Source organism: Vigna umbellata, chromosome 3 (assembly GCF_029865625.1).
Source record: "Vigna umbellata cultivar VRB3 chromosome 3, Vumbellata_1.0, whole genome shotgun sequence".
In the NCBI taxonomy this organism is placed as follows: Eukaryota; Viridiplantae; Streptophyta; class Magnoliopsida; order Fabales; family Fabaceae; genus Vigna; species Vigna umbellata.
In genome coordinates this window covers 3295804-3582500 of record NC_142167.1, presented here as the reverse complement: position 1 = coordinate 3582500, position 286697 = coordinate 3295804, and the positions used below count along the sequence as shown (strand labels likewise).

Here is a 286697-nt window from a genome sequence, read left to right as displayed (position 1 = left end):
GAAACCCAGTGCGCTCAGAACTAAGTCACATTAGCACCTGAAACCATTGTTTAGGTTAAAAGATGGAATGCACCTTTCCACATCAACCGAAATCATACTGGGCACATTTTATGCACAATGATGCCCCTCTAAACCCTGACGGTTGACTCTCTAAGAAACCGTTAAAATCAAATATCTCATCCCTTATTCTAATGAATCTTACAAACCTCCAGTTTACCTTATCTCCAAGAATCCTAGTCTATCATTACCAAATTGATTGAATTTTATCCATTTTATGCGTTTTTCCACTTTTACTCCCTATTGATATCATAAACTGCAAAACAAGCTAAATTAGGGTGATTTATACAAAAATTTAATAAAATCAAAAGTAAGATAGGTGTGAAACTCATCTGACAATTAACTCATACTAGGCACTTATCATGAGGTCAAGTTCTCCATAGGAAATTATGAAGATGTTGTACTTTGTGACATAGTTCTTATGGAAGTTTGTCATATTTTATTGGGAAGCTCTTGGCTATTTGAGATGAAATCCATACACAATGGTCATAGCAATGTAATAACCTTCACTCACAAGGAGAGAAAGTTTGCACTTCATCCTCTCACACCTTCTCAAGTGGAAAAGGACCACGTGCAAATGAGAAATAAAATAGAAAAAGAGAAAGATATAGAGAAAAAAAAGACATTTCTACACACATTAATAAGATCAAATGTCCAATGAGTGCCCTAACAATAGATTACTCGTGTTAAAGGCCAAAGGTTTGTGTGGAGAGTCAAAAGAGGTCTTAATTTCATCTTCCTCTAGTAGAATGGAAAGACAAGACCAAATAAGACCTTGTGTTGAAAAGGGAAGTCACTCCAATATAAGATGGGCTCAACACAAGGCAAATAAGAGCGAAAATGCTCCTAAAATCCAATGCCTTTATATAACCCTTGGAAGCTACATATTTTGGATGATTATTCTCCTAAGCCTTTCTTTGTCTTATGTTTATTGTAGGAAGGTCTTCGATCATGGAATAGGAAGACTAAACAAAAGAATAGAGGATGATGAAGGAGAAAGCCATTTTTTATTTAAGGTCAAATACTTTTCAAGAGATAGAGGATGATGACATTGTCCTGGTCATGGCCAAGTACACTCAAGAGAGTTAGAATCATATGTAGAAGGTAGGCACAAGCTTTTATCATCATGTGCTATCAATGAGTTTTTATTAGAGTAAGTTTATTTTTGGTCTTATATTATGGGCCTAGTAGTATATGTGTTTTCTTTGGACCTTGTATAATGAGTCAAGTAATATAGGTTTTCATTTGGGCCTAGGGTTATAGTGTAGGGTTTTAGGTCTAGAGAAGATTGGCTCTAAGAAGATACTTAGGTATGGGTGCACACCTTCTAGAAGAAGGGCCACCTTATGCGCACATGAGGGAGAAGATTCTAGAAGCTTGTGAGCCCTTAGCTAGAGGGGTTTCGAAGTTGCTCTCTTTTGTGAGACACATGTCTTAATGGAGATGATTTCTCCTTAGTAATGCTCTTAATGGAAAGGTTTTTGCCTTATTCTCCAAGATGTAGAATTAAGATTTTTCTTTTCCAATTTAGAGATACATTTATGGTTACCTTAGCTTAAAAATATAGGTGACTGATAACGGTAATTTTTACCATTATTTTTGAACCAACTTTCGCACCAAATCGACCCTTTTGAAGCTTGAAACATGTTTAATCCTCCCTTTTTATCTAAGTTTGTGAGTAAGTCTAGCTTAAGCTTTACATTTGAGTTTTCATCACTAACTCCTCAAATTTGTAGGCAATATGCGTGTGTTGGAGAAGTACTGAACTACTAAGAATGGGAGCCAAGGAAAAGGTACAAAAGCAGGAGGCTAAAGGAGTAAGGAAGGCACCCCGCGCCTGGGCGTGACAAAGAGGGCGCCTGGGCGCAACTTTGCCCGAGAATCTCACGCCCGGGCGTGACAATGGGGCGCCGGGCGCGACTTTACAGAGAGTCTCGCGCCCGGGCGTGACAAATGGGGCGCCCAAGCGTGACTTTTCCAGAGAGTTTCACGCTCGGGCGCGACTTTTGCTGATGTGTCAGATTTAGCTTATTTAACCCTAAAACGCGAAGGGGTTTGGATCTTTTGCTGCCCAAACACGATTTCTCTCATTTGGAGCTCTTGGAGGCGAGCTAGGAGCTGTGGGAACAGTCCTTCTTCACCCTTGGGTCTTCTTCCTTCTTCCATTTCCACCATTGTTGTAAGCTTGAGCTTTCCATTCATGGAGGGCTAGTTTCATTGTTGTTGGGGGATTGATGTAGCCACTGAACTCTTATGTAAACTACTATGTTTTGAATGAATATATGCCTCTTTCATTGATTTTTAGTGTTTAATTCCTTTTCTTAATGCTTGTTGTGAAGTTGCTACCCATGACATGATTTTAGGGTTTGCTTGATATTGGGAAATGTTGAGTAAATCTGGACTTGGATTAAGCACCTAAAGGAAATAGTATCTAGGGATAGAACTAGGACCTTTGGTTGTCTTAGATCTCAATTCTTAATGCGGAAATAATTGTTAGGTCTTCCAAGGGATTGGAGCCTAATAAGGAAGTCTAGGCTCTCTCTACCAAGGGATTGGGTTTGAGTAATTTAGTAGATTGACATTGGCATATTAATGAAGAGGAAGTGTTTTTTATACATAAGAGTGAAGTAGGTGAAATCATACCCCCAACAATACCATTCCATATCATTTTTGATCTTTCCATTTCCAAGTGTTTGAGTATCTAAGATCACTTTTATCATTTATGTTTCTTGTTTACTTTAATTGCACTAAAACCCAAATTATGAAACATTCTTTAGTCTAAGTTAGTTGGAAATTATACGATTGTTTGGTGTAACATCCCAATATCTCACACTGGATAATTCATAATTTATATATTGTAACATTACATTTACGGTAACATTCCGTAATCTCACATTATACTATTACGAAATCTCCCCATAATACTCATATCATGTTCGGATGCATAAATTCAAATCCAATATAATAAATTACAATCATCACAATTTCGTATCTACCATAATAACATAAATTCATTCCAACGAGATATATTGCATAATAATTTAACAGTACATAATCTGTTTAACAAGAATTAAGTTAAAAGTTTGTCGAGTAGACTTCCAGGAAAGAGAGGTGCGTCACAATGGACAACTTAAGTACCAAGTCTTTCCTTAGCCAAAGTGTTCCTCAACTAGTTTTTAACAAATTTCTTATTTACAGATTCAAAATAACAGCATATAATATTGACACAGAAATTCAAGATAAATAAATAGTAAGCATTAACAGTATTCCCACATAATTTCAAGACATGAATAGTAATAAAACAGTACTATATCATAACATAAAAGCTTAGAAAGGTTAGCTCCCCTACCTCTATTCCAGACTTCTCTTGCTCTGAATTTGCTTCCCCGAAAACTCTTCAGAACCTCTACTCTAAAATTTCTTCCTACTCCAAAAACTTCCTAATTTCTTCTCTTCTCCTAATTTCTCTCTACTTCTTGGTGCAAAAACTCCATTCCTCTGATCTCTATTTATAGGTAAAAAATTTTACTATTCATTAATTTTTTAATATTATTTATTATTTTAATATTATTTTAAAAATAGTATTTTAATGAACAACTTGATAAATCTTATCCCATCTCCTTCCATGCTACGTAGGAATTCTTATCCTTCCAATTTTTTTTTTTTACTATTCACTTTTTACTATTTACTATTCACTATTCACTATTCACTATTCACTTTTCTTAAAAATTCTGAATAAGAAAAAAATTTGAACTTCTAAAATTACAATAATTTTATATCCAAAAATTTAATTTTTTTCTATCCATAAAATTATTATTACAAATAAAATGCTAAAATTTACTATTATAAATATTTTTCACGAGTCTTACATTCTCCCCAACAACAAAAATTTTCGACCTCGAAAATTCTATACATCAAGAAAATAGTTGAGGATATAATTGCTTCATTTCTTCTTCTAACTCCCATGTAGAGTCACCTGTTCTCCTATCCCAAACTACCCTGACTAAGTTGATATTTCTCCAAACCATTTTATCATATGACCTTCTATACCGAATGGTTAAATTTTTACTAGAAGATCCTTTCTAATTTGAATATTTTATACTTCCAAAATGCAGAAAAGATTAGATACTACTACCATTTATTTATTATTATTATTATTATTTTTTTTTTTTTACCGATACTATTGAAGCCTCCGGTATGCATGACCGGAACTGTGGGCACAGTGAGATTTTGGCTATATAAGGAGGAGCGAACCGCGTTGAGCGACACTTTGGGGCGTTGCGATTTTGAAGCGTGTGAGAGAGTGTGAGATTTTCTAAGTGAGAGAGCTTTCGAGCGATCCTCTGGGTGTGAGTGAGATCTGAGCGCTAAGAGTTCTAAGTGTGAGAGCTTGTGGGATCTGAACACGAGTGAGATCCTCCTTCGAGCGTGTCTAAGAGCTTCTCAGTGAACCCTCTATCAAGTGAGACCCTGCCTCTACTTCCTCGTTCGTAAGTTTTTCTCTCTCTCAACCCTTCTTCTCTTTCTTAAAGCTTTTCTTCTATGTTTTTCTACTTTACGCTTGATTAGTATTATATTCATTACTTCTCTTTCCTTTTTCTCTTTTTCTTACTCGTTATATATATATATATATATATATATATATATATATATATATATATATATATATATATATATATATATATATTGTCATATTAATGAACACTTTGTCTTAAAGCACGGGGTATATAGGCTGGAAAGCCGTTGTTAATCTCCCTTCATTTGAAGGTATGAAAGAGACATTCGGGTAGAACAACGCCACGTACCCCAATTAAAACGAACCAAAACAACTTTTACTTAAACAACAATAAAAATATGGACTCTGTGAACTTAGATCTAGTTAAGATCCATTGCGAGGACCGTGAAACAGATCTATTTTCTGACATTGAGACTTCAAAGACTGAACAATGAAAATTAAACTAAAAAGAGAAGAAGCAAAATGGAAAACTTGACTTAAATTGGAAACTTGACTTCAACGTAATAAATCTTTTTACTTTTACTTTACTTTATGAACAAAAACTTAGAAAAAAAATGGATATCAAAGCCAAGACAGTTTATAAACGATGGCGGTCCACCCCGGAACAAGTTAACATCTTGTTGAACATCTTCAACCATGGGATCATTAATCCTAGTCGAGATCAAATTCGCGAGATTACAGAACGACTCAAGGAGTACGGAGAAGTTGGAGAATATAGCGTCTATTGTTGGTTTCAAAACCATGGAAATCGGGTGAAGCATCGACGCTTGCCGCAAGACGTCCCTGGTACATCTGAACCTTCATATTCCCTCCTTCCGTCGTTTATGTATGGTAAACTTTCTTTCTTTTCCTTTTTTTTTTTTCTAATTTCTTTATTTATTTTATTTTATTTATCTCTGACTACTATTATTTTTTTTTTTGCACCATCGGAGATCCTTCATGGGTAATTCCACAGGCTCCAAGGCTCCTAGATCTCTTTCCCATCCCCGCTATACATGAAGAAGAAGAGAAAGTTACTCAACCCATGCCGTTTCGCATCAAAGCCCCTTCCACAGAGCTTTCTTTGAGATTGTCGTTCGCCGATCAATAGTCTCCTTAAGGAGACTATTTTTATTTAATTATTATATTTTTATGGCCTGTACTCTTAACGACCACTTGTGGCCGACACGTGAACATTTTATTTTATTTATGCATTGTGATATTTATCTGCTTTGCTAGTTAATGAATTATTTTTTTTACAGCCCTATAAGATATGTTTGCTTAGCACATGGGTGATATATCATTTTCACATGAAGATTAAGGCATCTGGTTATACCTATGAGATTCGGACAATACAAAATTGCATCAATTGAAAAATTGTGTAGTCCTAATGACTTTATAGACCTGAGTTATTGAAATATATGATATTTGTCATATCATACACCATTGTTTTATTCATTTTCAATAATGAAATTGAAATTTCTTTGAGAATAGCTCTCGTTTGTATACTCTTATGCTAACACATATTTGTAATTCAAACTCAAATTTAAACTATAACGGAACAACTAGCATAATTTTTAATTTCACATGACCACCCCAGCTAAAAATCATATTTAATGTCGTCTTTACAGAATTCAAAAGGATCGAATATTATAGGATCATAATTATTGATATGGCACATAACACATATTAGTAATACCACAATCATGAAACAAGAGCACATAAGATTATATCCTTCAAAGTATCTATACAAATTATACTACTAACTGCGCCAAACAATATATCCATTCAAGCATCACGACTGGCTTTGAAACACCCTAATTTGTATACATTTATATATCATATTTTCTCCTCTTACAACCTTACACCCAAAGGTATAAGGAATTTATGGATCACCAAAACATGTCATAACACAAAATCATTGTGCCAAGTATCACTTCCCACCACTCTATTCAAGAGCTCTTTCAGGTAATTACACCTTCCCAACCATTTAACCACCATGTTACTTCCCACCACTCGCCTAAAGATTGTCAGGGCAATTCCTATCACTCAAAGAGCTTATCAGGGCAAGTACACAACGTCACCCCCCCATCGCCCATCCGGAGCTACACCGGGTAAGTGTAAGTGTACTTCCCACCACTCTCTCTAGGGAGCTTATTAGGGTTGATGACAACAACGCCATCTCAATTGTAACGTGCTTCCCTAGACCAATACCATATCCCAAGGATATTTAGTATTAACCAAATCTCAAATTTGTATCTTATGTGAATTAAGAGTAATAAGTATAAACTCACACACGCATCACTAGTCAAAGATCAAGGTGAGACATACACATCTTCACCCATCTTTCACATAACCATTGAGGTTAACAATTTTAATCCCACTTTCTAACCTAACCTAATCCTATAAACTCAGTGTTGTCTGTAACCTAGCACCTAACAATTATACCTTTCTGATCAGACTCAACAGATCACTTAATATCACCAATGTTATAAATTCTGAAACCATATATTTTAATCTCGATAAGGCCGAATTTAAAACTAACTAATTTCCCACTATCATACCTTATCAATATTGCACCTACTCATTTAAATAAACCGCTTATATCACATAAGTTAAATTCACCTTATGACATTAAAATATAGTTTAATGGTTGTACTAATTAATCCTCTAATTCTTGCAATACAACTCTCATTCTCATAACACATAGCCATCCAAACTTGTATCAACCCTTATTAACTTGTATTACTATTTAAACTGACACTTAACAAATCAACTTCTAATTGTACTTCCAATTTAAACTTGAACCACTTCCCCTTCCAGTTTATCTTACCATGTTCATATTAATTCAACCTACACTACTTTAATATTTCAAAACCAATAAGATTTACCACCATTAAACCATGAATCGTGATCCTTTAATCCTCTCATACTTTTTTCTTTGAGAATTAACAACTATAACATGTTGCACAAGCCGAAAGCCAAAATTTTCGTACCTGGATTTTCTCCACTGCTCATCATACCAGAATCTCATACTCTCAAATCTTAACTCCAATACATTCACTGAAAAAAATCTAACCATTTCTTTTTATTCATCTTAGCTTAGAATCCTTTCAATACTTCATTCTTTTCTAAACACCTCGTGTTCTCTTAACTTATAAATTTCTTCTCCTACTAAACTTTCTCTAAATCTGCTATATGCCTTATACAACTCCTCCTCTACTCTTCGTCTAATATTTGATTTCTCCTTAATCTACTTTAGTATTCCTATCTTTTTTTTTTTAACTTTAACTTCAACTCTTTCACTATTTTCTTTTCTCCAATCTTCAAGCATCACCTATATGCAGAACTAAGTTGATTTCTCAAACCTTGCCACATTAATGCTTACCCCAACACTCTTTTCATTTAAACCTTTGAACTTAACTCTTATTGTACAACTATTGATATCTGATCCTCTCGCTCGGTTCTTGAAACACTTCCAAGTAAAAACGACGGTTCTATACTTCAAGACCAAAACTCTGGTGTTTTTACTTTCAAGCTCCAATACACAACATCTAGCTATCTTTGAGAAAAAAAAACTTGTCTCAAAGGTTTTTATTAAATCTAAAGAAGGTATAAAGGTAAAGTTATCCTTGAATCTGTATCCCTCTATCACTATAGAGCACACCACAAAAAGACTCAGACCATAACTCTTCCCTCCCGAACCTTAAGAATTAAGAAAGGAAATTCGTCTCTGATAAAGTCATGAGTGTGCACCCTCATTACTCTTATCAAGACGTTTTTCTGTTCTTAAAACCTTAAGTAGGTTGCACTCACTCTACGATTTAAACTTAAAAACACATGACAAATCATGTCACTTAGCCCTCTTCTCTGAAAGGCAACTTAAACGTACAACCCACATGTCATCCTAAGGACGAATTGCTCTGATACCATTAATGTAACATCCCAATATCTCACACTGGATAATTTATAATTTATATATTGTAACATTACATTTACGGTAACATTCCGTAATCTCACATTATACTATTACGAAATCTCCCCATAATACTCATATCATGTTCGGATGCATAAATTCAAATCCAATATAATAAATTACAATCATCACAATTTCGTATCTACCATAATAACATAAATTCATTCCAACGAGATATATTGCATAATAATTTAACAGTACATAATCTGTTTAACAAGAATTAAGTTAAAAGTTTGTCGAGTAGACTTCCAGGAAAGAGAGGTGCGTCACAATGGACAACTTAAGTACCAAGTCTTTCCTTAGCCAAAGTGTTCCTCAACTAGTTTTTAACAAATTTCTTATTTACAGATTCAAAATAACAGCATATAATATTGACACAGAAATTCAAGATAAATAAATAGTAAGCATTAACAGTATTCACACATAATTTCAAGACATGAATAGTAATAAAACAGTACTATATCATAACATAAAAGCTTAGAAAGGTTAGCTCCCCTACCTCTATTCCAGACTTCTCTTGCTCTGAATTTGCTTCCCCGAAAACTCTTCAGAACCTCTACTCTAAAATTTCTTCCTACTCCAAAAACTTCCTAATTTCTTCTCTTCTCCTAATTTCTCTCTACTTCTTGGTGCAAAAACTCCATTCCTCTGATCTCTATTTATAGGTAAAAAATTTTACTATTCATTAATTTTTTAATATTATTTATTATTTTAATATTATTTTAAAAATAGTATTTTAATGAACAACTTGATAAATCTTATCCCATCTCCTTCCATGCTACGTAGGAATTCTTATCCTTCCAATTTTTTTTTTTTTACTATTCACTTTTTACTATTTACTATTCACTATTCACTATTCACTATTCACTTTTCTTAAAAATTCTGAATAAGAAAAAAATTTGAACTTCTAAAATTACAATAATTTTATATCCAAAAATTTAATTTTTTTCTATCCATAAAATTATTATTACAAATAAAATGCTAAAATTTACTATTATAAATATTTTTCACGAGTTTTACATTTGGTGACACGAGTCTCTTGGGAAACGATATCCAGTCTTACCGGTTTTATTACTTGAAACGATTTGGTACACTTGCCAAAGTCTTAACAGTGACTCTCCCTTTGTAAATTCACCTTTGAGTTTGAGTAGAGTTATGTTGTCAATTTTGTGTCATACTACTTAACTTAGGTCATTAAAGCTAGAAATTTCCTTCTAGACTTCCTCTAGCCACTTCTCCTTAAGAATGACCCAATCTCTCTTAAGAACACACTAAACACATCTTATCACTATTAAACCACTAAAACCAAGTCATACACCACACTTACCATAGCTTTCACATATCACATCACTCTTGGAGTCTTCACCTTGGCTTGAGTCATATAACTTAAAAGAAATATTTCATTACTGTATATATAATAATTAACAAAATAATAATAATAATAATAATAATAATAATAATAATAATAATAATATGATAACTTACTTAATATATTGTAAATATGTGGTATTAAAAATTATTATAACATAATTAAATTACTAAAATTTAGTACATATGTATGAATATTTGCACTAACAAATTTATCTTAAATCATCTTCTAACCGCTTTATATTGATAAATTTTAAATCACATTACTTAGCTTATTTCTTACACTATATATATATATATATATATATATATATATATATATATATATATATATATATATATATATATATATATATATATATATATACCTAATCTACGTTGAAACTTCATAATTTTCTCACATTTTTTCTCTTCATTGCTTTGGTGGGTTATAAGAGATATGGTTATCTATTTTTAGTTCTTATATAAGCGACGTAAAACTTTAATCTCCAATCGAGACCGAGAAGTTGAATTGACCAAAGACCCTACCTACTACATAAATGTTTTGACCACCGCAAATTATTATGTCATTGCATCCAAAATTTTATCATAAAAAAAAGTCTCAATAGATTAAATGAAAATACTACGTAACTATTATTAGCCTTATCTTATAAATAAGATCAGATTGTTAATATACTACGATAACCTTCTTCATCTTCTTCTTCTTATTAATTAAACTTTTTATAAAATTAATTAACTGTAACATTGATAAATATTTGATATTAATAATATGGTAAAAAAAAAGTAAAAGTAAGAATAAGTAGGTGACAAGTGCTATTTTTAAGGCATAGGCAAAATAGAAAAGAAACGCAATTTGAAGGAGTTAAGTTTCACCGTTGACTATACCAATTTATTCGTTGTCAAATAATGCATACGCTAGAGTCACTCAAAAACGTAGAATTATTGAAGATTAGGCATAAGTTATCGAAAATGATGATGGATGTTCCAATCAAACCAAATTATTTTATAAACTCATCAGAACCATTATTCATTGAACATCAAATTTCTGATTATTCATTTATAGTTATCATCTACACGTCTTTAATTTCATAATATTTAAATTTAAAGATAAGCACACATGTAAGTAATGATATATATATATATATATATATATATATATATATATATATATATATATGGGGTTTGCTAACGCGCGTACGCCTGTTTTTCAGTTGGTACATTTTAGCAATGTGTACCGGATTTTAGTAGACAAAAATATCCTTATATACCATGGATTCTAAGTTCTAAGGTTAAGGGTATTTTAATAATTTTCATTCTCAAAACTAAAAAAAAAAAAAAGAAACCCCCAAACCCTTACTCACCTCTCTCATTCCTGTCAACCCTTTTTCTTTCATCTTTCTCACTCCAATCTTTTCTCTGTCATCCTACGGTAGTCCCAATTGAAAAAATCAGAAACACCCTACTGTAGCCCCAATTAAAAAAATCAGAAACACTTGCCATTAAACAATCTTAAAAAAAATGATTTGTTTTGATTTTATAATTTTTGTCTTATCTAATTTTATCCAATTTTCACAAGTATAAAGGAATTGGTAATTGACCTGAAAAAAATCAGAAATACTTGTTGTTAAACAATTTCTTACAAAAAATGATTTTATAATGAATTTTTATTTTATAATTTTTGTTATCCGAAAAAATTGGTAATTGGCCTGGAGGGATTTTTTTGGAGATGATGATTCAACATATGCAGATGATGAAATTAGAAAAATTAGTGAAGATGGTAAAATTGAAGAGATCTTGAATGAACCTTTGCCTCAAGATGGATATGTCAATGACTCAACTCTTTAGAAAGACAAATTGTTTAAAGGCAAGTGTTTCTGATTTTTTCAATTAGGGCTACAATAGGGATGACAGAGAAAAGGTTGGAGTGAGAGAGATGAAAGAGAAAGGATTCAGAGGAATGAGAGAGGTGAGTAAGGGTTTGGGGGGTTTTTTTTTTTTTTTTTTAAGTTTTGAGAATGAAAATTATTAAAATACCCTTAACCTTAAAACTTGAATCCATGATATATAAGGATATTTTTGTCTACTAAAATCCGGTACACATTGCTAAAATGTACCAACTGAAAAACAGGCGTACGCGCGTTAGCAAACCCCATATATATATATATATATATATATATATATATATATATATATATATATATATATATATATATAAGTAAGATAATAGTTAGTAATAAATTTTTATCAACTAAATAGTCTTTTGACTATATCATAGAAAATTTAAGGCACTTTAATTATCACAACTTTACTAAATTAATGAACGATTAATATAAGAAGTCACCACTAAATTAAGGGAAAAAAGGTTTTCCAATTTTTTAAATGATATCAACAACCATAAATAAAATATAGAAAAAAAAAAGGAAACACTCTAACTTTCCTCCAGGTAAAATTTATTAATGGACACAACGTGCTAAATTGTGTTTATTAATCCTTATACTTTAATTTCAAGCTCCAAGAGTGATTAATTAAGAAAATGTTAGACAAACGAACATGTCTTATTCGTTTACGTCATGCCCATGTTAATTAATTTCTTTAAAGTATTTCCTAATCCTGTGTAGTCTTTATATAAGGAAAAGAAGGAGTTGTAGAAGCTACTTGGTAAATTTGAGAGTTTTCTTTATACTTGGAGAAGAGAGAGTGCCACACAATAATTGCTCTATGTAAAACTTCCTCGAGAGGTTAATTTATATAGAAAGATTGTATCTTTACTAAATAACCTAGTTTGAAACTATTCTTTTATAAGTCTAAAGTAATTTCTAGTAGAAGTGCTAGATTTTTCTAATAGTTTTTAAACAATAAGATATCACTTGAGTGATATGACTTAATATTTTTCATGTTCCCAAACATAAAAAGAGTAGACAATTAATCTCTTTCCTTCAATATTAAGTTCCTTTTCCTCCAATATATTTATTCAATATTTTAAATCTAGACAAAATTTAGTATTCATAATATGTAACGTTATACTTTTATTATTTTAATGTATAGATTCATAATTTATGATATCGATACCAGAGGAAAAATTATTGTACGTAGAGGAAACTCCTATTCTAGTGACTTTATAAATGGGTTGATCATTCATTTAATGTTGAAAGTTCTCTATTCTTCCACATTATCATTAACTAATATGAAAAATTGATCTAATATTACAAAATTTCTATCAAATTTGGTTAAGAAATGAACTTTTAAGTTTAATTTATATCTTAATTCAATCTCACAAAATCGATTTGTAAAGTGATATTTGTATCCACTTATATATTATAAATTGATCTTATCTTTAGTCGATGTAGAACTTTCAACAAATTTTGTCAAATTAATGTATTATAATTGATGTATTATCTTCGTTATTAATACTTAATATAAATTTATTTGAAACTAATGATATACATTATAGATAAATGAACATCCAACATTTATCATAAATCCACTTTAGCAAAAAATAATTAATTAATTAATTAGTTGATAGCATTGTTTTGTATTGCATATGCATCATTGCTTAATGTCATTATGTTTGATTGCAGACGCAACTCATGAAAGTTAACTCAATGCAGGCTTTTTGAAGATTTCCTCTAAATAATGTGAATTAAATCAATACTAATTTATCTTTAAGTTTTAAAGTAATTTTTAATTTCAATTATTTAACCTCAACTTATCAATGTTAATATATTTTGGTTTAATATTCATTTAAGGCAGTGTTGATTATGCTAAATGAACTTTATTTTAAACATTCATTTAAATGTGCCTAGTTGTGGATAACACTAATAACCATAGTCACTACAAGAAAAAAAAAATGAATTTAACTTCTAAATATTGGCATTGGTCAAATTGTGACGGTATTATAGTGGCTGTCTCTAACATAATGTAAAATATTGATGATTTTTCTTAAGAAAAAAAGTTTAGAATTATTTCTAGCCCTTTTAATAAATATTTTGTATTAGTGCCAAATTAACTTTCATACTGAACTTATTCTAATATAATTTAATAAATATTGATTGACTAAATTGATTTTAACATAACAAAACGTTAATTTAAAAAAATTAAAATATAGATACATTCGTGTATATATATATATATATATATATATATATATATATATATATATATATATATATATATATATATATATATATATATATATATATATATCCATTTATATGAAACTTAAAATGCCGTATGAAGTTATCGAAACTAACTTTTGTCGTCTAAACTCTATTCAAAACTTGTATTAAGGGACTTTATATTCAAAACTTGTATTCAAAACTTGTATATCATAACATCCATAATCTAGTCACCATTTAATTTCTCAAAAAGTATCTAATTCAAAAATTCTAAAACAATCATTTATTAAATAAAATTCAACAATAATCACTTTCCAACATTAAAAGGGTTTAAAAAAAATACAATCTCTACATATAAACCAAAATTTAGTGACCAAATCACACTAACTTCTAAATTATCTATTATAAGATTCTATAAAACATAATATCTTCCTTTACCAGAAATTATTTTCTTCAAAATAATAAAATTATTCAAAATCTAGGAATCTAAAATAAAATATTTAAACATAAAACAATTTTAGTATAAATTTAACGAAGTGAGATGATAATTTTTCTCAATTAGTCTTACAAAAATTGATAACATATTCAAAAGAAAAAGAATAATGAATCTTTAGAATAAATAAAAGCTTACTTTTTTTTAAAAAAAAATCCATTAGAATTAATCTTTAATATCCTAAACATTCATTATCTACAAACTACGCACATCCTAAATAATATCAATTCATGCTTTATAAATTAAAATAAAACCATAACTAATTTCCCTTTCCTAAAAAAACTAGTACAACTCTAAGGATGCATAAAGTTGCTTCAGAAAAAAATTCATATATATTATATTAAACTATATATGTAAAATAATTTGGGGAGTCTATTATTTCTTATGAATATATTTTAAATATGTTTCTTCTTTTTTAATATTTTTATTTTGTATATTCATTTAATTAATTAAATATCTTTTATGCAAATGTTTCAATTTTTACAAGAATTAAAAAATAAAGATAAATTATTTAATTGATGCTAAAAAATGTTAAAGTTACGTCTGTAATGAGAGGAGGAGGTTCTAGAAATTGCTCGAAATGAACGGAATAGTTAGTCGAATAGTGTATAGAACTTTCTGGATTTATTTCTATTTATATATAAATTTATATATAAATTCAACTATATAAGATATTTTAGGAACCTATTATTTTATATAAATAATATTTAAGAATATTAAATTGTTTTTTATATTGATATTCGCTCAGGATAATTAATTAAATGGAATACATTTAACTTCAACATAAAGTCCACTTTTTGTTAGATTGAACTGTTTAAAACACAATTCGGATTTAACTTTAACATACTTTTTATTAGATTGAAGTGCTTAAAACACAATTCGAAAATTTCATTATGTCACCAATATTATTTTATATCTAGTAATATGAAAATACCATTGAAATGAAACCTTCTACGTACATATTGAAAAAGTCTACGGTATCTAACTTTATTTTGTATTTCAATATTTATTTTATTTTTGTATTTCAATATTTATTTAGGAAGTGAGTCAAAGTTTCATTTTAAATAAAATTGAGAAAGTAATGTATCGCATAAAAACAAAAATCTATTAATTTATTATTTTAAGAATTTGTGTTAAAAATAATGTTAACTTTTTATATAATTGATTTAAAATTAAAAAAACAAAATTATTTTTTGTTTTCTCAAATTATGCTTATAAAACACTTCCTTGAGAAGCAGGGTAGGTGTGTCTGGGAGAAAAAAGGAGTGATTTATTTTCCATATTAAGAACAAGCAAACATAAAGACTTTAGCCATGGGAGATAGCAGCAAGAATCCTTCTGGAACTTCAATTCTGGTACCATCAGTTCAAGAGTTGGCTAAACAGAATTTGTCTGCTGTTCCACCCAGATACATTCAACCTCACCATGAAGACATGCACCTCATCTCTCCACAAACTCATGGTCTTCAGATTCCAGTTATCGACATGCACAACTTGCTTTCTGCAGAATCTATAACTTCAGAACTTCAAAACCTTCATCTTGCTTGCAAACATTGGGGATTCTTCCAGGTCATCTCGATTCCTCAAAATAACCCTTATCGTTTTCTTTTACTGCACTACTAATCATCATTTGTAATAATTAACTATAATTATATTCTTTCATGTTCTTTCGATTCAGGAAGTAACTTGTATTTAATTTAAAGTTATAGAAAATGAAGAATAATTTAACTTTCTGGTTTACTTGTGCATATATAGATAATTTTGGTTTATTAATTATTGTAAATTTTTGAATTTGTTTAATTAGCTGGTAAATCATGGGGTTAGTCTTTCTTTGGTGGAGAAAGTAAAGGTGGAAATTCAAGAATTTTTCAACCTTCCAATGTCAGAGAAGAAAAAGTTTTGGCAGAGTTCAGAGCATATGGAAGGTTTTGGACAAGCATTTGTTGTGAGTGAAGATCAAGAACTTGATTGGGCTGACCTTTATTACATGACAACCCTCCCAAAACATTTAAGAATGCCTCATTTATTTCCAAAGCTCCCTCTTCCTTTCAGGTTCTTTCTCTCATCAATTTTAACTTTAATTTAATTTTATAAAATTAATTTATAAACACTCGTTAATATATTATAATTTGATTTTATGTATAACTCGTGTGAGATCTTTTATAGAGACACTCTGGAAATTTACTCAGAAGAAATGAAAGATCTGGCCTTGAATATTATTGATCATATGGGAAAAGCTTTGAAGATTGAAGAAAAGGAAATAAAGGAATTATTTGAAGATGGAATTCAACTGATGAGGATGAATTACTACCCTCCATGCCCCGAACCAGATAAGGTTATAGGACTTACCCCTCATTCAGATGGAATTGGACTTACTATTCTCCTGCAAGTCAATGAAGTAGAAGGGTTGCAGATAAGAAAAGATGGCTTCTGGGTTCCAGTTAAACCCTTGCCTAATGCATTCATTGTAAATGTCGGGGACATATTAGAGGTAATATTAATTATTTTATTTATTTCATTTCTTATCTTGGAACCTAATATTATAATATCTATATATAAATTTCTTTAAGGAGAATTAAAAATGTTTCAACTTTCTGCTCCTTTGTGCTTGTTTAAGGTCGTGTTTATGGATTAAACATATGTAATATTTCATTTATTTTAAAAACATTTTTAATTTCTTTGTTTTAACTACATTTCGTTTATTATATCATAATATTATTGTTTCTCACTTTTTTATTTTAATAAAATTATCGTGTTTTTAAATGTAGTATTAATTATCTCTTGAAACATGATTGAGAAAGAAACAACAAACCTAAGAGTGGTTATTTTAGACTGAAATGTTAACATAACTTTTTTTATAATTTGTTTTTACTGGTATCAATTTTCAATATAGATAAAAATTAATTTTATACATATAAATTGATTTTATTTCTAGTCTCATCACTGTTAAATATTAAAGTATTTGATGGGGTAAACATTTAACCAGATGAATCATATAATTAAACTTCAATTAACCTTTTATAGCCAGTCCGAGTTCGTATTCTTTCCTGGATTCTTTTAAAATACAAAAATGACCAAGTTCAATGATCATGAGATGCCAAACTCACTTGATTTGACACTGTTTTGCACGTGATTGAGGGATAGATTATAACGAACGGAAACTACAAAAGCATCGAACATCGGGCAACAGTAAATGCAGAAAAAGAAAGACTCTCAATTGCAACATTCTACAGTCCAAAGGAAGATGGTGTGGTGGGTCCCGCATCAAGCTTGATCAGTGAAGAAACACCAGCACGATTCAGAAGCATTGGACTGAAGGACTACTTCAAGGGCCTGTTTTCCAGAAAACTTGATGGAAAGTCCTACGTCGAAGTCATGAGAATATAGCATCACCACATGAAGGAAAATTAAAATCGGAGACCTTTTACTTTATTCTATCCTCGTGTTTTGCATGTCAATTAAATCACTCATGTGTATTAAAGAGTTGGTAAGCCTAATAATTGAACCTATATATACTAAGACTCTCCTAAACTCTTTTCAACTTCTTTTCATCGGTTTATGTAACTTATTAAAAATGAATTTAAATGAAGTTGTGGATCTCCTCTCCCCAGAAATACAGTTTCAACTAATCCTATGCACCGCACCGCTTCCCATTTATTGCTTTCTGTTTTTATCTCCTATATATGTACCCTTTTATCACTTTACTGTATAACACAATACTTTTTCATATATCAGATTTCTTCTTCTCCTCCTTGCTGCCTCTCTCTTTTCTTTTCTGGATATATCATGAATACTTTCACGAAGTGTGCACATATACTGTCAAACACTACTGTAAAGCTATCTTTGTGTTGGTATCAGAGCTCTTCATTTGAAGAGCTCTGCTGCGCCTAAACACTCTGTCTTCCTCTCTGAGGTTCTTGACTAATCTTTCCCTTTCTTTTTCGGTTCTTGCATCATGAGTGACGAGAACAATCATCCTTCAAGTTTTCTATATCTTCATCCCAGTGAAAGTCCAGCCACATCTCTGGTTTCTCCTCTTCTAGACTCCAACAATTATCATGCATGGAGTAAATCTGTAACCACTGCATTAAGTGCCAAGAATAAAGCCCAATTTATTGATGGAACTACTGAAGAACCACCCAAAGAAGACCCTTCGCACAATGCTTGGAAGAGATGCAACAACATGGTGGTCTCTTGGTTGGTCCACTCCGTTTCTCCAGATATCAGGCACAGCATTCTCTGGATGGATGAAGCCCAAGCCATTTGGAATGATCTCAAATCAAGGTTTTTCCAAGGGGATCTGTTGCGCATCTCAGAACTGCAGAAAGAAGCTTCTTCTCTCAAACAAGGCAGCCAAAATATTAGTGAATTCTACACAAAATTACGTATCATATGGGATGAATTAGATAATTTCAGACCTGACCCGATTTGCACGTGCAATATCAAATGTTCCTGCAAAATGCTCTCCATCATTTCACAAAGAAAGCATGAGGACCGAGCCTTGCAATTCCTCAGAGGCCTGAATGAACAATATGGTAACATTCAATCTCATGTCCTCCTAATGGATCCTATACCTCCTGTTTCTAAAATCTTCTCCTATGTTATGCAACAAGAAAGACAATTAATGAATAATAACTTTCTCAATCACTTGGAATCTAACAATATTACTGCCGCTATAAGCACTGTCACCTGTTCCTTTTGTGGTAAGACTGGCCACACTGATAATGTTTGTTTTAAGAAGCATGGTTTTCTTGCAAAACCTTCACCCAATAAGAAATCTTGTTCCCACTGTCAAAAAACTGGTCATACTGTTGATGTGTGTTACAAGAAGCACGGGTTCCCACCTGGTCACAAGTTCTACAATGGTAAAAGCCTTCTTTCAAGAAATCAAGAATATGTTAGTGATAACCAAGGAGACACACCTGACAATGAGATGCGCCTCACAAAACAACAATACCAGGCTCTTCTAGCTCTCCTCAATTCAAATAATGATGTTGCTGCCGTTTCCAATCCTCAAATTGGCTCCTTAATTTCCAGTTCCTCAGATACAGGTAAAACGCTTCTACATTTTAATTTTGCTGGTGACTCAGGTACCACAACATGGATATTGGACTCTGGTGCCACTGACCATGTTGTTTCCTCTCTTAAAAATCTCCATTCTTATGATCAAATTAAACCTGTGACAATTAATCTTCCTAATGGCATCACTACACAAACTACACATAGAGGAACTATTAAACTCTGTGATAAAATTTTCCTTAAAGATGTTCTTTACATTCCAGATTTTTGTTATAATTTAATCTCTATATCTAAACTGATTCTGCATAATAGTGTTCATGTTATCTTCACTAATTCTGCATGTTTTATCCAGGACTCAATAACACATCAGAAGATTGGTTCAGTTGAATCTTACGCTGGTTTATATGCTTTTCATGGACCTAACCTCACTGCTGCTATCTCTGTACATCCTGCAAATACACACACTGTTGATAGAAATAATATTTGGCACAACCGTTTAGGCCACCTATCTGATAAATGTTTAAATGTTCTTAAACAGAAGTATCCTTGCATAAATTCTCGATTAGACAATTGTAATGCCTGTCATATTGCTAAACAAAAGAAATTGCCCTTCACTTCAAACAATTTTGTTGCTTCTCATGCCTTTGATATCATACATGTTGACATTTGGGGACCTTGTCCCACTGCATCCCTACATTCTCATAAGTACTTTCTCACTATTGTTGATGACCATACTAGATATACATGGGTTCATTTGATGCATGCTAAATCTGAAACTCGCAACCATCTTTTGCATTTCATATCACATATCAAGAACCAATTCCAAATCAACATTAAAGTCATTCGGTCTGATAACGGACCAGAGTTTGCCATGCATGATTATTTTAAATCTCAAGGGATTATTCACCAAACCTCATGTAATGAAACACCTCAACAAAATGGAATTGTTGAAAGAAAACATCAACACCTGTTAAATGTTACTAGGGCCTTGCTTTTTCACTCAAAACTTTCTAATCAATTTTGGACATATGCTCTTAATTATGCCACTCTTCTTATCAACATTATGCCCACTCCTCTTCTTCATAACAATTCCCCATATGACAAACTTTTTCATAAAGATTTTGATATTTCTAGACTTAGGGTGTTCGGATGCCTTTGTTATACTAGCACCCTCCAAGCTCATCGAAAAAAACTCGACCCAAGGGCTACCCCAAGCATCTTTCTTGGTCTACATCCTACTACGAAAGGATACATCACCTATAGACTTGACACCCATGACATACAAATTTCTCGCAATGTTATTTTTTGTGAAAATGAATTTCCCAATATCCCCTCTTCTTCCTCTCCAAACTGCACTTTACCCTTGCCTTTCCATTATCCTGATACTTCTCATGATCTATATCAAACCAACCATCCAGTAGTTATTCCTCCTACTACTACTGCCCCTCATACTGACAACAACATTGCCTCCCCGAGGAGATCTACTAGACCTAGGAAAACACCTTCATATTTAAAAGATTTTCAAATAGCTTCCTATAGTACCATTACTACTAAATATCCTATTGAACATGTTCTAAGTTTTGACAGATTGTCTCCCACATATAGAAGTTTTATATCCTCTATTGATTCAACACATGATCCTACTGACTACAAAGAAGCCATTCAACATGAACACTGGCGTGCTGCTATGAAGGCAGAAATTATTGCTCTTGAACAGAATCAGACATGGACTCTAACCGACCTACCTCCCAATAAGAAAGCCATAGGTTGTAAATGGGTTTATAAAACAAAACATAAACCTGATGGCACTGTTGACAGGTTCAAGGCTCGCCTTGTTGCAAAAGGGTATACACAATTGGAAGGCATTGATTATTTTGACACCTTCTCACCAGTTGTCAAACTCACTACTGTCCGATTAGTTCTCTCCTTGGCTGCTGCAAAGAATTGGCCTCTAAGGCAACTTGATGTCAACAATGCTTTCTTACATGGAGACTTAAAAGAGGAAGTCTACATGCAACCCCCACCGGGATTTCATGATTCTCACCACAACAAAGTATGTCTTTTACATAAATCTCTCTATGGCTTGAAGCAAGCCAGCCGCCAATGGTATGACAAACTATCCTCTTTCCTTTTCTCTCACATGTTTACTCAAACTTCTGGTGATCATTCCCTCTTTATCAAATGTCATGGTAATACAATCACTATCTTACTAATTTATGTTGATGATATCATCCTTACTGGTAATGATATGCATGACATTGAACACATCACCAATATACTCAATGCAAAATTCAAAATAAAAAATATGGGTAACTTGTCTTACTTTTTGGGTTTCGAGGTTGCTCGTAACTCTGCAGGTATCCACCTCTCCCAGCGCAAATATGCCTTGGATCTTCTTCACGAAACTGGGATGCTTGCTGTTGCTCCTGTCAGTACTCCCATGAATTTCTCTGCTAAAGTTTCCTCTGAAGGTGAACAACTTGCTGACCCCACTGTTTTTCGTCGTCTGATCGGGCGTCTCATATACCTTACTAACACCCGCCCGGATATAACCTACGCTGTTCATCGCCTCAGTCAGTACGTTGCTTCCCCTACTCAAGCTCATCATCAAGCTGCTTTTCGCATCCTCCGCTACATCAAAAATACCCCTTGTCAGGGCATTTTTTTCAAAGCCACAAGCAACATCACCTTGAAGGCTTACAGCGATTCTGATTGGGCTGGGTGCCCTGATTCCAGAAAGTCTACCACTGGCTACATTGTTTATCTTGGAGACTCACCAATTTCATGGAGGTCAAAGAAGCAACCCACTGTTTCTCGTAGTTCCTCTGAAGCCGAATATCGCGCCCTTGCTCAAACTGTTTGTGAGATCCAATGGCTTACTCAACTCCTCAACGAACTTCATATTTCTCTATCCCATCCTGCCACCGTCTTTTGCGACAATCATTCTGCCATTAAAATAGCTACCAATCAAGTCTTCCACGAACGCACCAAACATATTGAAATCGACTGCCATCTTATACGTGAGAAAGTTCAGCAAGGAATTGTTAAACTTCTCCCTGTGCATTCTGCTCTCCAACTTGCCGATATTCTCACAAAGCCGCTTCCTCCTTCCACCTTTCACCACCTAAATTCCAAGCTTGGCACAATTAATATATATGCCAAGCTTGAGGGGGGCTGTCAGAAATACAGTTTCAACTAATCCTATGCACCGCACCGCTTCCCATTTATTGCTTTCTGTTTTTATCTCCTATATATGTACCCTTTTATCACTTTACTGTATAACACAATACTTTTTCATATATCAGATTTCTTCTTCTCCTCCTTGCTGCCTCTCTCTTTTCTTTTCTGGATATATCATGAATACTTTCACGAAGTGTGCACATATACTGTCAAACACTACTGTAAAGCTATCTTTGTGTCCCCATAATCTGTGATGGTAGGTTAAATCTCTACTTCCTCTAAATATGTCTTTAATCTCTCACTATTGGGGCAGAATTTAGGAGGCTTGATCCCAATATCTTTTTCTATATAACTTAGTATATAAACAAAAGTTTTTTTTTTTAATTTTAGAATAGAATATTTTATGTATTTGATATTTTAAAAAAAATTATACATTTATACTTCTAAAATATTTTCGGAAGACATGACACTGCTCACTTTCCTTGTTTTTTGCCTCTCATTGGGTAGTGTCACACGGAAAGCTTTATTGTTTTGAGACCTTGAACATATTCAATAAATATTACAAAAATATCAAATTTTATGAAAGGTTAATTTTTATATTATCCACGATTTTAACTCTTGTTAAATATATTTTCCACAATTATGAAAATCTTTTAAGAAAATAGTGTTGGTAAATAATTATGGATGGTTTTTGTTTAACGACGGTTATTTGTGGAGGTTTTCAGAACCGTTACTATTAGCGGATATTTCCAAAAACAGTGTTACTTGTCAAGTGTTACTATTAATCATTTGGTTAATAATGATCAGTGCTCGACGACAGCACCTCCCGACAACCTCTGATGATGATGACAGCCTGCTTAGACCATTAACGTATAAATATTTTTCAACTTATTTGTGTGTCAATCTCGAGTGGATCATTGTTTTAACAAGTTAGACACCGTAAGTGAAAATTTAACGAAGATGACTTAATTGGCTCATTTTAACAAGTTTATGGACTCGATTGAGATCGGAAAGAAAAACGATGATCCACTTGAGATTGACACTCAAATACGAGGAGCAAATGAGTTAAACCTAAAAATATTTTAATAAAAATATCAATTTTAATAAAATATTTATATAAATTTTAAAAATTAAAGTTAATTTCAATTTTAAGAATATCAAAATTATTTAATTTTAAAAAATTAAGATTGAATTGAGATAAAATAAAAATATAGAGAATAATACAATAACATTTAATATGGTAATATTGTACGGTGAGTTTGATACCTAACAAATTTTAATTTTTTAAAATTTTAAAAACACAAAAAACAAAATAAAAAATTTGAATTTTTTAAAAGTTAAAAAACAAAATAAAAATAATTAAAAAATAAAAAAATCATAACTTAATACGTTACTTTTTTATCCATGTTAGTTCAATATTAACCGAAGAAAAAACTTGATTACATTAAAATTTTTAAAATAAAAATTTAAATTAAAATAAATTAAGAGATCAATTTAAGATTTTTTACTAATAAAAATGATTCAACATTTTTTAAGAATATCAAAATTATTTAATTTTAAAAAATTAAGATTGAATTGAGATAAAATAAAAATATAAAGAATAATACAATAACATTTAATATGATAATAACGGTAATTGTACGGTCAGTTTGATACCTAACAAATTTTAATTTTTTAAAATTTTAAAAACACAAAAAACAAAATAAAAATTTTTAATTTTTTAAAAGTTAGAAAACAAAATAAAAATAATTAAAAAATAAAAAAATCATAAGATAATTAAAATAAAAAATTAAAATTAAAATAAATTAAGAGATCAATTTAAGATTTTTTACTATAAAAATGATTCAACATTTTTTTAAGATGTAGTCAAAATTCTGGCGGTGAGCTAAAGGTTATATCTATAAACACATGGTCTATTTGCTATTTGCTTCTTACAAAAATGGTTTTTGAAAGAGATCTATAGAAATGTAAGTAGTGCCATACGGATGAAATTTAAATGTTCTAAGTACATTCTCACCGAATTTTCCACATATTTTAGAAGGAGTACTAGACTAGATATTTTAGAACATTTTCTACATATTATAGTAATGATATTTGTAATGGAGAGTTATATCTATGAATATTTATTATTTATAAATTATAAATAATAAATATTATAATAGTAATTTATATACGGTGGGAAGTAAGTATTATATTAGTTATAGGTCGAAATCTCAACTCAAAATATAAAAGGCAGGGTTTATAGTTGAAGCAGAGAATAAGACAGTGGAAGTGTGTAGTTTGTTTGAGGTAAAGTGTATGGAAAAGTTGTCTAAGGAATCAGGAACTTCACTATTGGTACCATCAGTTCAAGAGTTATCTACAGAGAATGTATCTAATGTTCCAGAAAGATACTTTCAGCCTCAACATCAACAACAAACGGTGTTCATCTCTCAAGAATCTGATGCCACCCTTCAGATTCCAGTAATTGACATTCAGAAATTGCTTTCTCAAGAATCTGCAAGTTCGGAATTGACTAGGCTTCACCTTGCTTGCAAAGAATGGGGATTCTTCCAGGTTACTTGAACATTCTCTTTTCATTCTTCAATTTATCTGAAACGCATGGATCTGATCTGACTGAATAATCTCAATCTGTTAATAAACTGGATTTGAATTTTAATATTGTTTTAGATTATAAACCATGGTGTGAGCTGTTCTTTGGTGGATGAAATAAAGTTGGAGATTAAGGAATTTTTCAAGCTTCCAATATCAGAGAAGAAAAAGTATTGGCAGAGTTCAGAGACTATGGAGGGTTTTGGGCAATTATTTGTTGTGAGTGAAGATCAAAAACTTGATTGGAATGAATGTTAAGTCTGCAACGGTTATTCTTATTTGTTTCTGTTTAGTTTCTCAACTCCTATTATTTAGGAAGAATAAGTCAATTAGTTCCTTGATTTTAGGGATCACATCTAGGCATGTAAATGTGGTTTATGTCAGTTTTATTTTACTGTAACGACTATATATAGTCGTATAAACTTTGCTAATAAATGAGAGTGAACATTTCCAGTTCTTCTTCTAAATCTTAGAGTCTCTCTGTTTAAGATTTCACATTTGGTATCAAGAGCTGTAAGGGGACTGATAATCCAAGGACCGAGAGCACCAAACAAGAGAGGCAGAGTGTTGAATATCTGTGATTACTTCAAAATGACAACTCCTGAACAATTCGTCCAACCTTCTATCCCAAGGTTTGATGGACATTATGATTTTTGGTCCATGACGATGGAAAATTTTCTTCGGAGCAAGGAGCTCTGGAGCTTGGTGGAGGATGGTATTCCAACACCTGTTCTTAGTACAGGACCCAACAGTGAGACCCAGCAAAAATGCTTCAGGAGGCTAAACTTAAAGATTTGAGAGTGAAAAATTTTCTCTTTCAATCTATTGATCGCTCAATTTTGGAGACTATCCTTGACAAAAGCACATCCAAATCCATTTGGACATCTATGCGTCAGAAATATCAAGGCTCTACACGGGTGAAGCGTGCACAACTTCAAGCACTACGAAGAGAATTTGAATTACTCACCATGAAAGATGGGGAGAAAGTAGACAGCTTTTTTGGTCGCATTATGACTGTGGTGAGTAAAATGCGATCGAATGGCGAGGTAATGGAGTCCAGCACTGTGGTGAGTAAGATCTTGCGCTCACTCACCCCAAAATTCAGTTATGTAGTCTGTGCAATTGAAGAATCAAATGATACAAGCATTTTGTCTATTGATGAGCTGCATGGGAGTCTCCTTGTACATGAGCAGCGGATGCAAGGATCGCAGGAAGAGGAGCAGGTGTTAAAGGCAACACATGAGGAAGCTTCAAGTAGAAACAATCATGATGATCGCCCTCAAAGAGGAAGAGGCAGGGGTACATTCAGAGGTGGTCGTGGCAGAGGGAGAGGTCGACAATCATTCAATAGAGCCACTGTTGAATGCTTTAAGTGTCACAAATTGGGACACTTTCAATACGAGTGTCCAGATTGGGACAAGAAGGCAAATTATGTAGAAATAGATGATGAAGAGGAAGAGCTCTTATTAATGGCACATGAGGAGGACTCCCAAAATGTAGAAGACAAATGGTACTTTGATTCTGGCTGCAGCAACCACATGACAGGCAATAAATTGTGGTTTGTAAATTTGGAGGAAGAGTCCAGCAGAACTGTGAAGCTTGGGAATGATATGCACATGAAAGTAGTAGCTAAGGGGAGTATTCGAATGCAAATTAATGGCATTTCTCAGGTCTTGACTGATGTATACTACATTCCCGAGTTGAAAAACAACTTACTCAGCTTAGGACAATTGCAAGAAAAAGGTCTAACCATTTTGATTTCAGATGGCACATGCAAAGTGTTTCATGCCACAAGAGGATTGATTATGCAAACTAATATGAGTGGAAACAGGATGTTTTATGTGACAGCTTCCTTAGTGTCAAAACAACCAGTATGCTTGCAAACAAAAACAGTCTCAGAAAAAGAAGCTTTCCTGTGGCACTGCAGATTTGGACATCTTAATTATAAGGCATTGAATATGTTGGCCTGCAAAGGGATGGTGGTTGGACTGCCAACGTTGGAGTTTCAAGTAAATTCATGTTCTACATGTTTAATTGGGAAACAGTCCAGAAATTCGTTTCCTAGTCAAAGCACCTGGAGAGCATCTAGACAACTTCAGCTGATTCACTCAGACATTTGTGGTCCTATCCATCCAACTTCACATAGTGGTAAGCGCTATTTTTTGACCTTCATTGATGATTTTACTCGTAAGACTTGGGTGTATTTTTTACATGAAAAATCAGAAGCTTTTGATATGTTTAAAAAGTTTAAAGCTCGTGTTGAGTCGGAGTTAGGTACGCGTATATCTTGTCTCAGGACAGATAGAGGAGGTGAATTCCTGTCCAACACCTTTGACGAGTTTTGTCACTCACAAGGCATACGTCGACAACTGACCACCTCCTACACTCCCCAACAGAATGGTGTCGCTGAACGGAAAAATAGAACAATTATGAACGCTGTGCGAGCTGTATTGTCTGGAAAACAGGTTCCCAAAATGTTTTGGCCGGATGCTGTGAAGTGGTGTGTGCACATTCAGAATCGGAGCCCAACTGCAGCAGTAGAAAATACGACTCCAGAGGAGGCCTGGAGCGGTGTGAAGCCTGTGGTGGAATATTTTAAAATTTTTGGCTGCCTTGCACATGTGCATATACCAAATCAGAAGCGGACTAAATTGGATGACAAAAGCAGACCATGCATTTTCTTGGGAGTCAGTGATGAATCAAAGGCTTGGAAGTTATATGATCCAATTTCCAAATCCATTATTATCAGTAGAGATGTGGTGTTTGCGGAAGAAAAAGGTTGGAACTGGAGTACTTTAGAGACAACGACACAACAACTTGATCTTCACTATGAAGATGCCGATGGTAGGAATGAGGTAGAAGACAACACTGAGACTGGTGCAGAGGTTGAGATTGGTGCAGAGGTTGAGACTGGTGCAGAGGTTGAGATTGGTACAGAGAGTAGTATTTCATCTGCTCCAGGGAGGGGTGTCCGTACAAGGAGACGACCAAGATGGTTAGAAGACTATGAAACTGGTCTTCCCGAAGAAGATTGCTTCAATGCAATGATAGATAGTGATCCAGTTACCTTCACAGAGGCTGTGGTTAGTAAACATTGGAGAGAGGCTATGACAAGTGAAATGGAGGCAATAGAACAGAATCACACATGGGAACTCACTGTATTACCTCACGGAGTTACACCTATTGGAGTTAAATGGGTGTTTAAGACAAAACTGAACGCAAAGGGACAAGTGGAGAAATACAAAGCAAGGCTTGTCGCTAAAGGTTATGCACAGCGACATGGTATTGATTATACTGAAGTGTTTGCACCAGTGGCTCGGCTTGACACAGTTCGAGTAATTTTGGCTACAGCTGCTCAATATAGCTGGGAAGTGTTTCAATTGGATGTGAAGAGTGCTTTCCTACATGGGGAGCTTAAGGAAAATGTCTATGTTCTGCAACCAGAAGGTTTTGTGAAGAAAGGACAAGAGGAAAAAGTTTATCGGCTCAAGAAAGCATTATATGGTCTTAAACAGGCACCCCGGGCCTGGTACAATAAGATTGAAGCTTACTTCACCCAGGAACAATTTGAAAAATGCTCTAGTGAACACACATTGTTCACTAAGTCACAAGACAACAAATCCTAATAGTTAGTCTCTATGTGGATGACTTAATATTCACTGGTAATGATAGATTCATGTGTGAGCAGTTTAAACATTCTATGATGCAGCAATTTGCTATGACTGATTTGGGTAGGATGAGCCATTTTCTTGGCATTGAAGTTCAGCAAAACTCCAATGGCATATTTATCTGCCAAAGGAGATATGCACGGGAGGTACTGTCAAGATTTGGAATGCTGGATAGCAACGCAGTAAAAAATCCAATGGTGCTAGGAACAAAACTGTCAATAGAAACAGAAGGAATGAAAGTTGACGAAACTCTATATAAGCAACTAGTTGGCAGCTTGATGTATTTAACTGTTACAAGGCCTGATTTGATGTATACAGTAAGTTTGATTAGCAGATTTATGACCAGTCCCACCTCAACACATTGGCTTGCTGCAAAAAGAATTTTAAGGTACGTGAAAGGCACAACAAATTTTGGGATTTGGTACAGAAAAGAGAGTGGTGATCCACAATTACTAGCCTTCACGGACAGTGATTATGCGGGTGATTTAGCTGATCGACGGAGCACATCTGGTTTTATATTTATGATGGGTACAGGAGCGGTGTCTTGGGCTTCAAAAAAACAAACTGTGGTAGCATTGTCTACAACAGAGGCTGAATACATGGCAGCAGCCCTCTGTGCTTGCCAATGTATTTGGCTTAGAAGAATACTCAAGCAGATTGGAATTAAAGATGAATCTGGGATTAAAATTATGTGTGATAACAGTTCTGCTATACAACTATCCAAACATCCGGTATTTCATCGAAAGAGCAAACATATTGATGTGAGATTTCATTTTCTTCGGGATTTAGTTAATAATGGGGAAGTGCAACTCAGTTTTTGTAACTCTCAGGATCAACTTGCAGATATCATGACAAAACCACTAAAGCTGGAGCAGTTTGAGAAGTTGAGAAACTTGCTTGGTGTAACTAGTATAGATGCATTGGTTTAAGGGAGGGAATGTTAAGTCTGCAACGGTTATTCTTATTTGTTTTGTTTAGTTTCTCAACTCCTATTATTTAGGAAGAATAAGTCAATTAGTTCCTTGATTTTAGGGATCACATCTAGGCATGTAAATGTGGTTTATGTCAGTTTTATTTTACTGTAACGACTATATATAGTCGTATAAACTTTGCTAATAAATGAGAGTGAACATTTCCAGTTCTTCTTCTAAATCTTAGAGTCTCTCTGTTTAAGATTTCACAATGATATGTTCTATATGATCACCCTTCCTACCAAATCCAGAATGCCCCACTTATTTCCACAGCTCTCTCTCCCTTTCAGGTTCTACTTTTATATTTTCTCACACTTTTTGTGTATGCATTTTGTTTTATGCAGTGATAATAGTATAAATTGTACATCTTCTGTGACGCCATTGATGCCTTTTTTAACAGTACTATTTGTCCTATAAAAGATACACTTCAGCTTTTCTAGAGAAACCATCTATAAATGAGATGATGCCTTTTATCACTAAATCAGCTAGGAGTAATGGGTCAACACAAGTCGATGTGTACCCGTTCGAGTTACTTTTTTTCCCTGTACATGGATGAGTTTGGAAACTTTGTTTTTGACTATTTCCAAACACTCATTCTTCATAAAATTTCTTTTTAAATTATATATTGAATAATTTGGATACTAGTTCTCTCCTTAAAAGCTCGACCAAACTTTTAAAGTTAAGGTGTACAAATCAGAAATGTCATATCATAGCTTTATCTTTCATGTCTAACTTTAAACACCTCTCTTGCAAGATTTTCAACTCAAGTTTATACATTCGGTTTCACTTCATTTTTACCCGGATTGAAAGATGACCATTTTTATCCTTCAAATATAGTACCTAAGGAAGATAATAAACATTTCTAATTTCTCCAACTTGTCCATCCTTCTGCATATCCTAAATTGTTTCACGTCCTTTCACGACTGTCATCTCTGAAAGACAAAAAATCGACCTCCACCTTGGTGAGTTCATCAAAGAGAGTTTCATCTCCACACATATGATTACTTGCTCCAGTATATAGATATCATATCGAGTTAGTAGCCATCTTTTTAGTATCCGATTTCAGATACGATACAACATTCGAGTTCACCAACTTTGTTTCTGAGCACTTCATCAGCATTGTCGAGTTCTTTGACAACTCGACACTCAACAAATCCCCCATTTCTTCTTCATTTTCTTCTTTTGTAAGAAAGTTTCTCTCACTTTTCTTCTCAGCTTGACAGAATTTAACAATATGACCAGACTTACCACTATTGTAGCACTTTTTCAATTTGAACTTGTTTGTATAGTGTCATGTTTGTCACACTTAAAACACTTCACTCATGACCGATCTCCTTGACCTCTCCCTTGTCTTTGGCCACGCCAGTTTTACTGATTGGTTTGCTCTTCACTATCATCTTCAAAATTACCTTGGATACGTTCACCTCATCCTTGGTCTCCTCGTCCTTGGTCTCCTCGTCCTCTACCTTTAGGACCTTGGCTTTGAGTATTACAAGTTTCATTTGAGTCAAAACGTGCTTGTAGTGCTTGGTCGAGAGGTTCAACCTGATAATCTCAACTCATTCTCCTTTGTTCGTGGGCTTCTAATGACCCAACAAATTCATCTACTGTGAAAACTTACAACTCCTTCGATTCTTCGATAGCGCATACGATACTTCCGAAATATTTTGTGAGGGATCTCAAAATTTTTCCTACAACCTGGCTAAGTGGCACTTGTTCTCCATTCCTGTCGAGTTGGTTGGCCGCTGTCTCCACCCAAGTTATGTACTCGGTTACCTGCTCTTTGAGCTCATCTGTAGCAGTTAAAACTTCCCTCTGAGAGCTTGTATTCAGACTTGTCTAACACGATTGTCACCTTTATATGCAATCTCCAATATTTCTCGGGCTTCCTTTGCGGATGCGACATTCATTATTTTTTTGAATTGCGACTCTATTGCATTATAGAGAAAAAACAATGTTGAGGCATTTTTTACACGTGATTTCTTTAACGTGGTCATTTGTGTATCGTTTGATGTTTGTCCCTGTTGGGTTCATTGTACCCGTCTTCCACCATATCCCAAATGTCATAGGATCTCAATAACGTCTTCATTTATAGACACCAATTATCATAATTGGCTTCTTTGTCAGATATGGCACACTCATTTCGTTGACAACCTTTGTCATCTCTTTCACAAAATACTCAAGCACTCACTATTTTCCTTAGAGCGTTTATACTCTTTTCTTTCTTCTTTTCTCCTCTCAGTACTCATATTAGAGCTATGATACCATTTTGTATAAAACTCTTATACACTTCCTAGAGACTAAACAAACTGTATACTAGCTAAAAATAATATAACTCTGATTGCTCAATAGACACGGGTTTTATATATAGCCACAACAATAACAAATTACATAAAAATAAAAACAACTAAACTGAAAAACAAAAAAAAAATGTAGACCGTGTTCTACAAAATAAAAACCAACCATTGGTTGTCTAAAGCTGTTACAGTGAAATAAAACTAAATATAATAACTCAAATGTGGTGCAACTGATTCGCAATTGTAGAAAGTAAATAACCTAGTGTCTTTTGTAGAACATGAAGAAAAATAAAAATCAAGATTGTTTAAATGTGATGTAAGATTAAAAACATGATTCTAAATTGATTAATATTTTGCTGTTCTGAAAGTTTGGAAATTAACATAAAAGAAGTAATCATTTATATATGTCAAATAAAAAAAAAATCTATGCTACGTGTTGGTCTTTGATATGCAGAGACACTCTGGAACTATACTCACAGAAAATGAAAGATCTGGCCATGATGATAATTGGACAAATGGGCAAAGCTTTGGAGATAGAAGAAAGGGAAATGAGAGAATTATTTGAAGATGGGATACAAATGATGAGGATGAACTATTACCCTCCTTTTCCTCAACCAGAAAAGGTCATTGGTTTCACAAATCATTCAGATGCAGTAGCTCTAACCATCCTCTTACAGCTCAATCAAGTAGAAGGGTTGCAGATAAGAAAAGATGGCATGTGGATTCCTGTTAAACCCTTACCTAATGCCTTTGTTGTCAACGTTGGTGACATAATGGAGGTAAATCCTTCATTCATATATATATTAACATTATTACAAGGACTTTTGGCCGATGTTTAGCTTGATTTTCTTAATTTTTCAGTTTTAAATGTGTAAATTATTGCAAATAGTTTTTTTTAAGACTTTAATATTCACCTTTTCAAATGTTCAGAGTCTTATTAAGCCTACAAAACTAAAATGCAATTCGGTAATAAATTTTGGGTGATGTTTTAAGGGTATATGTTTTTGAATAAATTATATTTATAGTCTTTTATTTAATTATAAGATTTCTTAGTAGCTTTTTATATTTTGAAGAGTTACTTTTCTATTTTAAAATATTTGGTTTTTTAGTTTTTAAAAAGTAATGATTGTTTTCAATTTTTAACCATTCTTTTTTTGTTTTCTGATTCTATATGCGAAAGCCATTGTATTCATCATATGCATGAAAATTACAGAGTTCGGAACCAAGAGTCAGAAACATGGAAAAAAATAATCTCAATAAAAAAAAATTATTTCATAATTATAGAGAAGTTACTGTTTTTCTTTTTCTCTGTGGTCTATCCTAATGAGATTTAGTTTCAATTTTGCATGTTTTGTATGGCATAGATTATTACGAATGGAACATATCGGAGTGTTGAGCATCGAGCAGCAGTGAATTCAGAGAAGGAAAGACTTTCATTTGCAACATTCTATAGCCCTAGAGAAGATGCTGTCATAGGTCCTTCACCATGTTTGATAACTGAGCAAACACCACCACAGTTCAAGAGTATCAGAGTGGATCAGTATTTTAAGGACTTTTTTGCTCGAAAACTTGAAGGAAAGTCCAACAGAGATAACATGAAAATAGAGCATCCTAATTGAACTTGTTCAAATTACCAAAAAAATATGTTTTTCATCAGTGTTGTTTGTGCACAGTAGAATAATTACATGTATAATAATGTGCACAGTGAATCATCCGTAAGATATATTCGCACCAGTTATAAGGGTTGTATGAACAATAGAGAAGTTAAAATACCATCATGGTTCTATCTAATGATAATCCAAATAAGTTTATGTAAGGAATGTTTGTGTGCATAACATCATGTCATATATGTTCTTCACTCTATCTTCATGACTCACAACATCAATACCACTTAATGCATCAGTAACAGTGAGTTCAACGGTATGCATTCCATGAATTACTACCTCTACAGTTGAATTTGATGAAAATCCAAAAGCTCCTCTTCCCCTTTCTCTGTCTCCTTTTGAACTCGATTATTCTAGCTTGAAGACCTCATATTTGTGTGTTACATTTATGAATCACATCAATGAGTAGTTAGCAATAAGCCTTTATAAAATAGAGTAGCTCCTAATTCTTTTTAGAATAAAAAATAGAAGTGTACGTGAAAATGGAACCTTAGTAACAATCCTCTTATCCCTCTTGAGTGTCATTTGGATGACTTAGGCTCAAGCTAAGAACTTATTCAAGGATCTGTCACTAGTAGCATAATGAAGAGAATACAAGAAAGAAAGGAAGATGCATCAAAAGAGGAAGTGAAGCAAATCCCCATTTGAAAGAAGTTGGACTCGGCCAGCACAACGTTCTCACACCCAACAAAGCGGTGCTCAGCGACAACAATGCACCCAGTGTTGATGGCAAAGTTGTACTGTTATGAGAAAAGAAAAGATGAAAATTGTGTATATTATTTGATTATAAGGAGAGAGTACAATTGATATATATAACTGTTTAAAACAATATAAAAACGGAATATAAATATATGAACATAAATACACAAATATGAACGGAAAATAAATTAAATTCAATATGTACAGGTAGGTGCACTGGTGCAACGAAAAGATATTGTCTTAGTTGTTTTGGGTTTATGACAGCGATTTTACAATCGAGGTATATTCAGGCGAAGTAAAAAGTCAAATTTTTTTGCCTCATTTCAAAAACTGAGGTAAAAAAGTTACATTTTTTGTCTCGATTCAAAAAATCCAAAGTAGTATAGCAATTAAAAAATAAAAAGTTGAGTCTATTACCTCACGGTTCTAGTTTGAACCGAGATCATAGACTCTTAAAATTAATTAATTTAAGGGTCTATTACCTCCATTAGGTCCAGAACTAAGGCAATAAACTCTTTTTTGTCTCAGTTTTTACTAGAACCGCGGTCTAAGAGTTTATGACCTCGGTTCTACAAAGAACCGCTGCCTAAACCCTCTCAAAAAAAGTTCAGTTATTTTATGTCTTCATTCTCTAAACAATCGAGGTAATAGAGGTTTGCGATAATTACAAAAATGTTACTGCGCTAGTTTTAGGCATCAGTTCCTTTTGAACCAAGGCATGTACGTTTGCGATAATTACAAAAATGTCATTGCGTCAGTTTAGGCATCGGTTCTTTTTAAATTGAGGCATATACGTTTGCGATAATTACAAAAATGTCACCACCATTTTCTGCTTCGGTTACAATTAAACATATGTCAAATGCGCGGGTTTTTTGCTAGTGGTGACACTCGTTACTTCATCCTTGTGTCAACCTTTGAGTAAATTTTCTATTTGAGAGAACTCCAGCTTGTTCATTTCAGAAGTCACTTGGGTTGAGAGCTCCTAAAACTTCCTTTAGCCTCCTTCCCCTAGATAGGTTCCTATCTTCTAGTGCAATTGATTACATACTAGCTCACCTCAACCTTCCACCTTCTTCCAAGCACACAAATCTTTTTCGCAAACTCACTTTTGCATTCTTATTTCATTTACGTTGGAGATTCTCTTTATTTCCAACCTTTCCTTGCCTCTTATTTCAATTAAACCACCAAACACTACCTCACATCTAACTCTTAAGAGTCATTATGTTGTGTCTATACTCACGAATATGCCTTTGGAAGCCTCATTTGTAGTTCTGCATCTAGATTCATCCCGAGCGTCTTTCATCCGGTAGTAGTTATAGCACTAGTTTGAGCACGTGTCAAAGATAAGCACAAAATCGTTGCCATAGAGCTTGAAAATTAAATAATTATTTAAAATCTGACAAGGGCTATGATAGTGATTATTATTGGAACCAATGTCATAGGTCTAATTTTATTTAAATTGTTTTTTTAATGTAAAGGTTTATGGCCTTTGTTAGATCCATAAACGAGGCCATAAATCTTTTTCTGCCTTGACTTTTATCATAATTATTGTCTAAAGTCTGCATTTTTTTTTAAATGTGGTTTTTTTTTTCATGACATCCTATATCATAGAAATCACATAAACAAACCTACATAATATATAAATTACGTACATCACAATTACTGACCAAAATATATTTTTCAATAAAATAGAGATTTATATATAAACACATATAATTCACATAATCTCAATGTTTTCATATTCAATTTGTATTACGTAATGAAACAAACTATGAGTGTGGATATTACGTAATGAAACACATGCACATCATTATTTGTACAAACATTATTGATTCATGGAATAAGGTATTGAAAAACAGACTAAATATTTATCTAATTGTTCATTACAATATTGTTTTGACTACATTATTTTATTTGTAGACTTTTAATTATTCATCTCGAATGGAAGGTCCATACATGGAAGATTTAGAACTAAGTAGACTTCTTTTATTTTAAGTGTTGGTAATTTGTAGAAACTTGACTACAAATTTAATATTGTATATGTAGGTTAATGTAATATTTGGATTGAATATATAGTTTTATGTACAAATAATATATTAAATATTATTGGACAATTTAATGTATGAAACAAATTTCATATATTGTTTGTTTGATTGAATTTTTTTACTTTTAAGTAAATTGATTGGATGAGTTGGTAAAACAGAGAATAACATTTAAAAAAACACAACATTTCTATGACGTACATCACATTGTTTGTTATAGTATGTTCAATGTAAAACAACACGTATAAAACTTTAAAAAAACAATATGACGTACATGACCATGTATGTCATAGTAAGTAATTGTGAATAACACATATTGTGACATGTGAACGAATATCTATCATAATATATCAAAAATATTATGATAGGTGAATATAACTACGTCTTAGAAGCTAATGATAGGTAAACATAATTATGTCATAGTAAATTGAATATACTATGATTAATAATTTCAATTATGTCATAATATACCAGATATATTATGTCAAGTTACAAAAAATACATCATAATAAATTAAATCTATTATGACGTACTTTTTCATAACATCATAAAATGGACATACTTTTTATGACTTTCAAAACTATGACGCTAAAACACTAGTCATAATATGTCTATTTCACTAGTATTAAAAACTTATTTTTGTTCTAATGCGGGTAAGAAAATATTTTGATACATATCTTTATATATTTATTGGAAAAGGTAAAAAATTAAAATTAATTATGTACAAGTTTTAAAATATTTAGGAGTATATGAAAGAATTTACCCAAATTAGTTTTGCATAAGTTAATTTCATTTTTTTCTTTATTTTAATGTAGGTATTTATAAAATAGTTTTGCATAAGTTAATTTCATCCATTAACACTAAATATATACGAAAATTTAAAATTTTGTATGTAGAGGTTTCCTCTTCTAACTGTTTGAAGAATCTTTATCACTACCATTTTCTATTAACTCTTCGACAAACACAAAGAAATAATAAAGCAAAACAAAACCATTCTTTATTTGGAAGGAAACGAGCTCATGTTCGTGTGTCTAACAGTGATTGAATAATCTTCTAGAGACCACTTTGGATGGAGTAGGCGGAAGGTAATTTTTGACCAATGATTTTAATGAGTCAAATCTATTATAGTATGCAGTCATAAATATATTTTATGATTATCTTTGTAACATGAGTCTATTTGAGAAATAACTATAATATATTAAAATTTAAACAATTTTTTTATTTATTTATAAATTATATATATATATATATATATATATACAAAAAAAATTAAGGAATCAAAATCTTTCACAATATTTAAGCTTCACAATATTTTGTAATATTTGAATAGATTGCAAAAATTATGAATTGCATCACAATATAAGATTAATTTTTAAAAATAAAGATCTGTCTTAAAAGGACTACATATTCACATCTCTTTGTGCGTATTTATCTAGCAACATTTTATGTAGACGTATAAAGGCATTCCTAATGTTTTATGTTTTAATATTATTATTAATTATTGCTGATATAAGAAAACACGTGTTCAAAATACTCTCTCTTACTTTATAAAGAATACGACACACGTCAAGTAAACGTTATCTGCGTCTTTAATTTGTTTTGGGTTCATTCAATTCTATCTTATCTTGAAATTTATTTACATTAATTGAAATATTATCAAACAAAGATTAGGACACTTATTTTGTGTGAAGCTCTAAATCATTAAAGTTAATTTAGTTTGTACATTCTCTTATATATTCAACAACCATAAAGCATATATATTAAGTTAACTTTTCGTCATCATTTACAATTTTAATTTAACTATTATTATGATGCTAAAATTGTAATTGACGAAGACATGATTTATTCCGTGAATGATTTAATAAAAATATTTCACATGCAGGTTATCAATTGGGAACTCTAAGGCATGGATAGATATTTCTCTTGTCATTGCATTATTTAATGAGTGTCTGGTTCGCACACTTCTCACAATTTAGAACGATTACAATTATTGAGTAGAGGTTGGTTCTGGCAAACTAAGATCATGGAAAAGTTCTCGAACGTATCAGGAAGTTCAGTTTTGGTACCATCAGTTCAAGAGTTGGCCAAACAAAATTTGGCTACTGTTCCAGAAAGATACATTCAGCCTCAACATGAACAGCAAATGGTGCATATTTCTCAACAACCTAATACTGCCACCCTTCAGATTCCAGTTATTGACATGCAGAGATTGCTTTCTCAAGAATCTGCATCTTCTGAATTGGATAAGCTTCACCTTGCTTGCAAGGAATGGGGATTCTTTCAGGTTTCTTCAATTTCCTCCTTCTTATTCTTTAATTTCATACTTGATAACTTGATAACTTTTTAACCTGATTAAGAAGTGAACTTACTGATTCGATAAAATTTGTATCGACTTATATATTATAAATTGATCTTATCTCTAAAACGTACGAGACTTCTAATATACTATGTTGAGGTATAAATCTAGTTCTGATATCATATTAAAAAATAGATTTTAAACCTGACTCAATTCCACCAAACTGATTTATAAGTTGAAGTTTACCTCTATTTATATACTATAAATTAGTCTTATATCTATTAAATATCAAACTTTCAACAAACATGATATTAAAATCATATTAAAAATATATTTTTTATAAAATTATGAAGTAAATTTATTATGAACTCAGAAAACTAAATTAATTAGAATTTCAATATCGTTTTACAGCTGATAAACCATGGAATAAGCTCATCGATGGTGGAGAAAGTGAAATTGGAGATGGAAGATTTCTTCAACCTTCCAATGACGGAGAAGAAAATCTTTTGGCAAACTCCAGAACACATGGAGGGTTTCGGACAAGCATTTGTTTTCAGTGAAGATCAAAAGCTAGATTGGGGTGATATGTTCTACATGATCGCCCTTCCAAAGCACTCCAGAATGCCCCACTTATTTTCACAACTCCCTCTTCCTTTCAGGTTTTGTTTAATAAAAAAGTTGATCATTTTATAAGAAAAAAATTTATAATCTCTTTATTTTAAAACTGATATTGTTTGTTTATTTAATTGAACTGTGTCTCATTATTGGTTAATGAAATCTTTGAAAAACTCATGTTTATTTCTTAAGTAATTGGTTTTTGCCATGATGCAGAGACACTCTAGAAGTTTACTCAGAAAAGATGAAGGATCTAACTATGGATATTGTTGGGCATTTGGCAAAAGCATTGGGGATAGAAGAAGTGGAAATAAGAGAGATATTTGAAAATGGGATACAAATGATGAGAATGAATTATTACCCTGCATGTCCTGAACCAGAAAAAGTGAATGGCCTAACAAATCATTCAGATCCAACAGCTCTCACCATCCTCTTACAAATAAATGAACAACAAGGATTGCAGATAAGAAAAGATGAAATCTGGGTTCCTGTTAAACCCTTGCCAAATGCCTTCATTGTTAATGTTGGGGACATCTTGGAGGTAACAAAATAGTAAACATACTTATCATGTTAACTTTAACTGTCTAGGGTTTTTCTTTCTTCATTTTCGAAAAGATTTAGAATCGAAAAAAAAAATTCCTAGTTTTTGTAAATGGCTTGAAACCCAGTTAAGTCCAGTTCATTTTTGGTAATTATTATATAAATTTATGTTTCTAGTTTGTAATACTAATTTTGGTCAAGACAAGAATAGAAAGTTCAAGTCCAATAAAAAAACTCCATATAAAAGTAATGGTCCATACACATTTATAATGTTCATTTGCTATCAACACAGCAAACAGAAAACACCAACACAAGCAGTGATCACGACAACAATTTAACAACAGAAAGACTATATAAGTCAATCGAGATATATATATTAATAAGCATTGTCAAATTTACATAGAATTACACAGTTCAAAGATGCAAGAAATAACTCTTATTTCAGTTATAGAATTGCTTAATGAATTGCTATTTTTAGTTATACGGAGAGTTCTCAAATAAGAGATGTTTGGAGTAACTCAGTCATTTTTACATGCAGACATTTTGTAAATTGCATCTTCCTGATAACATGATATCTTCATTATAGTTTTTATTTTAAGCCATGCAAACGAAAAGGTCGCATTCATTCTGTGGAAATGAAATCATGTGTCATTTTCTATGGCCAAATTTCAACAGCGACATTGACGTGTTATTTCTTGCACATTGAATGAAATTACTGTTATAGTCCATCAGATAGGAACTGAACATCACAGAAAATTTCGCTCATAATCATTGAAATGATTGTTTTTCTTTTTCTACATGTGGTCTATATAGATCCTAATGAGATTTAGTTTCAATTTTGCATGTTTTGTATGGCATAGATTATTACGAATGGAACATATCGGAGTGTTGAGCATCGAGCAACAGTGAATTCAGAGAAGGAAAGACTTTCATTTGCAACATTCTATAGCCCTAGAGAAGATGCTGTCATAGGTCCTTCACCATGTTTGGTAACTGATCAAACACCACCACAGTTCAAGAGTATCAGAGTGGATCAGTATTTTAAGGACTTTTTTGCTCGAAAACTTGAAGGAAAGTCCAACAGAGATAACATGAAAATAGAGCATCCTAATTGAACTTGTTCAAATTACCAAAAAAATATGTTTTTCATCAGTGTTGTTTGTGCACAGTAGAATAATTACATGTATAATAATGTGCACAGTGAATCATCCGTAAGATATTGAATGTGGTCCTATAGCACGTGTAATGTAATTTGTCATCTATATCATAAATGTATGCTTGATGTCCAATCCAACTAAATTGCGCACGTTTTGTTCCCCACTGATATTATGTATAGTATAAATAAAGTTATAGTTAAAAAATAAGAATTTAAATCTAATTCAATAGCATAAAATTGATTTTTAAAATAAGATTTACGTAAAAAGGTTCAACATACACATAAATTTTTACCCTAGTAAGATATTGAGTTTGCGATTTTGCTTACGGTTCTTTCGTCAAATAACTGGGGTGCACATAATTTAGTATCAAAAGCAGAGTCCCAATGAAAGCATACTGTACTGGAACAGTAGAAATTGAATTTGAAAAAGAAAAACAACACGATCGAGCAAGCAGCAACCGATTCATCTATCTTCGGTGGTTGGATTATTTTAATTCCAAAATCAAGCGGGCGGTTTGTAGAGATAAAATCAATTTTCACCAAATAATTTAAAGATAAAGTTCTATCCCATTGAATTTAATTTAATCATTTTAATGATAAAATCGAACATTGTATCATATTCTTGTGTTTGAGTCATCTAATACAGTTGTTCTTTTTGTAAGGTCTCATACTTTTGTTTTATAACATCTAGTACTATGCATTGTCTAACGTTTTGTGGTTTCTATTATTTCGTGTCTAATAGTTTGCATCAAATAAATAGAAATAAATTAAAAAAAAATGAATAAAGTGCTCAAATAAAACAGAAAAGTGAGGTTGGATAGAAGGAATCATCTTATACACAAGTTAAAGAGGATAGAATTTGTAAATTAAAATAATATTTATAATTTACTAAAATTATTGACTCTAACAAGTCAGAACTAGACAATGATTTCCTCAAATTGCAAGTAAATGACACAGCATCCAAAGAAGTCATTGGATCGTCATGGAGATGCAACAAAAGTTATGGAGATATATGCGGTAATTATGGGAGTGTAGAAAGCAAAAGCCATTCTAATAGAAAAAGACTAAAATATTCTTTCTCATTACATCACACCACCAGAAGAAGAGAGAGAACACATGGAAAAAAGCTCGTTCCAAAAACTTTTTTCAAAATACATTTCATATATTCCAAAAAGCTTATTTCAAAAAACTCATTCCAAAAGATATTATACGTTTCTGAAAGCTTATTTGAAAATCTTGTTCTTGAATATTTGTTCCATATATTTGATGCATTCTAAAAATTTTGTTTTGGAAAATCTTATTGTGAAAAATTCATTCTAAAAATCATATTCTGAAAATTCTAGAAAGTTATTTCAAATAGATAATAGAAAAGGTTTTAAGAAAATATGGCCATAAATACATATTACAAATAATGACAAAATATCTTAGATGAAAAAACTAGCATCCAGCCATTGGTTAAAAATATCTTAATTTACACCAAAAGTATCTACGTAGGTGCATTAAATGTGAAATTTATTGTCAATAATAGGTATTGAAAATTTAACCAAATAACAACGAAAAAATCTACTTTATTTCATTTAGTTATCAATTTTATTTACGTTCAATTCTATTGGATTTGTTTAATGTATTGTGTAGTCCATGAATATTATTGCATGTATTAATTAATCTTTAGAAACAGCTCAGTTCGTTTTGTGTAGTTGAAGAATATGGGTGAACAAATACTTAATAAAACCCTCATTTCTAAATTCGTTCCAAAGTTTTACATATTGTTTGAACTCAGTCCTAAATGGATGTGCTGGATTGACTTTTCACACTTCCTGTTCATAAAATTTAGGTTTAATGTCTCGGTAGGTCCCTATTTTCGGCGTGAATCTCAAATAGGTCCCTCTTCTTTTCGGCGTCTCAATTGGGTCCCCATTTTTGTAAAATTGTAACAATTAAAGGCCTACCGTCAAATTGGACAAACGGCCGTTTAATTGTTTATTACGTGGCATGGTCAGTATTTTCAGTAATCATAGGTGGAATTAAAAAAGAGTTTTGTATTAAAAACTATGACGTTAAATCAGCTTTAGAGAAAGGGCACAGTGGGAATTTCCACTTCATCTTCCCCTCTCCTTCTCACACACAACCAGAGTTCGATGATCTCGTTCAGAGACTCTAACCGATGATCTCGTTCGGTGGTGAGTATCTGCTGATTCTCCTTTCTCAGCTGAGCCACTTGGGTAACCAGATCGTCCAAGTGCTTCTCCTTCCTCATGCGAGATCGCTGTGCAGATTCGCGATTCGATGTCATTCTCTTCCTCTTTCTCTGATCCATTAATGCTTGCAAGTCCTCCTCAGAACCCGAGTTCTGAAGCAGAGAGGATGAACCCGAACATGTTCCGCTTGAGGAAGCCATGGGTCATGCGCCTAACAGTGCGCGATTTGTGATTGTTGGGTTCTTCTTTGCAGGTCTGGTTTTTATGCAGGTTCAATTGTAGAGCGGGAAGGTGCGGTGGCGTGTGATGGCTGCCATGGAGGTTGGGCAACGGCGAGGAAGCTCGCGAGGTGAGGGAGGTTAGTGGTGGTCGCGGCATGGTTGGTGAAGATCGCGAGGTGATGATCCGAGATGAAGGTGCGATTGGGTTCCGAGAATGGAGAAGATGAAGATGGTTGTGCCAAGCTTTCGTCAATGGAGGAGAGGCGCGATGAAGGTTGCGGTGGCTGGTGCGTGTTCGATGATTTGCGTGTGAGAAGAGTGGTGTCGCGGCGGCTGGCGTGGTTGATGGTGGTGGAGAAGAGGACGGTGACTTTGTGCGACGGCGGCGAGATGTTGGTGATGCGAAGACGAACTCGCAGATGGCGGTCGTGGTGGCTTCAAACCCTTGCGCGAAGGAGAAGGAAGGTGGCGGCGGTCTTGGTTGAGGCACCGTGGTGGTCCGTTGATGCGCCGGCGAGAAAGGAAGGAGATGATTTTCTGGCCGTGGCGACGACTTGCGGCATTGGCGGGAGCGGCGGAAGCGGAACGGCAGTGGCGGCTAGGGTTAGGGTTTCAGTGGGTGGAAGATGATAGGGCTGACGTGGCGCGAGGTTGAAGAGAAGGTGTTTGATAGAAAGTCAGTGTGAGATGGGAATCATAATCAGTTTTCCCACTATGCCCTCTCACTAAAGCTGATTTAACCTCATACTTTTTAATTGAAACTCTTTTTTAATTCCACCTATGATTACTGAAAACACTGTTCATGCCACCTAACAAACAATTAAACGGCCGTTTGTCCAATTTGACGGTAGGCCTTTAATTGTTACAATTTTACAAAAATGGGGACCCAATTGAGACGCCGAAAAGAAGAGGGACCTATTTGAGATTACCTACCGAGACATTAAACCTAAAATTTACGTTAATGGAAATGATGAGATTAAACTAGTGAGTTATAATCAAAATAGGTTATAACCCGCGAGCCAACGTGGTTCATCACGAAATTGAGTCGGGTTGGATTTGAAAAAATTGTAATTTTTTTATGCGGACTAGTTTTCAACCCGGCTCACTTAGAACCTAGCTCACCGAGTTGAATCTGTGGTGAGCCGAGTTGGCTCACCAACCCAACTAATTTAATTTAATTATTTATTATTTTTTGTTTCAATATTATTAGTTAGCATTTTTTTATTATATTGTAGATAATGATAAAGAAGATGTTTCAAGAGAGAAAAATATTATAGATTTAGGTTTAATGTTTCGGTAGATCCCTATTTTCATCCAGAATCTCAAATAGGTCCCTTCTTTTTTGGCGTCTCAATTGGGTCCTTATTTTGTGAAATTTTCATCAATTAAACTCTTACCGTTAAATTAGACCTAACAACGTTAACGTATACTTGACGTGGCACGGTGAACTATATTTTTAATTGACGTGGCTGAATGATGTGGATTTAGATTATTTTATAATAAAAAAAAATCAGAGCCCCAGTCCACCCACCCTAGAGCTTCTTCTTTCACATGTTAGGCTTCTCTCCTAAAGTTCCACTAGCCACTTCTCCCTCTCCACCGATTCTGCCATTCATCTTTCATCTTCACACCGGAGCCATGATTTGAAACTTGGATTGGAGAGTTGATACTCCCTTGGGGAATATATTGTATTGACAGATCTGAATTGTAAAAATTTATCTAATCCTGGTTTTTGGTCGCAGTTTACAAAGAAAACTGAGAGCATCTTTTGGAAAGCGATGGTCATCCTGTTTGTGGAACTGTCTAGATGATCCAATTTTTTTGAATCTTTTTCATCGAATGGGATCGAAATGTTCCAGAGGAGTTTGTTTGTTTGGGCTTGGCTTGGCTTTGTCTGGGTATGATGATGTGGGGCACCTCTCTATTTTTCTTTTTTAAAACAAACTTCAGTTTTTGGATTTTTCTTATATTTTTTTCTTTTCTTTTGTCTTCTTTCCTTTTTTTTTTTTTGCAATGCCTTCTTCTATTATCTAACGAGCTTTAACCCAAACAAACAAAAATACAGTGTGGTTAATTGACAAGGTTGGATTGATGATTGATGATGATGATTGCGAAGCATCTATTATATTCCGTTTGAACACTGTGCAGTAAGAAATTTTATGACAGTCTTTTGTTTTTCCCTGATACATCTCCAACCCACCCAATCCTCACTCATTATACAGAGCACCAAAACCTCACGCGTCAAATAGAACCCTAAATCCCCAAATTGATATCCCAATTTGTGAAATTGATTGAACTTTGCACGAACCCTAATGTCAAAACCAACTTCTCCCACCAACCCTCGCGCTTCCAATCGAACAACAACGATTTTTTTTTCTCATGAACCCTAATATGAAGCCCCAATCTTATTCCTAAAATATGATTTTGAATTGGCAATCGAAAGAGAGAGGGGCTACTGCACTTAATTTACATCCTTTTGACCACTTTGCCCTTATTTATATTTTGTTTCCCCTTGTTGCAGTCCATTTATTAATTTACAAATTCAAAAAATACACTTCACACACATTTTTAACGTCACGTCATTTAAAAACACGCTCTCAGCATGCCACGTAACACCCTCCTTAACGGTGTCTTCTCAATTTGACGAAAAGCCTCTATTTGATTCAATTTTACAAAAATAAGGACTCAATTGAGACGCGGAAAAATAAAGGGACCTATTTAAGATTATGGACGAAAATAGGGACCTACCAAAACATTAAACCATAGATTTATTTATTTAAGACTTTAATATTATAAATGGACAAGTGAGACAAAAATTAACAATATTAAAAACTTATTTGTTAGCCTTTTTGTAATGTTTTTGGATTACGCTTGAATTGTATGATACTTTTTTTTTATTTGGAATTGTCTTTGGAGTTTAACATCGTTTTAGAGTAACATTTATTTAGATTTGAATTAAAAAAATTAATTTTGTTATTTTAAAAAAACTTATAATCAAATGAGCAGTGAACCAACCCGCTTAACTCACCAACTCGTGGTGGGTTGAGCTGGGTTCGAATTTTTTCAGCTCGCTAATAAGTGAGCTGGGTTGGGTTGACTCACTAAGTGACCAACCCGTGATAGATCATGCTGGGTCAAGCTAGATTACCCGTTTTGACAGCTCTGCATTAAACGATTTTATAAGATTTGAGAATTGAAACTAGAGAATTTTGGGAATGGATTGAAAATTTTGTCAAATTTTAAGGATAAAGATAAGATTTGTCTTCTTTTCTTTCATTTTCATTTTGCTTTTTGGTTTGGATTTGTATACTCCTAAATATTTTAGTTATTATAATTAGAAGGGGTAAATCCTTTGTAGAATCTAATGAGAAATGCATTTCAGGTTCTTTACTTTTTCGTAATAAGTATTATTTGAAAATTTGTAACTGATGCAAGTAACGCAAATGGCAGAAAATTGTCTTAATATCTATTTTTTTGTTAACTTTCCTGTTATGTGATAGAGTGCTAACAAACCCAGCTTGGAAGGAGTTATACTAGAGTAGAAAAATTAGAGGTTTCAGAAGTTCAAATGTCATGGGATTTATGGGTGGTAATGTTCAAAAGTGGCAACATGGACACCTTAACTGCAGTCACAAAAAATGGCTTCAAAGCAAAGTAATTCACAAAAAATATCTTGTTTACAGCACAAGATTGTGTAGAAGAAGATAACTCTTTAAAACTCCATTGCCAACATCTATTCAGCATACATTATCAAGAGGGAAATTCATTTACAAATTTTAAGTTTTCTTAGATAATTTTTGCATGGAGGGAGTGAGAAACAATCAATTTTTTTATTAATCAATTAAATGATGTACATATAATTACAATGATGGCAATCTGAAAGCAAAAGTGGAAAACCTTACCAGAACTAAACCCGTCTAAAATCTGATCAACCTCCTTCCAACCCTAGGCATAAAAAGCATACAGGTTATTGTATGCGACCCTCTTAAACCTTAGAACCTATGACAATCCATAGTGAAAGCTCCCTGAATGCCTATGAGCAGCAACAGCTACTGCTGCAGCACCAACTGCACCAAATTGAGATTGTGCCTGCAGCAGTTTTGCATCAATGGAACCAACAGGATCATTTAAGTGGTCTCTCTTCCCCTGTTGATAGTATGGGTTAGTGTTAAGATCAATAGCTGGTCTGGCTGGCATGCTACACTGCTGGCAAGAGAGTTGATGTTTGCCTTGTGAAATATCTTTGTATGTTTCTGATGTAGCTTTGGTGTTAGCTGGTTGCACCCTATGGAAACAGTGTGGAGAGACGGCATGAGGAAGTGAGTTTCGGTAGAAGATCCTTTGGTCATAAGCATCTTTTATGGTTCTCCCATTGTCATAGTGCAGAACTGGCCCTACTATTCGACCTGGTTTGGCTGTGGCAAGGAAAGAAAAACATTAGTATCTAGTTCAAAATCAGCTTCGAGGTACAGTGCCATTATTCATGTTTGTCTCTAATGATTTAGTTTAGTTTCATTACAAGAGATAAGGTAGCATCACATTAATCATATAGTTTATACCTGCTGGCACTCTTGGCGGAGGTCGCGAACTCCTTAACTGACTTCCAGAATTTGATTCTACTGATCTCGAAATCTTTGATGCCTCTGCCACCATTTGCTTGCTCTCGTATGAAGCAAAAGATGGCTGTGTAGTAGGAGGAATTGTACTAGAGTGAACAGTAGACCTTCACAAATTAAATGGAAATTATTATACATCACAAAGTATTCACCTAAAAAAGTAACAAACTTAACATGGGAACCAAAACTTAGAGCCACAAACTAAATACAGTAATTACAAAGCATTACATGGTCAGTAAAAGTTGGCATTATTACCTTGGAAGGGAGACATGCTTCCTTTCTGGAGGAATCACAGGACCACTTTTACCATGATTTTCCTCAAGATAAGCAAATTGCTTTCTGAATTGATCTATTGCACTGCAAATAACATATCTCCGTAAATAATAAGCATTGAATGTAATGTATACATTATGTTATGTTGCACATCAGTAAGAAAAATCAACGAGTATAAGCTCCAACCTAGGGTAAAGGAAGTGAGTGCCTTCAGTTCCATTCATGTAATCTTTAAGCAACTGGGGATGATATTCCAGTATTTCCCGATATATTAGTTCCCTAACTTCGTCCTTTGTCACCCGTCTCCTCTCAAACTCGAATTCTAATCGTGAAATTGGCTGACACGACGGTTCTCTCTCAACTTTGGCCAAACCCTTAAAGAATGTATCGGATAGTGCCTGCCAACGATAGATGCATAATGATTTCTTTCAGATTTATATTGAATAAAAAATGTAACTTTCAATACAGTGAACCTGAATATATGTCACTATATTCACCTTAAATGGGGTACAATATAAGGATGCTTTTGTAATACAGATTATGGTTCTTACCACTAATATGTTTTTTTCTGTTGTATCTTGTACATTGTATATATTCATATCAACACATATTTTTCCTTTTGCTGATAAAAAAAACAATATAAAGGAATTGTAAATAAAAAGATACCTCTTGAGCTGTTGGTCGATCCTTTGGATCAAATGCTAAAAGCCTTTGCAATAGACGCAGTGCCAATGGATCTGCATTTGGAAATTTCTGTTCAAATGGCACGGGAGATTTCTTCCGCATTTCCATCAAGTACTTCCTAGCCTTGTCATTTCGGACCTGCATAAATTCAAAATGAAAGTAACTCTCAGATATTTCTAAAATAGTTTTTCATGAAAGTAACAACACTAGCAAGCCCAAATGTATAATAAGATTAAGTCAAAGATAAACAAAAAGAAGTCCATACTCCTGCAATAGTTTCTGGAGATGGTGTCCCAAGAAGATCGGTAATCAAATCTAATTGATGCACAACACTTTTTCCAGGAAATAGTGGCTTTCCTGTCAACACCTCTGCAAAAATGCATCCGATGCTCCATATATCAATTGCCGGTGTATACTGCAAAAAAGATTCCAAGAAAATGATTATACTAAAGAAGAAGTGCAATTACACATCCCAACGAAACCACTTCAGAGAAACAGACAAACTGACACAGTTACCTGAAGGACAGATAAAATCAACTTCCAGGAGAGATCAATAGTCCTCCCTGAACAAGAATTATTACAATCTAGGCTTTACTGTTTACTATAAAACACACAAAGCATTTCATACAGAAATAATGGCAACACCTTTACAAGCCATGCAAGCAAACTATGTTTCCAGTTTCTCCTTTCTGGGAAACTAAAATGATAAACAGCAAATATTAGTAACATATATGGTACGAACTTTCAAACCTTGCAATGCCCAATATTAACCTCCTCTACATGCCTACCTAGATGTCAGGACTCAGGTCCTAAAAATATTTTCTTGAAAAATCTAACCAAATGTCCCATCAATTTATTAACATTTATATTGCATACTAGACATTCAGCATGTGCATGATACTCAACTTCATAGTTCTACATTACTCTCCAACCACAAAATGCAATTACATTTTCTCCTTCAGATGCAAATTTAAAAGGGAACAACCCTTGAATAAAAATCAAACAAATCCAGTTAAGATTATGATACAGCAGCATGCAATAATGTGTCCACAAAGTTGTTATTAACTCAAACAAGTCTCAACAATAATATCAATACTGCCTTGCAGCTAAAAATAAGCATATATGCCTCTATAAATGATCTATATTACATAAATTTTGGACAAATTATATACCTTAGAAAAGAAGGAGCCACACAGCTCTGGGGCTCTGTACCATCTTGTAGCAACATAATCCTGCAATATGGACCAGAAGAAATAACGAGAAAACTCAATATTACTTTTGAATATTCAGAAACAGTCATAACTCCCATATGCTCTACTTGCAATCCAAATTTAAAATCAAAACAAAACGGTACCGTCCAAAATGTTGTTGTTGGGGCATCATTAAACGCAACTCTAGCCAAACCAAAATCACAAACTTTCAGTTTGCAGTTTGCATTTGCCAGGATATTCTTGGGTTTAAGGTCTCTGTGATATACATTAGCTGCAACCACACATAAGATCATTTAGAAGAAACTTGGTGCAATTATTGAAGAAAATATAACAGTGTGAAAAGAATGCATATCAATGTTGCACAATGAAAGCGCAAATACCTGTATGCATATACTTCAATGCACGTAGCATCTGATAAAGAAAAAACTGATGGTGCTCTCGGGTCAAGTCGTCATTAGCTTTGATGACCTGATGGAGATCAGACTCCATGAGTTCAAAGACAACATAAATATCTTTAAACTCCCTCTTTGAAGGCGGTAACATGATCCGCTTAATATCAACAATATCAGGGTGTCTTAAAAGTCTAAGCAACTTGACTTCCCTTAGGATTCTAATGGCATCAGAGATATGTTCAAAAATATCATGAATCTTCTTTATTGCAACCTTTCCCCCAGTGTGTGTATCAATTGCTGAACAAACAACTCCATAGCTACCCTTCCCAACAACTTCAAGAATCTTGTATCTGTTGGCATCCCCATACTCGGTGAAAAACTCTAACTCTTTGATATCCTGCGCATTAATAAATTACACAAATTCTTACACTCAATTCATCTTATAAGTATTGGTTGAAGTTAACCAGAATAACACAAAAACATTTATGAAGGAACAAAATCAAACTACATATACATGTACCGGATTAACAAACTCATCCGTATCTACAAAAAAGAAAATACACAATCGAGTCCCAAAATTATTATTTCACAAACCATCACTACCAAGATACCACTATTGAAAAGAATATTAATTATACATATACTCAAAATGGACTCCAAACATGTAAATTTTCTTGAAAATAATGAGCAAGATTCTGTCACAACAACCACCATTAATCAACAAAATTCGGCAGAATCGAGCCAATCCAACAGTGATGCTCATCCAAATTTGCACACTCCAAACTAAAACCATGCAAGATCCACCAACCACAAAGGAGAAAAACCCCATCTTCACATCTAGAAACCAGAACAAAAAAAGGATTTTCTTTTTACAGCAAACACCTCAACACACTCGTTGTATGACCATTTCACAATTTCATTTCATTACCAAAATTTATTTTTATTTTCCATTTTCCATTACCCCAGTTTCCAATTTTCCATTTCTATAACACAACCGTGTGCCACGTCACCTCACAATACGGCAACAAACTGTGCAAACAAAAGGGGCAACAGTGGAGAAAGAAACAACCTTCTTCAGCTGATCTTGCTGCATCTTCTTTCTTTGTTCCTTCCTTTTCTTTTCTTCCTTGGAACAGATCCAAAACGAAGTAACGTCACCGGCCACCTACCGTGTCGGTAACTTCACTCCCCAACCAAAAGGGTAACCCGAAACCCCAGATCGAAGATCGAGCCCCAACTTCAAAATTGAGCTAGGAAACAAGAAATTGAAGCGATCAACCAGATTGAGAAATGGAGATAAAAAAGCGTGAACGAGAAGGAGAAGAAGTTGGGGGTGTAGCGGAAGCAGAAAGGGTTCAGTGCAGAGGATCTGAGCTCAGAGGAGAGGCAGAGAGAGAGAGAGAGAGAGAGAGAGAGAGAGAGAGAGAGATCCAAATACGCAGAGAAGGACAATTGGGACGAAGGTGGGTCAAATGATCTTATTATATTATATATATATATATATATATATATATATATATATATATATATATATATATATATTCGTCTTTTACTGTCTAATAAAATTAAAGTATAAATAAATGTATAAATGTATAATAATATAATTATAACAATTTTTTTTATTATCGATCACGTTTCTATTTATAAGACACCTCACGCGTATACAGATAATAAATAGATTTCATCCAAAGTTTAAAAGCATTTTATGCCTATGTCAAATCATATTAATTTATATCTTACCATGAATAATTTCAATTAATTAATTTTGATAATGACTATTTAAAAATATTACTTTATTTTAGGCTTACCAATTTTAAATGTTTAATTATAATGTTTGTATGAATTAATGATATAAAACACGTTTCACTAAAAAAAATTCAAGATTGAGAACTGTATTATTTTTAAGAGAGAGAAAAATTATATTCATTTTATATTTTTATTATTTCTTTATTTTTACCATTTTTATTATTACCACCAGAAGGATCACAATAATTTGACTTTAAGCGGCTTTGGTACTGAAAAAATTCATACCAAAATCGTGATTCTTATAATTGATTAAATTTCATTTCAGTTAATAGAAAATATTAGTTGGAGTATTTATATAGTTTGTTAAATCTTATGAATACGAAGTTGCTTAAAAATTGATGTTTTCAATCCGTCATTCAAATATTAAAGTTAATTGTAATAAATATTTTATTTTTTCTAAAATTTCTAAATAAACTCTCGTTAATAGAAGTTGTAAATTATAATAATGTTTTTAGTAGCTTAAAAAGAATTGTATGCTTTGTACATAAATTAGATTTTTTTGGGAAAAAACTAAACATTGCATTTCATTATGATTACCACAATGAGTGGAAAATCTCAACTGATATATTGCATAAATTAGATATAATACTTGTATCCATACTCATAATTGTCATTTATGTTTTTCTCTTTTTTTCTAGTTACACCTAATGGAAATACATTTGTGTTTATTATGTAACTATCTGATCTGATAAATTAAAAAAAATACATTTTGTATTTCATCATACTTCTCTTTAAAAAGTTTTGATCTTTACAATTTCATTTATCCAAACATATTATATTGTTATTATTATAAGTTAAGATAATAAAAGTGTAATAAATTATTAAGAAAGACAACACCCCCATTCATCCTTTTACAATAGTGAGGGGTGCAATTATCAAAAATGTAAAAAGTAAAATTTCTTTTCTAGATGAAAAGAATAATTGTCTATATTCTTATTATAAATAGTGAAGCAATGTATTGCAGCAGTTTGATTAAAAATAGTTAAATAATAGTAGATATAAAGTAAATAGTATATATTATTTTAATTAAAATAATAATGCAATGTCAAAGATTCATATTTTATTAATTTTTTGTTCTGAGTAACAAAAACTGGATCAAATCATAGCTATTGGATTCTAAATATTGTTGTATTTTTAAATTATACAAACAAGTGCACTAAATGTTTTTCTCAACCTTAATATTTTATATATTACATATAAAACACAGCGTAATTTAGTGTAAGGATTTTATAAATTGTATAGCATGAATGGTTTTAAATTATTTTAATTAATCAATTGTAATAATAAAATATAATTTACCATTAAATACATAAAAGACAATAACTAATATTTTAGTCAAATTATTAATATATGACAAAAATCAACAATTATAAGTTATAACAGTATACATTTGAATTTGGTTTATTTAAAATATGTTTTGTTATTATTTATAATATATAAATGTAATAATTAAGCTTTTAATATGTAGTAATATTTAGCTAAATATCTTGATAAGGTCTAACTTACTTTAAATAAAATTTCAGCATAAAAGTAAATAAATGAATAATGTAAATATATATTTATCCATTTATAAATACGAATAGATTTGACTCTTTTTTTTTATATTGGTGTGTTAAATAATTGGTTAAGAATATACTAATTCAGCAGTTCAAGTTACCTGGTTGCAAAGTAAACTAGCCTATAGTCACCGTCCAAATGTTTCAAAAGCTGAACTTCTGTGCTAATAATAATATTTACACGCATCTTCTCGCTTTTTATACACGTGTAGGTCAGCTACCACCCTTAATTATTCTTCCACCAAAAGTCTAGAACTTATCTATTAAAGTACTTTATTTCATTAAATTTTGGTTTATGTAAATGACTCTTTATTTTCTTGTTAAAAGAACAAAGATTGTGATTTGGTTTTTAACATCTAAAAATTGGAACATGGTTTCTTTTAGAATTTGTGAAATTTTTTAAAATCTAATAATTAACAACTAAATTGTTTTTTTTTTAAGTATCAATTTCACGATACTTCATTCCTGATATTCAAATTTTATCATTCACATATTTAAAAATTTAAATAACTGTTTACTAACTTAAACATGTTTACAAATAACTCGTTATTTTTATGGCAAAATATAAGATTATTTTGTATCATTACGTTTATTATATATATATATATATATATATATATATATATATATATATATATATTATCAAAAATAGTTCCAAAGTTTAGTTTTCATGTTACATTTCAGTTTAAAAATTATTGACTCCTAATATTTGAGATAAGTGATCTAATATTTTTCAACTGAGAAAGCACATAGAATTGAGTATTTTTTATTTATTTAAATTATACAATTTTAAGTATAGTAAATATTATTGTTTTTATATCTTAGTGTACTTTTTCAATACTGTAACATTCCAAAAATACAGTTCAAAATTATATAATAGAATAATCACATTAATTAATAATTCATATCAGTCTTTACACTAAAAACCAAACGTACGTATACGGTCGAACGACCTTACAAAAGAGTGATCATAAACTATATAAGATAAGCAAACCTGACCGAACGGTTTACAAAATCAAATACCGAATGGTCATACATAATAAAAGGGAAGGTGATCGAACGACCACCTTACAATAGACTATACTAATGACCGAACGTCCTACTCTTCAGTCTTCACTTCTACCTCGACCAAATTTTCTTCTTCTAGCGCCTCTTCCAGCAGCTCGTCTCCTTCTGCTCACATCCACACGGATGATCATTGCAATGACAAAGACGGACGTACCAAACAAGACAGGACAGGAAAACACAGGGTAAGCTTATATAATTTAATTCAAGTATAAACATACATTTCTCACATTCAAGCACATAAGATATATTTCATCATACGTTTCAAGCAAGGCCTAATACTAGACTAACTGTCTAGACTATATGAAATCTGTGTAACTACGACGTTCGTGCACCCGGGTGATGTAGTAACTAGAATACCCTCATCAGCTGCCACCCGAGGTTAGTCCTATCTATCCAAAGTAACCCTAAGGACTAGGACCTCCTGCCGTTCCCACACATGACCTACTCCCCTCTACGTGAGGATGAGTACTCACGGAACATCAGGATGAACCGCCAGCTTAGCATAACCACATTCATACTTTACAATTTCACTATTCATTCATGAGTCGTTCCTCCCTGGAACGCTCGTTCATAATCCACAACATTTCATCCATCTCATATTTTCTTCATCTTTCATTATCAATCGTTTAAATTCCATCTTTGTTCAATGATTATCAAGGACATCCAATACCGTACGTTCAATCCTCACTCAGAACGAGGACGACACTTGGAACGAGACAGTGAAGTCTCCCGTTCCAGAATAGAATAGGACCGAGAGGGTTACTGTCAGGTTGAGAAAGAAACCGAGTACATCTATATGTCACAAGAACGAACGTTACTTACACCATGAGTCAGTTAAATGAACGGACTCTCGTGAACTCAAACCAAACACCTCAAAGAACATGCCAAGTACTAAGGCTCCAGGCCGAAACCAATGAATGTAGACACGTCAAGACGTTTAAAGAACCATACATAGAATATTTCACATAAAGAAACCTAATGTCAGTCAATGACCGAACACGGTAGAGGGAAATTCTATTAAAGTTGGACGAACGCTATTTTTCTCAAGATAGATTATAAAGAAGTGAGCCCGAACGCTTGGTGTAATACCGAGCACTACTAACTTATAATGGAAAACTTGATAAATATAATAAGATTTTATCGGAATAGTGTTTAAGAATAACTAAAATATACAAATACATATATTTACAACATTTAAGTTTATCACAGAATACTCAGATGCAATTACGCTTGGCCGAACGCTCAAACATAGTATTACCACACTAAGACGCTCGTCCTCAACTAGGATTCTTTCCAAATGAAAGAATCCAATTTTAACTAAGGTTACTAATATTACCAAACGGTCAATGACTGTTCAATGACGAACGTACACTATCATAGGGAAATTTCATATACAGGATTCATTTATCTTCAACTCATTTCTTAATACAAAATTTCATAACTTTATAAATTCATATCATAAGTAATTTTCATACTTCATACAATCCATATCATACTAATTAATCATATTCCATATAAACAAGCATATCAGCGTTCATACTTTATCTACATTCAATCACTCAGCAACATGCATTCATTATCAACGAACGTGCAAACGAACATACAATTAAATTAGATAAGCTTCCCTTACCTCTGAGCGTGAACGAACGTCCTAGACAGAATACGGTTCGCCTGACTACAATTGCTTCTACTCTCAACGCTCAACAACTCTTCAAACTAAACCAAACAACAGAAAACCAAAAATAGCTCAGACAAGACGACATCATGCAACCAGAACTTGGTTTGCATGTACCAGAGAACGAACGGCTAAGGACAGAAGAACTTACCAGTTCAAAACTCGAAACTGTTCGGTTCAAACTGAAGCTCTGGATGCCAGGAGTGCTTCTACGGTGTCTGAATGGAGATCGAAGTAGAGAAATGGTGAGTTTTGGTAGAGAGAAGGGAGATCTTTTTAGAGAGAAGGAGAAATGAAATATCAGAGTTTTGGAGAAGAAGGTGCATACAGAGAGAGTGTGACGTAAACTTTCAAAAACTCAGTTTTGCTTAAAACGAACGTTCGCTCATCTGCTGACACCTGCATTCATTATCAAGATAAAATACTAATATTGAGTCTTTGAAAAAAATTATAGAATTCAACAATAATAAAATGTAAGTAATTAATAATAAAATAAACACAAAATCTTTAAACATTAAATTTGTGAATTTTATTCGTCGTATATGAATTTGCCCATTTTTATTTAATATCATGTTTAAATTTCTAACAGGAGAACATGTAATTGATAGATATATAATAACATTACTTTAAAAAAATTGTAAGACCGTAGTAGCCACAAGCTTTTAGAAGTTGCGGGTCCAATTCTAAATATAATATTCTATATTCTCAATCTCCTTCCAAAACATAATAATGTAAAAATGGAAAACAAAACGATAACGACTCCCTTGTCTTTGGAACTATTTATATATATATATATATATATATATATATTACTAACTTATGTGATATTAAATTTTAGTTAATAAAAATATTTTTATATTATAAATTTTAAATTTTAAGATTAACAATATTTAAATAATTTTTAATTTTTTTATTTTAAATTTAAAATAAAAAATCTTTATGATTAAAATATATATATTTTTTTAATAAAGATACTTTTATCAACTAAAATTTGATATCCTATTACAAAGTAAAAACATAAATAAATATATATATATATATATATATATATATATATATATATATATATATATATGGTTTTATTACATTGAATTATATAAATAATGTGAACTAAAAAGTGAGGAAATTACCGAATTTCTTAAAATCTTGACTTGGAGGAAAATAGAAATTATGAAAATGATTTATTATGGTTATAAACATAACACGTAAGACAATGACGATATGTGTTTGGGAACTTACCAAGTCATAGGTGACATCCCAATATATATAGTGGAGGATGGGATGTCACAGAATAACTAGTAAATACTACAATATAATAATAATATAATAATATATTGGACTCTTTAGTCACACTCCATTAATAACCATTACTATAATATTAATACACCACCTAACTTTAATAGCACCAGCACCATATGCTTTACTTTCACTACTTTTATATCATATTCTTTCTTATAAAGAATATGATGTTAAGGATGTGATCATTTTTTTATTAAACGAATAAAAAAATAAAATAAAGAACCCACAATCAATATGCTGAATTCCAAACATAAGCAGACAATTAGAGTAAAATAATTACGTTGCATACTGCAATAATTTCAAAAAATAAATTCATTTTAAAAACATATATCCTTTATTTAAAAACAAAAACTACGGATTATTCTTGTATTCCCTAACCAATTCGTAGAGAGTTGAGTATAGTAAATTTAATTAGTTTTTACGTAAATAAAAATTAAACATATATTTGTTGTTGTATGCATCATTCCTGCTATGTATGATTGTAAAATATTTATCCACTAAGGTTTGGTTAACTTAATTGGAAGACTAACTAAAACCTAATTGAAAGTTGAAAACTAATAATAGCTAAAAGTTGATAGTTGGTTGGTAAACGGTTAACCTAGTTTATTAAATTATAAAATGCTGCCAAAATCATCTATTGAAATGTGTGTACATTGATATATATTTGTTTATATTAATTTTGATTTTGTATGTTAAAAATAAACTTCGAGGGGTTTATAACATTCCTTTTTTAAATTATTTTTTAATTCTTGAAATTTTTTATTTGTTTATATTTTCACTGCAATGTTTTAGTTATATATTTTTTTTCATATTATATATTATATTATTAGTTTTATATTATATCTTAAAATGTTTTCGGTTCAGTTTAAAATTATGTATAATTAATGTATGCTTAAGGGCACGTGCATATAATATTTTTCTTTTATTTTTTAAAAATTTATGTCTTATTCAATCTTAAATATATATTTAACCTAATTTTAATTAATGTAAATTATTTAACATAATTAATTACATGAAGATTTTAAGTTGAGATTATATATTCAACAGTGGTGAACTAGTTTAACTATCTCATTTAATAAAATATTCATTCTCATTTTTATTTTCATTCATATATCTAATTGTTATGAGATTATATATTTAATAGTAGTGAAGGAGTTTAACTATCTCATTTAATAAAAAAAATCATTTTCCTTTTTATCCTCATTCATATTTTCAATTGTTATGGGTTTTTTTGTTCCATCTTCATCTCTATTAGGAAACTAATATACTTGTATTTACATGTACTTGTTCTTTTATTGATCTAAATATTAATTAAACAATTCTTTTATAAAAAAATATAAATCACAATAATAATAAAAAATCATATTATCAAGTATTAAATGTTAAAAAATCTCATTTTTTTCTCCCATGTCAAATATTAAAAGAAATTATATTTGCTTAAATATGAAATAAGAGTATAAATAATAATTAAATAAATGTCAAATAATAATAGAAAAAAGTAAAACTAAACAAACAATTATCTTGAAAGTAAATTAGGGATATAAGAAAAAAAAGTATATATAAGAAAGTAGTGTCAATCTCTTATGTGGTTGGGCTCAGATTTTATTAATGTTTTGTATCTTTCCAGTGAACCTCTTCCTTGATAGATCAACAATGGTATTAAAGTCGATGGTTTGGCGGCACAATGGGCTACTCATAGTTGTGGTTAGTTGCTTCTGCTGGAGGGAGAGTGTACCAATGTGGAAGGGACTCACTTTGAGATGGAGATTGTTGGAAATCCAAGTGTGAGTCCAAGTCCTACATTGGATAGAAATAAGAAAGTAGAACACTATATAAAGATGAAAGAGCCATTAACTCATTACCTTAAAGTTTTGAGTCAATCCCTTATATGACTCAGATCTTATTGGTGGTTGTATCTCTCAATGAGTCCACTCCTTGGTAGAGTCAATAGTGCATGGAGTGAAACCCCTATCACCAGTGTGTCTAATTTCACAAATGGTGTGTTCCAAGTTGTCCTCCTTTTCTTTTCAAAAGTTCACAAACGTCCTATATTTTGCAAAAACGGTTCACGTTAGTCCTTTTTGCTTACGACGATAAAAATGCTAACGACAGACTTGCTCCATTGGCGAAAACTGAATGACTTGTACACTTATTGATGTTGTGGCACGGTGAGGTCAATTAAGGTATACATTTTGAGAATAAAAGTAAATGACATGGAAATATTCAGTGTCTGGTGCAAGCGCAGCTCGATACGATAAACTCATAGATGGTGAAGTTCGTCATTGCACTCAACCGCGAATGCATTATCGATGTCGAAGGCATTGTTTCGATTCTCGTTGCTCCTTTCAAAGGTGTTTACACAACATGTTTATGTAGTTATTAGGGTTTGTAAAGTCTGTATGTTATGTTGGTTCCTCTTCGATTCAATGCTCTTTGTAGTGGCAGGTGTACAAACCTTGTGAAGAACATAATATAGGATAAAAAACATTATTCAATTATCCTGCCCTATTTCTTTTCTTGTTTTATAGAGCAAGATTATGAAAAAATCTAATATTTAGACACTAAACTAATCTGGTATAAAGACTTATAGAGAAAAACACAAGCCTTTGTCATTATTATTCAACAATTTTTTAAGAAAAGTAAAAAAAATAACCGCATGTATTTTCAATCACCCAATCACAATTTAGAAATTGTCACTAATCATTGAGGCCCTTTTCCCCTTCCGTTCTCATGTTTCAATGAGGTGAATATGAAATTCCCTACAAATAGTGCTTTTTTATCTACCAATTCAACAAAACTCAAAATTAAAAGAAAAAACAGAAAACAACATTTCCATAAGATCTGCTAAAATTCTTTCATTGACATCTACTTTAAAGTTTGTTGCAGTACACTAATGAACAACTAATGTGCATGGAGTATCTGAGTTCAAAGGTGAGTTAACTACCTGCTGGCCACTCAAAACCTATTTCAGAAGCTGGAAAAATATAAGTAAATATTTTCTAAGATGCCAAAATTGATTGATTACATTGTTGTTCTTGAACCTATTTTTTAGAAGGGCTGAAATTTACAATAGTTGGTTATGTGCTCTGTTAATATGTTCTTTAATGTGATCAAATTTTCATTTATAAATTTTCAAATTGGTATTATCTAACTCTAAACATTAAACATTAGGAGAATAGTTGTGAAATGAAAATAAGAATAGCTAGTGTCTGGTCAAAGGCTAACAGATCACTAAATTTACATTAGCATCAGTAGTACTACTGCAATTTAAAACTCAGTTGCAATCTCCCTCTTCTCTCTTTATCAATGGCAGTGTCAAATTTTCTGCCTAAGTTCTCTACCATACTATATTTTCTTTCTGAAGATGAAACTTTTTCAAGATACATTTTTCTTATTTTTCATCATTTCCACCATCATCGTGAATTCCCTTTTCCTTGTGATTTGCCAGCACAAGAGAAACCTTCGTTCAACCTCAAATTTCTCTTTCTTCAACCTCAAATTTCTCTTTCTTCAACCTCAATCACATAACCTGCATACATAAAATCCTAAAATCTCAAATCAGAAAATTCCTAATCTCCAAAAACCCAAATCGTAGCACCACTCCACCATATTAGTTTTCTACACCTCGAGACAATCTCGTCTTTCAGATGAATCAACAACAGTCCTAACCCTTTATTTTTAACCAGCTACTTCAATTTTAACATTTCCATACAAAGTTATTTTAACTCAGCATGCTACGTAATAAATAAGTATACAAGTCATTCAGCTTTCGCTAAAAAATTAAGTCGGTTGTTAACATTTTTATTACCGTAAGAAAAAGAAACGTAAATTTTTTTTACAAAATATAAGATGGTTGTGAATTTTTGAAAAACGAAAGAGAACTTTAAACATACGTATCAGACATGTGTCGACTGTGTGTCCATGTTAGATATGCATCCTAAATGGGAAAGCACGACAAAGTTATCATGTCAGACATTAGAGATACATATTATTATGATAGGTTCATTAAATAATAATCATTACCAAAGAACTGCTTCTCGTTAAACCAATTACTACATTTTATATTTTATTATTAATTAATTTATTGATGGGTTCTTTTAACGATCAAAGTCATGCTGATAGATGAAACCTTATAATATAATTATTCGTAATTCAACTTGATAAAATGGACCTCTAATTGGAAAAATTACTAATATACTAATAATGAAAATAAATCAAATGAATAAGAGTTACCTTATATATATCTCAACTCGGTTTTTGTCTTGTAGGGCAAAAAAAGACAAAAGTGGACCTTGAAGTTGCGAAGGAACGGTGTATATACCTTCAATAATTTTAAAATGATGAATACCTTCAACGTTGCTTCCTCAACCGTTGAATTTTCATCTTCAAAACTTTCAATCATTACCAATGAAAAATCTATATTTTATTTATAGAGACTTTCGTTTTGTATTTCAGAATATAATCGACATTGCCGTATTATTGCACTCAAGTAAATTAGGATATACAGTTGCTCCATTCCTCCATTCAAACTAGTAAATTTTGAATAATTTCTTATAGCATGTTTTGTGTAACTTTACTAAGACTACTACGAGTATATTAAGTAACATTAATAAACTCATATAAAAAAAATTAAAAATTTCATTTATATAATAAAATTTATAAAATTATATTTTTTATTCAATTTTATTTTAATCAACTATAATATAATAAGTTAAATTAGCAAATTATTTTTTTTAGATTTAAAGTTTATTTACTAATAACTAACTATTTATAAATAAAAAAGATAAGCTAACTTGTCAACTCAAAATTTATAGATTAGAAACTATCAATTAATAATTGATAACCTACCTTACGAACTAACTAATATTAAAAACATGAATTAGTTATAATTTTACACTCTAGTTTTCATAAAATTTATAAGGATATTATGTTGCATCGTTTATAAAACGTTAGGAGTCAAATCTTTAAGTGAAGAAACTATTTTCTGTATTTTTCAAAAAAAGGGAATATGATACACTTTATTATTTAAATTCGGTCGCTTTAATTAAGTAACTTTTACTTTCTTCCATTTCTATAAAATCCATTTTTCCTTTATAAAAAATGCACACAATTATATTAAAAAGAAAGGTTTAAAACTCCCTTTTTTCTTTTTATATTTAATTGCGCTCTATAAAGATTCTCCCGCCGACACCATTCACGTTAAAGTAGGGTAAGAAAACAATATTTCCACAACATAAACGTGGTTGGAATTAAATATACTTTTAAAAGTTATTCTGTCTATAAAAAATCTTCATTAGGTAGAAATAAGCTAAATTAAAGTAAAATTTATTACTTATAACTCTGATTTATCTTTTTCCTTTTACAACGTTGTTTTGTTTAGTTGTCCTAAAATCAAGTATTAAAAATGGAGTGAGTTAAACACGCAGTTTCCTTTTTCCTTATACATTTTTTTAAACTATCTTATTTAAAACACGATTAAATACTAAATATAAATACCCTATTCAGCAAGTATTTGAAGTTAGTTTGCTATGTTATTAAAAATCAGTTCCTTCAAAGAGAACTAATTTTCATTCATACTAACTATTTGTAATTAATTAATGTTTCAAAAAATATAAGATATTATGTTAATCAAATAGATAGCTTTAGATTATTTGTTAGTGTAAAGTTTTATCGGGGGATACAATTTGTTGTGTAATGTTGATGATATATTTGTTTTATGTAGAGAAGATACCAAAATCCTATAATATTTAAAATCTTTCTTACATGAGTATGATATTTTCTTTGATCAAAGTCATTTTTATATTACTTCTACTTCTGCTTCTTTTTTTAGACACCACAAGGGACTTATTTCTTGCAATCAAGAATCTCTTTTATGTATTTGGGTGTGTCCGTCTTTTTAGGAGCCTAAAGCGTATTTTTTAGCCTTTGGAGATTGTTCAATTTTTGAAGTTTTTTTTTAGTCATTTACTTAAAGTGATCAAAGTGGTCGTTATTACTATGAATATCTAAATGATTGGAAGGATGAGAAATCACAGTAGATTTCAGAATCCAATTGCATTTTTGGAAGATGAGAAATCATAGTAGATTTCAGGATCCAATAATTGCATTTCCTTCGGTTATTTTCAAAATAAAAAGTTCATGCATATGACTAGGAATAAATCTATGAAACATATGAGTAATATTGTTGATGTTTTGGTGTTGAAATCTTTCGATATTCAAACTAGGGAGGTAGAGTGGACCCATTTATGGATGTAATATGGAAAGTTCCATCTATTAGACTCAAGGTGAATACTTATGGTGCAACCAAGGGTTATCTAGTTTAGCTTCATGTGCTAATATTTTTAGAGAAAGTTAGGATGAAAATATTAGTAGTTTTTCAATTTATTTAGGAGTGCAAACTTTTTCATAGACTTTGGTACGAGAGTGACTATCTTATTTTGTGGTGATTTTTTGGATTAACGAGTGATTCCTTAGAGTCTAAGAGAGAGATGACATTAATGTTTGCATTTTTGTAAACATATGCAGTTCAAATATTTTCATGTTTTTTATGAGATAAATCATTAGACGAATAAGTTAACTAATTTATCTTTAATTTATAAAAAATAACATAAGTGATTTAATATATTACTTTAATTTATTTATTTAGATATTTTTTTCGTAATATATATAGTTTGCATATATTTCGGGGAATGTAATTTTTATGCTATTGTCTTCCATGTTTTGTATTTTTTTTTATTTTCTTAAATAAGTTTTCATGTAACATAATGGTAAATGATTGATAAGTTTTACGGTGTCAATATAGATACATTTAAAATGTCAAAATTTATACTAATGTATAATCTCATTGAAAACTCTTTTATATTAATTAATTTCTTTTTAAGGAAAAAATGATTTTCATTTAATATTAAAAGTGCTGAAAGGAACAAGTAATAAGCTACATTTAAATGGTAATCCAGTGACAATAATTTCATATAAATACTTGGTTCACCATAAATATAAACATCGATATATTTCTTTTTTTAATATATAAAAAAATACAACAATTTTAATACACGAATTTTTGTTTTATTAGTTTTGTTTTAACTTTATAAATTATTGGAACAATTAAGTGTATGTTATTTAATAATTATTACGTATATCTATTGAAAAAAAGTTAACGTTGAGTTACTAAAAAATTTAAAATTATAAAATTAAAAATAAAAATATAAAAAGTATTACTTTTTTTGTATTGTACTAAAAATGTTATATTACTATTTATTAGATTGAAGGAACTATTTACTCATAAATAAGTATAGCGTGGAGTAATTTGAGTAAAATATTTCAGAGTGATTTGATTTGATCAAATTGTATCATATGAATATCTATAAATTTTAAATTACAAGTTAACTAGTAATGATGTTAATTTTTTTTAAAATATTAGAAGTTAACTAAATGATATTAATTTTTTTAAAATATTAGAGTTTATTTTAACACGAGATTTATAATATTATTTTTATTTTTTATGTATTTTATTTATTTATTTTAATAGTAAGGATTTTTTTTAAATTGATTATTTTTATTATGATGTAGCTAATAGTTTTTCTTTGTTTAAGAGTTGTGATTAATTATAATTTATATATAATTTTTTTCTTTAATAATTTGAGATGTCTTTTGAAAATAAAATTGTGATGAGATTTTGAATGTGATGGTTAACCCAAACAATATTATCTTAACATATTTGAGGTTGGAACATCATCGGTGGGGTTAGAAAATTGTTCCAATGACGAATGTTTGTTTCCTTAGTCTTCAACTAGAGAGTTTATTCCTCTACGCTTGATAGTTTTACATCATTTAACTTAACATATTTAGTTACTTATATCAAATAAATGTTTTGTGTTTAGGTATATGTTTAGTGTCAGTAACAATACAGGTTGAATGATGTATATGAGTTCATAGACCCCACTCACTCGTGAAGGCAATAAATTTTATGACATCCAAGTATATGTTACCAACTGCTTTGCATGTAGGAAAAAAATATATTTTGTCCCTTATTTTATTGCGTAAGTGTAGTTTATTGAGTTATAATTATAGTTTGTCATTTTAAGGTATAACAAAGAAATTATTTTCAATTCAGGCATCATTGACAGCTACTTGTGGTTTCCTTGAAAAACAACATTACTATGTGATTTTTCTGCTTACACAAAGTCTCCCCATAACCATAACAAACAAATAATAGATTGGTAAGAACCTCAATGTTATTAACTTTCTTTGTTATATAAGTGTATTCTAAAACATTCCCTTTTCCATAGTTCAATTGGAGGACATAACAAGTTGTTAGGGAAATGAATTGCTAAGACAAAATTGTTTACATGGTTGCCCCTCAAGGTTTAGTGTTTTGATTCATATATTTATAATTGTTTAATTCGTTTTCTTCCTCAATTATTTATAATTATGAAAACATATTGTAGTGTAATAAACAAACCTACTCATATGAGTGTGATTACCATGTAATGCAAAGGATGACAACTATTATTTGTTTTTGTATTACAACTAGTTGGGAAACAATAATAACTGCATTGAATCAAATACTTTGCAACTTTATGTTTTTATATACTGATTGAAGTTATTGTCTTTTGTGTAGAAATTCAAGAGTATTACACCAAGTCCAATAATTATTTAAGGATAACTTGTGCAAAATACATAGTATGTATGTACAATAGTATTTATTACATTTACTTGTTGTAAGCATAACATATTCTCATGGATTTAATACAAATATAAGGATAACATTTAGCACATTTACTTATATCTAGATTCTGGCATATTCTAGGTGTGATGAATATAAAATCTTGTTATGTTTCTATGTTGTTTTTGTGTAGGTTTAATATATAGGAAAAAACAAAGACAAAAAATATTTAAAAAAATGCCTACATTAAGCTTCAATTATAGCCAAAACTAAAACATAAAAGGGTATTAGTGTTAAGACAAGATCATTTAGAAACTAGACTGTCTAAGCAACTTAGGTTTTGAAGTTTAACAAAAATCAATAAACAAAATATCGCTATATATGGAAAGTTGTTTTAAAGAAATAGTGTCTAAGAGAAAAATATTTTGTAACACCTTTAATGGACGAAATCATGTTTATAATCATTTTTTATATATTAAACTTGTGTAATCTTCTTAAAGATTAGTGGAACCCCTTAAAAGTTTTTAAGGGAGAACTGAATGTAGTTCAAGGTGAGTGAATCAATATAAAATCAATGTTATATTGTTTTACTTCTTCAAACGTTTTCTTAAAAACTCCCTTTTAAACACATCATCTGAACTTATCTTTTGTCTATCTATCATTTGAAAACTTATTCGACGCCATTTGCAAAAAGTTTTAAAAGCACTATTTATCCCCTCTAATGTTTTCAATTAGGCTTCAACTTGGGTTATAATCGAAGTACCATTTAATAAAAAAATATTTAAAAGAAAAAACTATATTAGGCTTCATTTATATCCATAATCGAAACATAAAGAGTATTTAGCTTCAATTATAAGTATAACCAAAGCCAAATATCCTTTTTGATTTAAAAATGTTGTTTAATTTTAAGGGCATTTGGTTAGAACTAAAGTCAAATACTCTTAAAAATAAATAATATTTTTAAATAAGAAAGAGTATTTGGCATTAGTTCTTATAACCATTAGAAAATTAAAGCAAAATACTGACTTTTATGCTTTGGTTCATAACCAAAACCAAGATCTTGCCTTTTTTACCTCGCTTGAATATGCTTCAATTGTAGACCCAATGTCAAAAATAACAATACCATAACATTTCGTTGCACTAGTGCTTGTGTGTCTCATGCATGAGGAGAGCATAGCCTTGCCACTTGGCAAGTCACTCATGATTACATAATCATTGTGGACCCCTTTTGTGATTGTCTCCTAGGATTTTTCCTCTCATCGTTTTAACACCTTTAGCATTTTTTTGGGGCTATAAGTAGAGGCTCTCTCCCATTGTAAAAATCACATTTGAGATTAGTGAAAAAATGTTGCCAAAATTATGTCATTCTACTTGACTCCAAGCCACCCTTCCTTGAGAGTTAACTCAACCTCTCTTGAGAGCACCTAAGCACCACCACATACTAACAATCACCAGGTCATTCACATCCATATATCATAGCTTCTGTAACCTTGGAGCTTTATGGCCTTATGCCAACACTGCTTGGAGGAGAAGCCATCAGTGGGCACCAAATGTTCTTGCAACTATGAAATGTACAAATCGTATCTACATGTCCACTAATTAGCTCCAAAGTGTACTCTTCACTTGATAGAAATCTTCTGCACTTGAGTGATCTCTCCTCTTTCTTCTATAAGGTTGAGATCTTCTAGGTGTGACAAACCAAGATGCTTACAAAGACACTTTGACACTCAAGTCAATAATGTGTCAAAGGCAATTAATACAATAATAAATAAGTGAGTCGTATACATTGTGAACAAAGTTTTTTTATAGTATTTTCATGAACATATACTTGAATAGGCCTAAACTGAATATGAAAGACTTAGTCTAAGTGAGTTTAGGATATTCTAATATCTGACTTATCCCTTAATTGCTAATTAACTATTCTTTATCTTGTTTTGTGTTATTTAACTTCATGTATGTATTGAACTAATGTTGTTTTGCGTTGACAACATTATTCAGATTTTATTCTATACAAGGTTTACTCTTTTCACCTCAAAATATCTCCGTTCAATAATATTAAAAAAAAGTTATTAGTGGTGCAAGAAACGTTCATGAAAAATAAATTATTTTTGAAACGTTAATTTCCGCTTTGTCGATCGGTGTTTATAAACCGCATATCAAATGTTCGTCGTTATGTCCATGTGACAAAAATCTTCACACCAAAGAAATGCTAATGAAGTATTTCAGCGAATTATTGAGTACTTCTAATCATACTTTTATGTTATCATTCTAACCAACATATTCAATATACTTGATTACTTATTGGCTAACTAATTATATAACATAGTTATCACAAATCTTGATTGGACGAGGAACCCTCCATATTACAAACTCTACACTACATATTCCTATGAAATTTTTTTGAGGATAAACATAACTGGTAGGAGTTATTTCATGGAAAATTATCATTTGGTTTTTTTAAAAAAAGGCTAATTATGTATAAAGTATATACTTCACACCCTAATTGGGAGAAAAATAAATATCAATTCATCAATTTGTTATCCTCATAAGAAAAATGAATAAAGACAAAAGATTGGAAAGAAGAAAACCAATGTTTGGGGATATTATTTTTGGGAATTAAGTTTAACAAATGATAGCAAAAATGCCCTTTTTATTTTGTAGATGTGAATATTTTAATAGAATCCCAAGGTAGAAATAAAAAGGTTTTGCAAATAAAATTATTGTACATTCTCTTTCTCTATGGTTGGAAATGAAAGGGCAACTTGATGTATCTTTCATTAACCTTTTCAAGTTTGCAATCAATTTATATTTTATTGGCTTTCATTGTCATCTCATCTTCTTTCTGCATTTGTGATCCCAACTTATTTGGTATCTCTGACTATCTCACCACTTGGGGAAGCTGCATGTACTTATCTAATTAGTTTTTCCAACATTTTCTTGATTTTTTTAAGTTATGATTTATATAAGGTGATTCCATGGACCACTTTATTTTGTTGTATTATACGGTGAGGAGCATGCTTCGCTGTTCACATCAATAACTTTATAATTCAATGACTTGACAACTTACCAATTTTCATGCACTAAAGGTAGGTATGCAGTTACTGTATTAATTGGATGTGGGATAATCCATTACTCATATGCTCACAAAATTGGTTTTTGTGATTGATTTTGTTCGAGTAAATTTTAATTTCAATCTCACAAAATTAATTTATAAAATAATATTTACATTTACACATATACTTTTTAAGTTAGTCTAATTTTTAGTAGGTGTGAAACTTTCAATCCATTTTTTTTATGTCAAGTATATACATATTGAAGATAAATAAGATATATTTTCTAAGTATCATAATTAACATTAAATTAGTATACTTCATATCTTACCAACATGTATTTGTAGGTTTTCCTTGACATGTTAATATACAACAGATAAATATGTTAAAATAAGAATATAATAACATATCATAACTGAATTCTCTTAATTGTTAAATAGGTTTCTATTTATATCTTTATATATCACTCCTCATTATTTCAAGGAGGTTATATTTTTACATGGATCACGTATTCAGATTCTAATCCTTATTAATTTGGCCACTTAGAAACTCACTATAATAATATATGTTAAAATATATAGTTCATCATCGTATTTGTTCGAAAATTTTAAGTAGATTTCCATATTTTGATTGGCTCTTATTTTTGAAAATGTGTAAAAATTAAGTTATTTTTGTTAGTATTGTACTAAGAGTGTTAAATATGTACCATGTGTTAGTTTGTATTTTTTTTTAATTTATTTAATTTTCTTTGAATTTTTTAATTTTTTTAAAATTTTTTTATCAATGTCAATTCGGCATTGTAACATAGGTTAAGTTAATGTGTGAATCTCAATTTGATCATATATTACGTAAATTAAGACAAAATTTAACATTTATATAAATATTATAAAGATTCTTTTATTAAAATTGATATTTTTATTAAATATTATTAACAAGAAGATTATTAAAATTTATTGTTTACATTAAACTTAATTTAAATTTTGTTTTAAAATTTAAAATGTATTTGTGTTGATATGTTATTAGATCAAACTTTAATATATATTTTATTTGAATTTATATTTCAAATTATTGTGTATATATTTATATAGATTTACAAATTTAAAGACAAAATTGAATCATAATAACATAGATAAAATTACTTAACAAAAGAATTTTTTTCTAAAATATTTTTAAAATAAACAAATTAAAGAACATTAAAAAATTAAAAGAATATAAAATAAAGTAAAAAAATTACGAATTCATACCTGACACGTATTTAACGCTGCAAATATAATACTAATTATTACACACTTTTTAAAATTAAAATTTACTTAAAATTTTCAAACAAACACGAAGATTATAAAAATACTTTAATCAATATTTTTGGATCCATATGTACAATAGTCATGATAGTTTAGTTTTCATTTGGATTATTTTATATTCTACTAATTAAATATATACTTTGAAATATTAAATTATTCAAATTTTCAAATATGAACTAATATAGTTTATCCAAAAAACTATTAAAATATTTAAAATTATAAATTTTGGAAAAAAAAGTGAAGTTGATCTAAATGACCAAACTCAATTTAATCAGCTTAAAAATTAAATTTGATTGAGTCTAATACAATACTAAAACCAAATTTAACGTAATTGAAGATTTTTTTAATTGGATTGGCTGAAAAAAATTGTCCAAACCTCTGCCATTATTTACTACTATATAACGTCTAAAATAATTATCATTCAAAACAGTTTGACAAGTTCTAAGAAGCCCAATTGATAAAAGATATTGTACTGAAGTCCAAATGGGTAGAACATCTTTATTACTTTCACTCAGGATATATATATATATTACAAATTTTATTCATACATATCTATAGTACCAATTATCTATTACAAATTTTATTCATAAATATCTGCACACATATAGAGGGTAGATATAGTAAAAAACACGATTAGTTGGGAGTTCAATTTTTGCATATGGACTTGAAATGTGCAGAGAAGTTGCATGAAACAAGAAAAATGTACTAAACAAATAAAAAAAATGGTGACGAAAGAGTGACGAGATATACATAAAAAGGCAATACTGAGCAGAAAGTAGAGACTAAGATTAGCAATAAATTCCTTGTGGTTTTGTTGTATCGATTGACGGGTTGTTGATTAGGTCCGTTTGAGTTTCATGTTCGTTCTTTATTTGACTCAGAGAAGTTCTTTGAATGGAATATTCCCATCTTGCCTGAACTCATGAGGCAGTTCTGGCACAACGTGGAGCTGCACTCTTATGGTCTCACCTCGAAAGTTATTGGAAAGAAGGTGATCATCAACATCGAGACTATAGATGTTGCGTTAGGTTGCACTAGTGTCACCAACTACTATTATAAAGGGTTGGACAAGATGTATGCTATTGAAGGAACCATAAAAAAGGTGCTCTACGGAACCATCTTCAAAAGATAATATATGAAGACTAAAATCATCTACAGGAAGATGACTCCATACGCAAAGGTTCTGCAACATGTTACCAAAAATTCATGTACAGGTGAGGAACAACATCTAGCTATTTGGTGCCTGACTAGGAATGATGTTCGGGATCACCGATCTGAAATATAAAGCTCAACTGCAGGTTTTTCAAATGGGTCACTTAGTTAAGAAAAGAGAAAATAAAACAAGAGATTTATAATGATTTGCTCCAACTAAGTTACGTCCAGTCTCCTTCGTAGAGGATTCTAATATAATATTCACACGATTACAAATGAGTATTAGCATAACTCTTGGTACTCAGCTACCTCGTCGAGATTTCCTTTGAGTATTAACATCACTCCTGGTATTCAGCACCTTTCCCGAGATTTTCTTTGAGTATTCGCACCACTCTTGGTACTCAACACTCTGTCGAGATTTCCTTTGAGTATTCGTACCATTCCTAAATTCCTATAGTGCAGAAAAATCAAAACATATGAAGTCCAATGTATCTTTAATGAATTCTTGATTGCTTGATCACCAATGAAGCTTCAAATCCTTCAAGAATACTTCTTGAGAAAACCTGTACTCGAAACTCAGAGATAATATTAGTATATGCCAAATAAAATCGTTAAAGAATTAGGTCTCAAGTCTTGTTTATATAGAAAACCATATTTTGTTGCAGTTTAATCGATTATGTTAATATCGTAATTGATTAGGCTTTTGTTTATATTTTAATCGATTATGTCACTTATATAATCAATTGCATTGACATTCATGTTTATAACTGCTTCTTTCAACTAACCTAATATATTAGGTTACTAGTATAATGGATTGGACCTTTGTTTCTATTTTAATCGATTATATATGTAACTTATATAATTGATTATTTTAACACTATGCATTGTTTGTCTTCCATTTGTCTTCTCTAACAAATTATGTTATTTGTATAACAGGTTATGTTTTTCTCTCTGTTTTAATCGATTATATAACTAATGTAATCGATTATAACAAAGTGTTTTGCCTTGTTTTGCATTCTAAGTGTTATTACTTAATTTAATGGATTAGATCATTAATGTAATCGATTTGCCTTGTTTTGCATTCTAAGTGTTATTACTTAATTTAATGGATTAGATCATTAATGTAATCGATTAATACTATCAGAAAACTAGATTCTTGATCTGTTTAGGTTTATTTCATTTATCCTTTCATGATTAATAATCTAGCACTAATATGTTAATGATTTAAACAATTGTTATGCCATTTTGTTATGCTATGATGATTAAAACCCTTTCTAATCATTATAAACCATTCATCATAAAAAATCAATATATGTGGAGTCTATGCTCCACCTATCAACACAGGTTTTATTAAATGTTGTATCTTATAAATGATATGTTACTCAAAACAGCATACTTTTGCACTAATCGCTTAGTGCACAAAAATTGTCTAAACGTTCTATATCTTTTATAACATTAAATGCATGTACAATTTATACTTTTTTGTCTATTGTGCTTTGTTTTTTTCTTTATCTGTGCAGATCATGATAATACTAAGTTTTATTCAAAAGTTCCGTACAAGATCAGAAAAACATTAAGAGATTGGAAGACATTCTTGGAATGTTTCCTTAATGTTTTTTGCTTTGAGGAAGTCATGCAAAACACCTCTACAAAAGGCACGATTGCTTTGTCGCTACCTAGGACCTGACTTTGTACCTAGGACTTAGGACCTGACTCTGTACCTAAAGGCACGGTTGCTTTTAGTAATAGATCTTTATCGAAGAAGACTATATAAAGAGGAGTAGATGAAGAGAATAATACAAGAATTTATCTTTGAATCTTACGTTGTTATTCTCTCTCTAAGCTTTCATCGTCTAACGCTTTCTTTGTTAAAAGAAAAGTCTTATAAGTCTTAAGATTTCATTATATTGAAAATATGAGCTTTATTAATTTTATTTCTCAATAATTTAACTCATTTCATATACACAACAACAATATTATAATTGTTATAAATTTTTTCTATAATTACTTTATATTTATGCAGTTATTATTTGTGTGTTCTTTTGATATTAATAACTTTTTGTAATTTTTATTTTTTATAAAAAAATATATTTTATTAATATTTAAAACACGATAAAAGATAAGACGAGTATATCTATGTCCATTAAAAACAAGATACAAACAAGTTACACAATCTCATTACCCTTCTTCCTAAAGCCAATACCCAAAAACTGAATATAATGAGCTTTATTTTTTGTGCTGAATTTCGTACAAGTATGCTTTTCATGGTGACCCCTGTTTGGTATTTCTTTTTCACTTTTGGTGATTGTTAGACCAATGCAATCTTTTGCAAAGTTAACATTTAAAAAAACCTCGAAACAAATGGATGTCCTTTTTCTGAAAGATGCCAAACTTGGTACGTTGGTGAAGATGGTCAATTATAGGGAATAGAATCATATGGCTGCCTTTGCTTTTTCTTCTCTTCTCTCCTTTTTCTTTTTCTTAGGTCACATCACTTTTTCATTAACTAATCCACATGCCTTTCTTCATAATATTAATCTCATTTTGTGTCAATCATTTCGTTAAATTTCTATGATGGAGCTTTCACAATTATTTGATTGTTATAGGATTGACAAAGAAGTTTAGTAGTGTTTAAATACTATGATTAGATTTTGGTTTAATATGTGGGAATAACCAAAAATAATATAATTAGATTTTTTTTTAATATATGTTAAGAAGTGGACTCTAAGCTTAACTCAACTTCTCAAAACCGGCTTGTAGGTGATGTTTGTACTCACTTATATATTGTTGGAAGTCTCACATTGATTAGAGATAAAACGAATTTATAATATATAAGTGGGTGTAAACCTCATCTTATAAACTAGTTTTGTAGGATTCCGTTAGGTTTAAAGTCCACTTCTTAACAATAAATGAGAAGGAAAACTTGGTTTGTATATCAGTGTTAACACAATACAATTAAAAATGACATTTTATTCAAAATCATTTCAAAATAACGTGATATCATTGATACTTATTTTATAACCAATAAAGGTTATTTGAAATAATTCTTTTGCTAAACAAATAACCAGAAGGAACAAATTTCATATTATGAACAAAAGCTGAAAATTTTAATTATAAAAAGTAATACTAAAACTCTTTGTGTGAGAGAAATTTAGAACATATAAACATTTTATTAATACTTATAATTCTCTTCCTATTTTTTTTTATTTTGTGAAGTCTTTCTGCTAAATTTCTATTAAATTTTGTAAATTAAAATCTATAAATTTCATAAAACTTTACAAAATATCACAGTTCCACTTATAATAGTGTGTTCTGTTTTTTATCTAACTAGTTAGGTATAGAAAGTAATGATGGGTGACAATTTTTCACACTGCTTTTCTTTGTAGTGCTAATTGTACTATGTTGAGATGAAATGTCATTATAGATTTTACCAAAGCATAGTTAAAATCAATATCCACTAAGAAGGTTTCAACAGGAATGCACATTATTTGTGAACATAAGCTTACAATAAGTCAAAAAAATACAGCAATATCAATAAAGTCTTATTCTATCATATGGGTTGCTACTTATATGATCATATGAGGCCATAGTGTCTTTTATCACTATCTATATCTATAGACAAAATATTCATCTCTAAATTATATTTACAATAAGTTTATCAATAGTTATTTCCAAATTACTTGTATCTTTGGTGACAACTTTCAAATTAACCATGCAAATTAATTCTAGTTAAAAAGTGTCTCAAGGAAAACGATTGAAAATTCATTATTTCTTGCTTACCCGTTCAATAATAGTAATTGTGTTAAATGTAAAATCAAACAATTATTTATTTATTTTTCATTGAAAAAAACACATGAGTGAAAAAGTGTGGTAAAGATACACACTTAGACAGAACTTTTTTATAATTTTATTTATTGTCTAAACCAATACATTTTGAAATATTTTAACATTCTCCACAAATGAGTTGGATTGGTTTGATGTGGGGAAAAAAAAAGCTAATCAATCAAAATTGTTTGATTCAATGGTGACATTTTTGAAAGAAAAAAAATTAAACCAAAACATGGTAAAGGAAAAACAAGTTAAATCAATTCTACTCTTTTAGTGTTGTGATAAAATTAACAAATTGTTTTAAAAAAAAAAACTGAAGTCCCTTATGATTGCTATTTATTCAAAGGATACAAAACTAAAATTTTAAAAAATCGGTTTATGGCTTATGGAAAATAAAAGTAAATAAAAAGGGAAATAAATAGTAAAATGGTGGATGATGAGATATATATTCAAATCATTGGAGATCAAGTCTTATTAGATTGATTAGTCAAATCCAAATCAAATAAAAGAACCACTACAACACTAATTTATTTGGTAGGGTTGTTTCATTTTATATAATTATTATTTAGTTGGTTGAGTTTATAGGATGAGACTAAATCAATAAACACTAATAATTCACCAACAACAACAAAATTTGTGAAGTGAAGTAAAGTATATAAATGGACACCTTGAATCATAAACACTATTAGTATATTAATGACATAATTATGCTGATTAGAGTAATGAGATATCAATCATTCTTTCTTTCCTAAGTGCTACTTGCACTTCCAATAAATTAAGTACTTCCGATTATTGTTTCATGTCTCCAGGGAAATACTCAAATACCAAAAAAAAAAAAAATTTAAACATCACAATCAAATCCTTTAAATTAATTCAAACTTTAATTATTAAACAGCATGACTCTCACTTCTATTTAACCTGAATGAAAACTCTCTCCTTACCCAATAACAAGTGATGATTGAGCTTATATATATATATATATATATATATATATATATATATATATATATATATATATATATATATATATATATATATATATATATATATATATAGAGAGAGAGAGAGAGAGAGAGAGAGAGAGAGACAAATATATACAAGAGAGTAAAGAAGTGATGAAAATGGACGTTATGCTTCAAACTGAATTTAGATTCATTATATGATTCAATAAGCTGACTGAAAATATGTATACGAAATATGATGAAGGAAGAAAGAACAGAAAGGAAAAATATAGAGTTTAAAGAAAAAGAAAAATGAATTTAACATATGGAAAAGAAGAGCTAATGTTTATGTGTATCTGAGTTCAACTTTTGCTGTGGAAAGGAATTACTGATAGGATTAGGCCCTGAGTGTACTTCATGCAATGCTTTCCTTTGAACATGATCCCTCTCAGTTCCTCTTGGCTGGGAAGAGAAAACATGACTTAGCATCTTCTCTTGCTATTACACAAAGAAAAGGTGATGGTGGATCATATCAAAGAAATTATATATACACTTACTGGGTGATGATGATGATGATCTGTTTCTGTGACTTTTTGAATCATTATTCTTGTGCTTGAGCTTGAATATGGGAAGAAATGGGATAGCAGAAGAAGAATGATGAGAACGCTGGAAGACTGATTCATATTTTCTGTTCATGAAGTGGTGAACATGTAGCTTTAGAGAAAAATGATTAGCTACCATGCTTTTGTTAGCTTATGGGAATTTAAAGGAAAACACATATGTTTTGAGGCTTAGAAGAAAAAAGAGAAATTTATATGATGTGAGGGTACCCCTCACAAACATTATTAAGAATATACCATACAGACACTGACATTTCATAAAGTCTGAGTATTAAATATCTTTTTACGATGGTACATGTAGTGTCTAAAAATACAGGGGCTTCTTTTCTAGACACTGTTTGAATTTTTTTTAATGCCTTATCGTACTATTTTGGCGTTTTTTGTGTGAATGTTTCTGTTACTTTCCCTGCATACTACACTGAATGGAGTCCATGGGTATGGCATAAATATTTTTATTAGACAATTCCATTCTGACACCATGATGAAAAGATACGATAAATGCTATCATATTATTTTATGAAATCGCGTATATCTTTTGTTAAAGGCAATATAGTTTGAATAAAATAAGATTATTACGTGTAATAAAGTATAATCTCTCTAAATATTTAATATATATAATTCACAGCTATAGATTCAAATTTAAATTACTACTTTATATAATCTGGTAATCCACCTTTACATGCTTTACTAATTTGTTTCTCTTTCTATCCTTTTGTGTTAAAACAGGATTAAAATGAAGTATTTTTTTTTTTCTTTCTGTGAAACTTGACTGACATGTATTGTAATGGAGATTTGGGCAGAGGCTGAAATTTAAGAAAATTTTATGAAAACACCCTGAAACAAAATATTTCACAACCCGCTTATATAAATAAAAAGACATTTTATCGTAATACTACTTGAATATGGTTGCTTCTACACCTTACATCTTTAAGTTATTGTTTCCTTTAAGATTTATTGGCTTGAAATAGCCCACTTACGTTAGGCAATATTTGGTGATTCTGCTAGTCAGAATCATGGACTATGAAAAATATATGTCAATTTTGAGAAAGTATTCAGTTTCCACACTAAAATCAATGTCGAACAAATGATTACCTCTAGGCATAAATTTTTTTAAAAAAGGTCCTGGGATGAATAAAGCGATGTTTCAGGATAGATATATCTTTCACTTCGTTAATTTTTCAACACTCGTCTCACCAAACAAAGAGGAAGTTAACTATTTTCTTTTGTTCTCTTACACCTAACATCGTTTAGAACATTTTTTTTCCTATTCTCTTGATTTTGCTTTCATTGTCAAAGGGTAAGTGTTTGGCCTAATCTTACTACAATGACAACAAACTATTCAATCTACCAGAAATGCTGTGTAAATGATTTTGAAGTGTCTTTCCCTGTCATACACAACTATTTCTGTTCCTGATCCAAATTGTGATCACTGACAGTAAAAAGTAAGACAATTATCAGTTATTGAAACCACGTGTTTTCAAAAATCTTCATTGATTCGTTCTTCGGCAGGAAAAAATTAATAGAATAGGAAGAGACTTAAAGATTCTCCTTTGTACGCACTGACTGCTCATTTAGCATTTTGAAACAAATATGTTCACAAAACAGCATTAATAATAGGACAAACTAGAGAAAATTTTAATAAATGGACACGTGAATTGTATTAGCAACGCATTTAATAAAACTAAATAATAGTTATGTACTTGAGAGCCACGCGTGAATCTGTAATGACAAAGACCATCCAATTATTGTCAGGAGCATCAGAAAATTGATTCAGAATGGGAAGGAAAGCAACAAATAGCATATAAAGATACCGCTGCCAGGCACGTCACCTAGAAGTCTAAATTATTGATTTTCCTCACTAAACAAGAACAAGCGATAAGTCCAAACAATTGAAACAAAGGTAAAAGTGTTTCAGTGAAAATTGACCTTTTGCAAGTATATTCATTGACGATTAAGTAGATCCAAAACAGATTTCCTATCTGGCATGCTGGGAGAGGCTCCCTTAACTTGAACACAAAGACAAGCTGCAGCAGCTGATGCAGAACATTATGGTTAGTCATATTTTACCAAAGAGAAAATTCTGAAGAAGAATTGCATTCCTCCATACATACCAGCAAATCTGAGGCATTCCTTTCTGGACTTGCCCTCAACTAAGGCCACAGCAAAAGCGGCAGTAAAAGTATCACCAGCACCAGTTGTATCTACGACTGTTTTAGCTAATATGGCAGGCTGCTGAATCGGTTTTTCTCCTTCTACAAAAAGGGCAGATCCTTTATGCCCAAGTTTCACAAGAACTTGTTTAACTCCCTGAAATGTCAGACAAATAACCGTTGAATTGCAATGCTTATGACAATAAAATTTATCTATCAGTCTATCAACCTTCAGGAATCAACCAAGACATTTGAAGATAAACTCTGACACAGCTGCAAATCTACTGCGGCCATTGAGTAACAGTACAGAAAACATAGAAGAAAAAGCAGAACCAATAGTTTATTGGTCATTAGCCATCTTGCTTTCCTTGTAGTATCCTTTCCCTTATGCATGATGAATTTGCATTAATTGGATTCAACGAAAAGAAAATCAAATATAAAATTATATTACCCTCCCCAATCTTTTCCTCAGGCAAGTTGTAAATGCCAAGAGGATTAAACATTTAGCTCTCAAAACGAGCAGTTCGGCTCACCTTGACTAAATTATAAACAAATTAGCCTCATTCGGCTCACTTAACATGTAATCCAAGAAACATTAACCCCTGCAGTATATTGCGGATTGATGGATTAGAGGGTTGATTAACCTAAATTATAAAACAGTTATCCTTAAAATAAAAAATTAAATATTCTATTTCAAATATTTTTTATATATTTGACAAAACATAATACGTAAAAATTCAGACTTCATAATGAAAAATTAAGGATTTAATATAATACATAATTCATAACAAACTACAGAATTAAAGATATCATCACACCAACTCACTCCTCAACGCAGATAAACTTCAAGTTTTCCAGATTTTAATTCCATGTTTTCACATAAATCATAATACATAGTGAATAACACTATTTTTACAATTACGTGATTTTTTTCATCTTTTAAGATGGGTTGGTAGGTCAATTCGGTCCACCACGCCCATTGTGGACTGGGTAAAAGGTGGGTCGGGTGCAATTGTTTGAATGCCATCTATGCAGCCAAAAAACATAAATGATACTGAAGCAAATGATACTAGTATCAGAAAATCTCAATGTTACATCAGATCTTCAAATATTACATTCGAAAAATTGTGCTTTCATCCTCAAGGTGTTAACAAATAGTCAGCAGCCACAATTGCAACTTCATATGTCAGCAATTTTCCTCAATTCAACGAATCACAATAAAACCACAATTGCATATATACCCACATTTATCAAAATTCTAAGCAAGATAATCACAAGGTTCTAAAATACAGTCAGCAACGGCTATTGCAACCACATTTATTAGCAATCTTCCTCAACAATAGGAATCAAAATAAAGCCGTAATTGCAACTATACTCGAGATTTAAAACCTTAAAAATCCTCAGGCAACAAAAATGCATTCAATTAGCAAAATGCGTCACAAATCATATTAATGTGATATCCAAATTCCATACATGAACTCACCAATTCATGGCATTTCAAAGCAGCCTGTGCAATCTGTTCAAAACTTCCAGTCGGCATTCCAGTAATGCGAGCAAGTTCAGTTTCATTAGGACTCAAAATATCAACAAAATTCAATAATTGCGGCGGAAGTGGTCCATCCATTCCTCCGGCATCCAACACAACAGGCACGCCAGCATTCCTCGCAGCCTGCATGCATTACAAGATCATAATAACACATCGCAATACCCAAAAGTTTCTTATGCGATATAATTTTGTCAATTTTGTTCTTTGATCAAAATCATTGCTTCTAGGTTGTTAACATGTAACGACATAAAACTCTAATAATATTGCTAAAAGGCCTGGGCTGGTCCGGCCCAACCTGCGCCACTTGAACGTTGACATAATCCGGTATCTCCCTCTGCAACAAAACAATGCCGGCTTGGGCCACGATGTCCAAATGCTGACGTGGCAGGGAACTGGGCCAACCACTCGAGTTAGCACCCCCGATGATGATGATGGAGTTCTGGCCGTTGGATTGGAGCATCACAACGGCGTGACCAGTGGGCACGGACGGAACCACCGTCAGACTATCGAGGCGTACAGCACCGCTGCGAAGAGCGCCGGTGACGAGGCTACCATAAGCGTCATCACCAACTTGTCCGATGAAGTAGGTCGGATGGGAGAGCTTCGCGGAGCACGTGGCCTGATTGGCGCCCTTGCCGCCGGCAAGCGTCTCGCCGGACTTTGCAGCGAGGGTCTCGCCTTCTAGCGGGAGGCGATCGATCTCTACATAGATGTCGGCGTTGGCAGAGCCGACGACGACGACCGGCTGCGAATGAGAGGGATCCGAGGAGAAACATAAGAGTCTGAACTTGTGATTGGGAGTGCGGAAGGAGAGGGATTGGATTGGGATAAGGGTAGTGTGGAAAGTGGTGTGGGAGTAGGAGTGGTGCGTGGAAAACGTTGTCGTTAAGGTGTTCATTTCGATCTTTGGGTTGGACCCGGTTGGTTTGATCGTTCTATGTGCTGAGAGGTTACACAGATGGAGCTATTTACTATGAAAAAGGTCACTTTTTTCCAACTGCCTTTTAGCTATTAATTAAAAAGGATTATCATTGCTTTAACGAGATTTGTTAATATTTTACTTTTCGGACAGTGATAGGGATTAAAATTTTAAATTATTCTTTACATTTTAAGATGATACTGTTTAATAACTATGATCTAATATATTATCCATTAAAAAACTATTTAATTAATATAAATTTAGTTAAAATTTTCAAATATTTCTTTTCGTCTCTTTTAGCTTAAGTGATGTTGTGTTGATTAAATATATTCTTTTTTTATATTATAAATAAATAAAAACATTTTTTGATTAAGGGACTAAAATGTAATAATACACAGAAAGACGATAATCTCACAAAATAGTAATATTTAATTACCGTTGTTGTTAATATGTCTTAATATTTGGATTGATTCAGTTATAAAAGGTGGCATTGGAGCTTTTTCTTTTCTTTTCTTAAGGATTAATTCAGTGATAAAATATTAAAATACAAAATGAAATAAATTTCTAAATATATAATATTAACAAAATAATAAATAAAAATGTTTAATCAATAAACCAATTGTAATAATAATACTGACCAATCTAGATTTTTACTTGCATGAACTAGTTATTATATGAAGACAGACTTGAAAAAGCTGATTGAGTGAAATATTTAATCCCCCATGTTACCCTCTGATTTAAATATAGTTCCCTTGGATTATATAGGTATTATAGGTAAGAAGAAATATGTTTACCTTCTTTATTTTCTTCCCTAAAATCAAGCTTGCCCTAATCCTTTGACTAGCGGTTAGTTTCATCCTATCACAGAAAAACTCTGTTTTCTGGGTCTTTTCCTCTGCCATTTATAGTTATTTTGTTCCAGGTAGTCCGCATTGTGACCTTTGACAACTAAAAGTGGATTGTTATCAGTAGTTGAAACTCTGTTTCAAAAAATTTCACTGATTTGTACTCGTGTGTAAAATAATTAATAATTAATACAATAAGAAAGTAACTAACACAGTTTCCAATTTAAGAACTACAATTTCCATGTAGAAACAAATATGTTGTTCACAAACTATTTGAGAAAGTTTTAATAAACGGACATATGAATTGTGGTAGGAATGCATCTAACGAAACTAAACAGTAGTTATTAGTTGAAACTGTGCCTGAAAATGTAATGACAAAGACCATTTAATTACAGTCAGGAACATGAAATTTACACTGAACAGCAAGCAAGACTACCAAAAACATAGCATATAGAGATATGGATACAAGGAACTTTCTCTAGAAGTCTGCATTATGATTTTTCTTCTCTAAAATATAAGATAGTAAATCCAGACAAATGAAACAAATGTTAAACTGGTTTCAGTGAAGATTGACCTGTTAGAAAAAATTATCATTGACAATTGAGAAGATCCATAACAGATATCCTATCAGGCATGCTGGGAGAAGCTCCCTTCACTTGAACACAAAGACAAGCTGCAGCAGCTGTGGCATAACATAGTAGTTAAGGACAATATTCCAAACAGAAAATTCTACAAAGAAAAAAGAATTGCATACGCACCGGCAAATCTTAGGCATTCCCTGTAGGACTTACCCTCTACTAAAGCTACAGCAAAAGCAGAAGTAAAAGTATCACCGGCACCAGTTGTATCAATGACTGTTTTAGAAAGTATGGCAGGCTGCTGAATCGGCTTTTCTCCTTCTACAAAAAGAGCAGATCCTTTGTGGCCAAGTTTCGCAAGAACTTTCTTAGCTCCCTAAAATTTCAGACAAATAACAAGAACTTTCTTAGCTCCTTGAAATTCCAGATACATAACCACAGAACAAGAACAATTGAGACTATTGCAACAACTTAAATTTGCCAATGTACAAAATTAAAACAACTTTTGGAGAAATAAAATAAGAGAGCTAGCATGCAAGTTAAAGTATATAAGTTGATTTCAATTCAATTTACCTAGAAATGTTTATTAAAAAGTTTATCCAAAAGGGAGGCCACATTTGAAAAATTATCATTCTTTATTATAATTCTCAAGGTTCTAAAAACAGTTGGCAACCACAACTGCGACCATGTTTCTAAGAAATTTTCTTCAATATTCATGATCGCAACAAAAGTGCAACTGCGACTACACTCGTGTGCAATTTCCCTCAGTACTAAGTATTGTGAGTTTAAAAAACCGCCATTGCAATTAAAACCAGAATTTAAAACCGCATTCAAGTAGCAAATTACACAAAAACATTTCAGTCTAATCCCAAAGTTCCAACTTGAACTCACTAATTCATGGCATTTCAAAGCAGCTCGTGCAATCTCTTCAAAACTTTCCGTTGGCATTCCTGTGAGGCGACCAAGTTCAGTTTCATTAGGACTCAAAATATCAACAAAGTTCAATAATTCCGGCGCAAGTGGCCCATCCATTCCTCCAGCGTCCAACACAACCGGCACACCAGCATTCCTTGCAGCCTTCATGCATTACAAGATCATATCACACAATGCAATATCCAAAATACCTCACAAATACGAATCACAAAATCAATCACAAAACCAAAATTTGTTAACTACTTACTTTCATTATTTTTCTTCGATCACACTAATTCGTATAATAAAGTATGTTGCCTCAGCAAAATCTTTACTTCTAACAAGGTTTGAAATTACAGAAACTGGAACGGATTGTGTAAAACGAATTAAAAAACAGTGTATATGTAAGCACTAAACACATGTATCATGCGATTGTAAGAGGAAATGAGTAATTAAACATTGTAATTAAAACAGGTACTATAAACATTCCGAAAAGGCCCGGCCCGGCCCAACCTGCGCGACTTGAGCGTTGACAAAGTCGGGAATCTCCCTTTGCAATAAAACGATGCCAGCTTGGGCCACGAGGTCCAAATGCTGACGTGGCAGAATACTGTGCCAACAACTCAAGTTAGCACCACCAATGTATACGATGGAGTTCTGGCCGTTGGATTGGAGCATCACAACGGCGTGACCCGTGGACGCCGACGGAACTACCGTGAGACCGTCGAGGCGAACTCCCCCGCCGCGCAGCGCGTCAGTGACGAGGCTTCCATAGGCATCATCCCCGACCTGTCCGACGAAGTAAGTCGGGTAGTTGAGCTTGGCGGAGCACGTGGCCTGGTTGGCGCCCTTCCCGCCGGCGAGCGTCTGGCCGGACCTCGCCGCGAGAGTCTCGCCCTTGCGCGGTAGGCGGTCGATCTCGACGTAGATGTCTGCGTTGGCGGAGCCGACGACCACCAGCGGCGGCGAGGGGTCTGAAGAGAAGCAGAGGAGTCTGAAGTTGTGATTGGGAGTGCGGAAGGAGAGGGATTGGATTGGGATAAGGGTAGTAGTGAGGAAGGTGGTTTGCGTGTGGTAGTGGAAACAGCTGTGTTGTGTTGAAAGTGTTGCTATTACACTGCGCATTTTTTTGCTTAAGTTTTGATAGTGGGATGGGTGATCGATATTACGCTCTCAAGGTGTCTTTTAGAGTCCTTTATGCTATTTTTTTTTTGGAAAATGATACTTCAATAACTTTATTTGACAACATTTAGACATGGGATACGTGTCTAAATGTGAGCGGTCCACGTTTTTAATGAAAAAACTGCCGAAATCTGACGTGGGAAGGGGTGGGCAGGGTTAGAAGTTGCGTTTGAAATTTGAAATTCATTTCGAACATAGTAGAGAGAGAAGCGGCGCGAACATTCAAAGGGAGGCTGTGACCTAGAGAGAGGCCGAGAGTTGGAGAAAGGGGGTTCGAGCGAGAGAGAGATACGGAGTGCTTGCCGGAGTGCCGGCGGACAACGTTGAAGGCCGTGTCGGAGATATTCAACCCGTCCAACCGGTTCCATTTCACGGCCGCCGCAGCTCCGACGTCGACCGCTCGAAGCGAACACGTCATCGTGTTCCGTCCGTTCCGGCCCAGCGACTTAGGGGCGCGTTCAAGGTGTCGCTTCGTCCCAGCTGCTCCGGCCCTGTCCTGGAGTGCCGCCGGAGTGCCGACGGAGCATCGTCGGAGTGTCGCGGAGTGTGGACTGTTCGGTGGACCAAAAAGAGGGGTTTTCCGGGTTGTCAGTCTCACCCACACCTTAGGCAATCGTCTCTGTTCCAACCGCCACACGTCGTCTTCACTCAAGGTTTTTTTTTTTTTTTTCCAGTGGAATGAATGTTTAATACATGGATGATGTTGTTTGTGGATGGATTTGGTTATGTATGATACGTCTCCCAAGTGGATTTTGTTGTGTTACTGATTTGTATACATGTTCTTTGGTTAATCTTACATTGTTGTTGTAATTTTGTTGGATTGGTAGTCATGGATTGCACAAAAGAAGAAGGTTACAAGAATGTAAGTATATTTAATATTATCAAAACTTATAACTTTCTTTGAAAATAGGGTATGATGGTTTTATTGTTTGAAAATGAATTGTAGTTGCGGTTGCGGGCATGGAGTGACACAAAACCGATAGTGGACCTTAATTCTATACTACGCCAAAGTGATGGGACACGTATCGATGGATTCTTTCTCCTTATGGCTGACCTTCTTTTTCCAGTAACCAGTCTCTGTTTCTCCTCCCTCCTTGGATTGATCTCTCTTGTTCCTAGGAAAAAAACCGATCCTCTCCTCCCTTTTTCGTAACCTTTAGTAAGTGCATTCCCGCCCCCTTTCTTGGTGAGTCTCCCCTTTTCTGTAAAATCCTCTTCTCCCAGCATCGAGAGTGTTGTAGTGGTGTAGCAGGCTTTACAGATGGAATCTGTACAGAGGTGCAAGATGGGCACTCGTGTATGACAACCCAAAAGTGAAAGTGCCAGCAAAAAAAATGATTCTCTCTTTCAGAAACCCATACTCAGCCAAAAAATATTCTCTTCTTGCAGAAACCCATACTGTGAGTGGACATTTTCGGAGGACGGTTAATGGCAGACATTTTTGGCAGTTGAAAGTGGGAATCCTCGCTGTAATGCTCAGACAAATTTAAAAACGCAGCCACCACTACTTTTGGACGCTCGGGCAATACGGGATTTGCTACCGAACGCTGTATGACGAACGACCATACACAAACCTCTGATCCAGGTCGAACGCTTAAGAGTTACCAAAACGCCAAAACCGAGCGTTAAAATAACTAGCATATCAAAATGCCAAAACCGAACGCTCGCCACCTAAAAACAAATATGATCAAACATTATTAAACCGGATACCACTGGGACGAACGTTTTGCACCCTGGCCGAAAGATCACAACACATGACCGATCGGTATCACATCAGCACCTAACCGAACAGTATCAAATCAAAGCCTGACCGAACGGTACCAGATTAACACCTATTATATACTGTTTGGAAGTACGCCCATCAAGATCGAACGTTCAACTGAGAGTAAGCATACCGAACGAGCGTTCACATAATGTGACTGAACGCTATTTTGCTGAGCACTGTTTGCTGATCAAACCATACTGGGCCGAACGCTCAAAACCGAACGCTGAAGAGAAACATCATGGAGACCGAGCGTTCAAATGAGAATTCACCAAGACCGAACGTTAAAATGAAGACCGAACGGTCACTAAAACACTATGACCGAACGGTTGAAGCTGAGAATTGCCGAACGTCCTAAAGGAATGAATGGACGAACGGTCGAATAAGGCAAAGGACGAACGGTGAAGGACGAACGCTCTTTTTTTATTTTTATGTTTTAATTTTATTTTTATTTTTTATTTTTATTTTTATTTTACACTCATGAATAAAACAAATCTATTAGTCAATCCGGACAAAATTGGGTGTTGACAATTATCAGTTTAAATAGATTTAAAATATCCTATCTTAAATTGTTTAAAAATTGGATTTGATACAGTGCTGCTTCAACTTTCTATACCTGAAAATATAAAATTAATATTAGAGAACGTTCCAAGCTGGATGCAGTGCTGCTTCAACCTCTCATTCCAAGCTCTCCAAAGACGTTCGAAGCGAAACCATTTGCAGCTGGATGTGTACGTATGCGGTGGCTAGTGAACGTGCGCCTCCAAGTTGGCAGCTGGATGCAGTCCTCCTATCTCCAAAAGCAACGTTCCAAAGACCAAGAGCCAAAGGTGAGAGAGTCCGTTTGAGAAGTATATGGTAGCTGGATGTGTACTGAGGTGTGGGCTGGGTGCAGTTCTCCTCTCTCAGGGCAACGTTCTCCAAGAAACAAAAACAATATGAGAGAGTTCTCCCGTCCCCATCTGCATGCTGAATGTCGTCCCCCTTTCTTCCAGAGCCCCTGGAAAAAAGATGAGAACCTAGAGTTGTTGTTGGAGAATCTCCCTGCTCCTGGCCGTCCACCTTCTCTTGTTCTCCACCTCTCTTACAAAAATAATTTCTCCACTCCTCTTTTCAGAGAATTCCTGAACCAAAGTGGCAGCAAGCGTGCAGCTATTCTTTCTGCATTTCTGGAGGTGGCAGTTATCAGTCCCCGAGCGTGAATGAGTGCAGCCTCTTTCTTTTCTATTTTCTTCCTCCGGACCATGCTGGATGTGTTTGTTATTCTCTTGGGGCGTCAGTGTGCAGGCCACGCGTCTTCCAGTTGAACCAAAGAAAAAAATATCTCCCACGCTTCTTGTATGCTCTGCTGCCTCCAACGTGTAGTGTGCTTCTTGTTCCAAAATGGAATGCACCGTGTCCAGCTCTACATCACGTGTACACCACTTCTTGCTTTCTTCTGTTTTCTCTTCGGCTGGAGTGCTACATTCCCTTCTTCCGTGGGCCTCATTGCCTTGGTGCGGGATGTGTGATCTTGTGTTGGACCGTGGCTTCACTAAGCTGGACAAGCATCAGCTGTTTGGACCGAGTGCACCTTCCCAGCTCAAGTGAATTAGGATTTTAAATTTTCGAAGTTTTAAATTAAGAATATTTAAATAATTTCTGATTTTATTTATTTATTTAAATTAAAAATAAAAATTATTAAAATATTCTTATATTTAAATATGTCTTTTCTCATGAACAAATATTTTTTTATCAATAAAATTTAATACAGATTACATAATAAACTCATATATATATATATATATATATATATATATATATATATATATATTATGAATTAATTTGTCTGGCTTTACTTTGTGAAATTGAGGAACAAGTTTATACAATAATATTGTATTTTATATATAAAACATCATTAATATTTTGTATTGTATAAACTTTGACTTAATTTTTGTTTACTTAAAATTTTAATAAATATAAAACTTTTATTAAATTAGATTAGAATTGACAAAAAGGAGTAAAGTATAATTGGGTTATATTGAGATAACACTCAGCAGTAGTTATTCTGATTCATCTATACTGCACCCCTAGATCACATTCGTATTATCTAAAACATACTGCTTACATTTCTTCCTTAATCAATGCCAAATAGCATCCAAGAATTACTAATAATAAAATTATTGTGTTAATTTCGCTTAGCACCGTCTCAAACTAATTTAACGGTAAAAAAATTGAAAGATAAGAAGTGATGACACAGCATATACTAAATTATTTGCATCACCGTCCTTCCAGAGTCACGTGTTTTTACCCTTTTTCCGTTTCACTGGGTTAGGTAACATCCATTCACCTATAAATCCCTTCCACATCACTTCCTCTTCTCACAAACTCCAAAACTCTGCAACAACATCATCAAGAAGAAGATGGAAGAGGAAGGCACGGATTCTCGAAAGCAAGCGAGGCTCGCAATCATGGAATTGGCCAACATGATAAGCGTTCCGATGGCCCTAAACGCCGTCGTTCGCCTCAACGTTGCCGACGCCATCTGGAACTCCGGCGCCAACATCCCCATCTCCGCCGCCCAGATCCTCCCCCGCATCCTCCCCGCCGGCGACGCCGAGAACCTCCAGCGACTCCTCCGCATCCTCACCAGCTACGGCGTCTTCCACGAGCACATCGACGCCGGTGAACGCAAGTACTCCCTCACCGACGTCGGCAAAACTCTTGTCACTGACGAGCAAGGCCTCTCCTACGGTGCTTACGTGCTTCAACACCACCAGGTCCGATTTTTTAAGAATTTTTTTCTGATTAAATTTGTTGGCGACTTTTGATTCTTAATATAAATGTGTTTAAGGAAACGAGTTTTAATATTTTGGTGAAATAGTTATCAATTAATTTAAGTTGAAAAGGTCTATCATTAAAAAGAAAATGAATATTAATAGAAAGGAAAATGTTATTTGGACAACAAAAGTTTGACACAATTTTGACAACGGCAACGTGGCAGCTGTGCATTGGCTCAGTGAACCGGGGTGAGGGGTATTTTGGGTTTTTTCTGGTTTGTTTTCAATTCACTGAGCCAATGCACAGCTGCCACGTCGCCGTTGTCAAAATTGTGTCAAACTTTTGTTGACCAAATAACATTTTCCTAATAGAAATGAATGACTCATGTGAATGATATGGTTGTGTCGATAGGACGCGCTGATGCGAGCGTGGACATTGGTTCACGAGGCAGTGGTGGACCCTACGAAGGAGCCGTTCGAGAGGGCGAACGGAGAGGGAGCGTATGGGTATTATCTGAAGCAGGAAGAAATGAACGAGTTGATGGTGAAGGCCATGTCAGGGGTGTCAGTGCCCTTCATGAAGGCCATGTTAGAGGGCTACGATGGCTTCCAAGGTGTGGAGAAGCTGGTGGACGTGGGTGGTAGTGGCGGTGACTGCCTGCGCATGATCCTGCAGAAACACCCCACCATCAAGGAGGGGATCAACTTCGACCTCCCTGAAGTTGTGGCCAAAGCACCACCAACCCCATGTGAGTCACTGTCACGTACTTGTTGCATGAGATTATGATCACATCTGATTGATATCATCGTCTCATTCCTCTTTAGATGTAACCCATGTGGGTGGTGACATGTTCAAATCTATTCCCCAAGGAGACGCTATCTTCATGAAGGTAAGTTCGTTCCTTTATTTCAATTTATTTAGGACAAACTTTTAATCTTAATATAGAAAACTTTATTCATTAAGACAATTGTTTGGTCTTAAATAACATAATATTATTTTAAGATTAATTAATTTTCTAATACATACATTTAATATTTAAAATTAAACCAAAATTTACTTATATTCATCATTATTAGAACTTAAATAATATTAAAATCAGTATATTAAGGTTATATCTTTTTATTATACTAAAAATAAAATGTATCATACTTATTATAAACTATTTATTTATTTATTTTTTAATGAATATTTGATTAGCTTTTCTCACAAAAAAGTATGTAGAAAAAGAAAAAAAATGTTAATTTTGGTCAGATGTAATTTTTGTCCTCTTGTTTCTAATAAATAAGGCTTACCGCAATTAAAAGTTTGTGGGGCGGGCTAACTTTGCCAACGTAGAACTCTCTCTGAAAATGCTAATTTTATATCTACTATATTTTGTCATTTATTTTCTAATTACAAAAGTTGGAAAATAACTTAACTTTTTATTTAATGGAAAATGATGTACTCGTTTTATTGTATATTTAATACGTAAAAATTGTATATGTTTTTTCATTTATATATATATATATATATATATATATATATATACATACATATATATATATATATATATATATATTAAAACTTATTAGTATTAATTAAATTAAATTTTTATTTATTTTTAAATTTTATTTTTTAATTTGAAATTAATATTGCATTACATGAATTTCTTACAATTTTTATTATATGTAATGTTTGCATTATTATATAACTTTTACTTATCGTCACGTAATATACAAAAAAAAGAAATTTAATATAATAAAATTATAAGAAATAATAAATAAAAATGTAAGTTAATTAAAGGAATTTGTAATTTGAGTTAGAAAATTATAAAATTAATAATTTTAAAATATCTTATCTGAAATTTCATATAAAAATTAAATTAACTCATAAAATTAAAATGGCCAGTTTTTCCTCCAGAAAAACAATTTTCATCTCTAAGCTGAAGATGTAGTTATGATTTTTTTATTAGAGATGTCTTATGGGCATGATATTGATGTTTCTTTTTTTGTTAAAATAATATTATGGGCGTTAGGTACTAACGCCACAAAGTAATAGTGGAGACGCAATTATTATTCACCACATATAACGAATAACGTTGGTAGGGATAAAACAATTAATTAATCTTATAATTATTAATTCATTCATAACTTCCGTTCTCTTTCCTGTATTTTATTATAAGCATTATAAAACACAACTTATTTTAACTATATTTCTTACATAGCACTAATTATGAATAATAAAAACAAATTATTAAGAAGGATTGGTGCAATACTTGAATAAATTATTCATCTTACTTTTTATCCTTAAATTCCTAACAAACAAAAGATTTATGTAATGAACAATATGTAGATTCATGTTGCTGTAAAAAATTTTCCAGTGATTAGAAGATTTTGAGAGGATTAAATGGTAGTGTTTGTCACTGTATACATTGTTGTGTATTTATGACATCTGATATAGTTTTGCTGAATAATATATTGAACATTGTTTGGCAGTGGGTGCTAACAACATGGACGGACGAGGAAATAAAGGAGATAATGCGGAACTGTCACAAGGCACTTCCTGAGGGAGGGAAAGTGATAGCTTGTGAGCCAGTGCTGCCAGAGCACTCAGATGAGAGTCACAGAACAAGGGCGTTGCTTGAGGGTGACATTTTTGTGATGACAATCTACAGAGCCAAGGGGAAGCACAGGACTGAAGAACAGTTCAGGCAGTTAGCCATTGATGCAGGTTTCCCTCTTTTCAGAGCCATCAATGTTGACCATTTTTACACTGTTCTTGAGTTTCAGAAATGAAATTAATGCAACCATTCTTCTCTGTTTCAAGGCATTGTTCTGTAGACAGAGTTAAGTGGTAGTGGTTTAGGTTTTATGATATTAGAACTGAGCTGCTTGGAGGATCAGGGCAAAGATTGTTAGATATTGATTCTGGTATAGTGGAAAAAAAGTGCACAATAGTACCATTTGTCACAAGTAATAAGAAACAGATTGACGACAGAGTAGTACCCCCTGTAGCCTAAAGTTAAATAACTATCTTTTTTCAAAAGTTATCCTTTTATTTAAGTTAATTTGTTATTCCTAAAAGTTCAGACAAATTTTTAGATTATTATCAGTAAATTTAATTTTAAGACTCGAAATGTATTTAAAAGTGTGCATTGTCTTATAATAGTGAAATTCAAAAACTTTAGTCTTTTTATAATGTATGATAAACAGAAATTTAGCTCTTGGAATTATAAGATGCATAAAATGGAGACTTTGCTGTTCTATCTATAAAATTATAATAAATTTATTATATTGTTAGTAGTATTTTGGAAAATTTTACTTCAGTTCAAGATTTTATTTATCTTTATGTATTTTACATAATATTGATATATTTTTGAAAAAAAATCTAATTATTGTAGCGTTAGATATTCTAAATTTATGGCAAATACGGCCAAGTGTGAGCAATTTTATAAGCAAACTAATATACAATTCGTACAATATCGCTTTATAATTGTATTCCTTTGGATTTTGATGATGCGGACAACATATAACCTAATATATATTTATAAACTGACACGTAGTGCAATTTTTGACCTCTAAAATTATTTATAATTGTATCTTTTAATGTTAACATTTACCTCCGACTTTATTTTAACATAGTCATCTAAATTATTTGTTTTGTCAATGTTCTCTTGTAACCTCCTTTTTCTATATTTTGTTGTTAAAAAAAATGTCTGGGTGGTTGATGTGGATTTGAAAAGAAGACAATTTTATGTATTAGTAAGAAAGTTGATAATCAATATTGTGAAAGCTGGTTTAGTCTCACTGTAAATCGACGATTTAATCCTCTAATATTACTTAAAGAGAACAAAAATAGTAATAGTTTAGGTCAGTAAAGATTTAATGCTATAACTTCCTCACAAGATAATTGGACAACGACTATTGGGTTAAAGTAAACATTTACTTTGTATGTGGAAACGTAAAATTAAATTTATTTTCAATTCAATACATTATTTCAATAATTAAATACAATATTTTTAGATAAAAAAATTCTAGTATTTTATTTGTAGAAATTTTGTACAAAAAGATCAAAGGTTAGATGCATAAGAGGCTATCACTTGTAAAAGAAGTTTCTAAGTAGATTTTGGAAAAATGCTTTGTTGTACAATTTTTTCTTCAAGTGATAAACTCTTGAAAAATAAGAACTAAAATGTACTGTATAGGATGAAATGTGTTCTTCAGCTTTTCTTTGTAATGTTTTATTGTCACTTGCCTTGGGCCATCGGCTAACAATTTCAGATTCAATTTTTGGATCTATTAATTTTCTTATGAATTTTGATGGTTTTGCTTCTTGCACCCATTTAATTGTTTCCTACAGTCTTGTAATGTTTTACTTTAATATTGGATCTCTTTTCTTTAATTTTGTTATGTGAATATTGAAAAGTATAATTTATTTTATGATTTTTATTCATATACATAATATATTTGAGACATTTTATTTTCCTAAATTGTTTGAGAAGCACAAAGACACAGGACTCTATCATCATATCTTTCTTCTTCTCACATGACTCTATCATCATATCTTTCTTCTTCTCACATGACTCTATCATCATATCTTTCTTCTTCTCACATGGGCTCACCGTAATAGTGAGAGAAGCATTACCAGCCGATGAGGGATCCAGCAGCTTGAAAAAATGTGACATGTAATCATAACCACGATAAGTAAAGTGTTTCAGATGAGAAGCAGAAAACTCCACCGCACAGTTATTTCTCTAGACTGACGCGTTTTGCTTTTAACCAAGAGCAATTTGTTGTTTCAAACACTTTTAGAGCTGGTAAACGAAGATTGAAATCTGAAACAGAGTCATGAGTAAATAAAACTCCAGACAATTTCAGGACTTTTAACAGTCCAAACATAGGTTTTAGTAACTCTAATGGCACAAGAATAGCTAAGACTGTAAGCTTCCTTTTCATCTCTACAAACTAGTTTCACACTTTTTCGTCTAAGAAAAAGGTTGATTTTTACGAGTCAATGACGTTAACGAAACCCACAATTTTAGAAAACCCTTCTACAAAATTACGGTAGTTGTCTTCCAAACCTACTAAACTCCTCACTTCTGTTACTTTTTTTGGACGTTCCCATTTCAACAATGCTTACACCTTTGTTGGATCCATCAAAATTTCTTGCGCCGAAATCACATAACCCAAAAATTGACCTTCACCCAACAAAAACTCACACTTAGACAATTTTCCAATGACATTACTACATGCTCGTAGTGTCTATAGTGCGATCTAAAAGTTGTCTTCTACACATCCTCAGGCTTGACTAAAATCAGATGGTAACCAAACCTTAAGTCAATCTTAGGAAATATACCGGCTCCTTGCACTTGGTCCAATAGGTCGTCAATCCTTGGTAATAGGTATTTATTCTTGAATGTTACGTTATTTAGTTGTCAGTAATCCATACATAACCTTGAACTCCCATATTTCTTCTTTACTAAAAGTAGTAGAGCTCCACACAGTGAAATGCTAGGTATGATGAACTTCTTTCAAGCAACTCTTCTATCTAACTCTTTAACTCGTCCAACTCTGCAAGAGTCATCCTATAAGGAGCCATAGACACTGGTCATGCACCTGATACTAGGTCTATTGGAGAACTCCACTTCTCTGCTTGATGGTAACCCTGGTACTTCATTTGGAAAGATGTCCACATACTCTTCTACCACTGGGATACCCATTGCTTGCTCCTTAGGACTCTTCTTCTTTTCTTAAGTTATTATCACGAAACACCCTTCACTAACGTCCTTGAGCACTTCTTTCTTGGAGATCAACTTCAATCCATACGAATCAGGAAACACTAACTTATGATGCCCACAATCGATAAGGATATGGATGGCAAACAACCAATCCATCCCTAAAATGACATATAGACCTTTGAGGGGTAAGGAAATCAAGTTCACCTTGAACTTGCGTCCTACTATTACGATCGAACATTCAACATAGACTGAACTGGTTGAGATCTGTTCTGATGCTGGTGTAGAAACCACCAGTTCACATCCTAGATTGCTCATACGTAATTTGAGCCCATCTAGACACATAGATGACATAAATGAGTGCGTAGCTCCAGAGTCAAACAAAATGCTCACACGATTCCTAAACAAAAGGAATTCCCTCCTATAGTGCGCACCACCGCACTCATAACACTTCATAGCTCTTGGAACATGTTGTTGAGGTTTCGGATAAGGCTTCCTCAATTGCTTCCTAGCAGGAAACTTATCCTTCTGAGTCTTCATTCGATTGAGATTCACCTCTATCTTTTCGAACTTCCTTGCTTTTTCCACCAATGCTAGAAATTTCTAGGGGCACAATCATCTTCAATAGTTTGTACCTTAACCCTTATTCGAAACTTTAGCATCTCCACTCTTCGGATATAGCCTGTGTGTACAAATGAGACAAATACTTGAATCTGTTGATATAAGCTTGCATAGACGGAGATTCAAGAACTCCGTTTCCCTCCCAATTTTAGCATTGTTTGAGTAATACTTTTCCAAAAAACTTACTTTAAAACTACTTCAGTAATGGCTTCATGCTAGACTCCATCATCTTTTGCATACCATCCCACCAATATACAACTTCATTCTCTAGCAGGAAGAATTCATAAGTCAACTTATGCTCCTCTGAGCACTTTACTTGGAAAATCTTCTCAAGTCCTCGAATCCATGATTCTGCTCGGTTTGGCATAGCCTTCCAATCAAACTTTGGTGGGTTGTGCTTCAGAAAATCATTAAGTCTGGAATGATGTCCTGGTGCCTGAGTAGCATGTTGTCGATCCAACGCGTCAACCATGCGATCAACAACTTGGGAAAAATCATCAGCAGAAGGTGTTTGGTTTTCGTTGTTTGATCGACGAGACATGTTCTCTCTCTCTCTATGTACAACAATTCAAATATAACTTAGCACACAATCAAATTGAATAAGAATTTTTACATAAAATTCACAGAGCTATATTGCATAAACTAACGAACTCACTCCCCAAAAGCACAAAAAATTTTCAAACCCTTCTTAAAGTGTCACTAAACAAAATTAGAATATTTATTCACAAAAAGAAATTATTTATGAAATCAATAATGAGTTTAACCGAATAAAACCATACATTAATAAGTTCATATCGAAACAGATTTACAAATTTGTTTAAAATATAATACATAACAACCATTTATTTATTAATACAACTTTAAAATTGCCACAGATTTCCCAACACTGCTCGTTCTAAACGACTCTTGTTTCATCTTTAAGATATTTGTTTCTGTATAACATCGCGAGTTATACGATCGCACCACACAAACATAAACAATAAACAAATAGGGTGAACAAATAATAACAACAAATATAATATTATAACACCCACCCACACTATTTAATTAATTTATTTCCACTTATTGTCTCTATCGTATTACTGTATTATTTTGAAAAATTAACCCATCCATTCTTCTCTCATAAACTATCGTCACACAATTATATATATTGTGAGGTAAGGTGGTTCGAGTCAAAATACTTTTTCTTCCCTACTGCTTCACACAGGTGAGAAAGGAGTGCCTTCATCACTTATTCACACAATAGCGAAGGTAGAATGTTTGGACATCCAATCTTCCACTGCTTCACACAAGTGAGGGGAAATCCCCTCTCCGCTGCTTCACACAGGTGAAAGTTGCAATACTCGAAATCTTCTCTTCCACTGCTTCACACAGGTGAAAAGTACAACTACCTAAACCTCTACTCTTCCACTGCTTCACACAGGCGAAGAGATACGAAACAACGTTCCTGAGTTATAAAATAAAGCATCTAATCATACACAACCCTTTTCCAATTTTAAAGGTACTTAATGTACCTTAAATTACAGTCTAAATAACGCCCAAAGCATATCATGATGCATTAAGCACAAAACACGTGTAAGACAACGTGCGGTCAATTCTGACTTTTGCTGACTATTTTAATGAGTTGATTCTTGTTTTTTTAGAATCTAGACTAAAAAATATTTCCAATGACTATTAACTCAATTTTTGAACCTTTGAGTAGGTACAATTCATTTTTTAAAGTTAATATTTTATTATGCTCCTGCCAATTTTGACCTGACTGTTTTGCTTATAATTCTTTTTACAGAACTTCAAATAAGTTGATTCTTATTTCGTTGGAATTTAGACTCAAAAAACTTTCTAATAACAACTAACTGGTGAATTTTGAACCACTGAGTTAGTGGCAGCTAATTTTCCGAAGTTAACGTTTTTCTACAATACTGGATGGGTTTGTTTTCAACTTCTTATTTCAGATTGATTATTTTACACATCCATGGATTAGCTAAGGTCAAATTGATGAGTGAGTACCTAAATTCATTAATTCACTGCTGGAACCTTTGTTTAAATCTACCAAGGAAAAATGGTATAAAACCGCACCGATGAAGAAAGAGAAGGAACAACGGTAGACATATAAGGAATAGCTAAATTACATGAGATGCAAGGAGTAAGGTAGACTTTAAGAAACGTCTAATAACAAGTCTGAATTAAGGAAGAAAAAAAAATCCTAGACTAATGTTGTCCCACATGCTAGCAAATCTAAAGCATGATGAGTCAAAACATGTGCACTTTTGGAGGGTATCAAGAGGAATTGCATTAGTGTGATGAGAAAGTATAAACAATTCCTCTACCGTGAATATGAGAAGAGACAATTATGCATGTTCAAGGAATATGATGGAAAGGGAGGATTGTCCCACATGTAACAACCTACTATCATGAAAACTTTTTTCTAACAATCAATACATCAATTTAAAACATAAATAATTGAGAAAGCATGGGACATTTGTAAAATTTGTGAATCACTAAAAAGTATGATCTACCCTTATTATATACATATAATAATTCAAGATATCAGCAAGAAATGACTATTTTCTAACTCAAGGTGCACGGCTAAGGAGTAATAAAACATGAAGAAAACCATTTCCTTCATTTCTCTTTGGAGTTAGTCGGAAGGTATCACAACAGCACAACAATTTCAAAAGAGAACTTGCAGCATAGGACATATTGGAAATCAAGACCTCTTTTCTTTTCTTAAATTTTAGATCAACGATATTCAACAAAATCTAGCTCCCATTCACAAATTCAAGAGGCAAGGCAGAAACATACATCAACAACCGTATGATTCAAAATACATACAACAAAATTATCTTCGTGTTAAGAAATGAAACAAAATTGTGTATAGGATTTTAAAATAATTCACGAGGACAATTAGCGGAGATTAAGAGACTTAGTTTCTGGAAACAAAGATAAAACGCTGATTCTCCTCTTAATGAAAAATTAAGGAAGATAATCAGAAAGTTAGAAGAGCGGAAGTAAGGATAATCTGAATTCTTTGTGAACGTTTAAGAAAGACATAGGACCTTCAAAGTTATAGATCTTAATGGAATTGAGGTAGGAGAACTAACCTGAAATATGCGTTCGATTCTGATCATTTGGTTGTTGCTTGGTCTATACTTTTGCCTTGTCTCATGAATCTGTTGATATGCATATCGTGGTCTATGAAAAATGTGAATGAGATCATGATGACTGAACGACAAAGCTTCATAAACGTATTATTATTGATATAAGTTGAGAGAATGGAGAGTTTGGTACCTCACGGTTCTTTCTAATAGATAGTGGAATTAAAAATCTATTTTTTCTTTTCATATTATTTTCTTTTGAGGCCATGTGCTTGTGTCAGACGGCCATACCTCTTACTCTTTAACCATTTATCTTCACATTTTACCTTTTATTTATTTTAGGGTTAAGTATCTTTTTAGTCCCTAAACTATTAGCTGTTTCTGGTTTTCGTCCCTCTTTCAAAATAAGGTACAATTTGGTCCTCATTCTTCTCGAAAACGTTTGTTTTAGTCTTCGAAAACTAACACCGTTAAAAATTTGGTCTTATTTTGTCATCAAAATGAGGATTAAAACCAAAGTTTCGAGAACTAAAACGAACGTTTCGAAAAGAATGAGGACCAAATTGTACCTTATTTTGAAAAGGGACGAAAACCAGAAACGGCCAATAGTTTAGAGACTAAAAACATATTTAACCCTTTATTTTATATCACCTTCTTGCCTTTAAATGTAAACTGCATATGTATTTTAATTAAAAGTTAACGGACTGCACTAGTATTTTTTTTAAAAATTTCACATGTAAACTTGTGCTTTGACCATGCTGTTGGGAATCTATGTCCAAATCTATATTAGATTAAAATAGAATAGAAGCATATTATAAAAGTAAATCACTTATTAATTTATTGTTTTAAAGTTTTGAAAAGTAGTGTTAATTTTTTTTAAAATTTTGAATAAAGAGTGGTGTTAATTTTATATGTAATTGGATTCTGATCTAAACTTCCTCTTCGATAGAGTTAATACTTATCATGTTGTCCATAAAATTTAAAATTGGAGTTGCTTCTCTAAAACATGTCTCACGGGTTTCATTATTCACTTTCAAGATTTTTTTCCACTCTTAAATTACACAGTGGCCATTTCCTTTTAATACAGCAGCCTTGATGTCTTTATTTTATGATTACACACAAACCAACTTGCTCTTCACGTAGGAATTATTAGTTAGCTTTCCATCACGGGCATGCTTTATTTGTCCTCTCCTTATGTCACTAAGGATTGACAAGAATAACTGTTTCTGCTGAACGAGACCGGGAAAAACTCCTGCTACCTCCGTTCGGAAACACTCTTCCTTCTCCGATCGGTCCTGCTCTCCTCGCGCCTCTTCCTCGCACAAATGGATTGACCTGCAGCAAACACTCCGACGCTCAAGTCAGAATGGGCTCTAGCAAGTCTATAATTATCAAATTCAACAGAACATTTACCTTCCCCTTTGACTTCTATTTATACAGTTACAGGGAATATTATTCATTAATTTACCTTTTAATGGCTTTCAATGCTCACTTTAAGTACTCGACAAGGACCGTTACCTCATTAAACACACATTCATGAACATTTAACGGCTGTCTGCCATCTCCTTTCCTCGTGCTTACCGATCGGTTATGTTATCAAACACCCGATCGGTGGCCTCCCCTCGGTAGCCACACAAGCTGCGGTCGGTTACTCACTCTCAGTAGTAACTCCATCCGTGGTCGGCTGCTTACCCTCGATAATAACCCACTCCACGATCGGTTGCCTACCCTCGGTAGTAACAATAACCATGGCTAAAAAGTTGCTAGACTTGCTTCTTTTGATTATATGATAATTCCTTACATGTGCTGGGATCCTTCAGATTTATAGAATATCCTTTGATTTCTATGGTATTATCATGTATAACTAGGGGGTTTATTCTTTATTTCGATAGTGAAAAGGATGATTCATTTTGCTTGTGTAAGGCGAAGGGGAATTCGAGTCCGGTCACTTTTCCTCTTTCAAGAGGGTACATATGTCTCACCATAGGTTTCTGACTCATGTTGAATATTGTGTTTGGTGAATGGATGTTACTCACTAATGTTGTTACTCGTAAGTCCTTAAAGAATAGAGAAATATGTTTGAAGCCACATATGGAGTACGACTCTTATTTGCTGTTCATTAGTTGTAGGTGAAGAATCGATATTGATATATGTTTAAATTTATCAGTTGTGTGTGAAGGATAAAAACCGAGATAGGTCTAATAGTTACGTATGAGAGACGAGAAACGAGTCGTGTCCGAAGCTGTGCATGGAGGAGGACTCGTGTTCATTTGTTCCAATTGTCTAGTTTTATATGATATAGTACTAGAGGATAAAACAAACTTAAATTCACTTAGGAATAGAATTAAGTTTCGGAATAGATTAACCAATTACAAGTATAGTCTCAGGTTGTTTCGGTAGAGATAGTATAATATTATTGACACGCTAACGATATTTATTGGATGCTTGAAGTGTGTAAGTAAGTTTATCTGTAACTTATGTTTTTCTTTATTTGGTTAGCTCACTCTACTAATGTGTCTACAATGATCGTATAACTTGTGTTATTATGTAGGAGTAGATAATGTTTCAGATAAAATTAAAGAAGTTTAGAACAATAAGCGTGTTTGGAAATTTGTTAGGAATTTTAAAGTTGTGTTAATAAATAAATAATTGTTATGTATTGTATTTTAAACCGACTTTTAAATTTGTATTTTGAATTATGTTAGGTTATGGTTTGTAATCTTAAACAACTTTTAAGTTTCAAGTTTGTATTTCAGTAATTATTTTTTAAACTTTTGAAGTTATTATTTCGTAATGATATAAAACATTGTGTCGTAAACGATTATTTTAGAAACTTTGAAGTTTGTATTTCGTAATGTTTCTAAGTTATACAAAGGAGGGAAGAGTGTTCGTGTCATTCCATAAAATAAATTATTGAGATCTAACTAAAGAAATTGTTCACGACCAAAGAGATAAGGAAATAAGGCACCAGAAACAGTGTACACGTGAAAAGTTTAAATGAAATATAAATAATTATTTGGTAAGGTTTGTCATAATTGAAAAGGCTCCACGAAAAATATTTTCCTATGGTCCACTCACGATTTTATACTAATAGGAAAATTGCTCCTGCCATTTTGAAATAAGAATATGTTTCTTTAACAATTTTTTTATAATTTTTTTACAATCATTTATGTAATAACTTATTATTGATTCATTTCAAATATAAAGATCAATAAAATAATGACGGTCAACACTCAATTTCGTCCCGGTAAGTAAATAAATAAAAATAGAGAATAATAATTAATGATGGATAAAAAAAAGAAAAAAGAAAATAATAAAATAAATTTCCTTAATATAGGACACATCACTAGAAAATATTTTGGAAACATTAGTTTGATATGGTAATAATTTTAAAGAGAAAAAACTGATTTTAAAAATGAAAAAAATTTTCTGACAATAATATTATTTGATTTGTTTTCCTTGCAACCAAGACAATTTCTTTCCCTATTTTGTTCATTGTCAATTAATTCACAATTAAGAGCAAGATTACCATAATATTACAATGTGCGTATATAAATACGCACCCTGTCAAAACAGAAAAAATAGAGAGATACTCTGAAATAATAGAGATAAAAAGAGTGAGAGGAAATTAAGTTCTCATGCTAGAGAGGCTCTGGCAACAGAAACTACCAAGGAAGAACTACCGGAGTACTAAAAGCTGAAAAAGGAATGTCACCTCTTCACCCTTCTTTTTCTTTTTTCTTTTTTTATTGTACTTTGATGATTTTTTTTCTAAGTATTATTTTTTACTACACATTTTTTAAAATCATACATTTTGGAGTATAAGTATTCGTCGGCTTCTTTCCTTTTTCCCACCATTCTTGAAATAAAAAAAATACAAAATATTTAAAACCAAAAAAATGTCAATCTTGTTAAACCAAATCCTTGTCGGGTTTACTTTTCAAAAATCTCAAACAATCCATAATAATTTTCAAATAAATTCACAAACCTTTTTCTAGATAAAGAACTAGGTGATCCTTGATTGTCCATCATAAATGGATATACGTAGGAGCAGGGTCATCCTTGTCGGGTTCATAAAACAAAAAATATTTTTTTGTTTCTTAATAATTTCTTTGTATTATTACTTTTTTTAGGGAAAATTAAATATTTTGAGAAACCACGTCAACTTTACACATTTAATTAAAGGTACTGCCTTTGTGCAGGTGCGGTAGAGTGCTAACACCTTCCTTACGCGTAACCGATTCCCGAACCTAAAATCTAGTTTTCGTAGACCATGTCTTATTTCGGCTCGTCGTTCCGTCGCAATTGCAGTCGCGACAGATGGCGTCTCCATTGGGGATGCTAGAGAATCAGGCCTTGTTAATTAAATGTGCAAATTGATATGATTTCTCTATATTTTATTTTATTGTATTTTTCCCTTTATTTGTCTATATGATTGGTCTTTATTCATTTTGGTAATTTATTTATATGCTTTTTTATTATTTTTAGAATAATTATTACTCTACATATCATGAGTGGGACCCTATACCTGGGTCTGAGTGTAACATAGAATTAGAGGGGTTGCGTAGCAGTGTCACGTCTGGACTACTTCCAGTTTGGCTATCGTGAGAACCCCAACTAGTGTCTGTTCTTTTCACATGCAATTTAACACCTAGTTTCGTCTCAACTGTTGTGGAAAATGCTGTGAAAAAGACCATAGCTTTGGTGACCTTGATTTTAGGTTTAGGAAGTTTTCCTTATGAAATTGCATATACAATGCTTAGACCTTAAGACGTTGGACCTACCTTAAAAGCATAAAAACATGTTGTCTTTTAATCATTATTTGGCACATGCATCTTCATGCATCATATGCATTAACAACATTTTTTATCATTTTCCCTTCATTTTCTTTATACCTAAAAATAAATGTGTCGTGTTTTAAACTTCCTCTTCGATAGACTTAATACTTATCATGTTGTCCATAAAATTTAAAATTGGAGTTGCTTCTCTAAAACATGTCTCACGGGTTTCATTATTCACTTTCAAGATTTTTTCCACTCTTAAATTACACAGTGGCCATTTCCTTTTAATACAGCAGCCTTGATGTCTTTATTTTATGATTACACACAAACCAACTTGCTCTTCACGTAGGAATTATTAGTTAGCTTTCCATCACGGGCATGTTTTATTAGAAACCAATTATTTTTTCTTCTCGTGCTACTGCAACCTCCTGACGAGTGTAGCTTTATTAGAGTGTTCATGTCATTCCATAAAATAAATTATTGAGATCTCTAACTAAAGAAATTGTTCACGACCAAAGAGATAAGGAAATAAGGCACCAGAAACAGTGTACACGTGAAAAGTTTAAATGAAATATAAATAATTATTTGGTAAGGTTTGTCATAATTGAAAAGGCTCCACCAAAAATATTTTCCTATGGTCCACTCACGATTTTATACTAATAGGAAAATTGCTCCTGCCATTTTGAAATAAGAATATGTTTCTTTAAAATTTTTTTATAATTTTTTACAATCATTTATGTAATAACTTATTATTGATTCATTTCAAATATAAAGATCAATAAAATAATGTCTGTCAACACCCAATTTCGTTCGGGTAAATAAATAAATAAAAATAGAGAATAAAAGAATAATAATTAATGGTGGGTAAAAAAAAAGGAAAAAAGAAAATAATAAAATAAATTTCCTTAATGCAGTACACATCACTAAAAATATTTTTGAAATATTAGTTTGATATGGTAATATTTTGAATCAACATTATGCCAATAATTATAAGCAGTAATTAAAATAGTATATTTTGCTGCGTTTGTTTTCCTTGCAACCAAGACAATTTCTTTCATTATTTTGTTCATTGTCAATTAATTCACAATTAAGGACAAGATTACCATAATATTACAATGTGCTATATAAATACGCACCCTGTAAAAAAAAAAGGGGGTACGGAAAAAATAGAGACAGATACTCTGAAATAATAGAGATAGAAAGAGTGAGAGGAAATTAGGTTCTCATGCTAGGGAGGCTCTGCCAACAGAGACTACCAAGGAAGAACTAGGGGAGTACTAAAAGCTGAAGAAGGAATGTCACCTCTTCACTTTTTTTTATTGTACTTTGAAGGTTTTTTTTTTCTAAGACATTATTTTTTACTACACACAAATAACGTATTTTTTAAAATCATAAATTTTGGAGTATAAGTATTCGTCGGCTTCTTTCCTTTTTCCCACCATTCTTGAAATAAACAAAATACAAAATATTTAAAATCAAAAAAATGTCAATCTTGTTAAACCAAATCCTTGTCGGGTTTACTTTTCAAAAATCTCAAACAATCCATAATAATTTTCAAACAAATTCACAAACATTTTTCTAGATAAAGAACTACGTGATTCCTGATTGTCCATCATAAATGGATATATGTAGGAGCAAGGTCAATCCTAGGTTCAAAAAACAAAAAATATTTTTTTGTTTCTTAATAATTTCTTTGTATTATTATTTTTTTTAGGGAAAATTAAATATTTTGAGAAATCACGTCAACTTTATACATTTAATTAAAGGTACTGCCTTTGGGCAGACGCGGTAGGGTGCTAACACCTTCCTTACGCGTAACCGATTTTCGAACCTAAAAGCTAGTTTTCGTAGACCATGTCTTATTTTATGATTTTTCATAGTTTTTCCATAATAAATTATGGTGGCGACTCCCAAAATATTTTCTTAAACCCGTTTGTTTTCCCCTCGCCGTTCCGTCGCGATTGCTGTTGCGACAGATGGCGACTCCACTGGGGACGCTAGAGAATCAGGCCTTGTTAATTAAATATGCAAATTGATGTAGTTTCTCTTTATTTTATTTTATTGTATTTTTCCCTTTATTTATCTATATGATTGGTCTTTATTCATTTTGGTAATTTATTTATATGTTTTTTTATTATTTTTGGAATAATTATTACTGTACATATCATGAGTGGGACCCTATACCCAAGTTTGAGTGTAACATAGAATTAGAGGGGTTGCGTAGCGGTGTCACGTTTGGACTACTTCCAGTTTGGCTATCGTAAGAACTCCAGCTAGTGTCTATTCTTTTCACATGCAATTTCACACCTAGTTTTGTCTCAACTGTTGTGGAAAACGCTGTGAAAAAGACCATAGCTCTGGTGGCCTTGATTTTAGGTTTAGGAAGTTTTCCCTGTGAGATTGCATATACAATGCTTAGACCTTAAGACGTTGGACCTACCTTAAAAGCATAAAAACATGTTGCCTTTTAATCATTATTTGGCACATGCATCTTCATGCGTCATATGCATTAGCAACAATTTTATCATTTTCCCTTCATTTTCTTTATACCTAAAAATAAATGTGTCGTGTTTTTTAAAAAAAATTGAATAAAAAACAAAAACCAGGGGCAACTTATCAAAGTTAATATTTTCGAAAATAAAACGATCGTAATTTAATATATGGACATGTTTCTTGATAAAAAAAAAATTATCTTTCTTTATAACCTATTTTGAGTCTTAAAAAAATTTGACATAATTCATCAATAAATTTTTTTGGGTATGAAAAAGAAAGAAATGTTTTAAAAAAAAAAGAATCAAAACTTCAATGAAAATGACAAACTTAATTTTTTGAAAATTTTCATTTACTATAACAAAACAGTTTTTAAGCCCATTGGGCCCAGTTGATAGTTTTCTTCAAATTCAATTTCTTGAAAAAAAAAACAAACGAATACGGTAAGAGGAAAATATAAAAAAATATTCCTCAAAAAGTTTTATCATTTTCATTTCGCAAAAAAAAAAAACTTAGAAAGGGAAATCATTATGAGTAAATTATTATCATACGTTTTTTGATCAATAGATTTTAACTAATTGATAGTATTTTCTATTGAGATATCTGTGTGCGCATTGCTTGAAAACACTCATCCTCCAGCCTTCCCCAAAAGAAAAAGAGTTTGGCTCTAACAAACACTAATACTACCCACAAACTATAGCATATTTGTCTTGCTAAAGTTATTCTCGCTTGTGTTATTTAGGAACTCCCTAACTAGCCAGAAGCATGCAAAAGAAAACCAAACCAGTTGGGGCAAGCCTTTTTCAGTAAATTCTTTCCATACTCGTTCCCTATCTTGAACAAAACTCATGCCTAAAACCTGGGACAACTTTGACATTCATACTCAATTTTCTTCAAACACCAACATCTTTTTTGGTGTGTCATATTTCATATTGATATTGACATATTACATCTCCTTTGAAGGGTATATGACGAATGACACGCCAACGTGGCTATCCTAGTGTCCTTTAAATCCTTTTAAATATTTACCACTTTTAACTTTCCTGTGAATTCAAACATGCACATACCAATGTTTCAAAAGAAAATGCCAAGCATTGTTTTGAATATTCGACTTCAGAATTTTTGACATCCATTGTTTTTTAAAAAAAAATGTAAGACATACATGAATTTGATGATTTCAAAGAAATAAAATTAACTATGCAAAAATACAATCAATCAAAGTTTAAAAAACAAAAATCAAAACACCTAGTTGCATAATATTGCATCATGGACAAATTATCTGCATAAATAACTATCATGAGTATCTTAGTCAATAAGATACTTAATGAATGGTTATCAAACCTCTTTCAGTCAAAAATACAAAAAGATCAACATGCATCTAGGTTTCCTCTTTCAAGTTAGCTAGGTCTTTCTATATCGGTCTTCTACTCAGCATTAGAAACCCTAGACTCAGCACCATCAACTCCTGCAAGAACCACTAATTCGGAGCATCAAACACTATCACCATTACCACCATCGGTGCTCAAACCGTGGAGGCCTCAAGTGCAAAGAAATTTAAGGAACCAATGGTCACAAATGGCGTCGCTCAAAAATCGATGGTTCTTTGCTTTGTCTACAGGAAGATCTCATGCAACTGCTCTCATTAATTCTCATCTCTCCCAAAGGTACATGCCTGATATGAAATTAGGTGTTCTGAGTGATATGCCTAGTATAAGAAAGAGAGCTTGTTTGAAGATATTTAAGCGGCAAGAACTGCAAAGGAGCAAATTATTTTTGTGTTATAAGGACATGACTAGAGTGACTTTGGAGATGCTGGAGATGGAGGTGGAATTCCAGTATTTACATTTTATTCAATCACTTCACATGAGAAATTTGCTGAGGATTTGGTTCAGATGCTTAGGCTGGGATTGTGTTTGAAGCGATTACTTGTTCTTGAATTTATGTCCATTGGTTATGACACTTCAGAGGGATGGGAAGTCTTACGTTACCTCTTTAAGATTTGACAACCAACCCAATCCTGAGATTTTACAACTTACACAGGCAAACATAGACACTCTCAAAGTGAATGAAATATTTATAGTGGATGGCGAAGAAATGCATGTTAACATTGTTTAAAGCTTCTGTCAATAGGAATAAGTCTTTAACATTAAGTGACCTCGTGTTTGAAGAGAAGATGAATGAATAGACCTTCTAACATTCTCTTTAGACGTTTTCATAGTTGGCCATGCGAAAAGAGCGACCGGATCTTCGTATGTGGATGAAATTGGTTCAAAGGCAAAATTAGCAGAATTAGTGTTTGCATTGATAATATGCTCAATATATTGGAAATATGAGGGAGTTGGAAAAAACCTACAAACAATCGCGATTGGGTTTGGGTATTTGGATTTTGAACTTGGCCGAAAATTAATTTCAACTAATTATGTCGTAAAAAAAAAAAGCCCAGTTTTCATCTTGGCACCAAAGTCCAGTTTTCATCCTGACACCAAAGCCCAATTTTCATCCTGACACAAAAGCCCAGTTTTCATCTTGGCACCAAAACCCAGTTTTCATCTGGCACCAAAGAATTAAAAAAAGAAACCCAGTTTTCATCCTAGCACCAAAGCTCAATTTTCATCCTAGCACCAAAGCCCAGTTTTCATCCTGGCACTAAAGAATACAAAAAAAAAAAGAAAAAAAAGATTATTACGAGGTTTGTGCGCCTCTCCATCATGTATTACGATGTTCGTGTGTCTCTCCATCAAGTATTACTAGGTTCTTGCGCCTCTCCATCATGTATTACGAGGTTCGTGCGCTTCTCCATCAAATATTACGAGGTTTGTGTGTCTCTCCAACTAATTTCATGAGGTTCGTACGCCTCCCCAACTAATTTTATGAGGTTCGTGTGCCTCCCCCAACTAACTTCACGAGGTTTGTGTGCTTCTCCATCAAATTTTATGAGCAAAGTTCATAGGGTATGACACACCCTCCACAAGTGTCAGGGCTCTTCAGTGAAATCCACAAGGTTGTTACACTCTCTACCAGGTACGCTTTGAGGTAATCTTTTTCCTTCTCTTTAGACTCGAACGAAATTAGTGTCTTTATCTATATATTAGCTTTTACTATGATAACACTAAAACTCTAAAGTTCATGTTATTTAGCAAAATCTAAATAAAAAGGGGCAGCTGTCAACACCCAATTTCATCAGGGTAAGTAAATAAATAAAAATAGAGAATAAGAGAATATTAATTGATGGTGGTTAAAAAAAAGGAAAAAAGAAAATAATAAAATAAATTTCCTTAATGCATGACACATCACTAGAAAATATTTTTAAAATATTATTTTGATATGGTAATAATTTGAATCAACATTATGCCAATAATTATAAGCAGTAATTAAAATAGTATATTTTGCTGCGTGAGTTGCTTTTAAAGAGGAAAAAATGATTTTAAAAATGGACAAATTTTCTGACAATAATATTATTTGATTTGTTTTCCTTACAACCAAGACAATTTTTTCCCTATTTTGTTCATTGTCAATTAATTCACAATTAAGGGCAATATTACCATAATATTACAATGTGCGTATATAAATACGCACCCTGTCAAAAAAAAGGGGGACGGAAAAAAATAGAGACTGAAATAATAGAGATAAAGAGAGTGAGAGGAAATTAAGTTCTCATGCTAGAGAGGCTCTGTAGAGACTACCAAGGAAGAACTAGAGGAGAACTAAAAGTTGAAAAAGGAATGTCACCTCTCCACCTTTCTTTTTCTTTTTTCTTTTTTTATTGTACTTTGAAGGTTTTTTTTCTAAAGATATTATGTTTTACTACACATAAATAACGTATTTTTTAAAATCATAAATTTTGGAGTATAAGTATTCGTCGGCTTGTTTCCTTTTTCTCACCATTCTTGAAATAAAAAAAATACAAAATATTTAAAACCAAAAAAATGTCAATCTTGTTAAACCAAATCCTTGTTGGGTTTGCTTTTCAAAAATCTCAAACAATCCATAATAATTTTCAAACAAATTCACAAACTTTTTTCTAGATAAAGAACTACGTGATTCCTGATTGTCCATTATAAATGGATATACGTAGGAGCAAGGTCAATCCTTGTCGGATTCATAAAACAAAAAATATTTTTTTGTTTCATAATAATTTCTTTATATTATTATTTTTTTAGGGAAAATTAAATATTTTAAGAAATCACGTCAACTTTATACATTTAATTAAAGGTACTGTCTTTGGATAGGCGCGGTAAGGTGCTAACACCTTCCTTACGCGTAACTGATTCCCGAACCTAAAATCTAGTTTTCGTAGACCATGTCTTATTTTATAGTTTTCCATAGTTTTTTCATTATAAATTATGGTGACGACTTCCAAAATATTTTCTTAAACCCGTTTGTTTTTGACTCGTCGTCCCGTCGCGATTGCAGAAAGACACATAATCTATTTTTAAAAATTATTAAAAAAGAATTGTTAAAGAAATTGTAATCTAATCCCCAAATAAATAAAAGAAAGAGTGAAGTCTATATCATAAATAAAAGAAACAAAACAGTGAGACGTTAGGTTCTGCATAAAACAAGGACAGCTTCTATTCATGATCAGATTTTGTACCCATATGATTGAGAAGTAGGGTCATGGTTCATCCTTGCGGAATTTAGAAAAAAAGAAGACCATGCTTTTTTCTGGAAGAAGGGTCTATTTTCAATTAAACGACAAAGAAGATAACATTATTTTATAATGCTTACAGAGAGAAAGTAGCCAAAAGTCTGAAGTCTGGGCTACTACACATGGTTTTTCCTTATCCTTCAAATAACAAGTTTTAGGCTATAAGCTTTAGGCAAGAAAGTGTGGACATAGTTTTTTCTATATTTACGAGGCATGTGCTGACTGTCTCACACCTGATTATTAAAAGATTTTTATATCCATATATATATATATATATATAAAGATTTATGAATTATAATGTTTGCATGATACACTTTACAACGTACAACAAACATTATAGTTGATAAATCTTTCAATAATAATAAGATGACTAGACAACAAAGTGGTATACCATTTATGTTAAAGCTAGTCTCACACACGTTATTTATGGCAAACATTATAGCTCATAAAGCTTTAAGAGAATGGAGTATATTTAATTAATTGAAATGATGCTACAACAAAGTCACATGCATAGCAACCAACGTAAAAGATTCTTTAGATACTAATCACTAGCCAGCTAACGTAAATCATTGAGAAAGTGTACGGATATTAGCAAGTCATAATCGTGAATGAGCAAGACTATTTTTCTTTTTGTGATCCAAAAACTTACAAAAGTGGATAGCCAAGATGTCCCAATATGTTTAATTATTTTCTTAAAAGTTAATTGTATTTGATGTGTATAATATCTTAATAAAATACGTGTACATACTACGATAATCTAACAAGCCGATTAAAATACTACTCATACACTTAACACTTAAACACCTGAGTTATATCATAGAAGATAAATACCTATCATATATTTTGGAATCTCACATTCTCTCCAACAACAACCATTTTCATCTTCGAAAATTGGGTAACATACACGTATATTACTTTATCTGAAAGACTACTCTCCCTCAACCAAAATCATTTCATATATTGAACTCTCTTAATAATTTTCCCACACTAATCCTTGCATCAAATTACTAGTATGTGTTTCTCTTGTTAGGTCTATCAAGGAGGTGGTTCACCGAGTAGACACAAACACCAGTGAGATCTGAGCCCAACCATATAAGAGATTGACACCACTCTCTACCCAAAATCTTAAGGCAATGGGTTAATGGGTTTTTCACCTTTATATAGTGTTGTACTTTCTCAATTTTATCTAATGTGGAACTTTGACTCACACCTGGATTCCCAACATCTCTTATAACCTACCGTCACACAAATCCTGCTAACCAAAGCAGTTTGATTCGAGTCATTATCCCTGCTTATTGAAGTAGTGCCCGACTCCAAACCTCTGCCCCTTCTCCTACCAAAGTCGTAGGAAAAAAAAGTAAACAAAACTTGACTTTACAAGTTATAGCAAGAAGACATATAATCATATATAATAAATGTACAATCACATTTTCTTATCATTATAATAGAGTTTGAATTTTCCTTTCAACTAAAACATCCTAGAATCAGAAATCACTAAGCTCCATAACACTAGTAAAAAAACTGTTTTTTAACTTGCACCATAGGCTTCGGTTTTGTAAAAACCGAAGCATATAAAATGCGGTGGCATTTTCATAGTTATGGCGAACTTATATGCCTCGGTTGTCTGGGACAGAGGCAATATGACCGTCTGGCTTCGGTTGTGCTACGAACCGAGGCAGTATGCCCAGCCAGACATGTGACCTTTTCTGGAATCGAACGACCCAAGCACATTTTGTCCACTAATATGCCTCGGTTGTCTGAGGACAGAGGCAATAGGACCGTTCGACTTCGGTTGTGATAGGAACCAAGGCAGTATTCCCTGCCAGACAGGTGAGCTTTTCTGAAATCGAACGATCCAAGCACATTTTGTCCACTAATATGCCTCGGTTTTCTAAGGACAGAGGCAATAAGACCGTTCGACTTCGGTTCTACTATGAACCGAAGCAATATGTCCTCCTTATATGTCTCGGTTTAGATGCAAAGCGAGGCCTTATAGTCCCGTTTGGCTTCGGTTTTTTACTTAACTGAGGTAATAGCCTATGTAAGTTCAAATTCAGAACCCTAAACAAAAACACATTTTCTTGCGCAGTGTTCTTCTTCTTCACTTTCGTGCCTCCAAGTCATGCATCCAACCCTGCTGGAGGCTTCCTTTCTCTTCTCTATTCCGATTCGTTCTTCTTCAAGTCCTACATCCAACCTAGCCTAAGGTTCTTCATCACGTGGACAACCTAGGGTTCTTGTCTCTCCATTCTGATTCGCAGCAAATGAGGAAGCTTCCTTCCCTCCCCTTTTTCTGATTTCTATTGAGTTATTTTCTGTTTGATTGATTCTTTACAGGAGTGGTGGTGTTTGATTTATTCTCTGCAGGAATGGTGGTGGGAGCGCGTCGTCCTCGTTCTTGTAGTGATTTGGAGTTTGCATTTCGTCTTGGGGGTTGATTTTCTGGGTTGGTATTGCAGAGAGGGGAAAGAATGGCGACGACGCGGCTAGGGTGTGGCGTGGGCGTGACAAGGGCACTGCGATAACAACGAAAGAACGGTGACAACGCGGCTAGGGCTTGGTGAGGGCTCTAACCGTTTGGTTCACTATTCGAACCGTTCGATTTAGTACGTACCGAGGACTGAAATACAAAAAAATAAAACATGCTACTGCTTCGGTTACCTAAAAACCAAGGCAAAATCCTACCCCTTTTTGCCTTGGTTTATAACCGAGGCAAAAAGCCTAACCCTTTTTTCCTCGCCTGTAAATGCCTCGGTTGCGGAACCACTGCCTATAGACAAAAATAATCATTGTCGTTTTCCCTTATTGCACTAGTGTAAGTCTTATTTCCTTTTATACTTATCCAATTTGACTTACCAATTCTTTCATCAAAACTATCCACTTAAAGAATTTTCTACCCCTTACGTCCCACATCTTCATCTTGACTACTAGTTTCATTAATCAATTACTTCACTTATAGCATAAAAGACACTTAAAATCTAGTACCTATTTCATTCACTAATCATAGACACAGAATAAAGACTTTCCCAAACTCAAAACAAATTTACTAGCAGTATCACAACTCAAATAACTATAGACAATGAAGATTTGAAATTCATATAAAACATCAAATTCAGTGGCAAATAATTCATTAGAAGAAACATGTCACCTAAAATCAAACAACTCTTATCAAGCATAAAAGCAAACAATGTGAGTAATCAATTACATTTCTAACAACATTCACAACATAAAACACTAGAACGATCAGAGTTAAACATCATAACCTAGACGAGCTCTGTAAGATCCAAAATAAACACGATAGGTTGTGTTATTTTTGCAAGTGAGTTCTTCCCAAATGAAGATGAATCCTATGAAATTTAGAGATCTTATATTTATGCTATCTATGATGAAATTATGATTGATAATTGCATCTTATTCGCCAATTTAAGGTTTTTCTGTTGTGTATGGATGAACCAAAATTTAAATACAAAATTGAATGGTTTTATCAGTTAAAGATAAATGATTGCTTAATCTAAAATTTGATGAATATCTTATTTAAAAACTCTTTTAAGTCAATTTGAAATAAGAGTGTTGGATGTTTTTCAATTTAAATATTAAAGTTGCAATGAAAAATATTTTATACGAGTGAATTGAAATACCACAATTATTGATACTTTTTGTATTGAAAGAATTGAATGGAATTTTTTATTTCCTCCGAGAATAGAAAATGCTAAATCCCATTAGTCTTTGAATTATTTAGCCTTTGAATTTTCTTTTATCTTTGAATTGAAAATTAATGAATTAAGTTTTGTACATGTCCGGTCATGAGAATTGAAAATCCTCTCTGATAATTGTTTTTAGATAAATAATTTTGGATTAGGAAAGCTTGATGCTCTTGTTACGTAAATGCTAATAATTCAGATTTGTGGCTGAGAAATTGTAGTTTTCTCATCTCATCACATGACGTATAATTCTCTCTTTTTCCCAACACACAAGTCTTTTTCCCTTACCTTGCTTTTCCTTTGATAAAACTATGATACAGAATGAAGTCTGACGGTTTAAACTAAGGAGAGAAAACGAAGTATATTTCTTGAATAGTTTTGATAAGAGCGGTCTGGTTGATGGCAGATGGACCATATGTATTCAAATTTCTCTTCTTTTATTATTTTATTTGAGAGCTATCTTTCCTTGTCTATGCAAGTCCCCACCGTTTTGGTCGTGTTTTGTTGTTGTTTTGTCTTTAACTTATTCTCTTTTCAAGCCATTGTCTTACTTGGACCATGAGTGAGACAAGCTTTGCACATAAACGGTATACCACTTTGTTATTTAGTCATTTTCTATTTCAGTTATAGTGTTTCCTGTACGTATATAAAATGTACCATTGTTTTATGGTCATGCTTAATATATATACTAAAAAAATTATAAATTTAATATTTTAAAAATATATTAAATTTTTATCTTTTTAACATATTTTATTATAATTATTATTAAATTAAAATAAAAAAAAAAGTAAATTAAAAAATTTCTTAACCAGCATTGGAACGTGGATTAAGTAAAAAAAATTGTAGCCGACGTTCGAATACCAGTAAAATATTAACCGAATCTTTAGGACCATCCTTCTTCTCTCCAAAGTAGAATGGAAAACACTTCATTGCTACCTGATTTGAACTAGACTGCATTATCAGCAAATTTGAACAACAAATATTAAGAAAAACGTAGACCCATTGAAAAATAACATGACATCTGAATTAAAGGTCACCCATGATGTTTCACGGTGTTTGTTTTCAAATCCTACAAATAATTTTCACGTTTAATAAGAAGTTATTTGTTAGACACATCCTCACATGATTTTCTACTTTCTCCACAATTTTTCAAACGCGCTTTCTTTCCTAATTCATCAAAAGAAAGGGGAAACCAATTTGGAGACTCATTACTACATCCCCTCCTAAAAACTCTAGCCAACATAATCCATAGAACCAACCAATCCTATTCTAGAAATCAATCTTTCAAGTAAGCCAATTTTAAATTACCAAACAGAAATAGAATTGGTAACAAGCCAAAAAGTTTTAGAAAACAAAAACTAAGAAAATAGAAACCCCTGTATACCTTTCAACTCATTTCATTTGGGTTCAATTGCAGGCCATACTAGTTTACCAAGAAAAACCAAAAAACATAATTCTAAACTTCACCTATAAGTTCAAATAGATATAAATTGAGCTATCGACTTTTTCTGACTCCATTATTCACAGTTTAGTGTAGAAAGTAGGTATCAACAATCTCGAACAGAAAAAATTGCTTGCAATTTTCAAAATAATTTGATGTTTCGTTTATCTAATTGTTGAAATGATTTTTTAATGCTAAATTAGCTTTGAAAGTATGTATAAACTATTTCATCTTTGATTTGATAATTATGCATTTTTTCAAGTTTGGATAGGGAGTTTCTGTTGAAATGTTCAAAAGGAAAGATGAAGACGGTGGAGATCCCTAACATTTCTAATTAAATCTTGTGTCATGTCATCGTCTAAAAAAAATTCCACGTAATATAACATTGCTACATCAACATTTTAAGTGTGCTCCACGTCATCACGATTTAACACCTGTGAAAACTTAACGGACAAGGCTTAATTGACTCAATTTTTCAAATATTTGGACCCAATGAAATTCTCCAACAAATATGAGAGTTTAAACCTTATTATTATTATTATTTTTATTATTATTAATAGGAAGAGGAAAAGGGAATTTATAGAAGGAATGTGAAGCACTTGATGTAAAATATCATAAATAATATTTTATAAATAATGATAGTTTAAAAACAACTTAATTATTTTAATATTAAATAATTTATTTATAAATAGTTTTACTGAGTTTTATTATTTTAAGACTTATCATCTCTTTCAAAAATCACTTTTTATACTTTTCGATAGGAGTTTTAACTTTTAAGTAATCTCTTTAATGATGAGAAGTACCTAAACTATCATAATAGAATAATCTACATTTCTATCGATCAATGATAGAAAAAGCAAATTTCGACTCATTTTTCATCCTTCGTTTTGTAATATGTTTTTAAAAAACTGTAATCATGGCAGTAAATTTTTTAACCTTTTGAACGTCTTAATTAACTTTCGAATGCTGGTAATTGTATTTTCAATATTTTTAAGGTTTAATACATCATTTGGTTCCAACTTGTAGGGGTTTGGTTCAAAGTGATCCTACCTTTTAAAAAAGTTCAGTAAGGCCCCATATTTCGTTAAAAAATGTTCAATTCGGTCTTTTTCGCTCACACCGTTAAAAACATAACGGTGCAAATGCTACAGTGGCCAAACCTAAGTGAGCTGTGCAGTTTGATGAATAAGTGGCTGAAAGAATTAAATGCAGAGAGAGAAACGTAAATGGCTTTATCACCCAATATACTATTCCACCCTATATCACCCAACAATGCACTAGTTTTATACACCCACCTCCAGATCTCATCCTATATCATTCTATATACTATTACACTCAATAATAACTAAAAAATGATATAATTTTTGAAACCCATAAAATTAGATATTTCACTGTTAGGACGGCATCAATATAACTAAAACAAAGAATCCTTGCTTATTAACAACAAAACTGTGACCATTAGATAACCTCTGCACCTCTTTCATCAATCTTTATATCTTCAAAGAAAATTCCTTTAACTTCCCTAGACCTATTTTATATACCCAAAATTTAAAATCTGCACAACGAAAACCTTAGCCTATAACCCTTCATCATTCTTATAATTCATCCATGCAACCCCAGAATATCATTTGTGTACTTTACCTATCAACAAGGGACGTAGCATCACATGCACAACAACAATTTCATGCACTTGGTATTAACCATATTATGATTTCCCTCCCAAGATAGGTACCACGAAAACCATTAAAAGTCAATATCAAGAACTCCTTCTAGCTCTCTAGATTCCAACGTCTACACTATATAGGAAGAAAATATAATATTTTTCTTCATCTTACCGTGGCCCCCACATGCATTAAAACTCTTCACTTGCAAAAAGAAAACATGCACTCTATAGAAATTTTTGAACAATAAATATATGTTCTCATGGTATCAACTCGTAGTATAATATCTGAGAAATATATACTCTTTTGTATTTTTTCTGGATTACTTTCTAAAACACACAAATATACACACAACACTTTAAACTCTCAAACTTACATAACATACAACTCACAAAGTACAACCCTTTTTCGCTCTTTCTCTCACGGTGATGCACAACTCACAAACAAACACATGACTCAATAATACATGCAGCAACTCCACTCTAATCTTTGGTTTCTCAAGGTGGTGAACCTTTCTCTCTTTCTCACACAAATATTTAAAGTTTACCCAACACACTCATACTATCATGTGATGACAGTACATTACTCCACATTTATACTACTTTCATACATTTAATACCCACCAAACATTCCATGCAAATACAAAATAATAATTTATTATACCCATAAACCCTGTTGGTATCTCTATTGAGAACACAACCCATCACCAATGCACTCTATTGTCATATTTCACTCATACAACACGTTAACACTTCCTACTCTTATTTACATTCTTAACCTAGCCAACCTACGACTACCCTCCAAAGATTCACGATATGCACTTTTCCCTTACTACAAAACCATATGCGCTGTAATCCTTCAACCCGTGCATTCATATTCTGGGAATAATATCACAAACCATTTTTTTCCTTAGCAACACACAACCTTCCAATTGGGTATACTATCTATCCACATAGTTTCTCAAGATTAACAAGTTTCAAAAGAAACATCATGCTCAATCAATACATCAAAAAGTTAATTCCCCTTACTTGGGTTTTTCGGTGAATTCTTTAAAGGCCCTTTGGTTCCTAGAAAATCTATGACTGCAACAAGGGCCCCTGTACAACTCCTTGGTACTCACAATCTTCTCCCTATTACTCATTACGCTCATGGTGGAGGACAAAAAGTGGTGGTTTCTCTCTTGCGCACTTTCTCGAGTTGTTCTAGAATGTAACTTAGGGTTACTTCTTATTTCGCACACAAGTCACCGAAGGCCGCGCATTCTTCCTCCCCCGTTGTCGTCGTCGTTGAAGATACCCAGCTAGTGGCTCCCCACGCTCCCGGGTCTTGCTGGATTCCCTCCAGTACCCACCGGATTCTCATTTAAGATTCGTGGAGCTTATAATATGATGGCAAAACTTCTGAGGAAGTTGTTGGAAACGGAAGTTATCTGCTCTGCGGTGATTGTTATGTGAAGAAGGTTAATTCAAAGGTGAGAATTATTAAGGTGGAGCCCTCTGATGCAAATGCAATGGTGTTGTCATTCCATCATGATCAGAGAGTGATTTTGGACTAGATTGAAAGATTTGCGGATGCTGTGACCGTTGAAATTTGCACCTAACATATCATTTTAATTTTTTTAAAATATATACATAGTACATCCTCTTCAAATGTGTCACGTATTTATAACGTCACATTAACATTAACAAAGGGACAAAGAGGAAAGTAAACCCATTACCACCAAATATATTAAATCTATTTTTAAAGGTGCAAGATGAACATTCTAAGGTACAGGAGAACTGCTCTTTCCCGTTTCACTCTCACGGGTTAGCTAGCATTCTTTCACCTATAAATCCCTTCCACAATGCTTCCTCTTCTCACCACCTTCAAAACTCTGTAACAACAATATCAAGAAGAAGATGGAAAAGGAAGGCACGGATTCTCGAAAGCAAGCGAGACTCGTCATCATCGAACTGGCCAACATGACAAGCGTTCCGATGGCCCTAAACGCCGTCGTTCGCCTCAACGTCGCCGACGCCATCTGGAACTCCGGCGCCAACATCCCCATTTCCACCGCCCAGATCCTCCCGCGCATCCTCCCCGCCGGCGACGCCGAGAACCTCCAGCGACTCCTCCGCGTCCTCACCAGCTACGGCGTCTTCCAGGAGCACATCGACGCCGGCGAACGCAAGTACTCCCTCACCGAGGTCGGCAAAACGCTTGTCACTGACGAGCAAGGCCTCTCCTACGGTGCTTATGTGCTTCAACACCACCAGGTCACCGACGAGTTTTAATATTTTAGGGAAATGTTTATCGATTAATTTAAGTTAAAAAGAAAATGAATATTAATAGAAATGAATGACTGATGTGAACGGTGTAGTTGTGTCGATAGGACGCGATGATGCGAGCGTGGACATTGGCTCACGAGGCAGTGGTGGACCCTACGAAGGAGCCGTTCGAGAGGGCGAACGGAGAGAGAGCGTACAGGTATTATCTGAAGCACGAAGAGATGAACAAGTTGATGGTGAAAGCCATGTCAGGGGTGTCAGTGCCCTTCATGAGAGCCTTGTTAGAGGGCTACGATGGCTTCCAAGGTGTGGAGAGGCTGGTGGACGTGGGTGGTAGTGGCGGTGACTGCCTTCGCATGATCCTGCAGAAACACCCCACCATCAAGGAGGGGATCAACTTCGACCTCCCTGAAGTTGTGGCCAAAGCACCACCAATTCCATGTGAGTCACTGTTAGGTTCTTGTTTCATGAGATTATGACTACATGTGATTGATATCATCGTCTCATTCATCTTTAGATGTAACTCATGTGGGTGGTGACATGTTCAAATCTATTCCCCAAGGAGACGCTATCTTCATGAAGGTAAGTTCGTTCCTTTATTTCAATTTATTTAGGACAAACTTTTAATCTTAATATAGAAAACTTTATTCATTAAGACAATTGTTTGGTCTTAAATAAATTTATAAAACAAAAAGAAAAGATAATTAACAACATTATCTAGTTGGTTTAATTATTTAATTGGTTCTCAAATTCATTTGTTAGTGTCAACTTTGTTTTGTTAATTTCATTCCTACTTTATATAATTGTACAAATAAGTCTATTTATTATCATTATTATTATTATTATATTATTATTATTAATAATATATTATTATTATATTATCATTTAGGATTTGAATTAATTATTACATAAACTAAAAGAGAAAAATAGAATGATAGAAAATGAGAACATTAAAAGGTAAAAATATATATTTATAATAAACCTTGTTACGTTGGAGCAGCAATAACTGTGTTTCTCATACTTAAATTCTGAAACATATACTAATTCTGTTTTGGTTATGTTCTTTTTTCCAAACAATGTAAGTACATCACTTCTTTATAAGAGTAGAGAAAAGAAAAAAAAAAGTGAACTTATTTATCAGTTCATGATATAGTTAATTCTGTTTCTGTAAGATTAACAGAATGGACTTTATTGTTGCAATTGAGAACGAAATTAAAACTTTTTTTTTAAAAGAGGATGAAATTGAAGTTTAGAAAGAAATTGAGACTTTTAAGAATGAGGACGAAGTTAACATTAATTATTAAATTTAGGAATTAATTAAGAATTTAAATTTAAATTTTTTAATATATACATTTAATATTTAAAATTAATTATTTGAAAATATCTTATCTGAAATTTCACATAAAAATTAAATTAGCTTATAAATTTAAAATGGCCAGTTTTTCCTCCCGAAAAATAATTTTCATCTTTAAACTTCAGATGTAGTTATGATTCTTTTTATTAGAGATGCCTTATCGGCATAATATTAAGGTTTTTTCTTTAAAACAAGATTACGGTAGTTAGACACTAACAGTGTAATAATGGAGACACAATTATGGTGGGATGAATAGTTGGTATTTATGGATTTTTATTATTCTTAGATTACAAGTAGGATTACTCTCTGAACAACTTCATATTGTTCTCTGTATTATCACATTTTTTTTTTAATTCTGAAACTATGTTTATATTTTAAAATATCCTATACCTTTATTTTTTTTCTTTAATTAATATTTTTTATATAATTAGTTAAACAAACATCGGATTTGGCCACTAGGTTTTTTCGTTTATTATTTCATTAATTATTATATTATAAATGAAACGGATGTGTCGTAATTTTTTTCTTCTAAATATTATTTAATTTTATTTTAAATTTATTATATAATTATATATAAATTAATTTTATTTTATTTAATAAAATAATTATTATTAATTTAATTTATATATTATTATTTAATCAGTTATTATAATATAAAAATGTTATAAACGAGACGGATCGAGGTTTTTTAGTTTATTAATTTATATATTTTAAATTAATATATAAATATTAATTAATTTTATTTTAAATTTATTATATATTATTATTTAATTAATTATTATAATATAAATATTATAAATGATGTCCATACGTTAACTGATGTCACATCCGTAGTTTTTTTAGTTTATTAGTTTACATATTTTAAATTAAAATATAAATATTATTTAATTAGATTAATAATTATTATTTAATTAAATTAATAATTATTATTTAATTAAATAAAATAACATTAATTTTATTAATATATTATAAAAAAAATTAAAGTAATTTATAAATTAATTAAAATATAATATTTAAAAAACTAAAAAAATATTTAAACGAACGTGACACCTTCGTTAAATATAATTAATTAAAATATATGTTTAACATATATATTTTTTTTTGAAGCATATGTATAAGTAGTGAATAGATTTTCATTTCTCGAATTGAGTTTCGAGTAGAGACTATCATATCCGATGGTTTCATCTCTAATAGGATAATACATTTAATTAATTTTATAATTATTAATTGATTCATAACTTTCGTTCTGTTTACTGTATTTTATTATAAGCATTATAGAACACAACCTATTTTAACTAGATTTCTTGCAAAGCACTAATTATGAATAATAATAACAAAAATTATTACGATGGATTGGTGCAATACTTTAAATAAATTATTCATCTTACTTTTTATCCGACGTATTCATCTGAAATTCCTAACAAACAAAAGGATTTCCGTAATGAACAATATGTAGATTCATGTTGTGAGTAAATTCTTTTCCAGTGATCAGAAGATTTTGAGAGGATTAAATGGTAGTGTTTGTCACTGTATACATTGTTGTGTATATATGACATCTGATATAGTTTTGCTGAACAATATATTGAACATTGTTTGGCAGTGGGTGCTAACAAATTGGACGGACGAGGAAACGAAGGAGATAATGCGGAACTGTCACAGGGCACTTCCTGAGGGAGGGAAACTGATAGCTTGTGAGCCAACGCTGCCAGAGAACTCAGATGAGAGTCACAGAACAAGGACTTTGCTTGAGTGTGACATTTTTATTATGACAATGTACAACGGGAAGCACAGAACTGAAGAACAGTTCAGGCAGTTAGCCATTGATGCAGGTTTCCCTAGTTTCCGAGCCATCGATGTTGACCATTTCTTCTCTGTTCTTGAGTTTCAGAAATGAAATTAAGGCAACCATTCTTCTCTGTTTCAAGGGCATTGTTCTGTTTCACAATAATAGTACCCTACCATTTGTCATAAGAAATAAGAAACAGAGTAACCACAGAGTAGTACCCGCTATGTAGTTTTGCTTCTTGCATTGCACCTATTTAATTGTTTCCTGTACTCTTTGTAATGTTTCCTGAAAAATCATAAAATAATTTATATTTTTATTCATATACATAATATATTGTTCTTATAATATTTTATTCTTGCAAATTAAGAATTAAATAGGAAATCTATAACTCGGCACTAAAGTAAAGAAGTTTTTTATTGTACAATATTTTGTACACAATTGTAAACTTTTAAGCACAATTAAAAACAAATATACAATCTAGCTAATCAAATACCTTCTTCTCAACACTCCCTTTTAAATAAATATCATACGATCACAATTTTTTTATAATATCCGAAAATCTTGGCTTATAACTGTAAAATATCTATCATTTGATCTTCAGATAGAATATTTGAGGTTTAATGTCTCAATAGGTCCTTATTTTTGTCTAGAATTTCAAATAAATTCCTTTATTTTTTGACGTCTCAATTGGTTCCTTATTTTTGTTAATTTGATGCAAATAAATCATTTCCGTCAATTTCATCAAACGGCGTTAATGAGTGTGTGACATGGCCTGGTGACACTGCATTTTTAGTACACGTGTCAATGTGAATGCGATTTTTTAAAATTTAGAATTAAAGAATTAAGTAAATATATTATAATTTTTGCTGAAATTAATTAAAGAAAGGCAAAGATGGAAAATGATATTATTCTTTTTGCTGAAACATCCATTTTCTCTGCAATTGGGAAATCAAGAGGAAGAAAGTGAAGACGAAGGTGATGGTAACGAATATGACAACTCTTCTAATATTGCAGCTAAAGGCTGTGGGTTGTTACCTATATTACATATCAGGAATTCATTGTGCTTAATGAATCCTGTGGCTGCAATGAAAATGAAAAACCAGGTTTCCTTGCCTTCAGCAAGCTCAAGTGGTTTTTTTTGACATATTTACTTATAATCATGAATATTTTCTGCAGTTGGGATGCAATTCACAGGAATAAATCAAGCTCCAAGGCACCGTCACCAGACAAGCAAGAGGGTAAAAAGAAATTGGCTAGTGCATCAAATAGATTTACCTATTATGGTGAATTACTTCCAAGTAGACTCTCTCCCTTCCATCGCTCAAGAGCAGCTGCTACTGGTATATCTCAAAAAAACTTCGTATTCAGGTAGTCTCACACTTGAAAAGACATTAGTTGCAAGGGACATTAGTTGAAGATTCAAATATCAATACCCAGCAAATTGTTTTAGTTAATGATTCAAGAAAGCATAGTTCTGATTCTGTCATAAAATTATGGTACAAGAGCCCCAAAATACAAAATTCCTCCAATTTGATTTTGATTTCCCACTTGCAGTGATGTTTTAGTAAAAAAGAACAATATCATTTTTCATCTTTGCCCTTTCTTTAATTAATTTCAGCAAAAATTATAATATATTTACTTAATTCTTTAATTCTAAATTTTAAAAAATCGCATTCACACACGTTTTTATTGACACGTGTACTAAAAATGCAGTGTCGTCAAGCCACGTCACACACTCATTAACGCCGTTTGATGAAATTGACAGAAAAGATTTATTTGTCAAAAAATAAAGGGACCTATTTAAAATTATGGACGAAAATAGAGACTAATTGAGACATTAAACCAATATTTGACAAGTTTAGAATCTTTCATCGTTTTTTTATCTTTTTGATGAAAAAATTATTAATCTTCACTTGTTTCATTCAGTCATGTTAAATAGATTGTAAAAAATGTGACACACGGCTATATTATCACAATACAAATGAACGAGACTCCTTGTATTACTTAAAAAAATCCGCGACATTTATTATAATTAGAAAAATAACACAGTAATTATTTCTTACAAAAAAAATACAGCTTAACACCTTTATTTAGCACCAAAATTCATAATCAACCATTTCAATTATTTTTTTTATTGAATAAGGGTCTATTTAAGAAAGAAGATGCTCTCAGAACAGAAAACATGGTACCCTAAAACACAAAACATGGTTGGCCTATGAACAAATATGTCCTAATCGTGTGAAAAATCAATAATAGCACAAGAGAAAGCTTTCTTATATGAGAATAGCTTCTCTTTAAATTCCTCTAACACCTTCGATTTCCTCTGCCAATATACAATGGAGAAGCTCATCCTCTCCAGCATTAAAGCATTTTCCATCACAAATTTTGCTACACAGAGTTCATGCTCAAATCCCTTCAGTGAACCAAATTTCACAACCTGGAGAGTAGACGTCAAACATTCCGGCACAGCAGCAGAGTTCAAAAGCTCCATGTCGAATATAGATATTCCCTGATCATTAATTAATCATCAAGACAAGAAGTGTAAAAGGGTGTAACAAAATTTGGAAAACCTGAAATCTTTTTGCACAAGTTATTACCTTTAAAACTAGAGTCCTGAGAACCGGTGACTTGAGAAGCAAGCCTAACAAGAGGTCACCAGTAACAAAGCCAAGATCCAAATGGCTCAACATTCCAAATAAAGGTAGATTAGCCACACTTTCTTTTGCCAGTTCCTACACAAAATGAACGTTTATTGAAGAGATAGATCCAATACTGATAAGATTTGAGACTAATCATAGTAAATATTGATAACACTTCCTGTTGCAATGCACTCCAATTCATGTATCATTACTCTTTACCGTGTTCGAATGGTATGGAACGAGAATGGTTAAAGGTTGCTTACCTGCAAACCATCTAATTTGAGACATTTCATTTTCCTAAATTGTTTGAGAAGCACAAAGACACGGGACTCTATCATCGTATCTTTCTTCTTCTCACATGGGCTCACCGTTATAGTGAGAGAAGAATTACTAGCCGATGAGGGATCCAGCAGCTTGAAAAAATGTGACATGGAATCATAACCACGATAAGTAAAGTGTTTCAGATGAGAAACAGAAAACTCCACCGCACAGTTATTCGTTGCATAAGAACTGGAATTGTCTTCCACTATGATAACGCTTTCAAGTTGAGGCACCTCTAGACTGACGCGTTTTGCTTTTAACCAAGAGCAATTCGTTGTTTCAAACACTTTTAGAACTGGTAAACTAAGATTGAAATCTGAAACAGAGTCATGAGTAAATAAAACTCCAGACAATTTCAGGACTTTTAACTGTCCAAAATAAACATAGGTTTTAGTAACTGTAATGGCACAAGAAACCATATTCAGCACCAATTCTTCCAAACAAAAGGATTGGAAAAGAAAATGAAATGCCTGAGCTGGAAAGGACATCTCAAAATGTGTGACAATACGAAGATTTTTAACCTTCTTTATCAAGATATTGGATATCCAAATATTGAAAAGGGCCACATCCTGGTTTTGGACAAGAACAAGTGAGAAACTTGATGGTGTTGTAAGAAGAAGTACCCTATACACAAAGTTTACGAAGTTCTGTTTTCCTCGGGTCCTCTTCTTTGGAGAGAAGAACAAATTGTCGTGTATGTCCAACTTGGTAATGGATGTCCAGCGATATACCCATGTCTTGGATAACACACTTGTTCGAACTGCGTCTTTGGTTGGCAGAAAGGAGAGTATGCAACTTATGAGTGATTCCGGAAGTTCGCTGATTCTTTCTCCACTTTTTGTTCTCTTCAAATGCTTTTGCTTGCTTGAGTAAATGTATGAACCAGACATCTTTCTTACAGTGAAAGACATGCTTTTCTGATTGTCTTATTTATACTTGTCTCTATCACTAAGACTCTTGTTCCAATTAAATAGCTCAGTATATGGACTGTTTCTTAACTCTATCATATCGGTACTGTTACTGTGTTGCATTTATAACTTGGGAGAGTGAAGAGGTGAGAGAGAAAGAAAAGGGAGACGAAAGAACATGCAACTATATAATACCAACCTCCTGCACTTACATGTGTGAATATCCGTTTTAAAATAATTCACATGTTACATGTGTGAATATATATCAATTTTAAAATAATTTGCAAATATTGAAAAGTATATATTTTATATATTTTCAAAACAAAATATTATAAAAAATATATAAAATTTAATATAAATGAAAAAAAATATAAAATAAAATTTAATCCAAAATATATAAATTAATTTTATTTCTTTAATTAAATAAAATATAAATTTAATAATTATTTTTATTTATTTTTAGTAACAAATATTTATGACCAGGTAGTATAATATCATATCCAATCTATTTATAAACAGATATTAAAATATCTGTTATTTATAATTCATAAATAATAAATATTTAGATATACTATCGAAAATTTTATATCCATATATATACACACACACGTACTAATGAACTTTTTTTTTCAATCCTAATAATAAGTCAATTTTCCGTGATACCAACCAAGCGTGTCTCGTGCAAGGAGGTAAAGAAAGAAAAAAATAAAGGCAAATGTCAATCATAGTTAAGAAATTGTAAAGTACTATGTATGAAGTTGTCTGTTAAAGTTACTCATTAATATAGTATTATCGCTTTTTTTAATACATTTACGTGAATTTCAATGGACATATCTTATTTTAATTTTCTTAATGAATGTTATTAGAGAGTACTTATTGAAATGACCCTTTCTTTATCATAATAAAGCAGTTGCGTTATGTTAGTAAATTGTTGAAGCTGACCTTTTGCGTGTTGCATTAGTGGGCAAATTCATAAGATTAAAAATTAGGTTTAATCCTTTTCGACATCCCTATTTATGTACGAATGTCTCAGATGGGTCCTCGTTTTGTAAAATGTATCCAAATGGTCCTTAATTTTGAAAATTGATATCAATTGAGTCCTTTCCGTTAAGTTGGCTGGACGGCGTTAAAAAAATTGATGAGTGGATGCTGAGATGACGAACGAACGCTCGTCCAGTGTGGAACGAACGGTCGTCCAGCAGTAAGAGGTCGACGAGCGTTCGTTCTCTGGTGGACGAGCGTTCGATCGCTGGTGGACGAGCGTTCGTTCGCTAGTGGACAAGCGTTCGTTCGTCATCTCAGCATCCACTCATCAATTTTTTTAACGCCGTCCAGCCAACTTAACGGAAATGACTCAATTGATATCAATTTTCAAAATTAAGGACCATTTTGATACACTTTAAAAAATGAAGACCCAATTGAGAAATTCGTACATAAATAGGGATGTCGAAAAGGATTAAACCTAAAAATTACTAAAAACGCATCACAGTCCAACAAATAAAGAATAGCCAAAAGCCTCATACCACTAATTAACTCTCTTTAAGATTTTCATATTAAACTTTCACAATATAAAGAAAAACCGTTTTCTTTCTCTTTCAGATAGCCTTCGTGTGTATTTTAATGAGTATATATATATATATATATATATATATATATATATATATATATATATATATATGATATTTTAAATGTTCTATATAAATCTTGGAGTCAAAGAGATTTGTTTATTTCATTATTTGGATACATTATTAAAAAATAATTATTGCCATTTTCTTAAATTCCCTTTCGAAATCCCGTTCCCAGATGTATCCTTCGGTTATGTTTTGATCAACTATTTTTAATAAGAATTTATACGAGAAAGAAATAAGAAAAGAAAGAATGAAATGAATATTTTTTTTATAATCTATATGTATGCTGTTTATATGAGTAGAAAGACTTTTTAAATGCAATGGAGACTTTACTTTGATTTAATTTAAAATATTTTACGTCAATAAATAACTTTTTATTAATAATTGAAATTTTAATTGATTAAACATAATCACGTTAATTAAAATTAGTCAAGATTTTATTTATTGATTAAGTTTTTTATTTAATGAGGAAATAAAAGAATAAACATAGAAATAGTAAATTTTAATTGACACTGTATTTTGATTTAATTTACTTTAAATAATATAAAATTTCTCACTTTTAATTTTAATTGAGACTAAAACACTAACAATTAATTAAAATTTTACATTGATTAATTTGTAAATCTACAACAACAATTAATTTAACAATATCATTTAAATAACGAATGAAATCTATTTTAAAATATAAGCAGAAATGACCTCTTCTATATTATTTTTGTTTTTACAATATTTTATTTAATTGTTATTAATTTAATTTGTTACTGTGAAAATGGTATTGTATTGAATGAAATGATTCTCTTACATATTACACCCCTTCACTTAATCCTATACTTATAGGAGTAAGTGAGTGGTACACACCTCACACACACTCACATACAGCACACTCACAACTCACATCTAAATACAAATACAATAATTCTAACACTCCCCCTCAAGCTAGAGCATACATATTGTATGTACTAAGCTTGGAATAGATGAACTCGGTGTTGAACTAGATGATTTGTCTTCAAGAGTGTGAGGCAAACATAGATGGACAACAGCAGCTTGTGAAACTTCAACTTCAAAAGTGGATGAAGGAAAGCATTGGTGGCCAATGACAAACTGCAAGGACTGATTCTCCAATCAATGATGGATGAGTGACGGGATCAACAGTGGTAGCTGAAAGCTAAGAGCTACAAAACTGCAGGGACTACACTAAATCCTCATCAATGATGGCTGGGTGACGGGATCAACAGTAGTAGCTGAAATCTACAAAACTGCAGGGACTACACCCATATACATGTGACTTGCAGTGTCTTGGAAACGTACTCCCCCTTAGTGTGAACGGCGGAAATGTGGAATATCACAGTTGCTGGACCACTAAAAATAGAAACAAAATATTAAGCTATAATACTAAAACAAAGGCATCAAAGATCCAAATTGGACGTCCAAAATTCTTTGCTGGACAACTCCCAAGTGGTGATACGTAGCAGTGTATCACAAGAAGATCGGGCTAACTCTAGCACCGAACAGCGGCAAACTGTGCAAGAAGATCGGGCTAACTCTAGCACCGAACCGCGGCTGTGCCGAACAGCAGCAAATAGTGCAAGAACATCGGGCTAACTCTAGCACCGAACAGCGGCAAACTGTGCTAACTCTAGCACCAAACAACAGCAAACAGTGCTAACTCTAGCACTGAACAACGGCAAATAGTGCCAAACAGCGGCAAACTTCGCTTGGACAACGACAAAACGGCGCTGGACAGCGGAAACGGCACCTGGACAGCGGTCAATAGTGGCTGGACAGTGGTCAAAAGGGGCCTGGACAGCGACAAACGGCGCCTGGTCAGCGGCACACGGCGTCGGACAGTTGCAAAACGGCGCCTGGACACCAACGGCAGAGACGAAGATGGCAGCAACGGCTGCTCTGATGGTTGAAACAAAGAGAGGGAGCTCCGACGACGGCTATGGAGGTGTCGCGGGGAAACTCCGGCACCGGGAAGGCGGCGCGTGCAGAACACGCGGCCGAGACTGGCCGAGAAGAAGCGGCGCGTGACAGCTGGTGCGGAGGTTTCGGACGCCGGCACCGGTGGGGTTGGTCGTCGCGTGAAGAGGCGAGCCAGATCCAGTGGTCGCTGGTCGGAACGGTGACGGTGGCCGGCGACAAGGCGGCGCGTGGCTATACGCGTCCGAGATCTACCGGAAAGAGGAGCCGCGTGGAGGCGCGTTGAGAGGAATCTGGTGTTGTCTCTGGCGGGGTTGGCCGTCGCTCGAGGAGACGCTCCAGATCTGCTGGTCACCGGTCGAAACGGTGACGGCCGGCGGCGGACTGGCCGGAAAGAAGAGCTCCGTGGCGGCGCGTTCGGAGGATTCTGGTCCTGTCTCCGGTAGGGTTGGCCGTCGCTCAAGGAGACGGTCCAGATCCGATGGTCACCCGTCGAAACTGTGACGGTGGCCGGCGGCAGCGGCGGCGGCGGTGGCGACGGAGTCAGCAGCGATGGCAGCGGAAAGTGGCGGCGACAGCAGTGGCACACTCGGTCTGAACGGGTGCGCAGAGAAGAAGAGAAAATGGAATTTGAGGGCTGTCACCGGAAACTGTAGGGGCTGCCGGCGGCCATGGCGGCCGGCCGCCGGCAGACAGTAGAGACCCTAGAGGTAGATCAGAGAACCTGCTCTGATACCATGTGAAAATGGTATTGTATTGAATGAAATGATTCTCTTACATATTACACCCCTTCACTTAATCCTATACTTATAGGAGTAAGTGAGTGGTACACACCTCACACACACTCACATACAGCACACTCACAACTCACATCTAAATACAAATACAATAATTCTAACAGTTACCAAAATCCCATAATACTATTAACCCATAATTTATATTAGCATGTCATAATCATTTGCATTTTAATTATTTTAGGTTCTTTTTTTTGGTTAGCATGTCATAAGCATTTGCATTTTAATTATTTTAGGTCTTTTTTTCTTGGTAGATTTTTAAACATAATATCTTTAATATATTTTTGCATATTATTTATATTAACTAATTTTAATTGAATTGGGTTAGATTTTTTATTTTCATCTTTGTATTCTATTGTAAAAATTTAATTTCGTATTTATTGAAAATTTAATTAAGAGTTAATTTAATCTATCTCATTTGTTAACTACTAATGTTAATTTGATAGAATCAACAACAAAACCATTATCAGAAAATATGACTAATATTTTTAATCTTATTTTATTTCTTTCAGTAATTATTTATTTACTTATTTTGATTTTATTTGTTTTATATATATATATATATATATATATATATATATATATATATATATATATAATTTAGTTTGTGTTTTGTAGGATTGAGTTATTTAAAATTTTTTAGTAAGTGAATGGCGAGAGCTCTTTTGATAGTGAAATGAAAGAGGCGAAAGCAACAAGTGTAGATGGGGCAACAATGAATGTAACAGTGAAAGAACAATGAATGGTGTAAAAAGAATAACAATAGATAATTTTGAAAATTTCACAGTACTCATTTTTTATGTAGGTTAGAGATCAAGTTTGATGAAGATTTTGTGAACCTGACTAAAAAATCTCCTTCAAAATTCATTTGTCAGAAATAAAATTTAATGAAGTTTTTTAATTAAAATTAAAAGAAATGATTGAAAATTTAACTCCTCATCAAATTGATAATTTTTGTAATAAAAAATAAGTACATTTAAGGAAATAAAGTAGCATAGAATGTAGTTGGAGATGTTTTTTTTTCGGAAAGTACATCGGGGAAAAATGATCGTTTCTCTTATTATCTATTAGTTACTTTTAAAACTGATCGGGGAAAGATGTAAGTTATTTTATTGAAAAATTTGAGAGAGTGGAATAGAGGAGTATAAAACTGCATTGATCTTTTATTGGAGAGTGCTATTGTTTTTATAAAGCAAATAACGGAATGTAAATACACGAAAATGTTGACCTCTATAACCACTAATGTACTACTGCTCTTAGTGTCTAGAAAATAGCAACCAAATCTACCAGTCAACATGAATTTTATTTTCCTAAAAAATAGTATAATATATTATTTTAATTTGTTAATTTCCAATACTCATCAATCAACACTCCTCCTTGACTTTGGAACTACAAACTCCAAGCTTTTGTCTCAAGAACTCAAATCTATATTTTGGAAGTGCCTTGGTTAGGATATCAGCCACTTGATTTTCTGTTTTGCAGTAGACTAGTTTTACTTGTCCTTCTCTTTCGAACTTCTCTTAAAAAGAAAAGATTTATCTTAAAATGCTTTGTTTTGCCATGAAAAACTGGATTATTGGCAATTGAAATTGCAGCTTGATTATCCACAAAAATCTTTGTGCTATCTTCTTGTTCTATGTGTAAATCAACCATGATTTTCCTTATCTAGACAGTTTGATTTACAGCAGCAGCAACAACAACATACTCTGCTTTTGTTGTTGATTAGGCTATAATTTCTTGCCTTTTGGAACACCATGAAAAAACTCCAGAACCAAGAGAGAAACAGCAACCAGAGGTGCTTCTCATATCATCAACACATCCTGCCCAATCACTGTCTTGATAACAAACTCACTGAATGCATGATATCTGGTCGGGTGGCAGTTAAATACATTAAGCATCCTATTAAGGATCTAAACAACTTTTCATCAACCTTTTCAGCTCCATCTTCTCTGCAAAACTTTTCTTTTTGGTTCATTGGAGTTGCAGCTGACTTACACTCTTCCATGTTGAACTTCATAAGTACTTCCTTTGCATACTTTTCTTGGCACACAAATATTTCATTTTTCTTTTGCTACACTTGCATACCAAGAAAAAATGTCATTTTTCCAAGGTCTGTCATTTCAAAGACATTTTCCATTTCTTCTTTAAACTTGTCAATCATCTCCTTACAATTTCCTATAACAAATAAGTCATCAACATAGAGAGATATCATAAGTATATCTTCATTCACCTTTTTAACATATAAGGTATACTCACTTAGACTTTTCACAAAGCCTAAGCTCATTAAATGTGCATCAATTCTACTATACCAAGACCTTGGTGCTTGTTTTAAACCATATAATGCCTTTTTCAGTAGATAAACCTTGTCTTCTTCTCCTTGAAGAGCAAAACCTTGTGGCTGTTCCACAAAAATTTCTTCCTCCAAATATTCATTCAAAAAAACTGATTTTACATCCAATTGATGTATAAGCCAGCCTTTTTGTGCAGCTAGTGCTAGCAACAATTTATGCTGAGACACAATGTTGTGTCTTGAATCTCCTTCATTACCATCACGTTCGCCATGATTGAAGTGACAATGGTCTTACGGAGGCAAAGTATAAAGAGCAAAGAATTTGGTTTTTATGGTTCTCTCTAGTTTTCTGATTATATTTTTTGAATCAAAACTTCTATATTGGTTAAAGTTTTTAACTGGTATAAAAAATGTTCTCCAATATTACTTTCTGTTACCGTGCTACTTTTATACCGGTTATAGGTCTAATCGGTATAGAAAAACACTTTTCTATACTTTCTATTACAGTTTTGTTACTGCGTCACTTTCGATACTTGTTCTAAGAGCAATCAATATAAAAGAGATTATCTTATTTATAATACTTCCACTGTATCACTTTCTATACCTGATAGATTCCAACCAGTATAAAAAGTGTATTTTATACTAGTGATCATATATAAGCGTAACCACATAATATACTAAATGATTTCTTTACTATTTAAATTTTTTTTATAAATAAAAAGGCTTATTTTCTGTATACTTGAAATTTAATAGTGTTCTTGTAGAACTGAATGTACTCTGAAAAGTCTCCTCTGCGCTACAAACTCTGTACTATGTGATACCCATCCTCCAAGCCTCATTCAATAATATTTATAAACATATCTTATTTACCATGAAACTGATTCCGCAGTTATGGGGTTTTGATGTGCAGGTGCAATAGTTAGCTTACCATTGGAGAGAGAAAATTAAATATAAAATAAGCATAATGTAATACAACAAATTTAATTGGAAAAATAAAAGAAACTATTAAAAAAATTAAAATTGCAAAAAGATTAGAGAAACTTGTGGTGAAGAAAATTAAATAAAAGATCATAAATAATAAAATGAAACAAATATAAGAATTAAAAGAAGAAATAACACCATGAAGTAGTTGAGTCTGTTTAAGAAATAATTAAATATAATATAAAATAACTAATGGAAGAAATTAAGAACAAGAATTACAGAACAATTTAACAAAAATAAAGAACAACGTTAAGGAAATAGCAATATAAACATGGCATTAGGAAAATAAATGACGATAAATATAAATAAACATTAAATTAACTGAGAAGTTAGTGGAAATATAAGTTGTTAATTTAGACTCACCCTAATAAAGTTTAGCGCCAATTTAATGAGACGTAAAACATGTACAGAAGTTGCTTAAAAAAGTCCGTTTGCAATTGTTTTCCGAACATGCCTTTGGTGCTGAGAAGAAACGGAGCTTGAAAGTGGAAACGGGATTTTAAATGTCAAATTTAGTAGTATTTTAACTATGTTTACAAGTATTAGGAATAAGTGATTATAGAAAAAAGGAAGAGTGATAGTAGCTTATGAAGAAGGACTTCTCAGTAGTTCGAGCAGGGAAACAGAAGAGTTTATAAGGTGATGATGTGTACTTGAAAAACGGAATGGATAAGATTTTTGTACTAAAATCCATTATAATATTCATTTCTTGATTTTATCTTATCCATGTGACCAATTTCATGGAACTTAATTGGTTGACTATAGAATATTTTTATTTTATTTTTTTCATAATCATTAGATGGTAAAATTAATTTTTAAATGATTAACCAGGAGAAATTAGATTACATGTTTAGAATAGTTTTAATTTTATCAATTTATATACATTTTTATGAGTTTCCTGAAATATTTGTATACATCATTTATAGTAACTATTTTTCACAAAATAATTAAGTAATTAGCTGTTAAATCCTTTTTTTGTAAAAATTAATATAATCTTTGAAATTAAATTATCAAATCAAAATCATTTAATTGTAACTTTTTAAAAATATTTTAACTCTAAATTGTCTATTTAACCGTTCACAATGATTATGTCTCATATATTATCAGGATAAAGACTTTAAAAAAATCCTATAATTATTATTAATTATTTAGAGTAACCTGTTTTCTTCCAATTCAGCTTTAAGATATATATTTAATCAACATAACAAGTTAAAAAATAATAATAGTTTCAGAAAAAATAAGTAATTATATTCTCTTATAACAGAAAAATAAATACATGTAATCCAAGTTTACATATTAATGAACTTAACCTATTAACTTATTTTTTTACATGAGAGAAACTACCTTTTAAATTCAAAATTTAGTTTTTCAAAATTATGAATATTTTTATATTTTTAACGACATATATGGAAATCATCTTATTTATATAGAAATCAATAATTTTACCATAATAATCCATAATTAAAAAAATAACTTTTAATTTACAATACATTTCTATTCAATTATTAACTTTTCTTAAGCATCATATACTATTAGTAAAAAAGTAACTCTCCCACTACAAACTAGTTTATAAATAAAGTTAAGTTAAACCCAAAATGTAAATTTTAAAAACTCAAACAATCCAAATATAAATTGTAATTTAAATATAATCTTCATGAATACTTTCTTTCACAATGTACTGATTTCTACCATATTAAATGGATTTTCAAATATGTCAGAAGTATATAATCTCATTGAGGAAAAAACTTCATATCCCAAAACCCTTCAAACAGAAACATTCAGAACCCATTAAAAGAAAAATATATATAAATACGTATACATGAATTTAATAATAATAAAAATTATACCTCTACACACATAATTTTTTACATTCATTCGATATTATTATTTTATTTTTTTATTCTTTTTTTAAATTACAAAAATTTACTTTTTAAAACCATTTTATCTTTTGTTAAGCGTATCGAATGAGTTCCTAACCATATCCAGTGTGTGTGTGGAGGAGCCAATGTTGACTAGTGTCATATTCAAATGGGAATTACTGAATGATCCTTGAAGTTTTGGACCATTGGGTGGTGAGACAGTTGTTTGTGAGCATGCTTATGGTTCAGTACACTGACTGCACTGAAATAAAGTCATAAATTGTAGATAGAAGTGAATTAGACCACAAACACATGATTGTGTTATGAGCTGGAGGGAGATTCCGTGTGTGGAAATTGAGCTGTAATTCACCCTCTTCCTTCTGTTTCCCTCTGTTTCCCTCTCATTGCACTCTCAAAAGCTCTATAAATCCAAACCCTGCAACTTGCTTCTTTCACATTTCTTCTTCTTCTTCTTCTTTTCTATTCACCTATAACACACCATTCTCTTAATGTGGACATGGAATTCAGCACCATCTTTTGTATATTTGTTTATTCTCCCTTCATGCTTCTCTTCAACTAATTGCTCACTTCCATCACTTCCAAACACTAGGAATGGTTACTCCCTCCCGGTTACATTGGTTGTTCTTACATTCGTGAAACCTTTCAAATGTGTTCCCTTTCTTTGCCACACAAATAAAAACCTTCATATCATTGCTTTCACTTCCAAATCTTTGCTTGTTACTTCATTTATCTTCATTTGCATGTTCATTGCTACCCGATTCTTTGCCAATTTTCTTTTTCATGATCATCACATAACTACTTTGAGACATTGGATTGGAGGGCTTCTTTTTCTGGAATCCAAATACGAGTTTAGGTCCCATATCGGAAAGAAATGAAAAAGTAAAGTAGTACTCGTCAATTCATTTCCTTAAAGTTTTGAAAAGAGAGCGGTCTCAATTGTATGATTCGAATCAGATCTCATGTGTTTTTCTAGTGTACTTTCTCCTGGTTAGACCCAACTGTTTTAGGAAAATGGTGCTGAACTGAAAATTTGACTTGTTACTTTGTGAGGAAGAAAGTGTTTGGGTGTTGAGAATACATTTGAAAGGTTTCTCCTATGTAAGGTCCACCTATGGAATCAGGAAGGAGAAACTGGTCCTGGTGTTTGCAGGGGAAAGACTAGAGCAGTTACTTGATTAGAATAATAAAGAGAAAAGGAACAAGCAAGCAAAACGTGGCGCTTAGTTCCATTTCAATATTTGATGTAAGTGGCTTGAAATAGGTGAATAGGGAAGAAGATGAAGCAAAATTGATGACCAGTGAAGAAAAAGCCAGCACAAGGCTCCATCCACTTCTACTTAATGGTATTAATCAGTTCAACTATCTTACTTTCATGACACTTTGATCATTTTTTTACTCACAATTATTCCTGCTTATTCTGTTTTCTATTTTACTGTTATGAAACTAATTGCCCCTTGTCTAGTTCATACTTTGCATGATTTAGCTGCCTTTGCCCTGCAAGAACAGGTGAATAACCAATGAAATAGAGCATTCCCATCTCTCTTCAGAGCTCCTTCTCAATATTATGTAGTGTGCAAATCAATTGTCCTGCCTAGACAGAGGAGCAGTTATGTTATTTAAAAACGAATCATAAAGCCCATCCATTCATCATTTTTCTTTCAAGTCAGTGTTTTTATGTTTTACAATTTGTAATTGCATTATATTTTATGATAATGTATTTAAAGGGAAAAACTTTGAAGCCAAATATTTTTCCGTTATTTACACCTACCTAATTGATTAGCAGGTGCCTTTTGGTTAAAACCCATTTTCCAACACACTTAAGCGCTTTATTATCGTAAAACAAGATCTTTTATCCAACCCCGTATAAATATATTATTCAATACATCTTATAACAAATAGTTACAATTTTGGAGATCTATGACCAATTCACACCATATAAATGGAATAAACCTCATTTTATTAATTTTATAAAGTTCAGTTAAGCTTAATTTCACAATCTTCTAAAAGTTATTTAGAATTTATCTTAATTGTGATTTGGGTCTATGGGATCATTCTTTATTAAGTTTTTCTTAATTTCTGAACTCGATATTCTCGACATGAGAGAGAATGTTGGAAATCTCATAGTAGTTATTGGTAAAACCAATTTATAAGATAAATAATAATAAGATTGTCTAATGCTAGTATTTAAGATAATTTTTTTTCATATGATGATTTTCACTAAGTTAGTTTGAAGTTCTTGAGTGTTTATAATAAACTCTTAAATTTCCTAATACTCATATGAGATAATTTCTTCTTATTGTCTTGTTTTGTGTGTTCTTTGTTTGTTCATCAATAGTAGATGTATTTAGCAATTAGAGTTATACTCATTCTTCCATTATTTGTTGACTCATTTTAGCATGATGTTCACCATAAGCCAGTTTCATCAATCTCTATTTGTTATTGTTAATTAAGATTCTTGCAAGATATTGTTGGCTAAAAGAGTCATGATGCTTGATGATATTATAAAGCTTGAAGATTGATGAAGTGTGGAATCAATGTCTAAATTTGACTTAGGATAGATATCTTGTGTGTATCTTGCAATTATTTAATATATTAAAATTATGTTTAACAAGTTAAGTGGTTTGCATATATAGTATTGTGAATAACATGTTTAATCTACTTAATAACAATCAATAAGTTTATTTCACTTAAGTAAGTGAAATCAATTAATTGATAATTACTTTCAATCAGTTAAACATGTTAGTTTACAAACTATATAACCTTTCCTTTTATGTGAGACTAAGTATTCTCTCAAAAATCATTCTGGAAATATGAAAAATCTTGTTCTCTCTAAAGAAGACCGTGTTGTTATTGTTCATGATAATTTTTCAGAGGTTTCGAGCTATTATTGGTCATTGTTGGTGTGTCGAAGAAAGACCCTTGATTGGTTAGGGATTGTGTTTTGTGTATTCTTTTTGGTGTGAATCCAAGTCTGCAAGACGGTTTTTTATTGTGCATTTAGTGTTTTTTATGTGATTCAAGAAACTTGTTTTGTGTGATTTGTGTTTACAAAAATTCAATTATAAGGATATTGTAATTTCTTATGTAAATGAAAGGTCAAGTTTAGGTTGTCTTGGTTCCATTGGATATAATAGCTTCATTTGAGTCAATCAATATAAATATTCATGTGTACTAATTTAGTTTTTTTTGTATTTTACTATTTCTAAGTAGCTTTTATCTATCAAATCTTATATAATAATAATAATATATAATAATAATATTAAATACTAATAACAATATTATATAATAATAATATATTAATTTTAAATACAAAAGATAAAACAATAATCTTATATTTTAACTTAAATTTTTTGTTAAATATTTATGAAAAAATCTATCAAAGAATTTATAAAATTTATATTTCCCTATTTTATTATAACTTATCTCTTCTCTATTTAAATTATTTATTAATTTTTTTAAATTCTATTATTTGAAATAATTTTTATCAAAAAATGTTATTTATAAATATTATTTTATATTAATATTATCATGGACAATTTAGTAATCTTTATTTTTTATTTATTAAAATATATTTTTAATTTATCAAATCGATCAAATTTTACACGAATTTCACAAATTTTACTTTTAAGTTCAATCTCAATCACATCCAAATTCATTCAAAAAAACAACACACAATTTATTCTCAAATTCATCCACTCCTTCTCGTTCAAATCATTGTCCAAATCTATTCAAGTGAACAAAGTCTAAGAATTTTCATTAGAAATAAGGATTTGCTCAACTAATTAAGAAATTGAACCTTCTCCTTCATTGCTTTTATATAATTTAAACAATTTGTAATCAACTGACAAAGTTTGAACCAAATCTTATGTCAATAAAACTGAATTCCTTTGTCGCTTTAGTAATCAAGAATTGATTTTGATACATGAGATTCCTATTGTATTATTATTGATAACTAACTATATACTACATTTGTCATACCAGATACTTTTTTTCTTCTTCGAAGAAACCAATAATTATTATCATATAATTATGATAAAAAGAATCAACATTTAACATTAAACATTAAATGCACATGATAAATCATGAATATCTTTATCTCATATAAACCAGTTCCACTCCAGCTATCAGTTGTGCATCAGGAACCATTGACTTGAGAAAATTGTATCATGAGAGAGCTTGAACACTTTGGCAAAGAGAGTATCTGTTCCTTAACTCTCTCCATATCAATATCTGAATACTGCAGCCAAAAAGCAGTACAAATAGTCATTTTCTCCAAGACTGCTGCATTTGCCATCACAAATTTTGCCAGAAGAAGCTCATGATCATGCACATTAAACTCTTTGAACTGAAAAGCTTTGAAGCTAGACAGAAAGCACTGAGGCACTGATGTAGAAACCAAAGCATCTTTATTGAAGTCAAATACCCCCTGAAACATTTTTTATGTTTAACGTGAGTAATCCACCATTTGTAAACTAGAACATTTTAATTTCAGTGAACCAAAAGCAAGAGTTCAAAACTTACATTTTGTAAAACTAGAGTCTCAAGCGTAGGAGAATTGTGGAGTATGTTCAGCAGAGCTTCACCAGTAACTTCATTAAGTTGCAGATATGTCAATCTCCCAAAAGCTGGTAGAAGGGTGAAAATATCAGCAGCATTCACTAAAACCTGTATATGGCAAGGGAAAAATTGTTCAGCATCAAATTCTCGGACAAAGCATCCATTTTTATTCTTTCCTCTGTTTATAATGTAAGATTGACAAGGTTAGGAATATCATGATTCAAACTAGGTATAGAATCCTGGCAGGTAGACTTTGAGAATAAATTATGATATCACGTCACACATTTCCACAAGCAAAAACATGTTTAAATATATAAATGCACTAACAAATGAACTGTGTATAATATAATAAAATGGACATCTGATAAATTTTTAAGAATATATGCAAAAGGTTAGAAACTTGCACAGTGGTACAACATGTAGAGTTGTCTTGTCAGCTCACCTTAACTTAATTTTTTAAATTATCATGTCCCGTTGTATTTGACTATTGACGGTTGACAAAATTACCTCATAAGTATACCAATTTTGAAAGGAAAATAAATGTCAGTCATATCTTTTCAAATTTCCAATTACATGTGATGAAAAACAAAGCCTACCTTGTACAACAGTAACTTTAAGCGTTCCACTTCACGGATCTGTGTAAGAAGTTTTTGTGATTGAAACCCAAGTTTTTCCATATTTTCTTTTCTGTCTTCATCAATGACAATCACTACAGAAGCAGTTTGAACTGATGATGGATTTGAAAGAATGATTTCCTTCTCAAGATCACCCTCGTAAGAGAAATCTGTCAGATGGGGAGAGAAAATCTTGATGAAAGATTTGCATGGTTCATTTGATAGAGAGGTCCACACTGATATGGAACACTTTTCAAGTAGAGGTGCTTGTATACAAAGATTCTGCTTAGTTGACCACTCACACCCTCTTGCTTCAAACACTTTGAGAAGTGGGAAGCTAAGAATCAGATCTTTTGAATAGATGGGGGATTCACTCAGTAACTTGATCCCAGAAATGCTAAGAGTTTGAAGGTTTGGAAGACATGCAAAGGTTGGAACACTGAGACTGCATGTCATTTGAAGCGACAATTGCACAAGAGAGTTGCAACTAAAGAGAGAATGGGAAGGAAAGTGATCTTTATCAGCATACTGAATGTGAAGTTTCTGAACTCCTTTTTCCAATATAGAGGAGATCCATGCACCGACCATGGATGGTTCATAATGATAAGAAGTTAAACAAAGAGAGACACTTTGTGTGCTTAAATTGCCAAGGTGAAGAAGCATTTTGTTCACAAAATACTCATATTGTTCCTTTTGCATCTTCTTCCCAGAAAAAGGCACACTGTCATTGAACTCTAGATTGGTGATGGATGTCCAAACATCAATCCAACCTTTTGATAACACACTGGTACGCACTGCCTCCATTGTTGGAAGGAAAGACAAGATGTGGCCAAGAATGCTTTCATGTATTTCGCTTATTATGTCTCTTTCTTCAACCTTTGCTTGCCATCTAGTAAACTCTTTTGCTATACCCTCCACAATTGCAGCACTTGAATCCATCCTGGTACACAATTTGTAAAAATGTTAAGCATTCACATTGGAATAACACAAAATCCCCATGTATCATATACTATAGAGTCATAACATCAAGCATATGGAATGCAGCATTTCATTGGGGGACTAAAATGTTCAGTGCAAACTGAGAGAACTAGCAGTTAAAGGAAACAGAGAACACCGTCAAAAATTTTACCTGGGAAAAGAATGATTTTTGTAAAACCTTGAAGGTGTTAGAAATAATGAAGAATTGGATTGTCAATGGTTCTAGGAGGATACATTTGTGTTGTATTTATAGTGTGTTGTATAAAACATAGTGGATAAGAATGAGAATGGCACGTACACAGATTCGATGAAAAAGGTGGGAAGAAAAAGTGGTATTTCATGTTACAGTCATATTTGTTTTTATTAGTAACGATAACTTTAATCATCATCAAACGCTTTTACGTTCACACATAATACAAAAGTAAAATAATTATAAAACTATAAATATTTATATTTTTTCAAAAAAAAAAAGTAAAAAACAAATAAGAATAATGTTAAATAAATATAAAAAATTTAGATGCGTCAAAATAATAATTTTTCTAACATTATCTATATTTATATTCATTTTGATATATATTACAAAAATAAAATAGCTATAAAAACAAAATATTTTTTATAAAATAAAAATGTATTCTTACAAATAAAAAAGAATATTATCAAATATTCGATATCTAAATAATGTAATTTAATTTTTTTAATATCAAATATTTAGAAAAAATATTATGATTGTGTACCTATTAAATTAGAGAACTAAATAAAATTCTATGAAAATTAAAATATTTATTAAATTTGTAAACGTTAATAAAACAAATTTGATAAAATTTAAAAATATTTTTAAAAAAATAGTGAGTTAAAAAAATATTAGAAATTTAAACAATGTTTAGTTTTTAAGTATAAGAGACTGTATTTCAAACAATTATCGAATTTTTGAATTACGAAGTTTTTAAATGATACTTGAAAACTAAATGTGATTTGTATTATCAAACAAATTAATATGAAAAATTAGATAATAAATCTTCCTTTCTCTTATCTTTTCCCATTACATATAATTGTACGACATTAATAAAAGAATGAGAGATTTGTCAAAGATATAGGAACAAAAAGGGTTAAAGTGCGGACCACAACATCACGACATGCCGAAATTCAAGGTCATGCAAATTTATATGGTCAAGAAAGTTGGGGATTGTGAACTTTTAGTTATGCCAAATTGATTGTAAGAAATTAATTTAAAAATTTTGGACTTTTAGTTATGCCAAAATGCTCCATAATATTTTGCTAAGATATTGTTCATGATCACTATTTATGGTCAAAAATGGTGCCAAAATTATCAGAATCATGTAAAAAATATATTAAATGGGACGTCATTAAAAGGATACCATTTTTTAAAATTATAAGTTTATAACATGTTTTTATTTTATTTTATTTTATATTGGGGTAGATTAATTTTATTTTTTATTTTATACCTTTTAAAATAAAAATGTGGGATGTGTACTTTAATATAAATATGTACTTATAACTTGTTAATAAACTCCAACTAAAATATCAAGATAATATCTAAATTGATCAAATTATTTTTAATATAATACCTACTAACATGTTTTACAAACCTACACTACAAAATTAATGTATCTTAGGAGAGGTTTATTTTTGGGGTTTTGAAAACCTCTATAAATTTTCGGCGGTTTCTGTTAAACCGCATATAAATTGATTTTTTTAATAAAAAATTTCCAAAGATTTAATAAGAAAACCTCCAGTTTTTTCGTTTTCCTTATTTTTGCACCGCGTTCATAATTTAGGTTTTATCTTTTCTGAAATGAACGCGTCGCGCGATTAGGGTTCGTTTTTCTCAAAAAGAGTCCAGGCTTCATCTTCTTCTCCTTCACTACCAGAATCACTACCGATAAGCATGGTGGTGACAGTATTAGTGCGGCCATCTCCACTTTCAACTCCTTCTTCTTCGCTCGTCAAACAAAGAGCTATGATCTTTATTCACCTCCATCCGCGACAACTCTTGTCTTCATCATGTCCAACACCATCGCACCTCTTCATGGTCCGCCATCGCATCTCCTTCATCCACGGTTGCACCTTCGTCAAACGGTTGAAGTCGCCGTCGTCCAGATCTCCTTCATTGATGACAATAGTTGCTTTTGACCTCATCGTATATAAATTTTCAGTTTCACTTCGTTCATTGCCCCCAAATTTCACTCACGAACCCTAACTCGAGAACATTTTTTTCACTTTCCTGTTCCCTCTGCAATCCCTAATTTCTCTTCCCTTTCGTCCTCGTCGGTTCTCGCAAGCCCCTCTATCTTTTCAGGGTATGTGACATTGCTCTTTCAACTCTCAATTCCTTATCCAAATTCATTCATCCTCATTTTTTTAACGTAACATCACCGTTATCACATCACCGTTATAGTATTGAATATCTTTGCCTTTAATAATGTATGTTGAACAATATAATTTACTATATATAATAACATTCAATTTTAGATTATATTAAAACCAGATTTATAAATTCAATTTGAACGTGGTTTATCATAATTCAATTTGAACACAAAAAACATTATGTGGAAGCATTTCCGGCGGTTTTAGATAAAACCTCTAAAAATAAGGGCATTTCTTTCAAACGCAGTTACTTCCCGTGGTTTTCTGAAAATCTCGGTTAGTTCCGGCGGGTTTCCAAAAACCCCTGGAAATATAGGCGCTTCAGCGCAACCCCAGTTAGTTCCGGGAATTTCAGGAACCTCGGACAATTTTGACGGAAACTGCCGATAATTTTGTGACGATGATTTTCTACAACCACAAGAAACGTGTATTTTGGAGATTAAAATCTCCGGTAATGTAAAAAAAACTCCCGAAAAAATTACATATAGTGTTATGCCCTTCAAATCACACCATACACAAATCTTTTTATTTATCCGTTGTTCAATAAGAAGTTTTATTTGTTTGTGAAAACTTAAATATGTTTAATGAATTTGTTTCATAATTAAGGAGTCAATTAAAAATATCTTAGTTAAGAGAATCTTCCTCTAACATATATTAAATATATAATGATTATAAAGAATGAACAGAGAATTTTAATTTTATTAATTTCTTATCAAAAGGTTTTTATTAAAAAATACTTTCCGGCAAAGTTTACCAACTTAAAAGGAATTCATTTGAAGAAAAAGATGTTGGAAGTCCTATATTAAATATGAATAACATACAGGAGCAAAATAGTGTAAGTGGTATTATCATTAATGTTATAATAAGAGATTCAACTCAAATCTAAAATCAGTCTTTGTACATATATAAATTTATTATTCTTCATTGATAAAAAGATTATAAAAACTCAAATTCATTTGTCTCAATTTTTAGTTAAAAACGATATAAATTTTTCATTTATAAAAGTGATTTAGCAAACTTCATCATATTTTCTTTTCATACATTTCAAATTTTATTCACTATTTTTTAAAAGATTACATTTGTGATAAACATGCATAGAATTGAATTCGATTTCCTCTATATACAAAATCTTATCCTATCAACTTTAGTTATAATATTGGGAACAGAAGTCGCTGCCTTAATGGTTAGAAGAAATCTACAATAGAGAATTAATGAATAAGTTATTCAAAGATTATAAATATATTTAATATGTAAAGCTTTTGTCATAATGAGGTAATGACAACGTCATATTTTTGCTATTATAACAACTTTGCGTTAACATTACACTTTCAAATTTTTAGTTTGAAAAACAAATATTTATGTAATGACACTTTTTATTGGTACCTATTTATTAAATTATTTTATTTTGTTAAATGAAACCATTTACTGCATTTTTAGATCCGTTTTTCAATGAATTTTACTTGATTATATAACAAAAATTTTATAATGAGTTGAACTTCCATATTTTTTTTAAAAACCATTATGTACATTTATTAATTTTTATAAATGGTTTTTTTAACTTCAGAAAAATAAATTTTAATTTATTTAATATGATTGAAATATATAAAAGTTAACTTAATTAGAAAAATATCGCTCCTAACTATTTCATGATCAAATAAAAAATATCTATTAAAAATGTTGGCAAATGACAAAATGACGAAAATCATGATATTTTGATAATGATAAAAATACAAGAATCCAAACATGCAAAAAGATAAGATATTGAAAGAGATGTATTTTAGTATGTTTGAAAATAAAACTTTTGTAATAAGTATCTACGATTAAGTGTTGTTAATTATCATATATATATATAATTTAATTAATGAATTAATACTCTTTTTTTAATTTCTTTTACTCTTAATATTTTTTATGATGTTTTTAATGTCATATACAAATATGTTTTATTTTTTATTTTTTGGATAATTTATCTATTAAAATTATATATATGTAAAAATTATTTATCTAATATGTGTGTCTATATATATATATATATATATATATATATATATATATATATATATATATATATTAAGAAAATATGATAATAATTTTTATTTTGAGATATTTTTCAATAATTAGATTAATAAACTAAGAGTTTTCAATAATATTTTAATATTTAAATTTTAATTCATTAATCAAATAGTTAAAAGTACTTGTAAAAAAATGTTTATCTAAAAAAAAGAGAAGACATTTTTAGTGTAAAAAAAAGGTGCTCCATACAAAAGTGTTAAAAAATGATAATATATATTCAGAACACAATTGCTATTGAAACATAAAATTTGTATTTTGAAAACATAATCTTGAAAAGCGTAACTCAACGAATTTTGTAAATTGTTTAAAAGTTTATCTATTTCCATAAATTTGAATAAAAAAAATACACTATCTCAGTAAAACTCCCCGTCTTGTTGTTGATGTTTCTCTATATCGTCATTTTCATTGCCATAAACTCTGTTGATGACGATAAGCATGTGCAAAAAAGACTCAAATTAAGAAATTAAAAAAAATTTGTACAAAAAAGACCATGAATGCAAGGCAGCCACGAAACCTTAAGGAAACGATGAATTTGGACAACGTAGGAAAAGGAGCCTTGAATACACAGAACACCAACTACACATAAATTATTAATGAAATAATAAAAGCAAAAGCCACCACACGTTCATAATCAGTTCGACATGAAGACCGCAGCCCTGTCCTGCAATTTTACTAAACTTTTGCAGGATGACTGCTGCCCATTCCCATGGCCCATAATCACTTCTATATTTACTTTCAATAAAGCCAAAATATTTGTAGGAAAATAAATATATATATTACTTTGAAGTCATTAGGTCTTAGACAGAGGAAAATATTATTTTGTCGTTTTATTTTTCTTGTCTTCTGAGTTTTGCCAAATAATAATTATTATACAAATGGCTGCAGGTTGGTTTGATTTGATTCCCACAGTCTGACTATAGTAGAAAATTGTGAAGCTTTAATCAATTTTTGGACAGAGTATGTATGGGCATGACTACTTTATCATACAAGTGTCATCTAAAGTTTGATTCCTATACTTGCACTAGTAAAAAAATAGTATTTTAACACGTCTAATATACTTCGGTTTTCACAAAACCGAAACATATTAAAACACGGTGGCATTTTTGAAATTAAAACGAACTTATATGCTACGGTTCGGTTGAAACCGAAATCTATACACTCTATTGCCTCGGTTGTTTAGAAAATCGAAGCATAAAACCCTTTGCGAATAGCCCTACTGTTGCGGTCTTCTAGGAACCGATGTCATTGGGCTTTTGTGTTTCAGTTTGCCTTCTAACCGAGGCATATAGGTCTCTTCCAGTCATCTCTCGAGACTTTCCACCCACATCTTCGTTCACGGTTTCTCGAGGTTTGTCTTCGTACAAACCCTATTCTTCACCTCTGTTAGGTTTCCCACATCTCTCGTCCAATTTCTTCCCATTTTGGCCGTTTAAACCATTGAATATCTCCATCCCTACCATTAAATGCCTTCCTCCACTGATTTCACCGATTAGTTACTTCTTTCTTCATTTTCCACCGATTGGAACTTCCTTCATCGATTATTTTCCCTTTTTCATCTTCCAACGGCTTCGGCGGCGAGTTCTTCTCCTCCTCCCTCGTCACCGCCAAAAGATGGTAGATCTGGGGTTCGCGTTTTGACTTTCTAGTGGTGGTGTAACATCAAAGTTTCTCGTGGGCGAATGTCGTTTAAGGGCTTCAGAGCTTGAGGTCGTTTTGGGGGCTTGAGGGCGAATGTCAGAGTTTCTCTGGGGGTTTGTCGTTTTGTGGCTTGAGGTCTTGGTGGAAAAGGTTGGAAAGGGTGTTGCGGACGTAGATGTCACAGGATTTGCGCTGGGGTTCGAAGGAGGTCGAGAAAGGTCGTTTTTGGAGGCGGAAAAGGACTTTGTGCGGCGTAGCTCCAGAAGGGCGGGTGGGCGGAAGAGGGCTTTAAGGGCGGCGGCGGTAGTGGATGAAGGTTTGCGGGCAATGGTGGGGCTGTTGTTAGGGTCGAGGAGGGCGAGGCATTCGTAGAGGCATGAGGGACAGAAGCCGGTGAAGGCTTCGTTAGGGTGGCGGGGGTAGGAGGTGGAGGTGGAGGTGAATCTTCGTCAGTGTTGAGGGTGATGAAATCCTGTGTAGCTATAATCTGCACTACATGATAATTTTTGTTCTGTATTCATCTTTGTACATTAATTTTCTTTTCTATCTTGCTTTTATTAAGGCTGAATGAATCATGTGGATTGGTTAAGGGTCATGATTGAGCTTGATTTAATTGACTCAAAACAAACATGCTAGTAGTTGAATGTTTTTTCTTTGTATGTTTTTTCTTGTGCTTAGATTTACAGGTCATTTTCAACCATATCCTTTCTAAGTATCATGTTTATGTTCTGCACTTGGAGAAGATGAATATGATTTTACACCAGTATATTTGTCTATTCTTATTAACACCATATACTCCTCGTGATCTCATTTATTTCTTCTTTTTATTTTCAGGGGATCAGCTAGCCATAGGAAAGGAAATTGGCCGGCGCTTGGGAATGGGTACCAATATGTATCCTTCATCTGAATTGCTTGGGCAGGACAAGGATGAGTCCATATCTGCATTACCTATTGATGAACTGATTGAAAATGCAGATGGGTTTGCTAGTGTTTTTCTTGCTGTGTTTCTATCTTCATCTTTGCAATTGGTTGTTTTTAATACTATTGGTGATCATATATTGGATGAAAGATTGATTATCAATTGGAAGAATTGATCAATATGCGCTTGTTTTCTCATGTTGATTTATATTTTGCCAGAGCACAAGTACGAGATTGTGAAACGTTTGCAAGCCAGGAAACATATTTGTGGGATGACTGGTGATGGAGTGAATGACGCACCTGCACTCAAGAAGGTCGACATTGGTATAGCTGTTGCTGACGCAACTGATGCAGCTCGGAGTGCATCCGATATTGTTTTAATAGAACCTGGCCTTAGTGTTATTATTAGTGCAGTGTTGACAAGTCGAATAATTTTCTGTTTAATGCAGTAAACGTGGTTGGTGTTGTGTAATTGAATTTAACAATTTTAATTTATAATTATATTTTCATTATTGTATTGGTGAATGCTGCTCCTTAAAAGAGAATCAAATATTAGTTCCAATATTTTTATAAGGTGGGATGTTACTAGCAAAGCATGATATCGGGAAAAAAAAATTCTCCAAACTGAGGCATATGCCTCGGTTCACCAGTAACCGGGACCAAAAGTCTGGTGAAAAAAAAGTGAAATATGAACATCTTCTACTGCCTCGGTTGTATTTGAACCGAGGTAAAAACATACATTTTTATACCTCGGTTGTATTTGAACCGAGGCAAAATGTGGTACACTTTTTGCCTCGCCTGTATATACCTCGGTTGCAGAACCGGTGCGGATAAACAAAAATAACCGCTGTCATTTCCTTTTACTGTACTAGTGTTGCACATTAATGTTATCTTTGTAAATATTTGACATATTATATGGATGTATTTTAAATTCAAGTATACTGTTTAGGTGAAAAAACATATATAGTAAGAGTGTATATGTGAATGTGAATTTGTATATTGAAAAGAAACGAATATGTATTTTTTACATTAGTGCAAAAAGGACTTTAGACGTATATTATTTTAGATTTTTAACGTCTGATCTTTGTCCGACGTCTATATGGGGGATGTTAATGAGACGTCGAACCCTTTAGGTTAAACGTTTCTATAGACGTCAGACCTATATAGGTCAGACGTCTATATAGACATTCGATCCATACAAGTCAGACGTCTCTGAGGTTGCTCCTAAATCATGGTGATTCGAGTTTACAACTTTATATTTTAGTTGAAAAGAATGTATTGTACATTTTTTTTATTGGATGGTTTTAAAAACGTAGTGGAGGGAATTGGAGAGTGCAAAACACAAGAAATCGCCTTCGAAGAATGCCGTCCAAGGACACGAGAATAACTGCACCAAAACCTAACGGAAACGCATTTTAATCGGTTCAAATGAAAGATAATGCATCAAAGAGTGATGTAATCAGAGTAAAATTAATTTAAAACGGTGCAAAAGTATGAAAACGAACCTGAAAAGCGTAACCCGTAGAGAGAAAACGCGACGAAGATGATGAACAATGAGTGCGCGTAACGACTGTCTCAAGTTCACGGTGTTTTAATGCTGACATTTAGAAGTCGGTTCCCTCATAATAGACGTCTAAAGGGCTTTAGAAGTCGGTTCCCCCCATAACAGACGTCTAAATGGAGTCAAAAAATGACTTTTTAAATTTCTGGGTTGTGTATTTAGATGTCGGTTCCCCCAATAACAGATGTCTAAAGGGCTTTAGAAGTCGGAGTGGCGGGATCAGACGTCTAAATGGAGTCAAAAAGTGACTTTTTAAATTTCTAGTTTGTGTATTTAGACGTCGGTTCCCCCTATAACAGACTTCTAAATAGAATAAAAAAAAATTTTATTAACTTTTTCGTTTAGTTTTAACGTCTATTCGGGGGAGCCGACGTATATGAGTATTTAGACGTCGAGCCCCTCCATAGCCGACGTCTAAATAGTTGTTTTATTTACAAAAAATGACACCAGTCACTTTTTACGTTGGATATTCGAGGGTCAGACATTTGAAGGGTGATGTTAAAGGTCTTTTCTGCACTAGTGGTAATTTGATTACTGTATATGAATGAAAAAAATTATGTTTTAGGTTAATTAACGATTAATTTAAAAATTAAAATAAGATTCTTAAATTTTGTAAGGTGTCTTGTCTATCAAGAAATCCAAACTCTAAAATAAATCACATGAATAACGTAAGAACCTAAAAGATGGAGTATTAGAGTAGATATGTGTATTAAAATAATGAGACCGAGTATTTTATTATAAAATAACCTTATAATATAAATAGAAATTTTTAAAGTTCGGTTCATTATCTAAATATATCATCTCTCTAAAACACTGTTTCCTTTCTTTTCTCTGCATTCTCTCTAACTTTTCTCATAATTGGAGTCTCTAATTGACGATTAGGAAGTGCCTAGACGATCCTGGCGTCAAGGGTAACAATCTAGACCGATCAATTTCTTATTATGGGTCGGTAAGTCATTTTCCCCTTTTTCACGTACGTTCTTGAACTTTGATCATGCAATTGTTTATACTGCATGTGTATAGTAGTTTCTCTCTTCAATTCTCAGCTCAGGTTCTAAGAGCTGTTTTCTATCACCAATCGATGAATTTTAAGTTTCTGTTGAGTTTCCTTGTGGTGCAAGTTTCAGTCGGGGTTCCGTGAGCTGTGTAGAGCTAGAGTGAGGTAAGGGGAGCTGGATAATTATCTTTGTTTATTTAACTATATTGTGCATGTGTGAAGAGTATGTTAGTTATATATAATGAGTTAAATTGTTGACTTTGATTTTAGAATGAATGTGTTTATTGTGGCTGTTGTAAGTGTGTGTGAAGAAACTATGAATATGAACTTATTTGGATGATGATTCTGAAGTTATAGACTAGATGAAATGTAAAATATGTTTTGAGATTGACTAATGAGAAATTTGAATGAAGTATATTGGTTTTAGGTAAGTTTTGAGGTAGTGGGGTAGTGAAATTGTGAATTAGGAGTTGTAGGCTGTATTGGTAAGTTAGAATAGGTTAGATAGGTCAATTAGGACTTGCTTGAGTACTTAAGTGGATGAAAGTATTGCCAAAAGTGGTAGAATGGGATTTGAGTCTCTAAGTTGATGAATTTGATGATTTGGAGTAGAAATTGTGTATAAAATGCCTTAGATTGATGGTAGGAAGGTTTAAAATCAATTAGTCAAATCTAATTATGTGTATAACATGAATTAGGATGGTTAGAAGTTGGGAAAAATAGTTAGAATTGGTAAAGGGTTCTGAGTTGCATAATTCTGCAGAATTTGGTGCTGTAGATTATGCAGACTCGCTGAGCGAATGGATTCGCACAACGAGTCACCCTAGCGAGATGCTCTCTGCCAAGGCATTTGCACAGCGAATAGACGCGTTGTGCGAATGGTTTGAGAGGCTTGCTCTTTGTCTGATGATCTGCATGGCGAATCAGGGCGCTATGCGCTTTTTGGGGTCTGGAACTACTGTTATTTTTATTCGAATAGCAAATAGGTGCGCTCTGCGAGTGTTTGGAGAGTCTGAGCCACTGCTTGGGGCTTTCATATAGTGATTTGGGACGTTATGCGAGTGGTTAGGGTCTGATACAATTAAGAGTTCATTCGCATAGCAAATTTAATCGTTGTGCGTATGATTAGGAGGGATGAGTCTCGAATCACTAGTGCAAAAAGAAGCTTTTAAATCTGCTAAAAAAATATCAAACTTAAAAAATATGCGATGGTAATTTTGTAAATAAAAGATATTAAATTAAATCTATGAATCTAATAACATACTTAAATTTATATTTAAAAAGTGTGCAGTGATAATTTTGTAAATTAAAGAAAGTACAAGTCTGTTAAAACTTAAATTGTTTTAAGTGTGTTTAAAGAGAATGAGACTTAAATGTTACACTCTTTAAAATACTAAAGTAAAAAATTAAATTTATTTTTTTAATTTCTTTTACGTTTCAGAATCTAAACCCTTCCATTTCTCTCCCTCCCCATCTCCCACGCGGTTTCTCCCCTTCCCATCTCCACACCAATAATTTGCTTCTCAATCTCTCATCCAGTCGGCAACGACGACCTCTGGCGGTTCCTCGGCAGCGATGCGTTGATGGAATAGTGCTAACCAACTTTCGTTTTCCAGCGTTGAAGGAATGGCTTTTGAAGTTGCGATTTTGGGATTGGGGTTTCTGATTTGAAGAATTTCGTGTGTTCTTTTTGGGGTTAGGGTTTCGAATTGGGGATTTGGGTTTCTAATTCTCGCTTTCGGGTTTCCCGTGGTGGTTGATGGTGGTTGCGCCGGTAGCATCAATGGAGGCACTGGTGAGTGCGGCCAGCGATCTGCAACGATTCATGTTTTTCTTACCTGCAAGCGGCAATTTGTGAGCCTCTTCTCTCCTCCAGCCGGCGATGACCACTTGCGGCGATAGAGTAGCGGCGACAAACCAGCATTGCAATGGTCCTTTTCTTGTCTTATACATAAAGGAAATTAAGCAAATGGAATATCTTTTTAAAGGTATATAGATTTAGATTTATATTTATATATAATATGTTCTTGATGGCATGTATTCTATGTTTACGAGGGTCTGAATCATTAAGATGAGAAATGAAGCTGTTTAAAAAAGCTATGTTTGAGAAAACTATATTCTGAATAGGCTATCCATGAGATGCTGTGCAAAACATCTATCTCATTTGCGAACTTTAGACAGGCAAAGGTTGACCTCAACATCAATGGTTAGTTTAGTTTAGTTATTCAGTGCCATATTTTTCAGTATTTCTTACCACATTTAAAATTTTAAGATCATTACAATAATACCTTAGCATTTATGGAAAAATGAAAAATTGCAGGTTTTACTATACCAAAAGGATGGAAATATGGACCCTGAAACTTACATCAATCCAAAGGAATTCGATCCTTCCAGATAGGAAGTATGTATGATATATAGTAATTAATTTTGAAAAAAAGAATGTTCTTCCACTCATTCTTGAACATGTGAGTAACAGGCATATTAGTTGGAAACACTTCATGAATGGACAAGTTATCTCCAACAACGTAAAGATTAATTTGAGTACTTTTAAAAGTATTTGTTTGAATAAATTTATATTAAAAATTGAAACGAAATGTTAAAATGTACGGTTTCCAAATTTTTCATATGTTTAATATATTTTATTTCAAGCTTAATTTATAATCATTTAATTAATCATTTAGTTTGAGTGATTTTGGGTTAATTTATTATATAATTTGATTTTTGTCATTTTAGGTTTTGGTTTAATGATTAAATAAGTAAAATTAAAAAAATAGTAAATTTAAGCAGGTCACAATAAACTTAAATTTGTTATCATTTTCTTTTTATAATTGTACAAAGATCTAAGTTTGTTGTTTAACAACATACTTAAAATTTACGTCTATCGAAGACTTAAAAATCCCGAAATAACAAACATAAAAAGCTTATTTTGTAGTAGTAGATTTGCACGAGTTGGGTGCTGTGCGAGAAACCTCTGGATTCGCTATGCGAATGTGTGTGCCATGTAAATGGTCTAGGTTTTAGTTCACCTTTTTCTTTCTTGTATTCACTGAACTTGAATGAATTGTAATACATTGCAAAGCTTGTCTGATATATGAAATATGGTATATGATTATGAGTCATGTTCTAAGTAAAAGTATGTGAATCAAAGTGATGAATGTAAGTATTAATGTAGAATCTTTTGGTGAGATTCTAGGTTGTTTAATGAATGCAGGAGCTCAGTCTTGGGGGTTATTCTGAAACTCCAATGGTTTCATTCTCAAGTAGAGAGTATTGAACCATGTCGTGAGGAGTAACAGGAGGTCTTAGTCTTTGGGGCTTCCAGTATGCCTCAAGGCCCGGAACAAACTAACCTCGTGAATATGGTAGAGTGAAATCCATTGGCAATAACTTTGCAAAGCAGTAGAGGCCACCACGAGCGCACGACCCGCCATAGCTCGACAATCATTCTAAGTCCGGACAAGTCAAGTCTAGAACATACCATGCTAGGATGTTTGATTTAGTTACTTTGCTTGATTTATCTTGTGTATGTTATGTGTTATTAAATTGTATGTTTTCTTGTATATCTAGCTTACCCTTCTGCTTGTGTTTGTATTTTGTATGTGTGGTGCTTTTCTTTTGCAATGATCATCCGATAGATGTGAGTAGAGGAGATGAGGTGCCTCTGGAGCAGGCTTTGGAGGGTGAGGATGTTGTTGTTTAGTTTAGTTAGGTTGTTTATTTCGGCGTATAGTTTTGGAATACTCTTCTGTATATAAAGTTTTAAATTCTACGGTTATTTTGGATGACTGTAAAGTTAATACTTTATTTAGTAGTCTATAACTGTTCTATTATATCATTTCTGTGACTACTATAATATGGTTTAAGGTTATATTTTGGGATGTTACAAATAAAATAATCTGATGTGTTAATTTAGGATGCTTAATATAATTATTAATGATGTTAATATAATTATATTTAATAATTCTAAAATGGGAAGTCCATGGATTGATTCTAACTTATAGAACTTAGAGATATTTGATCATGTAGACTTTTTTAATAAAAGATGTTTTTGACTCTGTGAACTTTTTTGATCCAAACTTTTATATATATATATATATATATATATATATATATATATATATATATATATATATATATATATATATGGGTTAAGGTCCTATAATGTGGGTTTGTTTGACAGGTCTAAGTGTCACTTAAGGTTATTAACTTTTGTTTAAATATAATTGTTTTGTTGTTTTTCTTGTCAATTGAATATATATTTATTGTGTTGATATGAATTGTAGTGTAATAAATAAATAGAAAAATAAATGATAACTATTTTTTAAAACCACGTAATAATTTGATTAATTCATAAGTAAATAATGTTTGTTTATTTTATATACTAATTGAAGTTATTAGTTTTTTTCTTAAGTGTTTCAACTATACTTAACAATTTGATTTTGAATACATGAACTATGTTATGAAATACTTGGATAACTTCTTTCATAGATTTCTACAACACATTGGACTAGATAATTTGTAATCTTGTTTTGTATTTTAATTTCCAATGATTTTAAAATTTTCAATATTGACAATTATGATGCTATTTTAGTCTGTGTGTTCACATGAGATTATTACATTATTGAATTTGTGTTTGCTTGAACAGATATACAAAGAAGGATTTACAAGAATTTGCAAGATATGTATTTTTTTATCACTCACGAAGCTATTCAGATTTTAGGTGATTTGTTTTAAAAAATCAACTTTGTCCTCAAGATAAAAATGAAGAAGGCAACATGAAGAAGGTTGAATATTCGGTTCCTTTATACTCATATTCGGTTCTACTGGACCATAATCAATTCCAACTCAACACACAAATGAAAAAGGTGGCATATTCGGTTCCTTTGTTTTGTGTATTTGGTTCCTTGATACACCAAATCTCTAATACGTATCAATCCATATGTTTAAGTGGAGAATGAGGCCTGTTTGTAATGAGTATTTTACACAAAGTGCTTCATGTTTCTTCTATAAATTCCCTCTTCCTCTTATTATTATTATTATTATTATTATTAATACAATTTTAAAATTAATTTTTATTTTTTTCTCTCCTTAGAATAATTTTTAAAATTATATAATATTAACAATTATTATTTATATTATTTTTAATACTTTGTAATTTTTAATTTCTTTAAATTAAACCATTTTTTAATTTGTGATCAAATTTTACACTAATTTTCACAAACTTTATTTCCAAATTCATTCGCACTCATTTCTAAATCATTTCAAAAAAAACAATCATCTCTCAAATTTCCTCAAATATATCCACTCTCTTTCGAATCTATCCTTTGAAATGAACATAACCTTAAGATTCAATGGTATTATTGCATGTTTTTGGTTCTCGTATGTATACCAGTTTCTTAATTAGAAGCAGAAAAACTAAAAACGAAACAAATGTTAAAAACATAAGCATATAGACAATTAAGTACCACATAACTTTTCGTCTTACTTTACTTATCAATTTTATAGGATTTAACACTACTTTCTACTTTCCTATCCATAATCAAAATTATGTTTTGAATTTTTGAGTGAATTAATGACAGATGAAAAATATCAATTAAAGTTCTCATTATTAATAAAAAACCTTCTTATATCAATATAATTTTTTATGTAATGTAACATTTTTGAGATCTACGTTAATTTACATCAACATTTATATTTGAAAATACTCATATGTTTCTTAATTTGGACATATAATATATGAATAATGATTATATGATTTTCTTATTAAAAATATAGTATTGCATGTTTATTTATTATGCTTATTAGATACTAACAAAATATTATAATCTAAATTATTCTGCATTTAAAAAAACTAATATATATATATATATATATATATATATATATATATATATATATATATATATATATATTTGCTAACGCGCGTACATCTGATTTTCAATTAGTACATTTTAGCAATGTGTACTGGGTTTTAGTAGACAAAAATCCTTATATATAATGGATTCGGGTATTTTAATAATTTTCATTCTCAAAACTAAAAAAAACCCCAAACCCTAACTCACTTCTGTCATTCCTCAACCTTTTCTCTGTCATCTCTACTGTAGCCTACATTTGCTGTTAAACAATTTACCTTTGTAAAGAGTTGAGTCATTGACATATTTACCTTCAAGGTTCATTCAAGATCTCTTTAATTTCACCATCTTCACTAACCTCTCTAATTTTATCATTTGTATATGTTGAATCATCATTTCTAAAACAAACCCTCCAGGCCAATTATCAATTCTATACTTGTGAAAATTATATAAAATTATATACGACAAAAATTATAAAATGAAAATTCATTATAAAATCATTTTTTGTAAGAAATTAACGAGTGTTTCTGATTTTTTTCAAGTCAATTACCAATTTCTTTATACTTGTGAAAATTGGATAAAATTAGATAAGATAAAAATTATAAAATGAAAACTCATTATAAAATAATTTTTTGTAAGATTGTTTAACCGTCAGTGTTTCTGATTTTTTTCAGTTTAGGCTACCATAGGATGACAAAGAAAATGTTGGAGTGAGAGAGATGAAAAAGAAAAGATTGAAAAGAACGAGGGAGGTGAGCAAGGGTTTGCAGGTTTCTTTTTCTTAAAACTTAGAATTCATGATTATATATATATATATATATATATATATATATATATATACACACACGAACGAACGAGGAATTTATATATAATTCAAATTAAAACTTCATGATCTTACTTACAACGAGAATACTAAGAAAATTAGTCAGGTGTGAGACGAAATATAAATATTTTTTAAAATACAAATATGAAAACCCATCTAGATTTTACCCATTTCATCCATACTGAAAGCTAATGTAATTTATCGACGGAAATACATTTAATGACAGCAAGGTTGGAAGACTTTGGAAAAGAGAGTATCTGCTGCGTAACTCTCTCCATGTCAATATCGGAATACCGCAGCCAGAAAGCAGTACATATAGTCATCTGCTCCAGAACTTTTGCATTCGCCATCACGAATTTCGCCAGAAGAAGCTCAGCCTCATGCACATTAAATTCCTTAAACTCAAAAACTTTGAGGCTACACAGAAAGCACTGAGGCACTGATGCAAAAAGCACATCTTTATTTAACTCTGATACTCCCTGAAATGTTTTTTTCTGAAAAATTAGTCATCATTTTTTTATTATGTGTCTTCCAACAATTTGAAAAAGCTTACATTTTGTAGAACAAGTGTATTAAGAATTGGGGAACTGTGAAGAATGTTCAGCAGAGCTTCACCAGTAACCTCATTTAGCTGCAGATAAGTCAATCTCCCAAAAACTGGTAGTTGGGAGAAAATATCTCTGGCATGAACCAAAACCTGTAAGACAAAGAAAATACTTTCAAACTTGTAGGTCAAAATTTTCATATCTTTTGGATAGATGTGTTCGCTAGATTATTAAAGTGCCATTAAAGTTTGGTAGCACATTTCACCACACAAGAAAACCCTAAGATGCAATTGTACTTTTGAGTTTTGTCTTTCTAAGAATTGTTTGCTTTTAATCTTTTCTTAACTTTAAAAAGCATTACTTTTTACTTTTTCAGTGTTTTATATAACTTTTATAGAAAAACAAAAAATTGTTATAACAACAACTTCAAAAATTAAAAACTAACATTTTTTTTAAAAGGTTATAATTTAAAAACTAACAATTTTTTTAACAGATTAAATATATTTATAGTTTATAGCAAAATTGATTTTTTTTAAATAAAATATTTTAGTTTTCAAACTAAATATAATTTTAATAGAAGAATTTTTTATATTTAATAGAAGAATTTTAAAGAATACAGTAAAAGATTTAGAATTATTCTTAGAAGAAAATTACCTTAGAGCATTTATCTTTCACCAAATCTCCTTTACACCTTATTATTTTTCCATTTCACAAATTTAATGCAAAAACTTCATATTGGTGTTGTAAAATCAAGGGTAGTATTTTCATTACTACATCCTGATTTCCTTTCTGACAACTTTTCCTCTTTGTTATAAAATTCCATCTATAAATTTGTAATTCAGCTAAAAGAATTCCTATTTAAAATCGGACACTAAATTAATCCCGTGTTCAATTTGTTACTAAAAAATTTATTTTTCTTTCACCAATTTCCATTATATATATATATATATATATATATATATATATATATATATATATATCACTAAATTAAACATTAAAGTCCTTTTTTCACTATTCTTTTTATAAAAAAAAAATTTAACTACTTAATAAACTATCGTAGTCAGATTAATCCTTTAAAAATTAAATTTAGTGAAAAAAGTTTAAATATATAATACGGAGAATAAACAATTTAACAGCTAATTTAGAAAATCTAAGTTTTTTTTTAAATAATGTGATGATAAGATTGCCTCTTTCTGTGAATTACCGAAATTGTTTTATGATATATGTTAAATAAATGTAAATTTGTATCATTAAATAAATTGATATTTTATTATAATATAATATTTTATTAAGAAAGGATAGTAAGTGTCAAATGATTGTTATATCTGAAAAGTTGTGTTACTCAACCACACTGTCAAAGTAGCTTTCTCAACCATGTTACTCATAACAGGCAAATAACAATTCTACCTATCAATAGATAAATTTCCAATTCACGTGACATGAAATGAAATCGTACCTTGTAAAACAGTAATTTCAATAATTGCACTTCAAGGATTTGTGCAAGAAGCTTATGAGCTTGATACCCAACTTTTTTCACTCTGTCCTTTCTGTCTTCATCAACAACAATCACTACAGATGCACTACGAATTGATGATGAATTCAACAGAACGATATCCTGTTCAAGATCACCCTCATAAGAGAAATCTGTTAAACTGGGGGCGAAAACAATGACTGAGGATTTATAAGCTTCATCTGATAGGGATCTCCAATTTCCAATGTAAAACCTTTCAAGTAGGGGTGCTTCTATTCTAATGTTCTGCATAGTGTGCCACTCGCATCCTCTAGCTTCAAGCACTTGGAGAACTGGGAGGTTAAGAATTAGGTCTTCTGAATAAGTGGAAGATTCACCCACTAACTTGATCCCAGATATGTTAAGTATTTTCAGATTTGGAAGAGAAGCAAAAAAGGGAACACATAGAGTGCATTTCATTTGAAGCACCAATTGTACCAGAGAGCTGCAACTGAAGAGGGAATGAGAGGGAAAGAGGACTTCATAGGAATACTGAATATGAAGGTTTTTTATTCCCCTTTCAAAGATAGAGGAGATCCAAGCATTCACATGGCTAGAATCATATTGGTAAGATGTTAAACAAAGAGAGAAACTTTGGATTCTTGAATTGGCAAGAAGAAGAAGCACTCTGTTCACAAAACACTCAAAATTTTGTTTATGCATCTTTTTCTTCCCGACACAGTGGAAACAATCATTGAGCTGAAGGCCTGTGATGGATGTCCAAACATGAATCCACCTTTTTGATAACAAACTAGAGTGAACTGCCTCCATTGATGGAAGGAAAGACAGAATGTGACCAAGAATACTGTCATGCAACTTGCTAATTATGTCTTCCCCAACAACCCCAGTTTCCTCGGTGGGAACTCCTTTTTCATTTTCATCATTATGGGTTGCAATTATTGATTTCATGACTTTGAATCACCTGCTGCATGAACACCGAAGCTGTCAAAGTTTCACAAATGCTCTAAGATGAATAATTAGAAAAGAAATGAAGCAGACTCATGTACGAATTTATCATAATTTCAAGCATCCTAATACAACATAAAGTGAATTAACAATTGAATTTCTAGGAGCTTACTGCAAAGTTTTTAACAATTGAAAGGAGAAATTTGAACATAAGAATCGACTAAGAGAAGTAGAAAATGCAATGAGAAGGATTCAGTCTCACCTTGATGGAGAAATGTTAGAATGGCAGAAAGTCTGGGTGAAATTCTGGGAACACTGAGAACTCAGAAAAAAAAAAGTAGTTGAGAAAAGAAAAAAAAGTATGAAAATGTAATTATGGGTTAACTCATCTTCGATTTTAAATAATTATAATAAAAAAATTATAAAAAAAATGAATAAAACTATTTAAATCACATGCTGGTTGAGCTTATTCCAATTTTTTTTAAAAATTTAAACATATTAAATGAGTTGGTATCTATTTGATTGAATTTGATCCAGTTTGAAAACTATTTAAATCAAGTTAACTCATAAGTTAAAATTCATTATAAAACTCATTATAACGTGTTTAGCTAAAAATAAAAAATATAAATAAATTATTATACATACAACTAAATTTATTTTAAAACTTAAATATGTTTTTAATTTTTTATGGACAAAATATTTAAGAAAATCCTTTTTACTAGAAATTTAAATAAAGCAAAAGAAAATTACAAGAATTTCATAAAAAAAAATCTGCAATTCCGTAAACTACCACAAAATATAATTTTCGCACCGATAAAAGCAAATAAATACTTTCCATAGTCTTAAGCCACAAAATATCAATTTCAATGTAATATTCATTTCCTCTCATAAATTTTTTGGTAATAAATCCCAATTTTTTCAATAAAATATTTCTCTTTCTCTTCACCTTTTAAAACCATTATCATTTTTTTTTTCAAAAAAAATTATATATTACTCGTTCCGTTCCTTTTCTTAATCAAATTTAATATTTTTTTTTTCAAAAGCTAAGAAATATAATAAATTTTATTACAAGATTTTCTATTTTATCTTTTTATTTACATCATGAAATATGAAAATAAAAATCCATAGAAAAATATTATCCTTAAAAACCAACGGAAAGAGTAATAAATTATGTTTTTTTCAATAAATTTTGAAATCAACATTTATGTGTTCATGTAAAAGCCACGTGAGCTGACAGAGTAATAAAGAGGTACATAATTCTCCACGCGTTAGAAAATATATGTGATACGAACAGAAGCATATGAACCCTCAAATTTTCAAAGATGTGTAAATTGGCCTAACTAACTAGGCGTCCGGGACTTTTTAAAATCAAATGGATTAGTTAAACTGTTTTTCAAATTCAAATAGGATTATCATGATAGGATAAGGGTATAATTTAAAAGAAATTAAAATGCATTATTTTCCAATTATTTTGAATTTCAAATTATTTTATTTTTACATGTTTGATTTATACAAAGGTAATTTTAGCTTATTATTTTTTATTTGAATTGAACATTTAACTTAAATATTATTTAATACTTCAAATTATGTTATTAATTTTTATGATGAAATGTTGAAATGTTTTAACGTTCGTTTAGTTGATTGAATGAGTTTGATGCATGATAGTTGATATGATTGGATTGAATGAACGTTCGTTTATTTAATGAGATGAAATGAAATATGGCTGAGTTAGGTTGTAATGTGTGAAATATATGAAACTTATATGATATGGATTGTATGAAGTATGAAAATTGATTATGATGTGAATTTTATAAAGTTAAGAAGTTATGAAGTTATAAGTTAAGAAAAAAAATGAGTTTGAATGTAAATCGATTCTGTATATGAGATTTCACTATGATAAAGTACGTTCGTTACTGAACGGTCATTGACCGTTCGGTTTTCCTAGTAAACCTAGTGGAAACGAGATTCTTTCATTTGGATAGAATCCTAGTGTAGGACGAGCGCCCTTGAGTGATAATACTATGCTTGAGCGTTCGGCCAAGCATAGTTGTGCTTGAGTTTACTGTGATAAACTCAAAAATATATATTTATGTAATTGTATATTATTATTGTTCGTAAATACCACTTCAATAATATCTTAATATATCTATCAAACCTTTTATTAGAAGTTTATTGGTGCTCGGTCTTATACCAAGCGCTCGTACTCATTTCTTGTATAATCAATCTTGGTAAAATAGCGTTCATCCAACTTCAGTAATATTTTCCTTTACCATGTTCGGTCCTTTACTGGCATTGGATTTATGTATGTGAACTATTCTAAATCTAGTTCCTTAACATCTTGACTAGTCTTCCTTCATTGGATCCGGCCTAGGGCCTCCATACTTGATTTATTCCTTGAGTATTGGTTTGAACTCAAGAGAGTCAGTTCATCCAACTGACTCACATGGTAAATAACGTTCGTCGCATATTGTACTATTGTACTCGGTTTATTTCTTAAATCTAAAAGTAACTCTCTCGGTCTTATTCTGTTCTGGAACGGGAGATTTATCGGTCTCGTTCCTATCGTTCGTCCTCATTCTGAAGAGGGCTGAACGTTCGGTATTTTATGTTCTTAGAACTGATGATGAAAATAACACTAAAGGAAAAGATTATAAAGGATGAAGAGTATTTGAGAGAAATTAAAAGTTGTGGATTTTGGACGAGCGTTCCAGGGAGGAACGACTCTTGAATGAATATTGAAATTTGTATAGTATGAATGTGGTAAAGCTTAGCTGGTGGTTCATCCTGATGTTCCGTGAGTACTCGTCCTCATGTAGAGGAGAGTAGGTCATGTGTGGGAACGACAGGAGGTCCTAGTCCTTAGGGGTACTTTGGACGGAACGGACTAACCTCGGGTGGCAACTGATAAGAATTCCAGTTACTACATCACCCGGGTGCATGAACGTCGTAGCTACACAAAATTCATACAGTCCGGACGGTCAGTCTAGTAGTAGGCCTTGCTTGAATCGTACGTTGAGATGTATTTGATGTGTTTGAATGTGATAAATGTATGTTATTGCTTGAATTAAATTACATAAGCTTACCCTGTGTTTTTCCTTGTGTTGTCTCGTTTGTAGGTCCGTCCTTGTCCTTGCAATGATCATCCGTGTGGATGTGAGCAGAAGGAGACGCGCTACTGGAAGAGGCGCTGGAAGAACAATATTTGGAGGAAGAGAACCTCGTGGAAGTTGAAGTTAAGGCCAAATCGTAGTACGTTCGGTTAGTAGTATAGTTTAGTTAGTATAAGGTGTCGTTCTGTCACCTTTTCTTTTGTTAGGAACAACCGTTCGGTGATTCCTTTTGTAAACCGTTCGGTCAGTTTCGTATTGTTGTATAAGTCAAATTTGAACTCTTACTGTTTATGGACGTTCGGTCAGAACCACACGTTTTCTTTAATGTTAAGACTGAACTAATATATTAATTAATGTGATTATTCTATTGTATGGTTTTATTACTGTATTTTTGGGATGTTACAAAAATCGTCTCAAATAGGTTCTTGTATTATTTTTGGTCTCAATTAGGTCCGTTGTTCCTGTAAAATTGAATCAATTGGAACCTTGCCTATAATTGGATTAGACGACGTTAAGATTTATTTGTCGTGGCATGCTGATTGCGCAGATGTTAACCACGTGGCAAAGAAAGCTCGCATTATGTGGATGTGTAATTTAAAAATTCAAAAGAATAGGATTTCATTAAATTCTTAAATTCCAAGATGAAAATCCTTAATTAAAAAGGGTGCTTAAGGTGATCGAGTTTGTTGTTGTGCGATGCAGGTGGGTGGGTGGTGAACATAGTTGTTCTTCTTCCAACAGGATGTCGAAGGACTAGTGATGTCTTGATGTTCTTCAACATGCATTTCACTACAAGAAATGCCTTAATTAATGAAGAATTAATACCGACGACCTTTTGTCTGTTGGTAAAGATGATATACCGAAGGATTTATCGACGGTCAATTAAGATGGTTATTACGGACGACTTATGCCCGTCGGTAATGGGCAACGAATTTATTGAAGGTTTTTGGTCGTCGGTATAGGCATGGACTTATTGAAATCAGGATTTGGGATTTTCCTCTTCTATTTTCCCAAAATCCATATTCGCGAAAACAAGCTCCTCTCCATTTCTAAGTTCACTGCTCTACCCTCTCCCCTCTCCCCCCATTGTAATCTTTGTCTCCCTCTCTCGTTCAGAGTTTGAAAGCACCATTGCCATTGTTTCCCACTCGTCCATTACGATTTCGCCATGGCCATTGATCGTTCTCGATAGGGATGGTAACAAGTCGGGTCGGGCACAGATAGTGCCTACCCGCAACCCGACCCGCATGCAAAAAATCGTACCCGTAACCCGACCCGCTACCCGTTGGATATCTGCATAAAAAAATTCGCGGATTTTTTTCAACCTGCGGATACCCGTTGGATACTCGTTTTCAACCCACAAATATTTAAAAAATATATTTTGTGAATTTTTAAATAAAGTTTAAATTAAATTACAAGAGAACAATTTAATATATTTGCTACATATTAAAAAGACATAATGTAATTTTTAAACAAGTTAAAGAAAACAAATACTGAACAACTTTTGAAAAAAAAAATGATATGAGGAAGAAACACCACATAACTAAGTCTCAATTTATATAATGGTACTGAAGACGCTCGTTGCAACTACTTCAAATGGCCTTGATAGATGACGCTAAAATCATCCAACGAAACCCTAATTCTCTTGATCAAGAACTAATTTGATTGTAAAAATCCTAATTTCGAACGAGAACAATGAACCCACTCAAACCCTATTTTCCCTAATTTCGCACACTCAACAATCTCACCAAAAATCCTAACTTATCTCTAATACGTTTTATTTTAATTTCGCACAATAAATAAAACATTGTCTTTTTATTCAATTTAACTTATTTAAATCTTAAAATAAATAAATTCCACCTAATGCGACCTCAATGTGCCACATGAGAAATAATTCCTTGGTTAGCATGCCATGAGACAAAAATTTTAATGCTGGCTAGTCCAATTAACAACAAGGTTCAAATTGATACAACTTTACAGGAACAAGGACTTAATTGAGATAAAAAATAATACAAAGACCTATTTGAGACGATTCTGCATAAATAGGTATCTCGAAAATGATTAAACCTTTTTCTTTTTGGGATTATTGTAGAAACAGACTTGTCTTTATAAAAAATCAATAGAATACGCCTCAATTGTGACCACAACTGAAGCAGAAAGCCCTTTACGACGTCGGTTCTGGCCACAACAGAGGTAGAAAGGTTGACGAAAAAAAAACAAAAAACACCTTTACTGCCTTGGTTAAACCACAATCAAGGTAGAAAACCCCCCTCTATTGCCTCGGTTATTGTTAATACCGAATTTCGTCCGGATTGATTTTTGACTTTCCTTTAATGTGTTCTCCTATGTTTATTATTTATTTATTTTTATTTCTTTATCATTTTTATTTTTATTTTTATTTTTATTTTCATTTCTATCCCTTTTTATTATTTATTTATTTGTTGTTAACTATTATTATTTTGTTTTTATTTATATAAGTCATCTTATCTTATTTTATTCTCCCCTTCATTTATTATTTCTTTTTATTTTTTATTTGGTTTTATCTCGTTATATTTTATTTTATAACTAAAAAAAAGAGAACGAAGAAAAAAAACGTGTACGTGTGTTGGAGCGAGAGGGGACAGAAATGATTTTCTGCAGAGAGCAAGGTGGTGGCAGAGGCGCGATTTGGGTGTACGGTTTTGGTACAGAGAATGGCACAAAAGACAAGCACGGAAAGCAGATTGGATTGTCGGTTTTGGGAGGAAAAGTAAAAAAGGATTTTTGACATTTTTGCTGAGGAGGATTTTGCTTCACCATTTGGCATCTGCAAAGAAGAACCAGAAGAGATTTTCACAGCAAAGGCAAGGGAGATTCATTGGAGAGGCAGGGGCGACAGGAGCAAACGGATCTCCGAGAGGTAAGTATTGCCTTGCACTCCATCTTGCACATATTTCTGTTTGAATTTGCCATGCTTGCATATGATTGTCGTTGAGTTGCATCACCCTCCCCACGTAACATTAGAACAGTGTCTTCACCCTCTTAAACGAACCTCCACTTCCATTCATTCTCTGTTTCACCACGCTCCCTCTCTCCTTCCACTCTCACACTCTTCCCTATTCACTCAACAAAATCACACCCTCCAAAACCAAGGCCAAAACGATAATCTTGATCATTATACTGGCCTTCATCTCCAACACTATCACACGATCATCATCATTCATACACAGCCAATATACCCCAACCTTTGACCCCTCTCTCCGGAAACCACCTCATCTTCATCCATTTCCAATAACTAACCCACAACCTTCACGCTCCCACTTCAAACTTCCGCCATCTTCATATTCATCTTCATCATCTTCAACTCTGCCATCCACTATACCTCCAACGTCTGCCCATCACCCCGTGAACCCGTCATCCTCCTTCACGCAATCATCGCCGCTCCCCACTTCATCATCTTCATCTCCGAATCAGCCTTCACCTTCGTCACCACCGAACAACATCTACACACATAGCCCATTGTACAGTCAAGAAAACAACAAGAGGAAAGAGAGGAAGGGTTGGAACGAGAGGCGGTGGCGTGGTGACTGGGTCGCGGTGGTGAGCGGCGGCCAGTTAGGCAGGCGCGGCGCAGAGACGCCAGAGAGGAACCCCTCCCTGGGTGGCCGGATCGAGGCGCGACGTAACGTGGTGGCTGGTCCAGAGGGGGCAGTAACGCGGTGCCCATCTTCGTCGCGGTGGCTGGTTTGGTTCGGAGGTGGCGGGGGCGTGCCTCCCAGCCCTAGCTTTTCCTGGTCAGAGAGAAAGAGACCTGGGTCTCGATGAAGGGAGGCAGCATTGAGTGTAGAGTGAGAGAACCCCTAGGGGAGTTCTAGGTTAGAAACCACCCGGGTGGGCCAAGCCCAGAATAAACGCACGTTTTTAGGCCTTTTTACGAACGTTCGTCATCTACCCCCTCTCCGAACGTCCGTCCGGCCACTTCTTGGACGGACCATTTGGGTGACCATCTCCCCAACGAACGCTCGTCCACAACAAGCGCTCGTCATTCGGCCCCTTTCCCAGCGTCCGTTCGTCAACACCCCAACGAACGCTCGTCTTTCAGCCTCCTTCCCAGCGTCCATTCGTCAACACCCCAACGAACGCTCGTCCCCAACGAACGCTCGTCAACAACGAGCGCTCGTCTTTCAGCCTCCTTCCCAGCGTCCGTTGATCAAAACCCCAACGAACGCTCGTCCCCAACGAACGCTCGTCATCAACGAGCGCTCGTCATTCAGCCCCTTCCGAGCGTCCGTTCGTAAACTCCCCAACGAACGCTCGTCCCCAACGAGCGCTCGTCACTCAGCCCCTTTCCGAGCGTCCGTTCGTCAACCCCTTTCCGAGCATCCGTTCGTCAACCCCACAACGAACGCTCGTCCCCAACGAGCGCTCGTCATTCAGCCCATTTCCCAGCATCCGTTCGTCATCGCCCAACGAACGCTCTCCACCAACGAACGCTCGTCATCCAGGCCCCTTTTCTCAACGTACGTTCGTCAACTCTCCCCAACGAGCGCTCGTGATTCTGAATCCTTTCCCAACGTACGTTCGGCCTCTACCACGGACCGCTCGTTAACCAAGCTTTTCAACTGACCGTTCGGCACCCCTTTTTTATTTTATTTTTATTTTGGAAGCCCCATTTTGTTTTTTTTTATTTTATTATTTATTTATTTATTTGCCTTTTATTTACCTTATTTCATTTTATTACTTTATTTTATTTATTTCTTTTAAATATCCACTTATTTCAAAATATATATATAATAATTTTACTTATATACACATAAAAAATAAAATTTACAAAAATACGCTTTATAAGGTTTAGGACACGTGAGACCGCTCGTGTCGTCCTTGTGCTAAGAACCCTTTCTTATTTTTCATAAAATTTACAAAAATATGTTTTAAAGGTTAAGCACACGTGAGATCGCTCGCGTCGTCCTTGTGCTAGAAACCTGCCCTTCTTTCTTAAGTAAAAAATTACAAAAAATCGTTTTAAAGGTTAAGCACACGTGAGACCGCTCGCATCGTCCTTGTGCTAGAGACCTTCCTTTCTTTATTAAATAAAAAATTACAAAAATATGTTTTAAAGGTTAAGCACATGTGTGACCGCTCGCGTCGTCCTTGTGCTAAAAACCTTTTCTCTCTTTTTCATCAAATTTACAAAAATATGTTTTAAAGGTTAAGCACACGTGAGACCGCTCGCGTCGTCCTTGTGCTAGAAACCTGCCCTTCTTTCTTAAGTAAAAAATTACAAAAAATCGTTTTAAAGGTTAAGCACACGTGAGACCGCTCGCGTCGTCCTTGTGCTAGAGACCTTCCTTTCTTTATTAAATAAAAAATTACAAAAATATGTTTTAAAGGTTAAGCACACGTGTGACCGCTCGCGTCGTCCTTGTGCTAAAAACCTTTTCTCTCTTTTAAATAAAATTACAAAAATATGTTTTAAAGGTTAAGCACACGTGTGACCGCTCGCGTCGTCCTTGTGCTAAAAACCTTTTTCTCTCTTTTAAATAAAATTACAAAAAATATGTCTTAAAGGTCGAACACTCGTGAGATCATCCGCATCGTCCTAGTGTTCAATACCTTTCTCTCTTATTTACATAATTTTAAATAATGGTATGAGTACTCGTGTGACCGTCCGCGTCGGCCTAATGCTCATTACCTGCTTTTTCTCGAAAATATTAAAAACATAAAATCTTCAAATTAAAAAAAACATCTGCTTTTTTCAAGCAACGAACGACCTTTTGAAGCCAGAACTACGTGATCCTTGATTCTCCATCGAAAGTGGAGATACGTAGGAGCAAGGCTAGCCCTTGTCAGGTTCACTTTCCCAAAAATTCCAAAATCATTTCAAAACGAATTTTCAATCATTTCAAAACAAATCTTTCAATCAATTTCTCAAACAAATCTCTCAAACATTTTCAAAAAGAACTACGTAACCCTGATTTCTCATTTTGAATGAGAATACGTAGGAGCAAGGTCAATCCTTGTCGGGCCCAAAACACTAAAAAATATGTTTTGTTTATTTAGAATTTTATTTTAGGGGATAGTTAAACATTTTGAAAACCACATCATATTTGTGCATTTAGTTAAAGGTACTGCCTTAGGGCAGGCGTTGTGGGGTGCTAACACCTTCCCCACGCGTAACCGACTCCCAAACCCAATCTTTGGTTTTCGTGGACCGTGTTTTATCGTTTTATGGTTTTTCCGTAGTTTTCCATAATAAACTATGGTGGCGACTCCAAATCTCTTTTTAAAACCCGTTTCTTTTTTTTTGGATCGTCGTCCCGTCGCGATTCCGGTTGCGACAGTTATCTAGCAGGCAAAAACTCTGACAAAAAATAAAATAAAAAAGAACATCCCTCTACTGCTTCGGTTGCATTTGAACTGAGGCAAAAACCAACACCTTTTTGCCTCGGTTCTTAACCGAGGTAAAAAGTGGTAGACTTTTTGCTTCGTTTGTATATGCCTCGGTTTGGGAACCACCTTTGTTATCTCTTTTAACCTTTTTTTATCACCATTGCATTTGATCCATCCATATATGTTTTTTCTCCCATGAAAAAGATGATTTTTGTTACTTTATTTATAGTCGTGGTGACTCTTCAACAATGAACTTTTTATCTATTGGATGTCAACAATACATCCCCTAATGGCGATTTGCAATAAGAGATTTACATTGAGCAATCTCCTAAATTTGTTGCTCAAGGAAGTCTTTTGGATTGATATTTCATCTTTTATGTCTAAATCATTAACAATTTGGTGTTACTTGAGTACAAAAGTATATATTTTCTCTAAGTCTTTGTGAATTATATTAGTAACAAGCTTGATATATATGATTTGTATGCACCAACTTACGAGGAGTGTTAGATATATTATATTTATATTTTATCTTTAGTTAGTTTGTTATTATTTCTTATTTGTATTTTAGATTTAATCCATATTTTTTCTATTATAAATAGAATAATATTTATTGTATATATTCCACACAAAAGGAAGATTAATTTTATATATAGTTTTCACTATATTTAACAATATTTAATACATAATTATTCTATTAATTAAATGTATATTTTAATAAATCATTCAATTTTTACATATTAAATAATTTAGTTTGTTTTAAAAAATTGTTTTAAGATTAAAGTAATAATAATAATAATAATAATAATTAAATTTAACTCAACAAAACAAAAAGATATATAACAAAAATATGTATTCAAGTTGAATCTGTATGGGTTTTGTGTATAATAGAAATTATATTAATGCGTTATGTGTAGTAAGGTGGCGTACACCACATAAACGACCGTCATTTCAATTTGGTTGTTGCACGTGAGTGGTTGTTCGCACATGCGCTACTTGTCGTGTAAAACGTAGACTGTAGCAACTTTAGGTTGGAACATAAATGGCGTGAGCCTACAGTTGGATGACCTTAACTTCTCAGTTGACTTACACCCTTTCTTGTCATTATGTCAACAGAAACAATTAAGAACCATTTTCCTTCTGGGACAAGCCTTCAAATCCCGTTTCTGGTATGCACAAAAAATTGAAAAATATATACTGGAAACACAAAAGTAAAGATGACAAATTACCAGTTTTTAACATAAAATAATAATTTTTTTAATATTTTTTTCAATGATCACTTATTTATGAATTAGATAAGATTTATGTAATAATATTATGGTACATCGAATAATCTCACATCATGTAAAAAGTGGTGTAGATCAATCATAAATAGTCAAATTTAATAAAAGTGATGATTCTATCGTATAAACCCTTTACGAAACAGCATTTATTTACCAAAATTATAAAAAGTTATGAACTTCTTTTTTCCTCATCTCAATTCATTTTTTTCCCAACTAAGATTGAGGCAGAAGCTATAGTGTGATTAGGATACAAACCTAAGCTAAACAAATATTACATAGTTGAAGCACCAAGTATCAAAGTGTCATGAACCTCATACTCAAGTAGCAGTCATGCATCACTTAGATCAATAAAAGAGAAAGGTTTTTGAGAAAATAAAATAAAACACCATGGGAGATTCCCTTTTGAAACCTTCCAAATGGAAACCTACACCATGCCGCTTTAGAAGGGAAGATCCAAATACAAGATACCATTGTGAAACTATGTAGATTTCTCTATGCTTAAAGTAAAAATAATAAACATTTTAAAAGTATATGCACATAGAAGATCAGTTGGCACTTAAATAGAAATTTCAGCACCAAAGCTTTCCTCCAACTATGGTCTTATCTTACAGATTTAGAGGATCGTTCTCTTTTACACCAAGCTAATGTTGAGACACTAGTGATTCATCTTTCACCAAACACATTTGAATGGCTGATAGAGAAATTGAACCCTCCTCACACTACCACCCAGGTCACTCTTTCCTCATCCACTTTATCAATTTCCTAGGCTACAAGACAACAAAAAAAAGTGCTAAATAATAAGATATCAGAAGTAATACCCTCTCTAATTTTTCTTTCAATTCGTGATCTTTTTTAAATGCACAATATTTTCATGAATCCAGATTTTCAGAAGGCAAAGGCTAGAAAGGTTCTATTTGTATATATTCTCTAGAAAATATAAAGAGAACTATCAAATTCATTCTTTGGGACAATTCAAACAATGTTGAATATTGCTGGTGTTGCAGGACATAACATTGCTGCAGATGATGAGGTAAAAGAATTAATTGCAGTAGGTGTTTCAACAACAACAGATGAAGATGAACAATCACTGCTCCTGCTTAGCCGTTGGAAATGGTGGTTTTTAGTAGTAATCAACGTAGCTATACTCTTGATGGGTCAATCTGGTGCAGTCTTGCTAGGGAGATTCTACTTTGACCAAGGAGGAAAAAGCATATGGATGGCAACACTAGTACAATCTGTGGCTTTTCCAATCCTTTTCTTTCCACTTTTCTTCTTCCCTCACTCAGAAAACCTTTCTGTCACCACTGACCTCACCATAAACTGTTCTACTCACACTGTCATCATGGTTTACATCCTCTTGGGTACCCTATTAGTTGGAGATAACTTGATGTACACAATAGGGCTTCTATACCTTCCTGTATCTACTTACTCCCTTATCTGTGCATCCCAACTTGCTTTCAATGCCATATTTTCCTTCTTTATCAATGCTCAAAAACTCACCTTGTTAGTACTTAACACAGTGGTTTTTCTCACCATATCAGCTTCACTTCTAGCAGTTCATTCTGACTCCTCAGAGAATGAAACGATGAACGTTACCGGGAACAAACACATGGTTGGTATTTCGTGCACTATCGGTGCATCAGCTGGGTATGCCCTTTTGCTGTGCCTGATGCAGGTATCATTTGAAAGGGTGTTGAAGAGGGAAACATTTTCTGTTGTCCTAGACATGCAGATTTGGACATCTTTTGTTGCTTCATGTGTTTGCATAGTGGGAATGTTTGCCAGTGGGGAATGGCAGGGTTTGAAGGATGAAATGAGGAGATTCAAAGCAGGAAGAGAGGTTTACATTCTGACCCTTGTTGGAACTGCTTTGGCTTGGCAGATTTGTTCTGTTGGAGTTGTGGGGTTGATCTATTTGGTGTCTTCGTTATTCTCCAATGTTATGAGCATGCTGAGCTTACCACTTGTTCCTGTTGCTGCAGTTCTTCTATACCATGAACATATCGATGGTGTCAAGATTGCGGCCATTTTGTTGTCAATCTTCGGTTTCAGTTCTTATATTTACCAAAATTATTTGGACGATACCGAGTCCAAAGCACCAGCAGGAATTCATCATACTGCTACCCCAGAAATCTCCATTTCCTGATAGATGTTGAAGATGTTTAGTTTTTCACTACAGCTTTTGGCAAGAAGAAATGAATTTTTGAAATTTCAAAGTTTGATATGTTTTCTATATCAAGGAATTGTTATGGAATATTTATATCGGTTTAGTGAGTTACTAAAATTCTAAGTGATCATCTTTAACGGAATAAAGTTAGAAACACTCAACTTGTGTGTATATCATTTTTAACTTTATTTTTCAATTAAAATTAGAATGGTATTCTAGAAATTAAGGATGACTATTTACAAAGAAGAGAAATGTACTTCCAAAATGAATTGAAAACTTCGAATCAAACTGAAATTAGGAATTTACTTCTATTATGGTACGTAAAGAACCAACAGTTTTTCTATTTTCATAGGACTTAACTAAATTTTAAATATATCATAAATTATGTATTTTTATTTGAATGTTTATATAATAATTTTTTTATTAAATGTCTAAAATATGTTTTACTTTTGTTTAAGAATTATGGTGTTTAATTTTATCCTTAACATACTACTGTGACCACTTTTTTTGGTCTTCTTGTCTTTTCAACTCGATCAACCTTTTCTTTCTCTTTCAATTTGGCCGTTAAATCACTCTTACACTTTTACAAAAAGATAAATAAGAGTAACGCTATTTGATGATAAAATCAAATAACAGAAAAAAAAAATACTTAATTAAAAATACAATATCCAAATTTTTTAGTTATTTAAAATTTAATTAAAATTTTAAAAATAATACTTTTATAATTAGAATAATATAAACAAAAAAATTGATGAATGATTATATGGTTAGATAAGGCATCATATAGTTTTACACTATGGTAGAAAAAAGTTTTGATATTGGTTACTGTGGTTATTATATCTCGTTTTACCAATCGAGGTAAAATTGAAATTTTGTCTTATTATTAATTGAGGCATAAACCTCATTATCCAACCTTAATACAGAAGAATCAAGGCACAAAAAATAATTAAATAGATTTAAACTTTCGGATCATTTTTATATTTATACAGGAACATTAAGTAAGTTTATATTTGTAACTATTTCAATTGTGTTATAATAGGTGAAAAATTGAGTCAATTTTATCTGTCTTTATATTACATGAAATTTTTTATTTAAATTAATTGTTCGTGGCACAAAATTAAATTATTTAAAAAAATTTATTTTATAATATTTTATCGCCACGAGCACAGTAGCAACGCTGCTACCGTCGCTGGAGAGAAACACCATTATTGCGACACCAAAAATAGATCCTCCACGCCGTGAACCAGGACCGAACCAGATCGCATGACAGAGGCGACGAGAAATCGTCGCGTCTCCAGCGGCTACCGCTGCGCTTGCGAGAACTCCATCGCAGAAAAACCAGACCACACGGCGAGGCCAGTCCACTACCGTGACGGAGAATGCGAAGGGAGAAGAAGCTGTCGCGCTTCCACCACAACACTAGAAGTAAAAAGAAGAAGCTCGAAAAACAGTGGTGGCAGGATTAGGGTTCTAGGTTCGCGAAGAAGATGAGGCAGAAAGGGGATTTCAAATTTTTAGGGTATCTGGTTGCCGATTTGGATTCAAAACCCACCAAGAAATAAAACAATGGGAAAATTTTTCCAAACTGACATGAGAGGTCTGACACACTAATTGACTTACTATTAGGAACAATCATGTCAATTTCCAAGGACAGAGTGAAGTCATCTTCGTTGCCCGATAGCTGGAAACTGCAAGAAATATTTGCTACTAGGGTTGTGCTTGGAAGTTACTTGGCACTGATGACTATCATATTTTTCTGGGCAATGGAAGAAACTGATCTCTTCCCTGTAAGAATTATTCAACTGAAATAAGTTCAAGACCTTTTCTTGGATCAAACAAATAACACCCCTTTGACTGTTCTTGCAGGAAAAATTCGGAGTTAGACACCTGACTCATGATGAAATGATGTCTTCTTTGTATTTGCAAGTTAGTATAGTCAGTCAGGCTCTGATATTTGTTACGCGTTCTCGAAGCTAGTCCTTTGTTGAACGCCCTGGAATGCTGTTAGTTATTGCTTTCGTTATGGCTCAGCTGGTAAGCATAGCACTGTATGCTTTCCAAGGACTGGAGCTTTGCAAAGGTGAAAGGAATTGGTTGGGGTTGGGCAGGAGTCATCTGGCTATACAGTATTGTCTTCTACTTTCCCCTTGACCTCATGAAGTTTTCCATCCGTTACATATTGAGTGGCAAGACTTGGCTAAACCCCCTAGAAAACAAGGTATATATCTATTCGTATGTTAGCTTTCTTTGTGAAAGCTTTCATGGCATTGATTTGAATTGGTTGTTTCAAAATCTGTCAGACTGCCTTCGCAACCAAGAAAGACTATGGTAAAGAGGAGAGGGAAGCTCAGTAGGCTCATGCTCAGAGTAAATTTAGATAGAGTAAATTTTTATTAAATATAAAATTTGAATATTTGGTGTTTCGTCGGCCGGTGGTGGCGCCGGTGGAGCAGCGATGGGGAGGACGTGGAGGAGAAGTTTCTCACGCCTCTAAACTTTAAATGTTAGGTGAAATTGAGATTATAAATTAAATCACAATATGACATGTAATCTTAAAAATAATTACAGCTCAATGTATGTTATCATAGTTAAAATTGACTCAATTTTTTAAATATTATAATTCAATTAAGACAGATATAAATTAACATTTAATAGACAGGATAAAATTGACTCAATTTTTCAAATATTATAATTCAATTAAGACAGTTATAAATTAAGATTTCTGTATAAATACGAGAACCAGATTTAAACCTAACTAAATAATAAAAAGTAAAAAGAATAGGAAATTATTTTTTAATTATATAAACAACTAAAGCATAATATGATTAAAATAAAAAATTATTTATATTAAAAAAAGTTTAATCCGATTATCATTGGTAATCAATTATCATAAAAAAAATAATTTTTAAAATAATTTTTAGAATAATCGATTACCCATCGTGATAATGAATTATCAATTATAATTGTAAATAGACTCTTCAGTTTTTTTGTACGTAAGGTCCTTTTTCTCGAATCAAATTTCTTATGCCAATTTCTCTATCCTGTCCTTTTTACTTTTATTGTAGTTATTTATAAGGAGTCAAATTTATTTATAAGAAAGGAAGTTTTTAAAAAGCATAGTTTTAATAAGTATACCAATTCACTTTTCCTTTTTGGTTTTGTCTACCCCTTAATATTATAGTGTGAGATTCTAAAAGAAACTAATTTAGATACTAATTTACAAAATAATTATAATTTTTTATTTATAATAAAAAATAATTTAAATACTAATAAATTTAGTTTATAAAATAATATCTAAATTAACCCATGTTAGTTATTATTGTAGTATCTTAATTTGGTTGTTATTTAACAAATTTGTTACAGTGATTAACACTTGAACTCGAAGTGAGAAAATCAAATGAGAATCTTTTAAAATTAGTATATAATGTTTATTAAATAATCAAGCAGTAATATAAAATGATTTCACATACATTAAAAAGTTAACAAATATCAAGTGATAATTACACATTCAAAATATATTAACAATTCTTAATATATAGAAAATTTTATAAAAGTTTAATAGTTATACGTTATTTTATCAAATTTTGTACACCGACAATGGATCAAATACTGTTGCATAATTGATATAATAATTATTACATAATGAAGGAACTTTCTTCTGTCATTTCCATAATTTTCTTCTTGCATTTTTATAATTTTACTTTTTCATTTACCTCTTTTAAATTGTAAAATTTGAAAGTTGTTTTTTTTTTTTAATTTTTAAATGGTATAATTTGAAAGTCAAAAATAACTTTCGAATTACGTAATACGAAAGTTATTTCTTTTAAAAAAAATAGATTTCTCAATTGAATAATTCAGAAGTTAGAAATGATTTCTGTATTATATAATTTAGGGTTAAATGTATTTTTGTCCTTTAATTTTCATTGAAAATTGAAATTTGTCCTTTTTTGAAATTTTGGATCAATTTAATTCTTAAACTTTAGAAATGTGTGAATTTAGATATTTTAATTAAATTTTATTAACTTTATTTGATGTTTCAAACGCATAAATATTAAAATATCAAATAAATCTAACAAAATTTAGTTAAAAGATCGCTGAAAATTAAGGGACCAAAAACGTATTTAATCCTATAATTTAAGAAACAAATTATTTCTCTTGAGAAAACGTGTCATCAACAAATAACATTAGTGTGAAAACTCCAAAATAATAGAAAAATCACAATCCTTAATATTATGTAAAAAATTTACACAATCCATAGACAACTTCCACGTCTTTAGACTCCAAATACACTTAATTCTTTAAAGTAAAAATTTCACCTAAACTTCACAATACTCCATTTAAATAAGAAACTGTCATATAAATCTTAATCCATATAAAGTGATTTTTAAAGTTTAATTTTGACTTAAACTCTGTAAGATTGTTATTATCTTAAAATATTAGGGTATATTCTATGAGATTTGATCCACGCTACCGACAGAAGTCTTCCTATTAGAAAAACACAGAAGCTTTTATTATGTATATTATTCATACACGCAAGAAAAAGTCCTAATAAAAGTGATAACAAAAGCTAGTGAAACTCTAGGAGGCTTATAAGCCAATAATTTTCAATGGTGATTTTTTCTTCCTTCTCCAATGATTTATTTCTGGTTGGCTTAGCGAATTCCCACCCACCCTCCAAATTTAATGGAAAACAAATGGTGAAGAAAAGGGTGACAGCATGGAATCTTTCACATGATCATTCAATGTTGCAAAAACACTTTTACCATTTTTGTCGCAGACCCACCTCGCCTACTTTTCATTTGCTGTCCATTTCAACACACTCTTGTATTCTCAAGAAAACAAGGAACATTCTGTTAAGAAATGTTATGTCCAGATCAATCAGATAAGTTGTAAATATTATATTAAAAAGTAAACTTTAAACCTAATTTAATCTCATAAAATTGATTTGTATTTACTTATATATTATAAATTGATTTTATCTCTGATTGATACGAGACTTTCAATTCATTCCAACAGAAGAATCAAAGTAATATGGTTAGGGTATGAACAAATCATTCGCTTTTGGTCTAGAAAATTTCACTGTGAGCTACACTAAAGGCATTGACTTTGCTGATGCCACAAAAGTCCAACAAGGTTTTCACACAATGTTTTTTTCTTGGTTGAAAAGATTAGGGAGGAAAAATATTTGCCTTTGCCTAAAGAAGAAAAAGTCTCAGTAAGAGAAAAGGTTTGCAGAAGTGCTAAAATTTATCTCACCTCACCTCAAATAGAAAAGTGATCACCAACATTAGTTGACATGAATGATAGTGACGTTTTTTTTTACTAAGTTATTCAGAGAATTATCTATTTTGTGTGTTCTAGTAATGATTATACCATAATCAATCCCTTGAGATTGTGTTCTCACACAATAATACATACAATTTTGACAGATTTTATCCTCTTACCTATGCTTTCCATGAAAAATATATGCTAAATAGGTGTCATGACTCATCTCATCACAACCATCGAGCTCACAATATATTGTTTAGACAAGAGAGAACATAATGATGGACACACAAAATTAGGTGGGTTCTTCGTGTGAAACTTTATAATCAGATATACCTTATTTTCAAAAGGGTGTTTGATACTTTTTATTTTTCCTCTTACCATCATCATCATCATCTTCACTTTCATCTTCATCTTCAGTGATCTTCCTTTCTTGGTTAAATTTAGGCTCCACCATTCTAGGATGTAATATGGCTTGTGAGGAAATAACTCTGAACTTTCCTTGCTTGTTTCTCTCCTCTGAACATTCTGAACTGTTACAGTATACAACTCTGCGAAACTCTGGCTCGTCCAGTGTGTGAAGATGGAAGCTATGTTCATCTTCAGCAGCAGTCACAATACCAGAAATTGAAGATTTGAAGTGATTCTTCAAAGAAAACAGAATACTACAAAATATTACCCCAGAATTGCTGTGAGATTTCCTCCTCTATACACATGAGATTTGTTTCATTTACGAAAAAAATGCTAGTTCTGCATATTTTATGCTGCAACTTTTCAACTTGTCCTCATATGCCAAATTCTGCAAATTAGCAATGACAAATCCTGAACTAATCTTTGGCATTAATTGCCTATTCTGATTTTCTACATCCTCAGGTTCTTAAAATTTAATCAGAAGCTTATTGCATAAATGAGGAAGGCATTGATTATAGCCTGTTCCATAACCATATGCTTCATCGCTTTTGTGATATCCAAGATCGTTATTTCAGTTCTCCTCTACAAAAGATGGAGAAGAAAACAGATGATCCATGAAGAAGGTTATCCAGGTATGGAGGAAAAAGGGGATGTTTTCTGCTTTAGTTTTTGCAGACAAAAATCTGAATTGATTGCATAATACAGGAGGAAAGATAGTTATATTTAGGTCCTCAGTGCTTAAATCTCTCACAGCTGATGCGATCTTAAAGAAGACACAGAAACTGAGCAACAAGGACATCATTGGATCAGGTGGTTATGGTGTGGTCTATGGACTAAAACTAGATGAATCCACAGCCTTGGCAGTAAAAAGACTAAACCGTGGAACTGCAGAAAGAGATAAAGGCTTTGAGAGAGAGTTGCAAGCAATGGCAGACATAAAACACCGCAACATTGTGACCCTTCATGGATATTACACTGCACAACACTACAATCTTCTCATATATGAGCTAATGCCCAATGGAAGTTTGGACTCCTTTTTGCATGGTACGCATTTGTTTCTTTCTAACATTATACTGAGACATTAGGTAGAAGTCAAATAGAAGGAATTTATGGAATGAACAATTTTTTATGCATTATAGATTTTACTATTGACTCTCTTTTATTCTCATATTTTCTCTAACAGTATTCTTAGTTAAAATTCAAGACTAGGATGGAATGGTTTAGCTCATCTGTTACTAAGTAGTATTGGAATCTAAGTGTGAGTCTAAGTCTCACATTAGATAGAAATAAGAAAGAAGAAGATAAAAAATCCATCAACTCATTGCCTTAAGGTTTTGGATAGAGAGTGATGTCAATTCTTATATGGTTGGGCTCATATCTCATTGATGTTTGTATCTCTCCGGTGAACCTTTTCCTCGACAGACCCAACAAGTAGTATATCACGATTGAGGAAGCACAAGTCTCTTATGTTGTTTTATGATTTTGGAATGTTGTGATAATTGAGCATAGTTTTCTAATTGCAAAGTCCAAAGTAATGCAGGAAGATGGAGAGACAGGAAGGTTTTGGATTGGCCAACCAGATATAGAATAGCTGCAGGTGCAGCTAGAGGAATATCATATCTTCATCATGATTGCATCCCTCACATTATCCACAGAGACATCAAGTCAAGTAACATATTGTTGGATGAAAATATGGATGCTCGAGTTTCTGATTTTGGATTAGCCACTTTGATGCAACCAAATAAAACTCATGTCTCAACATTTGTGGCCGGAACTTTTGGATACTTGGCACCTGGTATAGACTGAAGCAAGCCAAACATAGTTTTTACATTTTAAACTACCTGTGTTTCAAATTCATTATGTTTTTTTTACCTGCTTGATTATTGTTTGCATGCAGAATATTTTGATACTGGAAGAGCAACACTCAAAGGGGATGTTTACAGCTTTGGAGTTGTTTTACTGGAGCTTTTAACTGGGAAGAAACCCAGTGATGAAGCATTTATGGAAGAGGGAACAATGCTTGTCACATGGGTAAGAAAAAAATTCTTATATATTTCCTTCTATGAATTTATTCATCAAACTATATAGCTCTTAATTTTTTAATTAAGTATCATATTTACTTTTAGCTCTATCATTGTGAAACTAGTATCAGGCAAAGCATATTTTTCCATTTAAATTTGAAAACAAGAAATTATATGCTTTAAGAAATGAACTTTAAGTCTAACTCAATCTCATACAACATGCATGTAAGGTAAGGTTTGCCTCCACTTATATACTTTAAATTGGTTTTATTTTTAGTTGACGTGAAATTTCCAACAATGTGAAGATTAAAATCACAAAAAAATTATAAGAAAATTGGAGCTTTGTTTGAAGCATTGGCCTTGAGTATGAATTGCATTAATCTATCGAAAAGTTGAAATCATAAATATATAAAGGTGATAGCATTATCTATTGTGTAACTGTAACTGAAAGAACAACATAAATAACATATAATCCATTTTACTTGCTTTTATTCATACCTTTATTACCAAGGACTTATAAAACACATTCTATTAAATATTAAAAGGGGATGTAATTCTTATGTTAGCTACCAAGTTTAATTAGAAGAGTAATTTGAAGATCATATTAAATTCAACCCAATTTTGGAATGAGTACTTACTTTCGAGAAAATCATTATTATTATTGAAACAGGTGAAGGCTGTTGTTCGACAGAAGAAGGAGGAGTTCGCCCTTGATAGTAGCTTAGGAACTTGTTCAATGGAAGAGGTAAATAAGGTGTTCAGCATTGCAATGATGTGTCTTGAACCAGATCCTTTGAATAGGCCAACCATGGCTGATGTTGTCAAAATGCTTGACAAAACAGAAGTAGATAAACTTGTTACAGAATCCTGATTTTTATATTAAAACCATCACTCTGAACTGTGGTGTTTCTGGAAAACCATCTTACAAGCGCTGGAGGTGCTAGACTACATGTTAGATGTTGCTTGGGAGTGTCATGCTCAAGAGAGAGAGGGAATGGAGGACCATAAAAGAAAATGTATAAGTATTGAATTTTGATAGAAAAAAAAATTGATTAACCGTTATTAAGAAGTGTATTTAAGTCTAACTCAACTCTACAAAACCGACTTATAAGATAAAGGTTGCACCCACTTGTATACTATAAATTAGTTTTATCTCTTATCAATGCAAAACTTCCAATAATCATAAGATATAAACAGGGCCAGCTGCTGCCTGTCAACTTCAACAAAATTGTTGTAATTATTCATGGATCTAATGATTTTAATATTCAGCGTGATATGATTAAATTTCAATCCACCAAGTTGAGTGTGTCAGGACTAAGACCAAGTAGAAGATATAACTTTGGTGAGAGAAGAAAATGTATGATGAAGTGTTTCCTAGGAAAAATAGTATATCAGAATTGATTTAAAGAGTATATAGTAATGGCAAAACAATTTATTTTAAAAGACTAGAGATAACCACCGGAACTAAGTAACAGCTTCCATGTGTAACTAGACATACATCAGTAGAACATGAAGCATACTTACTCAGACATCAGTAGAATATGGGTTACAGCAATAATTTAAGGATTGATGCATGGAACTTTCTCAATAGACACAAAACTTTTCTATTTGAGTACTTTTGACAAGCCTTCAGCCACTGAAGATTTCAAGGAGTGAGAAACAGGATTATCTCCAAGGAATACATTAAAAAGGGCAGAAGCCACATTTGCAGATTCAATTGTAGCATCTACAGTAGATGGAAACCCGTTTGGGGAGACAGAAACCTGAAATATCAATGGACTTAGTTAGAACATTTTAGACAGAAAAGGTAAATGAAGAAAAAAAAGGTTAAATCTGTTTTTTAGTTCTTAGACTTTGATGCGAAATTGAAATTCATTGATGTCCCAAACTTTAATACATCTTGATTTTCAAACTTTAAAAATAAATAAATATAATTCTTTTAACTTAATAATATTGTTTTTATGTCCTAAACCGTGTTTCAAGTTGGTATTTAAGCTTGAATGTGTCAAATGGTTTGAAATGTCATTTAACACTTAAAAAGAAAGCTGATGCAGTTGAATTAAAAGGACTATATCTATTCAATTTTAAAGTTTAGGGAGTAAAATATATCAAAGTTTGGGATATAGATAAATTCTAATTTCACGTATAAGTTTAAAAACTAAAAACATATTTAACCTAAAAAATAATACATAATTTGTTTAAAGAATATGTCACAGGACAAATATGAAAGTAGGATTACAAGCAATTTGGTGGGATTCAACCAAGTCAGAAGTATGAAAGTTCCTTTCTTAAGAGGGCGATCTAGAAAGACACCACGGAAAGTGGTCAAAGCAGTTTCATCTACAGATGTGGATGCTGGAATTTTTGGAGCTATGGCATCACTTAATGCATCCCAAAATGTTTGACCATCAACATCTCTCACAAGAATAATTTGCAATGATTTCTCAAAGGAAGCTGCGATCATATAAAGGCATGTATTATGGACTTATTCACTGTATGACTCAGCATTGCAGAATCAAATAAATGATTATGAAGTTATTTACATTGGAAAATGGTCTGGAACAAGGAAGAATTCCCCTGAATAGCATCTTTTGATAGCCCTTTCCAAGCATTCAATTCAGGAGTAATAGATTGATCTAGATACAAACCTGCAGCATAGACCTTAACACCAATAATTGCAAAAACTTTCTCTCTGTATCCTGAAATAAGTGTTGTTATCCATCAAAGTTTATAACATTGGAAATAAAAGCATAACTACATTATTGAAACTTAATAAATTTCATTGATCTCAGGGTGGCAACAGTTATAAGTTCAGTATATAAGTAGATGCAAACCTCACGAAACATATTATAGTTTCGAACATATCAACCTTTTCTAACATGCTCAGAGAATTTTTGTCTTTTTCTATTCAAAAAGTCTTGATACTATGACATGACTTTTGCTATAATATATATCCTTGCATATTAACATATCAAATTAGGGATGTAGTTGTATCCTATTTTCATACGTCAAGAACATTTTAATCTTTTCTCTTCCAAAAGTCATGTGGTACTATAACAACTAACCAGCTCCAAACAAAGTTAATGAATTTGAGCAACCCGGAAAATTCAAACATGTCTGGAATTTCACTTTTGTTGCTGGCTCCTCCACGTATTCAGCATTTGCAGCTTCAGTGATCAATTACCAAAATTAAATAAATTAGTCATCAGTTGAATAATAGGCAAGCCAATCAAAATAGGTGAAATACAAAGATGAACTATAGATTATGATACCATTTCAGATTTCATATTAAAACCAGTTGAAATTAAGTGAAGTTGTTTGATAGATATCTGTATAAGTTAAAGAGGAATCATTTATGCCAGCTGACAAACAGGTAATTCTTTTAATGTATTTTCATTATCATCAAAACATGTAAACAAAAATGCTATGCCTATATATATATATATATACACACGAGTATCAATTATCAATTTAGAACTTTTGGTATGTTGACAGGTACAAAGAAGCCAGCAAAAAAATACTGCAGAACATCACAATAAGTTCCACTGTAACCATGTCACCTCCAATTGAATATGCAAAAGCATTATTCTCTATTAAACAAGTTACCCGGCAGGACTCAAAATTAACATTTAGTGTAAATTTAAAACAAAACAAAACAATAAACACATATTCTATGGCAACATCAATCTAACTTTCAGGGTATGGAATATTAAGAAGTGGATTTTTAAACTCAATCCTACAAAACCAGGTTTGCACCCACTTATAATTTTTATCTCTACTAACTTTCGTGGGATTTCCAACATAGAATATCTCTACAACCTTAAAGTTTGTTCCCCAGTCTGCATTGTTCATTTTCGAAGAAAGTGCCAAGTGCATTCCAAGAAGAAATAGAATAAGAAAGAAACCAGGCAACACAACACGGCATACAATACAAATTGGCATTAAAAAAGAGAGTGGTGAAGAGAATTGAAAAAGGAAAAGTAAAGCTGAAAAAACTGAGTGGGAGTGACCACAGAATCTAACCTGAAGATGAAGCAGCTTGTGCAAGGAAAAGGGGTTGTCTTCTACTGCTGTGTGAGGAGAAATGCATAGGGGTGGATGATAAGAGTGAGAAAGAGTGGCCATGGTTGCTCAATGGCAATGTTGAATTTGAGACTCCTCTGTGAACAAAAGTTCTTGTGGGGTGCGTGGATGGTGAAAAGCATAGTGCTGTGGAAGCTGCTACAGCTCCAAGCATCTTTTTAAGGTTGGATTGTGTTGTGTATATTCAACCACGATGTTTGGTAATAAAATATTTGAAAGGATTAATAATATATGTATATACTAAGATCAAAGCAATCTGAACTGAACAGAAGTACTCTCACTTCGGTTTTTCCGCCGACATAATCTAACCGTCATCTTGTTGGAGTGATTTTCTTTTTACTTGTGTTGAAGTGAACTAAAAAGGAATTAAAATACACGTATTGAGATTTATATGGACTTATTTTAAGTAAAAAATAGATAACATTTTTATAATTACAGAAAATAAATAAATAATTAAACTACTTCATTACTTTTATCATCTTATCTAAAATATATATCCATTAATTTTGATACATTATTTTTAAATTTGACCAAACATATAAAGCATTTATTTTCAATCTTATTATTTTTCATTTTATAATTTTAATTTTTATACATTGAAATATGTAAAACTGAAAAAACAAGTTGCTCGGGACCATTTAAAAGAAAATATTTAAAAAATAATTATAATTTTCAATGTTTACAAAATACTTATTTCTAAAATTTAAGTTGCATAAATATAATTAATTCAATTTGTATATATATTTATTTACGTGTTAATTTAATACATATGTTTTGATCAAATAGTATTATTTTTCTAATCGTTTCAAATTATAATAATTATTTTTAAAAACAAAAATGTCATATAAGATTAGATTTGTCAATTTAGCTAGGATTTGGCCTAGCATATCGGGTTGGGTCAAAAAGCTCATAAAATTAGAAAAATCTTTTATTAAAAAGGTTTACTAGACTCCAAATTTTTTTATTGTTGCATAAGCTAATGAATAACTCATTAGCTTGTATAATTGTGAATTTTATTTATCTGTTGGAACTAGGAATTTCAGGTTACGGGAGAAATCATGTATTGATAATGAATGGACGTAAGGTAAGATCGTGTAAGTGACAATATGCATAGATCAAATACATCAATGATTTTGGTAAAAATGTGTCAAATTCACTATTACATCTTAGAATTCTTCAATGCAGGAACTCAATTTGAAATTTTAATTTAGTGGGTTCTTTGTAAAAACACTCATTAATTTTTGCTGTGACGTCACATCCCAAAAATTATAATATGAAGCTACATTAACGAAACATCGCATAATAATAAGATAAAAGTTACTTACAGTTATCCTAAAATAACTATAAATTTAAAACTTTACAAAATATGATTAATTTTGATACAAAACATACGAACAAACCGAACGATCATACAAGCGATGTATAAACCGAACGGTCATAAACTAAGAGATTTGAGGCTCCTCGCTCATCACATGCTCCACAGAACACTCTTCACACTCTGCTCACACCCACAGGGTGATCATTGCAAAGGAAAAAGCGAACAGACAAACAAGACAAGACAGAAAAGAAGGGTAAGCTAGTATAATTTAATTAATCATGCTAACATACAATTTAGACAAACATATAATACAATCATACACATACAGATATCATATAAGCATGTTATGACCGACTAACCGTCCAAACAAGTATGAATATGAGCTATGACCGTTCATGCACTCGTGGGAGGTAACCTGGAAACCCAAGCTGCCACACGAGGTCAACCCTTCATCCCTCATTGTAGCTGGAAACCCAAGCTACCACATGAGTTTAGTCCGTTAGCTGGAAACCCAAGCTATCACGCGATCAGGCCTCCTGCTATTCTCATCACATGTCTCATCATTCTCTACTTGAAACTCGGTGACCATTAGAATGTCAGGATGAACACCAAGACTAAGCTTCCCTTATTCATACTTTTACCACATTGAAACCAACCACCGAGACATTTCTCCTTGGAATTCTCTTTCACATCCATATTACAAATATCACATCATACTTTCACTTTGACACCATTATGTTAATGCATACATAAACCATCAAAACCACTGGAATAAATATAAATATAGGCCGAACAAAAATCACCAAACACATAGGAACAATACCGAACACCCTGTGAATATTGGAGACCGAACAGTTTCTCACTACCTAAATAACATGACCGAACAGTCCATAACAGGTACGGCTGAAGAGATGGTCGAACGCTATTTAGAAACCGACCACTATAAGATATCGAGTACAACAACATGACCAAATACTACAACCAGGCCAAGAACTAAGTTAGATCTAACGCTTATGGCTTAGACCGAACACTTATAGTTTAAGCTGAGCACCTATAGTTTAAGCCGAACCCTATAGCTTAGGTCGAACACCCATAGCTTAGGCCGAACACTAAGATATAACCAAACAGTCATTAACGGGTAAGACCCATAAGAGCCTGAACATAGTTATAAGACCGATTACTAGTACGAGACCGAGTATTACGAAGACACTGAGTGCTAGTATATAACCGAACACTATTGAAACTGAGTGATAGTACAACCGAGCACTACTGAGACCAAGTGCTAGTACATGACCGAGCGGTCATTAACAGGTAAGGCTTATAACTGACCGAACGTAGTTAAGACCGAAGGCTATGACTAGACTCAACTCTAAATTCAATTGAATAATGGCACAATACCGATCGGTCATTAACTGAAGATCCATAATAAAAGAACTCAGTTAAGACCGATTACCAAAGAAAGCCGACCGGTCAATGAAGGACCCTCAACGAACTGCATAATTTTGCAGAATGACTGCAGAATTATGATCAACACCAAATCCTTACTAATTCCCTATATTATTCCCAACTTCTAATCCTCCAAACTTGTATCATCCATATCTATTTGCATTAATTAAGAGTATCTAAGCCTTTCTAACATCATTAAGAGAGTTTCATCTCAGATTTGAGAGTCACTTCTGTAGAATTATGAACTAAGGACCGAACATCAAATTTTCTAGTTTTGGTACAATTTGAGTGACTTAAGGGTTCTAACATGTCTTAAATAACTTACCCAGATTTTCCATACAAACCAAACTCACAACAGACAAAAATTCCCTATTTTCACTACCACACTTCCTCTCAATTCACTCAACCAATGAACCAGAATTATGCAGAAAGACATTCAACATGAACACAGCACACACCAACAATGTCGAACACACAACCATTGAATTTCACATACATGAAGAACCATCAAGTAGTATTTTCATACATAGTAAATCATAATTAAATTAACTAACTTCCCTTACCTCTTTGACCGAACAGAACAACATTTATCTTTTTCAGAAATTGCTTTCACACTAGAAAATCCTAAGAACACCTATAGTTCACCGATTGGTGAGGAAAGACCACCCAATGGACCAAAATGAAGTTAGAAAGGAGAAGAGAAGGTTGAAGAACACGGGCAACCAATAGGGCTACCTTGCATGTGACAAAATTTTCCAGATTTTCACAAAAACTCAAGAAACGAAACTTACCCGTTCAAAACACAAGTTTGATCGGTGAATGAGGAAGTCTTGACACCAGGATGACTTAGGCACAATCTGATTGTAGATCAGATGAGGTGAGATGAGAGATTTTTAGAGAGAAGGAGAAGAAAAGAGAACAGAGCTTTGAAGAGTGATAATGGTTTCTCAGATAATGAAACAAACTTTGAATTCAACATTTATATATATCAACATTATTTTATTATTAAATGTTCGGTTCCATTATTTGTTGCCACTTGTTCACTTCCAAGGCTGACTCCTCTCAGTCTTTACATGAGACACCTATCCCCTCTATAAACTGAATTTTCTGGGCTCTTACAAAAGAACTCAACTTGAATTCTTAACTAAGTCTTAATGGATGTCATCTTTGTCTCTGTTCACATTAGAATCCTAGTTGCATATATAAGCAACGTAGAGAGTTTGCCCCCATGAAAAGTTAAGAAAGACCAATCTCAACAAGCCAAGATTTATAATGAAATGATTTTACTTAGTGACAAGTTTACTTAAAATCAAACCTGAATCCTAATTTCATGGGAGAAAAAGTTTGATGATATAATTACCATTAACATGAGCCTTGTACTTTGTTTTCTCAAGCCATAATACATAGTTATATGTGTAGTTGTCATTCCCAGGGTGGCTTGCTTCCCTTTCTTCCAAATTTGTGTATTACTTTCATAAAAAACTTGATGATTTTGTAAGGTTACTAGGATAAATGTTAATGCCTCTTCTACGTAATTATTGCATGAATTATCATAATAACCGCTCTAAATTGCATAATCAAGCTTAAGAGACTGAAACAGGCTTATTCTTCACTCCTCAATTCTCACAGCCTTTGCTTGTGGCCAAAAAAGGGAAATTTCTAAATCTTGAATGGCCTTTGTGCTGAAATGTTATCATTAGTAAAACTTTCTAATTTCTTAATAGTAATTTACAATCCATAGTTATCATTTCAACTTCTCCACCTTCAAAACACTTTGTAGACTTGGTTTCTTATCATTGGATGGATTAGTAAAACCCTTTAACATATGTAAGTCTTTTTGCAACTTGTGCCCCCACACAAAGATACTACTAAATAATTGTTATTATATCAGCAACCAAAGGTTCAATGCTGCTTCATCAAGAAATACACAAAAACATAGAGCAATGGCATTGAACCTTAAATGGAATTTTAGACACTCAAAATTAAGTTATGTGATTGAATCCTAATGTTTGCATTAACTATGCCATAAATACTTATAACCATATATATATATATATATATATATATATATATATATATATATAAATAGGCCTTTACCATTGATTAAGGAATTCGGTGGACACCAAAATCACATAGAAATGTAACTTTTTTTATGATAATGATTATGATGGCAACCCCATTTATTTGTGAAGTAAATGACAGATTATAGGGGTTGCTAAACAAATCTAAATACAGATGTGTGTAGCACTATCTACTATAGAGGCGAAGATCATTGTCATTATTGAAGCATACAAGGAGTTGATATAACTAAAGAAATTTGTCCAGGAGTTTGGTTTTGTGTAGGATAATTATCCATTGTTTATTGATAGTATGGGTTTTATCCATCTTGATAAATAATTCAACTTTTCATTTTAGGTCCAAACATATTGATGAAGACATCACCGGATATGCGATGCTTATATTGTTAGAGTTGACTAAACTTCATATTGATGATATTAGTGTTGATATGATGACTAAAGCATTGGCAAGAGGAAAATTTGATGCTTGTTGTAAGATCGCCATTTTGACGATTATCTCTACATAGTTGTCAAGGGAAGACTTGTTGGGTGTCAGGCTTCCTTCCTATATGGACAAAAGACTCAAAATTTAATAAAGTCTACTATGTCTCACTTAACCTAGTGGAGAGAGGGCTGGAAAGTAAGAAAGACAAAAAAAAAAGATGAGTTATAATTCACTTAGAGCACCATCACATTGAGAGAGAGCAAGAGGGAAAAGTATTCATGATTTCAAAGAGTAGCAATGGTAAAATTGATATTGCATATTCGTTCAACATTGGATTGGGCTGAAAATTTTGATAACAAGTTCAAAATATCTTGTTCTTTATTTTAATTGGTTGGATTGTTGATATGAGGTTTAAGTTAGAAGATACTTAGTTGGCACTGCAACAATGTATTTAGTTTTTTTTTTTATTTGTTAGTTGTATTGTTTTTGTTCTTTATTTTTTAGTTGTATTGTTTTACTATCTTACTAGTATTAATACTATCTTATAGAGTTGATTAATATTTATTTGTATTTTTTGTTGATCATAATGGAGTTAATGTTTTAGTTTGGATGACTTGTAATTTTTATCTTTGTTTTTGAGGAATTTTCCATATTAAAAATCTTGATGTTTTTGTCTGTGATTTTGATGATTTATTGTTATTGGTTTATTCTTCATGTATTCTTTTAGTTGTGGGAGAATTATATTCGCTACATGCTCTAATATTTTAGTTGTATTATTGTTTTCGTGTCAAAATCATATGCTAATCTTGTTATTATTCTAGTTTAAGTCTTAAATGTGGGTTGAGATATGTTACCAGAGATAACACCAAACCAGTGTAATGATACAAAATAATACAAATATTTTCAGTACAAATATTTGTTTTTCTTTTTATTTTTTATTTTACTATATTATATAACCTATAAATCTATTTATTCAGTGTTAATGAAATTTTGTATTATGGGAAATATTTTACTTAGGAAAAAGAAGAAGAAAGATAGATAATAGCGTCAGAAGGATAGAGAACTTGTAGCAGAAAGTGAGCCCACAATCCATAAACGAGTAAAAAAAGTGGGGTCATTGGTTTCCACACAACGGTTCTTTCTGCAATAATGGTACTATTATTATTATATATCCGATGCGAAAACTGGAGCCAACAGTGACTAAGCACAGACTCACATCACATCACATCACGTGCAACTACTCTTTTCACTGTGACATAACACTTCCCCACAACGTCTTTCTATCTTCCATTGCTGCTAATGTAGCCGTTATTATGATCTCACCTCAGTTTTTCACCCACCACCTTTTCCCTTTTAAAAACACATTACCCTTTTCTCTCACCCTAATCACGTCACACTCTTCATTAGCCCTCGTTCTGCTCTCACAGCACTGTTCAGTTCAGAGTACTTGTACAACTAACAACCATGGAAAATGTGCCTCTCCTCCTTATCCTCCTGTTCCTCTCTCTCTCACCAGGTATGTGTCAGATGCCATTAACTTTTGCTTTGCTCCACTGTAGCATTCTGAACTCATCTACATTGCTCTCATTTTTTCTCTTGGTTCCTTGTTTTCGTATGTTCTTGTGCAGGACGGAATCTGATCATGGGTAATGAGCAGGTTAGTTGGCTAGAACCTGTTCTTTCAAATGCAGTTGAAAAAGGGTTGTAAATTGTATTTGTATATAATATTGTTGCTGGAATTAATCGATTGTTTTGGAATCACAGAAAACTTGGTGTGTGGCAAAGCCTTCATCAGATCAGGCTACCCTTTTGTCCAACCTCAATTTTGCCTGTTCTCAAGTCGATTGCAGGATTCTACAGAAAGGGTGTCCCTGCTTTTACCCTGACAATCTCATGAACCATGCTTCCATAGCCATGAATCTCTATTACCAATCTAAGGGAAGAAACCACTGGAATTGTGATTTCAGAGCCTCTGCCCTCGTCTCTCTCACTGATCCAAGTATGTTACTCCACAACAGAACAAAATTTCCATGTTAAAAATTTATCTCAATAATATGTGATAAAGATTGCATCAGTCAGACTTACAAGATAAAACATTAACTTTATTTATAATATCTACATTTTCTCAGATTACTCAATTTCTTGTATTGAATTCCTAACTGCTTTTATGAACATAGACCAGAAAATGTTGTTTGTTCTGTTTTTCAACAACAATTAAAAGTTAAACTCAATAATTTATGCAGAAAAAGTTTACATTATACTGATCTCAATTCTGTTAAAATTTGATCTGAGTAATCTTTTGAAGTTATTGGGTTATTATAGGACTAGAACATATAAACTTCAATGTTCTCATGTTTTGTGATGTTAAATTGCAGGTTATGGAAACTGCATTTACGCATAGAAGGCAAACTAGTGGAGTATATAAATTGAAGTACTATCTGCAACAATGTAGGCAAAATTGGTGTGTACTTTGTAATAGTATTAGGTTGCCATTGTCAACCCATAATATAAATGTATGCCGCATAACACGTAATCAAAATTTCACCTTTCTTATCATAGAATCATCAGCAACCTCTTATAGATTGTTTAGATGAAAATTTTTAGATAATTCACTTTTATATTGAATTTGAAATATCTTATAATAAAATATCTTTTTTGATAAGAAATTACAAAAATTAGTATGATTAAAATTAGCCTAAACTTTATATGCATAAAACATGATAACATATGGTATGAAACGTATTTTAAACTTTGGAATGAAGAAAACAGTGCAAAAATATAAAACACTAAATGCACACAAGGTGTTTGTTAAAGTATTCTAATAATCATGAATATGCAAATACAATACAACAGCTGTAGACATGTTTTAATCACTTAAACTAAGCACAAAGTACATTAAGAACTAGGTTATAACATTTGAAACTCAAAATTATATATGATACCAAAATCACATAACTGAAAACATATATAATATATTTATGTAGTTGTTTTATTTAATATTAATTATGAAATGTTTTAATTGGGAGAGTGATTTTAGTAATCGAGGATGTTACACAATTACTTTATTTAATCAAGAAAATTGAAATGTGAAATATTTTAATTACTATGTGTAAACAAAATATTTAAAAAAAATTAGGGTTAAATATGTTTTTCGTCCCTTAAGTATCACACGATTTTGGGTTTAGTCCCTACTCGAAACTTTGATGGTTTTTAGTTCTCATAGTTTTGAAACTCTTACTATTAGTCCTTAAAATTGGACAGCGTTAACTTTTAGTAGATGTGGCAAACGGCGAGGCCACGTCTTATGTCAGCTTGCCTCTTCACTCTCTGCCACATTGCTTTTCTTTTTATCTGGCCAATAAGAATCTGACACGTGGCCAGGTAAAAAGAAAAACAACGTGGCAGAGAGTGAAGAGGCAAGCTGGCATAAGACGTGGCCTTGCCGTTTGCCACATCTACTAAAAGTTAACGCCGTCCAATTTTAAGGACTAATAGTAAGAATTTCAAAACTATGAGGACTAAAAACCATTAAAGTTTCGAGTAGGGACTAAACCCAAAATCGTGTGATACTTAAGGGACGAAAAACATATTTAACCCAAAAAAATATTTCGAGTATGACGTGGTTCATTTTATGTAGATCTTAGGTAGAAATTGAATTCATAATATTAACTCTCATAATATTTACCTATATAACTATACTAAAGGCATAATAAACTTCATTTCACATAACCGTCCAAATAATAAGGAAAGGAAAATATAATACATTTCGCTAAACAAATTAAATGTAGGATGTAAACATGAAACAATAAAAGCTATTGTGTAAACAAATGTTGTGAAGGGAAGAAAAGATATTCATGACTTAGCAACTTGGAGTCCATTAAAAATTTTCATGATAGTTACATATATTATGAGGGTCAAAGATTTTTGGATTAATACCTTTTTATTTTCGTCAACTTTATTCGATGTGAGATTCATTTTATTTGAATGTTCAATGTAATCCACAATTTCGTGATTTATGTTCAATTTGGTCCATTTTGTTAACGATGTTTAAATTCTTAACAACAAAATGTTCACAACACCAATTAGTGAATTACATGACAGTTATTGACTGACGTGGCTAGGACCAGAGTTGACTAAGGATGATCGCGTTAATGAGGGCTTGACATGTGGCAACCCCTTTCTTCACTCAAAAATTAGGGTTTCAGATTTGCATCTGTAGATTGGGGAAAATCTTGCTCTAATGCCGTCACTCGAGGAATAGGGTTTCTCCTTCACGACGGTATTGGTGAACTTTGTGATAATTAGTTTGCTTTTAAGTTTTTCTCCTACATGTGAATGAAGAAGGTGGGTGGAGAATCTTGCAGAGATGCGTTGGTACGACAGTTGAAGATGATTGCATGATTCGGCTTTGTGTTTCTACGATTTGGGTTTTGCTCGCTAGAGGTTGGCGATGATGTTGGTGGTTGTTCACCGTTGCAGCGCGAATCGCGCTTCTGGTTTGAAGGAGATTTTTGGTTCTCTGGGTTCTGATCTTCTGTGTTTCAAGTTGATGGTGGTTGGTGGAGAATGAAGAAGCTTCACGACGACGTTTGCTTAAAGGCACGAGGAACTTACGATTCAATTTCGCGATGCTTATGGCGGAGCATTTGGAATAGCGACAAAGGTAGTGGAGGATGTTTTGGTGGTCGTGGCGGTGCAAGATTGGTGGTGGTCTGGAAAGTCCTTCGCGTGACAACGATCACTAGGGTTAGGTGGTGGTTAGGGTTTCTGTGTAGGCGGAATTAGGGTTTCTGGAGGTAGGAGATGATGACATGTCAAGGATTATGTGTCCAAGTCAGCCAATAATTGTCATGTAATTCATTGATTGGTGCTGTGGACATTTTTCCATTAATAATTTAAACATCATCACCAAAAAGGACCACATTGAGCATAAATTACGAAATTAGGGATTACATTGAACATTAAAAAAAATGAATCCCACATCGAACAAAGTTGACGAAAATAGGGACCAACAATAATATTAAGCCTATAATATTTTTCTAGGTCAAGTTTTTTTTCTAGGTCAAGTTTTTTTTCTAGGTCAAGTTTTTTTTTTCAGAATTCTTAATCTGAAAGAAGACTTTCTTTTTTTTTTTTATTAATTTGATGATCATAACCCATAATATTTTTGTGGGTATTGTGATTTTATGTACTTTTAGACAATATTTATTTCTATTCATGAAAACTTATTGGAAAAGAAAATACAAATACAACTTAAATATATATATATATATATATATTATAATTTAAGTCTTTAATAAATTTGTGAATTGAGTTCTTAATATTTTTTATAGTTTATTGACTACTCAATAAATTATATTTTTCAATTAAGTATCTAACGTTTAATTTTTTTAACCATGATCTTTTTTTAGAAAACAATTAACTTAAGTGTTATCAACCATCTCAATGTTACTTGAAGAGAATTTTTACATTCAATATTGCATGAAGTGCATTTAAAATACCTTTACATTTATGCTTCTTAGATGAAGAAGATGAAGCAATTTAAGTTCAAAAGCTTTGAGCAATAAAAAAAAGGATTTGCAACAACTCTTTCTTCCAAGCTCTATATAAAGTTATATATATGCATAACGACTAAGTTGGATAACCAATCGATAGCATTATCGTCGAGTCCAATTACTTCAACTGATCAGTCTTGCTAAAGACAATATTAGGAGATAATATGCAAATCACCACACTAAACAAGGTTATGATGTTATTGGGCAATGATTAGGCTCTGATAAAGGTAAAAGCCAATCAACGGCCTTATAAAGAAGATGTGTAGGTAAAGTATTTAATACTTTCAAACCAACTGCATTTATTGTACTAGACTATACCGAACAATTATTTATGCGTTGGAGCATCTCTTGTATGGAACCTACCAAAAGGACAAAGTGAGAACGAATGGAATGTCAGTGAAGAAGAACGATCAGCGCACAGTGAACAATCAAATAACTTTGAGGATTATGGGTAGTCTAGTCCTACAAGAACATTTTGGCACCCACCCTAGGGTAAAACGTTTAATCCCAATGGTGACTACAAGAAACATGACAAATAATGAAGTGGTAGTAGAATAAATAGAGGAGCAATTGGATCCCATGGAAATGGTGCAAGAGCTTATAAGAGAATTGGAAACGTGGAAAAAGAAAAGTGTTGAGGACTTAAATGCCTTCCCAGTAAAAAAACGCTCAAATGAGGTAGCAGATAGATAACCTAGGGAAATTGTTGTCCAAAATCATACAACAAGGGTCCATAGAACAAGTGATATGATCATACATAAGTCAAGAATGAAGAGTTTAAATAGTGACAAGAAGCATAAAAAAATATCATAGGTTTTCTTAGGCTTGTATTTTTCCTATTCTAGTTTCTAGTTTCTTTCTCTTAAATTGGTTGTAAAATAGCTTATATATTCTTCTTTTCTTTAAGGTGCAAGCAATGTGGGACTTCACATAGCTTGGACCTAAAAGAAAAAAGAATAGGTAAGTCTATTCTCCTTTTAGTTGCTTGTATTGCAAGTTATCTCATGTACATTTTTAGTTTTGATCTTTAAACTAGTTAGGTAGCTTATATACCCTTAGGAGGTTGTAGAATTAAGAGATGTGGGCTTAAAGCAACCTTGAGAGTTGTTATCTAGACTTATAGGCATCCATGTCCCACATCCTTTCTTTTCTCCACCTACTTCATCTCCTAGTGTTATATAAGCAACCTATGGTCTCCTTTGTACACACACCTTGAACACCTTCAAATTTGAATATAAAGAGTGATTTGCATTCAATTGCATTACTTCTTTGAGATAGAATTAAAATGCATTCAAATGCGTCATATGTGAAGAGGTGTAGGCGATGCCTAGAACACGAAAATATAAAGAGTGTCTTGGTAGGTCAATAGTCGCCAGCCCTTAACGTAATCTAATGAGCCAGATCTCATGATGTTTCAAATCCTTTTTACAAAAGGAAATGACATGATTTTTTAGGTGCTACAACCTTCATAACTGGATGGACGATGCTTCTCATTCCAAGGCCCATGAGGGGATTGAACATTTCAATGGCTCGCCTATAGCAAAGGAGGTGTTGGCTACTACAAGTTGAAAAGGCCTCATTCCCATTCTTCCATGCTCAGGCTTAGGGACTAGTGTACATACTGACTAAGTTAGGTGGTCGATTGATACTCGATAACATTATCATTAAGTTTGACTACTTCAATTGATTGGTCCCGTTAAAGACAACATTGGGAGATAATATGCTAATCACCACATTAAACAAGGTTAGGAAGTTATTGGGCCATGATTAGGCTCTCCAAAAGGTAAAAGCCCATCAAATGCCCTATAAATAAGATATGTAGGTAAAACATTTAATACTTTCGAACCACCTACATTTATGGTTATAAGATTAAGGGTCCTATAAATAAGATATTTAGGTAAAACATTTAATACTTTTGAACCACCTACATTTATGGATCTGGGATTGATTGTGGAACTGAGCAGAGAGAACCTAGGACGAGTAGGAAGATACGCTAGGCGGGTTCTGACCAAATAGAGCACAGAGCCAACGAGTCTTTAAGTGGGCAAACAACGTCATGAGTCTAAGGGCGAGATCAAGCTTGAAAGGAATGGACATGTGTAGGCTTAATGGTGAACGCAAACCCCCCTGCTTATAGATGTACTCGACTATACCAAACACTTACTTGAGCGTCAGAGTGTGTATTATAGGTAACTAACCGAATAAAAAAAAGGAGAATGATCAGAACTCTAGTGAATAAGAACAATCGGTGAATAATGAACAATAGGAGAACTTTTAGGATTAAGGCTAGTCTTAGTCCTACAATAACATTATCCTTTGAAGAAGAGAAAAAATGTTTCAAAGTGTAAAAATGTTACCAAAATCCTTTTGTGACCTTAAGAGCTTTATGAAAGAACATTGTTGTGTTTACACTCTCTACTAAGCAAACTTTTGTTATCTTTGCTATCACATCTTTACTCAAGCTTTGTTTGTATAGCCATGAATGGTTACTCCCCGAAAAATACTTATTGTCTTAGCTTTGAGTAATTATTTTCCAAACAATACTTTGCATTATTAGGGAATGACTATATTCCAAACAATACTTAATAGGTTAGTCAGAAGTGGTTGAGATTAAAAAAATACTTAGTTTTGTAGTTAGAAGTGGTTTTTAGTTAGGAGTTCTTAAGCATTTAATTAATACTTGGATTATTAGCTAGGAGTCTCCATCAATGATTTACAGGTCATATGTTTGTTAACTAAAAGAGGTGTTATGTCTTAAGATGATACAAGATGAGATTCACTATTTTACGTTGCCACAAATAAGTACAATGTTCTATTAATAAGCAAAACTTACAAGTTTTTATTAATTTATAAGATTATTTGTGAGCAAAGGTTCCTCCTTGGTCAAGTATCTTTTAACTCTTGTTGAGAAAAAAATCAGGATTGTATGAGGTTGTTGAACTATGTAGAAGTGACAAATTATCCCTTTAAAGATCTTTTGATGTTGATGTTTCTTGTGTGATAGTATTGGTGGTAAAATGGAAGAACATTCTTTGCAAAACATAGTATAAGCATTTAGGAGTCATGAATGTCATATGAAATGCTAAAGTCAATATATTATCATTTGTCTTCAATTAGACAAATATAAGATTGTAAGATGTTTTGTTTGTTGGCATCAAATGAAGAACTTATGTTTGTTTAGATATGATACTTAAAGATATTTTCATACTTGTAATATATTATTGTAAAAACATCTAATCAAAATTACATAGGGTAAAATTATATTTATTGATCATTTCCTTAACACTCACCTTAAATATAAAGAAAATTAAATGTAGCATCTCAAAGATCTTGATTAAGGTGTTTCTTGGTTTAAGGAAATTTTAATATTTTTTACCATTTATAAATATTATAAAGTATTAATAAGTTAAATTCTCTTAAACTCAACCTATTCTTCTAATATCCTTAAGTGATGTGGAGAACACCCTATAAAGAATAATTTAATGAATGATATACAAAACTAAATGAGTAACATAAGTATATATATGTTCATTTTGAAGATGTTCCATATAGTGTTTGACGATAAGGCTCTTCTAGTTGGATGATATAGATACTTCTATTATTCCATCAACGAAGTGATGTCAACAAACTTTCTATGGCCAAAATGGTATGGATGAATGCATGATACTAAGTTTTTATTTTGTGATTGTTATCCACTTTGTACCCTCTTGAAATAAGGGTAGACAGAGATTTATTATAAATCTTGAAAGTTTTTTCACCATTATCGTTGGTTTAAATAATTATTTTAATTATTTTTTAAGGTTTTAATGCATCTAATATATCTCAAGTTTTATGAAATGTTTTTTTTACTTTGTTTTAATTTTGAAAACAAGGTAAATGAACGTATAATAGAGTAAGAGTAAGAAAACCATAATTAATAAAAAAAGCTTAAATAAATTAACAATAATTTGATCTTTATATTTTAAAAAAATATTTCTCCTCTCATTTATAAAAAAAAAAAAAACACACACACACATATATATATATATATATATATATATATATATATATATATATATATATATATATATATATATATATATATATATATATATATATATTAAAATAAGAAATAAACATTAAATACTAAAATTATAGGATATCTTACTGAGTAATTTTAGACTATCAATTATACAAGACTTTGAGTTGACTATGACTCTACTTTATTATGTGTCATTAAATTTTTTATAATAGATTTCAGCTCTTTTTCTGTGTTATTTGCTGAGAGCAATATTTGTTCCATCCTTATATGTGATCACCTATATTTTTATATATATTTTTTATAATATAATTCATGTGATGTGATAACAAAATAATTTATTAATTTTGGAATATACTAACTCATAGTGATGCATAGCATCAATTTTATTTTTTATATTTTTAAAACAAGATATAAACAAGCTCTATTTCTTTCTTTGGCTAGTTCGAGATTGAGATGGTTATAAAGGCTACTGCAATTTCGGAAGGATTTTTGTCCAATTCCGTTTTAGAATATCGACAAACAATGTATCTGTTACTGCAAGTGAGATTAGTTTGGCAGAAATGAACAACAATCGTTCGAATATTGTCATAGAATTTCATGTGATTGGTTGTAATATTCGTTACCACACGCTAACATTTGGACACCGTATTTTCTTCGAAAATATCACCTTCAAAGGAAATATGGCAACGTGGCCCTATCCACCAAACTCAAATTACGTTCATGGCTGCTTTAATTTTTCATAAATGTTCTTGTTTTTCTCTGGCTCTTGTTTCAACACATCCAACAATAACTTTTATAGGATAGTAATTAATGTTAGAGACGTGTCTTCATAAAAACTTTCTTAAAAGTAATGTAGGTTTTTGTTAAACAAATTTAAAAATATTTGTACATAATTTAACATTAATTAAATAATAACAATAATAATGATATTAAATAATCAAATTAATTAATATTTAAAAGTTTGTGTGGACAATATAATTTAAAATCAATAAATAAATTCTTTTCTAAAGTCAAACTTTCAACTTTTTATTACAAAAAAATATAACTCAAATTACATTATCTCTGATGTAAAATATGGATGGTTTTTATGTACAAAAAAGTTCTTCATATACACCTAATGGTACATTGTAATCTATAACCATTGCAACCATAATATTCTATTTTTGAATACATTTTTGTTAAATGTTTTTACTTTTAATTTTAAATAAGTAATTATCATAAGATAATTTATTTTAAGGAAATGCACAGTGAAATACTTTGCTTGAATAATAGAATTATTATTATTATTATTTGTAAAAACGATGGACATTAGAAAGACATTTTGACTCTTTCACCCATGTTTAGAGTTCACACAAAACAAGGTGATGTCTTAAGGAAGCAGCATGAGTCACAGATTTCACTCTCATAGCTTTCTCTCTCCAACTGATAAGAGACGTAGTCCCATGTGGGTTCTTAGGATCCACTCACTCAACTCTAACTCTTGTGTTCCTTCTTTTCTCTTCAAAAAACTTGTGATTCTCAAACACCCTTTTTCTCCTTTTCATTCTTCTTCTCGTTTTCTCCCTCCAATGGCTGCACCTAGCTACTGCCTCTCTACATAACGTCAATTTATCCTCCTTTTTCATCTGGGTACCGTGAATTGCGACTGCCACTGCTTTCTTCCTTCTGGGCCTCCCTCAGAAGTCAGAATGATGTCTGTCACAGGCAAAACCATTGATTTCGCTGGAAAAAACTTGGTCTCTTGTGGCTGTTCTTCCAATGCTTCCTTTGATAGGCACACAGTCAGGAACTACGCCAGGGTTAGTTCTAAAGGGTGTGGTAGAGTCTATGGAGCATGTAAATTGTTCTGTTGTACGAAGAGGAGCACTCAGTGTCGAGTTTCTTCTATGAAGACTGCGGAACCCACCGTGAATGGTACAAGATTTGATTTTGATTTCATGCATTGTTGTTTCTGTAAAAAATTGTACACTGTCAATCAGAAACCATCCCTGGTATGAAGTTTGAGTTGTCGTTCTAGAACTCAACAAACTTACCAATTGTGATAACTGTAATTGAATGATTGTGTACTATTTACACTATTTTCTAGTAAGACAATGGAAGTGATTCAGGTTACTTCAAGGGCATGTACTGTTTGAGTGAAGGAAAACTATAGTTTGAAACTTTTTGTTTTTGAACAGGGGGCACTCAAGCAATTGAAGGCCTTAACAAAGGATTGAACTTGAAGGGTTTTTCCGAAACCCCAATTTCTGCAGCTAGGTTCTTTGAAGCGGTAGCTGATGATTTGGTAACTCTCAATAAAAATCTGCAGTCGGTAAGTAATGCTTCTGGGATGGATGAGTGCTTTCTGGTGTTTTATTTATTATGAACTGTGTGTGACTGTTGCTGTCCCATCTCATGAAGTCTTGTGTTGTTCTATATATTGTGAGTGAGAGTGCCTTCAGCAGACCAGAAATGTATAGAATTAACAAGGGGAATAGGCGCTTCAATGAAGTCCTTTACTTGTTCTTGGATTTTGTTCTTGTTAACCTTTATTGAATTCATTATTTGGGCTTTGTTTATTATTTCTTTGTATCTTGACACCAATTTACAAATTGCAATGTTTTGGATTAATGATGTTCAATTTTATTTACTTATTTATTGAGATTGGATCATTTTTTGTTACAAACATAAGTTACTATTCACTTGTTTGATTTTTTTGTTTTGTAAGAATGTTTATTCAGTCAATTTGTTCAAAGTACTTATCATTCTCATTGCCTGCTAAACCTTCTTTCAATTAGCTTCTTTTGCTTTGCAAGTGGTGATCATTGGATTTTTGTTACCTCGCTTTTATTGTATATGATAAAGGTGCTTTGATAGATTGTAGGAGCAGAAAATCCAGTTTTAATGTCTGCAGCTGAGCAGATTTTTAGTGCTGGTGGGAAGAGGATGAGACCAGCTCTGGTGTTCTTGGTGGCAAGGGCAACTGCAGAGCTGCTTGGCTTGAAGTAAGCACATAACTCTCTATCTCTCTCTCACACACACACACACACACTCACACACAAGTCCACACTCACACACAAAGGCATAAGCACACGTTCTTTGTCGTACCTAAAATTTTTATATGAAAATAAAAAGTTGAAAATTTCATGTGGAAACGTTGACTCCAGGGAACTTACTGTAAAGCATCGACGTTTAGCGGAGATAATTGAAATGATTCATACTGCAAGTTTGATACATGATGATGTACTAGATGAGAGTGACCTTCGAAGAGGTAGGCCTGTGATTTCTCTTTATATACTTTTTAACTTTCCTGATTTAGCTTTAGATTATTTGATTATGTCTTATTTTAGCTTTTTTTTAAGCTGGGATGACCATGTTACAATTTATTTGATAAAATGTTTCCTTTACGTTATGTTTGTGTAAAAGCAGTGGTACTCGGGCTTGCATCATGTTTGAAATGTGTTCCATCATAGTCTTTGTCTGGTTCAGAACTTTTTGGATCAGTAATGATTTTCTGTAAAATAAGAGCATGCTCACACTTTGTGTAAGAAAAATATCTCTACGAAGAGGAGAAAAGAATGAAAATAAGGGAGAACTACAGTAAATTTTGGTACTGAAATAGGAAAAAATGTACATTAGAAGCCTCTTCAATTTTGCGATGTCTTGGAAAGGGCTTATGTTGTTAATACAACAACATCAAAATCTTATCCCTCTAGGTGAGTTCCATTACATGGATTTCTTTCAACCCAGTTTTACACATAAAGAATAAAAAAGTGCGTGTCATCAGTGCTTCTGATTATTGGTTGCATGGAGTTCATCTCTTTAAGCAATGACAGCAGACCAAACTAGCAATGCAAGTTTTGGTAAAATATACCATTTTGGTAGGCTGCAAGTGCCATTCTATAGCATATAATTGGAAGCTAAGAGTATACTTCTCATTACATGCTCATGGAACTGTTTCTAATGATCTTTAGGGAATTCAAGTAAAAACTGACAAAATTGTGTTCTCAAATATACACATGTCAAATAGATCTATAAATATCTTGCTTCAATAGAACATGAACATTCTAGTTCCTGTTTTAATAAATTCATTTTGTTATGTACCAACAGGGAAGAAAACTATACATCAAATTTTTGGAACAAGAGTTGCAGTGCTGGCCGGAGACTTCATGTTTGCACAGTCATCATGGTATCTAGCCAACCTTGAAAATATTGAAGTCATTAAACTAATCAGCCAGGTGAGTTCCATCACCATGCCTGTTTAAGGCACCATCTTTTACTTGCATGCCTAAAATCACTATTGCAAACAAATGATGGATGCACCCTGGAGCCAGTTGCTTTATCGTGGGTGTAAGATATGCACAATTCCATTTTATATAGTTCTTTTTGCATAACTACTTGGTGCTTTTTTAGGTGATCAAAGATTTTGCAAGTGGGGAAATAAAGCAGGCCTCAAGTTTGTTTGATTGTGATGTTCAACTTGAAGAGTATCTAATTAAGAGCTATTACAAGACAGCATCCTTGATTGCAGCCAGCACCAAGGGAGCTGCAATCTTCAGCGGTGCTGACAGCGGCATCACTGAGAAAATGTATGAATATGGAAGGAATCTGGGTCTATCCTTCCAAATTGTGGATGACATTTTGGATTTCACGCAATCAGCAGAGCAACTGGGAAAGCCTTCTGGCAGTGACCTTGCCAAGGGCAACCTTACTGCACCAGTAATATTTGCACTGGAGAAAGAACCAAAATTGAGGGATATCATTGAGTCTGAATTCAGTGAGGATGGTTCCCTTGATGAGGCCATCAATATGGTTAAGAGTAGTGGGAGCATTGAAAGGGCTCAAGAGTTGGCCAAAGAGAAAGCTGATCTTGCAATTCAAAGTCTCCAGTGCCTTCCTCAGAGTGTGTATCGTTTAGCCCTTGAGGATATGGTGGCATATAACCTTCAGCGGATTGCATAAGCTTATGCATGCTGATGTATAAGGACACACTGTTAAAAAAAAAAAAAACAGAAAAACATTCTTTTGGTTCTAATATATAGTGATAAAAGCCTTGAACATGTTGTCATTTCAAGAATTTCCTCCAAATTCTGCTCCTGTGATACTTTTGGGGTACTTATATACGCATTGAAGGACAAAGCAAGTGCACATTCTCATAATTTAATATATTTGCAGTTTCTCCCTCAAAGTAAAGAGCAAGAACATAATATATTCCTTTACTGTATCAATACAAGTTGCAGTATATTCTTTCCCCAATTCTTCCTTCCTGGAATCATGAAAACAGTAAGGATAACAAATGAATATTTGATTTTCTTTTTCTTTCCTTTTCTTTTGTATTTTCTGAAGATAGTATAGAACTGGGCTTATAAACTCCATATGGTCTTTGCGTTGCTCATTCATTGTTTATCATACTTTATTCTTTCCTATCTACAAAAGTTTGAATTTTTAAGCATTTGCAAATGCTTATTCTTTATGGTAATTGAATAATATGACCAATATGTTTTTGATGGATAAGAGTGAAGAATCCTTCTGTACATAATACAATTGAATACCAATTGTTTGATTTGATGCTTTCCAAACTACACATTAAATGTCATCAATTTGAAATTTGATTGACTCGATTCCCAAAGGATATGTTGCATTAATGGGGGAAATGTGCGTGTGATGGTAAAAGGTCTAAGTTGAATAATTTGGAACATATGCCCAAAAAATTGTTGCATATATTTTGGATTCACAAATTTTGCTTGCTCATAAGCGTGTCACCTTTTTTCATATTTAAGGTTTGTTTGTGCAGTGACTAACCTATTTATATAGAGTAATTGTAAACGATAGTTTTTGCACACATCCTGAAAAAAATCCCAAAATTTAGTTTAACATTTGTCAATAATTAAAACATAATATAAAATATCTTTCTTTTTGCCTGTTCATTCATGCATAATAAAACTAAATAATAGAAACATATTTACTCGTATAATAAATCCTTTTGATCTATCAAACATTTTTTTTTCACTTTACATTATTGACTAGATTATACAAATTTCCTTCTACTCTCACAATATGATATTTTTATGAGTCTAATATCAATAGAGTATTGAAATCTCAAACTTCACACAACTTAAACATCTCAACATAATATTCATTCCTTATAAATGTATGTTCACTACGCACCACATGTCATATCATAACATAATAAGAATATATTCTTATTTATATTGATCATTGTTGTTTTATGATCAAATAAAGTAAACTGAATTTTTTACTCTTAAATATACGGGTAAAGAGAGAGTTAGCCAACCTAAGTCGTCTTTTAACGAATTCAATTTATCAATACGGTTATCATTCATTAAATTTACAAAAAATATATCAAATTAATTAAATAAGGATCAGTTAATTCATTAAGAATCACTTGTTTCAAGTGTCCACAAGTGAGATTCTAGTCCAAACAATCTACATGTGAAGTATTTTATTTTTCTTACCTTTCTAATTAAACAAGCATGTGTGCATCTTTGAATTAACCAAAAAATCGTGAATTAATTCATTTAGTTTCTCACTTGTTCCAAGCATCTACAAGAGAGATTGTATTTATATTTCACTCATTCTAAGTGTCTATAAAAGGTGTTGCTTACACCTCCCATATTTCAAGCATCTACATGTGAAGATTTACTTGTTTACCTAAACAAAAGTTTATTAACATGTGAAGGTTTTAAGCAAACCGATAAGAATTCTAATTAAATAGTAAGATCAAATTATCAGGAAGTGTTTTAAAATAATCATAAAAGCATAAATCAGAACTCAAAAAGAATAGATAAAATATACTATATTTTGAAGAAAATTAAAGAATAAAACTTTGATTACACATAACCTAAGAATAAACTATGATTACAAGAGAAACAACCCAAGAGATTTATCCTTCCATGTAAAAGACAACACATGACATAAAAGTGAAGTGATGAGCATGATGAGTGGTGAACTAAGATGAGGTGAATGATAGGATGAAAGGATGAGTGATTTGATAAGCTCTATTGGACCATTATTTATAACAGACTTTGGTGATCAAATCTATTTCTCATATATGCACACTCTAGGCTTTATTTTAATCGATCAAAAGAAATAACTTCAGTTGTACAACTTAAAAAATGTTCAATGCAATAGAGATTCAAGAGATCCAATGCTAGATTCAATTTGAAAAATATTGTGAAAATAGTGTATTCTAATGTTGAAAATTCTCATGAATCTTACACAAAATATAAACTTTACTAAAAACTTATGTTTCTAGAAAGTTCAACTAAGCAAATTATCCAATTCCCCCAACACATTAAATGACTAGTGTCTTTAAAGTACACAAATCCATCAAACGATACATAGTAGATGAGCCCATTAGACAAATCTGGCAAAAAAAAAAGTAGATGTGTTGTCATACTCTTGACTTGTCTTGAATCATCTTCTCTTTTTAGTCTTCCAACTCACTTTATTTTTGCATTAAGCTTACTATCTTAGCTCCTCTTAATCATTAGAAATTCACCAAATCAATCATGTTAACAATGTTCACAGATCCATACGACAATTTATCACTATATCATCTATACATAAATCATGAACTTGTCTAGATATATGCTTCATCTGCACAAAACACAAGTTAGAATGTTTATGAAGCTTCTATGTAGTGCATCAACTCAACAAAATTTAGTGCAAGGATGATTTTTTGGATTGTCTGGTGAGATTCAATAAGTTAGACTTGTAACGCCCATAATAGGAGGCTACATATAAAAGATTAATATACAAAATGTATAACAAGATCTCATCAATTTTTTTTAAGATTAAAAACGCGGAAGCAATTCATAAACATATCTTGTATCCATATATTACAACAAACCAAATCTTACTTATTCTTTAAAAATACTAAGATCAAACACACGTGAAATAAGAAAATAACAACATAAAAACCCCGACAAGTTTTATTTCTCATCTCTCTCGTCGAGCTACTCAAAATAACATTATCTGCAATACCATCTACTCCCGTACAAGTACGATCATTGCAGGTGAAACCACAACCATAACATGCAAGGTGAGCAACCATAAATATCATATTATATAATAGTATAACCCATTATTCATAGACTAAACCATCCATAACATCGTATTTCAACACAAAACATAATAACATCACCATCAGGCCTTTCATAAATCAATGTCAGTTCCTTGTATTTCGTCGTCATAACATGTTCTCAATAATAGGCGATTCAAGTCGTCTTTCATCGCAACTTCAAACCTATCTTTCCGATTCCTCATGGACTAACGAGTGAAAATACCGATAATACGCGCACCAGTGCACTATAGTCAACACGAACCGCAGTCACTGGGCGAGACATCCACCCTTTTATTTCTTCGCACAAAAGGAAATGTGACACTCGAATCTTTGTCTCGCGAGATTCAAACTTATTATCGTATTGATATGCTCACACATCCGATAAAATTACAGGTAAATAACACAGTTTATGTGCACAACATAAACTCATACATATTCTCGATAACATGTATAAAACCAACCAAAAACATAGGTCAAACTAAATAACCAACAATTCTCAAATTAAAATAGTTTTTTATTTTTAAACTAAAGCACCCCCGAAATTGCTAAGTTCACACCCCTATCCATTAAAACAAAATTTTTGGCGCCCCTATAATTACTAAGTTCACACTCTTATCAACTAAAACAAAATTTCTGACACATCCCTTGAGATTACTAAGTTCACAACCTCTCTACGAAAACAAAATTTTTGACACACCTCCTATAGTTCTTAATTCACACCCCTCTACATTAAAACAGAATTTCTGACGCACCTCATGTAATTACTAAGTTCACACCTCTTCCCACCTACTTTGCAGGTGGTCCTACAACCATTTAATTATTATTATTTTTCTTTCACCTCTTTGGTTGGTCCCACGAGGGTCCATCTAAGGATGGCATAAAAACCTGTACCCGCGGATAAAATTCGCTACGGGTATTTAGTACCTGCGGGTAAAAGGTACCTGTAGGTAATGGGTCGCGGGTATTTTAATACCCGCTTGTTAACGGGTCGGGTTCGGATATCACACTATCCGCACCCGCGGATACCCGCTACCCGTCTGAAAAAATGAAAATACAATTTTATCCTTCGTCCTTTAAATTATTTTCTAAGTTGTTGTATTCTGTGTTTGCCTCAAACCCTAAATTTCAATTTTGAAGGGTCACACACAAAACCATCCACTGGGAATTGAATGCAAACTCAAGAAAGGGAGTCCCATTACTTCCCACACCGGCACTACCAGATATCTGAACATGTTCTTCTTCTTCTTCTAACAGTAACCGTTCATAAGTCGTAGGGTTACATTTGTCACGGTGTCGTTGCCGCTCAAAATACAGATCTCGCGTTGTCGCCGCCACGCGTAACTGGCGATGTTGTCGAACACGTCGCAGCCGCTGCCTACCTCGTCAAGGATGTGCGCGTGGAGCGTGTTGGCGCTCTCCCTGGTGATCATCATCGGCGGCTTCGGCTTGTTCTTGGATCCCGGCGGCCGCCCTCGTGGATTCATGAAGTTTCCTTCTCCTTTCTCTTCTTATTTATTTTTCTCACTTCTCCTAACTTACGTAACTTTCCATGCACACTCACCACTGTTCACTTTTCACTTTTATTTCACAACTCCACTTTTATCACTTCAACTCCAACTTACTTAAATCACCCACACTACTCTCACATTTCCTTTCTCTTTTCCTTTCATATATTCTTCTCCTTTCTTTTCTAATTTCTAGAAAACCACTAATGTTTCCCTTTTTAACTAAAAACTCACTATCCCAATTTTTTCTCTCTCTCATTATTCACCTACTCACACATGAACTCCTACTTGTCTTACACTTTTGTTTTCAACCTCCCATTCTCAATGTTTTCACGTAAACACAATCCACACTTCACACTTTTCTTCTTTTTCTCTTCCTTTTCATCATGTACACAACACACTCTTGCACCTTCTTTCTTGCATTTTTTCTTTAACCCAAAACACTCAACTCCCCTTCCTACTAGATACTTGTACCCCATTCTTATACCCTTGTTCCTTAGTTTTTGTTTCCTCTCCCTCATCCTTCTCTTCCACTAAGAGGAAGAGACACTCACAAGTCCCACACCCACCACACTCTTGATTTGAGAGTATAAAAGCCACAAAAATAGGAGTTAACACATGAATATACAAACATGCAAGAGGAGCACTAAACAACCCACAACAACATAATTAAACCCTCCATTCATACAATCCCCCAAAAAAAATAGATAAGGCATGAGAACCATTACAAACATATATACAACATCATATAACATTATTATACACCCTTCATATACAAATGATATATTCTCAGGTTTCTCGCCTAACATTCAACAACATGGAGGTACACAACATTCAAGTGGGTGAAGATCTAACGGTTGAAATTGGGTCAGTAAGGGTGTTGGAACAAGAAAACCCAAGAGATAACTTGGGAGTTAGAGGATTATATGAGAAAAGAATATCTCATTTGTTTGAGTAGTAGCTTAAATTTTCGTGAAAATTTGTGAAATATGAAGAATGTAAGACTCTCAGAAAATAAAAATATTTTCTATTTTATTTTTATATTTTATAGTAATAAATAATTAATTATGGTGTGTATTGTGTGTAGAAAGTGTTAAAAAAAATAAAAATTAATTTATGTTGGTTTTTATTTTAAATTTTGAAAATACATTGAAAAAAGCCTTAAATAGAAAATGGAACCTTGGCCTAGTGATTAATGTGTGTGGGGGACTGCCATGTCTTAAGTTCAAATCTCTTGGCCCAAAATAAGGTTTCCTAGTTTTTTTTTATTGGTGTTTTATGATGATTCCAATCAATTAAATAATATTTTAATAAATTTAATCAAGGTAAAATTCAATCATAACAAAAGTAGAAGTGATTTTACAAACTAAAGTTTTATTTTAATTACCTAAAATTTTCTAATGTGTAAATCTAACAATATTTGATAAATCTGACAGATTAAAAGAAAATGTTGTTAACAAACTAAAATTAACTTAACTTTTATTAAAGAGTTTAAAACAATAAAACAAGTTTAAATAAAAACTGAACATCATTTAAGTTACGATTGTATCGTGGATCAGCTCACGATTGTTTCATTCGACATCTTGCAAAAATATATCTGAATTATTTTCAAACTATCAAATAACCTTATTGAACGTCTAATTAAAGATTTATTATAAAAAATTCAAATCATTTTATAAACTCTATTTTTATATGAATTTTCTAATTTTCAATTGAAGCTGTTTGACTAACAGGATGATTGTGGTGTTGCGAATGGAAAAAAATATAATTTTATTTAATTGATTTATTTTGAAAAGTTTTATTTTATTTTTTCGTTATTTAGCTTAGTTTTTATATAAACCGTTATATTATTAACTTAAGATATAATGATTGTTTTGTTTTATTTTAATTCAATATAAAATTATTTTTTAGTTATATATAAAGGTCAATAAAATTAAGTAGTTGGTAGAACTAATTTTTGAGAATCAGTAGTTAAAAAATAGAAAATTGTAAAGAGCGGCACGGGTTTTATTAGTCCTGTTACGTGTTGTCTTTTAGTTGGGTAGGACAGTACCATATACTTATTTGTCATTGATGACAAACTTCATATAAATGTGTCCGACTTCCAGCCAAAATTGGTTCAAGTGTTACTGAGAAGAATCATTCTAAAATTTGTGTATAACCAATCTCTCTCAAAGTGCTCTAAATCATTGCAGGCCATTTCAGTCACCCAAAATCAAAACTAAACAATTAGGAGAGTTTCTGTTCACAAATTTATGATAGTTTCATACTTAACAAAAAAGATATGATAATCATGAGCTTTATTATATTGTAACTCCTATGCACCAACAAAGTAATATAATCTGATTTTGCGGTTTATTTTATTTTACTCCTATATTGTATTTCTACATTGAGAGCAGCGAAGTAAAATATGCATAGTACTTTAATATTTATATAAATATAACATGTTTCATATCAATAATATATCTAATACTCCTTCTCAAGCTAGTATATACAAATCATATGTACCAAGCTTCTTATTAATATAATCCATAAAAACTCAGTGAAAATATCTGCTTCTACAATGTGACACATTGCTAATGATTTGTAAGACGATATAAATGATGAAATATCAATCTAGAAGACTCTCCTGAACAACAAATCTGGGAGGTTGCTCAATGTAAATCTCTTCTTGCAAATCGCCGTTGAGGAATGTCACTCGTAGATAAAGAGGTAATTGTTGGAGAGCTAGCAAGACTATAAATAAATTAACAAAAACCATATTTTCCATGGAAAAAAACATATATGGATGGGTCAAATGCAATAGTGACAAAAGAGAAGTCAGAAGAGACAGTAGCGGAAGAAGCCATGGATGAATAGGAGAGAGAAATCTTAAAAAATCTAAGATTCTCCAATCAAGGCACCTGAAAAAAGAGAAAAACAACAACATTGATGCTCTGAATAGCTTCCTAGAGGAGATGGAACATGTGACAACACACGATGAACCTGAAAGAGGAAAAATAGTGACATCGACGCTCTAAATCGCTGTGAGACGTGTCACCATGCATGACGGAGAAAAGGAACTTTAAAAGACGTTAAGAGCGCGTAGGAGCTTTGATGAAGGCATCGTTGACGGCATGAGGGTCACATGGACAAGATAATCAAAATCATGTGATTGTCGGTTGAAACTAGAACTTTAGTAATTATAATGGTAGATGATGACGTCGCCAACAACGATAGATGATGCGTTGCTGATAACTACAGATGTAATGATAGAAGTAACAAGAATTTTTTTACTAAAAAAACCTTAGATTTATATACTATGTTGAATCCAGTAAAAATTAGGTATGAAATAAATTTAAAATATATAAACAAATATAAATCTCATCTTGAAAATATATATATATATATATATATATATATATATATATATATATATATATATATATATATATATATATATATATTTTATGTAGTGAAGTTTTCAAGAAAAAAAAGCCATTCAATGCATACTTCAATTTTTATCTTAAATAATTAATCTTTTCTTATAAATTAAAAATTTATATTTATTCAACTTAAAATTTCTTATTATATCAATATAAATATTCTAACATCATTTTGTTTTTTTTCGTTCATCGGTGACCATTAAAAAGAGGTTTTTTATAACTGTTTTGTGATTCTTCGTAATATACACATTTTGTTACTCATTTTATCTTTATTAATATAATTTATTTTATTCTTAAAATTTTATAAATATTTGTTGTTTTAATTAATTATTTATAATAAAATTCAAAATTATTTATTTTGTAACATAATATTAATTTTTATTATTATAATAAAAGTAGAAACAGACATATTCCAGTAGTATTAATAATGACTTTCATCAACCCGAGGAACTTGCGTACACATGTAGAATAGCGACATACTTTGCCACATCAAAACCAACAGTGTAGAGATAATCACAACTGATGCACGCATTATAAGAAGGAACGGAAAAAGAGAAGATAGCAGCGAATAAAACATAAAACCCCGGTTAAGCACACTGATAGTTTGACAGAATTTTTTTTATAATATTTTAACACTGTTTAGGTGTTATTATTTGTTATTATGTGATTGATCCAAAATTATTCTACAATTAATAATAATAATTATAAACACAAATATAAACTAATTACAGAATGACACGTAGACAGTATTAAAATTTTTTCAAAAAATGTTGTCAAAGTATCATTATTCCAAGCAAAATTGGTAAAAAATTAAAGAAATTCAATGTTATTTTCTCATCGTTTAATATATAATGTTTTTAATTTCTAGATTTGCAATATGAGATGTGAACCTTTGTCTCACTCAAAATTAGATATAATTCCTGATCATGTTTATTATTCTGGCAATGCTTGTTTTCTTTTGCTAATTTTGATAAGACCCGATGAAGTGTCTGAATTTTTGAATCTTGACACTGGTTGGAAGAAAAGTTGCATGGTAAGAAAAAAGTAAATCAGAATTTAAAGTTTTCATTTTTTTCTAATTTATAAGATTGTGTAAAGATTTTTTTTAGCTGGATCTTTTATTTATTTTTCTTGAATTCAAAATCTTTCTTTAAAGTGTCTCTAATACATGTTCAGGGTTATAAATTAAATTAATCATTAAATATGTTTTCTATTTCATGAAAATTAAAATTAATTATTTTTAAAATTTTAATTTAATTTAACCTTTCAATTGAAATGTGTGATTTAGTTTTTCTAATTAAATTTTATTAAGTTATTAAATGTTTCAAATGAATATCATGGTATTATTTAATTATTTATATGATTTGACATATTTTTGTTTTAATATTATTTAAAAAATATGTTTAAAATATTAAATAAATTTAATAAAATTTTGTTAAAAGAACTAAATTCATATAAAAGTTGAGGGATTAAATTGAATTAAAATTTTAAAAATAGACTAATTTTAATTTGTACTTAAAATTAAGAAACAAAATACCATAATTAATCCTTAAATTAAATATTTAAGTTTGCTAATATTTTTAAATATTAGTATGATGATAAATATGAGATGTAAGACATAATTATGTATTTATTATTGAGTAAAAACAAGTCAAATAGTTTGTTAGCTTACTGTTTTCAGTTCTTTTTTGTTGTACTGATACACCTCATATACGTTGTATATAAATACTGCTTCACTATTCAGTTTGAATAATACCAAGACACTTTATTCTTCATTTTCTCTCTTCCAATTCTCCAACATTTACAAGGCTTAAGAAAATGGAAAAACAAGCATGAATCACATCTCCACAATATTAGAGTCTTTGAAGTCATTCTTCTATTTGCATTGTAGTTTCTTGGATGGATCTTTATCAAGCTTTCTAGATGGGTTTTGCATCATATTCAATCTATTAAAGAGATAAGGTGGGAAGAAAAGGAAGAGAAGAGATTTTTTTAGCTTCAACAAAAAAATTTCACCTTAATAAAAAATTTGGCCAAATTAGGGGTTGAATTGTAGTGTTATTTTCACTTGATGAAACTAAGACCGAAGGCAAAGTTGGGTTCCAATGCTATTTTTACTTGAGCGAAAATAGGGCCTAGAACTAGGCTTGGATTTCTATTAAATTTTTGCTTGAACGAACTCATATAACAACGAATTTTGTTTACAAGATTTTGTTCAAAACCATTTTAACAATATACCTTTTAAACAATTCAAAATAATCAGTACAAATCATAATTAGCTGAAGCATCATACTTCACTCATTTTAATTCAAACTCAATTTGTGTGTGAATATATTTCCTTATATCAAACTCATAAAACATAAATAAATAGGAACTAACTCTACTCATTTAAACTATATTTAAAACTCAAAAAGAAAACTTTGTATCTTAACATGTATAATAATCACTGCATCAACTTCTCAACAAGAGTGTTCGATTCAAAATATTATAGAGCAAATAATTTATTAAACAAAATTCAACAACACAATTTCAAACATTTAAACAAAATATAATCCCTACATAAAACTAAAATATAGTGACCAAATCACCTTTACATTTAAATAATTTATTCTAAGATTTTATGAAAAACATAAGTAGCTTCCCCTACCTAAAGTTTTTTCTTTAAAGTAACTTTTAGTCCAAATAATAAACCTATTAGAAATATACCAACCTAAAACAAAATATCCAAATGATAGAATTTAAGTATGACCTTAACTCTACCAAAATTGATGATAAATTCATCACAAGGAAAAGATGAAATTAGAAAGAAATTAGGGGAAGAGAAAAATATTTATGAAAGAGGAGAGAAAGGGAAAAATAGAATGAAAACATTATATAACACTTTAATACATAATATTACTTTTGTTTTAAACATTTACATTTTTACTAATAATTAGATAAAGTCTTAGTGAGAGTATTTTCGGCCTTATAAAACTCTTAGATGATATTTTTTTTTAAAATAAGGTAAATTAATAAATTATGAATGTTACACGGGATATTTTCTAAACTACAGTAGTATTAGAAAGGTATTAAACAATTTTGAAACCATGATAAGATTTTTAAACTAAAATAATCAAAAGTCTAAATTCAAGTAAAAGACATTTTAGTTAATTAAGTACTAAGTTAAAACACGTAATAACTTCCTACCCCTTAATCATGACAATTACATATCCAAAACAAGAAAACACATAATTACAGGTAAAAGACATGCTCTATAAATTCATGCGTTCATTTTTCTGAGGGTATCCTGGGAATGTTCAAAACCAAAGAAAACATTATGCACCGAAATCTCTTGTTGGTCTTCCTATAGTCATCAACTTTTCCCAGTTTTGTTTGCTCCACCGAACTCTGGTAGAGAGAAATGGAAGTAGTGTGGAGAAGGATTCTGATGTTGATTCTGATACTGGTTCTGATATGCGCATGGAGGATGCTGAATTGGTTATGGTTCACACCCAAGAGGCTTGAAAGCCTTCTAAGAGAGCAAGGTCTTCAAGGCAATCCATATACACTTTTCGTTGGAGACAACAATGAATTTGTGAAGATGAGAAAGGAAGCCTTCTCCAAACCCATGAATCTCTTCTCACACGACATAGTGCCGCGTGTGTTTTCCTTTTTCCATCACAGCATCAACACACATGGTATGCTTGTCGTTCCTTCTTTTATTGTCTTTTTGTCGCTGTTGCTTTGTCTTTCTTCGTTTCAGGCCTTCTTTTGTTTTGTCCAAGTACTTTGTGGCTGAAGCATCGATGCTAACTTGCGTAGTAGTTGCTCGGAATAGATCAGAAAATTTCACTCACATGATACCCAATATTTGTTCAAAAGTTAGATTTGGATGGCTTTGCATGCGATGAAGATGAACTTTTTTCTCTATGCTGAGATATTTAAAAGACAATGCTTTTCTTTTTTCTCTATTTGCATGTAAAATGAGTACAAGATGTAAGGTTAATGGTATGTTTGGTACAGAGGATAACAAATAATATTGTTGATCTGGAAAAAGTTAAGAGTTTCGTTGAAGAGAAATAGAGATAACAATACAAGTGAATTTAGATGTAAAGTAATACAGTTTGGTTAGTTCATCATAAAAGATAATTTCGACACTTTTCTCGTACATAAAAGTAATTAACTGTGACTTCTCAGGACACTGATTGGGGCCATTAGCTTGAAAATTCCAAAAAGCTTCAAAGTAGCTAAGTGGATTTAATTGATAAGCTCGTATTTCAAAGTTTATTTCATTTAGACTTTAGATCATTAGTTGAAAGTTGAAGACGCGCTTAAAGCAGTACAGAGATATCTCTGGGGGACATTTCAGACTGATAAAAAGCTTTTATCTGTACGTACATTATATGAAAAATTAGTCATGATATGATGAATTCGTTTACTTAATCTGTCACATCCCATTAATTATGTAATGATCATAATTTGGACATGCCTGTCATTTCAAACGACAAGAAACTAGGTTTATATTAAATCATCTAGAGTTTAAGATCTCATGCTATAATGGATGAAGAAGAAGAATACTGGTGCACTTTCAAGGCATGCAAATTTAAACTAAAGCAGATTAATGTTCTGTTCCTTTTTGCATAAGCCAAAGGTGTCGGTAGACAAGGTCTAAATATTCTTGAAAAGCACGAAACCATAATGCTCCAAAGGTATTTCTCCTTGCACGAGGATATGCTTCTAATCTTATAAATTCTCTGCTTGGTCTTTTCTTCTTGATGGGAAAGAAAGTTTCATAACATATATGACAGAAATTTTGAATGAAACTGGGATTTCTGTCATTCTTCCTACCGTTCTTCCCTTTTTTGTTTCGCTCTATGTTGCTAACTTATTCTGAGATATTTGTCTCAAGATTGTGAGGAGTGATTTCTATTTCTGTATTATTCTATTTTGAATATCAGTCTGGTACCTTTCAGTTTTGCTGTACCACATGTATTGTGAATTATGTTTGTTTACTTTGATCAAATAGGAGTATATGCTTAGAAATTTTACAAATAAATTAGTAAGGAGCTCGTACTTGACAGAATTGGGTCCTAATATTTTGTTTTTTTTAGAGTCCTTCTATTGCATTGTACAGAAAAGTTTCCTCTGATTTCCAAGTTTTTAATACAGATAATTCTAATTGAAGCATATTGGTATTGTTTGTTGATGGAATGTAGGCAAAAATTGTTTTATTTGGTTTGGATCAGTACCTAGGGTGACCCTCACTGATCCTGAGCTAATCAAAGATGTATTCAACAAGCCGCATGAGTTCGGAAAGATTAAAATTAATCCACAAGTCAGGTTAGTAGCTCCTGGTCTTGAAAGCCACGAGGGAGAAAAGTGGAGCATGCACAGAAAGATAATCAATCCTGCTTTCAATTTAGAGAAGTTGAAGGTGAGTTTCATTTTATTACGTATAGATCTTATAAGTTGAAGGAAAACATCGTTATTTGTGTGATTATGTTTGTTTTTTTTCTTAGCATCTGTTGGTTTACAAGTATCATGATGTGAACTTGGAATATTTTGACATTGAAATTTTAACACTTAGTTGTTTCTGCATTACACCTCAGAATATGTTACCACTATTCATCAAATGCTGTGATGATCTGATTAGAAAATGGGAGGAAATGTTGTCTTTCAATGGATCAAGTGAAATAGACGTATGGCCTTTCCTTCAGAATTTGGCTAGTGACGTAATTTCACGAACAGCATTTGGAAGTAGTTATGAAGAAGGAAGAAGAATATTTCAACTTCTAATAGAGCAAAGTGAACTTACCATGCAACTTATGTTGAAAGTTTACATCCCTGGATGGAGGTAAGACTAATATGTATATTTGACTACTTTATGGAATTAAGTGAGCAAGCTTTTTGGATGATCTTATTTAACAAAACCAAACTTGTCATTCTTTGTAAAGGACTTTGTGATGAGAAAACAAGAATTGTGATTAAGAATCAATGAAACTTGTTGTTTTCAACAAACATTTTATCAAATTTTGTGACATGATTATGTGATATCTCTCTATGTCAACTTGTAAAACCAAACTTTGTTTAGTATTGAAAAAACCATCATAGAAATGTATTTGATATCAAAAGAGAATTTCCTTCAGATAATGATTAATACAGGATTGGTTATGTTCATTTGTAGGTTCGTACCCACTGCTACCCATAGAAGGATGAAGGCAATTGACAGGGAAATAAAGGCTTCACTTATGGATATCATTAACAACAGAGAGAAAGCACTAAAGGCAGGTGAAGCCCCTAAAAATGATTTGTTAGATATACTTCTCGAGTCAAATCACAAGGAAATTCAAGAACATGGAAACAATAAGAATGTTGGAATGAATATTGAAGATGTTATTGGGGAATGCAAGCTATTTTACTTTGCAGGGCAGGAGACAACTTCATCTTTGCTTGTTTGGACAATGATATTATTGAGTATGTATCCTGATTGGCAAACACGTGCAAGGGAGGAAGTCTTACAAGTTTTTTCCAATCGAAAACCAGATTTTGAGGGATTGAATCACCTTAAGATTGTAAGTTCGTATTATCATTTTGATATTGAATAACATGGTCAAAGTAAATTACTCAGAATATTTTTGCAACAGGTTACCATGATTTTGAATGAGGTTCTCAGGCTATACCCACCGGTAATTGGTCTTGCTCGAAAAGTTCGTAAAGATGTGAAACTTGGAAATCTATCATTACCTGCTGGAGTGCAAGTTTCCTTGCCAATAGTTTTGGTTCACCATGATTGTGAGCTCTGGGGTGATGATGCTAAAGAGTTCAAACCTGAGAGATTTGCTGAAGGAGTTCTAAAGGCCACAAATGGAAGAGCTTCATTGATTCCCTTTGGAGGTGGTCCTAGGATATGCATTGGACAAAACTTCTCCTTGTTGGAAGCAAAGATTGCTTTGTCAATGATTTTACAACGTTTCTCGTTTGAACTCTCTCCGACCTATACCCATGCTCCAACGACTGTGCTTACTCTTCAACCCCAACATGGTGCTCAACTCATTCTACGTAAAGTAGAAATATAAATAAATAATAATGATTTGGTACTGTTTGGTTCATATTTTACTCTTAAAAAACTTATAATGTAATAACATTTCAAGAAGATTAAAGGAGACCAACACTTTCATGACTATTATTGCTTTATTTTCTAGTATTAATGTGTGAGAAACCTTTCTTGTATTTAATAATATAAGGGTATTGTTCCAAAAGAGTCTATCCACTCTTTTCTTTAACTCATGATCTGACATATTTCTTAGCCACTAAGTAATGCTCCCATGCTTTTGTGGGCTCTTAATAAGAACATAAAGTCGTCATAAGTGCAATAGTTCAAGATGGATCCACGAAGTTTTTTTACTAAATTAAACGGATGAATGACTTGAAGTAACACAACACCTATATATTCCTATCCCAATTTCCTCACACTTTAATTCAAAAGATTGGAAGAGCTAAAACAAGAGCATGAGTCAATTTATGTAGGTTTAAATCCTTTAGTTGTCCCTATTTTTGTGAGGTTTTCCCATTTTGATCTCCTTTTTACTAGAATCCCCAATTGAGTCCTTATAAGGGGTAATTTGCATCAAATAAGCCCCTGACGTTAAATTTCGTTAATGGAGTTAAGTTTTTGCACAGGTAGGAGGATGACGTGTTTTTTTTTAAACGTGGCATGTTCAGAGTTTAAACGTGGCATTTGGGAAGTTATTAAATTGAAATAATCTGATTTGTGAAATATATAGGATTTAGGGTTCTTCACCTTGCGCGAAGTCATTTAGGTTCTTTATTTTTGAGGATTGGGAAGCACTTGAAGTTTGGACAGTGGGGAGTGTGCAAGCAGAAGACGCAACAATGTCGATGGGTCATTCGTGTTCCTCTTCCACTTGCAATGAGTGCGGAAGAAAGCATTTACGGTCTGTGAGTTCTCATGGAGATGGAGGGTGGAACAGGAATGATGGTTCGCTGATCTGCCATTGTGGAGAGAAGTATGTGTTGAGAACTGCCAAAACTAGTAAGAATCGTGGCAAACAATTCTGGGGTTGCCCTAGGTATAAGGTTAGAAGTGAAAATGGGGGATTCAACTACTTCAGGTGGTTCAGTGATTGGGGAATTGAAGAAAGTGTTAGTTGTGAGGTGCTGGAATCAAATGATGAGAGGTTGGTGAAGAGTTTTGAAAATGAAAGTGATAAGAAGATAGTTGGTGTGCAGAAAGTTGTGATGGGTCTTCAAAGTTGGATGAAATTTTTGGTTGGGGTTGTCAGTGTTCTATGTGTGATGAACATCATTATAATTGTAATGTTGATGGGAAGAGCTTGATAATTTAGGTCTGTTTTGGTATTAGTTGTAGGGTTGATAATTTTAGTGTAGTTCTCTTTAATGTATTTATGTTTTCTGCTATGAAGATGTATCAGTTTCAGATCTTTAATGAAATGATAAATTGGGAAAAATCAGTTTTGTTCTTGTCTCTATTTTGGTTTCATTTTGTTGTCAGCAGTTGCCCTATGTATAACATAACATGTGCATACAACCTGTAAAACAATTCTCAATAAAGGTTGAGTAAACAGTTCTAAATAAAACATACAACCTATAAAACAGTTCTGAATAAAACATACAAAATATTGTATTCTTGGGACCTGAGTAAACATAACTTAAGAGGAATTGAGACCTGAGTAAAATTTGTATATTAATATGATTCGAACTGAACATTTGTATACTAATATCAAGAGAATAAAGAGAATGCATATGGTTCAAACTGAACATTTGTATATTAATATGATTGAATAGTCATCCATTGTTCATACAAGTAGCAATATGTAGGATACTTTAGGCTATTACATACTAAAATATTAAAGCATTGTTTATAACACATGTATGTAAGATGATAAACATCAAACTTTGCCCTATTACATTTGCTACTACTAAAACATATCAGAACTTCAACTTTGAAGTGGTTCTTGTCCATCTGCATCACCCTCAGGCAATGAATTGGGATGTTGTCCCTCTTCGTGCACCTGGTTTCTCTTGGGGCAGTTTTTTCTGTTGTGCCCCACTTCCCTACAAATGCCACATCTCTTCAGTAATCCCCCTTTTGACATTCTGGTGCTACTTTTCTTCAACTCCCATTGCTCTAACCTCCTTTTCTTCTTAGGACGACCAGGCATTTGTCTTATTGATGGAGGCATGACATTTGGACTTTGGGTTACCTCCCAGAGGTTGTTTCCATTAATGGGATATATAATGGAGGAATAAATTTCTTCATAGGTATACGTTTTAAAGCATACAGGTATGTAGTCCTCTGGATCTATGTTGAGAAACCTCATTGCTGCCAGTGGATGTACACAAGGTATTCCACTGATGCTCCATTTCCTACACGAGCATGAATATTGATTTATATCCACCACAAACTTTTCCCCACTTTGGGACACATGTATGACTTCAAATAGTCTTTGTGCAGACCAGCTGTCATTCAATAGGTAACATTAGTTTTTTACTATCTCAGATAACATAAACAAAGATATACATATGTCATAAATTTTGGATACCTGGGAATCCAATTCTTGGTTAGTAGTCCCTCCTTTTGTAGTCTACTCAGTGTTTTTGGACAGATTGATGACTTAAATGACGTTACCCTTGACCTACTAGAGGCACATCTCTTCATCATGTATAGTGTGATTTCCTCAATCATTGTAATAATTGGTTTTGTCCTCGTATTTACCAGCATACTGTTAAAGGCTTCTAACATGTTATTAACTAAAGTATCACATTGAGCTGTGGTTGTGAACCTTGATCTGGACCAAAACCTTGAATAAAGATGTAAAATATGTTGAGTAATCAGAAAGTAAAAGTTAAGTAAAAGTTATTTAAACCGAGAGTGCCAAACCTTGGAGGAATAGCTAACAAGTGTCGAAAAGCATCTTGATTGACCTCTTTGATACATCTCATCTCGTTCTCCCATTTTTGTGGGTGGGTTGCTATAGCTGCCCTCCACATAAGCCTTTTCAGGTTCTTTCCAGGGAATTTCTTCCTGAAGTTGGCATATAAATGCCTTACACAAAATCTTTGTGCAACTCCAGGAACAACATCTTGTACTGCTTGTAACAAACCCTGTGAATGAAGAATAAAAATGGTTAGATGGTATTGATTTCAATACATTTGTATAAGATACAGGTCAATAATTATAATGGAAGTTACCTTCTATTGATCTGATATGATTGTAAGTGAAGAACACACCTCAGGTCCACCAAGGTCTTCAGTCAATAGCTCCATAAACCAAGTCCAAGTCTTCTTGTTCTCAACTTCTACGATTGCATATTCCAGTGGCAACATTTGGTCGTTTGCGTCAAGAGCCACAACAGTTAATAGCTCACCACAGCCCCCTCATCCAACAGTTGGCTCAAACCATCATGTACACCCTCAACAAATTGTGCAACCTCACCACCCTCATTAACCTGAGGTGCAACTTCCTCACCTCCCTCATCAACGTTGTATTCAATCATGTAAATCACATCAGGTTGAGACATAGTGTGCACAACATATAAATGAACTTGTCCATTTAAGTGAGCTAAATTGACCATATGCATGACACCTACGTCATCACACAATGCTTCTAGCTTATCATCTAATATGGGACCACATCCAACAGAAAACCCCAAATCCTTAAAACCATCGTACCCAAGACTTTTCACTATACTAACTACAACAAAATAACTCCATAAGTCAGGATCAAAATACATTGTCTCACTTTCCCCTTCATATTTTAGGCACCCGTCATTCACGAACTTCCCCCCATGGTGAATAATAACCTCTATATCGTCCATCACACACAACATAATGAACAATATTCTACACCTACAAATAACCCTAAAACGAAAAAAAAATACGACTTATTAAAGTGATAATGATAGAACAAACAAAGGGTTTAAAGATGGGGGACATGGGGACATGGGGGACCACAACCGCAATATGCAAACACCACATTTTCAAACAACCCCAACCCGACATTCAGAAAAGCATCCCCAAATAACAACAAAAACAACCGAATGTTAAATTCACATGTATGTAAAGTACACATACTAACCTTTCAGTAAATTCCACTTCACGCACACCTACAACTACTTCACGTTTGACGTCCAAACTCCAATCACGAACATCCAAAGCCCTAATCAAGTCTGTATCCTCTCCACTAAACACTTCGCTCAAGCTTCAAATGCACTCTCCTCTCAGATTTCTAATCCCAAATTCAATTTCTTTGAACCCTAAATCCCATTTCAGATTTCCCTAATTTGATATTATTACGTTTAAAATAATTCCACGAATAATCCACGTTTAAACTCTAAACATGCCACGTTTCAAAAAACAAACACGTCATCCTCCTACCTGTGCAAAAACTTAACCCTGTTAACGAAATTTAAGGGTAGGAGCTTATTTGATGCAAATTACCACTTATAAGGACTCAATTGGGGATTCTAATAAGAAGGGGATCAAAATGGGAAAACCTCACAAAAATAGGGACAACTAAAGGGTTTAAACCATTTATGTATTGAGTCCTTAATAGCTTTTTCATCTCATAGGAAAGACACATCCTTCTTAATATAAGTTCGTTCATTAAGAGGATCAAGAAGAAGAGAAATCGTTCATAAATCTTTTACAAAAAGCTAGCTATTCCATGAAAGCTTTGTACTTCTACATTTTTAGGAGTGAGTCACTCTTAGGTAAATTTTATTTTATAATCTACATGAACACTTTCTTTTCCAATTTTGAACCCAAGCAAGATCACATTTTAAAAAAAAATGTATTTATCCTAATTGGCATATGTAACATCCCAATTACATAGTTCATGATTAATGAAAATAATCAACATAAATAAATAAGTTCAATTACATTATTTCAAAATATTATAAAAATAAATAATTGTACCAATCCTAATAATCTTAACTCATTTTCTCACAATTCTGGAACATATGCAACATCGTCTACTCACATATAAACCATTATACGATCGTAGCGGCAATTACAAACACAAATACAACACAAACAAGTATGTGGTAAGCTACTGTTAAAATAAACCATAAGAACACAATAGATGAATAATAAATACTTATTACATGATAACAATGAAGCCACCCCATTCTTAAGAGCATTAACTTTAGGATTCCTAATACTCTAAACCTTGTCAACACAAATCATCAGTGATTCCTCGATCCTTAATGTTATCATGAACATCACACACGCAAACTCTTGGTCTATCTCTTCATTAACATCTTTACTAATTACACCACCATGGTATCCACCACGATCACAATTGCATTACCATTATCATGACATCATCAGAAGCATTATCATCACTATGATCATCATCATGAATACCATCATGAGCATCAACATCATCATGAACTCCAGCATGAAAGACTCAGTCACACTCCTGTATCACACCTCACACACCTGTTATACCGAACACGCCCGTTCAAGTCGTCCCACCCTTGTGGCTAAAGGACTTGTTTCCTTGCTCTACAAGGACTTGTTTCCTTGCTCTACAAGGACTTGTTTCCTTGCTCTACAAGGACTTGTTTCCTTGCTCTACAAGGACTTACAAGTAAAAACATTGGTGCATCGCACACCAGATACTATAGTCAACAACGAATTAGAGTTTAAGCAAAACATCATTCCCATCTTCTCGCATCCCACAACCGAAGAAGGTGCAACACTCGAACACTATAATCGTATTACCCGACAATATCATCAAATTTAATAATGTTATCATCGAAGCATTCAAATTAAGGCTATTTATGACAACAACAATGTCGTCAAATCTAATAATATTGTTGTTGACACATTCAAATTAACGCTAGTCATAACAACTTCAATATTGTTAAAAAGTAGTCAAAACATTCAAATTAAAAAGTAGTCAAGACAAAAAGTTAGTTGACACATTGTTTTAAGTTAGCTCTTATAAAATCTATACAAAAGATAGTTAAATAAAATAAAAATAATATAAGAAGACAAAACATTTAATTAAAATAAAATAAAATAAAATAAAGAAACAAGTAAAAAGTAAATAAAAAGAAAAAAATTACAATAAAAGATAAAATAATAACAAAGAAATTGGTTGATTCTATTACTTTTTCAAAATAGGATTCATGATCTTCTAAGAATTTTTATTTAATTGACTTTGGTCTTAGATTTCAAATTAATCAATGCAAATCTCAATTAATTTATTAACGGTTTCACTATTATCAAAATATATTATCAATTAAAAAAATAATTTTTTAGATTAATCATAACAATTTTAATCAAAATATATTTTCAGTTAAATATTATTATACATAATTATATCAACTTTTTTACCACTTTTATCAAATAAAACATTAATTAATGAAAGTACGTTATTAAATAATTTTGTTAAAGTATATTATCGATTATTAGTAAAAACATAAACCTCAAATATTAAAGGAGATTCTCAATTAGAAACCATTTTATTTATATAATGAATATGCATATAAATTCAATTATGTGAATTTGCTACAATATAAAAGTTATTATTTATATTTTATCCCAAGATAAAAAACATAGATAGATACAAATAATAATAATAATAATAAATAATTTATTTCATTTTGACTTGTAATCTATTAAGAATTTACAATAGAATCAATCTTAAAGCTTTACACTCCATAAAAAGCATAAGAAATATAAGAATGGGAAAAGAAAATATGTGAGAACATTAAAAGGAGAAAGAGACAGGTGCAAAAGAGTGCTACACGAAATTGGATACCTCGAAAGGGTTTCGGACTTCCTTTTCTGCTTCTTTAGGCCTTTTTATATACTATTTGATTATATTTTGTTTCTTATTTTTGTATTATTGAAATCCTTTTTTAAAATACGTTATAATCTTTATATATCTTATAAATAATCATAATATATTACTTAAATGTAAAAAAATTTGGAAAAATTTAACCAATTGAAACAAGATTTAACAAAACTCTTATGATATTTACTGTTATACTTACGTAAATAAATTTTTAAAAACATCTAATACATTATTAATCATTAATTTTTCTTCAAATTTTCCATAGTTTTATCCGTTATTCTTGTGCCGGCAGTATCCAGATGCTGGTAGAAGAAAACTTGCATGATGACAAAAGGAAGATTAGGGTTGAAAACATTATGTACCGAAATCTCTTGTTGGTCTTCCTATACTCATTTTCCAGTTTTGTTTCCTCCGCCGAACTCTGCTAGAAAGAAATGGAAGTAGTGTGGAGAAGGATTCTGATGCTGATTCTGATACTGGTTCTGATATGCGCATGGAGGATACTGAATTGGTTATGGTTCACACCCAAGAGGCTTGAAAGGCTTCTAAGAGAGCAAGGTGTTCAAGGCAATCCATATACGCTTTTCGTTGGAGACACCAATGAATTTGTGAAGATGAGAACAGAAGCCTTCTCTAAACCCATGAATCTCTTCTCACACGACATAGTGCCACGTGTGTTTTCCTTTTTCCATCACAGTATCGACACACATGGTATGCTTGTCGTTCCTTCTTTTATTGTCTTTTTGTCGCTGTTGCTTTGTCTTTCTTCGTTCACGCCTTCTTTTGTTTTGTCCAAGTACTGTGTGGCTGAAGTGCCTCGATGCTAACTTGCGTAGTAATTGTTCAGAATAGATCAGAATATTACACTCACATCAGGCTCAATATTTGTTCATGAATTATTACATGTGGATAGCTATGCATGGGATGTTATTTTTTCTACTGACAGATTAACATGTCATAGAACAAATAATGTTTTATCTGGAAATAAGTAGTTAAGTAAGTTCGCTATTTTACAATTTTTTTTCCAATTCAATTCTATCTACCTGCAACTCTAATTTTCTATTATCAAACGTCTCATAAAATTTCGACACTTTTCTTGTACGTAAGTGACTAAGTGTGACTTCTCAGAGTATAAGATTCCAAAAGCTACAAAGTAGGTAACTGGATTTAATTGATAAGCTAGTATTTCAAAGTTTTTGGTTAGTTTTATGCATTTAGATTTTAGATTAGTAGCTATAACTCCAACTAGTTGTTGTACAAGAAACACTTACAGCGCTACAAAGAAATCTCTGGGAGACATTTCAGAATGATACCAAACTCTTATCTTCGAATATATTAGGTCTGTATATGAAAGTTGTTCATTATATGATGAATTCGTTTACTGAATCTGTCGAAATAATTTGGGATAAGAACAAATGAGAATGTTCATACTAGTTAGAACAAACTACTTTTTGTATCGTGCATAATGTAATCAGCATCGGTCAAATCCCTTTAGTAATAAGATAATGATCATAATTTGGAGATCCCTGTCATTACAAATGACATGAAACTAGGTTTGCAATCACATGATATAATGGAAGAAGAAGAGGAATACTGGTGAACTTTCAAGGCATACAAATTTAAATTAAAGCAGATTAATGCTCTGTTCTTTCTTCCATAAGTCAAAGGTGTAGGCAGGCACAGTATAAATATGCTTAAAGAACGCGAAACCATAATGCCTCAATGGTATTTGTCCTTGCACGAGGATATTCTTCTGTTGATATAAGGTCCTTTCTTTTGGATGGCAAAGAAAGCATATGTGGAGTATAGAATGAGATGAGTAAATTTTAGTCATACAAAAACATGCTTGGACAGTCAAGATTAAAGGCTAATTAATGTATAGAATTGTTTACACAGCCTATTTTATGTCTACAGTATAGTAGGGAAGGAAAGATGAGAGTACAAATTAAATGAAGGAGAATAAAGAAGAGGCATTTTTTGAGTATGGGCGAAAAGACAGGTGACAGCTTAAAAAATGGAAAGCATAACTGAATGGAAAGAGAGCATGCAGGTACAGAGAAGGAATGACTACTCTTAGGGGTAATCGAATGATGGAGTGAAAAGTCTTCCTAATTGGTCCTTCTCAAAATTGGGTCTTAATTTTTTTTGTTTTCTTCAAAGTCCTTTGATCCCATTCTACAGAGGAGTTTCCTCTGATTTCCAAGGTTTTAGTACATACAATACTATTTTCTTTCATTTCTGCTATTGATTCCAATCATCACATGATTAATTTAAAAAATCACACTACTTTATCCTTTAATCTTAACAACTTTTGTCTAAGATCAAGAAACACACATGTATATATATCAAAGTCAAATCGCACACACAAATTTGTCTATTCTTTTCGATTCATGATATTTTTTTTCTTCCGTTTCATATTCAACTTAACCGTATTCGTAATGTTTGTTGATGGTGTGCAGGTAAAAATTCTTTTATTTGGTTTGGACCGGCACCAAGGGTGACCCTAACTGATCCTGAGCTAATCAAAGAAGTATTCAACAAGTCTAATGACTTCGAAAAGATTACCATGAATCCACAAGTCAGGTTACTAGCTCCTGGCCTTGTAAGACTCGAGGGAGAAAAGTGGAGCAGGCACAGAAAGATAATCAATCCTGCTTTCAACTTAGAGAAGTTGAAGGTTAGTTTCTTATTACTAGACATAGATATTACATATTGACTAATGTACCTTCCAAAAATGCTAGACACAGTTATTTGTGTTGCACATATGTGTTATTTTTATTTTGCATGTAAAAGTTACTTCACAAAAACGTATTCTCTTGGATCTAACATCTGTTGGTGTAAAAGTAACATGATCTGAAGTTTGTATATTTACCAACCTCTGTTGACATTGAAAATATTAACATTTCCCTATTTCTGCATTACACCTTAGGATATGTTACCACTATTCATCAAATGTTGTGATGATCTGATTAGCAAATGGGAGAAAATGTTGTCTTTCAATGGATCAAGTGAAATAGACGTATGGCCTTTCCTTCAGACATTGGCTAGTGACGCAATTTCTCGAACGGCATTTGGAAGTAGTTATGAAGAAGGACGAAGAATATTTCAACTTCTAAAAGAGCAAACTCAACTAACAGTGCAACTTATGTTGAAAGTTTACATCCCTGGATGGAGGTAAAACTAATTATATATTTGACTACTTGATAGACTCAAGTATCAAGCTTTTTGGATGATCTTTATTTAACTAAACCAAATTTCCATTCTTTTGTGAAGGACATTATGATTAGAAAACAGTACTTATCATTAAGAATCAAAGAAACTTGTTTACAACAACCATTTTTCCAAATATTGTGTCATGATTATGTGATATCTCTCTATTTCAACTTGTAAAATCAAACTATGTTTAGCGATGAAAAAACCATCATAGAAATGTATTTGATATCAAAAAGAGAATTTCCTTCAAATCAATGATTAATACAGGATTGGTTATGTTCACTTGTAGGTTTGTACCCACTACTACCCATAAAAGGATGAAGGCAATTGACAGGGAAATAAAGGCTTCACTTATGGATATTATTAATAACAGAGAGAAAGCACTAAAGGAGGGTGAAGCCACTAAACATGACTTGTTAGATATACTTCTCGAGTCAAATCACAAGGAAATTCAAGAACATGGAAACAATAAGAATGTTGGAATGAGTATTGAAGATGTTATTGCGGAATGCAAATTATTTTACTTTGCAGGGCAGGAGACCACTTCATCTTTGCTTGTTTGGACAATGATATTATTGAGTATGTACCCTGATTGGCAAACACGTGCAAGGGAGGAAGTCTTACAAGTTTTTTCCAATCGAAAACCAGATTTTGAGGGATTGAATCACCTTAAGATTGTAAGTTCGTATTATCAATTTGATATTGAATAACATACTCAAAGTAAATTACTAAGAATATTTTTGCAACAGGTTACCATGATTTTGAATGAGGTTCTCAGGCTATACCCACCGGTAATTGGTCTTGCTCGGAAAGTTCGTAAAGATGTGAAACTAGGAAATCTGTCATTACCTGCTGGAGTGGAAGTTTCCATGCCAACAATTTTGGTTCATCATGATTGTGAGCTCTGGGGTGATGACGCTAAAGAGTTCAAACCTGAGAGATTTGCTGAAGGAGTTCTGAAGGCCACAAATGGCAGAGCTTCACTAATTCCCTTTGGAGGTGGTCCTAGGATATGCATTGGACAAAACTTCTCCTTGTTGGAAGCAAAAATTGCTTTGTCAATGATTTTGCAACATTTCTCGTTTGAACTCTCTTCGACCTATACTCACGCTCCAAGTACTGTGATTACTCTTCAACCCCAATATGGTGCTCATCTCATTCTTCGTAAAGTGGGAACATAAATAATAATGATTTGGTACTGTTTGGTTCATATTTTACTCTTGACAAACTTATAATGTAATAACATTTCAAGAAGATTAAAGGAGACCAACATTTTCATGACTATTATTGCTTTATTTTCTAGTATTAATGTGTGAGAAACCTTTCTTGTATTTAATAATATAAGGGTCTTGTTCAAAAGAGTCTATCCACTATTTTGTTTAACTTATCTTCTCCTTAGATATATTTAAGTAACTCATGATCTGATGTATTTCTTAGCCACTAAGTAATGCTCCCATGGTTTTGTGGGCTCTTAATAAGAACATAAAGTTGTCATAAATGCAATAGTTCAAGATGGATCCATGAAGTTTTTTTACTAAAGTAAACGGATGAATGACTTGAAGTAACATAACACCTATTATATATTCCTATCCCAATTTCCTCACACTTTAATTCAAAGATTGGAAGAGCTAAACCAAGAGCATGAGTCAATTTATGTATTGAGTCCTTAATAGTTTTTTCATCCCATATGAAAGACACATCCTTCTTAATATAAGTTCATTAAGAGGATCAACAAGAAGAGAAATCCTTCACAAATCTTCTAAAAAAAGCTAGCTAATCCATGAAAGCTTTGTACTTCTCCTACATTTTTAGGGGTGAGTTACTCTTTGGGTAAATTTTATTTTGTAACGTCTACATGAATATCTTCTTTTCCAATTTTGAATCCAAGCAAGATCACATTTTAAAAAAAATGTATTTTTCCTAGTTGCCATATGTAACATCCCAATTACATAGTTCATGATCAATAAAAATAATCAACATAAAGAAATAAGTCCAATTAGATTATTTCAAAAATTTATAAAAATAAACAATTGTAATCAATCTGAATCTTAACCCATTCTCTTGCATTCCTATTATACTCACATATAAATCATTATATGATCATCACGACAATCACAAATACAAACCAGTATGTGGTAAACTACCATTAAAACAAACCATAAGAATACAATAGATGAATAATAAATACTTATTACATAATAACAATTAAGTCACCCCATTCTTAAGAGCATTACCTCTAGAACTCATAATACTCTAAACGTCGTCAACATAAATCATCAACGATTTCTCGATCCTCAATGTTATCATGAACATCACCCACGCAGACTCTCGGTCTATCTCTTCATCATCACCTTCGCTAATTATTCCACCATGGTAATCACCACGATCACAAATGCATCACCATTATCATAACATCATCAGAAGCATCCTCCACTAGTGCAAAAACAGTTAATAACGTCACGCGTTCAACGTCCAACCACTCAATAACCAACGTAAAAATGACCGGTGACATTTTTATAAATAAATGTAATTGTAGAACGTCGAAGCCCCATTCAATTTGACATTCTATGATGGTAATTATTTAAACCAGCGCGTGATTCTCTTTCTTCTTTCTTTTAAACCACCAGTACTTCGAATCCTGTAGGGGTTCGACATAATATTTGTCAGTCAAAAGCCAAAGAGTCACTTTTTTTAATCCTTTTTCTTTTAAACAACAAATAATACGTCAAATTCTATAAGGTCTTCGACGTATTATTTGTCAGACAGAAGCCAAAAAGTAACCCTTTTTAATTCTCTTTTTCTTTTTTTCTTTTAAACCACATATAATACGTCAAATTTTGTAGGAGCTTCGACGTATTATTTGTCAGCAAAAAGTTTTCCCTTTTTAACTTAAGTAAGAGATTGAAAATTCATTCACTTTATCTTAGCGCGCGAGAGCATCTTCTCCTCTCAAACTTTTCTCGAACGAAGTTTGACGACCATCACATGTAATCTTTCTTTCATTTGATACAAATGCATGTTAATTAACTACTTTATGTATAATTTTCGGTTGCTTTGACCGATTATTTTTGTGTTCTTGTCCTTCATAGGCGCATTATGATTTCTCTCTCATTGGTGGAAACACTTTATTCTGACGAACCCACCTTTTCAAGGTTAGTTTTCATTTTCGTTTTGAAGAACTTTTTTGTTGTTGTTTTTTGTTGTTATTTTGTTGAACTTGTTTGTTGTTGTTGTTGTTTAATTGAACTTGTTTGTTGTTTGTAATTGTTGTTTGTTGTTGATACTATACTACGCGTTCATAGTTCATGCTTTATAAAATATCAAAAACTGAAATTTGTTGTTTTTTATGCTTTTCAGGTCTCATAGAATTGTAAACAAGGATTACAATTAATTAAGAAAAACAAAAAAAAAATTGTTTAACGTCGAATATTAACAAAATTCGATGTCAATTTGATTAACGTCGAATTTTTTAAATTCGACGTCAATTTAACGTCTTCCGATATGACGTCGACCTCAAATTCGACGAAAGGCCAAAAAATAACGATGTTATATGATATTTTTGTACTAGTAGTCATCACTATGATCATCATCATGAATATCATCATGAACATCAACATCATCATGAACTCCAAAATGAAAGACTCGATCATACTCATGTACCACACCTCACACACCTGTTATACTGAACATGCTCGTTCAAGTCATCCCACCCTCCCGGCTAAAGGACTTGTTTTCCTGCTCTAAGGACTTACGAGTAAAAACGTCGATGCATCGCACACCGGATACTATAGTCAACAATGAGCTGGAGTTTAAGCAAAACATCATTCCCCTCTTCTCACATCGCACAATCGAAGAAGTGCAACACTCAAACACTATAATTGTATTATCCGACAATGTCGTTAAATTTAATAATGATATTGTCTAAGCATTCAAATTAAGGCTACTTATAATAATAACAATGTTAAAATTTGATAATGTTGTTGTCAACACATTCAAATTAACGCTAGTCATAACAACTTTAATATTGTTAAAAAATAGTCAAAATATTGGAATGACTAAAATAACCCAAAAGTCATCTCCAAACAAACACAAATCTAATTTCTTTTAAGTTAGCTCTTGTAAAATCTATACAAATAAAGCATTTAGTTAAAATAAAATAAAGAAAAAAGTAAAAAATAAAAAGTAAATAACAAAAATAAATTGCAATAAAAGATAAAATAATACCAAAAAAATTGGTTGATTCTATTGCTTTTTCAAAATAGGATTATTGATCTTCTAAAATTTTTTATTCAATTGACTTTTGTCCTAGATTTCAAATTAATCAATATAAATTCTTAATTAATTTATTAAAAATTTCACTATTAATCAAAATACATTATTAATTAAAAAATTTATATTAACCATAACAAATTTAACCAAAAATATTATAACTATAGCTATTCTTTTATCACTTTTACCAAATAAAACATTAATTAATTAAAATACATTCTTAACTAATTTTTGTTAAAATTTTTACTTTTAATCAAAATATATTATGAATTGACAAAAACATAAATCCTAAAATTTTTAACTTTATTAAAAAAAAATTCTCAATTAAAATTAAAAATCCTTTTATTCATACGATTAATATGCATACAGATTCAACGACTGAATTTGTTACAATATAAAAATTATTATTTTTATCTTATTTCAAGATAAAAAACATAGATATAAATAATAATAATAATAATAATAATAAATAATTTATTTTATTTTAACACTGTAATCTATTAAGAATTTACAATAGAGTCAATCTTAAAGCTTTACACTCCATAAAAAGCATAAGAAATATAAGAATGGAAAAAGAAAATATGTGAGAACATTAAAAGGAGAAAGAGACAGGTGCAAAAGAGTGCTACACGAAATTGGATACCTCGAAAGGGTTTCCGGACTTCCTTTTCTGCTTCTTTAGGCCTTTTTATATACCATTTGATTATATTTTGTTTCATATTTTCTATTATTGAAATCTTTTTTTAAAATACGTAATATCTCTATATATCTTATAAATAATCATAATATATAACTTATCTTTTTTTTATTTTTAATATGTAAAAAATTTAGGAAAAATTTAACCAATTTGAAACCATATTTAACAAAACTCTTATGTTAATATTTACTGCTATAATTAAGTAAATAAATTTTTAAAAACATCTAATAAATTATTAATCATTAATTTTTGTTCAAATTTTCCATAGTCTTACTTGTTATTCTTGTTCGGGCAGTATCCAGATGCTAGATTGCATGATGACAAAAGGAAGAATAGGGTTGAAAGTTTTTCTAATAACAAGTTAGTTTGACACGGATCTAAAAAAACATTATTTGGTACTACTTTTAATAATATAATAATATATTAATTTAAAAAATAATATAATTATAACCAAAATATTATTATTTGACAATGTCAAATGAACGTAGAAGACTATCTTTAGCTGGGATCTTTTAAATAATTTTTTTTTTCTTTTTATTCCTTGAATTCCAAACCTTGCTTTCAGACCAACGATCTGTTTGTGGTACAATTTAGTATTTTTTCTAACTAATGATAAAATTTGTAAATTAAAATAATCAAAATTGACAATAAAAAACCTTTTATTTAAGTGTGTATACTAAATTAAAACACGCACTAACTTACTATAACCTAATCACAAACAAGAAAACATGTTATAATTATAGAGAAAACAAATTTTATGAATAGTCAATACATTTATTTTTAAGAGGGTATCGTAGGAATGTTCAAAAACAAAGAAAACATTATGTACCGAAATCTCTTGGTTGGTCTTCCTATTAGTCATCAACTTTTCCCACCGAACTCTGATAGAGAGAAATGGAAGTAGTGTGGAGAAGGATTCTGATGCTGATCCTGATACTGGTTCTGATATGCGCATGGAGGATGCTGAATTGGTTATGGTTCACACCCAAGAGGCTTGAAAGGCTTCTAAGAGAGCAAGGTCTTCAAGGCAATCCATATACCCTTTTCGTTGGAGACACCAATGAATTTGTGAACATGAGAAAGGAAACCTACTCCAAACCCATGAATCTCTTCTCACACGACATAGTGCCACGTGTGTTTTCCTTTTTCCATCATAGTATCAACACACATGGTATGCTTGTCGTTCCTTCTTTTATTGTCTTTTTGTCGCTGTTGCTTTGTCTTTCTTCGTTCAGGCCTTCTTTTGTTTTGTCCAAGTACTTTGTGGCTGAAGCATCGATGCTAACTTTCGTAGTAGTTGTTCAGAATAGATCAGAATATTTCACTCACATGATGCTCAATATTTGTTCATGAATTATTACATTTGGATAGCTATGCATGGGATGTTGTTTTTTCTACTGACAGATTAACATGTCACAGAACAAATAATGTTTTATCTGGAAATAAGTAGCTAAGTAAGTTCGCTATTTTACAATTTCTTTTCCAATTCAATTCTATCTACCTGCAACTCTAATTTTCTATCATCAAACATCTCATAAAATTTCGACACTTTTCTTGTACGTAAGTGACTAAGTGTGACTTCTCAGAGTATACTGATTGAGAGTCCACTAGAGTGACAGGTTCCAAAAGCTACAAAGTAGCTAACTGGATTTAATTGATAAGCTAGTATTTCAAAGTTTATTGGTTATTTTTATGCATTTAGATTTTAGATCAGTAGCTATAACTCCAACTAGTTGTTGTACAAGAAACACTTACAGCGCTACAAAGAAATCTCAGGGAGACATTTCAGAATGATTCCAAACTCTTATCTTCAAATATATTAGGTCTGTATATGAAAGTTGTTCATTATATGATGAATTCGTTTACTGAATCTGTCGAAATAATTTGAGATAAGAACAAATGAGAATGTTCATACTAGTTAGAGCAAACTACTTTTTGTATCGTGCATAATGTAATCAACATCAGTCACATCCCTTTAGTAATAAGATAATGATCATAATTTGGAGATCCCTGTCATTACAAATGACATGAAACTAGGTTTGCAATCACATGATATAATGGAAGAAGAAGAGGAATACTGGTGAACTTTTAAGGAATACAAATTTAAATTAAAGAAGATTAATGCTCTGTTCTTTCTTCCATAAGTCAAAGGTGTAGGCAGGCACAGTCTAAATATGCTTAAAAAACACGAAACCATAATGCCCCAATGGTATTTGTCCTTGCACGAGGATATTCTTCTGTTGTTATAAGGCCCCTTCTTTTGGATGGGAAAGAAAGTATCTAAACATATATGACAGAAGTTTTGAATGAAAGTGCTACCTTGAAGTAAAAGGATTTAGATGAAGCAAAGATTAGAAATCGAGAAAGAAGAGAGGTGAAATGTCAGGTAGATGACTTTGTTTACGTGAAAGCTCACCATACAGATTGGATCGTTGGTGCAAGGGGCAATGAAAAGCTTTGTTCTAAATTCTAAGGTTCTTATGGTTTATTGAACTGCTCTTGAAGGCTATAGTACATGCAATTTTCTATGAGTCCTTACTATAGATAGCAGTGGCTGCTGATGTATCTTGCAAACAATTTTCCAAATTCCTTTGATTTCTATTTCTGCGTCATTCTGTTCGAATATCAGTCTGGTACCTATAATTTTGCTGTGCCACATGCATTGTGTTATTATGTTTGTTTAGTCTGATTGTATATGGAGTATATGCTTAGAAATTTTACAGAACGAATTAGAAGTCTTCTACATGGTGTTCCATATTTATATGAATGAGATGAGTAAATTTTAGACATACAAAAACATGCTTGGACACTCAAGATTAAAGGCTAATTAATGTCTAGACTTGTTTACACCGCCTAGGCTAATTAATACTATTATGTTTAATTTCTGCTATTGATTCCTATCATCACATGATTAATTTAAAAAATCACAGGACTTTATCCTTTAATCTTAACAACTTTTGTCTAAGATCAAGAAACACACATGTATATATATCAAAGTCAAATAGCACACACAAATTTGTCTATTCTTTTCGATTCATGATATTGTTTTTCTTCCTTTTCATATTCAACTTAACCGTATTCGTAATGCTTGTTGATGGTGTGCAGGTAAAAATTCTTTTATTTGGTTTGGACCGGCACCAAGGGTGACCCTCACTGATCCTGAGCTAATCAAAGAAGTATTCAACAAGTCTAATGACTTCGAAAAGATTAATTTGAATCCACAATTCAGGTTACTAGCTCCTGGCCTTGTAAGCCTCGAGGGAGAAAAGTGGAGCAAGCACAGAAAGATAATCAATCCTGCTTTCAACTTAGAGAAGTTGAAGGTTAGTTTCTTATTACTAGACATAGATATTACATATTGACTAATGTACCTTCCAAAAATGCTAGACACAGTTATTTGTGTTGCACATATGTGTTATTTTTATTTTGCACGTAAAAATTACTCCACAAAAATGTATTCTCTTGAATCTAACATCTGTTGGTGTAAAAGTAACATGATGTGAAGTTTGTATATTTACCAACCTCTGTTGACATTGAAAATTTTAACATTTCCCTATTTCTGCATTACACCTCAGGATATGTTACCACTATTCATCAAATGTTGTGATGATCTGATTAGCAAATGGGAGGAAATGTTGTCTTTCAATGGATCAAGTGAAATAGACGTATGGCCTTTCCTTCAGACATTGGCTAGTGACGCAATTTCTCGAACAGCATTTGGAAGTAGTTATGAAGAAGGACGAAGAATATTTCAACTTCTAAAAGAGCAAACTCAACTAACAGTGCAACTTATGTTGAAAGTTTACATCCCTGGATGGAGGTAAAACTAATTATATATTTGACTACTTGATAGACTCAAGTATCAAGCTTTTTGGATGATCTTTATTTAACTAAACCAAATTTCCATTCTTTTGTGAAGGACATTTAACTAAACCACTATTCCATTATGTGATATTTAACTAAACCAAAGAAACTTGTTTACAACAACCATTTTACCAAATATTGTGATATGATTATGTGATATCTCTCTATTTGAACTTGTAAAATCAAACTATGTTTAGCATTGAAAAACCCATCATAGAAATGTATTTGATATCAAAAAGAGAATTTCCTTTAAATCAATGATTAATACAGGATTGATTATGTTCCCTTGTAGATTTGTACCCACTGCTACCCATAGAAGGATGAAGGCAATTGACAGGGAAATAAATGCTTCGCTTATGGATATTATTAATAACAGAGAGGAAGCACTAAAGGAGGGTGAATCCACTAAACATGACTTGTTAGATATACTTCTGGAGTCAAATCACAAGGAAATTCAAGAACATGGAAACAATAAGAATGTTGGAATGAATATTGAAGATGTTATTGCAGAATGCAAATTATTTTACTTTGCAGGGCAGGAGACCACTTCATCTTTGCTTGTTTGGACAATGATATTATTGAGTATGTACCCTGATTGGCAAACACGTGCAAGGGAGGAAGTCTTACAAGTTTTTTCCAATCGAAAACCAGATTTTGATGGATTGAATCACCTTAAGATTGTAAGTTCGTATTATCATTTTGATATTGAATAACATGGTCAAAGTAAATTACTAAGAATATTTTTGGAACAGGTTACCATGATTTTGAATGAGGTTTTCAGGCTATACTCACCAGTAATTGGTCTTGCTCGAAAAGTTCGTAAAGATGTGAAACTTGGAAATCTATCATTAGTCGCAGGAATGCAAATTTCCATGCCAACAATTTTGGTTCATCATGATTGTGAGCTCTGGGGTGATGATGCTAAAGAGTTCAAACCTGAGAGATTTGCTGAAGGAGTTGTAAAGGCCACAAATGGAAGAGCTTCACTAATTCCCTTTGGCGGTGGTCCTAGGATATGCATTGGACAAAACTTCTCCTTGTTGGAAGCAAAGATTGCTTTGTCAATGATTTTACAACGTTTCTCGTTTGAACTCTCTTCGACCTATACTCATGCTCCAATTACTGTGATTACTCTTCAACCCCAATATGGTGCTCATCTCATTCTTCGTAAAGTGGAAATATAAATAATAATGATTTGGTACTGTTTGGTTCATATTTTACTCTTGACAAACTTATAATGTAATAATATATCAAGAAATTTGATAGCGACCAACCTTTTCAAGCTAGTGTTATTTGTACGTATTCATCAAGGTTTTAAATTACAATTACAGCAGTCTTAAACTGGAGCTGTTGATATTGACTTAGAAATTAAATCTATAAAAGGTGCTCGTAGTCTACTTTGTTGATCATTAGATGGTAAACGTGTTATATACTATTGTTGTACAGGCCGTTTAATGTTAATTAAAAGCTTTACCATATGTTAGTTCGTAAGTTTTTTTATTTATGTGTACGATGTTCTAAGAGTTCTTGTATTTCTAAAAATCTGTTATTGTGAGCTCGTGCCTAATTTGACAATAAACTAGTGTATTGAACAAGGATCTAAATCAATGATGTCTTATGCAAAGTATGAAGTTAAGAAGTTCACTTGAAGCTGCGATTATGCACTATAGAGAAAGCTAGAAAACTTTTACATGGCAAGGTCTTTGGTGGATTTTTTTGTGCTTGAAACATGTGTTGTACTTTGTTTATTTGCAAATGTACCAATCATATAATATTTTCATATTTTGTTAATATTTAAAGGAACTAAAATTGTGCAAAAATAATTAAAACTTTTTTTGAGAATTTATTAAGTACTTAGAAGGTAATAAGATAAGAACTGAAATGGCTAGTTATTGTTAGGGTTGGACTTCATTGAACCCTAATATCATTTATATATTCACTCAATTTCTTTAACATTTAATGTTAGTCAATTTAGAAATTTACTTAAATTCTAATTTTTTTTAAAAATGAGAGTATGTTTCATTATTAAGAGTTAATTCTTTGAACACTTAAATTGATAGTCTTTAGAGGTCATGTTCAAGATATGAGAGAGAGGGTGGAGGCGGGGGAGGGGAGGTTTTGTGTTACAAGTGATTAATTAGCGGTTTTTGTGTCTGATGCAGTTCATCAAAAGCAACTTTGTAGCTTTTCTAGTTTATTTTTTTAAAATGTTTTAGATATGTATTTTCACAACAACTCATTCTAAGTTAGGCTAAACATGGATAAAATACGATGTAGAGAGATAAAGCAAGAGAAATACTTTTAAAACTCTAACACTCAGCAGAATTATCATTTGGATGAAGTAATAGTTTAGCTCATGGTATGGTTTAGATTGATGTAAACGTTTTTTGTTATTATGTCTTTTCATAGCAATAATGTTAGCATGCTATGTTTTTCTTTGTGTTTCAAGTTTTAGTCTTTTAGAATGTTTTTTTTTTTTACGACATTGTCTTGATATTGTTTCGTTTTCTTGAGAGTTAAACTGAATACCCTTTGGGTATGATAGGCTTTACATGTTTAGCTTCAACTCTCTTAGATGTTTTTGATTTAAACGACGTTTGGCATTGTGTCTGAGTGCTTTTGACTTAGTTGTTTTTATGGTTCCTAAAAACATAAGTGTTTTCGTAAGGTTTTTTGTGTTGGGAATTTTGGTTCTAAGTCTTATGTTTTATTCCTATGTTATTTCCATATTATTATTCCGTTTAATGTTATTTGATTAAACTTAAAAATATAAGAGCGTTTAGGCGCATGGACGATTTTGTCTTAACAACATCGTCTTCTCTCAAGCGACTATTCAAAGATTTGAGGTTGCTCTTTTTTCTTTTTCAGATGCCTTGATTGGAGAATCTTAGATTTTTAAGGTTTCGCTCTCTTATTCATCCATGTTTCATTGCTGTCTCTTTTGACTTCCCTTCTATCACCATTGCGTTTGACCCGTCTATATATGTTTTTTCGCCTATGGCAAAGATGACTTTTGTTAGTTTATTTATAGCTATGGTGGCTCTTCAACAATGACCTCTTTATCCACTAGATGTTAACTATGCATTCTTTAATGGTGGTTTGCAAGAAGAGATTTACATGGAGCAACCTTATATATTTGTTGCTTAGGGAGAGTCTTCTAGGTTGTCATTTCATCTTCTATGTTGTCTTTGCAAATCATTAACAATTTGATGTCACTCGAATGCAGAAACATATATTTTTACTAAGTTTTTATGGATTATATTAGTAACAAACTTGGTACATACAATTTGTATGCACTAACTTGAGGGGAAGTGTTAGATATATTATCTTTGTCTTATTTTTATTTTTAATCTTTAGTTAGTTTGTTATTATTTCTTAGTCATTGTTAGAGTCTATCCTAGCGAGATTTATGTTTGTTGGACATATTTTTTCACTTGCTATCGAGTTACTATCGGACCACCCATTAATGTTTAGTCTCACGCTCGAGATATATATACTTTGACAAGAGAGAGGTGTTTTGAAAGTCTCACATAAATTAGAGATAAAGCTAATTCAAACTTTATAAATAGATGTAAATCTCATCTTACAAGTCAGTTTTATGAGTTAAGTTAGACTTAAAATCCACCACTTAACAAAACCCAATTTATTATTACTGACAGGAAATAGGCTAAAATATGAAAATAAAGGATGCAAAAAGTGTTTTAAATGTATGATAAAAATTACAAATATTTGCACAAAATAGTTATCATCATATAACCCAAAAAGTTTTCACAATCATGCGTCAGTCCGAGTTTTTCACCATGGTGGATGATGAGGTTGTGGATATGTTTTTAAGAATGTAGATTCTTCTAAATGTGCTAGTCCAAGTCTTCCACCGTGGTAGATGATGAGGTTGTGAATGATATATTTTTAAAAATGTAGATTCTTCTAAACGGGCTTGAAGCACTCAAAAATACTTTTTTAAAAATTCAAATTAACATAAAGTTGTTGGACAATATACCAAGGGTCTAAAATCTTAAAACAAAAGTCTTGTGAGGTAAAAAAGATTACATGGGATAAACTTTTAAGAATCTTAAGAATACGTTAAGCATATCTCTAAAATTGTGAATACAAGGAGATCTCAACATCATTTGAACTATATCTTCACATCAAATTTACATTAAAACAAATTTAGCTCAAATGAAATGGAACTAAAGCTAAAAGAACTCTAAAGGAAGACAATACTTATGAAATTAAATCTAAAAATTTAATTGATGAGAAAATATCCAAGTTAAATTTTTTTTAAACAAACATTTAAACAAAAGGTTAGACAATAATAATTTTGTCTATTTAAACATTTGCCTAATTTAACTAGCTTCTCAATTAACTTAAATATGTCACATTTTGTTTAAAAGCTTTTATAAATAACAACCACATAAAAATTTTGTTAAAATAAATAAGAATCACATAAAAATCTTATTAAAATAAGTTTTAAGAAATGAATTTTTAATTGTAACTCAATCACGTAAAATCGATTTATAATTTCCGTTACAAAGTTTTATTATTAATTAATATAAAACTTCCATAACACTTTATTTATATTTTAATGCAAATGAGAACAACTTTATAGTCTACGTATGTAATAATTTATTAATACTTTGTTATTATTAAAAGTTGTTAAGATATTTAGTTCAAGACATAGTTAAAGTTAAGATGCATCAAAGTTCGCAATGACCCATATTTTTTGTTTTTACTCAAATTTAAATCAGTATGAAATTCAATTTCGTAAGCGTGTAACTATGGCAATTAATAAAACATGTTGAAGATAATGAAAACAATATAGATAAACCAAAATGTTTGTGTGCATTTGTTTTAGTTTTACATACGAAGGACATCAAAATATCAACGCCAAACCGCTCTTTTATTTGCCTCTATCTATAAATAATATAAATGGAAGGAAGAGAAATTCAAAATAAAAATTAAGCAAAACTTAACTCAAAGAGTAAAAAGAAACAACTCTTCAAATTTAAACACATGGCTGCATAGAATTTGGACGTCTGGCCTCTTAACTTTTATAAAAATTAAAATTAATTCTTTCTCAAAATAAAAACATATTTAACTCTATTATAATAAATTTAAATATTTGTTTTCTTTCCAACTAACAAAATGAAAAAGTACAAAACCCTTATTATAATTAATTAGGAAAAACACATTAATAACTTAATTTTATCACCATTAAATATATAATTTAATTATTTAAATTTATTACTTTAACAAATAATTAAGTATAAAATAAAAAACTAACATAACTTAACATGTAACTATATAAAAATAGTATTAAAATATATAAAAATGATACATATAACCTTTATATAAGGAGTAATGTTAAGATGATACAAAATTTATTTTCATTTGACATAATTAATAAGAATAAAATGAATTTTTATAAATTTTTTGAAAAAACTAAAATAAAAAATAAGAAAGAGTAATATTAACTGAATGTAGAAAGAATGTAAAAAATTTATGTGAAAATATATTTTTCTTATATAATATTAGAGATGATAATATTATTCCTATTATAATAATATTGTAAAATGCAGCGGCAGTCACAATATTGTTGAAAACAATGAAGAAAGTTACAGGCATATGTGGCAACAATCACAGTGAAATTAAACTCAACGATCAAATCCTAAGTAACCCGAAACCTTACTTTAAAATTTCGCCCAAGCAACTACAATTACTGGCAAATGTCACAAGTAATCATCACATCACATCACAAAAATTTCCACAGCAAGAAAAATCATGATAAAATCACTTGTTTTGACGTAGTAAAAGAACATTTCACCCCAGAATCTATTGTTTTGGGAAAAAAAGAAAAGCACAGTGATAGATGAAATTTAGGGCAGTTTCCCTGAATTTAAACATGAGGGTAAACACGTAAAATCCTTGAGGCTGCCCCCCAAAAAGGGATCAGATTTTGGCCGGGTGAAATTGAGAACTCAAACAGCATTTTGCTGAGAACCCATTGGAACGGCCTTAAACAAATATTCAAAAATCGTTAACAAAATAATAAAAGCAACTAATGAGAAAACGATAATGAAGCAAAGGCTATGTGCAAATCCTTCCCACGTACTTTCTGCAATACCTGGAATCAAATCGCAGAGAGAAATGAGAAAAATTAGGGTTTTCTATGCGCCCGCAACGGAACTCGGACGCCATTGCATTGCTGCTGCGCTCGGTTCTCTCAAAGGCACTTGAATCCCTAATTGCCAGTTAGTCACTATTTATATACGAAAAATGAGTCGTGCGGGAAATGTCACTTTTACCCTCTAATGTAGGGTTTCTTGTTTCATTTATTCGCAGGATGGCAAAGATCTAAGCTAACCGGCGCAAAATACAACTTTTAAACGTGTGTTTTGTTTTTCAAAATTTGATTTTCTTTAATTTTATAAAAACACTTCCTTATGTTTATAGATGACATAAAATAGTGGCATTGTGGACTAGAATTATATAACTTCTTGATGTTTAATGCTTAAAATTAAAATGATATTTTAAAGAGTAAAAGCATTTTTAATAAAATAAAAATTAAAAATAACCATTGTAAAGTTGAAAAAATAATTAAATTACCTTAACGAATGTTTCTATTACGCATTCCTTGTCAATTTTTTTTGATCGAATTAATTATTCCGACATTTTGTAAACCAGTACTCATTTGTATATTGTATGCATAATTCTTAATTCTTAATTTATTAATATTGAAAGAAATAAATTTAAATTAAAATGCATAATTAATAATTTATTTATTTTCTTCAATTCCTTAACATTTATTTTGAACATTTTTCGCATTGTATTCTACAAACACTTTCTTATTCAATATTATATGACTTCATAATTTTACTTTTGCAATAATTTGTATCTTCTATGACATTTGAATCTACATATAGTAAATTTACTCTACATATCCTATATATTTTTAGAAAATATATTATATTTTTACACATTCTTTATTATCTGTATTTTTACAAAATCTATTATTTCTATTTTTATAAACATTTACTTTTTAAACCTATAAATAATTTGTCTAATTGATTTTATTCAAAAATTAATTAAAAAATATAAAATTATTTATTATTTCTTTCTTTAACTTATAAAAAAATTTACAAGACAAAAAAAAATACCAACTCGTGTACAAACATGAGTTTAAAACTTATCAAGAAAACATTACGATAATTATGACACAGGAGCCATTGTCTATTCGAAGATAATGAATTTCACCTTCTTTGTTACGACTGGATTTACATTTTCTTAGTAATTGACCTCTCAATCCTTAGAAAGATTATTGTCATGAAAAGGCTATTATTATGAGGATCTTGTAAAACCGTTCTACTCAAATATCAAACTCCTCGACATAGACAATCTAATCATTGAGGTGTTGAAGAAGATTAGATCACACCAAATGATTGGATAAATGTTGCAAACTTCAAATATGGTGGAGAAAAAATTGATCTAACCAACAGCTCTAAATACCTTAACTACAATAGGAATGCTACTTTGGTTGAAATGTTAATGTCGGAGCTTAGCGAATGTCTTTTCGATGTTGACTATGCACAACTCCTACAAGAAAATATCTTCATGACGTGAGAAATGAAACATAATATAACAACCATTAATTGGTCATATCATATCATTGAATATATGAGAAAATGAAAAACTAATAGCATATTCTTGCTTTAATCTCTTCTTATAACTCGTATTCTCATGTGGAATTTACTTTGACATAAAAATTGCAAGACTAAATTAGGGTGGTCAAATTTCCTTAACGTGAAATCTATGAAAAAATTAAATGTAATCAACATAAACACTGATTGGCAATATTGCATAGGTTACCATGAGTAACATGACCCTGACAAAGAAGACTACGAAAATCCAGATAAAGATTTCGAGGTTTAAGGACATCAACCCTATCTTCCTATGTTAAACCAAATATAGGATGGTATTAAAGGACTGCAACAAGGTGTGGATGAACTACAACTAGCTTTGAATACCATATCCGGGAACCTTTGTAATGGTCTCCAACATGTCCATTAAGGATTGATGGAATTGAAATCTGGATTCAATAACTTGTCAACAATATAGGAAACTCACGTATTTTATTTGTGTTATTATTTTTTATAATTTTATGTATTTTATTAATCCATGATTGTAATGAATAATATTATTTATTTTCACGGTTAGTTAAATATGATTGTTGGAATATTAAATTAATTGGCATGTCATTAAACTTCAAATATTAAACTTTTTTAATACACTTTTATGTTTTTATATTCAAATAGGGAACAAAATTTCAACATCATTTCGAAATCATTATACATATATAAGTAATTAAAAAATTTAAAGAAATGTCTAAATATTTTTTCCATTACATATAGGAATTCCTTCATAATTATCCATTATTCAAATATAACTTACACTCATGCTTGATAAATACACCCAAGGGTATATTACCAATTATTTATATAATTAATTTTTTATTTTCAGGAACATTAGTTAGTTACATTAACTACGAACTTTCTCATTCATTTTAACTCACTTTCCTCCAATTTAAACAATCCTATATTCCACTCTCTTCGTCCTTCTTTCCTTTCCTTTCCATACCTGCCTCATACAAAGTCTACTTGTCCACACACTTCAAAAAGATGGTATTGTAGAGAGAAAAAGTAGACACTTGGTTGAAACTACCGGTACCTTCTTAGTGTCAATATATTGGCCCATCATTAGGGTGATGCTATCGTAGCTGCTTGTTTTCTTTTTAACAAAATGTCTTCTTCTATTAGTAATAGTGTTCCTTATTACAATTTTTTTAAATGATTCTATCTTCCATGTTTCCTCCACATGTTTGATTGTGTATGTTTTGTTCATAATTTGTCTCCAAGGTTGAGGAGTGCTGAGATAAGAAGGATTTTAGTTGTTGTTGAGACAAGCAATGCCCCATGTGAAAGGAAATTTCTTTTGTAAGCGGATGCTTGTGTTTTGAACAATACAGAAAAGGGGTCTTCTTTTTGTATTTTATCTATCTTGTTTTGTCAATTCTTTAGAAGGCACTCTCTATCTTGTTTTGCCAATTCCTTAAAAGGTGCGTAATATATTCATATGAAAGATTTCACTCTCTGTAGTTAGGGACATAATGTTCAATAAATACTTTAAACAAAAGATGCAAACATACATCTCACACACAACTAAAAGTACAGTACCTTCTTTAAAATTTCTTCATTGATCGAGTAATCCAAAGCTACTTGGTGGCCATACCTAGTAACATACAGTATTTGAAATATCTTAAATGGATGATTTAAAATCAGTAAATAGAACAAATTTGTACTGGCCAACAACTATTAACATGCACATTTTTTCAATCATGTAAAATATTTGTAGTATAACATAAAATGGTTCACTAATTAATCAAAATGACCTAGCTTCCGCACAGCAAATGATGTTTTCACTTTTCACTACAATAATAGGTCAAATTATACGAGGTTATGATATCTAACACATAGCAACAAATAAAAGTAGTTGCCTTATACATTAGTGTTTCCACTATGGTTCAGACTACAATGATAGATCAAAATATTCAAGGTTATCATATTTACAATTAGCAACAAATATCAGGAGTTGCCTTATACATTACAGTTTCAACAATGGTTCTGCCTACAGTCTACAATGATAGATCAAATTATTCAAGCTTATTATAGAATTGTATATGTTCTCAATGTATTGTATGTCTAATGCAAACCACACAGTATGTATTTATACTATTTTATAGAATCAATTATAATAAAACACTTAATAATTAGGAATCAATCATCCTAATTTCCTAGATTATGTAACGGTTAATTTCCTATAATTTCATACAAGTTTATTACATTCTAACACTCCCCCTCAGGCTGGAGTATACATGTCATATGCCCCAAGCTTGTTACAATACTCAATCTGAGGGCCTTTAAGAGACTTAGTGAATACGTTAGCCAGCTGAATGCTAGAGTTGACAAAATTAGTTGTAATTGTTAGTAGAGCTTAATTTGTCTCACATCTCTTAATACTGAGATGTTCTCTATTTAGCTATATAAGCAACACTCTGTAAAGCTTGAAAGATACATCAAAATAGATATATTTCATAGTATAGTCGTGGACGTGGGCATTTGTATGCTGAATCACGTTAAATTCTTGTGTTGTTTATTATGTTGAATCACGCTGAAAGCATTAATCTTATTATCAAGTTGGGGTGCAACTATTAAGCAATAGCAAGTTGAAGTTTGCTAAATCCATGACTTGATCTTAAGCGAAGATGTTCGCAGGAGAATTTTAGTGGAATCTTCCAAATTTAATTCTAGTTCAACATTGAGTGTTGCAAATAGAGGAAGAAATAGCCAAAAAGGTCATAATCAAGGCCGAGGCAGATCAAAGTCTAGAAGGAGACCACAAACAAAAGTATGGAATGATATTACTTGTTAGAATTGTTAGAAAAAAGGGTCACTTTACAAATCAATGTTGGGATTCAAGTAAGAACAACAAAAAGAAGCAAGATGATGATCAATTAGCAAATGCAACAACAGATGAAATTACAGATGCCTAATTATGTAGTTTACATAGTTGCATTGACTCATGGATTATGGACTCAAGTGCATCATTTCATACTACACCTTCTTTAGAACTATTATCTAACTATGTTTCTGGAAAGTTTGGGAAGGTTTACCTTGCAGATGGAAAATATCTTCATATTGTGGGAAGAGATGATATTAACATCAGATCCTCTAATGGAAGCACGTGGACTTTGAATAATGTCAGACATATTCCAACCTTAAAAAGAAATTTAATATCTATAGGCCAGTTGGATGATGGGGACATTACACAACTTTTGGAGATGGACATTGAAAGGTAATGAAAGACAATCTTGTTGCTCATGGAAAGAAGCAAGGATCACTTTACATGATTGCAAATGAGGATATGATATTAGTTGCAGAAGTTGACAACCGTCTCTCTTTGTGGCATCAGAGGCTTGGGCATGTGAGTGAAAAAAGAATGAAGCTTATGATCTCAAAAGGTAAAATACCTAACTTGAAGCATGTTGACACTGGACCTTGTGAACATTGTATCTTTGGAAAGCAGAAAAAAGTTAGCTTTTCCAAACCAAGACGTCTAAAGTCAAAAGACTAGAATTGGTGCATACAGATGTTTGGGAGCCAGCTCCAGTGAAATCCCTTGGCGGTTCCCAATATTATGTAACCTTCATTGATGATTCTACAAGAAAAGTATGGGTCTACTTTCTTAAAAATAAATTTGATGTCTTTTCTGTGTTTAACAAGTGGAAAAAGGAGGTTGAGACTCAAACAGGTTTAAAGGTTAAATGTTTGAAGTCTGATAATGGTGGAGAATATGAACAGTGAACTCAAGAATTTTTGTTCAGATAACGGGATCATAATGATCAAGACTAATTATAATAAAAATACACCTAATAATTAGGAATCAAACATCCTAATTTCCTACAAATCTGTAAAGGTTATGATATCTAAGATCATCAACAAAATAGCAGTTGCTGCCTTATCTTTATAATTCGAACCATGATTTTGAAAACCGGATTGGATTGGCCCCTAAACAATCTAATCACCGTATAAAACCCAAAAATTTTAGAACCAGTAAGAACTGGCCAAACACAGTGAAAACCAGTGCATTAAACCAGTGATTAAAAAAATAATTTTTAAAATTTAATATAAAAACCAAAAATAAACAAAAAGTCAATATGCGTAATGTTCACAAATTTCTACGAATTACATTACGAACTATTATTGTTATAGGTGTATATCAATTTATACTATTTACAAATTTGTATAATTTCCTATTATATCAATTTCTCACTTTATTTTTTTTTTATATGTAAACTTATTATTTTTAGATGTTATTGTAATTTATTAATTTAACATTATTATTATGATATATTTTATTCAGACTTTTATATGTATTTCGAATGTTAAAAAAATACAATGATATTTTTTATTTATTTATAGTATTATAAAATTATAATACTATACTCCTTCCCGTTCTTAATATAAGACATTTCTAAGATAAACACATAAATCAATAAAAGTAATTAATTCAGTTGATTTGTTGAATTTATAAAACTATTTCAGCAACTTACAAAGTTTACCCTCATTAATGACTTTTAAAACTATTTTCTCAATGTTTATTAATAAAAAAAATAAAACATATATCCATAATATTAATAATGAGAAATAAGGAAAAGAAATTTAATATTTCATAGAATCTATAAAATACCTAACCAACAATTTCTTTTAAACTATGTCTTATATTAAGGCTGGAGGGAATATTTAATTATTACTCCCACAAATACTCATAATATTTAATAGGGAAAAACAAGTAAAATAAATCTAAGTTGTATAAAAATTATAAAATGTCCTGATAAAAGAACCAACAATTTCTTTTAGTATGCGTCTCATGCTAAGGACTAGAGGGAATATTTATTAACATCAGTTCAACCATAGTTCAAACAATCTTAAGATAAAAGAGAGAAACTTAAAGAACCAATCCTTAAATCATACAAGAACGTAGAATGTATGAGGTACAACACTTACTCGGAAAAACACTTTTCCTTCAATGAGACCATATGGGACAGGACCGAAATGGCGTGAGTCACGGGAGGCGTAAATGTTATCCCCTTGAATCCAAACATGCCCCTTTGGCACCTGTGGAGAAAAGATTGATAAAACAGATTATAACAGCAATTAAAACATAATATCAAACAATGGACAATTAATAACTACTTATTGCATCTTAAGTTCAGCGAACAAAAGCATTTGGATTGGCATCATAGCCTAACCAATATGGCACGGGCATAAAAATTAGGGTGTATGGTTTAAAATAAATGAGTGTATATTATAAAAAAAAAAAACACTTTATAATTTTTTTCTTAAAAGTATACGTGTTTTCAGCCTAAAGGAAAGTGAATTTTTGAGTTACATTACTATTCATCACAAGCAAATAACTCATCTCTTCAAATGACCAAGTGAGTAAAACCGAAATGCATTCGATCTGTTTAAGACTCTTCTGCCAATGTTATACATGGGACAGAGCTGCTGTGTGGCACCAGCCAGATTACTGCCGGGTAATGAAATGCAACTATACTATTCCATTCTATACATAGAGAAGAAGTAGCAAATTACTCTAACCATTCTCTTAGTTTCACGTATTCATTAATGAAAATGTCACCTAAACATAGGAGTCAGTTGAATGAGCAGTCAAAAAGACCCGTCTAACATAGACACAACATCAAAAAAAAACTTAAGATAAATCACAAATTGAAAGCATCAACTAATGGCTTTCACATGAGTCATGACTAAAGCAACTTTCACACCTGCCTCTACTCACTATGATCTTGCATGATTATACAGTTAAGCTACTACAATATTAGAATTACATGTATATATACTCTATACTGCAAATATTCATCTAAATTCATAACAGAAAAAGGGGGCATTTAGGTTGATGTTTTCGGAAGTTTACCCAGGAAAAAGTGAAAACGGGAAAAGAAAACAATAGTTTCAGCATTTCTTACACAAACCTTTTGAAACAGAAAACAAAGTGAAAAAGAAAAAGTGTCTTCAGTTATCTACCAATATAAAGTCAGTTTATAACGTCAACAAATCACAATCTGTTAGGTTTTTTGGTGCCAAGAAACCTAGATACTATCTCAGAATAAATAATCACAACTTGTTTATGAATTCTCCCAGTGAAGAAATAGTTTTATTAAATGGAAAAACACTGAAAGCAATCAACAACAGTCAAGGGAAAACATTCCCTTACACAGGAAAGATCCTGTTTCTGAAATACAACCAACAAAATACACACCCACCTCCTTAAAAGACAAACAAAATATAACCAACAAAGGAAACTATCAACGGCCAAAGAAAACTACCCCTAATTCCTATCCTCCTAAGTCCCCCAACCACCACTTACTAACTGTCCTGTTTATTTTTTCTGACACAACATGAAACTCTACAATTAACTTCTGAATCCAAGCTGATTTGGCTAAAAGAACCATCCTTCCCTTGTAGTGCAGCCATGCTCCATTGTAAAATTGGGGTGTGAGTCAGGGTTTTCCTCCAAGTCACTAATGATCTTTTGAAGTACAAGATTTTGCTGTACTTCCCCCATTATCTCCTGAAAAATGCTTGCGTCAACTCCTCCCAAGTGGGGTTATTGGTTTTTGTCTTCCAAAACCGAAACCAATGACTGGCTCCTCCCTCCATACTTATAAAACCCAATCTGATTTTCTCTCTAGATGTAACCTCCTGAACTTCGAAGAATTTTTCTGCACTTGTTATCCATCCCACAGGATCTCTTCCTTTAAATATGGGTAGTTCGACTCTCCTCGTCCATCCCTACTGATTCCCTTTTCTTTCTTCCTCCGATTCTTCGTCAGTGTCATCCCTTTTTCCCACTCTATCTCCATTCACAGATCCTCTACTTTCTTCAGAATCTCTTTCCAAATTTTTCATTCTTTGCATCAATTCTTTCATCATTTCATTGAGTCTTTGAAAGTTGGCTTTGGATTCCTCTCTCGTCTCCTCCATTGTCCTCTCCAACATGTTTATTCTACCCTCCATGACTCTCTCTCGGTGTTTATGGATCTGGCAGGTCAGACCAATTTGTTAGGTTTCTTGATATCAAGAAACCTAGATACTATCTCAGAATAAATAATCACAACAGGTTTATGAATTCTCACAGTGAAGAAACAATTTTATTGAATGGAAAAACACTGAAAGCAATCAACAACAGTCAAGGGAATACATTCCCTTACACAGGACAGATCTTGTTTCTGAAATAAACACTCAACAACCAACAAAATACACACCTACCTCCTTAAAAGACAAACAAAACATAACTAACAAAGAAAACTGTCAACAGCCAAAGAAAACTACCCTTAACTGCTATGAAACTCCTCCTAACTCCCCCAACCCCTACTTAATAACTGTCATGTTTATTTTTCCTGATGTAAACCTTCCAAGACCTATCACAATCCATAAGAACAATCCCTGACGTAGTGGTAAAGTTCAATTTTGGTGACCCATTTAGACTTGGATTTCACTCTGAACCGGTCTCTTTGCATGTGCAAGTGAGTGTGCAAGAACAAGACATACAATGACCCTCATCACACTTTCATATTGCGAGGAACCTTCTTCTTTGTTAACTTTGACAATTGTTGAGAAATTTCTAAGGAATAGACATTAGATATTGATCACCTCAAAGATATAAGTTGTCTATATAAAAGACTTGACACTACTTTCAATATAAAACCTTACAACTTAATGTTCATGATCTTTCTATCCTTATATGTGACTCAACTTTCTCATTTTTGCTTAATATAAGATTTTCAACTTATATTTGAATAATAAGAGTCTTCCCCTCAAGTGTGAGCCTAAATGCGGTTTGATCTTACTCCAATGGACATACTTGTCTATGTCAGAGTTAGACACCAAGATAAACCTTCAACTCTGATTTGTTGTTGGAAAATTTCTTGAGTGTGGAAGAATGAGATCAAACACAAAAGAAGTATGAGTTGTCCATATAAAAGACTTTAAATTACCTAAGTTTAAGACTTAATATTAATGAGTCATTCTTTCCTGACACCGACTTTTCTCATTTCCTATCATCTTTCATCTTTTACTTGAATTCCTATCAATAATTAGATTCCTAACAATAATGGGATGACAATGTAAAAACAATTATATTCATTTACTACAAAATTCTAGAGCAAATGAAGAACAAACCACTAAGCACACACACCACTGCAACTTGAGAAGCTTCAGAGTGCAACGGGTCGAAGTAAGTGACGGTGTCCCCTTCCACGGCCACGACGCGCTTCGTCAACCTGATCTTAGGGTTGAGAGGGGACCGAACGAGAACCAAGTCGCCGTGGCCGACGTTGCCGAGCAGCGGGGAGAGGTGGTCGGCGAGGAGGATGTCGCCGGTGACGTTGAGAGTGGGGAGCATGCTAACCCCATACGCCTGCAAGCAGGGAATGACGCAATTGCATCAAAAAGAGTATCCGAAAAGCACCAAGAAGGGGAGAAAGGCTTGAATCTTTGAAATGAATACGTGAACCGGGGAACAGAGGTAGTTGCTGGTGAAGTGAAGCCAACACAGGAAATTCACAGTGATGCCTGTGCGGTCCATCGCTTCCTTCGCTGCGCTTCTCCATTGAGCTATGTAACCCGAAAACCTCATCTCTCTCTTTCTCTCTGTCTCTTCTTTTCGAAGCTTGTTATTACACCATTCTCTGGGGTCAATAAGGAAAACAAAACTCACTGAGCCTGCAACCAACCAGCAATTTTTAGGAATATTTGAGAGAAATGGTTTTGATCTATTTGTTTTAGGAATTAGGAAGTTTCAAAAATATATTTGTAGTATTTGACGCGTGCGACGTTTTTTTTTTTCAATGGGAGTTTATTTTATATTATTAAAATTAATTAATATTACATGCAAAAAAGTGATAGAAATAATGCAAATTATTGAAATTAGAATAATAATGATAAAAAAAATTAAAATGAATAATAGGATATTAGGATAATTTTGGTTGTAATAATATAAATTACCTTCAAATTGTTTTATTAGAATAATTTGATATAAATCAATTTCTTGAGTTTGAAAATTACCTGTATGATTCCGCGTATCCAAACAAAAAATATTGATTCTTTTAAAGTTAATATAAAGTTCTTTATTGACACCAACTAGTTTTTAAAGATGTTAAAGTCACTTAACTAACTTATACGGAAGTTAAAAAAATTTCAATTCAATCCAACTTACTTGCAGTGAACTAAAAAAATTTGTAACTCATTTCAATCCACTGGTGGATTCACGGATTAACTCGTTTTAATTTTGAAATTTATTTTATATATTTATTGGATTATAATAAAAATGAATTGACTTAATTTATTTTTTCTTATGGTAGAATCAAAGTGTTTACCCAACTCTCCAAATACTATTAAGTTGAGAGGGAAGATTATAAGTTTGAAGACATGAGCTTACTTAAATTACAAGGTAACATGGTAGGGGTAGGTAAAAAAGAGTTAATATTATTTTTTTTTTACCCTTGACAAAATCAAAATTGCAAAGAGACAAGCAAGGAAAAAGCCTTTTAAACAAGTTGGCATGCAAAGGGATCTTAGGATTAGCTGTAGAACTTATTAAGAAAGCAAAATGTCATAGTGAATGGTCAATGCATTCAACAAACCAAGATGAGATGAATTGGTTTCTTATCACAAATCGTTCTTTTAATAATATTTTCGTAAATATAAAAATTACTTAAAATAATTTAAACAAATTCAAAGAGCAAGGAAGAGAGAAAATTGCATAGGTAATTTTTATACTGGTTCAGATCACAGAGATCCTACATCTAGTTGTTAATGTCAACCAAGAATTAACATTTCAGTAGCACAAACCAACAAATTGTTACAATCACGAAGAAAATAAACAAGTTGAACATTACAACACCTCTCTTGTTACTCCAAGAGATGAAACTCACTTTCCGTATAACCCACAAGAGATTAACACCTCCTCTCTGAATACTTCACGAAGGATGACCACATCCTTTGAATCTTCATAAAGCATGAACACCTCCTTTGAATCTTCACAAAGGATAACAGGCTTTTAACTCACTAACAACAACACTCAATCACATTCCTAGTGAAAGTTCTCGCTCTATGCCAACACGTCAAGTTCTCAAAACCACCACACAAGGGTTACACAAACCAATGAACACTTATTACTGTATATTGTAGGTAAAAATTTCGAAATACACTTATTTCATATGTTGTGTTTTAGAATATGAGTCTCAATCCAATCTATAAAGATCTCAATTCAAGAATACCTTTGAAAAATCCATTGTCAACTAATTAACATGTGATAATCAATTATTCACTTATGATAATTGATTATTATTTAATGAATGCACAACGGTGAAAAAAATTGCATAAAAATTTTCATAATTGCTCGTAATAATTTATTATGGCAAGTCATTATCTTGAGTATAAAATAAAGTTTTCTAATTCAAAACGAATTTTACCACAACCTAAGACAAACAATACATAAAATCAAAGATAAATCACATCTTATACATAAATCTACTAAATTATAAAAGCTTTAATACACAACAAATCTTCATGAAGATTTTCTTGTAATAAGAACTCTTAAGACTTAATTTTGGACATCATCAGAACTTCTATACTTCATCTTTATTCTAACAATCTCTCCCTTTTCGATGATGATCAAAAACTGGTTTTAAAGTTTTTTGTAATATATAACTCATTAAGGAAAATGGATTAGTAGACAAGAGTTAAATAAGATTAAGCCTTTAAACATATTTCTCCCCCTTTTTAATCATTATTAAAAAGAGTTATGTATGATTAAATAATTTCTCCCCCTTAATATAAAACTTCTTCCTGAATATAAGCCAAAAATAACTAAAGCAAAACAAATAACTAATAGTTATCATAACAAAAAAATGTAAAAAAAAGTACTCCCCTTTAGTAACTTAAAAAAAATTAAATTGCCCCTAAATTTGATATCTTAAGGAAGAAAGAGAAATAATTATCAAATTTTTCTTTTCATTTTGAAAAACTCCCCCTTAATTTGACAAACCATACATTACAAAGTTTTGGTGCACACCAAAAGCTTTTTCCTTGATTTTGAAATAATCTGCAAAATAGAAAAATAATATTGGTACTCAAAAATACTTATACCCAAAAATACTTATTTGGCTCCTTTAAAATAGGAATCCATGCATATATTCCATTTGGAAAACCATAATGTTTTATTCTACATTTATTTGATGTATGGTCATTTTTCATGCAATAAAGATAAGTAACAATATTTGGGTTCCTATAAGTAGTTTCTTCTTCTATCTAAACTTTACGAGTTCTTCTGTATTTATGTTTATTTCTATTTTTATAATTATAATCATAATAATAATTTTTACTATAATTAAGAACATACTTGATTTTATTTTTATAATTATAATTATATTTAAGAACATTTTTAATTTTATTATCATAATTATAATCATAGTAGTTATAATTATTTTTAGGAACATGTTTAATCATCTTTTTAATTTTTGAATTATTACTACTTTTAGCGTTGGTTGTTTTATCAAGAGGCTTCTTTTTATTTAAACATGAAATATATTCTTTATTTTTAGTATATTTACCTTTCTCATAATATAATTTTTTTTTCAAATTTATTTTCTTCAAAAATTTCACTATAATTTGAGTGTTCAAAATTGTTAGAGGAACTTACTTGATTTCTAGAGGTGGCATCAACCATCAAACATATGTTGTCTTGCTTATGAGAGTCGCTTGAACTTGTTATTGATTCACTATCTTCTTCCCAAGCAATATATGTCTTCTTTTACTTGAAGACTTTCTTTTGCCTCTTTCTTCACACTTATTTGGGTTTAGACAGTTTGTCTTCATGTGTCCTTTTTCTCCGCAACCATAACAACGATAGTTTGATGATGATTCCTTGTTTTTCTTCTTCCATTTTTAAATCTTCTTTTGCCCTAGGATTTCATGAACTTGTTAAATTTCTTAATGAAGAGATCCATATTTTCTTCATCTTCTTCAGAGTCTTCTTCTTCATTAAGATGTTTGTTTTTATCAATTTAAGATTTGAATGCTAGAGCTTTTTTCTTTCCTTTCTCTTCATTCTCGTTCAATCTCCCAAGATCTAGTTCATGTTCACTCAACTTACCAAACAATGTAGCCATTAACATAGTGTTGAGATTTTGTGACTCATTGATGGCCGTCACCTGGTTGCAAAGTCATGTCCAAAGATTTAAGAATATTTATATTTAATTCATCATTATCAAAGAACTTACCTAACCCAATGAGATGATTCACTATATGCGTGAAGCGCTTTTGAATATCTACAACAATTTCTCCCTGCTTCATGCAAAACATCTCAAACTCTTGGATTAGAGAATTTCTTCTGGCTCTTCTTCATGGGTGATTCTAGCATCTTCCACATATCATGAGCAATATTTCTAATTGAGATATTGTAAAATTCATCTGATATTATGTTATGAGCCTCTGAAAATTTTGAATATATAATAAAACTAAATAATAATTTATATTTAAATAAAAAATATTTTTATACTCTTCTTATAAAGTCACGTCAATATACCCTCTCAATAAAAACTAAACAAATTTTGAAGTTCTTAATATTTTTGAATGATAAAATAAAAATTATAAGGGAAAAATATATACCAAAAGCCTGTTACTTTCTTGTTGGAATAAATAGAAAAAAGACAAAAAAAAAACAAAGAGAAGTTGAAATTGATAACTTGGTGAGTAGTGTAGCTCAAAAGTATATATATAGTCTTTACCTACTGAGTCGTGTGAAGATTTGTGGTTTTCCTGCCTCAAGTTTTATCATCTTTCTCTGGTCTGATTGCCCTTACCAAAAAGCAAGAGAGATATGGAAGCAGCAGCATGTCTGACTCTCATAGTGACACTTGTTCTGATATGCGCATGGAAGATTCTGAACTGGTTATGGTTCAAACCAAAGAGACTTGAAAAGCTGCTAAGAGAGCAAGGCTTTCAAGGCAATCCATACAGGCTTTTGGTTGGAGATAGCAAGGACTTGCTCAAAACCAGAAACAAAGCCTTATCCAAACCTATGAATCTCTCTGATAACATAATTCCACGTGTCACTTCCTACACCCATCATACTATCAACAAACATGGTATGTTTCTATTTTGTTTTTGTTTTTTTTTTAGTTTTCATCTATTTACCTTCTTTAAACACTTTTTTATCTTGACAATTCATGCTCATGCACCGCTTTTCTTTTAGTGGCTATGTTTTATAGCTGTGTTTGTTTGGTTTATGTTGCAAGATTGTTTATGGGGTGTTGATTAGTTCACTTCATTGAATTTGACACCTTTAAATATTTGTTACATAAATTTAGATACGTTACTGGAAATAGGCTCTTTGAAAATTTTATGTAATGAAAGACATTTTAGGATAAATGTGAAAAAAGTTGCACTGGGCGATCTACAATTTCCAATGTAGAATGTGAAATGATTAAATCTTAATTTTATTATTAGTATGTCTTATACCATTGCTGTCAAAACAATCTGAGTAGATTAATTTGGCGTTTAAATTTGGTTGGATTTAAAAATATATAATTTTTTTATGAATTAATTTTCAATCTGGTCCACTAAGAATATAGTTCACTCGAATTAAACTTGTAGTGAGTCAAGTTGGCTCATCAATCCACCTAATTTAATTATTTATTATTTTGTATTTTAATATTATTAGTTAATACTTTTTTTTATACTGTAAATATGGATAAACAAGGAGATGTTTTAAGAGAGCAAAATATTAAAGATTTATTCAACACTCTAATCTTATAAATGGATAAATGACTCAAAATTGATCAATATTACAAACTTATTTGGTTGCGTTTTGTACTTGTTTTTGGATTACATTTGGTTTGTATGATATTTTTCTTATTAACATCATTTTAGAATGTGATTTATTTAAATTTAAATTATAAAATTTGTAATTTTTTTTATTTTAAAAAACATTGTAATTAAGCAAGTCAATCCGTTTAATCCACCCACCCGTGGTGGATAAGGTCGGATTCAGATTTTTTTGACTCGTTAATAAATGAGCCGTTAACTCACTAAATGATCAATTCATTATGGGCCGGACCGGATTACCCATTTTTACAATCCTAACTATACATAATTTATAATTAATGTTAGAAAATGTGAGCGAATAATAATGTTGTGAATAATAATGTTTGAAACGATATTTTTTTTCTCTATATCTTTTGCTTTTTCCTCGGTCATTGAATATGAAATGTATCAGAGGTCTTTGAAGAGCTTTGTTGCGCATTCTTATTGTCTTTTTCTAATACTAGCATTTCATTCTTTCACGGCTTTGACTAGTTTTCAACTTTACGAATGACTTTACAGCTGCAATCTTGCGTACATCCAAATGAGAATCCATCAATCTCTCCTTATTCTCCTTTTCTCACTATTGGATCTTCTTCCATTGCCTAAAGTGCTCGTTTTAATCAACTTAGTGTTGTTCCTAAAATCATTTTTGTCGTAGGAAGTATTTTACCTGTTTTTACATTAAACAATTATATTCATCCTAATATTTGGCTTCCTGCTTCGTTGGCTACTCATAATATTGCATCGATTCTTGACTTATACAGTGAACATACACAAATTTCACCTATCATTATTACCCTCCCAACGGATAACAATCAATTGCTAAATATTATTGTATTATACATATTTTAGAGTTTCTTGTTTTGACTAATGTGTAATATTTATCAACTTTCAAATTCAACTTAATCTCTATTTCCAAATTAACTAATTCCATGATAAGTTATTCTTCATAAAAGATAAAAGATGATAAAAATATTCGTGTCTATAAGTATTTCTTGATAAAATTTGTTACTAATACTAAGTACTCGTAAATAGATAACGAATATTTTAATATTCATTTATAAAAAAGTACAGGTATGACATTATCCATACATGTAGATATCTATTACCTGCAAAACAATTATATTTTACTAAGTTAAATTTAATTAAGATTAAAATTAATTTATACTTCATTAGATTAAATTTAATTAAAATTAAATTTTAATTTATATTTAGTTTAATTTATATTATATTATTTTTTTAATTTTATTTAGATTTTAATTTAAAAATTATAAATACTTCTTAATATTTTTTAAACAAGATCCTAAATGGAGAGGAGTTGTCTGCCAACCATATTGTGGAGAAGATCCTAAGGTCACTAACTAAGGACTTCAAGAATATTATGTGTGCAATTGAGGAGTCCAAGAACTTGATCAGGTACTTCAGGCAAAACTTGACTTGAAGGAAGGTGCTTGGAACACTCGAGGCCGAGGTGGTCCTCGAGTAAGAGGCCGTGGACAAGGAGGTCATGGCCACTTAAATTTTGGAGGATTGGACGAGCTGTCAAAGAAGCAGTTGATGCATGGACTATCAGATATAAAGTTTAAAAAGAAGTTTTTTTAAGACTGTATACTCGAAAAGCATCCAAGGACAAAATTTCCAAAGACGGTTGAGTACCAAGCAGAGACACAACTTAATTTAATTCACACCAACCTATGTAGACCATTCACCCCTGAGTCTTTCAGTGGTAAGAAATATTTTATCTCGTTCATGGATGACTTTTCATGGAAGACATGAGTATATTTCTTACGAGAGAAATCCAAGGTGTTCAATTGTTTAAGAAGTTTAGGACAATGGTTGAGAAGGAGACAAGAAAGTTAATAAAAGTTGTTCGATTTGATAGGGTAAGTGACTTCATATTAGGAGAATTCATGGAATATTGTGAGGAACACAGAATAACGCGTTTCTTAGTAGCTCCATACTCACTGCAACAAAACGGTGTAGCAAAAAGGAAGAATCGAACCATTCTCAACATGGTCTGAAACATGCTTAGAAGTAAGAACATGCTAGAGAAATTTTGGGTAGAAGTAGTACAAAGTGTTGTTTATGTCCAAAGTAGATGCGCACATGCGAAACTAGAAGAGAATACGCCTTAGGAAGCTTGGAGCATGAGGAAACCAAGTGTGAAACACCTCAAAGTATTTGGCAGCATGGCCTACGATCACATTCCAGCACAATAGAGAACTAAACTAGAAGACAAGAGTAAGAAATACGTGTTTATTGGGTATGGCAAAAGGACCAAAGCATATAAGTTATACAACCCAATAACTAAGAAAGTTATGGTAAGTCGAGATGTGCAGTTTAATGAACATAATGAATGAAGTTGGGATGACATGAAGGAAAAGCTAGGTGCAAGCACAAAACCTGGAAAAGAGAGCCTAGAAGGTAAAGATAAGAGCTCGACGATTGTAAACAGAAGGTCAGGCAACGTGAATGAGAGCTTGGCAGATGGAAATGGAGGCATGGAAGAAGTCCAGGATGATGCAAATACAAATGAAGATGAACATTTGCGACTTAGAACTCGAACTCTCCAAGATATATATACAATACTACTGACGAGGTACATGTTATATGTCTTTTAGCATGTGCAGATGATATAAACTTTGAGGAGGCTGTGCACAATGACAAATGGAAGAAAGCTATGGATGACGAGATTGACTCAATTGAGAAGAATGACATGTGGGAACTGACTGATCTACCTATAAGAGCCCAATCAATTGGTGTGAAGTGGGTGTATAAGAAGAAAACCAATGCAGAAGGAGGGGTGGAGTGTTACAAAGCCCGGGTTGTGGTAAAAGGCTATAAATAGAAGAAAGGTATTAATTATGATGAAGTTTTTTCTCCCGTGACAAGAATAGAGACAATCTGACTACTAGTCTCGTTAGCGGGCAAACACAAATGGAAGATTCAGCAAATGGACGTAAAGTCTGCATTTCTGAATAGAGTTCTAGAAGAGGAAATGTACATTGAGCAACCTCTCAGTTACGTGAGAAGAGGTGAAGAGAAGAGGGTCTTGAAGCTGAAGAAGGCGTTGTATGGCGTAAAGCAGGCTCCTTGAGTCTGGAATGAGAGGATCAATACCTACTTCAAGGAGAATGGTTATGAGCAGTGTCCGTATGAACACGCTTTATACCTAAAGAAGCACAAAGGAGATTTGTTGATCCTTGCTTTGTACATAAATGACTTAATCTTCATGAAGAGTAGAACTGAATTAGTTAGAGAGTTTAAAAAGGTAGAGAGTTTGAAATAACTGATCTTAGTATTATGAAATATTTTTTAGGTTTGGAGGTAGATCAAAGCTCGAGAGGTATTTTTGTGACTCAAAAGAAGTATGCTAGAGAGATACTACATAAGTTGAAGATGTTGAAATGCAATCCAGTTTCTACTCCTATGGAACCTGGGACGAAGCTATCCAAGCACGAAGATGGGGACTGAATTGAAGCTAGTAGATACAACAGCTTAATTGGAAGTTTAACGTACTTAATGAATACAAGGTCAGACCTAATACTAAGCATAAGAATCACAAGTCGTTTTATGGAGGAGCCAAGATATTCTCATTAGAAAGTGCTAGAATGGATACTAAGGTACGTGAAAGGAACTATGTCGTTTGGGCTATTGTATACCAAGTCAGACATTTATCGGCTTAGTGGATCTCAGATAGTGACTCGTGTGGAGACATAGATGATCGGAAGAGTACAACAGGTTACATTTTCTTTATAGGGAACACGACCTTCACTTGGCTCTCAAAGAAACAACCCATTGTAGTGTTGTGAACATGTGAGGCAGAGTACGTGGCAGAATCTTGGAGTGTGTGGCATGTAATCTGGCTTAAAAACCTATTCGATAAGCTGGAGATAAAGCAAGAAAAGAAGGTGGTGATTCGAGTAGATAATATATCGACAATTGAGTTGGCCAAGAACCCAATTAACCACGAAAGGAGCAAGCGTATAGACGTCCAGTTTCATTTTATCCGGAAGGATGGAAGTGTGGAACTTGAACATGTAAGAAGCAAAGAGCATATAACTGATATGTTCACGAAACCACTGCCTACACTAATGTTTCATGAATACAAAACAATGATCGGGATGAAAGAAGAAAAAATTTAAGTTTATGGATGAGTTTTGTAGGAATAAACTTAAATTTAGGACTTATCAAATAATTATTAAGAATAGTAGTGTTTATTGTATTAGGAGAGGAAAAGTCAGAAAGTTACTCTATTATGTTTTAGAGACATTATGCTATACTATTTGTAATAATTGGAAGTATTATGATCGGTAGATGAAAGACCTAATGTTAATCTTATAAATTGTAATGTTTATAAGAAATGAAAACACACCCGAAGCATATCGAGACAGTGAGTGTCATTTTCTAACACATAATCCTTATTCCCGCACTTTAGAAAATGTGTCCCCACATAAGAATCTCTATTCTTAATTATATGATGTACTCTCCTTTGAGTGTTTGGGTGTCTTTGTTACATGAGCCCACTTGGCACTCATAAGATGAAATTGGATCCTAGAGATTTACTTTGTGTGTTTTTAGGTTCAAGTCTCACAATAAAAGGTTACATTGTTTACGAACTTTATACACAAACAATTGAAGTCTCTCAAAATGTTAATTCTTATTAGAATTGTCTTCCCTTCTCCACTGTCAACGTTATTAATCCTGTCACGCTAGCTCACCCTATCATCACTACTCACAACCCACAAGCTTTTTCTTCACTCCTCCTATCCCTTCCTCTCCTCAATCTAAACCCTATTTCTTGTAAACATTCCCTTAGAAAATTTTACGTAATCCAAACCATACCTCCTAAATACAAAGATTATTATACCAGTTTCGCATCAAATACCAAGATTAGTCCTCCAGGCACTACTACAAAAAAAGTACATATATCAAAGTTTCTTTACATTATCACAGCTTTATTCTTATTTTGCCTGCTGAGCCTTAGTTCTATGTTGAGGCTTGCAAATATGATTCATGATGGGTTTTAGTTATATGAATGATCAAATTTCTTCTTTAGAAAATAATCACACATGGGTGCTTATCGCTCTACCTTTCAATAAATATGCTATTGAGTGCAAATGGTTATACAAGACCAAACATCCCGTAACCAATGTTGCAGGCTTATTTATTTCCTCTAATATTTTATCCTTATAGTGTGGAAGTGTTTGAACCTTACAAATTGCCGACGGTATGCAGGTAAGAAGTCTTTTATCTGGTTAGGACCAACTCCAAGGGTGACCATCTTAGATCCTGGGCAAATCAAAGATGTACTTAACAATATGTCTGACTTCCCAAAGCCTGACGCAAATCCACTTGTCAAGTTACTAGCAACCGGCCTTGCCGACCATGATGGAGAAAAGTGGACCAAGCACAGAAGGTTAATCAACCCTGCTTTCAATTTAGAAAAACTAAAGGTCAGTTGCTCGCATTTGATAGATATAGACTTGTGATTGTTGGAACAATTTTCCAAGAACTTTAGGAAACAAGATGAACAATAATATAGATTTGATATAATCTTTTAGGCGTGAGAATACACATTATATTTCGTCTCTTATAAAAGTGAAGGGAATCACGAAATCCGCTTTTGAGATACAAAGAAGAAGTACAAGTATAATACTCACTCCTAGTATTAACATCAAACAAAAATAAAATTCTCACGAATTGGTTTGTGTGTTAAGTGAATGACAGAATGCAGAGAAAAAGTCTATTATTTCAATAGAGCACATGATCTCTTTATATAGATGTTGATCAGGCATCTCTTAAATCTAAGAGATACCAGATTTTCATTAGTTATATTTCTTATTGTAAGTTTTCATGAATGATTGTAACTCTTCATGAATAATTGTAACTCTTCATGAATCTGAAAATTTCTTCATGAATAATTGTAACCGTTCATGATCTGTTTTAAAACATCAGAAAAAAAAAACATGATGAAGTATGCATGTTTTTGTGTTTAGTTCGAGTGACGTGATTCTAACTCCGAGTGATTTCCTTATTGCACCACAGACTATGTTACCATTATTCTTCGAAAGTTGCAATGATCTGGTTAGCAAATGGGAAGGAATGTTGTCTTCAGAGGGATCATGTGAACTAGATGCATGGCCTTTCCTTCAGAATCTGGCTAGTGATGTTATCGCTCGCTCAGCATTTGGAAGTAGCTTTGAAGAAGGAAGAAGAATATTTCAACTTCAAAGAGAGCAAGCTAAACTTGCACTACAACTTGTATTCAAAATTCAAATCCCTGGATGGAGGTAACTTGTTTGATTGGATGACTAAAGCAAGTTCAAGCTTATCAAACGAGTTTTGTTTCACTAAACTTCCCTCACTAAATATGGCATGCAGGAAACAATGGATAGCAAATAATGAAAATAATAGAAATCAGAGAAATGTAATTTATAGGACAACAAACTTCCTGAATATTTAGAGGGTAATATTTGGTTTCTCTTAAATGCAATTTGAATAGGAAAACATTCATTCAATGATAAACTCAATTGCAAGTAACTTTTTTTGTCAATAGATCTGCCTTTGGAACTGCATTTGAGTTAGGAAAAAGCATCCTTATCATGTACACAACTAATGGGATGGAAAAATGTATATTTGTAGGTTTTTGCCTACTAAAAGCCATAGGAGAATGAAGGAAATTGACAGAGATATAAAAGCTTCGCTCAAGGATATGATTTACAAGAGGGAGAAAGCTCTAAAGGCGGGTGAAGCCAGTAATAATGACCTGTTAGGTATACTTTTGGAGTCCAATCACAAGGAAATTCAAGAACAAGGAGATGGAGATAATAAGAATGTTGGAATGAGTCTTGAAGACGTAATCCAGGAATGCAAGCTATTTTACTTTGCAGGGCAAGAAACAACTTCAGTTCTGCTGGTTTGGACAATGGTGTTATTGAGTAGATACCCTAATTGGCAAGAACGTGCAAGGGAGGAAGTCTTGCAAGTCTTTGGCAATGAAAAACCAGGTTTTGATGGTTTAAATCGCCTAAAGATTGTAAGTACTGTATTCTATACCTTATACTAAATTGTATGTCCTCTGCACTCACTACAAATCTTTTCTGCATCAGGTCACTATGATTTTGAATGAGGTTCTTAGATTATACCCACCGGTGCTTGGGTTGACTCGATTTGTTAAAAAAGATATGAAACTTGGAAACATAACATTGCCTGCTGGAGTGCAGGTTTTACTTCCTACAATTTTGGTTCATCATGGATGTGAATTCTGGGGTGAAGATGCTATGCAGTTCAATCCTGAGAGATTTTCTGAAGGAGTTCTAAAGGCAACAAATGGTAGAGTTTCATTTTTCCCATTTGGATGGGGTCCTAGAATATGCATTGGACAAAACTTCTCCTTGTTGGAAGCAAAGATGGCTTTGTCAATGATTTTACAACATTTCTCATTTGAACTTTCTCCAGCATATGCTCATGCTCCAGCTATGTTAGTCACTCTTCATCCACAGTATGGTGCTCATATCATTCTCCATAAAGCGAAATCTTAAAAATATATCACATTAAAAGCTAATAGTGTCTGATAACAAAATCACTTCTTAGATATTGTCCTATGTTTAATTAGTACTTTCATTTACATGTTTAAAGCTTATAATGTAATACCGAAATCACTTCTGGGATATTATCATATGTTTAATTGCTTTCCTTTTCACATGTTTGTGTTTGAGAATACCTTTTATCACTTGTTACTTTGTAATTGAACTGACAAAACACAAAAGGATTTCGTTCTAGAATAAATTCAACTACGATACTTTAAACTTAGTTGTTTAAAAGATTGAGTGTTTAAATGATGAACTTTTTGTTTACTTTTGATCAGCATTGTTGATGAACCATCTCTTAACCTTACCTTTGGATAAGCAATTTTAAAAATTGAATACATAATTAGTTACAATTTAACTATCTTTTATTTATTAAATAGATTGTTTGGATGGAGTAAACATGTTTGAATTTTAATTTTAATTTTATTGTTTGGATAAAGTAAAATAATTTCTTTCACAAGATAAAATTCTATTTTAAAATTATTTAAGTTAGACTTTTGAATCTAATTTATTCTACCCGTACTGACACGTTGTGAGGATTACATAAATGTTATCATAGATAACAATGGCTTGAGTGAGACACCGATAGTACTTACTTACCTAACACAACTAAAAAATTATCTGTTATTTACCCTTGTTACTTCTCAGATATTTATTTAAAAAATATTTGCGAGCATTCATGATACCTACAAATATTTAAAAAAAAATATTTTATAAATTTTATAAATAAAAGTTAAATTTACATATGAGATGTGTAGAGAGCACTTAGAGTGGTGAAGGAACAACTCTCAATTAACCTGTTTTCAAAAATAAAAAAAGCTAATTTTGTAATTAAAAAAAAATTATTGAAAGTTAAAGAGATGGAGGCAGCAAAGGTGGTGGTGGAGGTAGCAAGACCCCGTTTATAAATGGATACCACGTATGCTTGCAAGCATAGTTTGGTTGAACAGTTTTCTACTTCTGACACCTCATTTTAATTTTTTGCACCCACACAAATTTGGTCTTAGGCTTGTTTTGTCTTTCTACTACTCTTATTTCATAATCTTTACATAACTCCAACACTTTAGTTGCACATATTTTCTCTCAATACATTAATAGTTTTATTGCAAATTATAAAATTTCTTTTATAATAATATTGAAAATTATTATTTTTCGTGTTTAGTCTTGGACTTACTTGGTAATTAAAATTTTCATTTATCTAAAATATAAAAAATTTGATTATCAAACTCACATAATAATTAAAGTTTTCATAATATCTTTAAAAATTATTGATTATCAAATCAAGTCTTGATTTGCATGATAATTAAATTTTTTAAAATATTAAGTCTTGGGTTTCACTTGATAATAATAAAAAATTAAAATTTTAAAATGAAAAATGCCAACCAACTAAATAGTTTCACTTGATAATAATAAAAAATTAAAATTTTAAAATGAAAAATGCCAACCAACTAAATAGTTTTCTTAAGAATTACATGATCCCTTAAAAAAACGTAAGAACGATATCATTGTCGGGTTCATTTTAAAAAAAATCAAAAGCTTTTCAAATAATTTTTCAATTTGAATGAGAATATATAGGAGCAAGGTGAATCCTTATCGACCAAAATAAAAATTTCAAAAAGTATTTTCTTTTTTTCATATTTGCATGTTTTGTTTAATTTTAAAAGAACAACAAATATTTTAAAAATTACATTAATTTTCCATACTTGATTAGAGAGAATTGTTGTAGGAAGGATGTGTGGGATTTTAATCCCTTTCCTAACCAACTCTCGAATTCAATGTGGTTTTGCAGACAATTTCATTTTAGGTTTTTCTGTAGCTTTCTTTAATAAACTATGGTAGCGACTAATCTTTGCTCTTATAAGATATTTGTTCGTTGTCCCTTTGTAATTTCGGTTGTGACACATGTCCTCCCATGTTGCCATTGGATTTTTGTTCTTCTTATCATCATCCTTGCTCGTTAGATTAGGACATTATGATCTATAGAGACTCAGTTTCTTACCTTCCTAACATACTACTTTTCTTTGTTTTTATGTTTGAGTTTCCTACTTTTACTAAATCAAGATTTTTCAAATTTCTCCTAAATTTCTTTGTTATGAGATTTAATTTGTCATCTCCTTCGGAGTCTAAATCGTCTGAGTCTGAGTTTGATGTTTCCATAGATCTAGAGGATCTTAAAACTCTTGCACATTATCTTTGTAAACCATTAGACACTGATTTGCGAAAATATTTCAAAACACTATTCAACCCTTTCTAGTGTTTTTCTTGTAATTTCATATGGGTCCTAAGGAGACACATGGATATATGGAGAGCAAACTTTCTAGAAGCTTGTATGCCCTTAGCTAAAGTGGTCTCCAAGTTGCTCTCTTTTTGTCATACATATGATCTTAACGGAGAAGATTTTTTCTTAACAGTGATCATGTATCATGCTCATAATGGAAAGGATTTATCCTTAATATTGGTCATGTGTCATTCTCCTAATGGAGAGGATTTTACCTTGATCTCCAAGTTAGAGTATTAGATTTTTGCATCTACAATTTGAAGACACCTTTAAGTTGCTTAAATCATATAGTTTGAAAGAGGATCCATCACCTTATCACATCAAAACCACCATATGCGCATCATATTTTTACCACCCCATCAAGCTTCTGTAAACCATCACCCATTTGGGAATCTCTCCTTGGCTTGAATCATATAGCTTGAAAGAACTTATCCCATCAAATACTTTACCCACTAAATAGTTAAAATTCAATCATTTGAATTTCTTTATCTAAACATAATATTTGAAAACCGAAGCCATTAGAAATGAGATCACTTCAAATTCCATATATTTAAATGTTCCAAAAAATTGTGAAACTCTCTATTTAAACATAAGCTAAAAATACCAGATAAAGGAATTTCTTGAATCAAACCTTTAGGGGATGGTTCATCAAGAATGCTGGTCAAAATTAAACAAAGAGTCGATAATTTAAACTCTCAGTCTCTCAAAACAACTAAGTTTAAAGTGTCGTAGTTGGATGTATTTTAGAAAGAAATCCTTTTTTATGTTGTCAGTTGAATTACAAAGTAACAACTGATAAAAGGTAATCTCACTCAAACATGTAAATGGAAAAGCCATTAAACATATGATAATATCCCAGAAGTCATTTTGTTATTACATTATAAGCGTTATTGTTATCAACATGTAAATGGAAGTAACTATTAAACATACGACAGGATTTACATTACTAGCTTTTATTTTCATATTTTCACTTTGTGGAGAATGATATGAGCACCATACTGTGGCTGAAGGGTGATTGACATAGTTGGAGCATGAGTATATGCTGGAGAAAGTTCAAATGAGAAATGCTGTAAAATCATTGACAAAGCCATCTTTGCTTCCAGTAAGGAGAAATTTTGTCCAATGCATATTCTAGGACCCCCTCCAAATGGAAAGAATGAAACTCTACCATTTGTTGCTTTCAGAACTCCCTCAGAAAATCTCTCAGGATTGAACTGCTTAGCATCTTCACCCCAAAATTCACTGTCATGGTGAACCAAAACTGTTGGGAGGAAAACATGCACTCCAGCAGGTAATGTTACCTTTCCAAGTTTCAGATCTCTTTTAACAACTCGACCCAATCCAAGTGCTGGTGGGTATAATCTAAGAACCTCATTCAAAATCATAGTGACCTGATACCAAAAAGATTTGTAGTGAGTACAGAGGACATACAATTTATTATAAGATATAGAATACAGTACTTACAATCTTTAGGCGATTTAAACCATCAAAACCTGGCGTTTCATTGCCAAAGACTTGCAAGACTTCCTCCCTTGCACGTTCTTGCCAAGTAGGGTACCTACTCAATAACACCATTGTCCAAACCAGCAAAACTGAAGTGGTTTCTTGCCCTGCAAAGTAAAATAGCTTGCATTCCTGGATTACGTCTTCAAGACTCATTCCAACATTCTTATTATCTCCGTTTCCATGTTCTCGAATCTCCTTGTGATTGGACTCCAAAAGTATACCTAACAGGTCATTATTAGTGGATTCACCCGCCTTTAGTGCTTTCTCCCTCTTGTAAATCATATCCTTGAGCGAAGCTTTTATATCTCTGTCAATTTCCTTCATTCTCCTATGGCTTTTAGTAGGCAAAAACCTACAAATATACATTTTTCCATCCCATTAATTGTGTACATGAAGAGGACGTTTTTTCCCAACTCAAATGCAGTTCCAAAGGCAGATCTATTGACAAAAAAAGTTACTAGCAATTGAGTTTATCATTGAATGAATGTTTTCCTATTCAAATTGCATTTAAGAGAAACCAAATATTCCCCTCTAAATATTCAGTAAGTTTGTTGTCCTATAAATTACATTTCTCTGATTTCTATTATATTCATTATTTGCCATCCATTGTTTCCTGCATGCCATATTTAGTGAGGGAAGTTTAGTGAAACAAAACTCGTTTGATAAGCTTGAACTTGCTTTAGTCATCCAATCAAACAAGTTACCTCCATCCAGGGATTTGAATTTTGAATATAAGTTGCATTGCAAGTTTAGCTTGCTCTCTTTGAAGTTGAAATATTCTTCTTCCTTCTTCAAAGCTACTTCCAAATGCTGAGCGAGCGATAACATCACTAGCCAGATTCTGAAGGAAAGGCCATGCATCTATTTCACATGATCCCTCTGAAGACAACATTCCTTCCCATTTGCTAACCAGATCATTGCAACTTTCGAAGAATAATGGTAACATAGTCTGTGGTGCAATAAGGAAATCACTCGGAGTTAGAATCACATCATTCGAACTAAACACAAAAACATGCATACTTCAACATGTTTTTTCTTTCTGATGTTTTAAAACAGATCACAAGTCTATATCTATCAAATGCAAGCAACTGACCTTTAGTTTTTCTAAATTGAAAGCAGGGTTGATTAACCTTCTGTGCTTGGTCCACTTTTCTCCATCATGGTCGGCAAGGCCGGTTGCTAGTAACTTGATAAGTGGATTTGTGTTAGGCTTTGGGAAGTCAGACATATTGTTAAGTACATCTTTGATTTGCCCAGGATCTAAGATGGTCACCCTTGGAGTTGGTCCTAACCAGATAAAAGACTTCTTACCTGCATACCCTCGGCAATTTGTAAGGTTCAAACACTTCCACACTAAGAATAAAATATAAAAGGAAAAGAAAAATCAGGAATTAAGAGGACATGCTACTTTGTATACGGACTGTTCTCCTTAGAAATGAATTAGAAACCATGGGAACCTTTTGGTACACAATGAATGCACTCCCTAAGTCTATTAAGGTGGAAAAATAAGCTTAATATCACGTATTTACCCCTATATTCTGTTGAAGTTTATAGGAAATATGATCTCAGGATAACATCCATCACCATATATTAGTTAATATTTCATCATCTGTCGTCCCCAATTCATCATAATCTGGTATGTTGTCCAATGAAGGGAGCATCTTTCGGAAACAAAGTGATGAAATCGATTACTGACATACCAATAATCTGTTATGTCCTGACTAGGGTTTGTTTCTACTGAAATTGATTACTAACACCCCATATTCAACTCCTCAACGATCTTGTAACATAAACCCAATAGACACAAACACTGAATAATGGACTATAAAACACAGTCACTAGATGTAGAACATTAGAAAAGAAAAGGGGCGCATGAGTATGAATTATCAAAATAAAGATATGTTTAAAAAAGGTAGATAGATGAAAACTGCAAAAAAAGAATCGAAAAATACCATGTGTGTTGACAATATGATGGCTGTAGGAAGACACTCGTGGCGCTATGTCATCACAGAGATTCATGGGTTTGGACAAGGCTTCCTTTCTCATCTTGAGAAACTCCTTGCTGTCTCCAACAAAAAGCTTGTACGGATTGCCTTGAAAGCCTTGCTCTCTTAGCAGCTTTTCAAGCCTCTTTGGTTTGAACCATAACCAGTTCAAAATCTTCCATGCCCATATCAGAACAAGTATCACTATGATAGTCACAGTTGTGGCCCATGCTGCTTCCATTTCTCACAGAAAGATGATAAAACCTGAGGAACCAAAACCAGATGTCAAGAGGCAAAAGCTATCCTGTTCCGCACAACTCTCCGCAACTCTCCGAAGTTATCAATTTCAACTTTGTTTGGTCTTTTTGTCTTCTTTTTAGTCAAACAAGAAAGTAACGATGATTGTTATGTTTTAATTATAAATAGTATATTATAATAATAAATGGTATATTTTAGGGTTAAATATGTTTTTATCTCTTAATTTTTAGTGAAATTTGGAATTAGTCATTCTTCAAAACTTTGGTCTAATTTAGTCTCAAACTTTAAATATGTGTTAATTTAGTCCTTTTAACTAAATTTTGTTAGATTTATTTGATGTTTCAAATGCGTTTCATGATAGCATTTGAGTTGTTTATACGATTTCACACATTTTTGCTTCAATGTTAATTGAGAAATGCGTTTGAAACATCAAATAAAGTTAACAAAATTTGATTAAAACGATAAATTCACACATTTCTAAAGTTTGGGAACTAAATTAGTCAAAAGTTTTGAAGAGGGACTAATTCCAATTTTTACTAAAAGTTAAGGGATCAAAACATATTTAACCCTATATTTTATTTTAAGTATAATAAAAAATTATAATTTTAATATTATAATTTTGATTTTGTTTCGATATTATTAATAATTAATATAATTAAATACATAATTATTAAATTAATATCAATTTATAATGAATTTGAAAAGGATTATAAAAGTTTTAAATTTATAAAACAATAAAATAAAAAGTAAAAAAATTATTGTAAAATCCTAACACATGATTAAAAATTAAATACATATTGAAATTATTTCAATTATTCACCAAATTTAAATAAAACTAATAGAATTAAAAAATTTGTTTGAAAAGATATATCAGAGTAAATTTATTTATACAAGTATTTTTTTTAATTATAAATTATTATTTAGTTTTGCTTTATATTCAAAATTTACACTAAAAAATGATTTAATATTTAAAATAATTCTTCTTGAGTTTATTCATTGATTATAACGAAAATGTATTGTGTGATAACATTGTGCACTTAACATTAACAATTATTTTAGTAGAAAGATAGCTCGAGGAGGGTAGTATTGTCATTAACACTAATAGTCGAAGGCTTTTGCGGTGGTGGTGAATGAATGGAAGGGTAGTTTGGTATTGGTATGACTTCTTACAGGTTCCATATTCATTAGAATTACCTACTGATAAAGATAATAGAAAATTTTCGTTCTCTAAAATTTCTTTAAATGTGTAAGTATAAAAATGTATATTTAAAAGCAATTTTCTCAACATAAAATGTGATAACATATCCTCTTGTCATGGCCAAACACATTAAAAAGAGTGTGTTAACCCAAACTCTTATTTCTCTTATTTTCTTGAGTTATTTATGAGTTTTATTTATTTGTACACTGTCTTTCAAGCTTAGTCGTATAGAGTTTTTCTTTGAGTCTTACATAATGAAAATGTATTATACTTTAAAGATGCTTTCATCTACATCGTTTGTCAATATTTAAACATTATATTAAATCATATGCATTTATTATTGACATGACATACGACAAAAATAGTTTTGATCAAGAAATAATACTTAACATATATAAATGTTCAAAAATATTAAATGTCCATTAATGCATGTATTGTGAAGTGCAATTTTGTTGGTATGTTTTGTCCTTGTTCATTGTGCAAGTCAGAAATATACAATGGATAAATCAAAACCAAAGCACACGTTAGATAAAGGCCTTGAAAGAATTACAAAATATTCTAGAAATGTTTCTATTGAAGACTTGTGCTCTAACAAGCCGTATAAGTTGTGCATTTAATGAAAAAGTTTGATAAAGTATTGTACAACTGCATAATAGACTTAAGCCTGACTTAGAAGCTAAAAAGGCTATCAACCAAATCTATTGAATTAACTCAACACTCAACGGGCAAACTTTCAAGAAATTTATAAATAGTCAGACGTATGAAGAAAAGACAAAAAGGATAACGAAGTGAATATGTTTTCTTACTTTGATCTCTGTGCTCATAATTCATAAATCGTTTGTAGCTTTCAAATGAAAAGAGAGTGAAACACCATCAAGATGTATAGCTTATATTGTAATTAAAAAATATATATTCTCTCGTAGAGAGCTATCCATATATATCTTGTTGTACATCTCACTATGGATTTGTAGTAACCAGAAATGGTTAGAATACTTATAAACTATAAGTGGTTTGAATACTTGTAAAGTACGAGTGATAAAAATACTTGCAAACCAAAATTGGTGAAACTTAACTAGGCAACGTATCAGGAAGATACCATAATTGTCTAGGGAACAAGGATTAGTGAGAATAATACTCATTGTAAACGAGAAGTGGTGAGAATACTTGTGTAATCTTCGAAAATATTAGTGGAACCTCTTAAAGTTCTTGAGGGAGAACTGGACGTAGCTTCAGTTGGGGTGAACCATTATAAAAACACTAATTGTTCATTGTTTTGTTTTACAAATATTTTCTTGAAAAGTTTCTTATAAAACCTAGTGTTTGAGCAACTCTTATAAAAGATCTTCATAAACATTATTTTAGACGCTGAATCAAGAAAGACATTTTTTAATGCTCAATACACTATCTTATTTATTATATATTTTCACAAGCTCTTCAAAACAACAATGTCTAAATAAATCATATTGATCAACTTATTTTATAATACTCGCCAAATGTTACATTACGAAAAGAATTTCAAAACATTATTCAACCCTCATTCTAGTCTTTTCTTATGGTTTTACTACAAATATTATTTTAATGATAGTTTGACTTCATTTTTGCATTTAATACATACTTGACCAAAATCTCTATGCAAGTGCTGACTTAAGCATCGGAGAACCTTTTGTAGACACCCAAGGACAAGAGTTGTTCGAGAAGTCTATCCCATTGCGGTCGACATCGTTGCGATCCTGGAGAACTAGGCGAGGGTGCAACAGGAGTTTACAAACTTTCATAAGAGGAGTGCTAAGGAGATAAATTGTCTGAGGAGGAAGGTTGAGGCCGATGCAGCGCCCGAGAAGGAACATGAGAAAGGAGAAGGAAATTGTTGACAACGTGGTATCCGTGTTAAGGACCCCGTGGACCTACCCTACTTATAAGGTAGAGAGTGAGTACTTACCAGTACCGAGGTCTCCCTACTCTCTAGTAGTGGGTGAGAAGTGTTGTCATCCTTTTGTTGACATAATTACTAAGACCTCTTTCTAAATCATTAAAAGACCTTGGTTATGGACCATTATGATGGTACCACAACATGTTCTCCACCAATGACGTCGTCATGTTCAAGATCTTTCCTTCTACCCTAAAGGAGGCAGCCTTTGAGTGGTGGACGACCTCCCACACTACTCCATAAGCTGCTTCGATACTCTGACTCAAGCTTTCACCATGCAGTTCACAACTAGTTGCCTATATGACCATACCTCGTTCACCCTCTTGAACATTCGAGAGGAGGATGATGAGCCCCTACAAGTTTTTATCGACTGGTTTAACAAAGTGGCGTTGAAAGTGAAGAACCTGAACCTATAGGTCATGCTTGTAAGGCTCGAAGAAAATAAAATAGATTTAAACATTTATTTTCATAGTAATAAAATCAAATATTATGGTAGTGGGTTTGTGTGTTAAAAGTGTTAGGTTGGTAGATAAATTTACTTATATGTTGTTTTTATAAGGTGCATGGAATAAGTGTTTTATATGTGTATATATATATATATATATATATATATGATAGTGAAAAGGAAGTGACGTAGTGGTTGTTATGTATGTGTTTGTGTTTGTTGTTGTCTTAAGACAAAACTATCTATACATCTAAATGCTCTCATGTTTTGAAATTTAACCAAATAACATCAAACGAAATAATAATCTAAAAATACCATAGGAAGAAACCTAAAACTTAGGTGTCAGGAAACTGCAAGCTCACTACAAGACAAGTTCGTTTAGTAGAAACCTTGGTTTTGAAGTTTAACTAAATAACATGAAATGAAGAAATCTCTATGTATAGAAAGCTGTCTCTAAGCAAGTAAAACACTTAACAAACCAACCAGTTCAGAAACACTTAGGCCAAGAATAACAAACCAAATCACAAACACATTATGACAGAAAGGCTCAAGTCATAACACCAAACCATAGGAAAGAACATTGAAAACCAAACACTAGGAAAGAAAACCCCAAGATCAACCCTAGGATAGAATATCCTATAAAAACACTAGGCTAGAAAATCATAGAACCAGAAAGAGTAAACAAACCACAGAAAATAGAAAAGAAAACAAAAAAAGGTCTAAAACACTAGGACAAAACGATAAGCCAAAAAGAAAATATCCATCATCTAAGTAAACATATTGAATGTAGAAAAACTAGACTAAGGAACTTAGAAGAAAAGCACAAGAAGAAAACTTGATGCATTAATTGAAGAAAAACAAATTAGGGTGAAAACACATGACTAAAACCCAAAATCTCAAACACACAAAACCTAGAACCATAATTCCCAACATAGAAAAACTTAGAAAAATATTTAGGTTCTTAGGAAATAGAAAAACATATAGGTGAAAACACCTAGACACATGACTAAATGATGTTGTGTCTAAAAGAGTTGAAGTTAAACGCTTGATGCTTATCATACATGAAAAATGTATTCACTAAAGCTCTTGTGAACAGAACAGGTCGAGACAATGCCTCTCACAAAACATTCTAAAATACATAAAAGCAAAACACAAAAGAAAGCTTAAAGAAGCTAAACGTTATCTGTCTAGAAAGAGACAAAAGCAAAAGAAGTGTTTACTTGACTAAACGATACCATTGAGCTTAATCAGTACCTCGTCTAATGATGAAGTACCAACCCATGCTTGGTATCTTTAGAGAAAAGAGCTTAATCACAAAATGCCACCTAACGACAAAAAGTAAAAAGGCACTCTGTTGTTCTGAGCAAGCAGTAAAAGACATTAAATGCTCAACGATTAAATACAACAAAAATAATATCTGATGAATTGGTCATACACAAAATCTTAATCAGATCAATAGTAGGTAACATGAAAGACATTCAAGGAATGTTCTTCCTCTAGAAAACCGAGATATAATATCTAGGTCAAAACAAATCATAAAACCATTAAGCAAAAACACTAGCAAGTCTAATAAAACACAAAACATTAGCTAACAAGTCAAAACAAATCATAACATTGAGTACTATATTCAACGTCATAATTTATATATTGAGGGCACGACTTTGTCTCTTTATCATGTCACACAGGCTAGAGAACAAAGTACTCATACCCACTCTTACTACTTCATACAGTTTGAAGAGTGTTCTTTCCCAACATATCCCAACACATAAGTGAAAAAATTCCTAATCACAGATGTTTAGGTAATTTTGGCCTCTCCCGATTCTTAACTTGGTTAAGAGTGTCTCTCAATATATCATATTGGTTTGTCTAATTCTTTCTTACATTCAGTGATACTAAGAATTCATATATAATACTTAGTAATCAAATATCACTTTACCAAAATAGTCATGTTTTATGCAGAATCTTTAATCCAAAGTATTTTATATAGGGTTAAATATGTTTTTAGTCCCTAAACTATCAAGCGAATTTGTTTTTAGTCCCTCTTTCAAAGTAAGGTACATTTTTGTCCTCCTCCTTAAGGAAACTTTAATTTTTGGTCCTAAAAAACTAACACCGTTAAAAATCAGCTGAACTGGCTGACGGTGTGCCACGTGTGTTCATGGGTGTAGAAGCAGTGAGGGAAATGACAGAGAAGAGGTCGTCTACCTCCTCGACTTCTCCTGCTACCTCCTCCAAATCACCTCACCATCCACTTCCAAAAGTTCATCCACCACTCCACCCTTACCGGCGACTTCCTCCCACCACACCACGCTAGGGAAGAGGCCGAGCAGGTCATGTTCGACGCCCTTGATAACCTCTTCGCCAACACCTGCGTCAAACCCAAGGACATCGGAATCCTTGTCGTTAACCCACGTCCTCCCTTTCCTGCTTTACTCTCTCTCTTTCTCTCTCCAAACTTTCGTTTACCAAGTTTTCTGTTCTACCTGGTTACAGAGGAGAAACCGGAAAGAGACTTGGAAAAAATCAGAGTTTTAACTTACACGCTTTTGGTCATGGACAGTTATTACCATTCAGCTGTTGATCTCATTCGGGTTAGTTAATCATGTATGTTTTGGCTAATTATGTACTTGTGTTTTTTCCCATTTATTCATTTTACTGTGAGATGTTCCTCACTGCTTTGAGGAAAATTGAATAAAAGATCAAAAAGGTGTTTTAATTTTTAATTGGAAATTTCATATATACTTGATCCTTAATTCTATAAAGATAGAAATTTGAGAAAAGGTAGAGATTTTGGTGTTTTACTTACCCGTTTGAAATTTGAAGATAGATTAGAGAAGAAAGGACGCGTCTGGTGTGTTCACTGTCTTTGTTTATTTCAATTTCTCTCTATTTCACGGTTTCTATATTTCAATCCCAATTTCGATGACTAAAGTTAGAATCTGAGTTTGATATGAGATCAGTAGTGAAAAGGGAAATCAATTTGCGTTGTGAAAAGAGAGCTCAGATTGTGCAGGATATCGGCGAAACGTCCAGATCGTTTGGGTTTTTCCAAGTGCAGAGGATGTGTGGTTATAATGAATTATGTATATTTTTGCTTTAAGAAAAAATGTTTAAAAATAACATAGAATAAAAATTGAAGCAGGTGATTAGTCACAGGGTGGGTGTAGAAGCAGGGCGGGAAATGTAGCATTACACCGTCAGCCTGGTTTTTAACGGTGTTAGTTTTTAAGGATCAAAAATTAAGGTTTTCTTAAGGAGGATGACTAAAATATACCTTACTTTGAAAGATGGACTAAAAACAAATTCGTTTAATAGTTTAGGGACTAAAAACATATTTAACCCTTTTATATATAATAACAGCAGCCAAAACAACACCAAACAATAATGTAGATTTTATAACAACTAGACCACTAATTTCCAGCGTAGCTTTTATATCCTTAATGCAATGTCCAAATTATTTGGCTCCAAACATAAATAAATAAATACAAATAAAAAATAAATAAAAAACACGAGTTAAATATTAACGTTAGTTTTTTTTTTCTTCTTTTTTTTTAAGAGTTTCTAGAACTACATAATATCCATACACTAATATTATTTACCTAAAAAGATATCAATGCCTAATATGACCGGAGAACATAAAACCCATAGTAAAAAGAAAAACAATCCCCTAGAGCCTTAAACCTTATAATAAACAGCATTGAAACCATAAACACACGTGTCACAAATATTATGAATTAACTCAATCCTTTTTATATTCCAAAATTTAAACTTCTCATTTACGATGCAGGTTATTTTTTAAACTAAATTTCTTTTTGTTATTTAAAAATAAATTTTTTTTGTTGTTTATTTGAGTGAATATGGAGGTAACTGAGAGTAAATTTAGATATAAAGTTTGTGACACATGACAAATTAAAATTTACTTCCAAATTCACTCTCATCTACCTCCAAATTCCAAATTCACTCTCATCTACCTCCAAATTCACTCAAATAAACAACAACAAAAATTTATTTTCAAATCTTCTGAAATTCCCCCAATCACTCTTTCACAAATTCATTCAAGTGAACAAGGCCTTAAAGATTTATATTCCAGAAATTAATTTTAATTCATCATATGTCTATTTGTATAACCCAGAACATCCTGCAATCCAATTCTGCTAACACCATATTACATTCCACTAAAGACACACATACATATTCATTATTATTTCCTAATGGAACCATAACAAACTCTCATTTTCACGTTGTATAAAAGCATACCACTAGTTTTCAGTTCCTACTGATCTCCAAAAATTTTATCCAATTGTTTGTCTCGAAATATACACTATTAAACCCTCTTTTTAACACTTTGTCACTTCAGTCACACAGACAACAATTAACATAAAAGGAAACTATCATCGAAACAATTAACCAAACAACCAAAAACTACAGTTTTGTTCTAACCACTAATCATACAAGCACACATCCCATAACCATTGTACCGTTTGGTCCTCCCGACACATAGACCGAGCGAGCGGTTAATCCAATGCCGCCCACCCAGGTCACAATCAAGACCGAGCGTCCAAACTAACATTCTCCGAGCTTTCATAGATCGTACGGTCCTCCAAGACCGTCCACCCAGGTCACAATCAAGACCGCATGTCCGAGCTAAGACTGACCTATTGGCCAACCGTACATAGAACGAGCGGCCCTCCAAGGTCGTCCATCTAGGTCGACCGATAAGACCGAGTGTCCATCGTGACCGATCGGTAGAATCGAGTGGCTTCCCACCCAGGTTGACATTTTTGGCCGGTCACCCTGCTGACCGGCCGTCACGACCGTCCCTCACTATGTCGACTACGCGGTTAAATACTAATGACTCATTAAAGCCCTTAATGAAGATTAAGGTATGATTGGGCCGTTTTCAGGCCCACGAAAGGTAAAAGCCCATTACAATCAGTATAAATAAAGGTTCCAGGTATGAGTTCTGGACAGATTGCTTACAATGCAATATACGCATGCATTACAGACCACTTGGTCATGTTACTGACTTAAGCGTCGGAGTGCCTTTGACAGGTGCACGATCGCCCGGCTTGGAGAGCGAGGAGGGAGAGGACGAATACTACAACCAGGACTTGAAGATGAGAGCCCGTTCGACCCTTCCTAGCGCATCCAGCCCTCAGCCAAGAGCTCGTGAGAAGGCGTCCGTCCGTCACCAGGCGTCCGTCCGATCCGTAGCATGAGATATCATTCGTCCGCCAGTCTTTACCGTTCGTGAGTGTTTTAACAGGGTCCCACCAGATCCGGTCGAAACAACCACTAAGCCAAATTGATTTCCCTAATATAATAATCTTATTTAAGTTACCTTTAGTTTACTCATTTCACATTTCTCTATAACTTAAAATTAATTAAAATTTTACATCAATTGAATTATATTCATCAAACCTTTTACCTCACCTTACTAAACTCTTAATAAATAAATAAAATGGTACTTTTATTTTATTTAAAAACAAATAAGATTTCCAAACTCTAAATCACGATTTTAAGTTCTCTTTTTATAAAAATTTTCGTCCTTGTTGGGATTACTTAATATTCATTGTTTCTTAATATCGTTAAATCAATTTAACAACAAAATTTACATGATTTTAATTTTTCAAAACTAAAAACTCAATTAAGCAAAACATATATTAAAGATCTGATTTGTGACTAAAAAACGGAAATGGCTAAAATGAAATTGAAAGTTATGTTATTGCCAAGCTAAATTAAAAAGAATATGATACTGTTTATTTGTTTTAAGCTTTGAAAATTTGCACATAACAATTTGTCATCTAAAATAACAACATAAATGACCATAAACATAGTTGATAAATAATAATAGTAATAATAAATAAATAAATAAACAAAAGCAATAATCTTTCCACAATCTACTCATTAAAAGCAGTAACGAATAGTGTTAGAGCCTAAAACTTAAAGCAAGCACACAAATATAATATTCCTATGTACTTTTTAAAAAATAAAATAAAATCTGTCACACTGTTTCCTAAATGTTTGGATCTTTGCAAAAATCGATTCTGCTGCAACTTATAAAAGCAATTTCACACTTGTTTTTATGTAATCTCCCAACGTAATCCATGACTTTACTCATACGCTTAGAATAAACAAGTATCCGGAAAAGCAACGTGGGTTCCACGCGGTCGTTTTCCGAAATAATAGTGTCGGTTTTGGAGGGAAACGGATTCGCATCATCAAAAGACGACAATATCAACGCACCTTCCTTCCAAGCGACCACCAAGGAAAAACTACAATAACCCTGTCCTTTTATATTTGTTAACAAAAAAATGGTTAAGCATTAAAATAAATAAATAAATATATATATATATATATATATATATATATATATATATATATATATATATATATATATATTCCTTTTATCCTTTTGTAATTTGTTGTGAATCTTTATCTTCCAAAAGATTCAACTTTAATTTTCAAATTTGAATTAACATTAACCGCTTTAAAATGTGAGAATGTATTAAATACTTATTTTATTGATTTTGGATGTGATACTGTTCATTAGATAGAATGGATGAATGTTATTAAATTTAACAAATCTTCGAATAAACAATTACAAACATGATAAAACTGAAGCAAAATGAAAAAAAAAATTATAATCACATCAGAAGTAAAAATTCTGAAGGTATTTTTTTTTTCAATTTTATATTTGGTAAAAAAAACTTATTTTTCATTATATATGTGGTTTTTTAGGTTTAATCTAAAAGGAGTTCAATAATTTTATGCAATTACGTTTTAAAAAAATCTAGGTTCGTGTTTTTAATTAGTTAAAAAGGCAGTGATTTAGAAAAAGATATTGATCGTTGTTTAAAAAA

At 32.2% G+C, this 286697-nt stretch overlaps 24 protein-coding genes, 3 long non-coding RNA genes and 4 pseudogenes across 44 annotated transcripts; 18 read left to right on the top strand and 13 right to left on the bottom strand.

Annotated features, from left to right (window-relative positions):
* The first annotated feature begins 15765 nt into the window (after positions 1-15765).
* On the top strand, positions 15766-18034 carry LOC124836578 (protein SRG1-like). The gene is made up of 4 exons (XM_047311750.2): positions 15766-16072; positions 16308-16555; positions 16670-16994; positions 17648-18034. Exons 1-4 carry the CDS (start codon positions 15818-15820, stop codon positions 17888-17890), a joined length of 1071 nt encoding a protein of 356 aa, XP_047167706.1. The 5' UTR covers positions 15766-15817; the 3' UTR covers positions 17891-18034.
* A 6891-nt stretch (positions 18035-24925) lies between these two features.
* On the top strand, positions 24926-34046 carry LOC124844768 (protein SRG1-like). The gene is made up of 5 exons (XM_047321775.2): positions 24926-25258; positions 25373-25545; positions 30149-30223; positions 32685-33009; positions 33595-34046. The coding sequence occupies exons 1-5, from the start codon at positions 25001-25003 to the stop codon at positions 33847-33849; spliced, it is 1086 nt and encodes a 361-aa protein (XP_047177731.1). The 5' UTR covers positions 24926-25000; the 3' UTR covers positions 33850-34046.
* Positions 34047-38517: 4471 nt separating this feature from the next.
* LOC124844770 (protein SRG1-like) lies at positions 38518-41385 on the top strand. The gene is made up of 4 exons (XM_047321776.2): positions 38518-38919; positions 39343-39590; positions 39763-40087; positions 40947-41385. The coding sequence occupies exons 1-4, from the start codon at positions 38659-38661 to the stop codon at positions 41199-41201; spliced, it is 1089 nt and encodes a 362-aa protein (XP_047177732.1). The 5' UTR covers positions 38518-38658; the 3' UTR covers positions 41202-41385.
* Positions 41386-43261: 1876 nt separating this feature from the next.
* LOC148201425 (bZIP transcription factor 44 pseudogene) lies at positions 43262-43655 on the bottom strand (annotated as a pseudogene).
* Positions 43656-47472: 3817 nt separating this feature from the next.
* LOC124844754 (mitogen-activated protein kinase 19-like) lies at positions 47473-52300 on the bottom strand. The gene is made up of 10 exons (XM_047321756.2): positions 51907-52300; positions 50826-51234; positions 50589-50716; positions 50407-50466; positions 49500-49649; positions 49217-49372; positions 48737-48948; positions 48533-48634; positions 48221-48384; positions 47473-48076 (listed from the first exon to the last, which is right to left on the bottom strand). Exons 1-10 carry the CDS (start codon positions 51928-51930, stop codon positions 47661-47663), a joined length of 1821 nt encoding a protein of 606 aa, XP_047177712.2. The 5' UTR covers positions 51931-52300; the 3' UTR covers positions 47473-47660.
* A 25133-nt stretch (positions 52301-77433) lies between these two features.
* Positions 77434-82622, bottom strand: LOC124844767 (ribokinase-like). 3 transcript variants are annotated; one of them, XR_015784901.1, is made up of 6 exons: positions 81790-82622; positions 81432-81617; positions 79910-80105; positions 79725-79831; positions 77736-77866; positions 77434-77640 (listed from the first exon to the last, which is right to left on the bottom strand). XR_015784901.1 is itself a non-coding variant. In XM_047321774.2 (5 exons), the coding sequence occupies exons 1-4, from the start codon at positions 82390-82392 to the stop codon at positions 79740-79742; spliced, it is 1077 nt and encodes a 358-aa protein (XP_047177730.1). In that variant the 5' UTR covers positions 82393-82621; the 3' UTR covers positions 79342-79517; positions 79725-79739. The 3 variants fall into 3 exon arrangements, 2 of the variants coding, with proteins under 2 accessions (XP_047177730.1, XP_047177729.1); XM_047321774.2 differs by lacking the exons at positions 77434-77640; positions 77736-77866 and adding an exon at positions 79342-79517 and having other exon boundaries at positions 81790-82621; XM_047321773.2 differs by lacking the exons at positions 77434-77640; positions 77736-77866 and having other exon boundaries at positions 79454-79831; positions 81790-82613.
* On the bottom strand, positions 81479-85921 carry LOC124844766 (ribokinase-like). 7 transcript variants are annotated; one of them, XM_047321772.2, is made up of 5 exons: positions 85262-85920; positions 84728-84913; positions 84017-84212; positions 83833-83940; positions 81479-81617 (listed from the first exon to the last, which is right to left on the bottom strand). In XM_047321772.2, exons 1-4 carry the CDS (start codon positions 85871-85873, stop codon positions 83849-83851), a joined length of 1086 nt encoding a protein of 361 aa, XP_047177728.1. In that variant the 5' UTR covers positions 85874-85920; the 3' UTR covers positions 81479-81617; positions 83833-83848. The 7 variants fall into 7 exon arrangements, with proteins under 7 accessions (XP_047177728.1, XP_087965188.1, XP_087965184.1 ...); XM_088109062.1 differs by lacking the exon at positions 81479-81617 and adding an exon at positions 83234-83352 and having other exon boundaries at positions 84050-84212; positions 85262-85921; XM_088109058.1 differs by lacking the exon at positions 81479-81617 and adding an exon at positions 83237-83352.
* Positions 85922-89818: 3897 nt separating this feature from the next.
* On the top strand, positions 89819-93505 carry LOC124844792 (nicotinate N-methyltransferase 1). The gene is made up of 4 exons (XM_047321801.2): positions 89819-90451; positions 90864-91200; positions 91277-91341; positions 92927-93505. Exons 1-4 carry the CDS (start codon positions 90095-90097, stop codon positions 93224-93226), a joined length of 1059 nt encoding a protein of 352 aa, XP_047177757.1. The 5' UTR covers positions 89819-90094; the 3' UTR covers positions 93227-93505.
* A 2675-nt stretch (positions 93506-96180) lies between these two features.
* On the bottom strand, positions 96181-96705 carry LOC148201424 (uncharacterized). Its single transcript, XM_088108888.1, has one exon. The coding sequence runs from the start codon at positions 96703-96705 to the stop codon at positions 96181-96183; it is 525 nt and encodes a 174-aa protein (XP_087965014.1).
* A 957-nt stretch (positions 96706-97662) lies between these two features.
* Positions 97663-100075, bottom strand: LOC148201423 (uncharacterized). Its single transcript, XR_015784790.1, has 2 exons — positions 99888-100075; positions 97663-98233 (listed from the first exon to the last, which is right to left on the bottom strand). It is a non-coding gene; the product is annotated as an uncharacterized LOC148201423 (long non-coding RNA).
* Positions 100076-108448: 8373 nt separating this feature from the next.
* Positions 108449-109267, top strand: LOC148201422 (uncharacterized; annotated as a pseudogene).
* An 11080-nt stretch (positions 109268-120347) lies between these two features.
* LOC124844776 (nicotinate N-methyltransferase 1-like) lies at positions 120348-124332 on the top strand. The gene is made up of 4 exons (XM_047321783.2): positions 120348-120858; positions 120975-121311; positions 121388-121452; positions 123825-124332. Exons 1-4 carry the CDS (start codon positions 120502-120504, stop codon positions 124116-124118), a joined length of 1053 nt encoding a protein of 350 aa, XP_047177739.2. The 5' UTR covers positions 120348-120501; the 3' UTR covers positions 124119-124332.
* A 1908-nt stretch (positions 124333-126240) lies between these two features.
* Positions 126241-127860, bottom strand: LOC124844763 (F-box/FBD/LRR-repeat protein At3g14710-like). The gene is made up of 3 exons (XM_047321770.2): positions 126913-127860; positions 126608-126742; positions 126241-126519 (listed from the first exon to the last, which is right to left on the bottom strand). The coding sequence occupies exons 1-3, from the start codon at positions 127858-127860 to the stop codon at positions 126241-126243; spliced, it is 1362 nt and encodes a 453-aa protein (XP_047177726.2).
* A 9641-nt stretch (positions 127861-137501) lies between these two features.
* LOC148201421 (uncharacterized) lies at positions 137502-140558 on the top strand. The gene is made up of 2 exons (XR_015784778.1): positions 137502-138717; positions 138881-140558. It is a non-coding gene; the product is annotated as an uncharacterized LOC148201421 (long non-coding RNA).
* Positions 140559-140873: 315 nt separating this feature from the next.
* LOC124844774 (F-box/FBD/LRR-repeat protein At3g14710-like) lies at positions 140874-143810 on the bottom strand. The gene is made up of 4 exons (XM_047321782.2): positions 143675-143810; positions 142528-143485; positions 141896-142039; positions 140874-141800 (listed from the first exon to the last, which is right to left on the bottom strand). Exons 2-4 carry the CDS (start codon positions 143482-143484, stop codon positions 141510-141512), a joined length of 1392 nt encoding a protein of 463 aa, XP_047177738.1. The 5' UTR covers position 143485; positions 143675-143810; the 3' UTR covers positions 140874-141509.
* A 6435-nt stretch (positions 143811-150245) lies between these two features.
* LOC148201420 (plasma membrane ATPase 2-like) lies at positions 150246-150986 on the top strand. The gene is made up of 2 exons (XM_088109543.1): positions 150246-150603; positions 150754-150986. The coding sequence occupies exons 1-2, from the start codon at positions 150246-150248 to the stop codon at positions 150984-150986; spliced, it is 591 nt and encodes a 196-aa protein (XP_087965669.1).
* Positions 150987-154516: 3530 nt separating this feature from the next.
* On the top strand, positions 154517-156987 carry LOC148201419 (uncharacterized). Of its 4 annotated transcripts, none has more exons than XR_015784968.1 (3): positions 154517-155298; positions 155413-155493; positions 156728-156987. It is a non-coding gene; the product is annotated as an uncharacterized LOC148201419 (long non-coding RNA). The 4 variants fall into 4 exon arrangements; XR_015784967.1 differs by lacking the exon at positions 156728-156987 and adding an exon at positions 156304-156719; XR_015784966.1 differs by lacking the exon at positions 156728-156987 and adding an exon at positions 156286-156719.
* A 2829-nt stretch (positions 156988-159816) lies between these two features.
* Positions 159817-163146, bottom strand: LOC124844785 (F-box/FBD/LRR-repeat protein At3g14710-like). 3 transcript variants are annotated; one of them, XM_047321793.2, is made up of 4 exons: positions 162991-163146; positions 161769-162747; positions 160321-160464; positions 159817-160246 (listed from the first exon to the last, which is right to left on the bottom strand). In XM_047321793.2, exons 2-4 carry the CDS (start codon positions 162729-162731, stop codon positions 159956-159958), a joined length of 1398 nt encoding a protein of 465 aa, XP_047177749.1. In that variant the 5' UTR covers positions 162732-162747; positions 162991-163146; the 3' UTR covers positions 159817-159955. The 3 variants fall into 3 exon arrangements, with proteins under 3 accessions (XP_047177749.1, XP_047177748.1, XP_087965667.1); XM_047321792.2 differs by having other exon boundaries at positions 161769-162744; positions 162991-163129; XM_088109541.1 differs by having other exon boundaries at positions 161769-162764; positions 162991-163094.
* An 11085-nt stretch (positions 163147-174231) lies between these two features.
* Positions 174232-175740, top strand: LOC124844764 (putative purine permease 11 pseudogene; annotated as a pseudogene).
* A 1177-nt stretch (positions 175741-176917) lies between these two features.
* On the top strand, positions 176918-178294 carry LOC124844765 (plasma membrane ATPase 4-like; annotated as a pseudogene). Its single transcript, XR_015784869.1, has 4 exons — positions 176918-177128; positions 177242-177441; positions 177521-177872; positions 177955-178294. The product of XR_015784869.1 is annotated as a plasma membrane ATPase 4-like (transcript).
* Positions 178295-181190: 2896 nt separating this feature from the next.
* On the top strand, positions 181191-184420 carry LOC124844787 (Protein kinase superfamily protein). The gene is made up of 6 exons (XM_047321794.2): positions 181191-181610; positions 181793-181962; positions 182036-182374; positions 182871-183125; positions 183228-183361; positions 184022-184420. Exons 2-6 carry the CDS (start codon positions 181827-181829, stop codon positions 184220-184222), a joined length of 1065 nt encoding a protein of 354 aa, XP_047177750.1. The 5' UTR covers positions 181191-181610; positions 181793-181826; the 3' UTR covers positions 184223-184420.
* Positions 184421-184709: 289 nt separating this feature from the next.
* Positions 184710-187658, bottom strand: FAP3 (Chalcone-flavanone isomerase family protein). The gene is made up of 5 exons (XM_047321795.2): positions 187375-187658; positions 186417-186518; positions 185895-186050; positions 185591-185805; positions 184710-185114 (listed from the first exon to the last, which is right to left on the bottom strand). Exons 1-5 carry the CDS (start codon positions 187586-187588, stop codon positions 184956-184958), a joined length of 846 nt encoding a protein of 281 aa, XP_047177751.1. The 5' UTR covers positions 187589-187658; the 3' UTR covers positions 184710-184955.
* Positions 187659-194037: 6379 nt separating this feature from the next.
* On the top strand, positions 194038-195261 carry LOC124844781 (Carbohydrate-binding X8 domain superfamily protein). Its single transcript, XM_047321787.2, has 4 exons — positions 194038-194216; positions 194329-194357; positions 194465-194699; positions 195076-195261. Exons 1-4 carry the CDS (start codon positions 194165-194167, stop codon positions 195099-195101), a joined length of 342 nt encoding a protein of 113 aa, XP_047177743.1. The 5' UTR covers positions 194038-194164; the 3' UTR covers positions 195102-195261.
* An 8470-nt stretch (positions 195262-203731) lies between these two features.
* Positions 203732-207574, top strand: SPS1 (solanesyl diphosphate synthase 1). The gene is made up of 6 exons (XM_047321784.2): positions 203732-204190; positions 204454-204587; positions 205133-205260; positions 205423-205526; positions 206366-206493; positions 206669-207574. The coding sequence occupies exons 1-6, from the start codon at positions 203965-203967 to the stop codon at positions 207215-207217; spliced, it is 1269 nt and encodes a 422-aa protein (XP_047177740.1). The 5' UTR covers positions 203732-203964; the 3' UTR covers positions 207218-207574.
* Positions 207575-218563: 10989 nt separating this feature from the next.
* Positions 218564-222444, top strand: LOC124844772 (cytochrome P450 72A68-like). The gene is made up of 5 exons (XM_047321778.2): positions 218564-218948; positions 220467-220684; positions 220860-221104; positions 221435-221822; positions 221895-222444. The coding sequence occupies exons 1-5, from the start codon at positions 218672-218674 to the stop codon at positions 222324-222326; spliced, it is 1560 nt and encodes a 519-aa protein (XP_047177734.2). The 5' UTR covers positions 218564-218671; the 3' UTR covers positions 222327-222444.
* Positions 222445-224228: 1784 nt separating this feature from the next.
* LOC148201418 (uncharacterized) lies at positions 224229-225618 on the bottom strand. Its single transcript, XM_088108884.1, has 3 exons — positions 225523-225618; positions 225173-225396; positions 224229-224751 (listed from the first exon to the last, which is right to left on the bottom strand). The coding sequence occupies exons 1-3, from the start codon at positions 225616-225618 to the stop codon at positions 224229-224231; spliced, it is 843 nt and encodes a 280-aa protein (XP_087965010.1).
* A 3691-nt stretch (positions 225619-229309) lies between these two features.
* On the top strand, positions 229310-233678 carry LOC124844778 (cytochrome P450 72A68-like). Of its 2 annotated transcripts, none has more exons than XM_047321785.2 (5): positions 229310-229810; positions 231559-231776; positions 232029-232273; positions 232602-232989; positions 233062-233678. In XM_047321785.2, exons 1-5 carry the CDS (start codon positions 229534-229536, stop codon positions 233491-233493), a joined length of 1560 nt encoding a protein of 519 aa, XP_047177741.1. In that variant the 5' UTR covers positions 229310-229533; the 3' UTR covers positions 233494-233678. The 2 variants fall into 2 exon arrangements, with proteins under 2 accessions (XP_047177741.1, XP_087965335.1); XM_088109209.1 differs by lacking the exon at positions 229310-229810 and adding an exon at positions 229988-230095.
* A 4395-nt stretch (positions 233679-238073) lies between these two features.
* Positions 238074-242551, top strand: LOC124844771 (cytochrome P450 72A68-like). Its single transcript, XM_088109362.1, has 5 exons — positions 238074-238449; positions 240384-240601; positions 240854-241098; positions 241435-241822; positions 241895-242551. The coding sequence occupies exons 1-5, from the start codon at positions 238173-238175 to the stop codon at positions 242324-242326; spliced, it is 1560 nt and encodes a 519-aa protein (XP_087965488.1). The 5' UTR covers positions 238074-238172; the 3' UTR covers positions 242327-242551.
* A 5906-nt stretch (positions 242552-248457) lies between these two features.
* Positions 248458-261065, bottom strand: LOC124844761 (Peptidase S24/S26A/S26B/S26C family protein). 3 transcript variants are annotated; one of them, XM_088109240.1, is made up of 6 exons: positions 260481-261065; positions 257286-257500; positions 256974-257195; positions 253763-253873; positions 250373-250427; positions 248458-248735 (listed from the first exon to the last, which is right to left on the bottom strand). In XM_088109240.1, exons 2-5 carry the CDS (start codon positions 257412-257414, stop codon positions 250389-250391), a joined length of 501 nt encoding a protein of 166 aa, XP_087965366.1. In that variant the 5' UTR covers positions 257415-257500; positions 260481-261065; the 3' UTR covers positions 248458-248735; positions 250373-250388. The 3 variants fall into 3 exon arrangements, 2 of the variants coding, with proteins under 2 accessions (XP_087965366.1, XP_047177725.1); XM_047321769.2 differs by lacking the exon at positions 260481-261065 and having other exon boundaries at positions 257286-257558; XR_007029389.2 differs by lacking the exons at positions 248458-248735; positions 260481-261065 and having other exon boundaries at positions 250367-250427; positions 256958-257195.
* A 442-nt stretch (positions 261066-261507) lies between these two features.
* Positions 261508-270350, top strand: LOC124844760 (cytochrome P450 72A68-like). Its single transcript, XM_047321767.2, has 5 exons — positions 261508-261927; positions 267884-268101; positions 268694-268938; positions 269291-269684; positions 269758-270350. Exons 1-5 carry the CDS (start codon positions 261660-261662, stop codon positions 270187-270189), a joined length of 1557 nt encoding a protein of 518 aa, XP_047177723.2. The 5' UTR covers positions 261508-261659; the 3' UTR covers positions 270190-270350.
* Positions 270351-273336: 2986 nt separating this feature from the next.
* Positions 273337-276354, bottom strand: LOC124844758 (cytochrome P450 72A68-like). Its single transcript, XM_047321764.2, has 5 exons — positions 275974-276354; positions 275115-275332; positions 274726-274970; positions 273980-274373; positions 273337-273906 (listed from the first exon to the last, which is right to left on the bottom strand). Exons 1-5 carry the CDS (start codon positions 276245-276247, stop codon positions 273475-273477), a joined length of 1563 nt encoding a protein of 520 aa, XP_047177720.2. The 5' UTR covers positions 276248-276354; the 3' UTR covers positions 273337-273474.
* Between the last annotated feature and the right edge of the window lie 10343 nt (positions 276355-286697).

Coding starts and splice junctions, on each gene's coding strand:
- LOC124836578 (XM_047311750.2), top strand. CDS start 15,818: ATGGGAGATAGCAGCAAGAATCCTTCTGGAACTTCAATTCTGGTACCA. Junction 16,073..16,307: donor AACATTGGGGATTCTTCCAG/GTCATCTCGATT, acceptor TTGTTTAATTAG/CTGGTAAATCATGGGGTTAG. Junction 16,995..17,647: donor ATGTCGGGGACATATTAGAG/GTAATATTAATT, acceptor ATTGAGGGATAG/ATTATAACGAACGGAAACTA.
- LOC124844768 (XM_047321775.2), top strand. CDS start 25,001: ATGGAAAAGTTGTCTAAGGAATCAGGAACTTCACTATTGGTACCATCA. Junction 25,259..25,372: donor AAGAATGGGGATTCTTCCAG/GTTACTTGAACA, acceptor ATATTGTTTTAG/ATTATAAACCATGGTGTGAG. Junction 30,224..32,684: donor CAGCTCTCTCTCCCTTTCAG/GTTCTACTTTTA, acceptor TTTGATATGCAG/AGACACTCTGGAACTATACT.
- LOC124844770 (XM_047321776.2), top strand. CDS start 38,659: ATGGAAAAGTTCTCGAACGTATCAGGAAGTTCAGTTTTGGTACCATCA. Junction 39,591..39,762: donor CAACTCCCTCTTCCTTTCAG/GTTTTGTTTAAT, acceptor GCCATGATGCAG/AGACACTCTAGAAGTTTACT. Junction 40,088..40,946: donor ATGTTGGGGACATCTTGGAG/GTAACAAAATAG, acceptor TGTATGGCATAG/ATTATTACGAATGGAACATA.
- LOC124844754 (XM_047321756.2), bottom strand. CDS start 51,930: ATGCAGCAAGATCAGCTGAAGAAG. Junction 51,235..51,906: donor AGCAAGATCAGCTGAAGAAG/GTTGTTTCTTTC, acceptor ATTAATGCGCAG/GATATCAAAGAGTTAGAGTT. Junction 49,373..49,499: donor CTCCAGAAACTATTGCAGGA/GTATGGACTTCT, acceptor GAATTTATGCAG/GTCCGAAATGACAAGGCTAG.
- LOC124844767 (XM_047321774.2), bottom strand. CDS start 82,392: ATGAACACCTTAACGACAACGTTTTCCACGCACCACTCCTACTCCCAC. Junction 81,618..81,789: donor TCAACGTTCAAGTGGCGCAG/GTTGGGCCGGAC, acceptor TAATGCATGCAG/GCTGCGAGGAATGCTGGCGT. Junction 80,106..81,431: donor CTTTGAAATGCCATGAATTG/GTGAGTTCATGT, acceptor CTGACATTTCAG/GGAGTTAAACAAGTTCTTGT.
- LOC124844766 (XM_047321772.2), bottom strand. CDS start 85,873: ATGCGCAGTGTAATAGCAACACTTTCAACACAACACAGCTGTTTCCAC. Junction 84,914..85,261: donor TCAACGCTCAAGTCGCGCAG/GTTGGGCCGGGC, acceptor TAATGCATGAAG/GCTGCAAGGAATGCTGGTGT. Junction 83,941..84,016: donor GGAATGCCTAAGATTTGCCG/GTGCGTATGCAA, acceptor GTTATGCCACAG/CTGCTGCAGCTTGTCTTTGT.
- LOC124844792 (XM_047321801.2), top strand. CDS start 90,095: ATGGAAGAGGAAGGCACGGATTCTCGAAAGCAAGCGAGGCTCGCAATC. Junction 91,201..91,276: donor CAAAGCACCACCAACCCCAT/GTGAGTCACTGT, acceptor ATTCCTCTTTAG/ATGTAACCCATGTGGGTGGT. Junction 91,342..92,926: donor GAGACGCTATCTTCATGAAG/GTAAGTTCGTTC, acceptor ATTGTTTGGCAG/TGGGTGCTAACAACATGGAC.
- LOC148201424 (XM_088108888.1), bottom strand. CDS start 96,705: ATGAAGACTCAGAAGGATAAGTTTCCTGCTAGGAAGCAATTGAGGAAG.
- LOC124844776 (XM_047321783.2), top strand. CDS start 120,502: ATGGAAAAGGAAGGCACGGATTCTCGAAAGCAAGCGAGACTCGTCATC. Junction 120,859..120,974: donor ATGTGCTTCAACACCACCAG/GTCACCGACGAG, acceptor TTGTGTCGATAG/GACGCGATGATGCGAGCGTG. Junction 121,312..121,387: donor CAAAGCACCACCAATTCCAT/GTGAGTCACTGT, acceptor ATTCATCTTTAG/ATGTAACTCATGTGGGTGGT.
- LOC124844763 (XM_047321770.2), bottom strand. CDS start 127,860: ATGTCTGGTTCATACATTTACTCAAGCAAGCAAAAGCATTTGAAGAGA. Junction 126,743..126,912: donor TCAAATTAGATGGTTTGCAG/GTAAGCAACCTT, acceptor CATTTTGTGTAG/GAACTGGCAAAAGAAAGTGT. Junction 126,520..126,607: donor TCAGGACTCTAGTTTTAAAG/GTAATAACTTGT, acceptor ATTAATGATCAG/GGAATATCTATATTCGACAT.
- LOC124844774 (XM_047321782.2), bottom strand. CDS start 143,484: ATGGATTCAAGTGCTGCAATTGTGGAGGGTATAGCAAAAGAGTTTACT. Junction 142,040..142,527: donor TAAAGTTACTGTTGTACAAG/GTAGGCTTTGTT, acceptor TGCCATATACAG/GTTTTAGTGAATGCTGCTGA. Junction 141,801..141,895: donor AGACTCTAGTTTTACAAAAT/GTAAGTTTTGAA, acceptor AAAATGTTTCAG/GGGGTATTTGACTTCAATAA.
- LOC148201420 (XM_088109543.1), top strand. CDS start 150,246: ATGCTAGTAGTTGAATGTTTTTTCTTTGTATGTTTTTTCTTGTGCTTA. Junction 150,604..150,753: donor AAATGCAGATGGGTTTGCTA/GTGTTTTTCTTG, acceptor ATATTTTGCCAG/AGCACAAGTACGAGATTGTG.
- LOC124844785 (XM_047321793.2), bottom strand. CDS start 162,731: ATGAAATCAATAATTGCAACCCATAATGATGAAAATGAAAAAGGAGTT. Junction 160,465..161,768: donor TGAAATTACTGTTTTACAAG/GTACGATTTCAT, acceptor TTTGTCTTACAG/GTTTTGGTTCATGCCAGAGA. Junction 160,247..160,320: donor ATACACTTGTTCTACAAAAT/GTAAGCTTTTTC, acceptor AAAACATTTCAG/GGAGTATCAGAGTTAAATAA.
- LOC124844787 (XM_047321794.2), top strand. CDS start 181,827: ATGAGGAAGGCATTGATTATAGCCTGTTCCATAACCATATGCTTCATC. Junction 182,375..182,870: donor TTTGGACTCCTTTTTGCATG/GTACGCATTTGT, acceptor AAAGTAATGCAG/GAAGATGGAGAGACAGGAAG. Junction 183,126..183,227: donor TTTTGGATACTTGGCACCTG/GTATAGACTGAA, acceptor GTTTGCATGCAG/AATATTTTGATACTGGAAGA.
- FAP3 (XM_047321795.2), bottom strand. CDS start 187,588: ATGCTTGGAGCTGTAGCAGCTTCCACAGCACTATGCTTTTCACCATCC. Junction 186,051..186,416: donor ATTAACTTTGTTTGGAGCTG/GTTAGTTGTTAT, acceptor CACTTATTTCAG/GATACAGAGAGAAAGTTTTT. Junction 185,806..185,894: donor GTTCCAGACCATTTTCCAAT/GTAAATAACTTC, acceptor ATATGATCGCAG/CTTCCTTTGAGAAATCATTG.
- LOC124844781 (XM_047321787.2), top strand. CDS start 194,165: ATGGAAAATGTGCCTCTCCTCCTTATCCTCCTGTTCCTCTCTCTCTCA. Junction 194,358..194,464: donor TGATCATGGGTAATGAGCAG/GTTAGTTGGCTA, acceptor TTGGAATCACAG/AAAACTTGGTGTGTGGCAAA. Junction 194,700..195,075: donor CGTCTCTCTCACTGATCCAA/GTATGTTACTCC, acceptor GTTAAATTGCAG/GTTATGGAAACTGCATTTAC.
- SPS1 (XM_047321784.2), top strand. CDS start 203,965: ATGATGTCTGTCACAGGCAAAACCATTGATTTCGCTGGAAAAAACTTG. Junction 204,588..205,132: donor TCAATAAAAATCTGCAGTCG/GTAAGTAATGCT, acceptor GTGCTTTGATAG/ATTGTAGGAGCAGAAAATCC. Junction 205,261..205,422: donor GCAGAGCTGCTTGGCTTGAA/GTAAGCACATAA, acceptor CGTTGACTCCAG/GGAACTTACTGTAAAGCATC.
- LOC124844772 (XM_047321778.2), top strand. CDS start 218,672: ATGGAAGTAGTGTGGAGAAGGATTCTGATGTTGATTCTGATACTGGTT. Junction 218,949..220,466: donor TCACAGCATCAACACACATG/GTATGCTTGTCG, acceptor GATGGAATGTAG/GCAAAAATTGTTTTATTTGG. Junction 221,823..221,894: donor GATTGAATCACCTTAAGATT/GTAAGTTCGTAT, acceptor TTTTTGCAACAG/GTTACCATGATTTTGAATGA.
- LOC148201418 (XM_088108884.1), bottom strand. CDS start 225,618: ATGTTGCCACTGGAATATGCAATCGTAGAAGTTGAGAACAAGAAGACT. Junction 225,397..225,522: donor AAGACCTTGGTGGACCTGAG/GTGTGTTCTTCA, acceptor CTTCATTCACAG/GGTTTGTTACAAGCAGTACA. Junction 224,752..225,172: donor TTGTTAGCTATTCCTCCAAG/GTTTGGCACTCT, acceptor ATTGAATGACAG/CTGGTCTGCACAAAGACTAT.
- LOC124844778 (XM_047321785.2), top strand. CDS start 229,534: ATGGAAGTAGTGTGGAGAAGGATTCTGATGCTGATTCTGATACTGGTT. Junction 229,811..231,558: donor TCACAGTATCGACACACATG/GTATGCTTGTCG, acceptor GATGGTGTGCAG/GTAAAAATTCTTTTATTTGG. Junction 232,990..233,061: donor GATTGAATCACCTTAAGATT/GTAAGTTCGTAT, acceptor TTTTTGCAACAG/GTTACCATGATTTTGAATGA.
- LOC124844771 (XM_088109362.1), top strand. CDS start 238,173: ATGGAAGTAGTGTGGAGAAGGATTCTGATGCTGATCCTGATACTGGTT. Junction 240,602..240,853: donor TCAACTTAGAGAAGTTGAAG/GTTAGTTTCTTA, acceptor ATTACACCTCAG/GATATGTTACCACTATTCAT. Junction 241,823..241,894: donor GATTGAATCACCTTAAGATT/GTAAGTTCGTAT, acceptor TTTTTGGAACAG/GTTACCATGATTTTGAATGA.
- LOC124844761 (XM_088109240.1), bottom strand. CDS start 257,414: ATGAGGTTTTCGGGTTACATAGCTCAATGGAGAAGCGCAGCGAAGGAA. Junction 257,196..257,285: donor ACCTCTGTTCCCCGGTTCAC/GTATTCATTTCA, acceptor CCCTGCTTGCAG/GCGTATGGGGTTAGCATGCT. Junction 250,428..253,762: donor AAGGAAAAGTGTTTTTCCGA/GTAAGTGTTGTA, acceptor GTATGTTACTAG/GTATGGCCACCAAGTAGCTT.
- LOC124844760 (XM_047321767.2), top strand. CDS start 261,660: ATGGAAGCAGCAGCATGTCTGACTCTCATAGTGACACTTGTTCTGATA. Junction 268,102..268,693: donor TCAATTTAGAAAAACTAAAG/GTCAGTTGCTCG, acceptor ATTGCACCACAG/ACTATGTTACCATTATTCTT. Junction 269,685..269,757: donor GTTTAAATCGCCTAAAGATT/GTAAGTACTGTA, acceptor TTTCTGCATCAG/GTCACTATGATTTTGAATGA.
- LOC124844758 (XM_047321764.2), bottom strand. CDS start 276,247: ATGGAAGCAGCATGGGCCACAACTGTGACTATCATAGTGATACTTGTT. Junction 274,374..274,725: donor ATTCAAATCCCTGGATGGAG/GTAACTTGTTTG, acceptor GTATATTTGTAG/GTTTTTGCCTACTAAAAGCC. Junction 273,907..273,979: donor GTTTAAATCGCCTAAAGATT/GTAAGTACTGTA, acceptor TTTTGGTATCAG/GTCACTATGATTTTGAATGA.